Source organism: Coccinella septempunctata, chromosome 1 (assembly GCF_907165205.1).
Source record: "Coccinella septempunctata chromosome 1, icCocSept1.1, whole genome shotgun sequence".
Lineage (NCBI taxonomy): Eukaryota > Metazoa > Arthropoda > Insecta > Coleoptera > Coccinellidae > Coccinella > Coccinella septempunctata.
Window position 1 is genome coordinate 20,006,099 of NC_058189.1, and position 288,358 is coordinate 20,294,456.

Sequence of the window (288,358 nt, forward strand, 5' to 3'; positions counted from 1 at the left end):
CATTCTTCCCCTGAAAAACGAACTGATAAGTTTCAGAAAAGAAGGTTTGAGGCCACAAGATGCACGTATTTTCAAGAGCAATCCATCATTTATGGTATCGAAAGCACGTGAAAAGTGTATAGATCACATCGACCTGTGCTCCATCATCTAGACACTAATAATATAGGCATTATGAATGTAGGTATTGTTAAGAATTTACTGAAATTTTATTATTTGCATTTCGATTTGGCAACATGTCATTCCGGTCTCTGCGTACACATCATCATCAAGATATGGGAGACATGTGTGCACATTATTATTCTGAAAATTCAACTCATTCCTTAGAGAGATTCATAGCGGTATATAATAAAAATATATAACAAATCAGCAATTTTATTCAATACAGTCCACTAGAATCAATCTTGAAAATTAAGAAGCAGCAACCTAAAAATCAAACATAAGATTTGGTCCTTCGGGCCGGATATTCAATTCCATTTATATCAAGAAAGAAGCTTAGTGCTCTGCAATTATTGGCTGTACCCAAACTACCACGAACTGCCATCTTCAAGATCTTCAAGACTTTTCTTCAACTCCGATTATTTCCATTGATCTGCGGCCCAAAGAGGAGTCATAAATCAAGAACAAAACTGCAGATGCTGTTGTCCAGATATTCGGAAAATACGGAAGAAGATCTCGGAACCACAGGGTGACTATTAACAATTTGACCATTATTTCCTATTTTCCTTCCATTTTGGTTTATTTGGATCATTCGATATTTTTTTTTCTAGATCTGATTTATGAATTTAGATTTATCACTATTCATTACATTAATCATCAATTACGTAATCATAAATCATTAACAAAATGTCCGAATCAGAAATTAAAGTTCTGATTCGCAAACGGGGTACTATTAAACAAAAACTCACTATATTGGAGAAATTACTGAGGTTGATAGATATAAAGATAGTTCATGTCTTATGTCGGAATTTGATGCTGTTCAATCGATGATAGAATCTATGTGCACAGATGAACAGTTACAGTCGCATTTTTTAGATAGAGAAGATTTTCAAGAAAGATATTATGCTACTCAGGACTTCTTTATGCAGTATTTACAAACTAAATTGCGTCGATCTTACAGTACATCAGCTTTATCTCATCAACCTATCAATTCAGATCCTCTACTGAATGTTTTAGTTCCTAAGGTTAAATTACCTACTTTTTCTGGCGAGTTTAAACACTGGATTAATTTCAAAAATAATTTTGAATCTACTATTTCATCAAGTCAGAATTTGACTGAAAATCAAAAATATCAGTTGTTGAAGGCTTCATTAGAAGGATATGCTTCTAGATATGTAGAAGCTGTAGACAGTTCGGTTAGGCCTTTTGAACTTGCATGGGAACTACTACTATGCGAGCGATTCGATAAAAAACAATTTTTAGTTGATAGCCATTTCAAATCACTTTTGAATATAAAAACCTTGCATAAGGAAAATTATTTTGAATTCCGAAAAATTCTCGATGAAATCTGTATGCATTTAACAGCTCTAGATGCATTAAATTTATCAAAGGAAGATCTTTATGATTCGTTTATCATTCACGTGTTGGCGAATAAATTGGATAAAAATACTCTTCGTGAATGGAAAGAATTGAAATACGAAAGTGATATGCCAACCTTAGATGAGTTTACTAATTTCTTAAAGAATAAATATGATGTTTTACAATGCTTAAACTATTCCCTCGATTCAAGAGATAACAATAAGTAGTCGACCGAAACCCGAATCTCCTTCTCGTAAAAATAATAATTCACATATGTTCTTCTCGGCGAACAACAAAGTTTTTTGTAACTATTGTAAAAAGGAAAACCATACGATTTATAAATGTTCCGAATTCCTAGCGTTACCTGTCGATATTCGAATTCAGAAGGTCAAGGCCTTAAATTTATGCGAAAATTGTCTACGTACGGGACATACGAAGATGCAATGTAAACTTGTTCCATGTACTATTTGTTACATCTTAATATTAATAATAGTATTCCTTCATCATCTTTCCACGTAAACACTATGATAAATGCAGATGCTAATTTAATTGCATCACCTAATCAGGTTCTTCTATCTACAATTACTTGTAATGTCTTAGATGACAATGGTAAGTTCACAACTCTGAGAGCATTATTAGATTGTGGTGCACAAACAAATTTAATAACCGAAAATTGCGTTAAAAAACTCAATATTCCTTTATCATCTTCTAATCATAAAATTATTGGAATCAATCAAATAAGTTCACAATTAAGTAAAAAATGTACAATTCGTATTCATTCCAAATTCGCTGAATACAATTCGATCATTTCGTGTTTCGTTGTTCCTGCTATCGCTACTTTGACACCTTCTTTTAATCTCGATATTTTAAAAATGAATTTACCAGCCCATGTTCATTTATCCGATCCAAGAGTTTAAACACCCTCTGAAATAGATTTACTATTAGGTGCTAATGTTTTCTGGGAATTACTCGAAGATGGGAAAATTTCGCTTGGTAAAAATATGCCTACATTACATAATACGAAATTTGGTTGGATAGTTACAGGTATCATACCTGATACCAACAATTATTTGTGCAATTTTTCCAAAGTATATATCCCAGAAGATGAACAGTTAAGAAAGTTCTGGGAATTAGAAGATATTTCAAATAAGAAACTACTACTACTTATGACTTATGACGACGAACAATGCGAAGAACTATTCAAAAAATATACCACAAGAAATAGTGATGGTCAATTCATTGACAGATATCCTTTAAAGTACTCTCCACAATTGTTAGGTGATTCAAAACAAAATGCCATTAACCGATGCAAGTTATTAGAAGAAAAGTTTAGTAACAAGACTTTTAAAAATTTATATGTTGATGCCATTCATGAATATATACGATTAGGTCATATGAGTGAAGTAATAAATCCTTCAAATTCTATACAATATTATCTTCCCCATCATGGCATTTTGAAAGACGAAAGTATCACTACGAAATTGAGGACGGTTTTTGATGGTAGTTCTAAAAGTTCCTCTGGATGGTCTCTTAACGATTTATAGTATATCGGTCCAAAAGTTCAGAATGAAATAGTAGATATTTTGATGAGATTTAGAATTTTTCAGTACGTTATGTCTGCAGATATTTGTCAAATGTATAGGCAAATTCTCATGCATAATGAACATAGACCTTTACAACAAATAATTTGGAGAGAAAATGTTGGCGAAGAATTTTCAATTTTTCAATTAAATACAGTCACCTATGGTACTAGGTCAGCTCCATATTTAGCAATAAAATGTCTGAAATATTTGGCTGAGATGAATATGAATGAATACCCAATTGCTTGTGAGACTTTTTTGAATGATTTTTTTGTCGATGATCTGCTTACTGGATCTAACGATAAAGAGGAACTTAAACAAAGATGTAAGGATATTTACACTATTCTGGATTCTGCAAAATTTACGCTTAGGAAATGGGTCTCAAATGACTCAGATATAATTTCACAATTTGAAGAAATACAAATTTCAAATGCCGTGCTTGATTTAGGAGACCAATCAAGCTGTAAAACACTCGGTATTCAATGGACCGTCAAAACCGATTCATTAACTTTCAAAATTAAACAACTTTCGATACCATCAATTTTGTCTAAAAGATATAATATACTATCAGTTACTGCACAAATCTATGATCCTTTAGGTTTCATAAGTCCAGTTACAATTCTGAGTAAAATACTAATTCAAAACTTGTGGTCATTACATATTTCCTGGGACAGCGAAATTCCTAAAAAACTGAAATCATTTTGGCTGAATTTTCAAGTTAGCTTAGAAACCTTGAATTTCCTATCTATTCCAAGAAGTGCAATTCCTATTACTCAAAAGTTAACTGATATTCATTGTTTTTGCGATGCTTCAAAGGACGCATACGCAAGTTTTATTTATGTTCAAAGTTCAGATGCCTTTCAAAATTTTAATGTTCGATTGTTTTGTGCCAAAACGAAGGTAGCACCTCTAAAATCTATCACTATTCCAAAACTTGAATTGTGCGCTTTCCTGTTAGGTGCAGAGTTGATGAAAAAAGTATCAAGTGCAATAGGTGTAACAATCCCTTTTTTTATGTGGTCAGATTCGAAAGTTGCCTTATCTTGGATTCATACTGAGCCAAGTTTATTGAAGATTTTTGTTGCAAATAGAGTAGCTAAAATTCAATCTTTAACCAATAGTTTTATATGGAACTACGTTAGCTCTATTGATAACCCTGCAGACATTGCCTCAAGGGGTTTAATGCCCGACAAACTGATGGAAAATGAATTATGGTGGTATGGACCTGATTTCTTGAAATCCTGTAACGAAGAATGGCCTATCTCAACCTTTCATGTAGAAAAGCATGAATTACCTGAGCTCAAAAAAGTTACCACAATTTATAATTGTAATAATGATGAAAGGTCATATCTGTTCTATCAATTTTCTAATTTGAATAAATTACATCGTGTTACAGCACAATGCATTCGATTTATAAAAAATATTCAAATCAATAAAAATAAAAGATTTTGACCGCTTTCAGTACAAGAGTTGGAACATGCGAAAATGTTACTGATTAAATTATGTCAGCAAGAAAGTTTCCCTAGAGAAAAGAAAAGTTTGAAGTGCAGAAAATTTTTAGAATTGAAAAATCGGTTGTCATCATTGACTCCATTTCTAGATGAGTATGGTGTTATAAGGGTTGGAGGTAGACTAAAAGCAACTCTTTTACCTTTTCACGTAAAAAATCCTATTTTATTATGTTCAAAACACCAATACACAAAATTACTTTTTGAATACAAACACCGCCAACTTTTGCATTCAGGACCTCAATCTTTATTATTTTCAATAAGACAATTTTATTGGCCTATAGGTGGTCTAATTTTAGCAAAGAAAACTGTTAGAAGTTGCTTAAGGTGTTTTAAATATAATCTAGTTCCTTTGTCATGTCCGATGTCGAGTCTGCCTAACGAAAGGGTAAGGCCTCAGTTGCCATTTGAAATGGTAGGCATCGATTATGCAGGACCATTTTTTATTTTGAATAAGAAGGGTAGAGGATCTAAATTGACAAAGTGTTACCTTTCAATTTTTGTATGTTTCTGTACGAAATCTATTCACATTGAATGCATTACTGATTTAACAACAGAAAGTTTTTTGGCCTGTATGAAAAGATTCACGTCAAGGCGTGGTATTCCGTCAGTTATTTATTCCGATAACGGTAGCACATTTGTTGGAGCTAGCAATGAATTGCGCGAACTGGGCAATTTTCTGTTCAAGACACAGGATACTATCGTTGATTCAACTTCTATTTTAAATGTAAAATGGAAATTTATTCCACCATATACACCTAATCACGGTGGACTATGGGAAAGTGCAGTAAAAAGCACCAAATTTAATTTGAAAAGAGCCATTTTGAACAATAATGTTACTTTAGAAGAGTTCAACACATTAGTTATACAGATAGAAGGTATATTAAATTCACGTCCATTATTTGCAATGTCGAATGACCCAAATGATTTAACACCTCTTTCTCCTTCCCATTTCCTCATAGGTCGCATAATTACCTCTATCCCCGATTATGACTGGACAGAAACCAAGACTTACCGACTTTCAAGACTCCAGCACGTTCAACAAATCTATCAGCGATTCTGGAAGCAATTCTCAAAAAATTGTATATCACAACTGCATCAACAATATAAATGGAAAACCGAACCAATGCGATTGGAGATAGGTACATTGGTTCTCATAAAAAAGGACCATCAACCCCCCTGTAAATGGCCTACTGGACGAGTTACAAGATTGTTCGAAGGAAAAGATGGTGTATCCCGAATAGCAGAACTGTGCACTGTGAATGGTCAAATGACAAGATCTGTGCGTCATTTGTGTCCTTTACCTCTACAAGATTCTATTGACAATTGATTAGTATTATGTTTAAATTTATATTACATGCAATGTAATTTTCTATCAACCAATTTTCATATTCCGCTATCAATATTCTTTAGTTTTGAAGGAGTCCTTCAAAGGAGGGGCTATGTTAAGAATTTACTGAAATTTTATTATTTGCATTTCGATTTGGCAACATGTCATTCCGGTGTCTGCGTACACCTCATCAAGATATGGGAGACATGTGTGCACATTATTATTCTGAAAATTCAACTCATTCCTTAGAGAGATTCATAGCGATATATAATAAAACTATAGAACAAATCAACAATTTTATTCAATACAGTCCACTAGAATCAATCTTGAAAATTAAGAACCAGCAACCTAAAAATCAAACAGGTATACTCATTTAAAAATACAATGAAACTATTTATTTGAGGTTGAACTGAATCAAAAGTTGCAGAAACTGCAGTGAAATGCACAATTATTATACGTATTCTGGTATTTCTGGTTGGACAATGCAGCAATCGGTGCATTAGCGGAAGAAGAGGATGTTTGAGTATGCTGTGCCTGTGGTACGTCATTGCCTCGCATTTTTTAACTATTTTTTCATGGTGAGCTTCATCCATTTGAAGATATGGTCTTTTTGATTTTTAATGACCCATGATTTTTATAAGTTGCTGCTCACCCTCACCCACCCTCTTGATCTTGTTACATTTATGAACTTTATGGACTTTATGGACTTGATGATAGCCTCAGACTGTATACGTCATGTTGAGATACTCTTATTTATATTTTTTTCAGAATATTTGAATACTGCCTTATTATATTTTCTAGCAATTCTCGTAATATTTTCCACCAGAGTGATAAAGCCGAAAGATTTGACATAAGGAAATCATAATATCTGTTGTCTGCCAATCGAAAAAAGGGCTAAAGTTTCAACAAGTATGAAACTATCATCTGATAGTTTCTATGCACTTTTCCAGAATACCTTGTCTTGTCAATCAATTTTGTGAAATCTCAGTTCCTTTTTCGCGTTTTCTCTCATCGTCGACAAAAATGGACATAGCTACACCTCGGAATGTTAAACTTTCAGGATTTTTCAGGAGGTTACCACCGCATTTTTTCTCTTGTTGAAACCCATATCAAAAATTGTTATTTTGCAGGAGTAATGCTGTTATGAATGCACAAGAACGTATTCCAAATTGTTTAACCGCAGTAGCAAATGAACTCAACTCTAGAATGCCGGATATCAGATTACAGTATGGTCAGGTAAGCTTTACTTTACCTACTGACTTCGTTAATCTTGTACGCTTAGGCGATTGACACTATTTCTCTTCTAAATATAACTAATGATACTCTCCATTTAATCAACTCCGAATTGCCTTTCTCAATGTTTAGTGCGTCAACTTGATGCGAAATATAATAAAAGAGAGGTGTGTCACTTCGAGTTCAACCATTTCTATTTAGAAAGTACAGAAAAAATTTCTCAACTCTCCCCTTTCCCAGCTCTTGTCCTGATAGGTAATTATAATAATAAGAATAAGAACCAGTCACCTCTGAACAAAAGAACTGAATAATTTTAGAAAGCACCAGAACAAGATGGAGTACAGAACTTTTGAATCAAGACATTTTGGAGCATGCATACTTTTATATAATGCATGCATATTCTATAAGGTATCGACCAAACACATTCCTTTCCACAATAAACATAATGAGCATATTCACCAGTTATGAGAAAAACTAGAAAGTGAGGAATACAAGGAACAACCAATTTTATTATAGATCTCATAACCTGTAATAAGGCATTCCCTAAAAGTTGAAATCTTGAAGCTTTGTCCATTGATTACCAGAAAGCATTCGACTTCCCATTCATACCTAATGAAAAGCTCGTAATAGTTATGAAAAATCTACAGGATAGTTCCCAGAATCATCAAGTTCTTGAAATGTGCGATAACAAACTGGCGTACAAAACTAGAACAAGACTAGAACTGAGAAATTTTTTCAAGGAGTTTCACTCGGTTCGTTATTGTTCTGCATTGCTTCAAATCCTTTCTCTGGTTAAATAAACAAAATGGAAAAAATGCTGAAAATTTTACAACCATTCTCTCAGAATATAACGTAGTATATTGTCAATATAACAAGAGGTAAAACACTAAAACAGGCGATAGTTCATGCAAGGTCAAAGAAGATAGAGTAATTGAAGCATTGGAGAAGGAAAATACATTAAAATATCTCGAAAGGAAACAAGCTTGACGTCTCAACAAAACATTGAAGAAAGAGTAATTAACAGTCGTCGAAGATAAAAACGCTTCCTCAGACCAAAGCTGCACTTTTTTCTAGGACTGCCACAACAACAAAAAAAGGAAAATAAAAACTAAAGCACACAAACATTGCTGAAAAAGGACAATGAGGAAACAGTTTGATTTTGATGTAATTTCCACCAGGTTCATCTTTGCACTTTTTACAGGTACTCATGAGGGCCGAAAACCCGAAACACGTGTGTCTACGGTTAATATTTCTCATAATTTTCCGTATGTTGAATTTCCTCTAAGTGTGAATAATCCTCAATAATTATTAATTATTAAGGTGGAATTACTGGAAATCCAAATTAGATAATAAGAAAATGATATTCAGTCTCAGTCAGCATCTACAGCTGACTTCACGCTCAGCACCAACATTTTCAAATTACCATAAAATCAGGATACTAATAATTAGTGCATAATTAAGGTCTATTAGTGCATTTGGAACCAATGAAAAAAAATGAACGGTTTTCATAATATCACAGATCACGGATTATTTCCTTTGGTGCTGACTTCACGCTCATCACCAACATATTGGAATTTCGTGAAAATTTTTGTTTCAATAATTAGTGCCTAATAAATGCCTATTTGAGCCGTTAAAACGGATGCGATATCATTTTTAGTTTTACTGTAATTGCCTGATACTTTTTGAACAAGTGTGAAGTTAGCGAAAAGTTGAAAGCACTAATTCTGAAACTATGTCAAATATTTAGTGCCTCGTTAGTGCCAATTAGTGCCGTATAAATCTTTGACAGCACCATTGTAGTTTTTGAGTTATACGAAATTATCTGTTTTGATACCGCGTAGCCATTTATGGAGAGGTATGCGAGTCATTCTCTGTCATAGATTTGTCGTCATTCCGTCATTTAATTATCACCTAATGCGGCTTACACATATACGACTTGGGTCGCCAATCTTTATATCGAAGAATAATAGTACTAGTACTATTGATTTAAGTGAGCACAAAACTATTTTCTGAATTATTCAGATAATGTTTATATGAAGTGAGGTTCTTTTTCACAAAGGACCCCGCACACTTACTTAGGAAAAGCGGGTCCAGTGAATTTTCCCCATTTTTTCTTATTATATTTATATCAACCTTAGGAACAATATATTAGATTTTCACGGAGGTCTTACATCCGGTTTGTTCTATAGGGCGTTCCAAAATTGCAGCTACGGAAAAATGATTCTTTAAATTAATGATAATTCTTCTAATTTTCAAAATTTCATCATGATGCCTTGGGTTCTGAATAACAAGATATCACAGATATCCAAACACCGCCCACCACGTTAAGTTTCATCATACAGGCTGTTCCATGAAGCTGTATAAGTAACTAAATGTAACTTTTTTATTGACTTTGGGACCACCCTGAGTTTTTCAAAATATGATACCATGATGTATGTCCACCTCTGTAGGAAGTTTCATTAATGTACAAAGAACAGTTGCAAAGTTATTCAGGTTTAAATTCGGATTACATACAATTTTTCTTCAAAACTTATCTGTAGTTGAGATTTCTGTCAAGGAATATTGGTTTTCATTCATTATAATTAGTATCATAGGTTTTGACGGTCAGTCCAAAGGTGTTTTTATTCAGGAATGTACAGGCTGGACATTATTCGGTGTCACTAATCTCCTCATTTCGCTATCTGTTTATATAGAAAAACAAAATTATCATTCCAGGTTGACACCATGATGTATGTACAAAGAACAGTTGTAAAATTATTCAGGTTTAAATTCGGATTTCATATAATTTCACTTTCAAACTTATCTGTAGTTGAGATTATTGTCAATTATTTGATTTTATATGAATTTTGTAGGCTACTCTGTGACCTTTCAATGTGACGTTTCGTGTGATTGTTTAAACGGTTGGTTAGCTTTCCTGCTGTTAAGTAATTTTCAGTTTGTTTTTTTTTTAATCATTATTGGTAAAGAGTTATAGAAAGTTAATGTGAAAAGACAGCAATGAATGCGCGAAATAGATATGCATGTTTCCTATATGATCATGAGTTTCCATTAAATAACCTCAGACGAATAGATAGGGAAGATGATGTCGATAAAAGAAATCTGGCTGTTTTGAAGCGTGATGTATTAGAAATGTATATATGTATATATGTTTATACATTAGATGATACTGCTTTTCTATATAAACAGATTTTGAGATAGCGAAATGAGGAGATTAGTGATACCGAATAATGTCCATCCTGTACATTCCTGAATAAAACCACCTTTGGACCGATCGTCAATACCTATCATAATACAGTACAATCGCGATAACGTGAACAGAATAAAACCAGGGTTGTTCACACAATAGAGGTTGTTCATGTTACCGGAGGTCACTCAAATACAAACTCTAAAACATATTGCTATACAGATTTATTATCTAATAAAACTAAAATACATTCTTATCGAAGATTTACAATGGTTGAAAAAATTGTGAGATCTTAGTTTGCACCCTTTTTGGCAGAAACAATGTTGTTCACGCTATTGAGCAAGTGTTCACAGTATCGCGATTGTACTGTAATTATAATGAATGAAAACTTTTATTCCTTGACAGCAATCTCAACTACAGATAAGTTTTGAAGAAAAATTGTATGAAATCCGAATTTAAACCTGAATAATTTTGCAACTGTTCTTTGTACATTGATGAAACTTCCTACAGAGGTGGACATACATCATGGTATCATATTTTGAAAAACTCAGGGTGGTCCCAAAGTCAATAACAAAGTTACATTCAGTTACTTGAACAGCTTCATGGAACAGCCTGTATAATGAAACTTAACGTGGAGGGCGGTGTTTGGATATCTGTGATATCTTGTTATTCAGAACCCAAGGCATCATGATGAAATTTTGAAAATTAGAAGAATTATCATCAAAATTTGAAGATTCATTTTTCCGTAGCTGCAATTTTGGAACGCCCTATAGAACAAACCGGATGTAAGTCCTCCGTGAAAATCTAATATATTGTTCTTAAGGTTGATATAAATATAGTATGTAAAGATGGGGAAAATTCACTGGACCCGCTTGTCCTAAGTAAGTGTGCGGGGTCCTTTCTAGTACATATATGTATATAGTGAAAACAGTCGTTAATCCGGACACTGCTATGATTCGGGCATTTTGTAATTTTTACCTCTGAACTGAATTATTTTGTGTGTGATTTGATTAATAAACCTATTTTCGATAATTTTCAAGTTGTTTTATTTCATAAATTTGGTGCTCACTCGCCCACTGCCCCCATCTTCCCTAAATGACATAACCAATTTTCTACAATAAAGCTTCAAATTTCGACAAATAACCGCACGAACTTATACTACTAATATCAGACATATAATAGAGATATAGTAGTAAAATTCAGTGACGGCTCGTGCCTATGAGGTGTGGGTCGGCCCGATCCAGGATATACAGGGAATATCCTGGAATAAAATTAGTATCTATTTTTTCAACCAATAACTGGAAATGAAAACGCGGAATATTCAATTTTATGTCCCAAAAGTAAGTGCAATCAGAACTCAATTGACATGTTTTTCAGCATCTTGATGTTAAGTTATTGGTTGAGAAACTATTAATAGATAGAAGAAGAAGTTAATCGAAAAGCAATTGGTGGGTTTCAGCGTCTTCATTTTGAGTGGTTGATCAATATTGAAGAAACATTAATTTTATTCCAGACTTATGTATGTCCCACTCTGCAGATATAATCTGATTTTCTTTATACAACGGCAGTGTATAAAAGTTAAGGCTTGTTTTTGGAGAAAGAATGTACTACACTTCTTTGTTTTTGCCAAGCTTTTGAATAATAATTTTATTCTTCTTCGGGGTCTTTCTGTAAATACCGATAACAAATTTATTACAACACAAAACATCAACATCAATACGAATCAAAATTTTAAGTTCACTGAAACACATCTACAATTTTGATTTTGAGTGATAATGTGCTAATTTTTCCTTTCTTTATTCCACCATTCCTCCTTCTACTGTCATATGATTTTGTGACAGGATGCAAAGTTTGTTTCGATTTGCTACCACTCAAATTATTCAACAATCCAAGAAATTTACAATCCACTCAGATTATCAAAATTTACGAAATGAATCGAAGAAAACTGATAAACACGTACGTGCACCCCTTTCTCTTATTCTACGACACTGACCTAATTCAATTCAGTATGGGAACAGCGATGCGGATACGATTCTTATATCCCCACTCCGAGGCTCGGCCGGCCGATCTACGCGTATTCAAGAAGCTTCGAAATCACCGTGCCCTTACAAATTCACTAGGAAATACGACCCTGCATACCCTGACGAGCCGTCATTGGTAAAATTTATATTTATATAGGGTTATATGAAAAGAAAAATGTCTCAAAACGTATATAACAAAATATAATAGTAGTATTTTATACGAAAAATCATCCAACAGAAACAATAAAATAGATACATATGTATATCATTCAAAATAACATTAACTTCTCAATATCTGGGTACACAAGTAGGCAATTTCATTTCCATCTTAAAAAAAGCTGACAAATATATCAGTTTCATTCAAATTGTGTATATAGCAGATGTGGTTCACCATTATGTCATTCCTCACTGCATTATATTCTTTTGATAGGTCATTCTATTCTTCCCATTGCTCATCATTTCTTCTACAATAGGAATAATAGTGAACCTAAAACCAGTGTATTGAACTCAGAAACACTGATAAAAAATACAGGATCTGATTTTGACATTAGTGCAAGGATGACCTTGGCTATGTCGAAAACAAGCCGTGCCCCCCCCTCCACGGTTCCCACCCAGAAAAAAGAACAAGAGGAAAAGGTGGAGGAAAGGGCTTTTCAAATATATATTGTATATATGATTTTGCCTTCTCGTCATCAAACTTTTGTTGTATTACATATTGAAAATTTTGCATTTTTTCAAGTTTGTTGTTGCATCGTTTATGTTCGAGAATTTTTTTGTCACAATATTGTTATTATGTTTCGTTATGAACTCGTACTACGTATTGAGACATTTTTATTTTCATATATCTGGTTAGATATATATGAAAATATATTTTACTATTATCCCCATTTTGTGTCTATTTTCATAGCACTATACATTTTTCTGTTAGAATTTTCATACTTCCATATTGAAAAAGTAATACGATTCTTCTGATACTTTTTTCAAGCATATAATACACTCTATATTCTTTTTCCATCTCGATGAGCCTAAATTATCATTATTATTATTACAAAAGGAAAAAAAGTTCAGGCAGTATTCGAGAAAAAAAAACCCTACTCAATATAAACATTATCTGAATAATTCAGAAAATAGTTTTGTGCCCACTTAAATCAATAGTACTATTATTTATTCTTCGACAAGACCAAAGTCGTATATGTGTGAGCCACTTTAGGTGATAATAAAATGACGCAATGACGACGAATCTATGAAGTCAGAGAAATGACTCGCACAGCTCTCCATAGATGGCTACGCGGTATCGAAACAGATAATTTCGTGTAACTCAAAAACTACAATAGCGCTGTCAAAGATTTATACGCCACTAATTAGCACTAATGTAGCACTAATGTGGCACTAAATATTTGACATAGTTTCAGAATTAGTGCTTTCAACTTTTCGCTAATTTAACAAAAAGCATCAGGCAATTACTGTAAAACTAAAAATGATATCTCATCCGTTTTAACGGCACTAATAGGCACTAATAAGGCACTAATTATTGAAACAAAAATTCTCACGAAATTCCAATATATTGGTGCTGAGCGTGAAGTCAGCACCAAGAAGTTTAATTATCAATTTCTCAAAAACTACAATGGTGCTGTCAAAGATTTATACGGCACTAATAGGCACAAATTGGGCACTAAACATTTGACCCCGTCTATAGACAAGGCTTGTTTTATAAGGCTGTGCCTTAAAGCTACAACGACGTTCTTAAGAAATCTAAGAACAAATCGCAGAAAGCAACCTATACATGGAACAACGAAGATTTAGGCATGCCAACGAAAAAAACCTGAAATTTCTGATAAAAGCTATACATACAGAATAACATACTCGTATTTACTTTTGAAAGCAGTGTTGATAATGGAAATATCTGGGGCACTACGGTATATCAACAATTGTATTGGAAATTAAAACAACTCTAACAAGACAGTGGCGACAGTTGTGGTGTCATTTTTGATTGATTAGCTCTGCATTCGCAATAACATGGCGTACTTGGTCACCTGACGTGAACTGACCAATCCGTCATCAATATTAAACGGATTTGTACAACAAAATATTTTCAAGACGTATGTGTTTTTTCAGGTGAATTTTAGAGTAGTTTTGTTGTTCTCAAGTTATTGGATTAACTTTTCGAAAAAACATGATAAGTATTATAACTTTTTCATAGTATATATTCTACACCTGTATTAAATGGTTCACAAATAAGTTCATAAAATGAGACTCGTCAATTTCTGATTCGGGAGGGAATAACTTTTCATTATAATGAAGAAAAATTGCCACTTCTAAGACTTCTTCAATACAAGAGGATGCTATATGCTCCTTTGACTTAATTGTTATATGCTTTTCGATAGAACGCGGTAAATTTTTCAATTCTGAGAACTCCGTTTTAGACCATTAAGTATATTCTGTTTCATGAGAAAATAGTAAATATGGCCAGCAAAATAATTTCTCTCGTTTGATCGATCCAGTTAACCAATCGCATTAATCGTACCAAACAATACTGGATCCTCTATTTTGATGATTTTCGGTCGACTTTGGTGTAATTAAATTTGGTCGAGGTCTTATAAAGGCTTTAACAACGTACAGTTTATTCTCAATGTTCAATTGGCTGAAATTATTACTCAAAATCCATAATATCTTTCAACTTCCACTGTCTCTTGTTTTGTTCCTCGAGGTTTCTGTATTTGGATTTTTTTTTTTTTTTGGTGTAGCAGGGGGAAAATCTGCAAGACAGACGAACCACCCTCATCTCCTGAGGGGGAACAGTGTGGGGTTTCTCACTCTCCTGAGCTCGAGACCCACTAAAAACCCTACTGCTTCTTGAATTTTGGTTCCGGGCATTTGCCTATAAACCGTTCATCTCTTGGTCGGTTTTCTTCTCGCACACTATCGTGCTGGGATTTATGTGTTTATCCTCTATTGGATTAACACTTTATTGAATTTTTCAATAAGTTGTTATTTTAATCTCTTTTTAATTGATCTCTTGGTCTCCTTCGGTAAATTCGCATTCTCCTTTTGTCTTCCTCTGGGTCGTAGTCCACTAGTCTCCTGAGTTCTTGATTCGGATGGTTTTTCGCTGTTTCGAATAATTTCTCTGCTTTTCTGTTCATGAATTCCGTTATGGTTTCCCATTTCAGGTCCTTATAAATCTGTCTATTCCTGACAAACCAAGGTGCATCTATTGCACATCGTAGCAGCTTGTTTTCAGTGGCCTGAATTCTTTTGATATGGCTCTTTGCCGCGAAACCCCAGGCAACTGATCCATAAGTCAGTTGAGGCCTAGCAACGGCTTTGATTATCTTCAATTTTGTCTCTTTCGACATGTGGCTTCTTCTTCCTATCAGAGGATAGAGTCTATTCATCGCTGCTTTCGTTTTGTCGATTGCTTGTTTGATATGACTTTTCCAAGTAAGTCCTTTGTCAAGTGTTATTCCTAAATATTTGGCTTCATTCTTCCAGTCGATTTCTTCGCCGTCAACATCCAGTTTCGTTGTGGGTCGCAGTCTTCTCTTCTGTAGTAATATTGCTTGGCTCTTTTGTCCATTGAGCTTGATTTTCCACTTTATGCACCAGTCATTTGTTTCGTCAATCGACTCTTGTAGAACTCGTTCTATTATTTCAGGATTTCGGTGTCGAGTTGCTATGCCTGTGTCGTCAGCATATAACGTTAGCATGGTTCTTGGATTTTTCGGAATATCGTGGATGTATATGTTGTACAGAAGTGGCCCAAGTACTGATCCTTGGGGTACTCCAGCCTCTATATCTCTTGTTGAGGAGCATTCTCCTCCCACTTTCACGTAAAATCTTCTATTTTTGAGATAATTCCGTATCAACTTGCATATTTTGATCGAATATCCAGCACTTCTCATCTTATATATTAATCCTTTATGCCATACTCTGTCGAATGCTCTGGCGACGTCTAGTAAAACAAGACCTGTAGCTTGTTTATTTTGGAATCCCTCTGTTATGTACTCTGGGAGCCTTAATAATTGTTGTTCTGTTGAATGCTCTCTTCTGAATCCGAACTGTTCTGGTGGAATTAGTTTCAGATTTTCGGTTTCCTCATTTAGCCTCGTGGCGATAATTCTTTCTACTACTTTTCCTAAAGCCGACAGTAGACTTATCGGTCTGTAGTTTTGTGGAAACTTCTTCTCTTTGAATGGTTTATTGAATACTATGACTTCTGCTGTTTTCCATTTTTCTGGGTAGTATTCTGTCCTCATAATTCCATTCGCGATATTAGTTAGAGCGGCTATACCTTTTCTAGGTAATTTCTTCAACATAACATTCGTTATTTTATCGCTTCCGGGAGCTTTCCTCTTCTTCAAACTTCTAATTATTTCCCTGATTTCATTTGGCGATGTTGGCTTGTCTATTTCAGCAGTCGCTGGTAATTCATCCATTTCTTCATCATTTTCTTCAACCAGTTCTTCCAAATCTTCATTATCGTCGTCTATCCTGTAATTTATTCTCGATTCTCGTTCGATCGAGTCCGCCAATGCATCTGCCTTATCAGTATTGGTATAAGCCATTCCCCTTTCTCCGTGTAGGGGTGGAATTTTAGTCTTTTCTCCTCGTAGGCTTTTTTGCATTCTCCATGCAGAATGATCGATTGTATTCAGTTCTTGAACCCTTTTGTTCCATCTGCTTGTTCTTAGATCTTTCAGGGCATTTTTCAGAACTTGGCTATGTCGGTTGAGGTTCCTTCTATTTAGATCATTTTTGTTCATCCTATATATTCTTCTGAGTCTTCGATTTTCTTGTATAAGATCTTTTACTTCTTTAGGCGTATCGCCATGCGGATGACTTGGAGCTGGTCTCTTCACTCTTCTCGTGCTTTTTTCGTAAGCTTTCAATATAATCTCTTCCAGTTTATCAACCGCACATTCCAGATCGTCTGGAGTGTTTATTGTTGGAATTTCTGTTATTTCCGATTGTATTAAATGGCTGTATTTAGTCCAATTGGTATATTCTCTCATTTCCAGCAGTTTTTCTCTTGGTTCTTCTCCAATTGTCAATTCCACGGGATTGTGGTTTGAGGTTCCATCTTCCAAAGTTTCAATCGAGAATTCTTGAGTTATATTTTTCAATATCGCGATATCTATTACATCTGGTATTCCTCTTCCAAAAGCAAGATATGTCGGTAGCTCTGGTCCAATAACTATGGCATTTTGTTTTTCGGCGAAATCCTTGAGTTTTTTGCCATTTCTATTCTCTGTTATGCTATTCCATAATGGGGATTTACAGTTGAAATCTCCGATGGAGATTTTCGGGTTTGATCCTTCCAACATGTTGTTTATCTCTTCTTCCAATAGATTGTTTTGTGGTGGCTTATACGCCGAGGTTATTTCGACTCTTTGCCGATTTAATTCGGCAACAATCGTCACTTTTTCTGTTTTTCCTTGTGTTTCGTCGGATCTACTTTTAAAGTAGTGTTTCAGATCTGTTCTCACCAATATTGCTACTCCTCCTCCGGTGTTTGTAATTCTGTCACATCTATATGTTTCATAATTCATGAAATTCAGTCTTCTGTTCCGGTTTATTCTTGTTTCCTGTAGGGCTATAATATCAGGTTGTCTTTCTGATATTATTTGTTCTATCTCGGCTTTCCGAGTGTTGATCCCGTTTATGTTCCACGAGATTATCTTGAGGGATTTCTTCCTAATATCCGTAAGGTCCATTAATTCAGTTTACTGAATAATGCTTGGAGTTTTTTCTCCATTTCCCTCTCAATTTTCAACATTATCTTGTTGAACATTTTTTCCGTGAAGATATCTAAATCATCGGCTGACTCAGATATCTTTTTCTTCTCCTGTTGACTGTTCACAGCTTATTTCATTGTAAGCTTTTTCTGTCCTTCTTTTTTCTGGACGGGTTTTGGAGTCTCCCTCTTCTTTTCCTGCTCTGTAGGTTGGATCTTCGCTACTTCCTGAATTTTTTGTTCAGAAGTTGTTGTTTTTGTTACCTTCTTTTTCTGTTCAACTGATTTTCGGGAATTTTTCTTTCTGGTCACCAACTTGAACTCGCTACATCCTTTGTAGCTAGCTGGATGGCCCTCTTCTCCACATAAGACGCATGTGGCATTTCTCTCTTCACCTTTTCTGGTGAGTGTGCAGTCATTGCTGCTGTGGCTTCCTGAGCACTTCACGCATCTCCACGGGAAGGAGCATTTGTTTTGTGCATGCCCGTACCTTTGGCACCTAAAGCACTGGCTTGGACTTTCAGGCCTCTTTTTATGCTCAACCACAATACAGAGGTTGTAGAGTCGCTTCACTTCGAATATTTCCTTTTTCTGGGTTTTAACCAGGTAGAGAGGTATTTGTTTCTTTGTCTTGTTCGATGTCATTCTGGACACCTCAGCGTCTGTTATTCCCTGGAATATCAGGTCGTCCTTAATCAACGCAAGATCAGCATCGATTGGTAAATGCCTAATAACGGCATATATCTTCTTCTCCTCCTCTATTTGGTAGGTAAAAAATTCTTTACCATGCTGCTCGAAGAATGTAGTGATTTTTCTAAAATCATCTACGGTTGACGCGATGATTTTTATACCGTCTTTAACTGTAGTTGCACGGTTGTAATTTATCCTTTTTGTGTAGAGAGCTTTAGATATCTCTACCCAATCTGAGGTGCCCATCATCGTGATGGGTGGAATTTTAGCTCTTTTAGGCACTTCCGTTGCCTTCTTGACAGTCTCCTCATCAGAAGAGGAGCTTTCTTTTCGCGCGCGTTTAGTTAGGGGCGCGTTTGGGGCCTTCGCGACCTGCGTTGAATCATTTTTCCTTGTTTCGGGTTGTGAAACAATTCCATTAAGGGAATTATTTTTGGAACCCGCTACCGGCTTTGTGATTGCGGCGTAAGTGGGAGATTTCGTCATATTATTGCGGGTCATTTCCTCCCTCAAGAGGCGCATCTCACCGACCAACTGTGACACAGTTTCAGTCAGTTTGACTATTTGAGCTTTCAACTAATCATTTTCTTCTCTGAGCTTTACAAGCTCCTCGTGTTCGCCTTCGCTGAACTCTTCAGCATCGGTCGCTTCCATGTAGGAGCCCTCATTATCTGAGGTTTCCGACATGGTTTTATAATCAAAAATCTCAAAATATCAAATAATTTGAAAATAATAAAATATTCAGAAATCTTCACTAAAATAGTCTAATATAAAACTATGGTATAAAGCCGAATGTTTTATACGCTATGATAAAAATCAGAAAAGAGATACGAAAAATAAGCTCACCTGATGTTTTCTGCAGTACCAACGAGAAAATAAAAAAATTCTCTGGACACTTAGGATGAACACCAACTTTGAAAATTTTAACGAATTAAAATTCCGATAACAAATATAGAACCTACACAACTTCACAGACGGAATCAAATATTCCGTAGCTTGGTTAGTGGGCACTTTCACCTCCGCTTTCTCTTTTACGGCACTGTGACACTTCGACTTTCTCGTCCGCTTTCTCTTTTATAGCACTAGGAGCACTGTAGCACGTCTTCTCTTGTCAAGCGAATGACTCGGAATGTTCTGTATTTGGAAATCTTTTCAGTGTGCCTATCTAGTATGTTGTTGTTGTTTGGAATCGCCACGTCCATGAATAGTGCTTCTATTCTCCTCCTTACTCACTGCTATGGAGTCAGATATATTGTGTGTAATTTTCCGGTCTGTTAAAACTGTACGATACCAGTAGAGCTTGTGATGATCATTTTCCAATACAGTATCCGGATGGTAATTGTATAAGAGAAGTATTTTCGAATTTGTTGTTTTAGTACCAATTCTTGGTTTGTTCAGGAAATATTTTCGGAGTCTTACAATATCCTGAGCTATCCGGTTGGAGAAATCAACAATTCCTCTACTCTACCTCTACTATACTCTACCTAGGTGTCGGGGCAGCTCTGTTCGTTCTATTGATCTTTTAGGATGATGTTAATGATTTTTGGTCGGCAATGTGCTTATTTTTCTTTGTAGGGCTGCTACAAAGTTGTGGTGTTCTAAGAGATGATACCGAAGGAGTAGCTCAGTGCTGAGCAAGCGTAGGTATTAATTGCTTTGGTCAGGTTCTTGCTGTTTAGACTTGTTCTCATTATCCCTTTTAATATGCGAGTGAACTCCTCCGTCAATTCTATTTTCATCTGGGTCTGTTTGATCCGTCTATACTACTTGATTCCTAGATACTTGTACCTATGTATCTCCTTCATTCAATGTTTCGATTTCCGCACCTTCCTTCAGATTGAATGTACCGTCTACTGTTTTGCATCTGGTTATATTGACAAGACCACATTTTTGAAATCCAAACTTCATTTTCATATTGTCGGAGAATTATTCTACCATTTTCAGCATCGGCTGCATTTGGTTTTTATTTGATTGCAATTAGTTTCAAATCGTCCATATGAAGGCTTCATCATAGTTCTGCTGTCGCTCTTGATGGCAAATGCGTAGTCCGTAGAATTCAATCTATTAGACAAGGGATTCAGGGCTATGCAGAACCACAAAGGGCTGAGCGAGTCTCCTTGGAAAATTCCACGTCTTATTGGATTAGGTTCAGTTGTGATGGGGACATCTGCTGATTTCATCTGTAGACTGGTGCGCCAAGTTGGCGCAGTAGGAACTTAACAATATTGGGATCTACCTTGTAAATCTTTAAGATCATCAAGAGTCGTTTGTGGTGATGGAATCGAATGATTTTTGTAGTCTATGTACGCAGCGTAAATATTTCTTCTCTTGGAGAAGGATGAATTTCAAATAACTGAATTTATTATTAGTTGTTCATCGCATCCTCGGCTGTCTTTGGTGCATCTTTCCTGTTGCGTGGCGACGATGTAATTCCTCACAATGGTTATGTATTCGGTTCGAAATGCAAGATGTGATTAATTTATACATTGTTGGAAGGCATGTGATTGGTCGGTATTTGATTGGGTCATCTGTATTCCTTTTGTCTTTAGGTAACACGTACGTTGTGCCAGGTGTCAGAAATACTGGCATTCTTTCAGGATTTTCAATGACATCATTTATTGCGGAGGTCAATTTGTCATACATGATCCAAAGTTTCTTGATCCAGAATTTCTGTAAACCGTCAGGTCCAGGTAATTTCCAGTTGTGTAGATTTTGATGATTTTACTTCTTCGACTGTGATCATGTCCTACTGCTTCATTCGTAAGAAAGTGTCTTCTGACTTTTCAAAAGAATTATTGTCTCCATTCCGGCCATAATTGCTCTTATATCTCCTCAGGCGTTCCCCATAAAGAGTGCTTCTGCTTCAGAGTGTCGAGGCAGTGGTGAGTACTAGGATTCTTTGACTCTAGTTCCGTGTGTATCATGTTCCTATTCATACTTTCTTTGTCAAGTTTCACAACCTTTCTTCCTCGATTCCCGTTCAAGTACTCCGTCAGTCGTCCAATGTCTCTTCTTAGCCTTTCTGTTTTGTGTTGAAGACGTTTCTGCCATACTCGCGCGTGCAATTTGTGTAATTTCGGACCATCGTTGTTCGTTCGGCGAATTTTTGCCCCTTTTGCCCCTATGGTTTTCGCTGTCGTTAGCGCTGCACAGTAAAAAACTAGATGCAGATATTCCAATGAACTTCGATTCTGTAGGTACTAAGGTGAAGTCCTTATTCAAGATGTCGATTACGAGTGACATTTTCTTGGATGTATTGAGTAGGGGAGGTGCTCTTCGATGAACAGGATCCGTTGCTTTCAGTATCTCCTTATGTCAGAGTCGACTTGTCGGCGGAGTTCTTTCCCATCGTCCCGGTGTTCAGGCTCACTTGCGTTGCAAGATGGACTTTCGATATCGATTTCTTCTGGCTGCTGTTGCCCTGGCATGTGAATTTCATCTGAGGCATTGTTGTTGCTCTCTTTTGTTAGCTGACGCTGAAGTTCTTGTTTAATTGCGTCGATTCGCATTGGTATAAGTTAATTTCTCTAAATTACGCGGTACTGGTCTGCCATTCGTTGTTCAGTGACATTGAGATTTGGGTAGGCGTTGCAGAATTTCTCATCATATTTGATTCCGTCTGTGAAATTTGTTAAGGTTCTATATTTGTTGATGGAATTTTATAATAATTCGTTAAAATTTTCAAAGTTGGTGTTCATCTATCAGTGTCCAGATCTTGAATCGTTGGTACTGCAGAAAATATCAGGTGAGCTTATTTTTCGTATCTTTTCTCTGATTTTTCTCATGGCGTAGAAAACTTTTGGCTTTATACCATAGTTTTATATTAGAATATTTCAGTGAAGATTCCTGAATATTTTATTATTTTCAAATTGTTTGAAATTTTGAGAAATCTGAGTATAAAACCATGTCGGAAACCTCAGATAATGAGGGTTCCTATATGGAAGCGACCGATGCTGAAGAAATCAGCGACGGCGAACACGAGGAGCTTGTTAAGCTCAGGGAAGAGAATGGGCAGTTGAAAGCTAAAATTGTCAAACTGACCGAAACTGTGTCACAGTTGGTCGGTGAGATGCGCCTCTTGAGAGAGGAAATGACCCGAAATAATATGCCAAAATCCCCCACTTACGCCACAATTACAAAACCGGTAGCGGGTTCCAAAAATAATTCCCTTAAAGGAATTGTTTCACAACCCGAAACAAGGAAAAATTATACAACGTTGGTTGCGAAGGCCCCAAACGCGTCCCCAACTAAACGCGCGAGTTATATATCCGAGAACGATGAACTTCGTTGGAAGATCGCAGGAAGTGCGATCTCAGCATCGTCTCATTTTCCTTAAACTAAGAAAGTGTACCGAGGTTATAAATTGTAATTTTATCATCATTGAATCAGTTCTGACATAACTTTCACTATATATACGTATTGTATGAAATATAGCTTTTTTTAAAACGCTTTTCCTGCCTTAATAAATATAACTGGCGCAGTCGACGGAGTTTCACGGAGTTTTCATTGTGAAAAACTTTAGAGTTCTACCCTCTTTTTGGTGAAACGAGAACCTACCCACAGCAGTTACAGTCAAAAATCCATCTAGGAGGAAGAAGATAATGCAGTTGTGGATAATCATAACAAGGTGGTGAGCGTATTTTTATTCGTTGATGTCAGACTCCTCTAATCCTAGTATTGATTCTGTAGCGGAAACCAATTCTGAATTAGAGACAGATTTGTTAGAATTATTTAATAATCTTTCACTTAATAGTAATAATACAACTTTGAATAATATATGCCTAACGCACCTGAAAACTTTGATATCAAAAATTTAAGCATCATTCCCGATTTCGATGGGAATCCGAATAAATTACATAGGTTCATTCAAGCTTCGGAAGCAATTTTGAATCACTATTTTGATGTTGAAAATCAAAATAACTTCCAAAATGTGTTGATATTGAATGGTATTTTGAATAAGCTTCACGGCAAAGCGGAAGAAGTTGTCGCAATTCATGGAGCTTCCAGTAATTGGAACGACATAAAAAATTCACTTTTATTACATTTCGGTGATCAACGAGATGAGAATTGTCTTAATCAGGATCTAGTTAATCTGAGGCAAAACTTCGGAGAATCTCCTCATGACTTCTATGAAAAAGTAATTACGTTATTAAATACAATTTGTAATTATATTGATTTGAAATGTGAAGTTGGATTTAGAGCAAGTAAAAGAGATGTTTTCCAAAAACAAGCTTTAAAAACCTTTTTAGCCGGTTTAAGAGATCCTTTGGGTCCTATTATTAGGGCTATGAGGCCTAATTCTTTATCTCAAGCACTACAATTCATAATTGAAGATGACAATATAAAACATTGCCAAAAATCTAATCAAACGGTAATCAATAATTCCAGAAAATTCATGAATTATAGTAATCACAGAAATAATTCAAATAATTTTTCAAAATTTCGTCAAAACTTTTCCACAATGGTACCCATCGAACGACAAAATTTTGTTACGAATCAGCAATTTCCTAGCAGACCCATTACTATTCAAAGAAATATAAGTTATAAAGAGCCGAAATATTTCAGTAACGCTCAAGTTTTCGGAAAGCAGCAACAACCTGCACCTACTCCAATGAGTATATCTACTAATCATACTAAACAGAGAACTCAACCAATAGGTACCTTTACACTAACGCTCTTTCGCGCGCGATCGAATCGCGAGTGCCAGTCACTCGTGTTTTCGCGCGGTATGGAGTGGCGCGTGTTAACTTTTTTGTGTCTTGAGATCGTAACGGCTTTTCGCGCAGTCTTGCGTGTGCTTTGGAGAGTCCAATTCGAAATCTCTCATAATAAGCGAGAGGTTGGCGTGACTCGTGGCATGTTGAAATTTTCAACGGTTTTAGCGGCTTTGTCCATAGCTTGAAATGGACAAATTGAATAAAAAACGCAAACTGAAAGTAGCTTTGTGCTTGGCAATGTATCTGAATATTCCAAAGAAGAGAAACAGAAGATGTTGAGCGAAAGAATGTATGGAAAATCGTACATATGGACATATGCCTCTCTTGAATGAGTTGGGTGAAAATTTTCCTATGGACTTCAGGATCTATTTGAGAATGGATGCCGATTCCATAAAGTCCCTGCTCCAGAAGCTTGAATCTCCCATGTTCCTTTTAAATTAAAAACGTATATGAATAATCATTAATTAATACATACCTACATGTACTTACGAATTTTGAACGTATATACATCTTCAATTAGAAACCCGCGCGAATACACAAACGCCCCGAATCCAAACAAACTCAGTCACTCGGGCTAGTCACTCGCGAGTTTTTACACGTCCAAAAACCGGGCGAATGATTTGCCCTTACACTAGCATTCTTTCGCAAGCGATTGGCATAGGGCGTTCCAGTCGCGCAGGAAAGAGCGTAAGTGTAAAGGTGCCTATTGAGTACCTCAACAAATAATAGATATTTGACAAACAGGCAAAATCAATCCTTTCCTCAGAAACCAAATTTTATAAGTGCAGAGCTTTTTAATACCGAGTATCATAATAATCCTCACAGCTCTAAAGAAGAATTCAAAAATGACGAAATTGCTGAAGATTACGAACAAAATTTTCGGAACGTTCAATTTCAGACCCACAGCACATAGTAGAATTTCATGTTTCTAATGGTAAACGCGAATTACCTTATATTGAAATTAAAAATCCCCCTCTTAAATTACTAATCGATACAGGATCAACAAAATCTTTTATTAATCCAGATTTAGCTAAAAAATATTATTCAAATTGCATATTCAAAGAACCATTCACTGTCTCAACAGTCCATCAAACCTTTCATCATCAATTTTGTGCCAATATTCCTATATTTGCTGAGTTTAATAGACATAATGAAAATTTCAAATTCTATCTATTTAAGTTTCATAATATTTATGACGGTTTAATTGGATTAGATTTTCATAGTTCTAAGCTCAACACTCCTTTTTCAACAATGCCAATAAAAAATCAAGAATCAGCAAATAAAGCTCCATTCAAAATTAAAATTGATGCGAATTCTAGAATCATTGCTAAAATTCCAATCAAACACCTATCTGGTGGCGTGATAATACCGAAACAAATTATTCAATCTTGTGAAATTTCTGAGATTGTGACTTGTTCTAAAAATGGCCTAGCAAACGTAGAAATTTGTAATGAAACCAACGAAGATGTTATCCTCATTTTAAATAAACCGATTGAATCAATTTCTATACAGAATAATTTCGAAATCTTTCAATGGAAACTAATAATAATTCAGAATATATAAGCGTAGAAGAATTAATTAGAACCAATCATATGAATGAAGAAGAAAAATTTCATATTTTAAAATTATGTCGAAAATATCCAGATATCTTTAAGTTAGAGAATCAACCCCTTTCTTTTTCAAATCAGATAAAACACTCTATTAAAACTAAAGACGATATCCCTGTCTACACAAAATCTTATAGATATCCTTTTATTCATAAAGAGGAAGTTAAAAATCAAATAAATTCTATGTTAGAACAAGGTATTATCAGACCCAGCCAGTCACCTTGGTCATCGCCGATTTGGGTAGTACCAAAAAAAGCTGATGCATCTGGTAAACAAAAATGGAGAGTTGTCATAGATTTCCGAAAACTCAATGAGAAGACTATTGACGATAAATATCCTATACCTAATATAAATGATGTTCTCGATAAAATCGGCAAATGTCAATATTTTACAACACTAGATTTAGCTAGCGGATTTCACCAAATAGAGATGGATCCTGCTGATATTCCTAAAACAGCTTTCAATGTAGAGAATGGCCACTACGAATTTCTACGTATGCCATTCGGATTAAAAAATGCGGGTTCTACCTTTCAAAGGGTAATGGATAATGTACTCAGAGGACCTGAAAATTGTTTAGTCTATCTAGATGACATAATTGTCTTTTCAACATCATTACAAGAACATATTGTTAATCTTTCAAAAGTTTTCAAAAGGTTCAGAGAGGCCAATTTCAAAATTCAGTTAGATAAATCAGAATTTCTAAAAAAGGAAGTAGCTTATTTGGGGCATATTGTAACAACAGATGGAGTCAAACCAAATCCAGACAAAATTCAAGCTATCAAAAATTACCCAATACCTAAAACAACAAAAGAAATTAAAGGATTTTTAGGGTTATTAGGATATTATAGAAAATTTATCCGTGACTTCGCGAGAATTAACAAACCTTTAACGGCCTGTTTAAAAAAAGGTGCAAAAATCGAGCACACCACATCGTTTATCAACTCTTTTGAATACTGTAAAAATTTGTTAATGAACGAACCTATTCTTCAATATCCGGACTTTTCAAAAGAATTTATTATAACTACAGACGCTAGTAATTTTGCCATTGGTGCAGTCCTATCACAAGGAAAAATTAGTAACGATAAGCCGGTCGCATATGCATCAAGAACTCTCAATGATAATGAGCAAAATTACAGTGAAATTGAAAAGGAATTACTCTCTATCATTTGGGCAACTAAATACTTTAGACCTTACATTTTTAGCAGAAAATTTAAAATCATAACAGATCATAAACCATTACAATGGCTTATGTCACTTAAGGAGCCTAATAGTAAGCTTTTAAGATGGAGATTAAAACTCGAGGAATTTGATTTCGAAATTGTTTACAAAAAAGGTAGTTCTAACACAAATGCAGATGCTCTATCGAGAGTCGAGATTCACAACAAAGATTTTTTTGATTATATGGAGAAATTTAAAAAAGAATTTTCCGAGAAAAATACGAATAACGATAACGAGTCGATGATTGTTAATTTGGAAGAAGCACACGTTGAGGAGATATCATTCGAGAAATTTGAGAAGCTTTTTAATGCAAATGAAATATATTATTGTTCAACTGTGACCGAAAAAATTGGCACTTATTTGATGCTCCAGAATCCTACTCCCTTGCTCATTGTGTATCTGAAGATTTTTATATGAATAAGGGTATTTCACTTGATTTCAAAGAAAAATTCGGTAAAGTTCAAGAACTCAAATCTCAGAATAAAAGAACTGGAGAAGTGGCTAAAATTTCACACAACAAAAGAAAAATTTATTACTTAATAACTAAGGAATTTTATTATCATAAACCACGATATAAAACAGTATTCGAATCACTTTCCAATCTCAAAGAATTGTGTCAAAAAGACAATGTTAAATCCTTAGCATTACCAAAAATTTCGTGTGGCTTGGATGGACTAGAATGGAGAAAAATATTCAGTATGATCAACTATATTTTTGCAAATTCCACCATAAATATTAACATTTATTACTTATCTCAAGACGATTTAATCAATTCCAAGAATATTGAAAATCAGTACGAATCGGATGGTAATACTACACATTCCAATCACGAAAATCCAATTCAAGAAGTCCCCATTTCTGAGAAAATTTTAAATATTTTTGACAATCAAATAGTTTTTGAATTTGTTTTTCATTCCCCGGCGGAGGTTAGAATTAAAAAAATTTTTTCGAGCAAACAAAGAATTTTTGTTCAAATATCTACTAACGATTTGAAAAGGGAAATTATTGACTTTTTCAAAACATACTTAAGATCTAATATTCTTTACGCTTTGTATTTCAAAAAAGATAATTATTATAAAGAAATATGCGAAATTCTCAGAAAAACATTTAAACAATCCGCTTTCAAATTATTGAAGTGCAATGAAATCTTAGAAAACGTGGAAGAAAAAGACGAGCAGGTTAGAATTGTTAAATATATGCATGAGGGAAAAACAAACCACAGAGAAATTTCTGAAACTATTTCTAGAGTAAAGAGAACATATTATTGGCCTGGTATCTAAAATGTTGTAACGGAGTATATCAATAATTGCGAATTATGTCAAATTAATAAATATGATAGAGACCCTCCAAATCAAAAATTAATGGTTTCACCCACGCCATGTAAACACTTCGAAATTGTGCACATTGACACTTTTCAAGCACAAAACAAGAAATTTCTTACAATTGTCGATGCCTTTTCGAAATACGCCCAAGCATATCCATTAATTTCTCTTACAGCTATAGAAATAGTAAGATCTCTTGTAATTTTCATGACGCATCACGGTTCACCGTCAACAGTAGTGATGGATAATGGAACAGAGTTCAAAAATAGTATTGTATCTGAATTTCTTGAACTACACCAAATTTCTCCTCATTATATCACAGTAAATAATTCACAATGCAATGGTATCATCGAAAGATTTCATTCTACTATATTAGAAAATTTGAGAATTTTAAAAAGTAAAAACAATGATTCATTAAATATTGAAGACTTAATGCCCTACGCAATATTTGGATATAATAATTCTTTTCATTCCTTGACGAAGCAGAAACCTATTGACATAATTAACGGCTATTTGAATAGTAAGGATCCCCTCAATATAGATGTAAACAAAGCCATTATTAATAACTATGTAGAAAACCATAAACAAAAAACTAGAGAAATTTACAAAAGACTGAATGAACTGATGGGGGAGAGGAAGCAGAACATCATATAAAAGCAAAATCAAAATAGACATGATCCTTTAACGTATAAACCTGGTACTATCGCGTACAGAAAAATTAAATCCAACATGAGAAATAAGCTTACTCCAAAATTTTCGAAAGAGAGAGTACTACGTAATCGGAAAATTAAAATAGATAGTGATAAGAAAATTTTGCACAAACAAAACCTCAAAAAACCTAAAACTAAATCTAAGAAACATTTTCAGGCTAATCCTAATGATCCTGGTGACAGCACAGGACATTCAAATAATAAACCTGAAGGACAATCCGGGAGTCCTTCCAATTCTCCTAGGGAAAGCGAAAGTTAGAAGCAAATTTCACAGTTTCATACATTACTATGACCTTCAACCCATCTTCACACAGTTAAAATATTTAGAATTTCATTATAAGACAGTATCTAGTACTATTTTAAATACTTCAAGCTCCGTGTTTCGTACAGAATTGGAAAATCATAAAAAGTTTTATGAATATCAATTAAGCTCAGCAAAAAAAAATTTAAAAGTTTGATACCAATGGAAAGAACAAAAAGAGGAATTATTGATGGATTGGGAACCATAATAAAAAGTATTACTGGTAATTTAGATGCAAATGACGCATTACATTATGAATCGGCATTAAAAGAACTTCAAAATAATCAGAAGGATATTATGTTCAATTTAAATGCAGGTATTTCATTAACCGGTGAAGTAATCGAAAATTTCAATAAAACTATTTTTGTCCTCAGAAATAATCAAAAAACAATTGCTTCCCAACTTGAAGGAATTTCAGGAAAATTTGATCAATTAAGTGATAATTTTTATATGTATATTCAGATTAAAAATCTCATGGACCAAATCGGAATATCTGTCAATATTATTATAGAATTAATCGATGAAATTGAAAACGCCATTAGTTTTTCCAGACTCGAAATATTGCATCATAGCATTATTAAATTTTCCGAATTATATTCAATTATCAATAAAACAAAAAATTTATATATTTCAAGAAATCTGATATTCGTCGACGAGAGAGAATATCACAGATTTTATGAATTGATAAAAGTAGATGCATATTTTGTTGAATTCAGAATTGTTTTCGTTCTTCATTTTCCTATTGTACACCCCGAACCTTTTTCTCATTACCATTTATTTTCAATCCCAACTATAAACAACACTATTATTATTCCCAAAAATACCTATCTGACAAGCAATGAAAAATGGTATCAATACGCCTCTTCGCCTTGTATTGATTTACACCCACTATATTACTGCGAAAACGACAAACTCAATAATGGGTCAGAAGTAGAAGATTGCCTGTTCCAGCTACTGCAACTCCAAAAATCCACTGGTTCCTGCCAAAATCAGCCTGTGGAAACTGGCAAGAACGTTGTCCAGCAGATTGGTAATGGAAGATTCGTCATGTTAGCTCCAACGGGGATGAAAATTCGCACAGTATGCAGAAGAACCGACGTCAGCACATTGAAGGGAAACTTCCTGCTAAATGTACCAAAAGGATGTCATTTCGAAAACCCTCAAAAAAAATTCTACAACGAAAAGGAAATCTTGAAGGGAGAACCGATGTACCTTCCTCAAATTGCTGCCGAGTTGAATGCAACAACACTAACTGCATTCAAAATAAAACTTGTAGATTTTTCATTGGACCAAATACACAAATTGAAGAAGAAACAAGAGGAAATTCAACCCTTAATGGAAAAGCAAAAAAGTACCAAATCATTGCATGAAGTCCTGATAATTATCATTTATTTGCTAATTTTCATAATTATCTCCTATTTTGGATCGAGGAAAATTAAGTTGTGGCTAAGATCCAGGGTTCCAAGAAATCAAACAGAAACAGAAGAATTCCAACCACGAGCAGTTCCACGAAATCAACCAGAGAGAGAAGAATCCCAAGCTAGAGCAGTTCCATTCTTCACTACGTAGACACCTTTCTGAGGATGGAGGAGTTATATATCCGAGAACGATGAACTTCGTTGGAAGATCGCAGGAAGTGCGATCTCAGCATCGTCCCATTTTCCTTAAACTAAGAAAGTGTACCGAGGTTATAAATTGTAATTTTATCATCATTGAATCAGTTCTGACATAACTTTCACTGTATATACGTATTGTATGAAATATAGCTTTTTTTAAAACGCTTTTCCTGCCTTAATAAATATAACTCGCGCGAAAAGAAAGCTCCTTTTCTGATGAGGAGACAGTCAAGAAGACAACGGGAGTGCCTAAAAGGGATAAAATTCCACCTATCACGATGATGGGTACATCAGATTGGGTAGAGATCTCAAAAGCTCTCTATACCAAGAAATTCAGCTATAACCGGGCTACTAAAGTGAAAGACGGCATAAGGAAAGTCCTTACTCCAAAGCACTCAAAAAGAACATTGTTTTGCAAAATGTTCAAGAAGTAACCTTACCGGTTCAAAAACAGAAGATGGAGGTGGTCAAAACCCCTCAAAACAAAATTTCCCCACCCGCCAAAAGAGTGAGAAAGGATAGCTCCTCGTCCAATGAAGACTCGAACAAAAAAAGAGTCTTGGAAACCCCAGCCCAACAGAAAACCACTCCAGTGGAGGAGAGGAAAGAAAAAATCCCCCCAATCACCCTGAGAGGTACGTCCGAATGGACTTCAATTTCAAACGCCTTGATACGGAACGGTATTAAATACCAAAGAGCGACGACAGTGAAGGACGGTATAAGAATCGTCCCACAAACCGCCGATGATCATAGAAGGATGACGGACTTCCTTCATAAAATAAATAGGGAGTTTTACACTCTTCAACGGGAAGAAGAAAAGAAAATCTACGCGGTAGTGAGATACCTACCGCTGGATGCAGATATCCCGACGATCCTTGACGACCTCAAGGATCAAGGGATCGTCGATGATGAGGTCATAAGGTTGACCTCAAATATAACAAAAAAGCCATTGCCCTTATTGCTGGTTAAAACCCAGAATAAGGGTATCTTCGAGGTGAGAAGGCTCTACAACATGAACTGTGTTGTTGAACCTAAGAGAAGGACGAACGGGCCTGGACAATGTTATCGCTGTCAGCGATATGGACATGCCCAAAGTAAGTGCACTTTTCCGGTGCGTGAAATGCTCCGGTAACCACAGCTCCAAGGAGTGTACGCTTACCAGGGAGAACGAGGAGCGAAATGCTTCTTGTATTCTCTGTGGAGAGCAAGGACATCCAGCCAGCTACAAGGGATGTAGCGAATGGAAATTGGTCACTAAAAAGGCCAAGACATCGCCAAGATCAAACCAAACCAGCTCGAGGCCAACACAAAATACTCCGAAGCCAGCCCAAAACTCTTCGGAAGTGAAGAAACCCCAGGAAACTGCAACCAAAGCAGTCAAAGAGAAGAAGAAACCAGAGAAAAAGACGGAAAAGGCAAAAACCGTCAAAAAAGCCGAAACCAGAAAAGGAATTTCTGGAATCACTGAGGAACTGGATAAGTTCACGAAAAACCTCCTCAGCACGATGATGCAGAATCTGGAGAAAGAGATTGAGAAGAAGATGCAGCAAATTATTAAGAATATTTAATGGCTGATACGACGATAAAGAACAATCTCATAATCGTTTCTTGGAACGTCGAAGGATTGAGAGCCCGCAGATCAGAATTCGAAGAACTGATTGAAGAGAAGAGACCGGATGTCATAGCTCTCCAAGAAACAAGACTTAACCCCATAGTTCGGATAGCATTTCCCAATTACGATATCTACAGAAATGATAGACCTAACAGCACAGGTGGCGTTGCTATACTGGCTAGAAGGAATATGGATCACCATTTCGACCAAATATTCAATGGTCAAGAAGAAGAAGCAATATCGATTATTGTGAATACCAATCGAGGACAAGTGAAGATTATTTCGACTTATAAATCACCGGATAAGGACATGCTGGAAGAGGATCTAAAAATGATACTAGAAGGAAGACACCCGAAAATCATAATTGGTGATCCTAACTGCAAATCGCAGGAATGGAACAGTAGGGTGGAAAATACCAACGGGAGAAGACTGAAGATTTATGCTGAAAAACTTAATGCAGTTGTGATAGGACCTGATATACCGACCTACATACCAAGAGTAAATGGACTACCCGATGTACTGGACATTGTCGTAATGAAACACATCACTGAAGAAATCAGCATTGATACAATAGAAGACGGAACTTCAGACCACAATCCCATAGAATTCAAAGTGGGAAAGAAACGAAAAAGAGACACAAACCAAGGATCGCACAGACTGGGAGAAATATAAGAATTTACTTCAGGAGAAAATCACGGAAATTCCCCAAATAAACACCCGGGATGAATTAGATGAAGCAGTCGAAAAATTGGAAAATCAAATAAAAGAGGCCTATGAAGAAAGCACCAAGAGAATAAGGAAACAAATTCCGAAACATTCACATGGAGATACGCCAAGGGATATAAAAGAACTTATAAAGAAGAACAGAAGACTCAGAAAAATCTACAGAACAACAAAAAGAGAAGAAGACCAGAAGAAACTGAATAAGCATAGTCAGATATTGAAAAATGCTTTAACAGAACTGCGTAATAACAGATGGCACCAGAGATTAAGGGAACTGAATACAATAGATCACTCGGCTTGGAAAATGCAAAAACGCTTACGACGAGAATGGACAGTTATACCTCCACTGCATGGAGCAAACGGAATGGTATATACGAGACTTGAAAAAGCCGAAGCACTTGCCGACTCAATTGAGAGAGAAGCCAGAATAAATTACAGAAATGATGATGACAATGAAGATCTAGAAGAAGAAGTGGAGGCAAACGAAGAACTGATGATGGAACCACCAGAAACCGAAATCATTCCAAAACCGGCTTCACCAACAGAAATCAAAGAGATCATAATGAAATTGAAAAACAGGAAAGCGCCGGGAGAAGATTGGATAACGAATTATATGTTGAAGAAATTGCCTAGAAAAGGAATAGCAGCCTTGACGAATATAATAAACGGAGTGATGAGAACCGAATACTACCCAAAGAGATGGAAAACTGCAGAAATGATAGTTTTCAACAAGCCTGGAAAGGATTGGAAATTTCTCAAAATTATAGACCAATCAGCCTACTATCAGCACTTCAAATGGAAAATCCAAATCAATGGAAGAAAGACTCAAGCAATATTACTGCAAAAGAGAAGATTGAGGATGGAAGAAAACCTTGAAATTGATGGAGAAGAGGTTGAATGGAAAAATGGAGCAACATACCTAGGAGTGACGCTTGACAGAAGACTTGAATGGAAAAACCACATCAAATGTGCTGTTGATAAAACAAAAGCCGCAATGAGTAAACTTTATCCACTCATAGGCAGAAGAAGTCATATGAATAAGAACATCAAGTTGACGATGATTAAAACTATTGCGCGACCACAACTCACATATGGATCGGCGGCATGGGGCTTCGCAGCCAAGACCCACATCAAGAGAATACAGGCCACTGAGAATAAACTCCTTAGAATGGCGATGGACGTACCCTGGTTTGTTAGAAACAAACAAATCTACAAGGACTTGGAATGGGAACCAGTTACAGAATTTATGAAGAGAAAGGCGGAAAGGATATTCGACAAAGCCAAACAACATCCAAATGAGGAACTACGAAGATTAGTCGACTACGATCCAACGGAAGAAGCTAGAAGGTCAAGAACCTACCACCGAAGACCGAGAGATCAGTTAAGGATTTAAATGTAACCAAAGAAGAGCTTAACCTATAAAAGCTATAGGCAGCATACAACTATCAACACGACTATGATCGTGTGAGAGTCCAGAAACCATAAGAGTCAACTGGTTAATAGGCAAAATGCCCAGAACCTATGAAGAAGCAGTTAAGGGTTTTTAGTGGGTCTCGAGCTCAGAGAGTGAGAATCCCCACACTGTTCCCCCTCAGCAGAGGGTGTGTTCGTCTGTTTTGCAGATTTTCCCCCTGCTACACCAAAAAAAAAAAAAAAGACGGCATCAAGATTATAGCCACAACTGTAGATGACTAGTACTGTAGAAAAATAACAAAATTCTTCGACCAACTTGGAAAGGAGTATTTCACATACCAGATGGAAGAGGAAAAGAAAATTTATGCCGTCATTAGGCATCTTCCAATAGAGGCAGATCTGGAATTGATTGAAAATGACCTGAGATTCCAGGGAATCGATGATGCTGAGGTGCCTAAAATGACATCAAACAAAACGAAAAAGCCGATACCATCATATCTGGTTAAAACGCAAAAGAAGGAGATATTTGACATCCAACGACTCTACAACCTTTGTTTTACAGTCGAACCAAAAAAGAAGGCAGAAAGTCCAAGCCAATGCTTCAGATGCCAAAGGTACGGACACGCACAAAATAAATGCTCCTTCCCGTGGAGATGTGCGAAGTGTTCGGGAAACCATAGCAGCAAGGATTGTGAACTCACCAGGAAAGGTGAAGAAAGAAACGCTTCATGCGTTTTATGTGGTGAAGAAGGCCATCCAGCAAGCTACAAGGGATGTAGCGAATTTAAGCTGGTGACCAGAAAGAAGAGAGCCGGCCAAAAATAGACAGAACAGAAAAAGCCGTCGAATAAAACAACACCTGCACGAAAAGTTCAGGAAACTGTAATAACCAAACCAGCAGAACAGGAAAGGAAGAAATAAACTCCTAAGCCTATGCAGAAGAAAGAAGAACAAAAAGACTCAATTTAAACCGACTGTAAATAGTCAACAAGAAAAAAGAAAAATATCTGAATCAGCCGATGATCTAGATATCTTCACGGAAAAAATGTTCAACAAGATGATGTTGAAATTTGAAAGAGAAATGGAGAAAAAACTCCAAGCATTATTCAGTAAACTGAATTAATGGACTTTACGGATATTAGGAAGAAATCCCTCAAGATAATCTCGTGGAACATAAACGGGATCAACAGTCGAAAAACCGAGTTAGAAGAATTAATATCAGAGAGACAACCTGATATTATAGCCCTACAGGAAACAAGAATAAACCGAAACAGACGACTGAATTTCATGAATTATGAAACATATAGATGTGACTGAACTACAAACACCGGAGGAGGAGTAGCAATATTGGGGAGAACACTACTTCAAAAAAAGATCCGACGAAACAAAAGGAGAAACATAAACAGTGACGATTGTTGCCGAATTGAATCGTCAAAGAGTCGAAATACCTCGGCATATAAGCGACCATCAAACAATTTATTGGAAGAGGGGATAAACAACATGTTGGAAGGGACAAACTCGAAAATCTGCAACGGAGATGTCAACTGTAGATCCCCATTATGGAACAGCATAACAGAGAATAGAAATGGCAAAAAACTCAAGGATTTCGCCGAAAAACAAAATGCCATAGTGATTGGACTAGAGGTACCGACATATCTTGCTTTTGGTATAGGAATACCAGATGTAATAGATATCGCGATATTGAAAAATATAACTCAAGAATTCTCTTTTGAAACTTTGGAAAATGGAACCTCAAACCACAATCCCGTCGAATTGACAATTGGAGAAGAACAAAGAGAAAAACTGATGGAAATAAGAGAATATACCAATTGGGCTGAATGCAGCCATTTAATACAATCGGAAATAACAGAAATTCCAACAATAAGCACTCCAGACGATCTGGAATGTGCGGTTGATAAACTGGAAGAGATTATATTGAAAGCTTACGAAAAAAGCACGAGAAGAGTGAAGAGACCAGCACCAAGTCATCCGCATCGCGTAAACGATCTTATACGAGAAAATCGAAGACTCAGAAGAATATATCGGATGATAAAAATGATCTGAATAGAAGGAACCTCAACCGCCATAGCCAAGTTCTGAAAAATGCCCTGAAAGATCTAAGAACAAAAGCATATGGAACAAAAGGGTTCAAGAACTTAATGCAATCGATCATTCTGCATGGAGAATGCAAAAAAGCCTACGAGGAGAAAAGACTAAAATTCCACCCCTACACGGAGAATGGGGAATGGCGGATACTAATTCTGATAAGGCAGATGCATTGGCGGACTCGATCGAACGAGAATCGAGAATAAATTACAGGATAGACGACGATAATGAAAATTTGGAAGAACTGGTTGAAGAAAATGATGAAGAAATGGATGAATTGCCAGCGGCTGCTGAAATAGACAAGCCAAAATCGCCAAATGAAATCAGGGAAATAATTAGAAGTTTGAAGAAGAGGAAAGCTCCCGGAAGCGATAAAATAACGAATGTTATGTTAAAGAAATTACCTAGAAAAGGTATAGCCGCTCTAACAAATATCGCGAATGGAATTATGAGGACAGAACACTACCCGGAAAAATGGAAAACAGCGGAAGTCAAAGTATTCAATAAACCATTCAAAGAGAAGAAATTCCCACAAAACTACGGACCGATAAGTCTACTGTCGGCGTTAGGAAAAGTAGTAGAAAGGATTATCGCCACGGTGTAAATGAGGAAACCGAAAATCTGAAACTGATACCACCAGAACAGTTCGGATTCAGAAGAGAGCATTCAACAGAGCAACAATGATTAAGGCTCACATAGTACATTACAGAGGGATTCCAAAATAAGCAAGCCACAGGTCTTGTTTTACAAGACGTCGCCAGAGCATTCGACAGAGTATGGCATGAAGGATTAATATATAAGATGAGAAGTGCTGGATACTCGATCAAAATATGCAAGTTGATCCGGAATTATCTCAAAAATAGAAGATTTTACGTGGAAGTAGAAGGAGAATGCTCCACAACAAGAGATTTAGAAGCTGAGTACCCCAAGGGTCAGTGCTTGGGCCACTTCTGTACAACATATACATTCACGTTATTCCGAAGTGTCCAAGAACCATGCTAACGTTATATGCTGACGACACAGGCATAGCAACTCGACACCGCAACCCATAAGTAATAGAACGAGTTCTACAAGAAAGGATTGACGAAACAAATGACTGGTGCATAATGCGGAAAATCAATGGACAAAAGAGCCGAGCAATATTACTACGGAAGAGAAGACTGCGACCCACAACGAAACTGGAAGTTGACGGCGAAGAAATCGATTGGAAAAATGGAGCCAAATATTTAGGAATAACGCTTGACAAAGGACTTACCTGGAAAAGTCGACAAAACGAAAGCAGCGATGAATAGACTCTACTCTCTGATAGGAAGAAGAAGCCACATGTCTAACGAGACAAAATTGAAGATAATCAAAGCCGTTGCTAGGCCTCAACTGACTTATGGATCAGTTGCCTGGGGTTTCGCAGCAAAGAGCCATATCAAAAGAATTCAGGCCACTGAGAACAAGCTGCTACGATGTGCAATAGATGCACCTTGGTTTGTCAAGAATAGACAGATTTATAGGGACCTAAAATGGGAAACCATAACGGAATTCATGAACAGAAAAGCAGAGAAATTATTCGAAACAGCGAAAAACCATCCGAATCAAGAACTCAGGAGACCAGTGGACTACGACCCCGATGAACACAAAAGGAGAACGCGAATTTACCGAAGGAGACCAAGAGATCAATTAAAAGAGATTAAAATAACAACAGAAACTTATTGAAAAATTCAATAAAGTGTTAATCCAATAGAGGATAAACACATAAATCCCAGCACGATAGTGTGCGAGAAGAAAACCGACTAAGAGATGAACGGTTTATAGGCAAATGCCTGGAACCAAAATTCAAGAAGCAGTTGAGGGTTTTTAGTGGGTCTCTAGCTCAGGAGAGTGAGAAACCCTACACTTGTCCACCCTCAGGAGAGGGTGGTTCGTCTGACTTGCATATTTTCCCCCTGCTACACCAAAAAAAAAAAGAATTCCTCATGAACCTTTTCCTTTAGTGATTTGTGGTCCGCCCTAGTCCCGCGATGGTTATGCATTGCGCACAATAGTTTCATTCATGGACGTTGTCCTCTTTATGTGCTTTCTAGGTAACCCCGTTTGGGTGACCACTGGGTGAATATCCTGCGCAGCATCTTGGGCGGTTCGAGTCGGCAATTGAATTGGACTCGTTGGTTATTGTTGATGGTTTGGAGTTGTACCTTCTTTTGCAGCAGGAGCCCGCTTCCTCAACATGCTGCTACATACGTCCTGCTTGCTGTCATGTCCAGCGTCGGCTGTAGGACAGTAAATAGAGAGAAAAAAGGAATGGAGCTGCGGAAAGCAGACGTTGCTGGCTGCACCGTCTTCGCCGTTACGGTGGCTACCTAGCAAGCCATTCACCAGAGAGCTGCCAGGCAGGCCAGACATTAAAATGACTTTAGACTTGTGGCTTTCACACTCCTCTCCAAAAGAACATTCACTCATCCCAGATCTCTCAGTTATCAAAAGGGTTAAGCTCTGTTGGAGCCCTTTCCGGTTTTCGGGTTCATGCTGGTGGTCGGATCCAGGGCGCTCCTCAGCCTCCCGATGTCGATCGGGTCCTTGTACCTGGTCTTCGTTGGGTTCCTGATCTCTCCGTATCTCTTGTCTCTTTCTTGTTCTGCATTTCCCATTCTCGCCGACCCCAGCAGTCCAATTCAAGTTTCTTCAGATTCTCTGTCAGTTTCTTCGGTATCATGCCTGTTGACGAAATATCAATAGGAATGGTCTTGATATATTTCAACTTCCATTGTCTCCTGGTATGTAATATGAGGTCGGACTACAAATTGTGCGTAATTTTCCAGTCTGTGAGAACCGTGCGATCTCAATAGAGCTTGTGATGATCATTTCCCAATATAGATTCTGGATGGTAATTATCATTATTATTATTATTCCCAAAAGATGGAAAACAGATATATGGGAGATACCGGGCACTTCCAGAATCACAGAAAACCTATGTGTAATATATGAGATTCGTATATTTAGGCTGTTTTTCAAATTTGAATATAAATTAAAACTAGAAACCGAATCACATGAATTTCTCAATGATGAGTTATTTAATCCCTGCAAGTATTCGTTATCACAGTAGACGAAGTTAAGATCAAATCTCAGTTTTTCTTCAGAATACCTTCACCCAACTGAAAATGTTATTATCATTGCGCAACATGTGTAGCGGTCGAATAACTTTCCCGCCTCGACAGCGACTATTTTATCAAAAAGTCAAATCTGATTTGGAGAAACGTAAAGCTCATGGATAGAGCGTACAGTTCGGCATGGGGTTCCAATAATGGATCCTACCTAATTAACCTCGCCCGTTTACTGTCAAATTAGGATGAGTTGCTTTTGAGTGCGCGAACTTAATTCAAAAATAAATGACTTGTTCTGTTTGGTGTCTGCCAGTGACTTCGATGTGATTTGTTTGAGTGAGACATGCTTGGGGAGTGGTGTTTCCGACTCGGAGCTTTTTCCAAATGATTGCACCGTCATTCGACGGGATGTACCTAAGATGTCTAAAACTCTTGTGTATTCACTGATTCGATTTTGTTTTTAATTTCGTGGGGATATGGGATCAGTTTCGTTTTTCCCACTGTAGGTAGCGCTGTTTAGAATTTGACAGAGCATCGTCAATTGACATTTGAAACTAATTTGAATACTTTCGTACGACTTACGAATATGTTGTATTTATAAGTGATTATTGGTGTGTGAAAATGTATTAGTTTCGAGAAAAAAGTGTAAAACATTCATTCATTGAACATGTCGTTCAGAAAGTTCTGTTTTCTATATGGACAATCAAGAACTACAGCTAAGAATTCAGTGTTGTTGGAATTTGAGGCAAAAACAAATCAGATGAACTAACATTCGGGACGGATATAAGTTTTATGTCAACTTAAGCAATATATTTCAAAGAAACTGTATTGAAAATACGTAATGTGAATTGTGAGCATGTATTGAGAATCAAAAATACGTAAATCTATTCGAGTCCGTTCTTCAAATGTTCTTCCTGAGTAGATATAGTGAAAATTCCCTGTCCGTCAACTGAATATATTGGATATCTGACCAATCACCTGTGTTTTATTAAAATCATATTGAATTGAAATATTGACAGATTTTTTCACAACGAAAATTAAACTGTAAATCACAAATATTCAGCTGACAAAATGGGCCAGTTCATATTTTGCACTCGCTCATCGATATTCGATATCAACACAAAACATTCATTCATTGCTGTATCCCGTTACCGAGAATGAACCTACAAAAAGATTGAAAAAAAAAAACGCAAAACAAAATAAAACGAGAGAGTATCATTGGACTTCCTTTGGTAGAACAAGGATAGAACAAAGCAAATGACATGGTGGCGCCGCCACGAAACTGATCCCATATATAAATATATATATATATATATATATATATATATATATATATATATATATATATATATATATATATATATATATATATATATATATATATATATATATATATATATATATATATATATATATATATATATATATATTCTATTGAATGTCAGCAATACATTTTTAATTATCAAACAATATAGCATATGTATAAGTTTTAGCAAAGGTTAGTGTAACGGGGTACCATACAATTTGGAGTATGATACAAGAGCTTAGGGAAAAACCTCAGTAAAAAACCCTGTCTCCCCGTGAGTAGTGTAGTGATGACAAATTTGTTTACAGAATGAGCTTTTAATACTGAAGGGCTTCCTTTCCATTGACATAAAAATTTCTTTATCATCCTTCCATTTCGAAATCATATCTGAAACAAAGAAACAGAGCAGAAAACGAGAAAAAATGTGAATAATTAAGCCTTCATCCAAACTTATTCCAAGACTTGATGAATGACTGAAGAAGAAAATAAATAATCATAGATACATAACTTGTTTTTCAATTGCATTGGGAGGAATATCATCTCTGCGTCAAAAATCTTCTGCTGATCTTGGTGGAGGATCACCCTCGTCGTTAGAAATGCCTTCAGTACTCAAATTATTAATAGCCAAATCTTGCTTTTGACTGGGAGGGTCTTTCGACCAGGTCCAGTCTTCCAAGTGATGATTCTTATATTCTTCAGTTGTTCGAGGAACGCTACAGGACCCTTATAATGGGGAATCATCTCCCATAGATATACCAGTGGTTATTCAGTAGAAAATTGAAAAAACGACGAAGAAATCCAAAAAAAATTTCTGACACTTCATTGACAATTTGTCAATGAAATGTTGATGCTTGCAAAAAGTGACAAGTGCACACACCAGTATTTTAGATATCTTGGATGTACCATTGGGTACATCGTGGCTGTCCATAAGTCATGAATTTGTCTATGCTGTGTACTTTGGTTCCACCTAGATTAAATCGGCTATAGATTTAAAACTGGATCATTGACGTTTCTTATTATCGTTGTTTACATCCTCAAATTGATATAGAAACATGTGATTAGTTTATAAGCTGTCTTTCGTGTATTCAATCAGTACTGGATAAGAAACAGGACAACTCGATTTCGGATAGAAAATGTGTATCCTCATGAGGAGTTTACACTACGCGACTTTCTCGCTATGCGTATTAGCAATATGGGGGAAAAGACTACCAGTATATGGGGTGTTGCCTGCTATGTGAAGCTGTCACCCCCAAATGCGAATTTTGAAACAAAAATTTCAGGGTCGTTTGTCCATCGTATGCCCATGTTTGTCCACCCTTTTTTTCATGTGTCCAGGCATCGTTTGGGAGATTTGGGAAAAAAGTTTTTTCGGTGTATTTTCTGAGCAGCACACCCAAATTGCAAAAACTTATTTTTGATGGCAAATATATAGTTCGTCCAACGTGAGTTCACTTTTGTCCATGTCGTTTGTCCATCGCAGGTCCATGTTTCTCCCTCTTTTTTTTCATTCGTGAACAACTAACGTTGGACAAATGATCTAAACCATAAAAACACATTCCGACAATTTGGGTGAGCTACTTAAAAAATACACCGAAATGAATTCTTTTTCCATATATCTCAAACGTTGCCTGGGCAAATGGAAAAAAAGGTGGACAAACATGGACCTACGATGGACAAACGACAATAAAATTTTGATAACAAAAGTTGCGTTTGGGGGTGCATGTCAGCTTCATACATTTCAATGATTGATTTCTATGATTCTGTGATTGAACCAATGAAATAATTGGGTAAAAAAGTGGACTTACGTTGAAAAAACTATCTTCACCATAAAAAACACGTTTTCGCAATTTAGAGGAGATGCTAAGAAAATGCACCAAAACGACTTTTTCTCCACATCTCTTTAACGGTGCCTGTAAACATAAAAAAAGGTGTACAAACATAGACCTACGATGGACAAACGATCTGTACCATTAAAAATAAGTTTTTGCAATTTGGGGGTGATGCTCAGAAAATGCATCGAAATAACTCATTTTGCCATATCTCTCGAACGGTGCATGGACAAATGAATAAATAGGGTGGACAAACATGGACCTACGACGGACAAATGACCCTGACTTGTTTGTTTCAAAATTCGCATTAGGAAGAGCCAGCTTCACATAGCTTATGTCGTCAGAACATCTGAACGATTAGTAGAAGTTGTGAATATTACAATAGTTCAGCAGATTTCGAAATGTAGACAATGGCGGTTGTTTTCGAGTCTTTTTTTATGTCTAAATTCATTGAAAAAATCATCTCACCTCGAAAAGTGAATAAGAGGCATTGTTCAAAATCGGGGGTGTACAGATTTTGTAAATAAGAGTACTGGACTGTATTACCAGATAATTGAGTTGGTGATGGTATTGTAAAAACATGTATTGTGAATCGTTCACAATCATAAAATGAATATATCACCTGTATGAAGCTATAACAGTATTAAAAACAAATATTACCGACATCTATAGACTCACAGAGACATTATTCAACTAAAAACAAAGATAATCCAGAAAAGTTCAAATGAGAAGTCGCTTGAGGTCAGAATTAGTCATTGAGAAAGTTCAATAAATTCAAAATTAACACAACGTGTACAGTGTGCTCTGATAATTGATTGCGAGAGCTTCTTTATTCCAATAGAAAAATAGAGGTTAGAATTATAAATTTCAATGAGAAAGCTGATTTGACATAATGAGATAGGTAAAGAGGTGACAACTACATTATCTGAACAATGAGAGATCAAATTATCAATATATCAAATGTGAGTCGAGCAATAATTATAATTTCGATATGAGCAGAGCAAGAATATCATAATCGACATAAATGACGTTGGTCTTAAGAAGTGTGAAACTTCAATGAATGCAACATTTACAGAGACGGACTGCTTACAAGTAAGCACGATTAGAGCGTCCATCAGAAAAACAGAAGATACAGTTGATAAATTATGAATGGTACAAAATGAGAGTACTAATGAGGAAAACCACTAATTGTTGGTTTCGAGAAGAAGGCTGGAGCACTAATCAGTATATTGAGCAAGATGAATGAACAAGAGAATATATCAATGAGAGTACAAAGTATAATGAGCGGATTATACCAATTGAGAGAGTACACGATTACCAGAGAAGACCTTAAAGGGTGGAACCAGGATGAGAGATTGTCAACCAGTATCATGGCTTACCACTGACCATTGAGCCATATATATAGCTCAAATATTTGATGAAGTTCACATCGTGTTCTAAATTACGCATGCTGAATTACGAAGGTATTTGCAATGAGCTGGTGATGATTGACTGGGCATCATTTTTTACACCTCTGGATGACATCGAGCTGTTGTTGGGCAAGTTCGTGGACACCGTGAACCAGATTGTTGCTCGCAATACCAAAGTGGAGAACGTCAATGTCTTCGTCTGATAAGGAGAAAAAAATTACTCTGGGAGAGGTACCTGAGATCAAGATCAATGGACGACTATAACGCTCACCGTACTCACCTACTCCCACGTCGGCGTCGCTGCAACAATTTAAAACCCACTTCGAAAACCGTTTGGTATCTCCCAAAAACTAGAAGAATCTCTTTGAATACATCAGGTCCTTTTCAAACACTAAGGTGGGTATCCCGCTGGTCAGGGACCTCTCTGGAGAGATCAGTAGTGGTCCGAGAGAATCGGCAGATGTTCTGGCTGAGGTTTTCTCTCACGTTTTTTCGCCCGAATTGCGCGGTCCAGTGCCATTACCAAGATCACCTCGTTCACATTTCGAAATTTCCAATGTCGAAATAACCGAAGAAATTGTTAGCAGACATCTTTACGGATTGAATACTTCTTCGGCACCTGCTAGTGATGGAATATCTTCACTTCACTTGAACGGCTATGCCGGCGCATTTGCAGTCCCCCTTAGTATTATATTTCGTTGATCCTCATCTTCCTCTTCTCTTCCTTCCGATTGGCTATTCGCCTGTGTAACCCCTATATTTAAAAAGAGTGACAAGCTTTCACCTCATAATTACCGTCCCATTAGTCTCCTCTCGGTCGCTTCCAAGGTTCTGGAGAGAATAATTTGTGAGCAGATTCTGAATTTTTCTCTCGAACACAGGCTGATACCAGAACAAAACGGAAACGTTCCGTGGCGTTCAACTGTCACGAACCTTCTCTCCTCTGTGTCCGATTGGACCAAGGCGCTGGACTCTGGTAAGCCGGTGGACGTAATTTATCTCGATTTTTCGAAGGCGTTCGACAAAGTTCCTCACGGCCGACTTCTAACTAAACTCGAACACATGGGAATCAGAGGAAGATTGTTGAATTGGATAAAGGTTTTTTTATCAAACCGCTGGGTGCTTTCTGGTGTACCCCAGGGTCCGTCTTGGGTCCAATCCTGTTTCTTCTGTATATTTCTGACTTGCCATTTCGCCTAAAATCTGCTCTATCTCTTTTCGCCGATGATCTCAAATTGTACAATTCCCCTTTTACTAATTATTCGACACTACAAGATGACCTGGACAGCTTGATCAGCTGGTGTAACACTTGGATGCTGCCTCTCGACATAGAAAAGTGCTCCATCCTACACATCGAAAAAAATAACCCTCGTCATCCATACAACATCGGTGGTCAAGTTCTAACACCCGTTTCCCATCTATCTGACCTTGGCCTCATAGTCTCGGACGATCTCAGCTGGTTTTTGTTTTTTTTTTTTTTTATAGCAGGGGGAATCTGCGACCGTGAAAACACGGGGCTCTATCTCTCGCCCAGAGGAACCCATTTCTAGGGAACACTGTGGGGTTACTCACTCTCCTGAGTTCGCGACCCACTAAACCTAACCTGCTTTTTGTTGGTTCCGGGCATTTGCCTATAAACCATTTATCCCTTAATCGGTTGATTTCTTCTTGCACATTGTCGTGCTAGGGTTTTCATGTTCGTCCATTTCGGATATCTCTTCTTAGTATAGTTTTAATAAGTTGTCGTACTCATTTTAATCTCTCCTCAATTGATCTCTCGGTCTCCTTTTGTAAATTCTCATTCTTCTTCTGTCTTCCTCCGGATCGTAGTCCACTAGTCTCCTGAGTTCTTCGTTTGGATGTTCCTTCGCTGTTTCGAATAACTTTTCAGCTTTCCTCTTCATAAATTCGGTGATGGTTTCCCACTTCAAATCTCGATATATCTGTTTGTTCCTGACAAACCAAGGCGCATCTATGGCACATCGTAGTAGCTTGTTTTCTGTTGCCTGAATTCTTTGTATATGGCTCTTTGCCGCGAATCTCCAAGCACCTGATCCATAAGTCAGTTGCGGTCTAGCAACGGCTTTGATTATTTTCAATTTTGTCTCATTTGACATGTGGCTCTTTCTACCTATCAGCGGGTAGAGCATATTCATCGCTGCCTTGGTTTTGTCAACGGCTTGTTTGATATGGCTTCTCCAAGTTAGACCTTTGTCTAGGGTGATACCTAAATATTTTGCTTCGTTTGTCCATTCGATTTCTTCTCCATCTACCTCTAGATTTGTTGTAGTTCTTAGTCTCCTCTTCTGCAGTAATATCGCTTGGCTCTTTTGTCCGTTGAGTTTTATTTTCCATTTAATACACCAGTCATTTATTTCATCTATAGCTTCTTGTAATATTCCTTCTATAATTTCTGGCTTGCGATGTCGCATTGCGATTCCTGTGTCGTCGGCATATAGTGTCAGCATAGTCCTTGGAGATTTTGGTATATCGTGAATATATATGTTATACAGTAACGGCCCAAGTACTGACCCTTGAGGCACCCCTGCTTCCATATATCTGGTTGTGGAGTTTTCTCCTTCCACTTTCACGTAGAATCTTCTGTTCCTCAAATAATTCCTAATCAACTTGCACAGTTTCATTGAATATCCAGCATATCTCATTTTGTAAATCAATCCTTCATGCCATACTCTGTCGACATCTAGTAGTACAAGACCGGTTGCTTGTTTATTTTGGAATCCTTCTGTTATATATTCTGTGAGTCTCAGTAATTGCTGTTCAGTTGAGTGGTCTCTTCTGAATCCAAATTGCTCTGCTGGAATGAGATTCAGATTTTCAGTTTCTTCTGTAAGCCTCCTAGCGATTACCCTTTCTACTACTTTTCCTAGGGCGGACAGTAAACTTATCGGCCTGTAGTTTTGGAGGAATTTTTTATCTTTGCCTGGTTTGTTGAACACTATGACTTCTGCAGTTTTCCACTTTTCCGGATAGTGTTCAGTCCTCATTATACCGTTTGCAATATTTGTGAGAGCAGCTATACCTTTTCTAGGTAATTTCTTCAACATAGCATTCGTTATTTTATCACTTCCGGGAGCTTTTCTATTTTTCAAGCTTCTGATTATCTCTTTTATTTCAAATGGAGAAGTTGGTTTTTCTATTTTGTCGTCTACTGGTGGTTCGTCTATTTCTTCTTCGTTGTTCTCTACAAGATCCTCCAGCTCGTCATTATCGTCATCAGGTCTGTAATTTATTCTCGATTCTCTTTCTATCGAGTCCGCCAGTGCTTCTGCTTTATCGATATTCGTATATGCCATTCCTCTTTCTCCGTGGAGAGGTGGATTTTAGTCTTTTCTCTTCTCAGACATTTTTGCATTTTCCATGCAGAATGATCGATAGTATTTAGTTCTTGAACTCTTTTGTTCCATCTATTTGTTCTCATGTCCTTCAGGGCATTTTTTAGAACTTGGCTGTGTCGGTTTAGATTTCTCTTATCTATATCTGTATTGTTGAGCCTGTATGTTTTTCTTAGTCTCCGATTTTCCCTGATGAGATCTTTGATTTCTCTGGGTGTATCACCGTGTGGATGTATCGGTGCTGGTCTCGTTATTTTCTTTGTGCTCTTTTTGTAGGCATCTATTATATTCTTTTCTAGTTTATCAACTGCTCTTTCTAGGTCTTCCGGTGTGTTGATTGTCGGTATTTCTGTTACCTCCGATTGTATCAGATGGCTATATTTCGTCCAATCGGTGTATTCTCTTGTTTGCATTAGTTCTCTTCTTGGCCCATCTCCTATTGTTAATTCGATGGGGTTGTGGTTAGAGGTTCCGTCCCACAAGGTCTCTATCCAGAATTCTCTAGTGATATTTTTCATAATTGCGATATCAATTATATCTGGCATTCCGAGTCATTCGCTTGACAGGAGAAGACGTGCTACAGTGCTCCTAGTGCTATAAAAGAGAAAGCGGACGAGAAAGTCGAAGTGTCACAGTGCCGTAAAAGAGAAAGCGGAGGTGAAAGTGCCCACTAACCAAGCTACGGAATATTTGATTCCGTCTGTGAAGTTGTGTAGGTTCTATATTTGTTATCGGAATTTTAATTCGTTAAAATTTTCAAAGTTGGTGTTCATCCTAAGTGTCCAGAGAATTTTTTTTTTATTTTCTCGTTGGTACTGCAGAAAACATCAGGTGAGCTTATTTTTCGTATCTCTTTTCTGATTTTTATCATAGCGTATAAAACATTCGGCTTTATACCATAGTTTTATATTAGGCTATTTTACTGAATATTTTATTATTTTCAAATTATTTGATATTTTGAGATTTTTGATTATAAAACCATGTCGGAAACCTCAGATAATGAGGGCTCCTACATGGAAGCGACCGATGCTGAAGAGTTCAGCGAAGGCGAACACGAGGAGCTTGTAAAGCTCAGAGAAGAAAATGGGCAGTTGAAAGCTCAAATAGTCAAACTGACTGAAACTGTGTCACAGTTGGTCGGTGAGATGCGCCTCTTGAGGGAGGAAATGACCCGCAATAATATGACGAAATCTCTCACTTACGCCGCAATCACAAAGCCGGTAGCGGGTTCCAAAAATAATACCCTTAATGGAATTGTTTCACAACCCGAAACAAGGAAAAATGATTCAACGCAGGTCGCGAAGGCCCCAAACGCGCCCCCAACTAAACGCGCGCGAAAAGAAAGCTCCTCTTCTGATGAGGAGACTGTCAAGAAGGCAACGGAAGTGCCTAAAAGAGATAAAATTCCACCCATCACGATGATGGGCACCTCAGATTGGGTAGAGATATCTAAAGCTCTCTACACAAAAAGGATAAATTACAACCGTGCAACTACAGTTAAAGACGGTATAAAAATCATCGCGTCAACCGTAGATGATTTTAGAAAAATCACTACATTCTTCGAGCAGCATGGTAAAGAATTTTTCACCTACCAAATGGAGGAGGAGAAGAAGATATATGCCGTTATTAGGCATTTACCAATCGACGCTGATCTTGCGTTGATTAAGGACGACCTGATATTCCAGGGAATAACAGACGCTGAGGCGTCCAGAATGACATCGAACAAGACAAAGAAACAAATACCTCTCTACCTGGTTAAAACCCAGAAAAAGGAAATATTCGAAGTGAAGCGACTCTACAACCTCTGTATTGTGGTTGAGCATAAAAAGAGGCCTGAAAGTCCAAGCCAGTGCTTTAGGTGCCAAAGGTACGGGCATGCACAAAACAAATGCTCCTTCCCGTGGAGATGCGTGAAGTGCTCAGGAAGCCACAGCAGCAATGACTGCACACTCACCAGAAAAGGTGAAGAGAGAAATGCCACATGCGTCTTATGTAGAGAAGAGGGCCATCCAGCTAGCTACAAAGGATGTAGCGAGTTCAAGTTGGTGACCAGAAAGAAAAATTCCCGAAAATCAGTTGAACAGAAAAAGAAGGTAACAAAAACAACAACTTCTGAACAAAAAATTCAGGAAGTAGCGAAGATCCAACCTACAGAGCAGGAAAAGATGAGGGAGACTCCAAAACCCGTCCAGAAAAAAGAAGGACAGAAAAAGCTTACAATGAAACAAGCTGTGAACAGTCAACAGGAGAAGAAAAAGATATCTGAATCAGCCGATGATTTAGATATCTTCACAGAAAAAATTTTCAACAAGATAATGTTGAAAATTGAGAGGGAAATGGAGAAAAAACTCCAAGCATTATTCAGTAAACTGAATTAATGGACCTTACGGATATTAGGAAGAAATCCCTCAAGATAATCTCGTGGAACATAAACGGGATCAACACTCGGAAAGCCGAGATAGAACAAATAATATCAGAAAGACAACCTGATATTATAGACCTACAGGAAACAAGAATAAACGAACAGAAGACTGAATTTCATGAATTATGAAACATATAGATGTGACAGAATTACAAACACCGGAGGAGGAGTAGCAATATTGGTGAGAACAGATCTGAAACACTACTTTAAAAGTAGATCCGACGAAACACAAGGAAAAACAGAAAAAGTGACGATTGTTGCCGAATTAAATCGGCAAAGAGTCGAAATAACCTCGGCGTATAAGCCACCACAAAACAATCTATTGGAAGAAGAGATAAACAACATGTTGGAAGGATCAAACCCGAAAATCTCCATCGGAGATTTCAACTGTAAATCCCCATTATGGAATAGCATAACAGAGAATAGGAATGGCAAAAAACTCAAGGATTTCGTCGAAAAACAAAATGCCATAGTTATTGGACCAGAGCTACCGACATATCTTGCTTTTGGAAGAGGAATACCAGATGTAATAGATATCGCGATATTGAAAAATATAACTCAAGAATTCTCGATTGAAACTTTGGAAGATGGAACCTCAAACCACAATCCCGTGGAATTGACAATTGGAGAAGAACCAAGAGAAAAACTGCTGGAAATGAGAGAATATACCAATTGGACTAAATACAGCCATTTAATACAATCGGAAATAACAGAAATTCCAACAATAAACACTCCAGACGATCTGGAATGTGCGGTTGATAAACTGGAAGAGATTATATTGAAAGCTTACGAAAAAAGCACGAGAAGAGTGAAGAGACCAGCTCCAAGTCATCCGCATGGCGATACGCCTAAAGAAGTAAAAGATCTTATACAAGAAAATCGAAGACTCAGAAGAATATATAGGATGAACAAAAATGATCTAAATAGAAGGAACCTCAACCGACATAGCCAAGTTCTGAAAAATGCCCTGAAAGATCTAAGAACAAGCAGATGGAACAAAAGGGTTCAAGAACTGAATACAATCGATCATTCTGCATGGAGAATGCAAAAAAGCCTACGAGGAGAAAAGACTAAAATTCCACCCCTACACGGAGAAGGGGGAATGGCTTATACCAATACTGATAAGGCAGATGCATTGGCGGACTCGATCGAACGAGAATCGAGAATAAATTACAGGATAGACGACGATAATGAGGATTTGGAAGAACTGGTTGAAGAAAATGATGAAGAAATGGCTGAATTACCAGCGACTGCTGAAATAGACAAGCCAACATCGCCAAATGAAATCAGGGAAATAATTAGAAGTTTGAAGAAGAGGAAAGCTCCCGGAAGCGATAAAATAACGAATGTTATGTTAAAGAAATTACCTAGAAAAGGTATAGCCGCTCTAACTAATATCGCGAATGGAATTATGAGGACAGAACACTACCCAGAAAAATGGAAAACAGCAGAAGTCATAGTATTCAATAAACCATTCAAAGAGAAGAAGTTTCCACAAAACTACAGACCGATAAGTCTACTGTCGGCTTTAGGAAAAGTAGTAGAAAGAATTATCGCCACGAGGCTAAATGAGGAAACCGAAAATCTGAAACTAATTCCACCAGAACAGTTCAGATTCAGAAGAGAGCATTCAACAGAACAACAATTATTAAGGCTCACAGAGTACATAACAGAGGGATTCCAAAATAAACAAGCTACAGGTCTTGTTTTACTAGACGTCGCCAGAGCATTCGACAGAGTATGGCATGAAGGATTAATATATAAGATGAGATGTGCTGGATATTCGATCAAAATATGCAAGTTGATACGGAATTATCTCAAAAATAGAAGATTTCACGTGAAAGTGGGAGGAGAATGCTCCTCAACAAGAGATATAGAGGCTGGAGTACCCCAAGGATCAGTACTTGGGCCACTTCTGTACAACATATACATCCACGATATTCCGAAAAATCCAAGAACCATGCTAACGTTATATGCTGACGACACAGGCATAGCAACTCGACACCGAAATCCTGAAATAATAGAACGAGTTCTACAAGAGTCGATTGACGAAACAAATGACTGGTGCATAAAGTGGAAAATCAAGCTCAATGGACAAAAGAGCCAAGCAATATTACTACAGAAGAGAAGACTGCGACCCACAACGAAACTGGATGTTGACGGCGAAGAAATCGACTGGAAAAATGAAGCCAAATATTTAGGAATAACACTTGACAAAGGACTTACTTGGAAAAGTCATATCAAACAAGCAATCGACAAAACGAAAGCAGCGATGAATAGACTCTATCCTCTGATAGGAAGAAGAAGCCACATGTCGAAAGAGACAAAATTGAAGATAGCCGTTGCTAGGCCTCAACTGACTTATGGATCAGTTGCCTGGGGTTTCGCGGCAAAGAGTTATATCAAAAGAATTCAGGCCACTGAAAACAAGCTGCTACGATGTGCAATAGATGCACCTTGGTTTGTCAGGAATAGACAGATTTATAAGGACCTGAAATGGGAAACCATAAGGGAATTCATGAACAGAAAAGCAGAGAAATTATTCGAAACAGCGAAAAACCATCCGAATCAAGAACTCAGGAGACTAGTGGACTACGACCCAGAGGAAGACAAAAGGAGAATGCGAATTTACCGAAGGAGACCAAGAGATCAATTAAAAAGAGATTAAAATAACAACTTATTGAAAAATTCAATAAAGTGTTAATCCAATAGAGGATAAACACATAAATCCCAGCACGATAGTGTGCGAGAAGAAAACCGACCAAGAGATGAACGGTTCATAAGCAAATGCCCGGAACCAAAATTAATAATAATAATAATAATAATAATAATAAGTTTATTGCAATAATATAAGATCCATACAACTATCCATTATTCATCAAAAAGAACGAGAAAAAAAGAAAATTATACATTGCAAACGGTCTCACGTCAGTATAACTGTTATTACTGTGACACCGAAAAATCCCACAAAAAAAAAAAAAAAAAAAAAAAAAAAAAAAAATGGAATTCAAGAAGCAGTAGGGTTTTTAGTGGGTCTCGAGCTCAGGAGAGTGAGAAACCCCACACTGTTCCCCCTCAGGAGATGAGGGTGGTTCGTCTGTCTTGCAGATTTTCCCCCTGCTACACCAAAAACTGGTAATCCATTTCCGAATGCTAGGTACGTTGGTTCTTCAGGTCCAATAACGATAGCTTCATGTTTTTCAGCGAGATCTTTCAGTTTTCTGCCATTTCTGTTTTCCATCCTGCTGTTCCATTCTGGAGATTTGCAATTAAAATCTCCGATGCAGATTTTCGGGTTTGTTCCATCTAGTAAGTTGTTGATTTCTTCTTCCAATAGGTTATTTGGGGGTCTTTTATATGCCGATGTGACTTCGACTCTTTGTCGATTTATTTCAGCTACAATCGTCACTGTTTCTATTTGTGACTCGTCAGATCTTCCTTTAAAATAGTGTTTCAGATCTCGTCTAACCAGTAAGGCAACACCTCCCCCAGTGTTTGCGATTCTGTCACATCTATATATCTCATAATTCATGATATTCAATCGCGTATTTGGTTGTATTCTTGTTTCCTGTAAGGCTATAATATCAGGTTTTCTCTCTGATATTATTTCTTCTATCTCGGGTTTTCGAGTTCTGACCCCGTTTATGTTCCAGGAGACTATTTTAAGGGATTTTTTCCTAGTTGTATGTTCCATTATTTCAGTTTACTGAACATTCCTTGGAGTTTTTTCTCCATCTCTCTTTCAATTTTCAACATGATTTTGTTGAAAATTTTTTCAGTAAAAGTGTCTAAATCGTCGGCGGATTCAGAGACTTTTCTGTTTTCTTTTGTTTTGTTGATCGTAGGTTTAGCTTGGGGCATTTTCGGTGTCTCCTTCTTCTGTACTGGTTTGGGTACTTCTTTTTTCTTGTCGTCTACTTTGGAGGGGGTGGGCTTCTTTTTCTCCTGGACTTTTAGAGGAATCCTCACGATCTCAGCTGGCGTAGCCACATCGAGAACATCTCTTCCAAGGACAAACAAATGACATATGTGTTCTACAAATCATTTAAGGGTTGCAACGATAGAACATTCGGTACCATCTTGAAGATCTACATCCGCCCCATCCTCGAGTACGGGGGTCCTGTTTGGTGGGGGAGGTGAGGTGGGGCAGACTTACTCGAGACCACGCAAAGATGGGCCACTCGTGTTGGCTATAGACCTCTACGACCCACATACACGCAGCGACTAAGATCCATGGCATTGTATAAAGACCAGTGGTCTTTATACAATGTCCACGGGGCTGTCATCTTTCGAGGGGACCTGAGATACCGAGCCATACGAGTATATCTGGGCGACAAAGTCAGAAACATGTTCACTCTGAACAGAAACAACCATATACAATACAAGCTGAAATGCGAGAACTTCAGAACACCTCCGCGTCAGAATTTCCTTCCCAACAGAGTCTTCAGTGCCTTGAATAGTCTTCCAAACTCCGTTGTGCAGGCCCCTTCAGTGAACGCATTTAAGAACAGATTTGACGGTTGGAGGACAGCTCAGCAAGTTCAATAATCTAGGGTTTGGAAATTTTTTTATCTTTGTTGTAGACCACGATGAATTTTTTTTTGTTTTCTTCTGTTTCTTGAATACTTCCATAGCTAATGTATGCGTACCAACTGTAGTAGTTTCCTTTTTGAGTTGATAGGTTTTAAACCTATTCACTATCAAAAATCCAACTGTTTTATTTATCGCAGATAATTTTTTATATTTGATATTGAACTTCAAAAACAGTGTTACCCCTCAATGACCATGCACCGTGAACATGCACATTTACGTTGGATAGCAGGCTTGGTGAATCCATATAGTCGTTCAACAGCTTAAACAAAACATATTATCACTATGTCTGTATGTTTCGCGTCCCCAATATTATGATGAAAGTATTGTAGCGGGTTGCTAGGACAGGTGTAGCAGGTAAGTATATACTAGGAGTTCACCTAACGTTTCGCCAACTTTATTTTGGCTTCATCAGAGGCTGAAAATACGGAAATTACAAATTTGGAAATTTAACATGTACAACATTAAAATTTAAGCCATTAAACCATACAATACTAAAATACACGACAACACAATTACACAATTATATCAAAATAACATCTTCACAGACACAACGGTATTACAAGGTTTTATTGGGAAACACTTACAGTCTCTTATTTTTCACCTTCAAGGGCGGATTTAGGGGGGGGGGGGGGCACGGGGGCACGTGCCCCCCAGACGGACGGATCTTTCTATACATACTTGAACTCTTTAAAATAAAAGTGAAGTTCATTTCTCACATTTACTGTTGACTTTTTTGCTAGTCTACCCGTTGTGCCCCCCCCCCCAGAAAAAAATCCTGGATCCGCCCTTGTTCGCCTTCGTCAAAATTCTTAACCTCGGAATCATGAATCGAGTACACGGAGTAAGTTCAATAAATTTAAATTGTTTGAATCAAGAGTAAGGATTTATTTTTCACCACGATGCAGTCAGACTACGTTCTACCTAATGAAATGTCATTATTAGGTCGTTGTTAAAACAGTTGTCTGTTGTCATACGATCAGTACACCGTCGCTTCCACTTCCGTCCGCTGGATACCGCCCACGTATGTTCTATCAACCCCGCACAATCTTTTTATATTTAACCCTTTTTCTTCTTTATATTTTAGTATATGAAATGTCAACTCAGTAGGACTTTATACATTGTGTTCAACTTCGCTGTGTCTGTTTTGAAGTTGCAGCTGTTTTTGTCTTTGTGAATCTCCAATATTTCCAAGATTTCTCTCTTTTCTAGGACATGTTCCGTTGCCATTACCTTCACGTTCTCGAAATCAAATTCGTGTTGGAAGTCCTTGGCGTGCTTTGCGAGTGCTATGGTTTCTTTATTGTTTTTAATGTCATTAGCGTGTTGTTTCGCTCGCATGTTGCAGTATTGGCTTGTGTTACCTGTGTATGTTATAAGGCATTGCTTACAGGATATTTTGTAAACTACATCTGATTTGTGCATGTTGTCTGTTTTAGATTTTAGCTTTGTGTATATTTGATTGTAGTTATTCTTCTGGTTATATAAGCCTAGTTTTATTTTATGTCCTTTCAAAGCTGTTTGTATTTTCTTGTCAACTGTGCCCACTGCAGGAAATTTATAATATTTGATATCATCATCTTTGTACTTTATCTGATTGCTGGAGTAGAAGATCTTGTTAATCAGCTGTTCTGGGTAATTATTCATTTTTAGTAATTTCTTGATTTTATTAAAATTATTTTGGTGGAATTTTTTGTCACTGAGTTTAAGGATTCTGTATTTTGCGCTGGTAATGATAGAGACCCTGTGCGACATCGGGCAAGTGGAATGGAAATTCAGAACTCTGGCGGAACTGGTAGGTTTCATATCCAGGGTCTTTCACGAGGAACCTCACCTATATTTATACGGGAAACTACTGAACGTATTTTCATGAAATTCAGCACTTATAAGTATTTCACGATGCTGATGAAATCTAAAATATTTTCAAGGCATGAGCACCTCCGGTTTTTCCGGAAATGACGTCAACTTCCGTTTTTCAAATTAGAACACCATTTTTTTATTGCAGAAATAGATTCCTTAGAAAATTTCAAGTTATTTTGATGTAACATTTTTCAGTTTTGGTTGGAAAATTCTCTCTGAGCGGGAAAATTCGAAAAAAAAAATCGAAAATAGAGCTCCGCTGAAACAAGAATAACTTCGAGGTTTTTGGATGGAAAATTTTCATTTTTGGGATTTTTCAAGATGTAAGATTGATGTATCCACTTTAAAATCGAAATCGCGATTCATGATACAGGGGGTGAAAAAATCGCTTTCAAAGTTAGGGATGACAAAATCGTGAAAAATCAATTTTTTCAAATTAGAACCCCATTTTTTTATGGCAGATATTGAATCTACGTTAAAAAATAATGTGAGTGTATGCATCACACCCTTGCCCTAAAATGGATATTTTCTGAGTTATTCACAAAAAACTGTTTTTCGTCTTGAATTTTCAGCTATTTCTTTTCCCTTCACGTCAAAAAGATGAAATTTTCAGGAACTGTTATTTGAACCATGCTGTAGATTTTTCACCCCTTCTTGAAACCGACTTCAAGTTACTATTAGGAGAACCATGGCAAACTCTCGCAGTTATAACTAGAGAAGATGCTCAAAGTTTTGACCGTTAATTTCTAGACATTTATTTATACGTCTCAGGAATGCTTCGTGCGTTGCTCTTCTTATTTCATCGGGAGGAAGAGATCTGCAAAAGTGTTTAAAAACCAAATTGAGTTTCAAAACTATGAATCTAAAAATCTAAACAAACCTGAACGCATTTCTGACTCGTTCTATGCAGTCCTCTTTATCAGTCAGGGGAGTTGAGTAGACGATATTTTTTATCCTACCCCAAACATAATAGTCTAAAGGAGTTAAATCGGGAGAACGTGGTGGCCAAAGATGTGGACCATTGTTCGCCAACCATCGATCTTCAAATAGCCTGTAGAGGATATTTGACACATTGAGTGAATTGTGTTGAGGCGCGCCATCTTGTTGATACCATAAGTCATTATGGTTCTGTACTAGCGGCTCAATTATTTGAGTCAATATGTCAGAATATCTATCTCCTAAGGGAGAACATTCTTTAAATAATGCAAACATGTGTAGTGTTCTATCTTACCAGTTAAAGTCCCATCATAAATGTGAACATCGAGAATTGTATAATATTATTTTTGATGGCGCAAAAAACATTGAAACTCCAGGTCTCTTGAAAGTTCCATTGTCTGAAGTGGTGGTTGTTCTCTTCATCCCAATAATGACTGTTATGCCTATTGAAAGAACCATTCTTTGTGAATTTAGATTCATCTGTCCAAATTATACAGTCCAAAAAGTTTTCATTCTCTTGAAATCGAATCATCATAGCTTCGCAAAACTCTGTTCTCCTGACGAAATCAGTTTCCTTCAAATGCTGTACCCTATTGAATTTATATGGGTGTATTTTATGTTTTTTTAATAATCTCCAAACACTCGATTGAGATAATCCCAGATCAATCTCGGCATCTTTGAGAGAATTTTGAGGATTCACACGAAAATATGCAAGAACTGTAATTTCGTTGTTCTCATCTTCTACTACACTTTTTTCTCTGTGTATAGTTTTCTTAACGAAAGATCCGACATTTCTCAAGTTTGTCATGGTTCTGTTAATGGTATCTCTCGTTGGTCTGGGTCGGTCAGGAAACCTCTCAGTGAACAGTCGAATCGTTCTATCTACAACTTTTTTACATTCTTCATGAAGTAGAATGAGATTTAAATAATCTTCATTGGTAAAATTAGGCATAGTGATCGATTTTATAACTCAATACGAATTATCACCAAATTAATAGTAAACACAAAATGCTACTGAATAAAGAGGAATTTGGCAGATGTAATTAATGATATCTATCATTAAAAAAAAAGAATGTAAAACATGGTTAGTTTTTGCATACGGTTCATAAGGAATTATTTATTTATCACTGGAGAGAAAACCGATGGCCGATTAGTTGAAATAAAGAGGTTTCCGATACAAATTCGAATCAAAATTCGCCTGTAACTTTTTTCTCTTGCATATTAGGGTAGTAAAATCTAAAACATGGTTTAAGTACCAGTTTCTGAAAATTTCATCTTTTTGGCGTGAAGGGAAAAGAAATAGCTGAAAATTCAAGACGAAAAACAGTTTTTTGTGAATAACTCAGAAAATATCCACTTTAGGGCAAGGGTGTAATGCATACACTCACATTATTTTTTAACGTAGATTCAATATCTGCCATAAAAAAATGGGGTTCTAATTTGAATTTCATTCCCTGTATCATGAATCGCGATTTCGATTTTTAAAGTGGATACATCAATCTTACATCTTGAAAAATCCCAAAAATGAAAATTTTCCATCCAAAAACCTCGAAGTTATTCTTGTTTCAGCGGATCTCTATTTTCGATTTTTTTTTTTCGAATTTTTCCGCTCAGAGAGAATTTTCCAACCAAAACTGATAAATGTTACATCAAAATAACTTGAAATTTTCTAAGGAATCTATTTCTGCAATAAAAAAATGGTGTTCTAATTTGAAAAACGAAAGTTGGCGTCATTTCCGGAAAAACCGGAGGTGCTCATGCCTTGAAAATATTTTAGATTTCATCAGCATCGTGAAATACTTATAAGTGCTGAATTTCATGAAAATAAGTAGTTTCCCGTATAAATATGGGTGAGGTTCCTCGTGAAAGACCCTGTATAGGCCAGTAACGACTTTATTATCCTCTCTTATCAGCAACAGGTCTAGAAAAGGTAAACTGTTGTTTTCTTCCAGCTCCATTGTGGATTGAATTTTGGCATGAATGGAGTTGAACAAGTCCACTGTCTTTTGGATGTCGTCTTTGTGAACTATAAGGACTATGTCATCTACATAGTATCTGACCCATTCAATTCTGATGTCCTTTTTGTTTTCCAAGGCTTTGTGCACTATGTAGTCCATTATGAAATTACCTAGGCTTGGACTACTTGGACTTCCCACACTGCATCCATCCAGCTGCTGGAAGTGTTCACCCTCATATTGAAAGAAGCTATTCTCAAAAATATGTTTTATAAGTTGTCGGAACATACTTTTTGAGGAAATGTGTGTATACGCTTCTATTGTACTCCATTTTATGTTAATTATTTCAATTATTAGATATTTGGAAATTGATGGAAAGAGGCTCACAACATCTAGAGACATCAATATAAAGTTATCAGGTATGTTGACTCGTGTTATTTGATCTCTGACATCATAGCTGTTCTTCAGATTATAGGGTAATGTGCTGCCTACTTGTACAAGGATGTATATATTTAGAGATGTTATATGTTGGAGATCCTATTGCTGACACGATCGGACGGAACCTTAAGGGACCTTTTTTGTGTGTCTTCGGCAGGGCGTAAATTTTAGCTGGAATGCTATTGTACCTTTTCAGTTTTTTGGACTTGTATTCACTTATGTGTCCTTGTATGTACAACTGAGATATTAAGTTATTAGTTAATCTTTGTGTTTTCAGAGTAGGATCGTTATTTAGTCTTCTATATGTTGCAGGGTCATTCAAGATGTCATGCATGTTGTTTTTGTACATTGTTGTTGTCAATATAACGCTGGTTTTATCCTTGTTCGAGTTGGTAATTATTATTTCTGGGTGTTGTTTCAAGAATTGTCTGGTTTTTTTCATTTCTCTATTGATTGGGATTATCTTATTTTTATTGTTATCATTATAATGCTTCTGATTATTGATGGCCGTGATTAGTTTAGCTCGGATTTTGTTTTGTTCCGTGTACTCTATGTCTGACCTCAGCAGTATGTACTCAGTATCCTTGATTATAGTTGGAATCATCTGTTCAAACTCTGTTTTAGTCAGAGGATATGCAAATTTGGGACCGAAACTTATGATGTTCAATACATCTTTTGGTATTTTAATGTCGGTCATGTTTTTGACACAGTTATTCAGTTCTTGTTTTGTAAATGGTTTTTGTATTTCTATTAGGTTCTTGAGTTTTTTTGATTATTAATTTATATTCTTTTAAAGATCTTGTCTGCATGGGTGTCTATGGTCAGGTGCCAACTTTGCAATAGGTTGGAAGGCATGTGATAATTCATGTGATAATTTGTTTATTTCCTTTTTAATTTGTGTGTGTTCCCATTGTGATATTTTTATTTCAATGTTCAATAATGATTTCCTGAAACTATTGTAAGTTTTATCTATGATATGATGGAAATGTCTTGTAAACGAATTCAGGTTAAAAATACATTTAATGTTACTAACTATATGTTTCGGATAGACACCGTTCTGTCTGCACTTCATAATAAATATTTTCTGATTAGTGATGTGTTCTTAAGGTTAGTATAAGGCTCTTCATCATTCCACAAACTTCCTCTCCATATAGTCTTCTCAGATCCCGATATGTCGCCATATCCCAGAATTATATGTCTGTATGTTTCGCGTCCCCAATATTATGATGAAAGTATTGTAGCGGGTTGCTAGGACAGGTGTAGCAGGTAAGTATATACTAGTTCACCTAACGTTTCGACAACTTTATTTTGGCTTCATCAGAGGCTGCAAATACGGAAATTACAAATTTGGAAATTTAACATGTACAACATTAAAATTTAAGTCATTAAACCATACAATACTGAAATACACGACAACACAATTACACAATTATATCAAAATAACATCTTCACAGACACAACGGTATTACAAGGTTTTATTGAGAAACACTTACAGTCTCTTATTTTTCACCTTTGTCAAAATTCTCAATCTCGGAATCATGAATCGAGTACACGGAGTAAGTTTTATATAAATTTACATTGTTTAAATCAAGAGTAAGGATTTATTTTTCACCACGATGCAGTCAGACTACGTTCTACCTAATGAAATGTCATTATTAGGTCGTTGTTAAAACAGTTGTCTGTTGTCATACGATCAGTACACCGTCGCTTCCACTTCCGTCCGCTGGATGCCGCCCACGTATGTTCTATCAACCCCGCAAATTCTTTTTATATTTAACCCTTTTTCTTCTTTATATTTTAGTATATGAAATGTCAACTCAGTAGGGCTTCATACATTGTGTTCAACTTCGCTGTGTCTGTTTTTAACGACGACCTAATAATGACATTTCATTAGGTTGAACGTAGTCTGACTGCATCGTGGTGAAAAATAAATCCTTACTCTTGATTTAAACAATTTAAATTTATATAAAACTTACTCCGTGTACTCGATTCATGATTCCGAGATTAAGAATTTTGACAAAGGTGAAAAATAAGAGACTGTAAGTGTTTCCCAATAAAACCTTGTAATACCGTTGTGTCTGTGAAGATGTTATTTTGATATAATTGTGTAATTGTGTTGTCGTGTATTTTAATATTGTATGGTTTAATGACTTAAATTTTAATGTTGTACATGTTAAATTTCCAAATTTCTTCGTATTTTCAGCCTCTGATAAAGCCAAAATAAAGTTGGCGAAACGTTAGGTGAACTCCTAGTATATACTTAGCTGCTACACCTGTCCTAGCAACCCGCTACAATACTTTCATCATATTATCCTATGTTCCCTACAACTTTCCAGTGAGTGGAAGCAAAATTTTTTTCTAAGATTGATCGTACTCGCCATTTTATTGTAGTTTTCCGTGACTTCATGGTCTAAACATCTCAACAACTTGTTCTGCACCACTTCTAGTCTATGTTTATAAATCTCATATTGTGGAGACCAAACAACCGATGCATAATGGAAATTCTTCTTCCACAAAGAAAAGTTGACCTGTTTATTCAATTCTTCGAAAATTCTTATTTCTGAGCTCTGGGGATTGTCAAATTTTCGTAGGGACACACTGTATAGCTGCTCAATAATGTAGTCACCTGGAATGCTTTCGACCTAGAGCGTCACTTCAATTCGTTTTGTAATTACGAAGCAATACAACCTAAATTAACAAAAAATCGCAGTAAAATTACGAGACCTATAGTACGTAACCCCTAATATAAATGTGGTGTTCTTTTTTCTCGATTGAAATTCATCTATGTTTTGCAGGAAGCATCAGAAGAAATGAAAAATATTATAGCCAAAATTTATGCGTTGAAGGATGAAGTACTACAAGATGTTCCATTCAGAAAGTTACTCTCTACTGCCCCTGATGCAAAATTTTATAATGATTATTTGGAGAAAATGACCAGTCAAGATTGTAGACCAACAATGTTACAGACTATAAGAGTATACGCTGAGTGCTACGTATACCGTCGGGTATGGGAATGTTTCGAGTTGACGTGAGTAGTGTTATAAATATTTGTTTGAAAGTATTTGAAGTGTTTCATCATGTTCGAATCTCCCGGCCACAATTAATTTGAGCACTGTCCTCTTAAATCGATGTCAACATCTTTGCCAAACTGTTATACTTACACCCAGTTGCAAGAAGGAGTCTATTTAATCAGTATTAATTAATAGTGCCATAAATTTGATGTTTTCATTATTTCAATGCCTGTTGCAAGAACTTAATTTTTCAATAATTTCCGTTCCATTAGTTAATGTTTCGGTAATGAATTCATTAAAAGAAGTATGACATTCCTCCCGAAAAATTGCATTTCTAGTGTACAAACCATAGTGTTACTAATAAAATCTTGGAAAAAAATCATATCTATGCTATGAATGAACCTAATGAATTTTTTGTGTCAGTTGTGTTGACGGTGTTGTATTGTAGAATTGATATAATAGGATTGCTGCGAAAAGAATAAGAGGTTGCAACTACACTGCCGAAGAAACGAGTAAATTATTAGATCTCTTTCAACAGTAAGTATCCTATTGATACTTGATAAGATAAGATGATCTGATTCATTAATTCCATGCAGTGATGTTATCATGTTTCAGTGTAGATTCAGGAAAGAAATATTTCTTCTTTATCAGATAATTATTATGTCTCATTTCACCTTTAGTTTACAGTATATTTTACTTCGCAGGTATCAGTCTAATGTAGAAGATAAGAAGACAGGCACTATATTTTTAGTCCGCAAAAAAGAGGCATGGAAGAAAATATGTACTGCATATAATACTGTCGCCACAAGTGGAATTAGAACAGTGGAAGATTTAAAAACCTTCTATCATAATAAGAAGCAAAAAGCTAGAAAATCCTTGTCAGAATATAATGTAATTTATTTATTTATGAAACAATATGAGTTGACCTTTCTCTGAATAAATTATCTCACTCGACAACATAAAAATATATATATATGGTCTTTTGAAAGACCATGCTGAGCACATGGGTGCAATCTATAGCTCCTAAAGTATGAAATATTAATGGAAACAACAATTCCGAAGGAATTGTCTATCTGTTTCTCCATCGGACAGAGACGAGAGGCTAGACATACTCGACAAACTAGACATAACCCAGCGAGCACAAAAACATCTCAGAGATGTTAAAAGTAAGAGATTTCGAAACATTGAACATCCACTGCGATGTTCTGTTTATACATGAATAGAACTTTTATAGATTATATGGATGTCCCTGGGATGTCACAAAAAGAACTACTCAGAAGTTTTTTTGATAGCCTTTTCATGTACACAATAGAACATTTCTAAAGCGCTTTGCGCACTCGAAATCGCTGTTTGTAAGACTTTATATGAAATTCTTTTGTGAGGCCTTTTTTCTTTCATTCGAATGTTTGAGGATACCACATTCTATTTTAAATGAAATACAAAGTTTTTAAATGAAATACAGAATACTATATAAGAATAAAAATATTTTAATGATACTCCAACAGGTACAAAAGGAAAAGAAATCACATTTGACATAAAAAATTGAACAACAAAAAACAATTGATAAATATTATACTACAGAAAGGGAGAATAAACAAAAAAATATATCACATTCAATAAAACAAACATAAATAACCAAAAAGAAATATCACATTTAACATAAAAAAACAGAAATAATAGAAAACAAACTGGTTATAATATTAGATGTACCGAAAGGGAAAATGAAAAAAAATTTATGAAAAATTTTTTCTCTACAAGCGTGCGCGTTCAACCTTTTTCCCGCACGCATTTCAAGTTGCAAAGAGTCACTTTTCCAAAACGTGCGGGAAAAACGCCTGCTATTTCTTTCCCGCACGCATTTGCGTGCGGGAATGGATTAGCAGGGGATTTTCCCGCACGCAAATCTTATAGAATAAATTAAATTCTATCATGTCTCTATGCACCGAACGTCAACGATGAGTAACCCATGGTAACGACATGCAGAATTACGTCTGTCATTTTATATGAATTAATCAAATGAGATATGATCTGTATCGTGCAAACCAATCTTTGGCATAGAGTTCGAATACTTTCCTACTTATTTGGAATTTCTTATGGATCACATATACAAAATAAAAACAATTCAAACAATTAATTCACAAAATATATGAAGGTTAAGATGATTTTTTCCAATTAAAATAACAGAGAAAATAGCTGCATGAAAGGATCTGGAAGATTTGAGTTGTATATAGCTCCTGACCAGGTTGATTTGCGAAACGATTTTATTTATTTAATTATTTGTACTGGTATTTAAAGATGGAAGAATAAAGGAGTTTTCAAAAACAAGAACTTTTCTGGGACAATTTGAATTATTTTGTGATTCACAAGTGATGAATGATTATTATCATCGTCGGAAGAGTATTCTTACAAAATATTCTGGGAATTATCAACGGCAGAGATAGATTATCGAAATATGTTGAAATCCTCGATGATATGGCTTTAAACTTTATGAAGTTATTTCTTGAATAATTATAATAACCTTCCATATACCATTTGACATTCGATTATTCCAACCAAAATACAATGATCTCTTATACCTGGTCCCAAATACACAAATAATATTAACCACGCAGCGTGGATTCTTTTGAGGTTATATGTATGTTTCTGGACATTATACTATACATTTAATTCATGTAATACTTACTTGTTAATTGTATTTGGTTACTATGAAGAGATCGATCCTAAATTCACAATCAAAACCAACACAGAAGTAGTTCATATTATACAAATCACCAATCAACTTTCAACTCCGAACAGTCCACAGTCCAAACTACGAAGGAAGTGGAAATGGCGGCAAAATGAAATAAGTGAATTGTATATTATTTATTTGGAATAAACCTCCCATGGCAAACTATGCGACGTCAAGAGAAGATATCCACACGTTTACATTATTTTCAACTCGACAGTACCTCTCAGTAGGTAGACGAAGAAATGCCACAGATGGCACAGATCAGAACAAATAAAGATTTCCAATAGCCTTTGGAGACCTCTTTGGGAAGTGCATATTACGTTTCAAAGAAACATCCTCATGCCAACATTTTCGAAATATCCCAAAACATCCCAGGGATGTTTGTGCTCGCTGGGAATATGTAGCAAATAAAAGTAATTTCTAACAATTTTCACTTCAAAAAACGTTTAAATTATGACTTGCGTCAATTAGATGAATACTTGATGGGACAAAACTGGGTCATTGAATTTTTAACGATAAAGCGTCAAAATAATCCTTCATTTGAAGCAAAAACTGTTTCCTGCAACAGGAAATATCGATAATGACATGATAATGATTGGTGTACTTTAAATTAAACGAAAAAAAAATATTTCCATTATCTCTGGTTACTTGCAACGGAAAACCCCGTTTACTAAAGAATTAAAATTTTAAAGGGACCATTACAGTATAATGGACGTTCCTGCAACTGAGTGTTAATCTCTTGTTTTTATTTAACGAATATTATTGTCCAATTTGAACGACCTGTAGGATTTTGACTTCAGTGGGCTATAAATAATTTTCAGATGGTAAAATACTTCAAATCCTACTTTCGATATACTTTTCACTGGCCGGTCTATCTGTGGTGATTTTGGCTGAATTCCCAACAAACTGGAACTGGATACGATCCTTTCTTGTTGGATGTAGTTGAGATTGATCTTTGTGTGGAGAATGAATGTATAACTGTGTAAATAATTGTGAAAACCGCTTGGTTGGCGTCTAGCACTTACCAGTTCTCAACTATGCATGGAATCTTCATATAACGCCGAGACATACGAAGAGGGATTTGAAATATACGGGGGGTTTGAATGTACATATGGTTGATTTTGTGTGTACACTGAATTAAGAATTGATTAAATTGAAATGTACAAATGAAATTGAAAATTTGAAATATAATAAGAAAATACCATGAATTCAAGAAATGAAAATACTGGTCGCAACAACACCTAACTACTCTATGGCCTAAAATCGCGATCGTCTAGTTGTCTTAGGACGTTACGTGGGCCACGCAAAGTACTTTCTTTCCTAATAGAAAAATTGACGGGAGGATTGGAGACTAAAAAAAAAAATACATTTAAACTTGAACAAGAAAAGTTTATTTCGGGTTTCAAAGGAAACGACTTCCGCGGAACTTCAGGGAAGAAAAAGAGCTGCGAAAAAATCTCCTCTTAGGAACAATAACCTATACTACACAGGAATGTTTTCACGTAGCTACCACAAGAGGTGCAACTGGCGAGAGAATATCTCAAGAGAAATTCAATGGTGGCTACCAACGTCTTGATAGGGCTCTTAACACATTATCAGTGATATAAATTACTTTCAGAATATACAATATACAGTTGTGAATTGAGCAGGGTACATCGTTACTTCATTTGTGTCCATTCGGTGGCAGTTTCGAAAAAATACTTAGCTAAGAAAGAAGTTTAGTTTGTAGAATTTAGAGAGATGGATAACACAGAAAAGGCTTGCTCAAAATCGGCGAAAGTTGTATGTTTGTCCACTAAGACAAATATGAATTATTTCAGCTCTTGGCTCGAGATTGATGGCAGGGTTGAACAAACTCCATCTGAACTGAACTCCTGCATGTACTCGCATTATTTATAATAATAATAATAATAATAAAGCTTTATTTTACCCAACAGGAAAATCCCAATTATAGGGCAAAGAAATATATGTTACGTGTTACAGTTCAAAAATTTACACCATAAAAATATAAGAAAGGAATTATAATTATAATATATATAAACATATGCAGCCTTTGCTCGGAAAAGACCCGAAACCGATACACGCGATATGAAATTCCAACATTCCACTCAACACAAACTCAAGTCCTCAAACTAACTAAACATATTCAACTCCAGTCTGTCAGCACTTCGACATATACTATAAACAGGGCACCGTTCGAATATATTTGTACGAGCCGTAGGTAGATAAAACACCTCTCTAGATCTCGTTACCAATCTTGGAACGTTCAAACTCATTTTGGAGAGCAAATATGGGCAGTCTATTCTGTAATTTAAAAGTCTTTGAGCAAACCTGGCACATTGCTCCTCACGCCTCGCAAGAAGGGATGATATCCTCATTTCACTCATAATAATTGACAAATCCGCCCCACGCTCAGGAAACCTTCCAGTACTCCTAAATGTTACATATTTGAAAAACTTTCTATGTATGCGCTCCAGTGGTACAAGGTGACAATTGTAGATGGGAAACCAGATCAAACTGGCATATTCTAGTTTACTGATCACGTATGTAAAGTACAAGCTTCTGAGAATCGATAGATCTTCAAATTCTGCAGTTGATCTGAGCACAAATCCCAATGTTCTGCTAGCCCTAGTACATATTTCTTCGATATGGGGAATGAAACTGAGCGTAGAGTCGAATAAGACTCCAAGATCATGAATCTGATCCTTTACATTTATCAGCTGTCCTGCCATATGATAGCCGAAAGTATGTAAGTGGTTGCGATTTCCTCGTGAATGTGATGCTGAAACATTTTTCCATATTTAGTATCAACTTGTTACGCAAACACCACTCGTGCATATATTCCAGGCTTGATTGAAGGAGTAATTGATCCAAAGCATTAAGTATTCTCAGGTAGAGTTTGAAGTCATCTGCGAACGCTAACACTGGACACTTCAGGGAAGTTAGAAGATCATTCATATAGATTATGAACAACAGTGGTCCCAAGTTGGATCCCTGCGGTACGCCACAAGAGAGAATATACTCAAATGATTTAAAACCGTTGTAAAACACATAATTGACTCTTCCCTTCAAATATGACCTCAGAAGTCTCACATATCCAGGACTCAGACCAAAAGATGACAGCTTCTTCAGGAGAATACCATGATCAACCGAATCGAAAGCTCGTGACAAATCAGTATATACCACATCAACCTGACCCCCAACATCCAAACATTCCGCGATATATTGAGAAATCGCAGCCAAATTGGTCACAGTAGATCTTCCCTTTACAAATCCATGCTGTCGAGTGGATATATATGAGCTGACATTGAAATAAATATGCCCGTGAAGTAACTCCTCGTACACCTTGGCGAAATTAGACAAAATGGAAATTGGTCTGTAATTATTAACTTGTGATTTGTCTCCCTTCTTGAATATAGGTACCACACGAGCTCTCTTCCATCGGTTAGGAAATGTGGAGGTCCTCAAACTCAGGTTTATTATACGATGCAATGGTACGGCCAACACCTCACTACAGACCTTCACTACAAATGACGGTATAGCATCATCTCCGGCCGTTGACTTGTGGGGAAACTTGGACATGGCATTGTAGATATCTTCCTCAGAAATTAAAGGCTTCGGAACTGGTGGTAACTGAGTGAATTCGTCAAGTTCACTCTCCTCCTCAACAGGCGCCGTAGGTACCATGCCGGAAAAATGTTCTGCAAATAGATTAACAATATTCTGTGGACGCTCGTGGGAGGTTCCGTTATCATACATTATTCCTGGAATCCTGGTGGTTCCCTGTTTCTGGTTAATGAACTTCCAGAGGTCAGATGGACTGGACCTAAGATTAGCCTGTATGTTGGTTAGGTATTGATTGTACGCTGAGGATATTTCCGTTTTCACTAATGATCGTAGACGTCCGAACTCATCCCGGTATCTCGAGTCTCGAGTTGACAACCATTTCGAACGATAAAAGCTCTTTAGTTGAATATGACGTTTAATTTCCGAAGAAAACCACACAGGATAACGACGGCCACCAGAAGTGACCCTCCTACGAGGCACATATTCATCAAAAAATTGGTACAATTGGTTATAGAAACAATCCAAAGCACTGTCGACCTGATCGAACTCATCTAACACTCTCCAGTCAAATTCACCAATTGACGATAACAATCCCTCAAAATTGGCTTTTTTGAAGTCATAAGAAATGTGATCTTCCTTCTGAAAATTAATTTGACTCTGCTGGGTAGGATGCTTCAATAAAACATTCAATGCAGGGTGATATGGATCCTCAGGGACAAAGGGAGCATCGCAGCGGTCGACAAACACATTGAGAGTATCCGAAGCCAGCACCAAGTCCAGCAGCCTGCCATCTCCGTTCCGCACCTCATTTACTTGTCTTAGCCTCAGAATGTCACAGAAATGACACAAAATCATATCTTTGGGACAGCCGCAGCCACCCTGTCTAAAATTTGGAACGTTAAAATCACCCACGATTAGAAGAGTCTCACTCAGAAACCGTAGTTCCAGAGCTGATGTGAAAGTTTCGAGTTGAAAAGCCGATACGTCAGGTGGTACATAGACCGCACAAATAATGAAGGGAGACGAAACAGAACACCGGCACAGCACAACATCTATAAGTGGCACGAGATCCCTCAGAAACTTACTATCGAGTTCTTCAAACTTTACACTGTCTGCAAATGCAAGCAGGACACCACCACCACGAGATCTATTAACTTTTAAAAATTGTCTATCACCACGAACAATGCTGTAGCCCGGTGGACAAACCTCTCCATCAAGGACAGACTCACCAAGCCATGTTTCACTAACACAAACTACTTCATATGAACACTCACACAATGATTTGAAGAACAGTGGTATTTTGGTATTGAGTCCCCTAGTATTTTGATAATACAAAGATATAAACTGAGATTGATCTTGAGCACGACCAGAGGCAAGATCAGCTGGGGCAGACCTGTCGGTAAGCTTCAGTTTTCCGATGCCGAGCCAACGATTGTTGGTACGCCACCCACATATTTTATTCTCAAGTTCGACTCGCCCTCGGACCGGCGGCGATCTAGTTCCGATTTAACAGTTTTAAAAACTGATATCTGCTGACGTGTTCTATCGGGGGAAACCGACAAATGTGCGAATTCTTCCTTGATTTTGATCCTTTTGAACTTACGCATAATAAGTGGAACATACTCGGCGGTGGACAAACGCATCCGTATGGGTCGAGAACGTACGTTCTTCGTCGGATCAAACTTCCCGAGTCTAAGAGGCCTCACGTCCTCATCCGAAATCTCACATTCCGCCAGCACAGCCTTCACCAAGGACGTGTCCTGTCTCACCCGCTCCAGCCTGCTCTCACCCTCCTCCACACTTCCATAAATGATTATATTCTGAGAACGTTTGGTCCTTTCGAACATCTCACAAATTACTTCTTCATTAGTCATTATCTGTTGGGGCGGAGGATCAACAGACATAGAAACACCGATGTCATTGGTTCGAGCCTGTTTTAGTTCGCGTATTTCATCTCTCAAATCGTTTATCAGCTTCAAAATTTTTGGGATCTGATGAAGTCCCTGCTCACACTCAATACATATATATTTAATTCTACGCTTACTGTTGGGACGCAGTTCAAAACATTTAAGTTCTGCGCCTGTCAAGTCTGAGCAAGCCACATGCACGAACCTGCTGCAACCATCACAACGGATTAACTTATCAGAACTTTCGTTAACTGCAGTGTTGCATCTGATGCAAGACATGATGCAATGAATGTATTCCGAAGTGGTTGCTCGTGTACTGGTGATAAAGGATGATAAACAGGGATACTTTTCACAACGGCCGGGCCTATAGCCGGTGACTAACAGACAAACAGAGGGCCGCGGAAAACAAAAATAAAAGTGTTGGATAGGATTTCACCAGTACAACAACATGTAGCAATCGGGTTAGTCAGAACTCAAAACTAATACACCCCGTACACATAGAAATCAAATCTGCTTCTCCGATAACGATATCGCATGTGGAAACGCAGCACGTGTACCGATAATCCACGTATATCACCTCCCGCGAACTCGATCAAAATAACCAAAATTAACCCAGTAAAAATAATAACCCAAGTAAAAAATAAGGATAATATCAAAAATAAAAGTTTCCTCTACTTGCCGTTTCTGCCACACTACTCTTTACAGAGAAAATGCAAACCAAAACACTAAAGCAATAAAGTATAACAGGAGCAACCGTAAACACGTCTGTTCATCAAGATGGTCTATGTGTATGTGTATGTATAATACTATCAGAGCCCGTTCCCACTTATCCGATCAGTCTATTTTCCCGGTCCGTCTAAATAGACGGATGTGCCAGTGGCAGTACAATTTGTGAACAGCTCCATAGGAGCTGTTCACATTATGACTGATCCGGGAATAAAGACTGATCCGATTTATTTGACGGACATTTTGCCACTGCGATGATCAGTCAAAACGCCCGGATCGGATGAGTGTGAACGAACGTTCCGTCAAGACCATAGATGAATCTATGGTCAAGACTGAAGACGAGCCCGCTCTTTCTCGCGTCGCTAGTTGTTAGTGCTAGTGGAAAATGGACGTGGACGCTTGCGCGTTAATATCGCTAGTCGAAAATAAACCCGTATTGTGGGATAAAACTTTGGACGATTACAAATTAACTAATCGACGATTAGAAGCATGGCGTGAAATTTGCTTAATATTAAATCCTGAATTCGAGAAATTGGACGAAAAGGAAAGAAAAAAATATGGTAAGTTAATTTTTTATTCAATGCTATGTAGGTAGTTTCATATAGCTGTTTCCTGCCAAGGTATTGAACCAAGATCAGACGAGAAGTATTCAGCAAATGCTCTTCGAATTATATTTGCAGTAGGACCACCTCTACACGGTCGAGGATGTGGACGACGTGGAAACGGGCCCGTTTCTTCACTTGTTTCCATACTTATTGGGTTTTGTTGTAAATTAATACCGTCTTTATCTCGGACAAAGTTATGTAAAACCGTACAAGCTTTTATGACGTTAATCGCCGTTTCTATTTGAAGATCTATCGGCCGATGCAGGATTCTCCATTTATTGGCTAGAATACCAAAGGCACACTCAACATATCTTCTAGCTCGGCTCAAGCGATAGTTGAAGATTTTTTTTTCATGATCTAGATGTGTACCCCCATATGGTCTCAAGAGATTCGGTGTTAAGCTAAAGCCTTCGTCCCCAATGAGTACATACGGCATTTCTTCATGTATGGTTTCATGCACAGGCTTGGGGTTTGGTATATTTAATGAACCATCATTAAACTTTTGCCAAAAGGTACTGTTCTTTAATATGGTAGAATCACACTCTTTCCCATATGAACCAATACTTATGTAGATGAATCGGTATTCTGAATCTACCACAGCAAGTAATACAAACGAGAAATAATCTTTATAATTAAAAAACATGGAACCACTATGGCATGGTTTTATAATTCTGATGTGCTTTCCGTCTACAGCTCCAAGACAATGAGGAAAGTTAGCTTTTGTTTCAAATCCATTTGCAATGGCTTCCCATTCTCCCTCTGTATCAGGCAACTTCATGAAATCTGTGCATAATCTCTTCCAAATAATGACGCTTGTTTCTTTTATTATTTTACTAATAGTCGATATTCCTACCCTATATGAGTAGTGGAGTTCCTTAAACGAACACCCAGAAGCAAAATATCTGAAAACAAATAAAATGGATGAAACACTTAAACAACAGAACTTTATGATATTATTATTTGTTTGCAGGAAAATCTGTATCTGATAAATGGAACAACATTCGAGACACATGGCGAAAATCGATGAAAAATAAGAAAGATGAAAAAAAATCTGGATCTGCTGCCAAAAAGTCTCGACGTTATATACACGAAGAACAGTTGATGTTTTTAAAGAAGGTTTATGAGCCAAGATCAACCCAAGAGTCTATTCAAAACTGCGATGAAGGAAATGTACAAAGTGGTCCTAGTAATGCAACTGAGTTTCGTAAACCTTCGATTCCCAAAAGCACGAAGAGCACAACAGACGTCGATGAAAAGATATCTAAGTTCCTGGACTCTAGGATGACACAACAAAAAGAAAATCCAAATTTACTTTTTTTCAAGGGTGTATTACCCGCCGTCGATTCTTTCACAATGGATGAAACTTTAGAGTTCCAAGCAGGAGTTTTAGCTCTAATACAAAAAATCAAAGGCCGAAATAGAGTTGGTTTCCAAAGATATGATTATCAAACTGAATGGCAAGATCCATATCGTGGATACCATACACAACCTCTTCAGCAGCTGGCAGCGTTCGTACATTCACCATCACCAACCTCTCAGTCATCGTATCATTCTCAACCATCTCCTGCAGCGACAAGTGCATTACAATCTATTCAGCAAACGACAGCGTTCGTACATTCACCATCACCAACCTCTCAGTCATCGTATCATTCTCAACCATCTCCTGCAGCGACAAGTGCATTACAATCTATTCAGCAAACGACAGCGTTCGTACATTCACCATCACCAACCTCTCAGTCATCGTATCATTCTCAACCATCTCCTGCAGCGACAAGTGCATTACAATCTATTCAGCAAACGGCAGCGTTCGTACATTCACCATCACCAACCTCTCAGTCATCGTATCATTCTCAACCATCTCCTGCAGCGACAAGTGCATTACAATCTATTCAGCAAACGGCAGCGTTCGTACATTCACCATCACCAACCTCTCAGTCATCGTATCATTCTCAACAATCTTCAGCAGCATCAAGTGTATCAAATTATGATTTTGAGGGATTTTAGTCATTATATCTTAATCAAGAGTACTAAAGCAAAAGCTCTCATGTGACTGTTTTCCATAAAAATATTTCAATAATTACATATCTGTATTTTATTTAACTCCTAAAAATATTTTCCAATCCAACTAGCCACCTTGGAAGAGCATTTCCTATATAAATATTTGAAGAGAAAAAAAGGTCGTACCTTAAACATATGGACAGCCTTTGTTGTGGACAAATGCACTCTCTAAATCTTGTGTCTTGTAATTTTATGTCCATTGAAATTCTTCCCAAGAGATCGTCGAAAGAGGAAAAAGACATTCGAAAGTAGTTAAAGAACTTCGCCTCATCATTCCTTAATTCTCCCATCAATGTTTCAAATGTCCCTGTGGAAAATCGGTCTCGAAGTATAGGATGCACCCAATGTTGTCTTCGTTTTCTACATCTTTTTCGTCTCATTCGCCTCAAATACCACCACAATATAAGAACATCATCGTCGCCGTCCATCGCGTACAAAATACAAACGTAAACTGGCGGCGAGTCGAACCACCGACCTTCCGGCAAAACAGACTGATCGGATATAATGTGAACACCCACGTCCGGCGTCCGGTTTCAGGGCAAAAAGACTGATCGGATAAGTGGGAACGGGCTCTCAGAGTTTATATTCAATACCATGGATGAAAGATATGAAAATGGACAATCAAATAATCTACCTAAAATAGATGGTCTTATGGTAAAATTTTACCTATTTGCCCTTCTCAATGAAATGTTATGAAATAAATATAGTTATTGCGAATAGAACTGAATTGAAACAAGTAGTGTTTCTGATTCTGATATGCCGCAGAACAAAAATACGTGAAGTGTCCTTTTCATATATTCTATTTTGATAGGTACCTATTTCAAATCGACAAGAGAAAACTATGGTGATGATGCTATTGGTCACGTGCAAGTTAAAAGAGCAGGTGATATTTGTATTGTTAAATGTAGAATAGCACCAGAACACCGCGTACGTGTAAAACCATATCATTGCAGTTTGGAATGCGATGAAAGTGATAAAGAAATTTTGCGAAGATTGTTCCGCTAGCAGAGGTGGCGGTAAGCATGCCGTAGCATTTTAAATGTGCTTACATCGGTTAAGCGAGGAGCCTTCAGCAACCTCTATAATATGTTACTGGAAAAAATCAAAGCTTACAGGAATCGGCACTACATTGAAAATGATCAAGGCAAAAGATTTTGGTACCACAACCCATGAAGAAGAACAAAAGACAAATAATTTTTTCGATAAGGTTGTACCCAAACTGCGAGAGTTTCAAATACAGTGCTCGCGTTCCCAATATGTATGTAAAAATAAAGAAGTGGAAAAGATGTCTCTTCATTACCTCATAAATCATTTCAAAAAACCTATGTGGATTGCGATGTCGACAATTTTTTATTATTTTGTAATAACGAAATGACAGATGACAAGATGTTTCAAGTGAAAGAGGATACGATAACCCAGTCAGATTCAAGTTTGTGGTTAGAGATGCGATACGGACGAATAACAGCCTCCAAAATGCATGAAGCAGCTTAGTGCAAAACAAAAGATGGCACTCTTGTTGAAGAAGTTTTTGGTGCCATAACATTTAAAGAAACTGCTGCTATTGAAAGAGGCAAAAAAATAGAAGACGACGTTATCAAGGGAGTTTCGCAAATTAAAAATTTGAAGATAATGGAATCTGGTCTTTTTTTGAACAATAAGTGTCCTATGATTGAGACCTAATGGTCTCACCAGTCACTGTGTTATAGAGATAAAAGTGCCCATACAAGGACAACACTTTCAGTCTGTAGGTACTACAAAAATAGAAAACTGGGCGAGAAATATTATGCTCAGATCCAAACACAAATGCACATGTCAGGAAAAAGCAAAGGCCTATTTTTTTATCGCACATGTGGACTTCGAAACCTCACAGAATGTAGATGTGCATGAAGTACTTTATGATAAAGACTATTGTGATAATCTTGTTGAAAAATGTGTAATGTTTTGGAAGGAAAATGTTTTAGAAAAATTGAATAAATAACTTTTCGTAAATAGCAATGTGGCAACTATTATGACAATGACCCTGAGATCACTCACTGCTGGGCAATGGCACGTAAAATATAATTGTTTCTAGTTACAGCGCCGCGCCAGTTTTTTCAGAATTACCAATAATCTTGGTTGAGTTAATCTGAACTTGTGAAATTCACAAGTTCTCATTAGATGAGTACAAGAAACTTGGAAATCAAGGAATTAATAAACAATGAATAAAATAAAGCATCAACGCAACCACTTCAAAAAAGATTTATTATAATTACTAGTACTCAAATTGTAACTCAAATCAAATTGGAACCTCAATGAGATAGCGTCCAAAATGACGTCTAGCGTCCCTATATAAAATGTTCAAAGAAAAAAAGCCATCATCTAGAATAATGGAAAGATTTATATTTTTTGAAGCAAATGAAATAGTACAACATAATGGACCTTCAAATAATTATTGCAACTCCCCTGAGGGAGAACGATAAAAACAATACACAGAAAACAAATAATCATGTACAGTTACATTACACACAGTATATTCAAAATGTTAATGGACATTTACAACCTTCGATTCCTTGATCATCGCCTTGAGTCTGTCACTAACGAAAACAGCAACACCCCCACCAGCCATAGCTGATCGAGCATAATATGAAACGAGTCGAAAATCTTTCGAATAACTTGAACTGAATTCAGCAGAACTACACCAGTACACCAGTACTCAGTTACGCAGACTCTAGATAACCAACATAGTGCAAAAGAACTGCAACATCACTAGTTTTTGATAATATATATGTGTATGGAAAAAAATTATTATGGACATATGAAAAATTAAAGCTAGACTGAAAAAATCAGGATTGAAACTGAAAGTGAGTGAGTGTAAGTTTTCAGAAGACAAACTGAGTGTTTTTGGATTTGAAACAAACCGAAAGGAGATTAAAATAATTAAGAATAAAAAAGTACCTTTGCTGCCATGTCTGGCGTCCGGATAATAGATGCCCAAATAGTTATTGGGAAAAGTTAATTATTATAATAAATTTTCACAGAACATAGCACTTATACTCGTATTGAACCCCTTGTATGATTGTTCGAAAAAAGGCAGATTTAACTGGACTGCGGAATGCGAGGAATGCTTTGAACAAATTGACCAAGCCCTTATAAACGCAACGTCTCTGGTACATTTCAACCCACAATTGTTGTATTAACGTGTGATTCAGTGGATAGCAGTGTAGCCGCTATATTGTCGATAAAGAACAGATACAATGTTATAAAACCAGTAGCGTTAGCAAGTAAAATTTTGAGTGATACACAAATAAAATACACCATTCTCGAGAAATAGGCTTATGCCATAATTTTTTGAGTAAGTAGAATCTATGAATACTTATTTGGAAAAAAATTCATTTGGCACACAGATAATGAAGCCTTAGCGAAAATATTGGGACCAAAATATGGGATACCAGAAATGGCCACGAAGCGTTCACATTACTGGTCAATTTTTCTTAGGTGCAATTGGCTATGATATCCAACATATTAAATCGAAAAATAATTCAACTAATTATTTATCGCGGGTAGCTACAAAATCAGAAAAGAATACTCAGAAATTACTGAGGAAACCTTGGAATTTTATAATGTACATCATATAAATAAATCGAATTTAAATTCATTAGACTGGAAAACTGTTCAGAAAGAACTAAAAAATAATAAAATTGTATGTGATGGACTGAGATGTCGAATGAAAGAAATTGCGGGATCATATTTTTGGTGACCGGAAATTAATTCGGATAAAAAAGACAGTGCCGGAACTAAGATTCCAGCACCACTGGTGAATTCTCATAATGCTCCCCCTACTAGTTGGGGAGCGAACAATGCTAAATCGGATTTTACTCGAGCGTCGCGTCGTGTAGACCTAGTGGATTTTTGAATTGTCTAGGCATTGTATAGCATGCCTGAAAAGGTCAGGCAATGAACGATGTATTATTCATTGCATACATTCCCTAGGCATTCTATAGAATACCTAACGCCAAGCAGGCAATGTGTTCAAGCTAAGATAGAAAGATATTACACAATCAAATTCTAAAAATCACACATTTATTGACGATTAAAGGTATGAACAATTGATAAAAGAAATAGAAACTGCATAAGTAGCAGAAAAGAGTCAACTCAATAACTTTTGTTATTGAAGCATTATGATTTCATAAGTGTTGGTGGAACAAAAAAGCTTATCGTTCCTGTGAATACTCCAAATAACCAGGACATAGAAAATATACTGACAACTTGGATGCAAAATAATATTCATTTTGAATAAATGACAATTTGAGTGGTGGGGCTTGCCGTACGGATCAGTTGTAAATAGTAAAAAAGAAAGGAAGCTGCTTTCAAAAAGATTAACAATTCGGATGTGACGCAAGATCACAGCGGTCCTTTGAAAAATGCAAAAAAATCGTTACTTGTACATACTCTAGCGTATCAGACTTTCATACAGATGGATCAAAGTGTTGCAGAATTCTTGATCCATTAATCTGACACTTATCAGGAGGGGTTTTCTCAATCTGACAGTTTGAAGATGATAACGATGCATTTTATTGAATATCTCCCTTTCTGTACCGCTAATCGTTTTTGTTTTCGTTATGAAAATTGTAATGTCTAATACAGGGTCTTTCACGAGGAACCTCACCCATATTTATACGGGAAACTACTGAACGTATTTTCATGAAATTCAGTACTTATAAGTATTTCACGATGCTGATGAAATCTAAAATATTTTCAAGGCATGAGCACCTCCGGTTTTTCCGGAAATGACGTCAACTTCCGTTTTTCAAATTAGAACACCATTTTTTTATTGCAGAAATAGGTTCCTTAGAAAATTTCAAGTTATTTTGATGTAACATTTTTCAGTTTTGGTTGGAAAATTCTCTCTGAGCGGGAAAATTCGAAAAAAAATCGAAAATAGAGCTCCGCTGAAACAAGAATAACTTCGAGGTTTTTGGATGGAAAATTTTCATTTTTGGGATTTTTCAAGATGCAAGATTGATGTGTCCACTTTAAAAATCGAAATCGCGATTCATGATACAGGGAGTGAAAAAATCGCTTTCAAAGTTAGGGATGACAAAATCGTGAAAAATCAATTTTTTCAAATTAGAACCCCATTTTTTTATGGCAGATATTGAATCTACGTTAAAAAATAATGTGAGTGTATGCATCACACCCTTGCCCTAAAGTGGATATTTTCTGAGTTATTCACAAAAAACTGTTTTTCGTCTTGAATTTTCAGCTATTTCTTTTCCCTTCACGCCAAAAAGATTAAATTTTCAGGAACTGTTACTTAAACCATGTTTTAGATTTTACTACCCTAATATGCAAGAGAAAAAAGTTACAGGTTGTTCCTAAATAGATGGCGAATTTTGATTCGAATTTGTATCGGAAACCTCTTTATTTCAACTAATCGGCCATCGGTTTTCTCTTCAGTGATAAATAAATAATTCCTTATGAACCATATGCAAAAACTCACCATGTTTTACATTCTTTTTTTTTAATGATAGATATCATTAATTACATCTACCAAATTCCTCTTTATTCAGTAGCATTTTGTGTTTACTAAATATTAATTTGGTGATAATTCGTATTTAGTTATAAAATCGATCAGTATGCCTAATTTTACCAATGAAGATTATTTAAATCTCATTCTACTTCATGGAGAATGTAATAAATTTGTAGATAGAACGATTCGACTGTTCATTGAGAGGTTTCCTGACCGACCCAGACCAACGAGAGATACCATTAACAGAACCATGACAAACTTGAGAAATGTCGGATCTTTCGTTAAGAAAACTATACACAGAGAAAAAAGTGTAGTAGAAGATGAGAACAACGAAATTACAGTTCTTGCATATTTTCGTGTGAATCCTCAAAATTCTCTCAAAGATGCCGAGATTGATCTGGGATTATCTCAATCGAGTGTTTGGAGAATATTAAAAACACATAAAATGCACCCATATAAATTCAATAGGGTACAGCATTTGAAGGAAACTGATTTCGTCAGGAGAACAGAGTTTTGCGAAGCTATGATGATTCGATTTCAAGAGAATGAAAACTTTTTGGACTGTATAATTTGGACAGATGAATCTAAATTCACAAAGAATGGTTCTTTCAATAGGCATAACAGTCATTATTGGGATGAAGAGAACAACCACCACTTCAGACAATGGAACTTTCAAGAAACCTGGAGTTTCAATGTTTTTTGCGCCATCAAAAATAATGCAATTCTCGATGTTCACATTTATGATGGGACTTTAACTGGTAAGATAGAACACTACACATGTTTGCATTATTTAAAGAATGTTCTCCCTTAGGAGATAGATATTCTGACATATTGACTCAAATAATCGAGCCGCTAGTACAGAACCATAATGACTTATGGTATCAACAAGATGGCGCGCCTCCACACAATTCACTCAATTTGTCAAATATCCTCTACAGGCTATTTGAAGATCGATGGTTGGCGAACAATGGTCCACATCTTTGGCCACCACGTTCTCCCGATTTAACTCCTTTAGACTATTATGTTTGGGGTAGGATAAAAAATATCGTCTACTCAACTCCCCTGACTGATAAAGAGGACTGCATAGAACGAGTCAGAAATGCGTTCAGGTTTGTTTAGATTTTTAGATTCATAGTTTTGAAACTCAAATTGGTTTTTAAACACTTTTGCAGATCTCTTCCTCCCGATGAAATAAGAAGAGCAACGCACGAAGCATTCCTGAGACGTATAAATAAATGTCTAGAAATTAACGGCCAAAACTTTGAGCATCTTCTCTAGTTATAACTGCGAGAGTTTGCCATGGTTCTCCTAATAGTAATTTGAAGTCGGTTTCAAGAAAGGGTGAAAAATCTACAGCATGGTTCAAATAACAGTTCCTGAAAATTTCATATTTTTGGCGTGAAGGGAAAAGAAATAGCTGAAAATTCAAGACGAAAAACAGTTTTTTGTGAATAACTCAGAAAATATCCATTTTAGGGCAAGGGTGTGATGCATACACTCACATTATTTTTTAACGTAGATTCAATATCTGCCATAAAAAAATGGGGTTCTAATTTGAAAAAATTGATTTTTCACGATTTTGTCATCCCTAACTTTGAAAGCGATTTTTTCACCCCTTGTATCATGAATCGCGATTTCGATTTTTAAAGTGGATACATCAATCCTTCATCTTGAAAAATCCCAAAAATGAAAATTTTCCATCCAAAAACCTCGAAGTTATTCTTGTTTCAGCGGAGCTCTATTTTCGATTTTTTTTTCGAATTTTCCCGCTCAGAGAGAATTTTCCAACCAAAACTGAAAAATGTTACATCAAAATAACTTGAAATTTTCTGAGGAATCTATTTCTGCAATAAACAAATGGTGTTCTAATTTGAAAAACGGAAGTTGACGTCATTTCCGGAAAAACCGGAGGTGCTCATGCTTTGAAAATATTTTAGATTTCATCAGCATCGTGAAATACTTATAAGTGCTAAATTTCATGAAAATACGTTCAGTAGTTTCCCGTATAAATATGGGTGAGGTTCCTCGTGAAAGACCCTGTATACATTCCTCGCCAGATATCTCAAGAAGACAACTTATTGTTCCGCGAAGCAAAAAGCGGAATTGTTGGATATGTTATGGAATGAACTGGAAAGAGTTAGTGGTGAATTCTCCTAATCTTTTACAATGAAAGATGCGGAGAGGAAATGGACAGAAATTGCGTCAGTTCTCAATTCGCTTCCAGGAGCTCAGAAGTCTCTCTCAATCTCATGGATTGTATAATTCATCTTTGATTTTTTCGCCACGTACCAACAAAGGATATTGCCTTTTTATGTTACCCTCTTCCTGCATGATCATGCATATATTCTATAGGAATATAGCTCAAATTGATTTCTTCATTCCTTTCATCTTCATCTTGCAGCAGCTCTTGATATTCTCAAATGTCGCGTCAAACAAATTTCGATAGTATGATGGGCTTTTTCTCTCACCCTGGACGCTCCTTACCTTTACTTGGGCGCCCACGTCACTCACAGAATCTCCAAAGAATTAGAGAGCCCGGCTAGACTTGAGTATCAGTGGAGAAGGGTATCGATGAAGACTAGGGTGGTAGCTTCTGAGTGTCTTCTAAGTGTCTGCTTTTCAGTCGGTTGACATCCATTTTTACGGCACTAGAACCTCGGAAGGAATATTTACAATATGCACTTTATGGATATATACAAGAAACAAAGAACGGTTACCAATTTGCCAGTGTAGAGTATTCGACGAAAAAAAATAAAGAAACGGTACGGACGGTTACAGTAACAGGACCTACTCACAGAACAGCAGAAGTCTCTGCTCGGGCGCCAGATGTGACGGGCTTTTTCTCTCACCCTGGCCGCCCCTTACCTTTGTTCGGGAGCCAGTGGGGCAATCAGTGAAACCTCACTCCACTCACATGATCTCCAAAGGATTAGAGAGCCCGGGTGTACTAGAGTATCAGTGGAGAAGGGTATCGATGAAGACTAGGGGGGTAGCGTCTTCTATGTGTCTGCTTTTCAACGGTCTTTAGGCGTTAAAAAGAGTACCTACCTCTTCTAACTACACACCTAGATGAAACTGATTTAATAAATTGACTATCACTGACAAAATAATCGTCAACAAAATAAACGTTCAGTTCTTTATTCCTACTGGATTAAATTATATACAGAAATGTACAAGTAATAACAAATGTTGATGTCAACCGGCTGCCTGGTCGGCGTGGGGCGGCTGATGGAACACGGTCTCTCCAGAGGAGTACGGTGGAAATAGACGGTAAATACGGTTAACTTTTGAAATCCTGGCAAGTCACTCCCTCTGTCGGCGGAAAGTCAGCAATATATTAACGAAATAAGCACCAAAAATACGGTAGAAACCCCAAGTCCTCCTGGGAATCAACGGCGGTCGAACGGACGCGGAAACCGGCACTCTACACAGTCTACAATAACTAGATCAAGTTTAAAAGAAAGGTATTTATTTTCAGCCAGTCCGATGGACTAAAGAAAGCGGAAAATAGCGAAGATATTCCCTCAGGTATGCACTACGTAAGGAATAATAATGCTACAAGTGACTTGCCCTAAACTTTCAAACTTGTCGTAATTTCATCTATGCGGCACGGTAAAACACCTTACACAATTTCCTTGGCACCTAGATCTCTACTAACTCGCTCTGGACCTTCAGCGCCGGGCGTCGAAAAAGTAGCCTTCTCCTCGGAAAATTTGCCCCTCTATGGGTAACTCATCTCTCCATTGGATGCACTCAAATTGTTCGGTCAATCAGCCGGCTCGGAAAGAGGCAGAAACAACCGAAGAGAAGGAAAAACGGAACAAGTTGAAGACCTTTCTTGACTCACAAAAAGTACTTTTGAACGGAAAGAATTATAAAATATATGAATTCTGAAAACAAATGACATATACGGTTTCCGCTACAAATGTGGGACTGGTCGGTAAAAAACAATGACATTGTAGTAACGGGGTCTTTACGGATTCAATATACAGGGTCTTTCACGAGGAACCTCACCCATATTTATACGGGAAACTACTGAACGTATTTTCATGAAATTCAGCACTTATAAGTATTTCACGATGCTGATGAAATCTAAAATATTTTCAAGGCATGAGCACCTCCGGTTTTTCCGGAAATGACGTCAACTTCCGTTTTTCAAATCAGAACACCATTTTTTTATTGCAGAAATAGATTCCTTAGAAAATGTCAAGTTATTTTGATGTAACATTTTTCAGTTTTGGTTGGAAAATTCTCTCTGAGCGGGAAAATTCGAAAAAAAATCGAAAATAGAGCTCCGCTGAAACAAGAATAACTTCGAGGTTTTTGGATGGCAAATCTTCATTTTTTGGATTTTTCAAGATGTAAGATTGATGTATCCACTAAATCGAAATCGCGATTCATGATACAGGGGGTGAAAAAATCGCTTTCAAAGTTAGGCATGACAAAATCGTGGAAAATCAATTTTTTCAAATAAGAACCCCATTTTTTTATGGCAGATATTGAATCCACGTTAAAAAATAATGTGAGTGTATGCATCACACCCTTACCCTAAAGTGGATATTTTCGAAGTTATTCACAAAAAACTGTTTTTCGTCTTGAATTTTCAGCTATTTCTTTTCCCTTCACGCCAAAAAGATGAAATTTTCAGGAACTGTTACTCAAACCATGTTTTAGATTTTACTACCCTAATATGCAAGAGAAAAAAGTTACAGGTTGTTCCTAAATAGATGGCGAATTTTGATTCGAATGTGTATCGGAAACCTCTTTATTTCAACTAATCGGCCATCGGTTTTCTCTCCAGTGATAAATAAATAATTCCTTATGAACCATATGCAAAAACTCACCATGTTTTACATTCTTTTTTTTTAATGATAGATATCATTAATTACATCTGCCAAATTCCTTTTTATTCAGTAGCATTTTGTGTTTACTATTAATTTGGTGATAATTCGTATTAAGTTATAAAATCGATCACTATGCCTAATTTTACCAATGAAGATTATTTAAATCTCATTCTACTTCATGGAGAATGTAATAAAGTTGTAGATAGAACGATTCGACTGTTCATTGAGAGGTTTCCTGACCGACCCAGACCAACGAGAGATACCATTAATGGAACCATGACAAACTTGAGAAATGTCGGATCTTTCGTTAAGAAAACTATACACAGAGAAAAAAGTGTAGTAGAAGATGAGAACAACGAAATTACAGTTCTTGCATATTTTCGTGTGAATCCTCAAAATTCTCTCAAAGATGCCGAGATTGATCTGGGATTATCTCAATCGAGTGTTTGGAGAATATTAAAAACACATAAAATGCACCCATATGAATTCAATAGGGTACAGCATTTGAAGGAAACTGATTTCTTCAGGAGAACAGAGTTTTGCGAAGCTATGATGATTCGATTTCAAGAGAATGAAAACTTTTTGGACTGTATAATTTGGACAGATGAATCTAAATTCACAAAGAATGGTTCTTTCAATAGGCATAACAGTCATTATTGGGATGAAGAGAACAACCACCACTTCAGACAATGGAACTTTCAAGAGACCTGGAGTTTCAATGTTTTTTGCGCCATCAAAAATAATATTATACAATTCTCGATGTTCACATTTATGATGGGACTTTAACTGGTAAGATAGAACACTACACATGTTTGCATTATTTAAAGAATGTTCTCCCTTAGGAGATAGATATTCTGACATATTGACTCAAATAATTGAGCCGCTAGTACAGAACCATAATGACTTATGGTATCAACAAGATGGCGCGCCTCCACACAATTCACTCAATGTGTCAAATATCCTCTACAGGCTATTTGAAGATCGATGGTTGGCGAACAATGGTCCACATCTTTGGCCACCACGTTCTCCCGATTTAACTCCTTTAGACTATTATGTTTGGGGTAGGATAAAAAATATTGTCTACTCAACTCCCCTGACTGATAAAGAGGACTGCATAGAACGAGTCAGAAATGCGTTCAGGTTTGTTTAGATTTTTAGATTCATAGTTTTGAAACTCAATTTGGTTTTTAAACACTTTTGCAGATCTCTTCCTCCCGATGAAATAAGAAGAGCAACGCAAGAAGCATTCCTGAGACGTATAAATAAATGTCTAGAAATTAACGGTCAAAACTTTGAGCATCTTCTCTAGTTATAACTGCGAGAGTTTGCCATGGTTCTCCTGATAGTAACTTCAAGTCGGTTTCAAGAAGGGGTGAAAAATCTACAGCATGGTTCAAATAACAGTTCCTGAAAATTTCATCTTTTTGGCGTGAAGGGAAAAGAAATAGCTGAAAATTCAAGACGAAAAACAGTTTTTTGTGAATAACTCAGAAAATATCCATTTTAGGGCAAGAGTGTGATGCATACACTCACATTATTTTTTAACGTAGATTCAATATCTGCCATAAAAAAATGGGGTTCTAATTTGAAAAAATTGATTTTTCACGATTTTGTCATCCCTAACTTTGAAAGCGATTTTTTCATCCCCTGTATCATGAATCGCGATTTCGATTTTTAAAGTGGATACATCAATCTTACATCTTGAAAAATCCAAAAAATGAAGATTTGCCATCCAAAAACCTCGATGTTATTCTTGTTTCAGCGGAGCTCTATTTTCGATTTTTTTTTCGAATTTTCCCGCTCAGAGAGAATTTTCCAACCAAAACTGAAAAATGTTACATCAAAATAACTTGAAATTTTCTAAGGAATCTATTTCTGCAATAAAAAAAATGGTGTTCTAATTTGAAAAACGGAAGTTGACGTCATTTCCCGAAAAACCGGAGGTGCTCATGCCTTGAAAATATTTTAGATTTCATCAGCATCGTGAAATACTTATAAGTGCTGAATTTCATGAAAATACGTTCAGTAGTTTCCCGTATAAATATGGGTGAGGTTCCTCGTGAAAGACCCTGTATAACACTGAACTATAACTATATTTATTGAACGATAGAACTTATGTTACACTGACTTACATCTTAAAGCTACGAGTACTGATTGACTTATTGATTATCCTCCTTTCTATCTATTACGATATATATAACAATGGGAAAATGCTGCATTCGCAATATTAACAAATACCTATTTTCATTTCAACATTGCGTACACTACACCTTTCCTGGAATTTCAAAAAGAATTTTTATAACCTGGGAATAAAAATTCTATCAATTTCAATTCTTATAACTACCTAACCTAATTACTTTTGCATCATTATCATGAATCAGTTTTGGCTTACTCTACATATAACTAACCTAGCGTAACTAGACATAAAAACGTTTTACTCAGAATAATATCGGATGTCCAGTCTCGAATTCAAGATTTCACTATTGTCATTTTTAATTCACAACATTAGTCGCGTAATAACTACTTGTCCTTGACCTCGCGCACAAAAGGCTCAGTTCGATAAACCATTACTGCGATCGCAATAGAATTTATATTTTTCTTCCCGCGAAGTTCCTTGAATTTTCATATTCATGAATTTTTTCAGCTATAAAAACAAATAATCATTCAGGCAATGCATGCGCCCAATATTTTCATGTTTGCTCCTAGAATTGTCATGAAAAACGCACAAATAACAGTGTTTCCATACTCATTCAATGCTTTTTAAATGGAATTTGCGGGCTTTTTGCCACTACTAGCTCTATCTCTCTCGGCAACACATTCTATGGTCGTACTAATATTTTTATATTTTGATTTGTAGATATTTTGGCTACTTGAGTGCTTTATAATAAGAGAGAAAGAGTTTGTACTACAAGTATTTTATTTTATTACTATCATTGGGTAAAACGTTTTCGTTCTGCTCGACATCTCTTCTCTATTCAAAAAATGTTGGGGGTGTTTTTTCGGAACAAAACTCATGAAGGAAATTAAAAACAAAAGTTAACCTGTTTTTTTAAAATCTCTTCTGGGTGGTGGGTCAAATTTTCGTTGGGACACATTATGTATATTTTTCATTTGAAGTGAACATCGACTTTTTCAGTACAGTGCCTCTTTGTGAACAACATTTTTCGATCTGTCTGTTGCATAAACAAATAAAGTTGTGGGTTTTTCAACACAGGAACAGGCTACATCTACAAATGACCCTGTGAAAAGAATGAATTTTCGAGACTAATGCTGTATATACCCACGGCGATGTAGGTTTATAGTCATAGCCGAGGTCTTTGCAAAGGTAAGTCGCACTGAAAATCGAAAAAGACGTACACGACAAAATTGATGAACTCATCACTAGTCAATCAGACACACAACAATCAATCATAGAGAGCTGGCAGCAAAAATAACTATCTCATTAGGTACCAAAGGTTTGAATTGGCACTTCGGTTCAACTTTATAGAATGTGAACTTGACACCGCCTGTATGCCGGTCGTGAGTGGTCGCATTATTGGATGAATAATGAAAATCGCTAAAGACTAATTGTATTTTCAACGAAAAAGTGAATGGTAAAGTGCGAAGCACAAACGCGATGTAGACATCTAGTACAAAATTAGTAATCTGATCATACACACAAAAATCGATTTTAGTCCGAGAGCTGGCAGCAAAAACAACTATGATCAGAATATCTTCAATTGTTGCACTCACAGAACAAGAATATACAAATATAACCTAGACAAATATTTGAAAAGAAGAAATATTTGACTTCAGAGCATATTGATCAGCATTCCAAATTGAAACGCTTATGTTTCCAATTTGTACGATTGAATCAAGAACATAAATAGCAGTAGCAGTTCAAATTATCGTCGGTCGCTGCATAGATTCACACATAATATGACTACAGATCACTCTTTATTCACATTACCAACCTGAATTCCACAAAACTATTTTCCATAGCCACCCGAGATGTCAATCATTCTTGAATGGACTAAAGGTAGGGGACGATGGGGTAATTGCGGACGCTGAAGGAAAATGAAGTATAACACTTGTAGATAATGACTTAGCAGTCTGATTTTATTAATTTATTAATCTTTGGTTAATCAACTATAGAATTATCATTCATAATTTCACGAGATTAATGAAAAAAATTGTTTTTTTCAAGAAATACAAAACCCTTTTTGTCCGCATTTACCCGAATCATTTGTAGTCCATGATCTCAGAGTGACCAGACATAACTTTTTTTCACACAGATGAAACTTTAGGATCTCAGGAGATTCTCATGTGCTTTGAATACCTGCGAACTTGTGGAGCTTGCCTAGTGACACCTGGGCAGATACCAGGTGGCAAAGGTGACTAAAAATAAGTGTTACTTAACTTATTTTCACATAGCTGATTTTTATATATATATTGAAGAATATTATTCTGAAGTTATATTATAAGAGCCAGACACTTCCCATGGGCCAAAACTCTTGCCAGACGTTTTGAAGATGCACACTTATTTTTAGTCACCTTTGCCACCTGGTATCTGCCCAGGTGTCACTAGGCAAGCTCCACAAGTTCGCAGGTATTCAAAGCACATGAGACTCTACTGAGATCCTAAAGTTTCATCTGTGTGAAAAAAAGTTATGTCTGGTCGCTCTGGGATCCTACTCTATTGGGGTAAAAGCGGACGTGTGTTGGGTTAGTTGCAAACAGTTTTGGGTACTCACGCATTTACTCAATTGCGGTAAATATCAATTGCAGAAAACACAGATAAAACCTTTTTCGGACGATGTTCCACCTGAACAGTTTTCGTGTACCCAATTACCGCACTTTACAGATATTCTTAGCCTAAGAAATAGTAGTTAGCAGAAAAGGCAGAATTAGTCCATTTTTTTCTGTTGCAAAATGATTTTTGCACGTCTTTCATATATAGTTTCGAAATATCTGTGAACAAACAATAATTATAATTGTTTTTTATTCACTATAGCTGGGGTGGTTGCCTTGTTCGCAATTACCCCAAATGGCATTTCAAAAATAATAAAACAAAAATTCGAGACTGGTAGGTACAATATTTTTTTGAATGTTGTTTGAGGAACACCTCTATTGAAACAAAACAATCGATAGAAATTATTTACTATTCGACATCACTTTTTCTATATAAACCACAAGCAAGATGATAAATGCTCACAATCAGATCAAAAGTTACAAAATTTTTCGAAACGACTTATCTTGAAAACTATGAACGATCACCGGTAGTAACAGATTTCTTCGCACTAAAGATGATTGAAACTAGATAACTTGGTCATGATAACTGAGCGCATGGAGAAGGATCTAGTATATATCCCTGTGTCTGCTTTTACCCCGCGTCGGCAATTACACCATCGTCCCTTATAACTGTTGAGAACGAGTGAAAATCCGAGTTACCTATTGACAGTTGTCAATTATTAAATTCATGTTGTATTTTTCAATTATTTTTGAAATATACAGGGTGTCCCAAAACTAGTGAATCAAACGTCACACCACGATGGAGTAAATCAAATACTATCGAATGACACCAACATTAGTGAGCGAAAATGTACCGTTTCTGAAAACACCTAACCTAGAGTTGCCGATTTTCGAAATAGTTTTTCAATCACTAGGCCAATTTGTGAAAGGATAGCGTTTTTCTCCCATATTATCACCCCTATAGAGGGGGTTTATCCCCAGTAATAAAAATCATGTCGAAAAAACAATTGTTTTAATTTACATTTACTTAGGTTATCGATCAACTACTAAAAATAATTTCAATTAGGGGGATAAAAAAATAATCTTAGTTCGATATAATTTAAAATTGATATCGTTTTTCACAAACTGGCCCTGTGATTGGGAAAAATATTTCGAAAATCGACAACTTTAGGTATTTTAATAAAATTCTGATTATTTTGGAAACGGTGCATTTTCGTTGAACTAGTGTTGGTGTCATTCGATAATATTTGGTCTACTCTATCGTGGTGTGAAGTTGATTCACTAGTTTTGGGACACCCTGTATTACCAGTTTCAATAAGAGAGTTTCCATACCTGAATATATGAACACGGCATCATAAAAGTGGCAACGAAGATACTGTGAATAATTATCATGTGGGAGCAATTCCAAAAAACAATAACCGAATTCATCAAAGCTCAACAAGTCCAAGCGCAGCTTCAGAAGGATCAATTGATGAAGAATCAACAAGAATTTCTTTTACTCCTGTCTCAGAGTTTCAAGTCAAGTGAAGTTTCACCAAAGTCTGCTGAAGTAAGTGCAGAATTTAGTATGGAAACTCTAGGCAATGGAATCACTGAATTCCACTATAATCCAGAAAACAACATTACTTACGATGTATGGTACCGACGTTATGAAAGTTTGTCCATCGAGGATGCACAAAAACTCTCAAATACAGCTAAAGTGCGACAACAATTTATCAATCTTATTTTACCAAAGGAGCCTGAAGAAATCGATTTCAAAAATACAGTAGCTAAAGTCAAAGATATGTTCGGAAAGGAAACACTCGTTATCAGTGTATGAAACTCACCAAAAATAGTGCGGAAGATTTAGTTGGATATGCTGCAAAAGTGAATAAGTTTTGTGAAGACTGACCTCAGGAAAATAACAGCTGATCAAGTCAAATGTCTTACTTTCGTGTGTGGGCTTCAGTCTGCTGACGATCCATATGTGAGGTCACGACTGTTATCGAAAATTTATGGGAAAAATTCAGAATCTCTCAACCTTGAAGATTTAACTTCTGAATGTCAGCGTATTATCAATTTGAAGAAAGATACCCCAATGATAGAACATTCAAACACATCAATGATAAACGTAATTTCTAAAAAGAAATATTGGTCGTCAAAGAAATCGTATGATGACAGTAAGAAAGATAAAGTAGAATCGAATATTTTTCATTCATTCATTGCTGTTTCCCGTTACCGGGAATTTGTCTATAAAAAGAAATAAAAAAGAACAGACTTATGATTTCTTGGGGCTAATTGCGACTGTGTGCCCTCCTATAACTGAAGAGACCCAACCGTGACCTACAGATCCTTCCACACTCCGGGCATGGATAGTCACCAACCAGATCTGGCCGCCGCTGAATTCTTCTCGAGTCTCCATTATAACTGTGCACCATAGATATCCACTGTGACCTGTTTAACGCTAGTTGTTCCCAGTTATGATTGGCATTAATTGATTTTAGGGATTGATGTAGTGTATCCTTAAACCGTTTATAATGGCCTCCTGGTTTCCGGGCTCCCTCTGCCAATTCGCCATACAGAGCTATTTTGGGGAGTCTGAGTCGGGCCCTCGTTACTTGAGTCTCAATTGTTGTACAACTCGCGCGTTGCAAGACTTCTGCATTCGAAACTTTGTGGAACCATCTGATGTGCATTATCTGTCTTAGATGACGAATATTTATTCAAGCAGTGATAGACAAAAATCAGCCTATTGGTATTGTGGTCAGATGCATTTTGCCAAGGATTGTACCTACGGGAATCACACATGTAAAAACTGCAAGAAAGTTGGTTACAAGGAATGGTTTTGTGGTAAGAATAAGAGAAGGAACTACAAGCAGAACAGCAATTACAGAAGCAACATAATATCTCAGGTGAATTCACTAACAGGACGCAAATATCTGGAATTAATCATCAAAGGCGTAACGGTCAATCTTCAAATCGATACTGCCTCAGATATCACCATAATATCGGATTGAACTAGAAAAGCCTCAATGTTTCCCAATATCATATTCAGGAAAATGCTATGTTAATCCAGTGAAGAATCACAATTTATTGGGAATCGATTGGATCACTAAGTTTGGATTGTGGGACATTCCACTGAACTCTATTTGTAATGTGATGTCTGTTCCTGTGTCAAGAAAAGATATGTCACCCTCAAATCCGAATAGTAATCTACAAAGTGTTCAAGAATTACAGGAGAAATTTCCTGATATGTTTGATGATAGACTTGGTCTTTGCAAAAAAATTTAGGTGGAATTACATGTTTCGCGAGAAACTAAGGCAGTTTTTCGTCCAAAACGACCAGCGGCTTACGCTGCACAGGCACAAATTGAAGAAGAACTGAATCGACTTCAAGATCTTGGCATAATTTGATTATTCTGACTGAGCTGCACCTATTGTACTAAAGAAAAAGGCAAATGAGAGATTACGTATCTGCGGAGATTATTAGACAGGGTTGAATAATGCTCTTCAACCTCATCAATTCCCTCTTCCCACATTAGATGATATTTTTTCGAAACTAGCCAATTCAAAAATATACAGCGTTATTGACTAGTCTGATGCATTTTTACAAGTTGAGGTCCAGGAAAGTTCAAGAAAGTACCTCACAATCAATACTCATAAAGGCTTTTTTTCTTACAATAGGCCTCCATTTGGAATCCAAGTAGCTCCAACATTGTTTCAGCAAATTATCGAAATGATCAGAATTGGAAGGAACAGCAGCATATATTGATGACATCATCATTTCTGGAAGGAATATAGAAGACCATCAACGGAATTTGCTGAACGTTTTACAGAGGATTCGCGAATTCGGGTTTCATCTCCAGATTCAAAAATGTTCAATCTACCCGAAATCAAATATTTGGGAAATATTATTATCAATCAACACGGAATAAAGCCCGATCCTTCAAGAATTGAAGCAGTTATGCATATGCCCCCCCCCCACACGATATATCTACACTACGTTATTATCTAGGAGCAATTAATTATTACGGAAAATTCGTTAGGAATATGCACGAACGGAAACCGTTCGAACAATTATTGCAGAAAAATGTAAAATGGAAATGGAGTAGTGATTGTCAGCAATCTTTCGGCAAATTTAAGGAAATTTTACAATAGTGAACACGAAAACTACGACAACTGCATTCATCATCAGAACATTAGAACAACTTTTTGCAAGATTCGGAAATCCACAAATTCTCGTTTCCGATAATGCAAGTCAATTTTGCAGTCAAAGTTTTCAAATATTTTGCAAACAAAATGGAATCGATCACATAAAGACAGCATCCTACCACCCGCAATCCAATGGTCAAGTGAAAAGGTTTGTCGATACTTTCAAACTAGTTTTGAGAAAAATTGAAAGGGACGGACAACCATTAGGACAACAGATTCAGACATTTTAAGCGACTTACCGAACTACTCCAAGCCGCTATACGCCAAATGGAACATCTCCAGCAGAAAATCCGAGTTACCTATTGACAGTTGTCAATTAATACTTTCATCAAAGATTAAAGAGTAGAAAGATAGGAAACGCGCTCATATCGCTAGTACTAAAAACCGACTACATTTTGGCCAGAGAAAACACATTTGACAATGAGATGTCGCTGAAAACGTATTATCAATACAGAAATACTGTTTAAGAGCAGTTTTCTGTTTTATAATTGAGGGGCGCGAAATTCGAATTCTATTCCTTGTATTGAATTTCAATAAAAAAACAAACATCCTGAGCGACAAAACAAAAGAATGGTTTTGTTTTGTGAGCAGGATGTTAGTTTTCATCTGAACATTGTTTAGAATCCCTTGGTATCAATGAAATACGCTATTCTTCTTCTTCTTCTTCTTAATCCGCCGTCTCCGATCGTCGAAGGTTGGCGATCCAATTGGTCAATGTGGTCTTTGAAACCGCTGCCCTAAAGATGTCAACTTTTTTTTTTTTTTTTAGAGCAGGGGGAATCTGCGACCGTGAAAACACGGGGCTCTATCTCTCGCCCAGAGGAACCCATTTCTAGGGAACACTTTGGGGTTACTCACTCTCCTGAGTTCGCGACCTACTAAACCTAACCTGCTTTTTTTGGTTCCGGGCATTTGCCTATAAACCATTTATCCCTTAATCGGTTAATTTCTTCTTGCACATTGTCGTGCTAGGGTTTTCATGTTCGTCCATTTCGGATATCTCTTCTTAGTATAGTTTTAATAAGTTTTCGAACTCATTTTAATCTCTCCTCAATTGATCTCGCGGTCTCCTTTTGTAAATTCTCATTCTTCTTCTGTCTTCCTCCGGATCGTAGTCCACCAGTCTCCTGAGTTCTTCGTTTGGATGTTCCTTCGCTGTTTCGAATAACTTTTCAGCTTTCCTCTTCATAAATTCGGTGATGGTTTCCCACTTCAAATCTCGATATATCTGTTTGTTCCTGACAAACCAAGGCGCATCTATGGCACATCGTAGTAGCTTGTTTTCTGTTGCCTGAATTCTTTGTATATGGCTCTTTGCCGCGAATCCCCAAGCACCTGATCCATAAGTCAGTTGCAGTCTAGCAACGGCTTTGATTATTTTCAATTTTGTCTCATTTGACATGTGGCTCTTTCTACCTATCAGCGGGTAGAGCATATTCATCGCTGCCTTGGTTTTGTCAACGGCTTGTTTGATATGGCTTCTCCATGTTAGACCTTTGTCTAGGGTGATACCTAAATATTTCGCTTCGTTTTTCCATTCGATTTCTTCTCCATCTACCTCTAGATTTGTTGTAGTTCTTAGTCTCCCCTTCTGCAGTAATATCGCTTGGCTCTTTTGTCCGTTGAGCTTTATTTTCCATTCAATACACCAGTCATTTATTTCATCTATAGCTTCTTGTAATATTCCTTCTATGATTTCTGGCTTGCGATGTCGCATTGCGATTCCTGTGTCGTCGGCATATAGTGTCAGCATAGTCCTTGGAGATTTTGGTATATCGTGAATATATATGTTATACAGTAACGGCCCAAGTACTGACCCTTGAGGCACCCCTGCTTCCATATATCTGGTTGTGGAGTTTTCTCCTTCCACTTTCACGTAGAATCTTCTGTTCCTCAAATAATTCCTAATCAACTTGCACAGTTTCATTGAATATCCAGCATATCTCATTTTGTAAATCAATGCTTCATGCCATACTCTGTCGAATGCTCTGGCGACATCTAGTAGTACAAGACCGGTTGCTTGTTTATTTTGGAATCCTTCTGTTATGTATTCTGTGAGTCTCAGTAATTGCTGTTCAGTTGAGTGGTCTCTTCTGAATCCGAATTGCTCTGCTGGAATGAGATTCAGATTTTCAGTTTCTTCTGTAAGCCTCCTAGCGATTACCACTTTCCGGATAGTGTTCAGTCCTCATTATACCGTTTGCAATATTTGTGAGAGCAGCTATACCTTTTCTAGGTAATTTCTTCAACATAGCATTCGTTATTTTATCACTTCCGGGAGCTTTTCTATTTTTCAAGCTTCTGATTATCTCTTTTATTTCAAATGGAGAAGTTGGTTTTTCTATTTTGTCGTCTACTGGTGGTTCGTCAATTTCTTCTTCGTTGTTCTCTACAAGATCTTCCAGCTCGTCATTATCGTCATCAGGTCTGTAATTTATTCTCGATTCTCTCTCTATCGAGTCCGCCAGTGCTTCTGCTTTATCGATATTCGTATATGCCATTCCTCTTTCTCCGTGGAGAGGTGGTATTTTAGTCTTTTCTCTTCTCAGACATTTTTGCATTTTCCATGCAGAATGATCGATAGTATTTAGTTCTTGAACTCTTTTGTTCCATCTATTTGTTCTCATGTCCTTCAGGGCATTTTTTAGAACTTGGCTGTGTCGGTTTAGATTTCTCTTATTTATATCTGTTTTGTTGAGCCTGTATGTTTTTCTTAGTCTCCGATTTTCCCTGATGAGATCTTTGATTTCTCTGGGTGTATCACCGTGTGGATGTATCGGTGCTGGTCTCGTTTTTTTCTTTGTGCTCTTTTTGTAGGCATCCAGTATATTCTTTTCTAGTTTATCAACTGCTCTTTCTAGGTCTTCCGGTGTGTTGATTGTTGGTATTTCTGTTACCTCCGATTGTATCAGATGGCTATATTTCGTCCAATCCATGTATTCTCTTGTTTGCATTAGTTCTCTTCTTGGCCCTTCTCCTATTGTTAATTCGATGGGGTTGTGGAGGTTCCGTCCCACAAGGTCTCTATCGAGAATTCTCTAGTGATATTTTTCATAATTGCGATATCAATTATATCTGGTAATCCATTTCCGAATGCTAGGTACGTTGGTTCTTCAGGTCCAATAACGATAGCTTCATGTTTTTCAGCGAGATCTTTCAGTTTTCTGCCATTTCTGTTTTCAATCCTGCTGTTCCATTCCGGAGATTTGCAATTAAAATCTCCGATGCAGATTTTCGGGTTTGTTCCATCTAGTAAGTTGTTGATTTCTTCTTCCAATAAGTTATTTGGGGGTCTTTTATATGCCGATGTGACTTCGACTCTTTGTCTATTTATTTCAGCAACAATCGTCACTGTTTCTATTTGTAACTCGTCAGATCTTCCTTTAAAATAGTGTTTCAGATCTCGTCTAACCAGTAAGGCAACACCTCCCCCAGTGTTTGCGATTCTGTCACATCTATATATCTCATAATTCATGATGTTCAATCGCGTATTTGGTTGTATTCTTGTTTCCTGTAAGGCTATAATATCAGGTTTTCTCTCTGATATTATTTCTTCTATCTCGGGTTTTCGAGTTCTGATACCGTTTATGTTCCAGGAGACTATTTTAAGGGAATTTTTCCTAGTTGTATGTTCCATTATTTCAGTTTACTGAACATTCCTTGGAGTTTTTTCTCCATCTCTCTTTCAATTTTCAACATGATTTTGTTGAAAATTTTTTCAGTAAAAGTTTCTAAATCGTCGGCGGATTCAGAGACTTTTCTGTTTTCTTTTGTTTTGTTGATCGTAGGTTTAGCTTGGGGCATTTTCGGTTGCTCCTTCTTCTGTACTGGTTTGGATACTTCTTTTTTCTTGTCGTCTACTTTGGAGGGGGTGGGCTTCTTTTTCTCCTGGACTTTTTGAGGAATCGTGCTCTGCTGAGCCGATTTCTGGCCTGTTTTCCTCTTCCTTGTAACTAATTTGAATTCGCTACATCCTTTGTAGCTTGCTGGATGGCCTTCTTCGCCGCACAGAACGCATGTGGCATTTCTCTCCTCACCTTTTCTGGTAAGTTCGCAATCTTTTGTGCAATGATTGCCCAAACATTTGACGCATCTGTATGGAAAAGAGCACTTGTTTTGGGCATGTCCGTACCTCTGACATCTGAAGCATTGGCTTGGATTTTCTGCCCTTCTTTTTGATTCCACTACAATGCAGAGATTGTAGAGGCGTCTTATTTCGAAAATCTCCTTTCTCTGAGTTTTTACCAGGTATAAGGGTATAAACTTTTTGGTTTTATTGGATGTCATTCTGGACACCTCGGCGTCATGGATTCCTTGGACCTTAAGATCATTTTTTATTATATCTAGGTCAGCATCCCCAGCGAGCACAAACATCCCTGGGATGTTTTGGGATGTTTCGAAATTGTTGGCATGAGGATGTTTCTTTGAAACGTAATATGCACTTCCCAAAGAGGTCTCCAAAGGCTATTGGAAATCTTTATTTGTTCTGATCTGTGCCATCTGTGGCATTTCTTCGTCTACCTACAAAGAGGTACTGTCGAGTTGAAAATAATGTAAACGTGTGGATATCTTCTCTAGACGTCGCATAGTTTGCCTTGAGAGGTTCATTCCAAATAAACAATATACAATTCACCTATTTCATTTTGCCGCCATTTCCACTTTCTTCGTAGTTTGGACTGTGGACTGTTCGGAGTTGAAAGTTGATTGGTGATTTGTATAATATTAACTACTTCTGTGTTGGTTTTGATTGTGAATTTCGGATCGATCTCTTCATAGTAACCAAATACAATTAATAAGTAAGTATTACATGAATTAAATGTATAGTATAATGTCCAGAAACATACATATAACCTCAAAAAAATCTACGCTGCGTGGTTAATATTATTTGTGTATTTGGGACTAGGTATAAGAAATCATTGTATTTTGGTTGGAATAATCGAATGGTATATGGAAGGTTATTAGAATTATTCAAGAAATGACTTTATAAAGTTTAAAGCCATATCATCGAGGATTTCAACATATTTCGATAATCTATCTCTGCCGTTGATAATTCCCAAAATATTTTGTAAGATTACTCTTCCGACGATGATAATAACACTATTCAACAAGGGTTCTCCCACCTAAGAGATTTATATTTTTTTTGTTAGGTATTCCTCACCTTATTACAAAAATAATAGTACTTACGTTTGTTTAGCTCCCGTTATCAAAATAAAAGACATGCGTGAATTGTCCATGTTCGCACTTCTGTACCCTACGATACTTTATAAAATAAACAAACTATTGAAACAAGTTCAGTTTCTGGCAGCATTGAATGAATTTGAAAAAAAGCCTGGTTGTCCTTTGTAGAAGTGACCAAAAATTTTCTTGGCAATCACAAATCTCCGCAATATATAAATACCGTCAAAACGATGTTACAGGCTCATCAAAAAATGGGATGCAACATGTCCCACCTAAGAGATTTATATTTTTTTTGTTAGGTATTCCTCACCTTATTACAAAAATAATAGTACTTACGTTTGTTTAGCTCCCGTTATCAAAATAAAAGACATGTGTAAATTGTCCATGTTCGCACTTCTGAACCCTACTTTACTTTATAAAATAAACAAACTATTGAAACAAGTTCGGTTTCTGGCAGCATTGAATGACTTTGAAAAAGAAGCCTGGTTGTCCTTTGTAGAAGTGACCAAAAATTTTCTTGGCAATCACAAATCTCCGCAATATGAAAATATCTAGATATCGTCAAAATGATGTTACAGGCTCATCAAAAAATGGGATGCAACATGTCCTTACAGCCCGTTTGCAACAGCCGAGAATTCTCTGGAGAATTCTCTACAAAATTTTCGCAAGAAAACGGCAGAGATTATTTTGTATGCAACTGAACAGAGAATTCTACCGAAAGTGCGTTGGCAACGGTATATAATTCACGGCGCATGAATTTTCGAGCAAATTCTCTAGAGAATTCTCGGCTGTTGCAAACGGGCTTAAAAATACAATTTTTGCAATCACATATTAATTTCTTTCCACAAAATATGGGAGCCGTAAGTGACGAGCATGGAGAGCGATTCCATCAAGACATCGCGTCATTCGAAAAACGCTACCAAGGCAAAGGGGAACCCTCTATGCTTGCTGAATAGTGTTGGTCCATCGTTAGAGAAATACTGGAGTCGTCCTACAGCAGAAAAGACAAAAGATCTAAGCGATCGGAATCTTTTACACCATTGCAAATATTATAATGCATTGTTTTTGTTAAAAATCATGAATATAATTATTAAAAAACAACAAGAGCTAACTTCCACTTTTTATTTATCGTGCGTTTATACCTTGGCTACGAAGATTCAAAATATATATATTTTCCTTAGGTGGGAGAACAAAGCTATAATTTTGTCGATCAGTGTAATCATTCATCACTTGTGAATCACAAAATAATTCAAATTGTCCCAGAAAAGTTCTTGTTTTTGAAAACTCCTTTAAATTGTTCCATCTTTGAATACCAGTACAAATAATTAAATAAATAAAATCGTTTCCCAAATCAATCTGTTCAGGAGCTATATACAACTCAAATCTTCCAGATCCTTTCATGCAGCTATTTTCTCTGTTATTTTAATTGGAAAAAATCATCTTAACCTTCATATATTTTGTGTATTAATTGTTTGAGTTGTGTTTTTATTTTGTAGAAGTGATCCATAAAAAATTCCAAATCACTAGGAAAGTATTCGAACTCTATGCCAAAGATTGGTTTAGGCATATAAGGCATAGGAGGAGGGACGATAAAATGAAGGGAAAATAATTTTTTCACAAATTTTTTTCATTTTCCCTTTCGGTACATCTAATATTATAATCAGTTTGTTTTCTATTATTTCTGTTTTTTTCATGTTAAATGTGATATTTCTTTTTGGTTATTTATGTTTGTTTTATTGAATGTGATATATTTTTTTGTTTATTCTCCCTTTCTGTAGTATAATATTAATCAATTGTTTTTTGTTGTTCAATTTTTCATGTGAAATGTGACTTCTTTTCCTTTTGTACCTGTTGGAGTATCATTAAAATATTTTTATTCTTATATAGTATTTCATTTAAAAACTTTGTAGTTCATTTAAAATAGAATGTGGTATCCTCAAACATTCAAATGAAAGAAAAAAGGCCTCACAAAAGAATTTCATATAAAGTCTTACAAACAGCGATTTCGTGTGCGCAAAGCGCTTTAGAAATGTTCTATTGTGTACATGAAAAGGCTATCAAAAAAACTTCTGAGTAGTTCTTTTTGTGACATCCCAGGGACATCCATATAATAGCCGCCTGCGGCGGACATTGGCTGTTCTATAAAAGTTCTATTCATGTATAAACAGAACATCGCTGTGGATGTTCAATGTCTCGAAATCTTACTTTTAACATCTCTGAGATGTTTTTGTGCTCGCTGGGCTATTGGGAGATCTCTTATGACTGCGTAAATCTTTTTCTCTTCCTCCATCTGGTACGTGAAGTACTCCTTACCAATCTGGTCAAAATATTTTGTTATGTTCCTGTAGTCTTCCACAGTCGAGGCTACGATCCTGATCCCGTCTTTTACGACGGTTGCTCTGTTGTAGCTGAATTTCTTCAAGTAGAGAGCTTTTGAGATCTCTACCCAATCGGCTGTACCCATCGTCGTGATGGGTGGAATTTTATCTTTTTTAGGTAACTCCGTTGCTTTTTTTGCGGTCTCTTTGTCTGAAGATGAACTTTCATCGCGCGCGTTTTGTGGGCGGCGCGTTCTGGGTTTTAGCAACTTGAGTTGCAAAATTTCTCTTCTTTTCCGGTTCTGGAGCTACTTCCTGTTTGGAGGAATTTTTGGGGACCGCTACCGGCTTTGCAATTTCTGCAAATGTGGGGGATTTCTGTGCCGTAATCTGTTTTGCAATTTCAGCAAAACTAGGGGATTGAGGCGCTTTATTCTTGTTATCTCCTCTCTCAAGAGGCGTATCTCCCCGACCAACTGAGACACGGTTTCAGTCAGTTTATTTATTTGAGCCTTCAACTGCCCATTCTCTTCTTTGAGCCTTACAAGCTCCTCTGCATCTCCATCGCTGAATTCTTCGGTGTCCGTAGCTTCCATGTAGGAGCTCTCATTGTCTGAGACCTCCGACATGGCTTTTTGTCCGTTTTGAACTATATGAGGTATTTCGGAATAATAATGAATATTGGAAATCCTTACTACTATGATACTATTGAGCTATGTAGCTAAATTAAATATTTTCTATACTAACAGAAAAATAAATCGACTCACCAGTGATATCCGTGGAACCAGCGATCTTGGGATCTGGACTCGACAACTGATTTGAACGAATTTCCGATCTAAAGGGTGTTTCAAATTGCGCGGTTTTTTTTAAGAATAAATAAAATATAGATGGCGCACCGAATTCGTTTGGGTATTATAACATTTAAAAAGTATGATGCATGACATTTATAAAAATGGCTTCGTACACGATTCAAAAACGCGTTCAAATTGTTGAATGATTTCATGAAAATCAGAGTTCTGAGAAAAGTGTTTTTAGAAAATTTCGTGAATTTAATGGTTTGCATAATTGTCCATCTGAAAGCACTGTTGGTCCAATTATTAAAAATTTCAAGAGACCGGTTCAGTGATAATCGAATTTTCGTGGCCTGAATTAATGAATATTGATCAGGAGGATATTTGGTTTCAACAGGATGGCGCCACACCTCACTTTGCAAATGACAAAATTGATTTATTGAGACAATAATTTCCTGGACGAATAATCTCCAGAAACGGTGATGTCCATTGGCCACTAAGATCATGTGATTTGACACCATTGGACTATATAATAATCCATAATCAATTCCTGAACTAACGGATGAAATTATTCGTGCCATTAGTGAGATAGAGCCTCAGTTATGTCAAATTTTCATTGAAAATTTTAATAAAAGATTGGACGTCTGTAGAGCTGCAAGAGGAGGCCATTTGGCAGATATTATTTTTCGTACATAAATGTCATAACTTATTCTTCAATTACAAATAAAAAATTTCTGAAAATGAATGCAAATTATGTGTTTTATTTATTGTTAAAAAAAACCGCGAAATTTGAAACACCCTTTATAACACATACACTTATAGAACTTACAAAAAACTTCGGAAGTTTCGTAGGCGGAATCATAAATTCCGCAGCTTCGCCAGTGTACACTTTCGCCTCCGCTTTCACTTTTACGGCACTGTGACACTTCGACTTTCTCGTCCGCTTTCTCTTTTATAGCACTAAGAGCACTGTAGCACGTCTTCTCTTGTCAAGCGAATGACTCGGAAAGATGTCAATTGATGAGCAATCATACCATCGCCTCAGGTCCTTAAGCCAGGAGTTTTGTCTCCTCCCCACAGATCTTTTACCATGCACTTTGCCTTCTATAATAAGCCTCAGTATCTCGTACCTTTCACCTCTCATGATATGGCCTATATATCGGGTTTTTCTTTCTTTAATGCAGAGCATCAGTTCTTTTGTTTTGTGCATGCGCCCAAGTACTTCGGCATTAGTTACTCTTGCTACCCATGATATGCGCAATATTCTTCGGTACAGGTACATTTCAAATGCTTCGATTTTCCTTTCCACGGTTGGATCAAGTGTCCAACATTCGCAACCATACAGAAGAATGGAGAATATGTAGCACCTTATCATTCTTATGCGAAGTTCCATGCTGAGATCTGACCTTATGAAGAATCGCTTCATATTTATAAAGGCTCTTCTGGCTTGTTCAATTCTGGCCCTTATTTCCAGTTTTGGGTTATTTTGTTCGTTAACAACAGCACCCAAGTATTTAAACGAGGACACCTGTTCAACAAGTTTTCCGTTTATTGTTATCGAGGCGTTTAGGCGTCTTTTTGCAAACACGAGTACCTTTGTTTTTGATGTATTTATGTGCAAACCATAACTTTCACTGTGAGAAACTATCTTATTCAATATTTGTTGTAAGTCAGCCTCATTGTCTGCCAGGATAACGGTATCGTCTGCATATCTAATGTTATTGATTAGTACTCCATTAATCTTTATTCCACCTTTGATGTCCTGTAGGGCTTCTTTAAATATTGCCTCAGAATAGATGTTAAATAGTAGCAGAGACAATATGCAGCCTTGTCTCACTCCTCTCTTTATTGCTATTGATTCTGATGTGTTCATTTCAACTTTGTCTTCTGCCAATTGGCCCCAGTACAGTTCATATATAATTGCAATATCGCCCTCGTCCAATCCAATCTCTCTCAAGATTTTAATTAGCTTTTCGTGTTTTACGCAGTCAAACGCTTTGTGGTAGTCTATAAAACAAGCAAACACGTCTACATTCATATCCCGACATCTCTGCGTCAACACGTTCACGGAGAAAAGTGCCTCACGAGTACCTACTCCATTTCGAAACCCAAACTGTTTTTCGTCGACTACAAAATCGCATTTTTTATATATTCTAGTATGAATTATTCTCAGTAAGATCTTAAGCACATGAGACATCAGACTAATCATGCGATAATCTTCACAGTGGGTGGAATTTGGTTTTTTGGGTAAGGGAATGAACGTTGATTTAAGCCAATCCGAAGGAATTCTTCTACTACCATATACCTTGTTAAAAAGCGATGTTAACAAATTTAATCCTTCTCCGTCTTGTTCGGCTATTAGTTTAATGACCTCTGCGTGGATTTTGTCCGGCCCCGTTGCTTTCCTGTCTTTTTTACTCTTTATGGCGTAAACAACCTCGCTTTTGGTAATAGGTGGGCCTTCCTCCTTACCCCTGTCATATGTAAGTAAGGGAGTCTGGCATCTGTTATCATCATATAGTCTTTCAATATATTCTTTCCATGTTTTAAGTTTATCTTCAACTCCTGTGACAATTTTATTATCCGAATCTTTCAAGACAGCTGCTTGATGTTTACGATATTTGCCGGTTATTTCCTTTACTCTTTTATGTATATTGAATACGTCATGTTTTTCTTGAAGTTCTTCGATTTCCCGGCACTTTCCAGACATCCAGTCCTCTTTTGCTTCCCTGCACTTCCTTCTAATAATCCTGTCTATATCCTTATATTTTGTTGGGTCTGTCTTACATTTCCTTCTTCTGTCCATTAGCTCCAGAATATCAGCAGTCATCCATTCCTGTCTCTGGTCTTGTTTTTGGAATCCTACCTCTTTTTCTTGATGGTCCGTTATTACATTTTTTATGTTGTTCCACGTTGTTTCCGCCTCCTCTTGATCACATTCTCTAATTTCCTCCATTTTATTCTCCAACTTGCGTGCTACCACGGTTCGGAATTTTTCGTCTTTTAATTTTTCCAAGTCTATTCTTTGCACGGTTATCGATGTCTTCCCTTTATAAAATCTTCTTACTCTTAACTGCATTAACACTGGATTGTGATCGCTATTAACATCCGCGCCGGGATACGTCTTCACCGATTTGACATATTTTTTATAGTCGAGGTTTACTAAAATAAAATCTATATGATTTCTTACTATTCGGTCTTCCGAGTCAGCAGGGGATCGCCAAGTATAAAGCCGTCTTGCATGCAGTTTGAAGCAGGTATTGGTGACATATAAGTTGTTTTCATTGCAAAATTTAACCAGTCTATCCCCTCGTGAGTTTCTGTTTCCGAGACCAAAGCTTCCTACAGCGTCTCCCTCTGCTCCGGATCCAATCTTGGCGTTGAAATCACCCAGAACTATCGTTATTTCGCCCTTTTTTGTGAGGCGCATTATTTCGCTCGATTTCAGCTTCTTCTTTATCCTCTGTAGGCGCGTAAACTTGTATAAGGTTCATTATTCTATGTGTTGTTTGTATCCTCAGTAGCATCACTCGATCTGTAAGAGGTACGAAGTCAATTACAGATGCGGCTATGTTATGCGTGACCATAATTGCTGTTCCATATCTATGATTTGGGTCGTTGCCACCTGAAAAGTAGATGGTTCCTTTACTAGTCTTTTGTATTCCTGAACCTGGCCAGCGGACTTCACTCAATCCTAAGATGTCGATATTGAGCCTGTTCATTTCTGCTTCAACGTTGGCCAGCTTTCTCAACATAAAGAGGCTGCGTACGTTCCAAGTAGCAATACGTACAGTCCTATGGTATACCTTAAATTTAACATTAGGTGTTTCAGATAGAATCTTAACAGATGACGACGGGGAGATTCTTAGCACCCTCTCCTCATTTAAGAGGTGCCCCGGACTGAGGGCCAATTTTAAGTTTTCATCAGCCATTTAGATTCTTTGGAAAATCATTAGTACAGTAAGAGTTCCGTTTCTTTTCTGTACCGCAGTACAGAGATCGTACCGCTGTTTCAGCTCCGCTCCCTGCTTTTCAGAACTTTACCACTACGAAATCAATTTTCTCGTGCTAAAGCCTGATTTTGATGAAACTGCTGCCTTTCATCAGTGTTAGATTTTGGTCCGCCCCGAGTATTTTATTTCCTCGGTACCACTCATGTCTGAGAGGCATTCCCCTATCCGCCACCTGGGGAGGCGCCTGATGGGGGATCTAACAAACCCCACACAGGAAAAATACGCTATTGGATGTGATAAATTTTTATTTGCAATCTATAACAAATTTACAAAAATTTTAAATTATGGACAACAAATACAGCTTTGACTAGGATACAAGAGTACATGATTATCTGCTATAGGTACGTCAAAGGTTTTTTTCTGTGAAAACGTTTTGAATTATTAACTGAGTTGAATTTGGATTGTCAAATCGAAATCCATAAAACTTTTGCATTTCTGAATATATTGAAGGCAATTGAGAATCTTTGAATGGACGTATAAAAGTCACAATTTCCCCTAAATGAGCCCTTCATGTAAGGGATGCTTCCTGCATACAACAATTTACGTGGATGAACAGTTCTTAATCGACTTGCAGTTTGCAGTAAAATGTTCATTGCACATGGTGTAGTCAGTAGTGTTTGCAGGGTTTTACGCCCTGAAAATTTTATCCACTTCGTAGCACTGAAAATAAAAATCAATGAATGACCGAGTCACATGTTACCAGTTTTAATACTTACATTCCCATTTTCTTTAGTAAAATTCGTTTCAGTTTATCCACAGTTCTTCACCATACAATAATTTTCGAACGATATGCTCAGGTTTTCGCCAAGAAATTAGACAAAAATTCCAATAATCAGCAACTAGAACGGGCTTGAAAAACAAAAGGCGATACGAGGTTGTCTATGGATACGAGAATCAAAACATTCTAAACCTGTTTGATCAAAATGGCCATATGACTCTTACATCTCGCAAAATTTCATATGTCCCTCAAATTAAAATTTTAACCAGTCTTAGGGCCTTAAAACACATTTGAAACACAGATGGCGCTCACATCACTTTAGTCGCTTCGTTTCCTATCTTTCTACTCTATAATCTTTGATTGATGTTAGTTGTGGCAACGGCGTTATGACATTAACGACATTTCATGAGTGCCAACCTTACTCCGTTCTAGTTACAAAAACTTGAGAAAATTATTTCATGGCCAACCGACTGCTAAAATGAACTTGAATGGAGTATACACATTCACTATTTTTCATGTTGGACATTCAAAAAATTGTGTATAAAAAAATCAGCTGAAACAAAACCAGTAACTGCATTTTAACGAAAACTTTTTTAGGTTATGAAGGAAGAATTTGTCAAGTTTTTGAAATAATTTTTTAATATATGTATATAGGGTGTGACGTAGTGAATGGATAATATGGAGCCTGCGGGTAGATGACTCTATGGCGGTTTAGAAAAATATTAGTCCAAGAGCTAGTGAACCCTGGGAGTAACGGTCTCCCTGTAAGGTTAGAAATTTGTATACTTACGATTTATGACATGCTGAGAGCAATAGCCATGACCTGGCAGGCGTCAGCCCTGCACGTCATCAGCCCCTTTATTTTTTGGACTGTTAAGTAAATTGAGTTTCAAAACTTGTTTCTGTAAATTTGAAAATTTAATAGGATAAAATTTATTTATTGTACATCTTAAAAAAAAATTGACAGGCGATTACAATAAGCAGAAGTATATGACAGATCAATTAGAAAACGTACAGTTGATGAGGTAAAATAAACTTTATCCTGTATACTTAAAATTTTTATATGTTTTCAAGTAAACGTCTCAGAGTAAAAATGTACAATGCCAGGCGGTTTTGAACAGCATAAGACCTTGACAGGCGAGGGGACAGCTGCTAAGAGCGTGCAAATAAGAAATGTTACATGAACGCATACAGTGAATGCAATGTATTTTATTGGGTTTTATGCAATCTACATTATTTTTAACATTCATTTTCTTCAGCTTCATCCAAAATATCGCTATCACTGTTTTCATCATCATCTGATTCTTCAACAATGTTTTCCTCATCTGAAAATAGTAAAAAAAAATATTTTAATGAAACAATAAGGTTGTTAAGAATTAAATATCAAGCTTTCAATTACATAGGACTGCGTATTAAATGTTACGGAATAAAATAGTTGTATGTTACCTGAAATGCATTCCTCAGTTTCAGTCGATTGTGCTGTGGCAGTATCAGCAGGTCCTTGTAAAAGTATGTCGTATATAGAAGATGGAACCGTATTCCCCTCAAACCAATTAAATTCGTAACGACTATTAATTAAGTTCCAACCGTTATTTACAGGTGTAAGAATTGTTGGTTCTTTTAAATTACAATTTCTCCATATATTTGTAATGTAGGCAGTCAATAATTGTTGATGTAGTTCACGTTTGCAGGGTGGTAAATTCGATTAATCATAGCTTACTTCTTTTTTCATAAACACTTTAGGATTATTTGTGTTGTACGTAGCAAGGAACTTTTCATAACGTGCATTATTTAACTTTGAACATTTCAAACCATACATTTGGCATACAAATTTCTCTAGTATCGGGAAAATTTTTTCTTTCTTCTGGTTGCGATTTCAATCCGTCCTTTTCAAGAAGAGGTAAAAAAAAACCATTCCAAATATTGCAGAAATCGAGTGTATATCAGAAGGCATTCAAAGAATTAGGAAACGCAGAAATAGTTCAGAAGAAAGAAAAAATTTCCCCGATACTAGAGAAATTTGTATTCCAAATGTATGGTTTGAAATGTCCAAAGAAATAATGCACGTTATGAAAAGTTCCTTGCTACGTACAACACAAATAATCCTAAAGTGTTTATGAAAAAAGTAGTAAGTAGTACATTACAAATATATGGCGAAATTGTAATTTAAAAGAACCAACAATTCTTACACCTGAAAATAACGGTTGGAACTTAATTGATAGTCGTTACGAATTTAATTGGTTTGAGGGGAATACGGTTCCATCTTTTATATACGACATACTTCTACAAGGACCTGCTGATACTGCCACAGCACAATCGACTGAAACTGAGGAATGCATTTCAGGTAACATACAACTATTTTATTCCGTAACATTTAATCAACAAAACAATCCTATGTAATTGAAACTTGATATTTAATTCTTAACAACCTTATTGATTCATTAAAATATTTTTTTTTACTATTTTCAGATGAGGAAAACATTGTTGAAGAATCAGATGATGATGAAAAAAGTGATAGCGAAATTTTGGATGATGCTGAAGAAAATGAATGTTAAAAATAATGTAGATTGCATAAAACCCAATAAAATACATTGCATTCACTGTATGCGTTCATGTAACATTTCTTATTTGCACGCTTTTAGCAGCTGTCCCCTCGCCTGTCAAGGTCTTATGCTGTTCAAAACCGCCTGGCATTGTACATATTTACTCTGAGACGTTTATTGAAAACACATAAAAATTTTAAGTATACAGGATAAAGTTTATTTTACCTCATCAACTGTACGTTTTCTAATTGATCTGTCATATACTTCTGCTTATTGTAATCGCCTGTCAATTTTTTTTTAAGATGTACAATAAATAAATTTTATCCTATTAAATTTTCAAATTTACAGAAACAAGTTTTGAAACTCAATTTACTTAACAGTCCAAAAAATAAAGGGGCTGATGACGTGCAGGGCTGACGCCTGCCAGGTCATGGCTATTGCTCTTAGCATGTCATAAATCGTAAGTATACAAATTTCTAACCTTACAGGGAGACCGTTACTCCCAGGGTTCACTAGCTCTCCAGCTATATATTTTACGTTTAGTAAAAGTGCCTTGGTTTTCGAGATATTAGAGATTTTCGAAAGTTCAAGAGAATTACACCCTTCGCCACTCGTTTCGCAGGCAAGACTCCAAGGGAAGGAATTTTTTCAAACTGTTTTTTGGATAGTATTCCTGGATAGATGATCTATCGCCTGTAATACATTATTTTTGAGGCGCATGAATAGTTTTTCATGAAAAAAAGATCTAACTCAACTTTTCCGTTTTCCTTATTTTTTTTCCATAAGTTCAATCTATCGTAGTGTAAAAAATAATATGTTTATCTGAGAGGCAATGCAAGAAAAAACATGCCCGTTTCATTTAGATTCCGAAATGGTATAACTCTCTGTATTTTCAGCCTTCAATACAAAATAAATTCTTATTGCAATCAGTTGAGGCCAAGTTTAATGTTAACACTGTTTCTAAAATTTTTAGCAGCTAAAATGAGAAATGCAAGCAGAATAAAGCAATCATTTATAAGAAGGTATAGAGCATGTACTGAATCTAAGGTGGCCTCTTAGAGCATCTTTTGTGAAATTTAATTCAATGAAACGATACTCATTTTAAAATTGTTGATATGCAATAAAGCTATGATTCACTAGAAAGTGTAGACTATATAGCATGTATCAGAACTCATGGTGACCAATTTAAACATCATTTGTGAAACTTTATTCAATGAAACGATATTTCAAAATTGTTATTTTATCTCGTTTACTTTTATTATTGAACCCCAACGTTGTGAAATCAATATTTTCAAGTTATGAATTGAATTTCAGCATTTTTGTAACAAAGGTCTTGACTCAATGTAAAAGGAATTAATTTTTAGCTTTTTTTCTTAATTACAAAAGTGCCTAAATTCACTTCGTTACTTGAAATTCGCTTAAAAACAATTAGCTTTATAACTATAGGGCTTAATAATGAAAGAATACGAGAGAAAAAATCCAATTTTAATATCGTTCAACTGAATCGAGTTTTACAAAAAATATTCAAAGTGGACATCAGGAGCTCTACTAGATGCTTTACAACTTCTTATGAATAATTGCTCTAGTCTGCTTGCAAGTCTGATTTCAGTTGCTAAAAATTAAAGAAAAAGGCTAGCATCAAACTCTGCCTTGACTAATTGTAATAGAAATTTATTTTGTATTTAATGCTGGAAATAGAGTGAGTTATACCATTTCAGAATCTCAGTGAAACAGGCATGTTTCCTCTTGCTCTGGCACTCAGGTTACCGTATTTTTTTTATACCACGCTAGTTTGAACTTAAGAAAAAAAATAAGCAAAACGGAAAATTTTAATTAAATCTTTTTTTTGTGAAAAACTATTCATGTGCGCCAAAAGTAAAAATATTCATTCGATAGCGCATCTATCCAGGAATACTATCCAACAAATAGTTTGAAAAAATTCCTTCATTTGGAGTCTTGTCTGCAAAACGAGTGGAGAAGGGTGAGATTTTCTTCAATTTTCGAAAATCTCCGATATCTCGAAAACCAAAGGACATTCACTAAACATAAAATATATTTTTCTGAACCGCAGGCACCATATTATCCATTCATTACGCCACACCCTGTATATATTGAGGAATTTGAAAGTTGCAGGCAAATTTATATCACAAATTGATTTTTCTTTTCTTGATATATCAACTTTCAAATCATACTAATTCTTTTTCAACATCTAATACAGTATAGCTTTGCTTCTTTCATACATATTGTTATATTTCCTGTTCTTTGTCGTGAAGGTCGTGGAAATATAATTAATTAACGACAATTTTGTTAGGACTTTATTCTTGTAGAAAGCGTCTACAATGTTCTCCCTTAGAGTTCTACGGTAGGACTGCTGCCTGTGCAGTGTCTAATAAACAGCCAGGCTGCGCCTGACATGCGCAACATATTAATATTACAACACATATCATATTCTTTTCTATGATGAAAATAATCCAAAATTATAATCAAATTCGGTCAATGTTGAAAAACGTGACGTAGGTGAGGCGTAAGGTGATAAATCTTTCAAAAATCATTAGAACTCAAATATCTCGTGATTTTCGGTTATCAATAAATATGGCTCAAACGACAGCAAAGGGGACATACTAACAGGTCTTCCCAGTTTCACGTCTAATTCAAAAACACCCCGTACATACAATTCTAAAACATACTCTGTATACTAACATTGTATTTCAGGAATCACTTGAAGCAGTTCGATCCCTATGTGTATTTGAAAAACGAGATTCTGACCGATTCCTTCGTTCTATTGAAGAAAATGGCTAAATTTTTTGTATCTTTGCAAGAAAATCCATCAGAAGATAAATATTTCGATTTCGACAAGTTATTGAGGATCAATCTGTGGAGTAATAAAAGAGATAAGCCTCTAAAACAAGAATATGTGAGAGATCGACTGAGAAATATCAGAGATATAGATGCTGATAATGCCCATATTCTCTGTAACAACAGTAAAGCTGCTTGGGTTCTTTTCCAGACCAATGTTTCAGTAATGGAATCCAATCTTATAGTAGGTATGCTTTTATTCGATATTTCCATGACATGTACTCAATTAAATTCTTTTAAGTTATCATTTACCACTAAATTTCATATATCAAGATGTCTGGTAAATGTGCAGAATATCACATCACTAGTATATTCTTTATATGTTTGAGGTCGGTTTCAGTTACGCCAACAGTCAAATTAATTCGTCTTGTCCTCATTATAAAGAGTAGTGTGTTGGTACATTGAAGAAGAATATTTTCCTATTTTCCAAAAAGAAACTATCGGAAACTTTTGTCTGTCTCCCTTCAAAGTCAGGGATCTTGACTTTTTTTAGATGTAAACCGCTAGGTGTCGCCGCCGTTTTGGTGTCTTCCCTTGGATCTGAGTTCCCCCAGTTTACCCTCCAGAGCCGCATTAGTTATTTTCCCTTCGTCCATTTTCATGTGATGATAGCATTGGCATCTTCTGCTTTCCCACCTCGACTACGTCATCATCTGCGCATATCCTTGTAATTTTATCATTTCTAACTATGTTTCTGAGTGTTTGTTCCATGGTCATTCTTAACTGTCCCATTTTTACTGCTTTTGATATGATATCGCTTTCGTATGTCAGATCTTGTCTCTATTCCGTAGTTTCGTACAAGTCTACCAAATGTCTTGTAGGCCTTTACTTTGCCATCCGTTTGCATATTATGTGTGTTATTCTACACAACATCCACCTATAACCTGTACCGGCGGACCCGTTCATTTGATGTTTTTTCTTGCGCTGGATTGTGGCAGCTCTTGTAGGACTAGTTTAGGCACCAGTCCGAAAGGCATGGCTTCGAATCCCTCCGCTGTCACCAGTGTTATAATCCACCCCTCGTCTAAATCAATGGAATAACGGCTTTCCACAGGATAAAATGTGATTATTTTTGAAATGTTAAGACACGAAAAATTGAAAGTCCTCTATTTCCTAAAACACATGCGAGGAGATCGAAACAATAGAAGATCACGATTGTTTTCATCAACAGTACACAATCTTAAGTTGAATTCTATTTCGTAACTCAGCACGAAACAACAAGATAAATAATCAATTAATTTGAAGGAGATTTCGTGACTCTGGGGTTATATTCACGTTATTCTCTGAATCCAAAACAATACAAAATTGAAATATTTTTCCTTTTCGCGCGTCGCTTGAATCTTATAAAATTATTAATATGCTTGGCTGAGGACTTTTACGAACACCAGACTTTTCTCGAACCAATCGGCGGATTCTTTTTCTTCACTACACATCCGAATTTCCTGAACTACTTTTCGTGGCAAACGATTTGCGCTTCTATGGTACCTAAAGATCGTCCATATATACTTGTTTTGCTCACTGATTGTCTCTAAATGATACCTCATATTCCCTATGACTTTTCCGTACTGACTGGAAGGAGTATTAATTAATTAAGATCGCTTTACTCGGACCAACTGACTAGCTTTCCCGAGGTAATTTTCTCCCTGATCTTTCTTTCCCATGCTATGGCTGGTGCCAAGACGCTCCAAGGCAAATACCATTGAAGGATCATTTTTGCTTAGTGGAAAAAAATCAACGTTCTCGAACGCAGCTTGAATTCTGAGATTGTCTCAGGGTCTCTAGACTGCTAACTTTATCCGAGATAGTGGAAAAAAATCAACGTTCTCGAACGCAGCATAAATTCTGAGATTGTCTCAGGGTCTCTAGACTGCTAACTTTATCCGAGATAAGTAGCAAGACACAGACTCTGCTGTAACGATCAAACTCATCGCCCTATCTTCAGCTGAATGTCTCATTATTTTCAGACTTCGCGACTCATTAATATGAATAATAATAATAATAATTTATTTTTCCTTTGAGACATCATACAATGTATCGGAATAGAAACTGGAAAAAAAGTGAAACAACACAAATGCAATTGAGTAATGAAAATCGAAGAAAAAACTTGATAATGGTAACAAAAAGAGCACTGTATAAAAAAAAGCTAAAATGATAGAACCAGCAAAAATTCTTGAACGTTATAAAATCATTTTTCAATCATCATTGATTTCACTTACCTTTTAAATTGTTTTTCACCAATTCCTTTATAATGTTTGGGTAAGTGATTATACATTTTCATGCCTGGGTAGGTAGGTGACGATTAATACTTTTTAGTTTTATGCTTGGGAATACATATAGTATCCTCATGCCTAGTATTATAGCTATAAAACTCAGTACATGTTTTGAGTTCTTTCAAATGTTGGTGCGCATAAATTAAGCAATTTAATATGTAAATTGAAGGAAATGTTAGCATTTTATTTTCCTTGAATATGGGGCGAAAAGTGTCTCGAGGTCAGGTTTAATATGAGGTGCTCTTCCGTGCCACAAATACACGCCTAGAATCTGGGGATAAACCCCATAAAACCACGTTGTAGTAAAGGGGACTATACACATTGCTAAAATACACCGTGAGGAGATAATCTGATGAAAATTAATTTGTGAGACAATAGATAGCAAAGTAGGATTTACTGATTTTATTACAAATGTGGTCAATATGAAAGAACTATCTCAACTTATTCTCCACGTGAACTCCCAGAAATCTGACACAATCCGATGATATGAGGATGCACAAGTTCGAAATTATCACAAGGTAAACAAATCTCACGAGATATAAAAAATATCACACTTAATGCTCAATAGCACGAACAGAACTACCACCACTACATCTTTGGGGGGTCGAGGAATTATTGATTTGTCCAACCGTATATCTCAGGAGATTGAAGGACTTCGCGAATATTGCCGATAATTCTGTAGTGTGAGTGGAAAAGGCTCTAAATGCCAGATGCCAGATAAATGATTTCAAGAAAAATGGAAAACACCAAAATCTGGGATCAAATTCTGTTCAAAAAATCATCAAAAATATTAGGGGCATGCCCCGTTATGAGATGAGAATGTTTCTGATAATTTATTTCCTGTATAGTTCATGGAAATATGTGCTAAGGCTAGCAGAACATTGGGATTTGTACTCAGATCCACTTCGGAGTTTGAAGATCTATCGATTCTCAGAAGCCTGTACTTCACATACGTGGTCAGTAAACTAGAGTATGCTAACTTGATCTGGTTTCCCATCTACAACTGTCATCTTGTACCAATGGAGCGCATACATAGAAAGTTTTTCAAACATAACATTCAGGCGTACTGGTAGGTTTCCTGAGCGTGATGCGGATTTATCAATCATCATGAATGAAATGAGAATATCGTCTTTGCTTGAGAGGCATTAGGAACAGTCAAATCAAATCAATTTATTTCCCTCAAAAAACTTACAGGGTATGTCAAAAAAGATAAACAATTGTATGACTTGATACATAAAAAGTAAGGTTTCAAATTTCAAGATATACATATAAATGTATAAGACAATCAGACAAATAACACACATAGACATACAATGTGACAGACTAGAACCGATGAGACATGAACTCATCCATTGAGTAGAAAGCATTCTCGGCAAGAAGGGACTTGACCATCCTCTTGAAAGCCTCACAACGAAGGGAGGTAACCTGAGCTGGAAGTTTATTATACATTCTCACTCCGTGGAAAATGTGGTTATTCTGCGTCCTCTTCAATCGATGTCTGGGTATTATGAATTTGTCTTTAGCTCTTGTTTGGTGATCGTGTATAGCAGAGTGTTTCAGAAGAGTATTCTTATTTCTATGAATGTACAGGAGGCACTCGAAAATATAACAGCATGGAGCTGTGAGTATGCCATATCGCTTAAAAAACGGCCTGCAGCTGGTCATCCTATTAACTCCAATCATCACCCTTAATGCACATTTTTGCTTCATGAAAACCCTATCAGCATCCGGAGACCCACCCCATAGGATTATACCGTAGGTCATTTTTCCGTGGAATTGCGTAAAATAGGTGAGAAGCGCTTCCTTTTCAGTCAGTAAGTTCTTAATCTGTCTTATGGCGAATATTGCAGTCGACAGCTTGCTACACAACTCATTAACATGTTGTGTCCATGTCAAATTTCCACCGACTGTTACTCCCAGCAGATTTATATTTTCGATGTTGTGAAATTTTGTTGATATTACCAGTTCCTGCGTTTTGTCTGTGTTCACTTTCAAGTCATTGCTGTTGAACCATTGAACAGCTCCTTCCATCGAATTTCCTGACTTTTCACGGAGTAACTTCTCATCCTTTGCTCTGTTTAGGAATGAGACATCATCAGCAAAAAGCACCTCTTCATCCGTCGTCACGTTATCCACTAGGTCGTCGATATAAATGAGGAATAAAATTGGTCCGATTATTGATCCTTGGGGCACCCCTGACGTGATTTCTCTCATAGATGACACGCTCCCATTTAGGTTTTCGATTTTCCAGATATGCTTTTATGAATTTCAATGGTGTACCTCTAACGCCAATATACTCCAACTTAGAGAGTAGTTTGCTATGACTGACACAGTCGAAAGCTTTGCTGAGGTCCATGCAGCTTAGTACGGCCTCTTCAGAGTTATCCAACGCCTCAACGAAAAACTCCATCATTTTGACTAGCGCGGTAGTAGTCGACCTCATCCTCCTAAATCCATGTTGTTTGTCGCTTAGTAGGTTATTCTTCTCAAGGAACGAAGCAATTCTTGTTTTGAAAAGAGATTCAAAAATTTTCGACATAGCTGGCAGTATCGATATTGGTCTATAATTGTTGTGATCTTCTTTGTCCCCCTTCTTATGTACCGGTATGATTTTTGCCAGCTTCAACTCGTCAGGAAAGTAGCCCTCCTCAAAACAGCGATTCACGAGGACTGTAAGTGGATCAGCCAGGCAGTGAATGCACCTTTTCAGCAAATTTACCGAGAAACCATAAATGTCCCGCGACATTTTCATTTTCATATCGGCTACAGCTCCCATGATTTCCTCAGGTGTTGTCGGCGCCAGAAAGAATGAGCCGGAATCTTTAATCCTTTTGTTTTTCAATAAGTTTCCGCTGATCTCTGGATGACTGTGCGGTAAACTTAATTTGTCAACTACTGTTGAAAAATATTCGTTGAGGTCCTCCGCTGACAATCTCGTCAGGTTACTATCCACTTTTCTGCTCTTTATCCTAGAATTGATGATCTTCCATGTAGCGCGGTTTTTATTGTCGGATTCGTTCACGAACTGTATATTTTTATTTTTTATTGTCATGGTTATAAGTTGCTTAAGTTCTTTTTTCAACCTCATGTACAATATTCTCGAGTCATCATTTCTTTTGACCATAAATATAGTGTGGGCTGCGTCCACTTTCTTTTTCAATTCGACAACCTCAGGACTATCCCAGAATTGTTTTCGAGAAACTCGAATACTCTTCATTGGAAAACATTATTTGAATATGTCAGTGGTTATTTCATGAAATTTTCTGTAAGACGCAGTCACTGAGTTCGTTCTAACAAAGCCCCAGTCTGTGCCTTCCAACCGTTTACAGAAGAGAGATATATTGTTCTCATTCACGATATGAGTAATTCTGCATTCATGTTTTTTAGGAATGTCCACCCGCTGGATATCTAATCTTTGCGACAGATGATCCGATAAGTGATGATTCACCGTGGATGCATTATAAACATCAGGGTTTATATTTGTAAATATGTTGTCAATGCAGTTACTCGACGTCAGTGTTATACGGGTTGGCTCGCTGAGTGCAATGTGCATACCGAATGTTGTCAGCATTTCCTGCAGTTTTATTTTCTCGTTGTTTGCCTCATCGAAACAAACATTGAAGTCACCCGCAACCACGACATTATGATGAGGTTGGTCGAAGATAAAATTCAGAGCCCCGCACAGTCGCTCCAAGAACAAGTTGAAGTCGCCCTTTGGGGGTCTATAAACGCACAAATAGTGGGTATCAGTAGACCTCTCGAAGACAGCACACATTTCAATATGTTTCTCAACAGACATTTTGTTTACTGCTACAACTGGATCACACTCGTAATTATCCCTGATCAGTATCAGGCTGCCACCATGTTCGAATCTTTCGCGGGCGAAGAAAGTCGCTACCCTATAGTTCGGAATATTAACACATTTCAATTCGTCGTCAGTCATCCAATGTTCAGTTATACACGCTATTTTATAATTTTCTGTGTTCAGTACGAAATCCGCTGTTTCGAGTTTATTTCTCAGACTTTGGAGATTGGCATTCAGTATTGCGTCTTTAGCTTTTTTTTTAAGCGTCCTTTTTTCAGATTTTTGTGGTCTCTCCTTGACGTTTCTGTGCTTCTGATTCTCTCCCTCCACGAAAAAACCTGAATCTCCTCACAACCACTCCCAGAGGCCAGATCTCCGACCTATAAAGTTTCTCCACAAGAGCCAAGTTAGCACCAATCCTAAATGATGAGCTTCTAGATTCATCTCGTTTGGGGAGTTTCTCGACTATAAAATTTTCATCAGGAAAATGATTTTTGAGATTGCTCTCAATTTGATTCTCCTCCACATTCTTGCTTACTCGTCCCACATAAATCCATGCGAGTCTTGGGGCTCCCGAAAATTGGGCCAAATTGTCTCCGGTTCCAGTCACGCCAGCTTCCTTCCTTTTCGCAGATAGATTTTCCTTTTTAGTTCTTTTGTATTTTGATTCTGTTTTATAGGAGTTATCTTTTTTCCTTCTTCTCCTTTCTATAATCTCCATACTCGTGTCGATTTCTGTTTTATCTGCAGTTTTCTCTCTGGATTCAGATTTATTATCTATTGAGGTTGGTATTGCAGATTTCTCTACGATGATAGTAGGAACAGTCTTATCAATGTCAGATTGTTGACAAAGTTTTCTATTCCATTCCGGCGATATTGGTCTAGAAGATAGCGCCTCGTGTTCTACATCGATTTTTTCGAGTAGTGATGTATACTTTTTCATAACTTTTATTTTATCCTGCAATTCTTCGACTAGCTTCGTTTTTTCTTCTATAATTATATTAAGATATTTCACCTCCATAACTGCGTCCTCTCCACTCACATTCAATGATCCCTCTGGTTCTGGTATAGTGGCAGACCCATCATCAGTGCAGCAGTTTTCAGCCTGCATCGATGTTTGTTGTCTACTGATTGATTCTTCAAAACAGAATTCGTTTAATTCTGAAATACGACTTTTCAGTTTTTGTATTTCGACATCCTTCTCTTCGCACAAGCATTCTCCAGAACGTTTAGAGGTTATGTTGTCACAACAAATTATTTCTCCGCAACCTCCTACGTATAATCCACAAATTTTTAACACACAACTAGGATGGTATGTCTTATAACACTTGGCACAAGTTACGAAAATTTTCACTTCTTTGGCACATTTATTACAAACGTTTTCTCCACTGTGAGTTGAGCGTGGCGCCATTGTTGTTGAAGATGACCAAACATCTGCCAGATTTGCTCAGAGACTCTTAAATGATAGAATAGACTCCACCTATTTACTATATAAAATAACGTTCAATGTTCCAAGATTGGTGACGAGATCTTCAATTGTGTTTCAATTGCCTACGGCTCATACAAATACACCAGTTACGAGTGAGTTCAGACGCATTGTTTTGTGAGAACTCGATAATAGCGGACGTGTTCTAAAAGAAAAAGTGGAAGAGAAAGTCGAAGTGAAAGTGTACACTAGCGAAGCTATGGAATTTTTGATTCCGTCTATGAAACTTCCGAAGTTTCTGTAAGTTCTGTAAGTGTATGTGTTTTAGTGCGGCAATTCGTTCAACTTCAGTGTATTCAGTGTCTGAGTCCAGATCATCCCCAAGATCACTGGTTCCACGGATATCACTGGTGAGTCGATTTATTTTTCTGATAGTATAGAAAATGTATAACTTAGCCACATGGCTTAATAGTAACATATTAGTGAGTATTTCCAATATTCATTATTACACAGAAATACCTCATATAGTTCAATACGGACAAGAAGCCATGTCGGAGGTCTCAGACAATGAGAGCTCCTACATGGAAGCTGCGGACACCGAAGAATTCAGCGATAGAGAAGCAGAGGAGCTTGTAAGGCTCAAAGAAGAGAATGGACAATTGAAGGCTCAAATAAATAAATTAACTGAAACCGTGGCTCTGTTGGTCGGAGAGATGCGCCTCTTGAGAGAGGAAGTTAATAAGAATAAAGCGCCTCAATCCCCTAGTTTTGCTGAAATTGCAAAACAGATTACGGCACAGAAATCCCCCACATTTGCAGAAATTGCAAAGCCGGTAGCGGTCCCCAAAAATTCCTTCAAACAGGAAGTAGCTCCAGAACCGGAGAAGAAGAAAAATTTTGCAACTCAAGTTGCAAAAACCCAGAACGCGCCGCCCACAAAACGCGCGCGTAAAGAAAGTGCATCTTCAGACAAAGAGACCGCAAAAAAAGCAACGGAGATACCTAAAAAAGGTAAAACTCCACCCATCACGACGATGGGTACAGCCTCAGCCCAACAGAAAACCACTCCAGTGGAGGAGAGGAAAGAAAAAATCCCCCCAGTCACCCTGAGAGGTACGTCAGAATGGAAGTCAATTTCCAACGCGTTAATGCGAAACGGCATTAAATATAGCAGAGCGACAACTGTGAAGGACGGAATTAGGGTCGTCCCACAAACCGCCGAAGACCACAGAAGGATGACGGACCTTCATAAAATAAATAGGGATTTTTACACTCTTCAATGGGAGGCAGAAAATAAAATCTACGCGGAAGTGAGATATCTACCGCTGGATGCAGATATCCCGACGATCCTTGACGACCTCAAGGATCAAGGGATCGTCGATGCTGATGTCATAAGGATGACCTCAAATATAACAAAGAGGCCGATGCCCTTATTGCTGGTTAAAACCCAGAATAAGGGTATCTTCGAGGTGAGAAGGCTCTACAACATGAACTGTGTTGTTGAACCTAAGAGAAGGACGAACGGGCCTGGACAATGTTATCGCTGTCAGCGATATGGACATGCGCAAAGTAAGTGCACTTTTCCGGTGCGTGAAATGCTCCGGTAACCACAGCTCCAAGGAGTGTACGCTTACCAGGGAGAACGAGGAGCGAAATGCCTCTTGTGTACTCTGTGGAGAGCAAGGACGTCCAGCCAGCTACAAGGATGTAGCGAATGGAAATTGGTCACTAAAAAGACCAAGAGATCGCCAAGATCGAACCAGACCAGCTCGAGGACAACACAAAATACACCGAAGCCATCCCAAAACTCTTCGGAAGTGAAAAAACCCCAGGAAACTGCAACCAAAGTGGTCAAAGAGACGAAGAATCCACAGAAAAAGACGGAAAAGGCAAAAACCGTCAAAAAAGCCGAAACCAGGAAAGGAATTTCTGGAATCACTGAGGAATCGAATAGGTAAACGAAAAACCTCCTCAGCACGATGATGCAGAATCTGGAGAAAGAGATTGAGAAGAAAATGCAGCAAATTATTAAGAATATTTAATGGCTGATACGACGATAAAGAACAATCTCATAATCGTCTCTTGGAACGTCGAAGGATTGAGAGCCCGCAGACCAGAATTCGAAGAACTGATTGAAGAGAAGAAACCGGATGTCATAGCTCTCCAAGAAACAAGACTTAACCCCAACGTTCGGATAGCATTTCCCAATTACGATATCTACAGAAATGATAGACCTAACATCACAGGTGGCGTTGCTATACTGGCTAGAAGGAATATGGATCACCATTTCGACCAAATATTCAATGGTCAAGAAGTAGAAGCAATATCGATTATTGTGAATACCAATCGAGGACAGGTGAAGATTATTTCAGCTTATAAATCACCGGATAAGAACATGCTGGAAGAGGATCTGAAAATGCTACTAGAAGGAAGACACCCTAAAATCATAATTGGTGATCTTAACTGCAAATCGCAGGAATGGAATAGTAGAGTGGAAAATACCAACGGGAGAAGACTGAAGATTTATGCTGAAAAACTTAATGCAGTTGTGATAGGACCTGATATACCGACCTACATACCAAGAGTAAATGGACTACCCGATGTACTGGACATTGTCGTAATGAAAGACATCACTGAAGAAATCAGCATTGATACAATAGAAGACGGAACTTCAGACCACAATCCCATAGAATTCATAGTGGGACATGGCCCAAGAAACGAAGAAGAGACACAAACCAAGGATCGCACAGACTGGGAGAAATATAAGAATTTACTTCAGGAGAAAATCACGGAAATTCCCCAAATAAACACCCGGGATGAATTAGATGAAGCAGTTGAAAAATTGGAAAATCAAATAAAAGAAGCCTATGAAGAAAGCACCAAGAGAATAAGGAAACCAATTCCGAAACATTCACACGGAGATACGCCAAGGGATATAAAGGAACTTATAAAAAAGAACAGAAGACTCAGAAAGATTTACAGAACAACAAAAAGAGAAGAAGACAGGAAGAAACTGAATAAGCATAGTCAGATATTGAAAAATGCTTTAACAGAACTGCGTAATAACAGATGGCACCAGAGATTAAGGGAACTGAATACAATAGATCACTCGGCTTGGAAAATGCAAAAACGCTTACGACGAGAATGGACAGTTATACCTCCACTGCATGGAGCAAACGGAATGGTATATACGAGACTTGAAAAAGCCGAAGCACTTGCCGACTCAATTGAGAGAGAAGCCAGAATAAATTACAGAAATGATGATGACAATGAAGATCTAGAAGAAGAAGTGGAGGCAAACGAAGAACTGATGATGGAACCACCGGAAACCGAAATCATTCCAAAACCGGCTTCACCAACAGAAATCAAAGAGATCATAATGAAATTGAAAAACAGGAAAGCGCCGGGAGAAGATTGGATAACGAATTATATGTTGAAGAAATTGCCTAGAAAAGGAATAGCAGCCTTGACGAATATAACAAACGGAGTGATGAGAACCGAATACTACCCAAAGAGATGGAAAACTGCAGAAATGATAGTTTTCAACAAGCCTGGAAAGGATTGGAAATTTCCTCAAAATTATAGACCAATCAGCCTACTATCAGCACTAGGAAAAATCGTCGAGAGGGTTATCGCTAAAAGGCTCAATGAGGAAACAGAAATGTTGAAGATAATTCCACCCGAACAATTTGGATTTCGACGAGAACATTCGACTAAACTCCAATTACTACGGCTCATAGAATACGTCACCGAAGGAATGCAGACCAAACAGGCCACAGGATTAGTTCTGATGGATATCGAGAGAGCTTTTGATAGAGTATGGCACGAAGGCCTAATCTACAAGATGAAAAAAGCAGGATATTCGACCAAGCTATGCAAGATTATAAGGAACTATCTGAGGAATGGAAACTTTTATGTGAAGATAGATGGAGCAACCTCTCAAACCAGACAATTGGAAGCGGGAGTACCTCAAGGATCGGTACTTGGACATCTGCTTTACGTAATATACGTCTACGATATCCCGAAGAATGCCAGAAATATGCTCACCTTGTACGCAGATGACAGGAATAGCGTTCAGACATCGACGCCCAGAGATCATACACCGGAGACTGCAGGAAGCCATAGATGAATTACTCAAATGGTACATCCAATGGAAAATCTAAATCAATGGAAGAAAGACTCAAGCAATATTACTGCAAAAGAGAAGATTGAGGATGGAAGAAAACCTTGAAGTTCATGGAGAAAAGGTTGAATGGAAAAATGAAGCAACATACCTAGGAGTGACGCTTGACAGAGGACTTACATGGAAAAACCACATCAAATGTGCAGTTGATAAAACAAAAGCCGCAATGAGTAAACTTTATCCACTCATAGGCAAAAGAAGTCATATGAATAAGAACATCAAGTTGACGATGATTAAAACTATTGCGCGACCACAACTCACATATGGATCGGCGGCATGGGGCTTCGCAGCCAAGACCCACATCAAGAAAATACAGGCCACCGAGAATAAACTCCTTTGAATGGCGATGGACGTACCCTGGTTTGTTAGGAACAAACAAATCTACAAGGACTTGGAATGGGAACCAGTTACAGAATTTATGAAGAGAAAGGCGGAAAGGATATTCGACAAAGCCAAACAACATCCAAATGAGGAACTACGAAGATTAGTTGACTATGATCCAAGAGAAGAAGCTAGAAGGTCAAAAACCTACCACCGAAGACCGAGAGATCAGTTAAGGATTTGAAGTAATCAAAGAAGAGCTTAACCTATAAAAGCTATAGGCAGCATACAACTATCAACACGACTATGATCGTGTGAGAGTCCAGAAACCATAAGAGTCAACTGGTTAATAGGCAAAATGTCCGGAACCTATGAAGAAGCAGTTAAGGGTTTTAAGTGGGTCTCGAGCTCAGAGAGTGAGAATCCCCACACTGTTGCCCCTCAGGAGAGGGTGTGTTCGTCTGTTTTGCAGATTTTCCCCCTGCTACAGCAAAAAAAAAGTTCGGACGCATTTCAGAGTGCTATAAAAGTGAAAGTGGAGAGAAAGTCGAAGTGAAAGTGCACACTAGCGAAGCTACGGAATTTTTGATTCCGTCTATGAAACTTCCGAGGTTTTTTTTGTAAGTTCTATAAGTGTATGTGTTATAGAACGGAAATTCGCTCAAATTCAGCATATTCAGTGTCTTGAGTCCAGATTATTAATATCGTTAGTTCCACGGATATCACTGAAATACCGCATATAGTTTAATACAGACAAAAAGCCATGTCGGAGGTCTCAGACAATGAGAGCTCCTACATGGAAGCTACGGACACCGAAGACTTCAGCGATGGAGGAGCAGAGGAGCTTGTAAGGCTCAAAGAAGAGAATGGGCAGTTGAAGGCTCAAATAAATAAACTAACTGAAACCGTGGCTCAGTTGGTCGGGGAAATACGCCTGTTGAGAGAGGAAGTTAATAAAAACAAAGCCCCTCAATCCCCTAGTTTTGCTAAAATTGCAAAACAGATTACGGCACAGAAATCCACCACATTTGCAGAAATTGCAAAGCCGGTAGCAGTCCCCAAAAATACATCCAAACAGGAAGTGGCTTCAGAACCGGAAATGCAGAAAAATTTAGCAACTCAAGTTGCAAAATCCAAGAACGCGCCGCCCACAAAACGCGCGCGATGAAAGTTCATCTTCAACGAAGATACCGCAAATAAAGCTACGGAGTTGCCTAAAAAAGATAAAATTCCACCCATCACGACGATGGGTACAGCCGATTGGGTAGAGATATCAAAAGCTCTCTACATGAAGAAATTCAGCTACAACAGAGCAACCGTCGTAAAAGACGGAATTAGGATCGTAGCCTCGACTGTGGACGACTACAGGAACATTACGAAATATTTTGACCAGATTGGTAAGGAGTACTACACCTACCAGATGGAGGAAGAGAAAAAGATTTACGAAGTCATAAGAGATCTCCCAATAGATGCTGACCTAGATATAATCAAAAAAGATCTAAAAGTCCAAGGAATCCATGACGCCGAGGTGTCCAGAATGACATCCAATAAAACCAAAAAGTTTATACCCTTATACCTGGTCAAAACTCAGAGAAAAGAGATTTTCGAAATAAGACGCCTCTACAGTCTCTGCATTGTAGTGGAATCAAAAAGAAGGGCAGAAAATCCAAGCCAATACTTCAGATGCCAGAGGTATGGACATGCCCAAAACAAGTGCTCTTTTCTATACAGATGCGTTAAATGTTTGGGCAATCATTGCACAAAAGATTGCGAACTTACCAGAAAAGGTGAGGAGAGAAATGCCACATGTGTTCTGTGCGTTGAAGAAGGCTATCCAGCAAGCTACAAAGGATGTAGCGAATTCAAATTAGTGACAAGGAAGAGGAAAACAGGTCAGAAATCGGCTCAGCAGAGCACGATTCCTCAAAAAGTCCAGGAGAAAGAGAAGCCCACCCTCTCCAAAGTAGACGACAAGAAAAAAGAAGTACCTAAACCGGTACAGAAGAAGGAGCAAGAGACTATCCGAAAAAGTGGAAAACTGCAGAAGTCATAGTGTTCAACAAACCAGGCGAAGATAAAAAATTCCCCCAAAACTACAGGCCGATAAGTTTATTGTCCGCCCTAGGAAAAGTAGTAGAAAGAGTAATCGCCAGGAGGCTTACAGAAGAAACTGAAAATCTGAATCTCATTCCTGCAGAGCAATTCGGATTCAGAAGAGATCACCTTGGGGGAGAGAATAAAAGATACCGCTCGTAGTCAGTGAAATCCCGTAGTTGCGCTAAAAAAAATAGACCTTTTCTTCGCTATCAGTCATGGTGCGTTATAGCCCTTGGGGTAGCGAATAAAAGTCTCGAACAGATCCGCCCTTGTTGTGTTTCATTTCCGGAGAAATACAACTACATACCGATACCGTATAGCCAGTCCTTAGCATTCGTTCCGTCAGTTCTGGTTGGCGCATTTTTATTGAACCTTTTAATTTTTCACTGCACCCGGTATAAATTTCATAAAGTGCTCGTGACCGGATAGGATTTCCCGAATGTATGTTCGCTTATAGAATCACTCATATTTCATACCTACACATATCTCCCTTGTACATATAATTAGTTTCCATTTTCCATTTTTGTAACGTGGTTACTCGGAGAAACCTAATCTCGAGCGCCAGCTATTCTTTTCAATAGGAAGAATAGCAAACCTACCAGAGTAGCTGCTAGCCGGAGACAGAGCTCGCTGTTATCTAGGGTGGTAGCGACAACGAAGAAGTCAAAATCGAATTATGTAAAATTTTATTCACACCTTCGGAAACTAATTATATGTACAAGGGAGATATGTGTAGGTATGAAATATGAGTGATTCTATAAGCGAACATACATTCGGGAAATCCTATCCGGTCACGAGCACTTTATGAAATTTATACCGGGTGCAGTGAAAAATTAAAAGGTTCAATGAAAATAACAGAAGGATTCCAAAATAAACAAGCAACAGGTCTTGTACTACTAGATGTCGCCAGAGCATTCGACAGAGTATGGCATGAAGGATTGATTTACAAAATGAGATATGCTGGATATTCAATCAAACTGTGCAAGTTGATTAGGAATTATTCGAGGAACAGAAGATTCTACGTGAAAGTGGAAGGAGAAAACTCCACAACCAGATATATGGAAGCAGGGGTGCCTCAAGGGTCACTACTTGGGCCGATACTGTATAACATATATATTCACGATATACCAAAATTTTCAAGGACTATGCTGACACTATATACCAACGACACTGGAATCGCAATGCGACATCGCAAGCCAGAAATCATAGAAGGAAAATTACAAGAAGCTATAGATGAAATAAATGACTGTTGTATTATCATTAAATGGAAAATAAGGCTCAACGGACAATAGGGCCAAGGGATATTACTGCAGAAGAGGAAACTGAGGACTACAACAAATCTAGAGGTACATGGAGAAGAAATCGAGTGGAAAATCGAAGCGAAATATTTAGATATCACCCTAGACAAAGGTCTAACTTTGAGAACCCATATCAAACAAGCCGTTGACAAAACCAAGGCAGTGATTAAAATGCTCTACCCGCTGATAGGTAGAAAGAGCCACATGTCAAATGAGACAAAATTGAAACTAATCAAAGCCGTTGCTAGACCACAACTGACCTATGGATCAGGTGCTTGGGGATTCGCGGCAAAGAGCCATATACAAAGAATTCAGGCAACAGAAAACAAGCTACTACGATGTGCCATAGATGCGCCTTGGTTTGTCAGGAACAAACAGATATATCGAGATTCGAAGTGGAAAACCATCACCGAATTTATGAAGAGGAAAGCTGAAAAGTTATTCGAAACAGCGAAGGAACATCCAAACGAAGAACTCAGGAGACTTGTGGACTACGATACGGAGGAAGACAGAGGAAGAATGAGAATTTACAAAAGGAGACCGCGAGATCAATTGAGGAGAGATTAAAATGAGTACGGAAACTTATTAAAACTATACCTACTAAGAAGAGATATCCGAAATGGACGAACATGAACACCCTAGCACGACAATGTGCAAGAAGAAATTAACCGATCTAGGGATAAATGGTTTCGGCTTCGGGTCTTTTTTTCCTTTATCCTTATACTTATATTTCTATAATGTGATTGGTCGAACTGTAACACGTAATCTGTAATACTTTACCCTATAATTGGGATTTTCCTGTTGGGTGAAATAAAGATTTATTATTTTTATGACTTTAGACTTGCGGCTCCCACACTCCTCTCCAGAGGAACATTCACTTATCTCAGATATCTCAGATAGGTATCAAAAGGATTAAGCTCTGTTGGAGCCCTTTCCAGGTTTTCGGGCTCGTGTGGGTGGTCGGGTTCGGGCCGCTCCTCGGCTACTTGCTGTCGGTTGGATTCCTGATCCACCCGCCCTTCCTGTCGGAGCAGACGGTGTTCCTCTGCATTCCCCATGTACTCGCGTACAGTTCTCGCCGTTCCCAGCAGTACCGCCTTCTGCATGACTCTAGATATTTTCGTCCAACGGAAGTTTCCTCAAGTTCTCTGAGAGTTGATAATAATATGGATCACCATTTCGACCAAATATTCAATGGTCAAGAAGTATAAGCAATATCGATTATTGTGAATACCAATCGAGGACAAGTGAAGATTATTTCAGCTTATAAATCACCGGATAAGAACATGCTGGAAGAGGATCTGAAAATGCTACTAGAAGGAAGACACCCTAAAATCATAATTGGTGATCTTAACTGCAAATCGCAGGAATGGAATAGTAGAGTGGAAAATACCAACGGGAGAAGACTGAAGATTTATGCTGAAAAACTTAATGCAGTTGTGATAGGACCTGATATACCGACCTACATACCAAGAGTAAATGGACTACCCGATGTACTGGACATTGTCGTAATGAAAGACATCACTGAAGAAATCAGCATTGATACAATAGAAGACGGAACTTCAGACCACAATCCCATAGAATTCATAGTGGGACATGGCCCAAGAAACGAAAAAGAGACACAAACCAAGGATCGCACAGACTTGGAGAAATATAAGAATTTACTTCAGGAGAAGATATCATGTGTGCATGATTGGCGATAGTAGCGAGAGAACTCAGGGCTCCGTAATTAACTCGATTTATTCGGAAATTACGAGCAGATAATTTACAAAAGTGAAACGATATATTGTAGAATGCGAGTTTTCAAGTCACAACCGAAAAACATCAAGGTGGAATTTGATTGAACACGGAAAAATAAGGATTTTCCGAAAATCAGAACCAGTAAACCGGCAGAAAGAAGAAATATCAGGTGGTACGAAAGATAACGAAATTATCAGCGCCGATAAGAATCAATTCCAGATAACCCATAGGACAGAGCCGGATTCAGGGTACGGTGAGAATTGATAAAATCGTCATGAAAAACGAAGAAGAATACACAAGTGATGAGGGAAAGAAAAGGAGAAACCCAGATGATGAGGGAGAATTATTTGCTAGAAGCAAAAAAGTGTTTCGAACATCGATAAAAACGAAAGCGAGTGATGACAAGCTGGATAAAATAGTGGAAATGATGCAGGAGATGATGCACGATATGAGAGAGATGAAAATGGAGCAGAGAAAATATCGGGAAGAAATGGAGAAAATCAGAGAAGAAAACGCGGAGATGAAAAAGGAAAACGAAAAGCTGAGAATGGAGATGAAGAAAATAAAAGACAAACTTGAATATATAGAAAATGCTGAAAGAAGAAATAATGTTGTAGTGAGTGGTTTGTCAATGGAAAATATACGACAGGAAATGCTCAGAAGCGAAATGAAGGAATTTTTCAAGAAAAATATGAAAGATGACATACAACCTAAAACCGTCAAGAAAATAGGAACCAAGACATGCCTGATCGAACTAGAAAACTCATTCGAAAAATCAAAAATAATGAAAAATAAGAGTAGATTAATAAACTATAGAAAGGAAAAAGTCTACATAAACGACGATATGACCAAATCACAGAGAGAAATACAGGGAAAATTGAGGAGAATCGCTAGGGAGGAAAGGCAGAAGGGCAAAAAGGTGAGGGAAGGCTTTCAAAAGCTGATAATTGACGACGTGCAATACAGATGGAACGAGGTAACAGGGGACATAGAGGAATCTAAGACAAAAAACTTAGGACAATGACCCAAGATACGATTGAGGATAGGATAACAACCAGGCAAGATAATGGACAACGAGACGGCCAACACAAAGGATCAGACAAAAAAAGGACACCGATATGGAAGATCGCAACTTGGAATGTAAGGAGTCTACAAAGTAAAGAGGAAGAACTGGAAAGAGAATTTGAGGAAATGGGATTGGAAATATTAGCAATAACAGAAACAAAAAAGAAGGGTAAGGAAACAATGGATACGAAGAATGGACATTTAGTTGTGTACAGCGGAGTGAATGAAGAAATGAGAGCTATGGCAGGAGTAGGATGTATGATAAACAAGAATATAACCGAGCATGTAAATGGATGGAAAGGTTGGTCAGAACGAATATTGACTGTAGAAATATAAATTAAGGATGAAATGAAAACAGTGATAATAGTTTATGGGCCTAATGAAGACGACAATAAACAAACTAAGGAGGACCTAACAGTGGTTACAGAAAGAGCTAAGGGAACAATAATTATTCTGGGTGACTCTAACAGCAGAGTAGGGAAAGGAGAATGCTTGAATCAATAATGGGGCCATTTGGAGAAGAAACTAGAAATAATAACGGGGAGAGAATGCTCGATTTCTGCTTACTGAATCATTTGATAATAACCAACACCCTATTTCAACATAAAGATATACATAAATATACAAGAGAGGTGAGAAGCCGAGGAGAAAAATCAATAATAGATTATATATTAATACAAAAAAAAAGGTCAATTATAATGGATACAAGAGTAAGAAGAGGTCCAGAAATAGGAAGTGACAAATTAAAAGGACAAATGGCCAGATCAGTCCCTGAGAAGAAAATAATTAAGGAACATGAATGCCTTAAAACGTATAGACTTTCGGATAGAGACACTGCAGAATTATATAGACTTGAAACAGAAAGAAGATTTGAAGAGGAATATAGTTCACAAAAGGATTTAACGATAGAAAACATGTGGACAATGTTCAAAAATATAGTTGTAGACTCTACAAGAAAAATCTGTGGAAGTTATAAGAAAACAAATCAGAGGAAACAGACATCATGGTGGACAAATCAAATAAAGACCAGAATAAAAGTAAAGAAATACAGATGGAAAAATACCTAACTAATAGAACAGTGGAAAACTACGAACAATATAAAAAAGAGAGAAAGACAGTGAAAGAGCTAATACAGTTAGAAAAGAGGAAGAAATGGACAGAATTCGGAGAAAAAATGGAGAACAGACAGTAAATCAAACCAGAAACTGTTCTATAGAATTCTTAAAACGACCAGAAGGGGTGTAACAAATGAGACTGTCAACGTGAAAAATAAAAATGTTGTCTTAAGGGAGGATTCCGCAATAATGAATAGGTGGAGAGAATATTTCCGGGAGCTACTTGACGGTGGAGACGGTAAACCAGATGAGGCACAGGTTTTAACAGAGACAGAAGAAACAGACGAAGATGAATTGCTAACAATGGAAGAACTGAAGCAAGCGATACTAACACTGAAAAAAGGCAAAGCACCAGGATGCGATAAGATAACAACAGAAATGATTGGAAACTTAGGACCAAATGGGATGAGAACACTTCTAGAAATTTTCGAAAAAGCATGGAAAGAAGAAGTAATTCCAGAAGATTGGAGAACAACATTGATAGTCCCAATACACAAGAAAGGAGATAGACAGGAGTGTAATAACTATAGAGGTATAACGCTGTTGAGCACGGCCATGAAGCTGTACGAGAAAATATTGGATAGGAAAATTAGAGACAAGGTTGAGGTAACATTGGAGGAGTCACAGAGCGGTTTTCGGAAGGGAAGAAGCATTCAGGATCATGTCTTCACCATGAAGATTTTATTCGAGAAAATAAAACAGCAGAACAAGAAACTGTACATTGGATTCATAGACCTGGTCAAAGCTTTTGATAGGGTGAACAGGGAGAAATTGTGGATGATTCTGGAGAGGAGAGGAATCAGCAAGAAGATGATTAGAATTATACAGAACATATATAAATTAAACAGTAACAGGGTAATCAGACACAACAGAACATCACAGGAATTCTGTGCGAAAATAGGTTTGAGACAAGGAGGAAGTCTCAGTCCAGTGCTTTTCACAGTATACATAGATGAAATTATCAAAGAATGCTCAATAAGAACCAGAAAATTCCACTTAGGCTATAAGGACCTACAAAGAGTTGAAATATCAGAATGCGCTTTTGTAGACGATATTGTCCTCATCACTGGAAGTGAGAAAATTCTGAAGAGAAATATGGAAATCTGGAACGAGGTGATAGAAGAGTGTGGAATGGAGATGAATAAGGAGAAAACAAAAGTTATGATCGTTGGTGATACACAGGAAAGAATAGATTTAGAAATAGATGGAGTGAAGATAAGTTAAGTCATTCAGATACCTAGGAGTAGAGTTGGGAACGAACGGAAGGCAAGATTTAGAACTCAACAGCCGATTAGAAAAAACCTTGAAACTGTACCATGCCATGAACCAGAGCTTCATAAACAAGAGGGAAATATCTCGAAATACTAAGATGAAGGTATACAAGGCAAGATATAGACCGACTCTAACATTTGGATGTGAATCATGGGCCCTGGATAAAAGACAGGAGATAATAATAATAATATACTTTATTTTCATGGACAATGCATACATGTATTGTGTAGAAAATTGTCAGTAAAACAATCAGCTGGGGTATACAGCAAAGAATACTATACTAATAAAGTACATAGAAAAGACAAACAAGTAACAGTGCACCCTATTACACTAATTTCAAAAAATCATTCAATTTATAAAAACAGTTGACAAGGAGATAGCTCTTAAGACTTCTCTTGAAAATTACTTCACTACGGATACTTTTAATGTCATCAGGTAGTGAATTGAAAATTTTTTTTTTCCCATATAATTCGGCGTATTGAGGGTTACATTATATTTATAGAAGGGAATATGGAGGTATTTATCCTGCCTTGTGGATCTTTCACGCATAAGATCGTTGGTCGAAAACAGAGCTCGATTCTTGAAGACATAAACAGACATCTCAAAAATATACAAACATGCAAGAGGTAGAATTCTATATCTTGCAAAAAGTGGTCTACAGGAAACGAATTGGGAGACACCAGCAATCACTCGCAGTATCCTCTTCTGCGCGATAAACAGACTCGGAGCTTTTTTTTTTTTTTTTTTTGGTGTAGCAGGGGGAAAATCTGCAAACAGACGAACACACCCTCGGCTGAGGGGGAACAGTGTGGGGATTCTCACTCTCTGAGCTCGAGACCCACTAAAAACCCTTAACTGCTTCTTCATAGGTTCCGGGCATTTTGCCTATTAACCAGTTAACTCTTATGGTTTCTGGACTCTCACACGATCATAGTCGTGTTGATAGTTGTATGCTGCCTATAGCTTTTATAGGTTAAGCTCTTCTTTGGTTACATTTAAATCCTTAACTGATCTCTCGGTCTTCGGTGGTAGGTTCTTGACCTTCTAGCTTCTTCCGTTGGATCGTAGTCGACTAATCTTCGTAGTTCCTCATTTGGATGTTGTTTGGCTTTGTCGAATATCCTTTCCGCCTTTCTCTTCATAAATTCTGTAACTGGTTCCCATTCCAAGTCCTTGTAGATTTGTTTGTTCCTAACAAACCAGGGTACGTCCATCGCCATTCTAAGGAGTTTATTCTCAGTGGCCTGTATTCTCTTGATGTGGGTCTTGGCTGCGAAGCCCCATGCCGCCGATCCATATGTGAGTTGTGGTCGCGCAATAGTTTTAATCATCGTCAACTTGATGTTCTTATTCATATGACTTCTTCTGCCTATGAGTGGATAAAGTTTACTCATTGCGGCTTTTGTTTTATCAACAGCACATTTGATGTGGTTTTTCCAAGTAAGTCCTCTGTCAAGCGTCACTCCTAGGTATGTTGCTTCATTTTTCCATTCAACCTCTTCTCCATCAACTTCAAGGTTTTCTTCCATCCTCAATCTTCTCTTTTGCAGTAATATTGCTTGAGTCTTTCTTCCATTGATTTGGATTTTCCATTTGATGCACCATTTGAGTAATTCATCTATGGCTTCCTGCAGTCTCCGGTGTATGATCTCTGGGCGTCGATGTCTGAACGCTATTCCTGTGTCATCTGCGTACAAGGTGAGCATATTTCTAGCATTCTTCGGGATATCATAAACGTATATTACGTAAAGCAGAGGTCCAAGTACCGATCCTTGAGGCACTCCCGCTTCCAATTGTCTGGTTCGAGAGGTTGCTCCATCTATCTTGACATAAAAGTTTCTATTCCTCAGATAGTTCCTTACAATCTTGCATAGCTTGGTCGAATATCCTGCTTTTTTCATCTTGTAGATTAGGCCTTCGTGCCATACTCTATCAAAAGCTCTCTCGATATCCATCAGAACTAATCCTGTGGCCTGTTTGGTCTGCATTCCTTCGGTGACGTATTCTATGAGCCGTAGTAATTGGAGTTCAGTCGAGTGTTCTCGTCGAAATCCAAATTGTTCGGGTGGAATTATCTTCAACATTTCTGTTTCCTCATTCAGCCTTTTGGCGATAACCCTCTCGACGACTTTTCCTAGTGCTGATAGTAGGCTGATTGGTCTATAATTTTGAGGAAATTTCCGTTCTTTTCCAGGCTTGTTGAAAACTATCATTTCTGCAGTTTTCCATCTCTTTGGGTAGTATTCGGTCCTCATCACTCCGTTTGTTATATTCGTCAAGGCTGCTATTCCTTTTCTAGGCAATTTCTTCAACATATAATTCGTTATCCTATCTTCTCCCGGTGCTTTCCGGTTTTTCAGTTTCATTATTATCTCTTTGATTTCTGTTGGTGAAGCCGGTTTTGGAATGATTTCGGTTTCCGGTGGTTCCATCATCAGTTCTTCGTTTGCCTCCACTTCTTCTTCTAAATCTTCATTGTCATCATCATTTCTGTAATTTATTCTGGCTTCTCTCTCAATTGAGTCGGCAAGTGCTTCGGCTTTTTCAAGTCTCGTATATACCATTCCGTTTGCACCATGCAGTGAAGGTATAACTGTCTGTTCTCGTCGTAAGCGTTTTTGCATTTTCCAAGCCGAGTGATCTATTGTATTCAGTTCCCTTAATCTCTGGTGCCATCTGTTATTACGCAGTTCTGTTAAAGCATTTTTCAATATCTGACTATGCTTATTCAGTTTCTTCTTGTCTTCTTCTCTTTTTGTTGTTCTGTAGATTTTCCTGAGTCTTCTGTTCTTTTTTATAAGTTCCTTTATATCCCTTGGCGTATCTCCATGTGAATGTTTCGGAATTGGTTTCCTTATTCTCTTGGTGCTTTCTTCATAGGCTTCTTTTATTTGATTTTCCAATTTTTCAACTGCTTCATCTAATTCATCCCGGGTGTTTATTTGGGGAATTTCCGTGATTTTCTCCTGAAGTAAATTCTTATATTTCTCCCAGTCTGTGCGATCCTTGGTTTGTGTCTCTTCTTCGTTTCTTGGGCCATGTCCCACTATGAATTCTATGGGATTGTGGTCTGAAGTTCCGTCTTCTATTGTATCAATGCTGATTTCTTCAGTGATGTCTTTCATTACGACAATGTCCAGTACATCAGGTAGTCCATTTACTCTTGGTATGTAGGTCGGTATATCAGGTCCTATTACAACTGCATCAAGTTTTTCAGCATAAATCTTCAGTCTTCTCCCGTTGGTATTTTCCACTCTACTATTCCATTCCTGCGATTTGCAGTTAAGATCACCAATGATGATTTTAGGGTGTCTTCCTTCTAGTAGCATTTTTAGATCCTCTTCCAGCATGTCCTTATCCGGTGATTTATAAGTTGAAATAATCTTCACTTGTCCTCGATTAGTATTCACAATAATCGATATTGCTTCTACTTCTTGTCCATTGAATATTTGGTCGAAATGATGATCCATATTCTTTCTAGCCAGTATAGCAACGCCACCTGTGCTGTTAGGTCTATCATTTCTGTAGATATCGTAATTGGGAAATGCTATCCGAACGTTGGCGTTAAGTCTTGTTTCTTGGAGAGCTATGACATCCGGTCTCTTCTCTTCAATCAGTTCTTCGAATTCTGATCTGCGAGCTCTCAATCCTTCGACGTTCCAAGAGACAATTATGAGATTGTTCTTTATCGTCGTATCAGCCATTAAATATTCTTAATAATTTGCTGCATCTTCTTCTCAATCTCTTTCTCCAGATTGTGCATCATCGTGCTGAGGAGGTTTTTCGTGAACTTATCTAGTTCCTCAGTGATTCCAGAAATTCCTTTCCTGGTTTCGGCTTTTTTGACGGTTTTTGACTTTTCCTTCTTTTTCTCTGGATTCTCCGTGTCTTTGACCACTTTGGTTGCAGTTTCCTGGGGTTTCTTCACTTCCGAAGAGTTTTGGGATGGCCTCGGTGTATTTTGTGTTGGCCTCGAGCTGGTCTGATTCGATCTTGGCGATCTCTTGGTCTTTTTAGTGACCAATTTCCATTCGCTACATCCCTTGTAGCTGGCTGGATGTCCTTGCTCTCCGCAGAGAACACAAGAGGCATTTCGCTCCTCGTTCTCCCTGGTAAGCGTACACTCCTTGGAGCTGTGATTACCGGAGCATTTCACGCACCTCCATGGAAAAGTGCACTTACTTTGGGCATGTCCATATCGCTGACAGCGGTAACATTGTCCAGGCCCAATCGTCCTTCTCTTAGGTTCAACAACACAGTTCATGTTGTAGAGCCTTTTCACCTCGAAGATATCCTTATTCTGGGTTTTAACCAGCAATAAGGGCATCGGCTGTTTTGTTTTATTTGAGGTCATCCTTATGACCTCAGCATCGACGATCCCTTGATCCTTGAGGTCGTCAAGGATCGTCGGGATATCTGCATCCAGCGGTAGGTATCTCACTACCGCGTATATTTTCTTTTCTTCCTCCCGTTGAAGAGTGTAAAACTCCCTATTTATTTTATGAAGGAAGTCCGTCATCCTTCTATGATCATCGGCGCTTTGTGGGACGATTCTTATACCGTCCTTTACTGTCGTCGCTCTTTGGTATTTAATACCGTTTCGCATTAACGCGTTCGAAATTGAAGTCCATTCGGACGTACCTCTCAGGGTCACAGGGGGGATTTTTTCTTTTCTCTCCACTGGAGTGGTTTTCTCTTGGTCTGGGGTTTCCAAGACTCTTTTCTTGTTTGTATCTTCATTTGACGAGGAGCTATCCTTTCTCACTCTTTTGGCGGGTGGGGAAATTTTAGTTTGAGGGGTTTTGACCACCTCCATCTTCTGTTTTTGAACCGGTAAGTTCACTTCTTGGACATTTTTCAAAATAATGTTCTTCTTGAGTGCTTTGGAGTAACTTTCCTCATTTCCCTCCTGCAACTCGAGCCTCTCCCTGAGATTTTTAATCTCAGCAACTAAGCTAGATACGCATCTATCTAACTCATTCACCCTCGCTTTCAAACTTGCGTTCTCCTCTCTCAAAATATCGTGTTCGGACACGACATTAGCGATTTCTGGCGCGTCTTCTTCCATTACGGAATCGCAGTCCGAATGGTCAGACATTTTAGAATCTAATTAATAATTACTTTGCTACTCAAAGAAATTGGAAATAAAATTTTTCAAGACAAAAGAAAAATGGCTAAGTTATATATTTTCTATACTATGAGAAAAATAAATCGACTCACCAGTGATATCCGTGGAACCAGCGATCTTGGAGGTGATCTGGACTCTACACTGAACACACTGAATTTGAACGAATTTCCGCTCTATAACGCATACACTTATAGAACTTACAAAAAACTTCGGAAGTTTCGTAGACGGAATCAAAAATTCCGTAGCTTCGCTAGTGTCAACTTTCACTTCGACTTTCTCTTTTACAACACGAGAGATGACGTATCGCACTGCATCGCTAGTGTACACTTTCACTTCGACTTTCTCTTTTACAACACGAGAGATGACGTATCGCACTGGTATCATTCAACACATCTACCTGCTTCAACGTCTCGAGGTTGACTGATTTTTGAAAATGAAATGAGACTCGGAGCCAAGGATGAATTGCCCCAATATAGTAGGCCATACCTCAAACGTGACTCCACCTGCGCATGGTACATTAATACAAGCTGATCTGGAGCCAACACAGTTTTTAAATTACGAAACAGAAAACACTGCGAGCTTAATTTCGTTAAAAGAGACTCACAATGATCTCTAAAGCAAAGGGTGTCATCCAAAATCATTCACAAAAACTTAAGAGAAGCAGTCTGAGGCAACGGCTCATCATAATCATTTAATTTTACCTCAAGCGGTTGAACTTGTTTCTGTCTATTGTGAAATCGCACAATTTGAGTTTTTCTAGGATTGAGACACAATTTATTTTTTATACACCAATTCAATGTGTGTTTCATTATTTCCGAACGAACATCACTGAGTCCGCTATCACTCCCGTCACTGACAACAAAAGAAACATCATCTGCATACTTTACCATAGAGACCCCCACCGGGTCAGCTCCCAAAAGTGGCAATTGATCTAGATCATTAACGTAGATGACAAATAGAATAGGCCCCAACATTGAGCCTTGGGGAACCCCGATATTTACCTCTCTTTTTTGAGAAGAATAATTTTCAAGAACTGCGCCATCAGAATGACGAACCGTCACGTACTGACTCCGACCCGACAAAAATGAGGCAATCCAGTCATGGGCCTTCCCACGGACACCACAAGAATCCAATTTCGACAACAAAATCTCGTGGTTGACAGTCGAATGCCCTGCTCAAGTCACATGAGATTCCAGCAGGACACTCGCCTGCCTCAATGAAACTCGCAACCCTATCCACAAATGAACCAATAGCACTAGCAGTTGACCGGCCTGAACAGAAGCCATGTTGGCTAGCATTAATTACATTCTTCTTCTCCAAAAAATCAGTTAGCCTTATAAGGAAGGGCAATTCAAAAACCTTTGAGAAACAAGAAGAAATCGTTATAGGGCGAAAATTTTCCAAGGTTGGTGAATGGCATCCTGATTTCACAACAGGTACGACCTTACCCATTTTAAGAATTGAAGGAAAGCAGCCCGATGTAAATGAGAGATTTACTAAAAATGTGAGTGGTTCAATCACAACAGGTAATACCCTCTTCAATATAGATGTAGGAATATCATCGAAACCTTTAGAAGACTTACCTTTTAGCCTATTATTCAAAAGTGTCAACAGTTCGTCACAAATGAAGGGTTTCAAGAATATAGAATCATTCAAAAGACAACCACCCACTTCAGGTAAATCAGAGTTCTGTGATGGTAGCGAATTGACAACTTCACTGGGTTTAGCAATGAAGTAATTGTTGATCATGTTAACAACTACCTGAGGATCAGCTTGTTCTTTTCCGTCCTCTCTTATGATAATATTTGAATGAGATTCGTGTTTTCCTGAGAGATCACGAATTACCCTCCAAGAGAGCAGAGTGCAAGCGATGGAGATGAAGTACCTGAGAAGAGTGAGAGGCGTAACAAAAATGCACAAAATAAGAAATGAAAAAATAGGAGAGGACGTAGAAATAGAGCCACTGATGGAATTCATAGAAAAAAGGCAACTGAGCTGGTGGGAACACCAGCACAGGATGAACAACGAGCGACCTGTCAAAAAGATATGGGAGTCGAAAGTTCAAGGAAAAAAGAGAAGGGGCAGACCAGAACGAACATGGGATAAAACTCTGAATGAAATAATCACCAGAAGAGGAAAGACATGGAGAGAGGCGAAGAACATGGCGATGAACAAGAAGACATGGTCAAGGTTTGTGCACTGAGAGCAAAGGCAAATAACTGAATATATTGACACATGACAGAAAAGTGAATTGAATGTTAATAGTATATAATGAAATATCTTACACCATTGTATGGTAGATGAGATTTTGATAATATATATATATACTTCAGGAGAAAATCACGGAAATTCCCCAAATAAACACCCGGGATGAATTAGATGAAGCATTTGAAAAATTGGAAAATCAAATAAAAGAGGCCTCTGAAGAAAGCACCAAGAGAATAAGGAAACCAATTCCGAAACATTCACATGGAGATACGCCAAGGGATATAAAGGAACTTATAAAGAAGAACAGAAGACTCAGAAAAATCTACAGAACAACAAAAAGAGAAGAAGACAAGAAGAAACTGAATAAGCATAGTCAGATATTGAAAAATGCTTTAACAGAACTGCGTAATAACAGATGGCACCAGAGATTAAGGGAACTGAATACAATAGATCACTCGGCTTGGAAAATGCAAAAACGCTTACGACGAGAACAGACAGTTATACCTCCACTGCATGGAGCAAACGGAATGGTATATACGAGACTTGAAAAAGCCGAAGCACTTGCCGACTCAATTGAGAGAGAAGCCAGAATAAATTACAGAAATGATGATGACAATGAAGATCTAGAAGAAGAAGTGGAGGCAAACGAAGAACTGATGATGGAACCACCGGAAACCGAAATCATTCCAAAACTGGCTTCACCAACAGAAATCAAAGAGATCATAATGAAACTGAAAAACCGGAAAGCACCGGGAGAAGATAGGATAACGAATTATATGTTGAAGAAATTGCCTAGAAAAGGAATAGCAGCCTTGACGAATATAACAAACGGAGTGATGAGGACCGAATACTACCCAAAGAGATGGAAAACTGCAGAAATGATAGTTTTCAACAAGCCTGGAAAAGAACGGAAATTTCCTCAAAATTATAGACCAATCAGCCTACTATCAGCACTAGGAAAAGTCGTCGAGAGGGTTATCGCCAAAAGGCTGAATGAGGAAACAGAAATGTTGAAGATAATTCCACCCGAACAATTTGGATTTCGACGAGAACACTCGACTGAACTCCAATTACTACGGCTCATAGAATACGTCACCGAAGGAATGCAGACCAAACAGGCCACAGGATTAGTTCTGATGGATATCGAGAGAGCTTTTGATAGAGTATGGCACGAAGGCCTAATCTACAAGATGAAAAAAGCAGGATATTCGACCAAGCTATGCAAGATTATAAGGAACTATCTGAGGAATAGAAACTTTTATGTGAAGATAGATGGAGCAACCTCTCAAACCAGACAATTGGAAGCGGGAGTGCCTCAAGGATCGGTACTTGGACCTCTGCTTTACGTAATATACGTTTATGATATCCCGAAGAATGCTAGAAATATGCTCACCTTGTACGCAGATGACACAGGAATAGCGTTCAGACATCGACGCCCAGAGATCATACACCGGAGACTGCAGGAAGCCATAGATCAATTACTCAAATGGTGCATCCAATGGAAAATCCAAATCAATGGAAGAAAGACTCAAGCAATATTACTGCAAAAGAGAAGATTGAGGATGGAAGAAAACCTTGAAGTTGATGAAGAAGAGGTTGAATGGAAAAATGAAGCAACATACCTAGGAGTGACGCTTGACAGAGGACTTACATGGAAAAACCACATCAAATGTGCTGTTGATAAAACAAAAGCCGCAATGAGTAAACTTCATCCACTCATAGGCAGAAGAAGTCATATGAATAAGAACATCAAGTTGACGATGATTAAAACTATTGCGCGACCACAACTCACATATGGATCGGCGGCATGGGGCTTCGCAGCCAAGACCCACATCAAGAGAATACAGGCCACTGAGAATAAACTCCTTAGAATGGCGATGGACGTACCCTGGTTTGTTAGGAACAAACAAATCTACAAGGACTTGGAATGGGAACCAGTTACAGAATTTATGAAGAGAAAGGCGGAAAAGATATTCGACAAAGCCAAACAACATCCAAATGAGGAACTACGAAGATTAGTCGACTACGATCCAACGGAAGAAGCTAGAAGGTCAAGAACCTTCCACCGAAGACCGAGAGATCAGTTAAGGATTTAAATGTAACCAAAGAAGAGCTTAACCTATAAAAGCTATAGGTAGCATACAACTATCAACACGACTATGTACAAATAATTTCTAGTCTATGGTGTTAAAAAGAGTGAGTGGAGTGAAGTGAAGTGGGTTCAGTGAGTGTTTTTAATTATGTGGACAACATTCTAGAGGAGGAAGGATTACCCCATTCGAAAAAGGTTAATTTTTTGAGGATTCAATCAGACACAGGAGAAGGTTGGTTATTTTTTATGGTGCTGATGATGATATGTCTATGACTTATTTTGTATTTTTTTGTTATTTTTTTTTTTCAAATTGAGTGATAATGATAATTATACATGTCAAGCTTATTCGAATTTGTCATCTGTAATAATAAATTAAAAATAAATGTATTTTCATTGGAGAGTTCTGATTAACCTTTTATTAATGGACTGAATTCAATAGGTTCATCTCTCAACAAACCTGATAATAACTATTAAAAAAGTTCATTATTACTAATAACGAAGCTTATTATATATAAACGAAAAAATCAATTCATTATTTATAAATATATTTCAATATAATAATTATTAAGAAATATTTATTTAAGGATCTCCAATAAAGCATTTAATTCTGAGAAATAAAGATTCATTACTCCATATTCGAATAAAGCCCATGTTACGTATTAATAAATATATGCATTATTGTTAATAAATTGTTTTCTCAGTGAAGGTTTATTTCATTACCCTTTCCTGAAATTTGTAGAGCGTAGAATAAATCTACTGAAATCTACTGAATTTTTGACAAGAAATATACTGATGAAGTAAAAATTGGACTGGCATTCGGAATGAACACTGATACCCGAAAGCGAGCCCGAAAGTTATCTTTTGGATTGTTGAGACCTTCGGAAATTGGAATTGTAAAACAATAGGAACGTGGATAGTCCATTGTCCTGTGAAAATCCAGAATATGATCTCACAAGGAAATGAAATATTAGACATCAGATATAGAGTATTTTTTCTGTAAACAAAAGTATATTATTTTTTCTACCATTCAATAATTGGGTTTATGGAAAAGTTTTTTACGAAAGAGAAACGATAGTTTTTAATGTTGCAATTTCTTTCCAACTTCAATACTTTGGAAAAAGAACAAAACAAAAACTATGAACATGAAAATAGTTGAAAACACTTTTTCTAGCTGATTTTGTTGAAAATTTCTCCTCGTGTCATTGAACATACCTACGGATTCCAAAATACGACCTGTCGCCACCCTTGATGAATCATCCCGGGGGATTCAAGTACAGTGCCATTGTAAAGCTATCAGCTAAATAGTCCGGTTAGCAACAAACAAGATTGAGTACTGCTATTTATATTCCTCCAGAATTCAACCTTTGGTATTTTGATGAAAAAGTTCGTGGCATCATTCTTGTCTTCATTCTCTTCTTTCGCTCATTCAACTGCCTACCAAATTATGAATAAAAACAAGATGAAAGATAACCACTAACTCTACAGTATTCCCTCATACTCAAAATAGCATGTCAGTCTTGAATTTTGTCATCAGGCGTTTAGATTTTTAGATTCGCTATTTAATAAGAATGGGTTGAGATACAGTAGAAAGAATTATATGTTCATTCTCAATTCCTCAACTGCTTAACAGAATGCTTTTCCGCCATTAAAATATGTTAAATTCATACAAAAAATGGAGTCGTAACATGTACATATGTTCAACCGATACTGGTTCAAAAATTAAAAATCATTTCAGATTTCATCCTCGACAGCTCCGGATACGAATTATTTCAAGACTTTTGCTTGGCCGATTTCCTCACAATGAACACTCCGATTGAAAAAATTAGATTTCACGTTAAATCAATCCCATGGTTCATCTGGAGCACAACAGAGAACGACATTGACTATCTATTCAATAAAATGAAGCAAATGACGAAAATATACTTGCAGTCATTAGTGTCTAGATGGATCAACTATATCAGACAAGAAAAATGGCAGATTGTAGTGAGGAATTTTTGGTGCCTCCCGAACGATTTCAGTGAGATGAAAAATATTGATCCATGGTTATATAAAACTCTCAGTGAATCAACACTCATAATTGTAAAGGGTGATATAAATTATCAGAAATCAGTGGGAGATTACAACTGGAATCCAGAAACACCCTTCAGTAGAGCTCTTGAAAATTTCCACCCTTCCAATATTATGTTCGTGAGAATATTGAAATCGGATCTGGTTTGTGGTCTTGATGAGGTAGCTGCGAAGAGAGTTGAACTGCTCCACCGACATATTTCCAAGGGTTATATGGGTATGATCCAATATGCGAGGAAACCTCCAGATCCACAAGGTTTTCTAGACTGAATATCATTTCAGTGGGAAATTGAATGAATAAATACGAAATAAATATGTATTGAAATCTAATGAATTGCTCTCTCAATAAAACTAAGTTAATAAATATTTCCTGTCATGTCCTGAAAAAAGAACCTGTGATTATAATAACAACGATAATATGGAATGAATTTTTTCGTTCTTTTATTAAAGTTTTTCATTAAGCAATTTCTTATATGAATCCCTTCTTCGCCAAATATTATTAATTACCTACTAATCGTTCGCCTAAGGTGAATATGAGAAACTATTTAAATAGTCTCATTCAATTTTTAAAACGAATGAAATTTTCTGACAATTATATATAAAAAAGATCTGTCCCATGTATGGTGCAAACATATCGAAACACAATTCATATTATTTTGCGAGAGTTATCATCTATTTTTGAACAAAATATTTTTTTCACTGAAGGAACAATTTCAAGAAATTTGATCCTTACGAGTCACTGAAGCAGACACTATTTCGGATTGCTGATCCTTTGATACATAAAACTGCTCAGTATCTGAAAAACATTTATAAACATCCCAGTCAAGAGGATAAGGACGACTTCGAGAAGTTAATTAAACTCCTACTTTGGTCAAATCAGAGCGATTACATTATGTCAAAAGAATATGTTATAAAGAGTATGGCCCAGATACTGAGCACCAAACAAAAAGAAGGTTTCATCGTGTGCAACCAGCTCGAAGAAGCGTGGAATATTATTTCTGACAGAAGTCATCCTTCAAATACCATTGGTAAGTAAAATCAATCATTTAATTTATTGACGTCCATCGAATCACAATAAAATTACTACACACATAGAGAGTTTTTATACAGATGAATATTTTTTTCAACAAAGTAGGGTAAAACTAGTCAAAAATTATTGAGAATGAATTCATATGGCTATTTTTCTCAGAATTTTGTGACATAGGCGTTTCATTTCGATATATAGAGATAGAACCTGATAGAAAAAGACCTACTCAGGAAATCAACACTATAAAAAACACTTCCAAAATTCACCAACGAAGTTGATGTATGTTATTAAGAGGGGTCTACACAGTTAGGAAAGAGAAAAGGAATATCTTACGTCAGAAACAATTAATCTAGATGGGGTTTTCAATATAATTTAATTCAATCAGTTGGTCACCTGGGAAAGTCAGAAAAATGTTAATTGGTCAAACGGAAAAAAAAAATAAAAAAATTTTTTCATTGAAGAACAAGAAATATTCATTCTTGTTATCAACTTTCCGAGGTGCAATTATCTCTTCTACGAATTTCCACATGAAGAAATTTTACGAAAAATCACGCCATTGGCTACAATTCGTATCCTGGTGAAATTGAAAAAAGACTCTCGATAAGTACTTCCATCTATTCTACGAAAGTGGAAACTATTGTAATATCCGTAACTTCTACTTATTGTTCGAGTGTTCCGGCAACACCCCACATTCTGGTAGTCTTTCCCCCTTTAAGCCTTAGAGGGATGGCGAGAAAGTCCTGTGGTATAAACTCCTCTTAAGTATCACAATTACCACCACTATACAGGGTGTATTTAAAGGTGAAACTTTTTCTTTAACAGAAGGTAGAACTGGTCAAATTGAGGCATTTCACCAAAGATCACCTATACAAAACTTTTAAAATTACAAAGTAGGAAAAAATTTTAATGATTATTAAAATATAGATCCTAATACGACCCTTGATCATCTAAATTATAGCAGAGCAATGGAAAAAACTTATCTCGTGATGACTGTCTCAATAACCATAGTTTCACTCAGGATAATGGTCCGTTCGATTCCAACGTGGGAATGAAAATGGTAACTTAGCATACCAATAAAATTCGTCTTAATTATTCTCATACTAGCTGACCTGGCGAACGTTATTTCGCTTTAGAGATACATAAAGTTGTACTAACCATTGGTATTTTTTCAAGCAGGAGATATATTAGGTCAAATTAAAATACAAAATATACAAAAAATTTAATTACATCGAATAGGTAGGTACATTGTTATTTACATTAAAAGAATTCCCTTTACTTGAGAGGTAGGTACCGAATTGTTGTACATATTAAAAATTTTTGTTTTGAATATTTCACAATTCCTTCATTGTAGTACCTTGTGATGAATGATATTTTTAGTTTTTCCCGCTTGCGAGAATAAAAAGGGCAGAAGGTTTGCCGACTCGTGAACACGCAACATGGAACTGGTCATGAGAAAAACAACTATTTTCTAGATTTAAGCCACACACACCCCCAAGGACTGGCCTTGCGATTTGTTAATTGTCAAAGCAAACGCAAGACGAATGGTAAATTGAATTCCCTTAAACTCAAATGGCATATCTGTTGGGATCATCGGAATTCTGGGAATAAAAACTTCCTCACCTTTATACTTTCCTTTGAGTATCGTGCAATGAATCACGTTACTTTTAAGGTGTTTCACCACCAAACGTATTCCGTTGCATAATTTTGGCTGTTTAAGATCTCTCAACATAATGGCAACTGATCCAACCTTCAGTTGTAAATTGTGTGCTGGCAAACCTGGTAAATCCAATGAGTTCAAAAACTCAGTAGGATACTTTGTAGTTTCTTTCTCGTTTGTTGCACTATCTATAGATTTAAAACAAAGCAGTGGACCAATAATTTCACTTTGAATGATCAAATTTAACTGATCAACATCTTTGTTCTTTGCCGCAAGAATGGCTCGTTCACTCAACCAATCCAGGTTTTTGCGGTTGGCACTTATATTTGGAAATACTTTGCTTATGAGCTCATCCTTGGTTGATACAAAAGTGCAGAAATTTGGAGGAAATAATATCAAACCTGTCAATTGATCGACCGGAACACGGCCATTACCTATATCCAGCAATTGTTCAGAGAAAATTCTGGCAGATGGATCACTCAACAATGCAACTCGCATGTTTGTAGTTAATTGTAGTTTTTGCACATAGCGCCACAAGGTTGATGATTTTAGGCAAGCATAAATTTCATCGGCAGCCGTGGATTTTGGAATGACCGGTAATGTTTATCGGAAGTCAGCAGACAATTGATAGATAGATAAGATAGATAAACGTTTTTATTTCAAATTATATTCCCACATAGGAAACCACGAAATGAAATAGTGTCCTAAATTATTACAAGAAAAAAAAAACAATCAATTTGCACCTAAATAGTCTTCCAAACAATATGGCTCTAGCTCTACTAAAAATTTCTTCGTTCTAACTTTGAACTGTTTCTGATTACTGATTCATTTTAAGATTGAGGTAATTTATTGAAGATCCTAACACACAAATAGGATGGATTTTTTTCAGAAAGAGACAAACTATGATATGGAAAGTTAATATTTGCTGTTCTAGTATTATAGGTCGAATTTGTGTTATTTTTTAAGAACTCAGTTTTATGTTTATATAAATGCATTAGACATTCATGGAAATACAGTCCATAAACCGTTAGAAAACCCTGCTGTTTAAACTTTCCTCTGCATGAATCTCTGAAATTCATGACTTTACTGCTGAGCTTACTCCCCAGAAAATTATTCCATATCTGATCAAAGATTCATAGTTCGCGTAGTATATTGTCTTCCTCGTATCAATGTCCATGTATTTAGTAATTACTCTCATAGCATAGCATACTTTTTTCAACTTATTCAATAGTTCTTCTATATGTTTTGTCCATTGTAGAAATTAACTCATCTATAAGTACTTCCAGAAAAATTTCTGGGGGAAATTTCTGGTGAACGATTGTTCACCAGCAATAATCGCAGGTAGAAACATTCGTCATTTTTCGGATGAACTGTGTAAATGTGACCAAGAGCATCAGTTGAACGCACAGCTGGATGGTTAGGCACCACATTACCTTGTCTTCGACGTTGAAATTTCCTTGAAGAAGCATTCCAAGTATAATAGCGTGGCATCTCAGAGAGAAATAAAATTCGTGCAAATGGATCACTTTGGCATATGGAAAAAAACTGGTCAATGTTGTCGCTGGAGGTGTTTCAGCTCGTTGAGCCATATTTGTAGAATTGAAATACACTCTTTGTCCATTTTCCAGATGAACTGCCAGGTGTACAATAGTCGGATAACGTTCATGTATCGGAAATGAAAATATCCGCCAAGTTGCCACATTGCATCGGACATATCGACCAATTTGATACTGCGTGATCTCATCATTGGTATTAGGATTTTGTACACCAAAAACCGCCATATCACTGCCTTTTGTAGCATATTTACAGATATATTTGATTGACTTCACTGAATTGCAGTACTCCACATTGCAATGGGCCTTGAATGTTTTCGAAAGAAGTGGTGAATAAGGAACAATCCAAGTATAATCGACTATAACATCATTTCCATTAACTCTCCTCATGGTGGTTCTGCCGTTATCTTCAGGTGATCGACGGCGATACAGTGGATAACCATCGTTACCAGTGATAGAGTCTGGAGTAAAATCTCTTGGATAACGCTTTGAACATTTTCCATTAACCATGCATGGTGATTGGGGATTCATGATGCCACATGGTCCATGAATCATGTTAGTAACTACAATATGATGCAGTTCAGGAACATTCACATGACCAGGAATCTCGGCACATATAACGTCATCAATCTGTTCTGGTCGAATTCTTTCTACTAACCAGATGAGAATGTGTGCATGTGGCAGGCCTCGTTTTTGCCATTCAATTGAATACATCCAGCATCGAGTATCCCCAAAGACATGATGTTTTGTAATATAATCCATTAGCGACTTCACTTTTTGTTTGAACACCTGTGCAGTGATGTCATGTCCATCTCCTGATGTTTGTCCGGGAAGAAACAGTTGAGTGATTTCTTCCCATTTTGGATTGCAGGTAAATGTAATGAACAATTCAGGACGACCATAATTTCGAACGTATGTCATTGCGTTTTGTGCATATTCATGCATATGACGCGGATAAAATTGTCAATCTACCTACATTAGCTGCATCTCCTTCGGTGGACATTGCATCTCGTAAATGAATATATTCCTCTAAAGTTAGTTTAGATTGATTCATTCTGATATAAGTGAGGCGCTCCGTTTCAATTTTACAATACATGTCCACACAATACTGCTGCAACAATCGACGAAATCTCAGCAAATAGTTATCAGCATTTGGACGAACCATTAAACGAAATGCATAATAATTCATCGAGCTAACTTTCTTGGTGGTTTCCTGGCCTAAAATCAAATAATTCAAATTTGTATTAAGTAGACATTTAAAATTTTAATATAGGTACTCAACATTCAATGGATTTATCATCTTGATGTTGAAATGATATCTAACATCATCTCTCCAAAACATTAGCGGGTATTGCAGAGCATCGTATGAAAGGCGTGTATCATATATTCGTTGCAATTCTCTAGTATTGCGACGCGTAAGAACAATATCACGCATTTCCAAGTGAAACGCGTACAATCACAATTGCCACTTCGTCGGGAGATATTTTGTGGATATGGGAGGGCAGGGCTCCGTGTTGGGACCATTGATATTTTTGTTGTTCATTAATGATTTACCAAAATACATTAGAGCAGGTATACTAGCCCTCTTTGCAAATGACACCTCGATGGTAGTTACGGCGCGGAGCGTTGCGGAGCTCTCTGAGAACTGTAGATTGGTTATGGAAGATTTTTGTAACTGGTGTCATAGGAACAGTCTGATGGTTAATGTTGGTAAAACAGAATGCATATATTTTAAGATGGGTAATACCACAGACCAACAAATAAACATTACAAACGGAGACACTACCATAGTCCCTCGGACGTTCGCTAGATTCTTGGGAGTGTACGTCGATGGCGGTCTCAGGTGGAGTGATCATGTGGATAGTCTCAGTAATAAATTGAATAGATCTTTTTTTGCCATAAGCAGAGTCAAGCACTCTCTCCCATTGGTCACCATTTTCAGTATATACTATAGCCTAGTTTATAGTAATATTAGCTATACTTCATTCAAATTTATTTTAGCAGTCGGTTGGCCATGACATAATTTTCTCAAGTTTTTGTAACTAGAACGAAGTTAGGTTGGCACTCATGAAATGTTGTTAATGTCATAACGCCGTTGCCACAGCTAATATCAATTTTTATTACGAAAATTCGAAAATGCCGAAAGGGATTGAAAAAAGACACAGGGTTTCAGGAAGTGCTATTTAGAATTCAGGTCCGCTCATTCAAATAGTTATACCCTGATATTATAAAATCCACAATACGTCAGACGGTAGCGAACATATTCAATTTAAGAGAATTTATATAATGTTTCATCTGCATCTAAACGACTTATATTTCAGCTGGATATTTCCACAATCAGAAAGATTGTGAATGAAGAGGATGACAAAGAATTTCCTTCTATTGGGAGACCCAAAAGAGTGGTGGCATTTGAGAATTTTATGTTTGAGTGAATTAATGCGAAAAGTTTACTACAGGATTTTCGATAAATGTCATCGGAAAATAAGTTCCCTAAAATGGATTTTTCTATTTTTCATTTGACTTGTCCTATACAATGTAAATGTCTTAAGGTACTAATAAATACCTAATTATGTTTATTACATCAATGTATTAAGATGAATAGCCACAAATACGCGTTGCCCAGTTACTTGTTTATTCATGTGAAATTTTTGTTCAACGGTGAAGTTGCATCTTAACTTGAAACTTCCTTCAATTCCTTTTACTTATATTGATGCAAGATGATTTTTGTTGAAGAATTTAACATTCTTGTAATTATCTGTTAATTCCTTCGGGAGATACCCATTCCCAACCACTGCATCATATGCATTTCATCTTCGGGTTAATATTTTTGAAATCTACAAATGATGTAAGCCAAAGAAGATAACGAACATTAACTTTCCTCAAGCTAGTGCATATTATGATATTATACTGATCTCTTGTATTTTCCATGCAAATAACTGGATTTGGTATGCCTTCAAACAGTTTGTATAAACTTCAATTATGTTCGTCACATATTTTCCGAAGAGATTCGACATTGTGATAAAATACGTAATAACAGAAACTTTTAGGTAGAACGGGCAACATAGCGTTGATTTAAAACCCAAAAATGTTTTGACAAGCTTCATAACCCCACATTTTCTTACTATACAGAGTGAAATGTGTCAAATTTCCATGGCCAACCGACTGCTAAAATAAAATTGAATGAAGTATACAATATTGTACTGTGGGGATATTGAACATGTGCGAATCGCATTTTCATCACGCAAAAGCGTATTGTTCGCATGGTTTTCGGGCTCGTGGTGGTGGTCGGGTCCGGGTCGCTCCTCGGCTCCCTGCCGCCGGTTGGATTCCTGCTCCACCCGCACTTCTTGTCGGAGCAGACGGTGTTCCTCTGCATTCCCCATGTACCTGCGTACAGTTCTCGCCGTTCCGCATGACTCTATAGATATTTTCGTCCAACTGAAGTTTCCTCAAGTTCTCTAGTAGTTTCTTCGGTATCAGGCCTGTAGATGAAATGACAATAGGGATGGTCTTGATATCTTTCAGCTTCCACTGTCTTCTGGTTTGTTCCTCGAGATTTCTGTATTTTGAAATTTCTTCAGTGTGCCTATCTAGAAGATTGTTATTATTTGGAATTGCCACGTCGATGAATAGTGCCTCTGTCCTCATCCTTATTGAGCAATATGAGGTCTGGTCTATTGTGGGTTATTTTCCGGTCTGTGAGAACCGTGCGATCCCAGTAGAGCTTGTGATGTTCATTTTCCAACACAGCATCCGGATGGTAATTGTAATAAGGAACCTTTTTCGAACTTAGAAGTTGGTGTTTCAATTCCAATTCTTGGTGAAGAATCTTGGTAACAGCATCATGTCTATTTTTGTACTCCGTGCCCGCGAACTTCTGATATCTCCCGGTGATGTGCTGGATAGTTTCATGTGACAGCTATCGTCCGCCACTGAGGCATCCTTGGCAATATATTTCATGTAATTTCTTGTTGGAATCACCTGATCCTGGATGGTTTCCAAGTGATCCTGTTGTAGCTTTAACGGTGTTGAACTATCAGCAACACAAACTACTCGATGGAGTTCCGACGAAGCAGCCTTGCTCAGGAAATATTTTCGAAGTCCTTCAATTTCCTGGGACATACGGTTGGACAAATCAACAATTCCTCTACCCCCAAGATGTCGTGGCAGCTCTGTCCGTTCTATTGAGCTTTTGGGGTGATGTTTATTGTGTTTAGTCAGCATAGTCCTTATTTTTCTCTGTAAGGCTGCTAAATCGGTGGTCGTCCAAGAGATGATACCAAATGAGTAGCTCAGCGCCGAGCAAGCGTAGGTGTTAATCGCTTTTATCAGATTCTTGCTGTTAAGACCAGTTCTCATTATCCTCCTCAATCTTCGGGTGAACTCCTCCGTTAATTCTTTCTTCATCTGAGTCTGATTGATTTTTCCTGCCTGTTTTATGCCTAGATACTTGTATGTGTCTCCTTCCTTTAATGCTTCAATTTCTGCACCTTCCTTGAGTTTGAACGTACCATCTTCTATTTTCCCTCTCGTTATGTTCAGCAGTCGACATTTTTCTAGTCCAAACTTCATTTTGATTTTGATGTCTTCCGAGAATCCTTCCACCATTTTCAGCATCTGTTGCATTTGTTTTTTGGTAGGTGCGAAGAGTTTCAAATCGTCCATGTAAAGGAGATGATTCAGTTTCATCATAGCTCTACTACCGCTTCTTGATGGAAAATCCGTAGTACGTAGAATTCAATCTATGAGACAAGGGATTCAGGGCCATGCAGAACCACAGAGGGCTCAGCGAGTCTCCTTGGAAAATTCCGCGTCTTATTGGAATAGGTCCTGTTGAAATTGAGCAATCTGCTGCTTTCATTTGAAGACTAGTACGTCAGGTTGACATGGCGTTTTTCAGGAACTCAACAATATTGGGATCCACCTTGTAAATCTTCAAGATCGTCAATAGCCATTCGTGAGGTATATAATCGAATGCTTTTTTGTAGTCTATGTAGGCAGCGTAAAGATTCCTTCGCTTTGAGAACGCTTGATTGCAGATAACTGAATCAATTATTAGTTGTTCTTTGCACCCTCGGCTGTCTTTGGTGCATCCTTTCTGTTGCATGGCGATGATATTATTCCTTTCGCAATGGTTGTGAATTTGGTTTGAAATGCACGATATGATTAACTTGTACATCGTTGGAAGACATGTGATTGGTCGGTACTTGGATGGGTCTTCTGTATTCCTTTGATCTTTATGTAACAGGTATGTTGTGCCATGTGTAAGGAATACTGGCATTCTTTCAGGATTTTCAATGAGATCATTATTATTATTATTATTGCAGAGGCTTTGAATTGGTGTCAGGCCCGGACTGGCCAGATCCGCAGGTCCGCGATCGCGGAGGGCCCCCGGCCTGAGGGGCCCCCACTAACGTAGATGAAAATAATAGATGAAGAAGCTTCTTCTGTATTCCTTTGATCTTTATGTAACAGGTATGTTGTGCCATGTGTAAGGAATACTGGCATTCTTTCAGGATTTTCAATGAGATCATTATTATTATTATTATTGCAGAGGCTTTGAATTGGTGTCAGGCCCGGACTGGCCAGATCCGCAGGTCCGCGATCGCGGAGGGCCCCCGGCCTGAGGGGCCCCCACTAACGCAGATAAAAATAATAGATGAAGAAGCTTCTTCTGTATTCCTTTGATCTTTATGTAACAGGTATGTTGTGCCATGTGTAAGGAATACTGGCATTCTTTCAGGATTTTCAATGACATCATTATTATTATTATTATTATTGCAGAGGCTTTGAATTGGTATTGGTGTTCATGTGCTCCAACAGGTCGTTTATCTGCTCTAATCACAACCTTATGATCGTCACCTGGCATACGTTCCAAAGCAGTTTTAAACAATCAAACCAATGGATGATGTTCATGAAGTAGTTGCTGCAGATCTTGAAGAATTATTCTTCTCATTAATAGATTGACGTTGATCATCCATATTGCCTATGAAGTAAATTAGGAGGAATTTATGCTGTGCATCTTCAAGTGGTTGTAATGATCCAATTCGATGGTGAATCTGGCCTTGGATCTAAATAGCAGAAGGGAAGACAAAATAAGTGATTTGAAATCATTAATGTTAACATTATATTCTTACCTTGAATTTTGGATTGAATCCACGTTCTTGAATTATATCTGCTCCAAATGAAGTCATTTGGAAATACCCATTGAATTTTTGTGTGTCCGATAGGAAACGTCTTGATTAGGATGTTTGTCCACGGAGGAGAGAATTCAATGGTTAAGGTGGAGGAGACAATAATGGCAATTTCACCTTGCCATTTGGACAGCATAATCCCGGAATTTCTACAACAAACCTCAATGCATCGCAATAGCAGCATACTACTTCCATTGGGCCAATTACAATGGAATCGTGCGAGCTGTAGTCGATTGAACTATCATATTGAAAAGCTATTCCTTTCAAATTTATATTTGGGTTTCTTCTCATTCGATTACGATTAGCTAGAAGCTGTCCCATACACATCTGAGTAGTTCGACGTACTGCCTCTCTTTGCTCTGGTGTTCGTGACTCACGAAGTCGTGGCTCCCGTGCTCTTTCTTGATCTTCTACAGAGGATTGACTCGAAATATTCCGAAGCCTAGTAGCATTACGGCTTCGTTAAGATGTATTAGATCTTCTGGCACGTGGCATCGTAAATAACACTGGAGAATAACACAAATCGTTACAAATCAAAATAACGATGGAATTGAATGGATGATGAATACTTTCAATAACGAATTACCACTGATCACTGTATGTATAAACCACTTTAGTTTGGCAAATACAAAATAAATATAATAAACATACAAAGGACAACCATTGAAAATTCGAATTGAAGACTGTAGTTGAACATTGACATACTATTCTCGTATTATCTATTGTTATAAGGTCTTTGACTATTAAATAATGTTGATATCGCATCATAATGTTGATTGGTCTTTATAATAAAATTTCGTTGATTCACCTTAAATGTCTTAATTTTGTAAACTGTATGAAATATTGACCACTCAGTGAAATGGCAAACTCACTGAAATATTCAGTAGCGCTTGCCAGTATTGAATAAGGGTCCATCAATTCCAAACGTTCTCCATCGGAGGAAAAAGCTATGTTGCTCTGATGAGGTCAAATGAGACCGAAACCACGGTCAGCATTTGCTTTTCTTCGATGGGGCGTACTCCATTTGGGGCTTTGACGATGGCAAATTGGCCAGTTCAATTCAGATCATAACACTTGTTGATATTCATATCAGCGGGTGGTATGCATCTGAATTTATTCTTATTATTGTATTCATTGCCTCACCGTTTAGGCGTGATCCTTCTTATTATTATTGAACACAATCTTGAACAACGCCCACTAAAACAACTTTGTTTGTAACCCAGCACTGACCTAATTCATTTCGCTACGTCACATCTAATGCGGCCTTCACAGGTTACAGAAATAAACCTTGTCTTTGTCTATGGTTATTTCACTTCTTCTTCAAGTACTTTCACTTCACAGAACAAAATAACGTGCGTTCAAAAAAATTCGTCGTCAAGTAGGCTATGGAATTTTGAACGTCGATATTTCGTGTCTAAACGTAATTCTTAGCTCGTGCTTTACTATTTTCCAGGTGAACTGTCATTTTAGCATTTTGGGTTGTTGTTGAATTAAAATTATCAGCAAATTATAAAGATAGTTTTTACGGACGTGTGAAAGACTTTTACTAATGAATTCTACTTCAAAATTGGAAAGAAAATTGAAGGAAAATGGAAATATTCTGTTCCGGCGACTTCATTGAAGCCTATGTTGCTGTTGATTATTAAGAATGAATTTTTCCATTGTACTGTTTTGCGATGTGTTGACGAAACAGGTATGTTCAAACAAAAAAGGAAGTGGTATACCAAAAAAGAAAACTCTAGAGTTCAGTAATAATGAAAACATGGTGACAGAAGCTCGACAAACCTCTCTTCAGATGTTATCTCAAGTGGATGGAGTATCCGTTGGCATATGCTACCCGATTTTGAAAAAAAGATATCCATTTGTTTCCATAAAGATTGACATGTTATCAGAAAACTGAAAAGGTGTGATTACCTAACCTTGTAGCATCCGAGAAAAATTGGAGTTCAGTATCATATAGAACTGATGCATACTGACAGTATGCATCAGTCAAAGGCAAAATGTGGACCTACTTTCTTTTATGGAACTTCAATAGCAGAACGTCATGAAGGAGAAAGCATCATGCCTTTTTATAACTGAATTGAATTTTAATAAATTCTCCAATAGCTATTTTCATGTAATTCAGTTCTTTTAGTTTAGTCATGGATTTTCAGTAATGACTGAATCAATTCAATATTTATAGAGAATTAATAAACATATTATTGAGAATCTTACTGTGATCTATTCATATGACTGAAGTAACTAGAACCTTCTTACAAAAAAACATACTACCACGATCAATTCAAGATTCATGTCTCTTACGTATGAAAATAGTGGACGGTTAAAATTTTTACGAAGAACTTTTCTAACCGCCTCAGATTGTTTGGATTCTTGTCATCTTACTCAATGAAAGAAATGCTTTTCGAACGTTGGGTGAAATTTACACACACCTTTTCTGAAAAGTGCCTTTCCGTACAAAATTACGATATATAGGTTAATGTCATCATTGTTTACATTTTGGGAAGATGAAGTAATTCAAGGAAAGACATACGTTCAGCCACCGAACATCAGCATTCAAAACTTCATAGCCTACTTGACGACGAATTTTTTTGAACGCACGTTATATGACGCTAAGATGTTTTCTGCTTTTTCTTTAGTGCCGATTCACAATGGACGTAACCGTAACACTCAAAGTTCGTACACATAACTATGTTTATAATTTTAAAGTATTGAATTTATGAGTTCAATTTCAATTTCTAATCACGGGCTATTATAAACATAATAATTATTATGTGTACGAACGTTGACAGGACTTTTACGATTATGCACTTACTTCTGCGCTAAGATCTTAGAAATCTAAGGCCCGGTACTTTCACGTGCGAATAAAGTATAGTATTCAACTTGCGGTAATGGTCATAACTCACTTGATGAATTACAGCACTCGCCTACGGCTCGCGCTGCAAACTTCATCTGCGTGAGTTATGACCTACATTACCGCTCGTTAAATAATATACTATTATTCGATAGATAAGCCTTATTCGTAGGATAAGTAGAAATGCTGTCATTTCACTTTCAGATAGTGTTATTCATCGAATAAATCTTTCATTGAAACTTAATAATAAAAGTTTATTTGTCATAGATCGAATATGTCGGTACGTCATTATAGATTGAATTTTTTAAATTCTTGATGTATGGTTATTCTTTGTGTGAGTTTTACGAGATATTTGCTTTCTAGTTGGAATTTTAACAATTTCTACTATGCGGTGTCTTATTTTACATTGATCAGTGAAAAGTAGTATACCGTGCATTCATAGAATTGTTATTCGTCAAATAATTTCATCTGAAAACAACGAAATGAGGTATCCTTCAGACAGGAAATTATTTGACAGATACTTATTCACATTGAATTGAATTTATTCGAAGCTGAAAGTACCGGGCCTTAGGCTAGGACGTTTAGGCAACTCAAAATACACAGTAATTGTTTACATCGCCATCTAATGGCGATAATAGTAGACTGGTGATTTGTTCAAAACCTTTCTTTATAAAATTTTCCGTAGGGTTCTGTAGAAAGATAAATAACACCTGGACTCAGATGCGATAATATCATTAGAAAATGTAGTTAACCGAGTTGATATCAAATATAATACTTTCATTAAAACGCTATTAACCGTAGCGACACCTACTGGCGTTATTCGCAAGAGGAAAAATATATATTTTTTTTATTTCATCAAATTTTTCAGAGTTTTTATATATTATATGTTAACCGTAGAAGCCGTAGAAGAATCAAAAAAATCATCTTTCATAACAAACAGTTCATCCAATCTTGAGTTATAAATGGTGTAACCCACAAAATGGCCGACTTAGTGTTATATATTGAGATTTTTTCACAATGGTCATCACAATCTTCTTCTTGTCCGAATCCTCCAACAATCGTCGTAAACATGGTATGAAATAGGGTAACAATAACAGCACTTTGTCAACATAAGCACTTTCAATAAACTGTCTCACCTTTCTCCATCCTAAATCACACGATATATTGACCTAAAAAATCAGATAGACTCGCAAGTACCTTACCATTCATAGTCCAGCCATATTTTTATGCATTGTTTCGTTATTCCGATGCCTTGAAATTTGATGTAATTTTGTCGAACTTCTAGGGGTATAGCTTCAGCCATCTTAGATATTTTATAAAGGAAATTTGAAAATTACTTATTTTGATGACTTCTACCTTCTGTTAAAAAAACCTTACCTATGAAAACATCCTTTATGTATTATTCTTCGCAGCCTTGCCCGGTATGAAAATTGCGTGAAAATATGATAGCAATGAATAGATCTTTGTTGGTCTGTCTATTCATTTTATTCAGACATAAAACATGTATAGGACGAGTCAAGTATGAGCTTCAAGTATGCAGGCACATAAAATATAGAAAATAATTTTTCAATAACACAGAGGAAATTGCAAACATAAATATAAATCTATGTCTCTAAAGAAATTATAACCGAAATCATACGCAGTTTCCTGTCATCCAAAGATTATAGAGTAGAAAGATAAGAAACGCCCTCATATCGCTAGTACTAAAAACCGACTACATTTTGGCCAGTGAAAACACACGTGACAATGAGATGGCGCTAAAAACCCACTATCAATACAGGAAAACTTTTTGATAACAGTTTTCTGTTTTTTAATTGAGGGGCGCGAAATTCGAATTCGATTTCTCGTATTGCATTCCAATATTGGCTTTGTTTCTATCAGAAAACAAACATCCTGAGCGACAAAACAAAAGTATGGTTTTGTTTTGTGATCAGGATGTTAGTTTTCATCTAAACATTGTTTGGAATCAATTGATATCAACGAAAAACGCTGTTGGATGTGCTATATGTTTATTTGCAATTCATAAAAAATTTACAAAAATTGAAATAGTGGGCAATAAATGAAGCTTTAACTAGGAAACTAAAGTATATGGTGATCTGCTATACGTCGAAGGTGTTGTTTCACTTGTTTCTGTACAAAAGGTTGTTCTGAATTAATGAAGTTGAATTTAAAAAATATACATATATCAGAAATCAATATGAACCAATATTCAATATACCATCATAGCATACATATGCCAGTTACTTACATATGTAGGTATTATTTGAAGAATTTTCAGAACCACAATAAAAAAAAACCTTACAGACATATGCAAGTCAGTATAGTTTCTTGGTGCTTTTTTTATGATTTCCTTATGATACGGTCTCTTCATGACACAATATACAAATTGATTAATGAATGAACAAAACACTCACAGCAGGTTTCATAAAACTTTGACTTTCTAAACAATAATTTGACAGTCACTCGGTTCCCAAATGGAAATCAATAATCAATATATTGAAAGAGTAGCAATTGAGAATCATTGAATGGACCTATAAAGATCATAATTTCCCCTTAATAGGCCGTTCATGCAAGGGATGCTTTCTGCATACAACAATTTACGTCGATGAACAGTTCTCAATTGACCTGCAGTAAAATGTTCATTGCACATGGTGTAGTTAGTAGTGTTTGCTGAAGTAATTGTCTTCAAGCCCTGAGAATTTTATCCACATCGGAGCACTGAAAATTTGATCCACCGTTCTTCACCATTCAATAATTTTCGAACAATATTTTGATGTTTTCATCAAGAAATAAGACAAAAAAATTCAAAAATCAGCAACTAGAACGAGCCAGATAAACAAAAAGCGGAATGAGAATCAAAACATTCAAAACCTCTTCGATCAAAATTGACGTCTGAAATCTTAAAAAATTTCATATATTTCTGCAAATGGCATTTAAATTAATATTTTAACCAGTCCTAGCGTCTTAAAAACACGCGTGACACACAGATTGCGCTCAAATCGCTTTAGTCGTCTCGTTTCCCATCTTTCTACTCTATAATCTTTGCTGTCATCAATCTAATATATAGAGAAGGAAGAGTAACATACGAAAATAAGCGATTTTCGAAATTTCACAAGTCATAAAAAACATACATTGTTGCAAGAGATTTTCACCGATCAGTATCGATAGACAGAATCTAAAAAGTTATCCCTGATAATTCTTGATCATATTCCTTGATCTGAATTTCTTCGTTTCAGCTATCATTTGTGACAATGCAGGCTTCGAGTTGTTTCTGGATTTATGTGCTGCGGATTACTTATTCACTAATTACTATGCCAGAACAATACATTTCCATGTCAAGCATATTCCATGGTTCATATCTGACATAACTGAAAAAGACGTCTACTGGATGTTGCATCAGCTCAGTAAAAGCCCAGATAAGATCTTACAAGACTTGGCAGGTAACTGGAAGGAGCATTTTAAAACTGGTAGATGGAAGATAATTGTGAGAAAATATTGGATACTGCCCATTGGATTTTCTAGGATGAAAGAGATAGATCCTGTACTGTACAAAATGCTGGAAGAAACAAAAATTGTTATTGTGAAAGGAGATTTGAATTATAGGAAATTATTGGAAGATACAAATATTGATCCATCCACGCCGTTTCGGGAAGCCCTCCGCGAATTTTATCCTAGCGATATGATTTTGGTGCGAGTTATGAAATGTGATGTTGCTTGTAATATTCCCCGTCAGTATGTGCAAAAATTTGAAAAACTCAACGAACATTGGATGGATTGTGGACAATATGGCTTGATACAATTCGCACCAAAGCCTGAAGAATATTGCGACTGCTTGAAAAACTAATCATGAAAACAAAACTTAGATCTACTCTTTTGGTTTAATCAGGGACACGATATAATTGAAATAAAAAATTTGTACTCGTTTTATTGGCAATAAAGTTACTTTTATTTTTTATGTACAGGATCAGTCTTTGAATTGAATGTATTTCAATATAAGGTTTTCTATCGGTGAATATAAAACAATCATAAATATTATAATGGCGTATTCGATTGGCTGCATTAAGACTCATTTATACGGGGAGAGCGAATATGCGATAATCGAAAATGATATAAAAACTTCTTCTTATTCATCTACTCTACTCCAGAGTCCAGCTATCTAGCATGCAGGCCCCCAAGCAGAGATGAACTAAGATTTGTGGAACAGCACAAAGGCTATGCATCCAATCTCGAAGTGGGTAGTGTTTTCTTTTTTCAATCTGGGTCCCCGGGGTTCGGCCATGTAAACACATTAGCCAAAAATGACAACTTTGCAAGTTTCAGATCCTCTATCGCATAGGATTTGTCGACAAAAACCAGGCGAGAAAATATCTCCGTATAAATAGGCCTTTTGTGCTCGTTGATTTGAATTTCTGTCATGATATTTGAATTTTACGGTAGGTTACACATGTTCAGGGAATAGTATCAGCAGAGAGAGTTGCTCTCTGGTATTAGACATCGGCAGGATAGAGTAGTGCTGGAACCCTCTAGCACCGAATCAAAGTATACAAGACCAAAGTGTAAACTGAGTGATATAGAATAATGTCATATTTCTACGCTTGATTTCAATCATTTGAAATCAGCTTCTTCGGATAGTGGTAGGTAGTTTGAGTGTTTTCTTTCCTTTGAATTGATTTTGCAGAAAACGGTTATAAAATTTGTCATCAACCTTGTTTGGTGGTGAGGTGAGTATATTCCCCCACTGTCTTTATGCATGGAGGAAGCTATTTTCTAGTGGAGTTTGTCAACGAAGGCACATGTTATGGATTCTGGATCGCGTGCTCACCCGTTTAAGTGCGGCGGATGTAAAAATTCTGTCGTGAAAGGTGGTGACAATAAAGATTTGCCATTTGTCCCAAATTGTTTCACCGTAGCTGTGCCAAAAAAATGAAGAAATGTTGTGATGAAGAGATAACTATCGATAATATCAGTATTATATCCTCTGAAGAAGACACACTTGAGAGTACTAGTAATTGTTACGATTCTAACATAGAAATCACTGAAAATTCCTCTCAACATGATCTCTTATTGAAAATAACTCATGAACTTGAATATAAAAATCGACTCTTAGAAGAAAACGCAATGTTATGAAAATATAATAATTCAGTGTTGGAAAATGAAATCTCGAGGGAAGAACCCAAAATATGTGTTCCAAGTGATAAGATAAATGATAACATTCATGTGAATAAAGATGTTGCGACCGATGACAATACAGGGTCTTTCACGAGGAACCTCACCCATATTTATACGGGAAACTACTGAACGTATTTTCATGAAATTCAGCACTTATAAGTATTTCACGATGCTGATGAAATGTAAAATATTTTCAAGGCATGAGCACCTCCGGTTTTTCCGGAAATGACGTCAACTTCCGATTTTCAAATAAGAATATCATTTTTTCATTGCAGAAATAGATTCCTCAGAAAATTTCAAGTTATTTTGATGTAACATTTTTCAGTTTTGGTTGGAAAATTCTCTCTGAGCGGGAAAATTCGAAAAAAAATCGAAAATAGAGCTCCGCTGAAACAAGAATAACTTCGAGGTTTTTGGATGGAAAATTTTCATTTTTGGGATTTTTCAAGATGTAAGATTGATGTATCCACTCTAAAAATCGAAATCGCGATTCATGATACAGGGGGTGAAAAAATCGCTTTCAAAGTTAGGGATGACTAAATCGTGAAAAATCAATTTTTTCAAATTAGAACCCCATTTTTTTATGGCAGATATTGAATCTACGTTAAAAAATAATGTGAGTGTATGCATCACACCCTTGCCCTAAAGTGGATATTTTCTGAGTTATTCACAAAAAACTGTTTTTCGTCTTGAATTTTCAGCTATTTCTTTTCCCTTCACGCCAAAAAGATGAAATTTTCAGGAACTGTTATTTGAACCATGCTGTAGATTTTTCACCCCTTCTTGAAACCGACTTCAAGTTACTATTAGGAGAACCATGGCAAACTCTCGCAGTTATAACTAGAGAAGATGCTCAAAGTTTTTACCGTTAATTTCTAGACATTTATTTATACGTCTCAGGAATGCTTCGTGCGTTGCTCTTCTTATTTCATCGGGAAGAAGAGATCTGCAAAAGTGTTTAAAAACCAAATTGAGTTTCAAAACTATGAATCTAAAAATCTAAACAAACCTGAACGCATTTCTGACTCGTTCTATGCAGTCCTCTTAATCAGTCAGGGGAGTTGAGTAGACAATATTTTTTATCCTACCCCAAACATAATAGTCTAAAGGAGTTAAATCGGGAGAACGTGGTGGCCAAAGATGTGGACCATTGTTCGCCAACCATCGATCTTCAAATAGCCTGTAGAGGATATTTGACACATTGAGTGAATTGTGTGGAGGCGCGCCATCTTGTTGATACCATAAGTCATTATGGTTCTGAACTAGCGGCTCAATTATTTGAGTCAATATATCAGAATATCTATCTCCTAAGGGAGAACATTCTTTAAATAATGCAAACATGTGTAGTGTTCTATCTTACCAGTTAAAGTCCCATCATAAATGTGAACATCGAGAATTGCATTATTTTTGATGGCGCAAAAAACATTGAAACTCCAGGTCTCTTGAAAGTTCCATTGTCTGAAGTGGTGGTTGTTCTCTTCATCCCAATAATGACTGTTATGCCTATTGAAAGAACCATTCTTTGTGAATTTAGATTCATCTGTCCAAATTATACAGTCCAAAAAGTTTTCATTCTCTTGAAATCGAATCATCATAGCTTCGCAAAACTCTGTTCTCCTAACGAAATCAGTTTCCTTCAAATGCTCGAAGAACATACCTCGCAGTTGAATAGCCATAGCTCTATTAACGACGAGTGTCAAAATAAATTGTCTCTTGTAGAGTCATCACAAAGCGCTGTGGTTTCGAGAGTTGCTGAGATGACGAACGATATATTACAAATTAAATCTACTTTATCCGCTGCTTCTGTTGGGGCGCCATCTCCATATTCTCTGGATTTCGCTGAGATCTTTGAGCGAGTCAAACGTTCTTACAACATTCTGCTCAGAAATGTACCTGAATCTGGCACATAGGAAAGTGACGCCGATGTGGCCGTCAAGATACTGAAGTGTATTGATAAGTCAATAAAGAACGTCATTGTGAAGGTTTCCCGGATTGGAAGGCCTAATCCACCCCACCCGCGTCTGCTTAGGGCTTCCTTTTCGAACAACGGAGTAGTCGGAACGTTACTTAGGAATAAGAAGAAACTTCTCAAGTCTGGAGATTTTAGGCGCGTACTAGTTTCTGACGACAAGACTCCTCACCAGTTGTCAACTCTGAGCCAACTCCGCCTTGAGCTGAAGGACCGCGAGAAGTCCGGAGAGACGGACCTGACAATAAAGTACATTAAGGGAACGCCAACTTTTGTGACCCAGATTCCAAAGAGTAGTAGCATGCACGAATGAAGCTTTATTTACACGAACATCCAATATCTCCATTCAAAATATGCAGAGCTCCTCTCATTTGTTGGAGTACATAATCCATCACTCATTTTCATTACTGAATTTTGGTTGCAAACTGATATTTCTAATTCTTCGATCCACATTCCGAATTACCAATTATTTAGGGGTGATATTATAACTACGAAGGCTACGGTGGTGTTTGTGTGTAAATTAGACTTGACATTTCGGATAGATTTACTGTCGTGTCCAATCCGATTGATGCACAGGGTATAGATAATATTTTTCTCCAATTTCCATTTTTGTATTAGGTGTACAAATAAGTTTCCGCGGTTTTTTATAAAAAATTAGGAATTTATTGTAAAGGAAAAGTACATTACGTTTTATTCAAAGTATTTTCCATCATTTGCCACTACTTTTCCCCATCTTTCTGGCAACATTCGGATACCCCGTCGAAAAAACTCTTCATCTTTTGACGCTATCCACAAATCTACCCAATTTTTGGTGTCTTCATATGATGTGAAGCGCTGCTCAGACAGACCATGTGCCATCGACCGGAACAGGTGATAATCAGAAGGGGCTAAGTCTGGTGAATACGGCGGGTGGGGTAAAACTTCCCAGTTGAGTGTTTCCAAGTATGTTTTTACCGGCGCCGCAACATGTGGACGAGCATTATCGTGTAAAAGAATAATTTTGTCGTGTCTGGAGTAGTAATGGGCGCGTTTTTCCTTAAGTGCCCGACTCAATCTCATCGATTGTGTTCGGTAGAGAGCTCCAGTAATGGTTTCGCTTGGTTTCAGCAATTCATAATACACGACACCAAGCTGATCCCACCAAATATATATAATAATTGGAAATTTGTATTCGGCTGCGTTTATCGCCCAAGAGCTTGCAGTGGTGAAAACGCCCTCTACCGCTATACAGGGTGTTTCATGAGTCGTTGGCCATAGCCCTGGCTTGTTTTGTATCCTAAGGCTATTAGTTTCAGAGATACGGGGTGATTCATGAATATTGACCTTAATTTGCGATACCCATAACTCTGGAATGCAAGGTCCGATTTCGATTAAATTTTGTGGGTTTGTTCAATTCAGAAAGCTTTTCCAAACGCTTCTTGGAATATCAATATTTTCACAGCAGTACTCAGAATATCATGATTTTTCATTCAAGCCCCAAAATCTATATTTTTTACATCCCCTACAGAAATTTCGTTATTGCCATGAAAAACTACCTAATTTGTTCTAAGGAATTTAATTTTCACTTTGCATGGCACACTTATCACAAGGGAATAGGAACCGGACGAATTCATATTTTATGTCATTTTTTCGAAATGCGGTCCTGTTTTTATTCCTTCGGTGATAATATTTATTGTCCTTTGCCGAGATTCTGAATTATTTTAAATTCTGTTCAATTCTTCTTCATTTTAAACCCTCAGCACATACTGAGTGTTCGTTAAAAAGTGTTTGAGACTATGCAAAGTCGAGCTGTGAATTCTTTTGAAATTACATATTGAATTCAGATACAAATGATGATAACCATCTTGGAAAATGTAACCCGTAAGTGTAACATGCTTTCTACTACTATTGATGACGCTAAGAAACAACACGAGCTCAATATTGCATCGTCTAATGACCCAAAAAAATTTTATAAGTATGTTCGAACATTTTTTGATACTAAAGTCTCTACTCCTGTCATAAAAAATACTTCAGATACTTTTTGTCAGAGATACCTGAAGAGTGCTGAAGTTTTTGCGGATTCGTTTTTCACCGCTTTCACAACAGAACCGCCGGGAGCCCTACCTAGAGTTTCAACAGCCAGACGATCTGTTTCAATGAGCGGCGTTTTTTTTCCTGTTGATGCTGTCGAGGAGAACCTCAAGAGGCTCATTAGAAATTCTGTCCCTGGTTTGAATGGGATGACTACAAAGCTCCTGAAAGCTTGCGGCCTCTCCCTTTCCAACCCATTGAGTATTATTTACATTCGTTCTCTCGAATCGAGGAGAGTACCTACTGCATGGAAAGAGGCAATAATCACACCAATCTTCAAGAAGGGTGACAAGTTTTCTACCAGTAATTACCGTCCTATTAGTCTGACAGCAGTTGCCTCCAAGGTGTGTGAGAGTATGGTGGTGGATCAACTGCAGCATTTTCACCTTACCAACATTTTGCCGCCCTGCCAGCATGGGTTTTTACCGGGAATATCCGTGTTGACATGCCTAATGAAGTGCATCGATGACTGGAGTGAATCTGTCGATTCTGGTATACCAATCGACATAATCTATTGTTGAGAGACATGATACTGTGAACGTCGTTTGTGCGAGCTCCCATTAAAAGGCGATAAAGCAATATTTAGGCTGTGAAATACCTTGAAACCTTCATATTTCTGTTATAATCTGAAGGGCCGCCGAGTATTGTTGAAGTTTTCCCTAATTAGGGTTGTCAAGTAACAATAATTAAAGTTATTGAATACAATAATTATTCTGTGAAAACTCTTGCGACGTTGCCAATTGTACTTCGACGAAGATGAGTCAGAGAAATCTCAGGAATGTGGGCAATTTAGCTCTGGTAGATGAAGCAATATTGGAGTGTGTTTTAAATAAGCTTGCTCCGAGGCTGACTGCGGAAATTGTGGAGAAAACCAATAAAATCGAGGGTAAAATTGACGGTATAAATGAGAGATTAACGGATGTCCTCACACAATTGTCATCGCTGAAGGAAAAGGTCGACATCCATGAACAAAATATTGAGAAAATCAACAGTAAGGTGGAGAAAATACAGCGCAGTTTCATAGAAAATTCAATAACAATAGCAGGGATCGAGGAAGAAAATGATGAAAATTTGCTATGCAAGGTAATTTCCTTCTTCAAAGACACTATGGGTGTCCAGTGCAATACAATGGAAGTTAATAAGGCCTACAGGATAGGAAAGAAGACTGAAGGCAGGATAAGAATTATAGTTGTGGTTTTTGTTACGCAATGGAAGAGAAATATGGTGTATGGTGCGCGTACAACGCTTAGAAAAACTAATTTCTATATAAATGAAAACCTAACTGAAAAAACGTACAAGCTATTACTAAAAGCTAAGGAAATTCATGTTAAGCAAGCAGCAAGTCCAGCAGTGGAAGAATTTTTGTGAGAGTTGGCAACGCGGTCAGACAGGTTCGAGAAGAATACGAGCTATACCAGTAATATACCTTTGTCTTTACGTGTTGTTTATTTGTCTTTTTAAAATATATATCATATGCGTGGATTGACTCAGGACTGAAAATTTACGTGAAGTATGAATTATTATCTAGGGCGACAATTTCCGTATGATAATGTTGTTTTTTTTTGTAATTCTTTTATTTTGATAATATGAATGACTATGATTTGGAGAATATTCTCAGAACACGAATTTGTAAAAATTGGGAGCTAATTTTTACAAATTCGTAAATTGTATACTTTATTGTCAGTTTATATTTTGCTTGTTTTTATGAAGGTTTTGTGGGGAGAGTAAGGGGTAATATACTATTTGCTAGATCAGGGGAGTTTATATAAATACTGGAGCTCGTGAGACTCACTGAACATATCTTTTCTTTCGATATACTACCAAAATTGCAGAGGACTGAACACTAAAGTTAATGAGTTCTTCAGATGTTGTTCCAATGATGATTATGACATTGTTATTGCAGTAGAGACGTGGTTGCAGGATGGGGTTTTAGACGGAGAGTTGGTTGATGATGAAATGTTCAGTTTAGTAAGAGCTAACAGGGATCTGGAATTCACAAATAAATTGACAGGGGGGGGTTTGGTGGCGGTAAGGAAAAGTTATAAAATTTCGAATGTGGTTCAACATAGTACTTGTTTTTAAGCTATTATAGTTGAGATTAGGATAAAAGGTCATAAAATTATATTATGTGGTTTATACATTCCATCAGTAAGCACAGGTAATACGATATCCGACATATGAGTAGAGCATATATTTTTGGAGATTTCAATATAAGTCAGATTATCGGTGTTAACTACAATTACAATTGCTATAATGAAATACTAAATAAATTCAATAATTTTATAGATTTTAACGATCTTGAACTTTTCAATGATATCAAAAACTTACAGGGGAGAACTTTAGATTTAATTATTGGCCCAAATACTAGTGTGATAAATTGTGTTGTGGGTGGAGATGACAATCCATTGTGCCGGAAGATATGTACCATCCCTCTTTAAATATCAGTTTAAAAATGAATTTAAATAAATCAGATAAAAGTAGTTCTAGAGTATATACATATAATTATAAAAAAGCCGATTTTCTAACTATGAGTCGGAAAATACGAGATAATGACTGGACTAATGTTTTGAACGAAAAATGCGATGTGAATTTGGCTCTATCTGAATTTTATAAGGTATGGCAGAATATTTTGGATGAATGTGTACCTAAATATTCAATTTATGAGGGATATAGAGGTTTTCCTATTTGGTTCACGAAAGAAATTAAGTCACTTCTCAAAGAAAAGAATAAATACAGAAAGCTTCGATTTAAGTCTACTACATATGATGAAAAATTCAAGTTGGCTAGAAAAAATTTGAAAGAGTGTATCAGATTCGAAGAAAAAAATACATAAGGAAATTGGAAAAAGGGATTTGTTCTAACCCAGATAATTTTTGGAATTTTGTGAAGAAAAAGAAGGGAAGTAGATTGGATATTGGCTCGTTCAAGCATAACGGTAAGGAAGTTGCTGAGGGTGAAAAAGCAAATGCTTTTGCAAGTTATTTTTCATCCGTTTTTGATAATAAAAAGACAACTCACGATGTGAACTTCTCTACAGACGGATTTGTATGTAGTGATAGCTTCGTTTTGAAAAATGTAAATGATGTTGATTTCCATAATGGTATAAAAAAATTGAAACCGAAAAAATTTTCAAATCTAGTGACAGGACATTTATCGAGAACTATAGGCCTATTTCTATTATGTGCGCTCCAGCTAAGCTTTTCGAACAGATAATTTATATCAAATTTATCAGTATGTACAAAAGTATATTTGCCCTGAACAACACGGTTTTATAACGAATAAATCTGTAGATACCAATCTTTTCACTTATACTAACTGCGCCCATGCGGAAATACAGAATAGATCCCAGCTTGACACTATTTATACTGATTTTCAAAAGGCCTTCGATAAGGTTAATCATGGTGTGTTGCTGTCCAAGCTAAGTCAATTTGGTTTCACAGATCGATTCTTGACAGTGAAGCATCATGGGAACTGGTCGGGAAAATTTGAGGCTAATTCGGGGGTACCCCAGGGGTCCAACCTGGGACCGCTTCTATTTGTTCTCTTCATCAATGACTTGCCAGGGGTAATCAGGTTCTCGAAGTGTCTTATGTTTGCTGATGATCTGAAATTATTCAGAGCTGTCCGGACCGTGAAGGATTGTATTTCGTTGCAGAAAGATTTGAATAGTGTATATGCATGGAGTTGCACCAATAAATTATACTTCAATATAGATAAATGCAGTGTTTTGACAGTATCTCGTTTGAAGCATCCAATTTTGTTCGATTACAAGTTGAATGGCGAACAATTGCTGCGGAATACGGAAGTAAGAGATTTCGGACTTCGGATCATGCATCTTACAAAAATCATATTCAAAACATTGCAAAATCAGCCAATCGACTTTTAGGTTTTATTATCAGGCAGACTTCAAATTTCATGGATATCAAAACCATCAAACTCTTGTACTATAGTTTTGTCAGAGCTAAGTTGGAATTTGCATCGAATTTATGGTTCGGGGAATTTCAGTCAACATTGGGTGTACTAGAAAAAATTCAAAATAAATTTCTGCGTCATCTTTATATCACATGTGGCGGGATTATAGGACGGTCAGAACAGTTAATTTGAGACGAGAATTCAAAATATTATCTCTTGATAATAGGAGAAAAGTTTCCTTGTTGATGTTTTTGTATAAAATTCTCACCGATAAAATTAATTCACCTGAGATATTATCATTGATAAGATTTTATGTGCCTGCGAGGAGAACTCGTTCTGCAATTATGTTCAATTTACCCTTGATTTCATGCACCACCAGATCCCCCCCTTGCATGTATGCTTAATTTGGCGAATGAAGTAAATATATTTCTGGATATCGACTGGAGTCAATCACAAAGTACATTTCGAAAATCACTGATAAATCATCTCATTGATTTTTCCTTATAACATGAAAGTTTTTTCTCTTTGACATTATTTCAATAGACAATGTGTTCAGTCCCCGGCAGCGGGTAATTATCTGTTTGTATCTGTTTGTGGCGGCGTATCATTTGAACTATTTTTTCATGGGTTAGGTAGTGTTCTCTATTTTATATTATGAGAAGTATAAAAATGATGTTATCCATGTAATGAGGTCTGTTTGGGTGAAAATGAATAAATAAATAAATCTATCTTTATTTCTCTAGGGCCTTCGATAGAGTATCATTTCGTCGTCTCGCTCACAACTTTGGAGTACGTAGTGATTTGTTGCATTGGATTGTGTCGTTCCTTGGTGACAGACAATTTCGGGTTCGTATTCGTGATCAGTTGTCCTCTCCCAGATCTATCACTAGTGGTGTGCCTCAGGGATCTGTCTTGGGGCCTCTACTTTTTCTCTTTTATGTTTCCGATTTACCTTCTCTTCTGACTTCAATATGCTGCCAATATGCTGACGGTCTTAAATTGTATGCCAATCCGCTTCTTTACGATAACATCCTACAGAAAGATCTCGAGACGATTTTGCATTGGTGTACTGAGTGGCTGCTCCCCCTGAATGTTGAAAAATGCGTAGTCTTGCATGTCGGCAAAAATAACCCAAGACATACCTTTGTTCTGGAGAATATTATTTTGAGAAAAACAGACAGCCATAATGACTTGGGAGTGATAATGACAGAGGATCTTTCGTGGTCCAAGCATGTTGAGTATGTGGTATCAAAGGCGAGACGATCTACCTACCTGATGAGCAAAGCTTTCCATGGATGTCACCCAGAAGTTTGTGCGAAGATCTATACCACTTATATTCGACCTATTCTGGAGTTTTGTGGTCCAGTATGGGGCTCCCACCTTGTGCGAGATGTCGAGGCTTTTGATAGGGTACAGAGATGGGTTACAAGGATCCCATATGGTCGGTCTAGACCCACCTATAAAGAACGACTCAAACAACTCCACCTACCATCATTAGCAGAGCGTCACTTGAGAGGAGATCTAATCATTACATATAGAGCCACACACCAAATGCTCTACAGACTCGATCATCATAACACCTTCCTCCTCAATTTTAATCACCTGCGGTGTCAAGAATACAAGCTTCTGAAACAAAACTTCAGAACGACTACGAGACGGCAGTTTTTGCCAAATCGAGTGTTCAAAGTCTGGAACAATCTACAGGCGGATATTGTTGGAGCCCTTTCTGTGAACATGTTCAAGTCGAGATACGACAGGTGGTGTGCTCGGCGTTGACTGTGTTTGTGTGATTTGCTTGTTGGTGTTTTATGCTTTATTTCTCTTTCTGGTGTATTTGAATTTTATTTTTATTTCTGAGCTTTTATAGGTTCCAAACCTCAGCTCTCACTTCGGTTAATAATAATAATTATAATCCGTAGTTCTACGGACTACGGATTTGCTATCAAAAGCGGCAGTAGAACTATGATGAAACTGAATCATCTCCTTTACATGGAAACTCTTCGCATCTACCAAAAAAACAAAATGCAACAGATGCTGAAAATGGTGGAAGGATTCTCGGAAGACATCAAAATGAAGTTTGGACTAGAAAAATGTCGGCTACTGAACATAACGAGAGGGAAAATAGATGGCACGTTCAAACTCAAGGAAGGTGCAGAAATTGAAGCATTAAAGGAAGGAGACACATACAAGTATCTAGACATCAAACAGGCAAGAAAAATCAATCAGAACCAGATGAAGAAAGAATTAACGGAGGAGTTCACCCGAAGATTGAGAAGGACAATGAGAATTGGTCTTAACAGCAATAATCTGATAAGAGCGATTCATACCTAAGCTTGCTTGGCGCTGAGCTACTCATTTGGTATCATCTATTGGACCACCACGGATTTAGCAGCCCTACAGAGAAAAATGAGGACTGTGGTGTACTCAGCTAGGGTAGTTTCGGCCAATCGTATATGCAGTGGAGGGATGACGAATAATATTCGGCTCATCAAAGGGTGTTTATTTCTTAAGACATGTTGAACGGATCACAGACTATAACTCAGATTCAGATCGAATCGACAATTGTATGATGTAATTCAATAATGAATGAATACACACACTGAATGGAATCCCTTAGTCAAATGCTATATATTATTTATACATTGTTTACGTGTTGTGTTTATAATACATCATGAATTGATAAATATTAATGACAAACATACAGATACAGATTACGCGTTATCTCAAGATCAGTTCTATCTATCTGAGGAACGTTTCTAATAATGATGTAAGGTTTTACAGGCCTTGTCGTCTCACGTATGAAAATATACAGGATGTTTATACTGACACATACTACACCTTCCTTCTTTGTGAGAAAAAAAAATTTTTTACTATACAAAAATGAAAAAAAATTTTTTTTTGACTTATCTATAACTTAATATCTATCTATATATATATATATATATATATATATATCCCATTTTCCCCCCATTTGCCCATTTCCCCCCATTTGCCCATTTTCAAATTTAAGACCCATTGAGACTTTGATATGTAATATATATATATATATTTGTCTAATAGACGTTTCCAGCCCCGATACGTTTCTAAGGCGACCTGAGACCCACATGATCCGAATGTTTTCTCCGAGTATATATGATGAGATAACGTTAATGAGAATTATAACTCCTTAGGCACACTTAGAGGGGAAAAGAATTCCTTCATTTGAAAAAGTAGCATAATCGATAATATTTCCCAAACCCGAGACATTGCACCAACTTTACAATCCCACATATACTCCAGCGGTAAATATGGCCAACGTTCACGATCCCGGCGCTGTTGCCAGTTTGACGGGACTGGAGCCGACAATTTCGATGTATAAAATGACGCGAAAAAGTAGGTGTTACGGTAGAAATTCATATATGTGTGAGTTTGTTGGGAAAGAAGTATTTTCTCAATATTCTCATGAAGCAAATTCCTTTTTAACAGATTCTTCTCAAATTTTGATCCTATAATAACATAACCTTGAGAGGCCTGTATACATAAAATATGAAAAATTAATTTTTAGCTTCCTTCTGAAATCTACAAGGGGGTTCCTGAAATTCGTGCAAGTACTCCAACTATCATAAAAATGAGACAAAAATCAACAAAATTTATTAGAACACTGTTGAAAAAAATTGAGATCTAGAGAGCGAAATATGAATTGTTTTAATATTCCAGAGCTAGACTCATCACACCTAATTCAATGTGTTCTGTTTTATCATATCATCCTGTATGTCGAATTGAAAATAATTGTTTCACTTTCCAAGCCCAGAATTCCTCCTCTAATGTATTTTCCAAATTGAAATAAAAAAAAAAGCAAAATCTAATTAATTCCTATATATATCGCGTCAATGAATAGGTATGAGATGTGAAATATTCCATAACAAGCTTTAAAACGACCAGAATAATCGTAAAAGCTTTCCTCGATAGGAACAATCATTCATTAATGCGAAACACTGAAATGAAATAACACAAACAAAAATGAAAAAATTGATTACTGACGTTCAAATTCCGTCGATATTATTTTGAAAGTTTTGCGAAATGAGAACCGTTTGTTTGTACACGTCACGTCACTGTCACGTTGAATTCTCTTATGAGATAAAGCCTTTCGATCCATTTTGCCATTGTTTCTTAATAGATCACAAAAATTCATCATTCAATTGAATGCATTCAATTGGTTTCTCGTCGTCTGGATATCCTCCTCATAAACCTCCTTCAATTTTACCCACAAAGAATTGTATAGAAGGTTCAGATCTGGTAATCTATAAGGTCATGGTTCCCAGTTGGGCCTCCTGGACCAATTCATTTAATTGGATAGGTATTGTCCAGGCCATTCCTTACTTTGAAAATGTGTTTCTCCGATTTGTATGCCCTGTGGCATGCCAGGAGAAATATTTTGTGGAAAGTTAATATTATACAAATGCAAAGGACTAAGGGAGATGATTCCTCGATGAAAATAAGTAGGGGTAGTTCCTATGAATTTTTTTCGAAATGGACCTCCCATCCAAGATAGAGCCTTTGGAAGGCGATCACGAGTTTATAGTAGTTGATTTTTTTACGGGTTCTAAAAAACACTGAGTCATAAAACTATACATAATATGAAGCACTAAGTATATATTATTACTCACACAATTTTTTAGATCTCATAATTTCATTATTAAGGGTTGAACATAACAACCCTTCATGATTTTCCTTCAAAAATTGTTTTCGTGGGATAGATATTCAAAAAACAAAATTCTCTTATGGATTCCTATTCGATTCGGGAGAAAAAATCACCTGCAAAGTTTCGATACATTCGATACTTTCTCGGAAGAAATATAAACTTGCAATCAGTTCTGATTACTGTTCATTCCATTTCGTCGTAAAAGTGTTCCATAGAATGAATATTCTGAGATATTGTATGTCTATGACGGGAGATAAAGATGTTCTATGAATCTTTCTGAAGGTTAAATTACTAATTTCCGGAAGAAAATTATATCCCTAATATTTTAATTTAACAAATTGAAATTTCTTTCGATTAATGAGCATAATTGACAACAGTACTTTTCATTTTATTTCAGATACAATAACGCAAAATTATAATAAATATTCAAAATGACTACCCCTCGCTAAAATATATGCATCAACTCTCTGTCTCGTAGACCTTCGTATTCTTTCGAATATCCCGGTAGTATTTCTTATGGTTTCACACGATGATACTATTCGATCTCTGGAGTATTAAACGCATGATCTTCAGTGAACTGAGCATCATCATCATCACTGCAGATTCTCATATACAAAGAAGGTTTGTGATTGGCCATACAATTTGAAAAATTCAAGGTTGAATATTATCTCCAAGTTCTAAACATTCTACATACTGCATGTGGAGAGGAAACTCTTGTATACTGCGCTTTGCTATTGAATACTGTTGAAAATTTAATTTTCGACTGTCAAGGTTGAAATCTAATTGATAATTGGTTTAAACAGCGTGTCCACTTTTAAAAGGGCCAAACTTCATGATGAGATAATACAAGTGATTTGGAACGAAAAATGTCATATAACACATAATCGAAATGTTATCGGTCATTCTTTAATATAACATTTTTTGATTTCACGAAATATTCCCAGTTTTTCTAATAGTATCAATCACACTACAGTTATCTCGTAGCCTTTGACCACATATCTGGAAACAGTAATAAATCTGCTACATGATGAGAATTCGTGTGTACGAAAAAATTTCTAATTGCGGGCTTGGTAAGGGGATGGGATGAATATCACGATTCGTGAACAAAATTAAGCCTATTTTTCCAATGGTTTTATCAATGAAAAATTATTAATTATGGATATGTTCTCTTTTCAACAAAAAATACCCCATTTTCATTGCTTCCGAATGACATATAAGCTTTTATTCTTGCTGCTAGTCTTCTTCCATTATATTTATTTATTACATAATTGTTTCCAGTAGAGGACAAGCCTATAAACTCGAAGGTTATAGATTACATACATGCATACATAAACTGTGTGGATAAACGAAAATGAAAGCGAAAAATACAAAACTGAAATATCGTATACAAAAAAGAAAAAAAAATAGATATAACACTACAGTTCCTCACAGAGAGGACTTCTACCTGTCATAACTGTTTTTTAAACCGTTAACCGAGGTCGATCGCACTACGCATTCAGGGAGTCGGTTTCAGTTGTGAAATATACGATTAAGGAGAAAGTGTTAACATATGAATATAATGGCTAACAATATAACAACGAAAAACTCGACACATTCCAAACCTCAATTTGATTGAATGATTGAATATTAAAATTATTCACATGGAAATCATGAATTTATCTGAAAAATCAAATAACCCAAATGCATAAAATAAATTTTAATGATATAGATTTTATGAAAACATGTAAAGAAAACAAATTACTTACACCGCCTTGTTCAATACATTTTATACATCGTTTTTGTAGTGAATCTGCAACCCTGCGAAGTTTCTGACGCATTTCAGCATAACACAATGTTATTCTTTCGATCAGGACCTCTCGAGTCTGAACGCTAATTCAATAAACTTTTTCTTTCAAGGTGTTCCAGACATAAAAATTCAAAGGCGTAAGGTCGGAGCCTCTTTGTGGCCATCTTACATTGACCCTCAACTCATGTTGAAAATAAGAAACCATGGTCGTATGGGAGTTTTCTCTTTTCCATACATGGGTTGAGGGTCAACGTGTGGTTGGCAGTCATGAGAGGTGGACTTTTCGGACGAGTAATATTTCCTGATCCGATTGATCCAAAGCATCTTGACAGACATATTGGAGAAAATGTCTGGTTTCAAATGAATGGCTGCCCAGCTCATAATAGCCGGAATGTACGGGACTAAATAAATCAATATTTTGGGGTGCAATGGATTGGAAGGTACAGTCCGGTAAGATGGCCAACAAGAAGCCCCGACCTTACGCTTTTGGATTTTTATGTCTGGAACACCTTGAAAGAAAAAGTTATCACAATATTTTGAATAGAATCTGAGTGGTGTTATCGAATTCTTTTCGTAAGCAAACTAGATTATCACACGTCCGCAAAACTATAAACGTCCGATGAAGTCAGGATCTTCGCCAAAAAAAATTTAATTTTAACTTTACCCTACTCTACCCTCTGCCGTCAATAGTCAAACGTTTCTCGCAGATTCCTTTTAAATCGTCTCAGTCGTCACTGAAGGTATTTAATTTTAGTTTATCGCAACAGTTGCGAAATAATTTACTAGTTACGAGAAGTAAAAATTTCAAGACATAGATGAGTTCCAGAAAATGTCAATTTAAATGTCTTTTCCAGAATTATTGACATCCCAGTAGGTTTTTAAAGTCCAGAGGCTCATAACAGCGTTTCTGGTGTTGGAACCTGAAGATGGGAAACGATTAGTCATCCCGAAACCGGTAGTTCTTGTAGAATAAATTGGTGAGAGACAGTTTTTAGGTGTTTTTATTTATTTTGGTATATTATATCATCTGTTCATTTCAGCTCAAGCTAATTCAAATATCTATATTAAATTTATATTAGGTATCACATCACTCTGTAAATTAACTTGTACCTATAGGCGAAAACCAATCGTGTAACTGAAAGTCCTCTGAATTGATAATGATTTTTATGTGTATTTTTATAAATGATTAAATTGAAAGTTTGACTGAGGAATACCCTTCCACCTCCTGAACTGAAAATTTCCAATTGTTAGTTCGGGATACTCGAGTAATCTCCAATATTTCATTTCTATGATTCGAACAAAAATGAAGTTGCTGAAAAATACTTGTACCAGGGATAGAGTTTTCAAGAATAGTTTTTCAAGAATATAAGGACTTCATACTGAAAAAACCTTTTTATCAATGTGGTAGGAGTAAAAAATCTCCATTGCTTTTGTATATTGATCTTCTGAAAAATTTCTGGAAAAGAGCTCCTGTCAAGTCAACCAAATATAACTACAATGATGTTCAGGAAATTCGTACATTCGTAAACACGACAGAGGGTCAAGTAGGGTGTGATGAAAATACAATTTTTGTGCATAGGATCCTAAACGTGCCAGTGCTCCTGAAATTAGGTCAACTCACTTCACTTAATCGGGCTTGTATAAGTTTCCATACGTGTGCTATTATAGTTCGTATACGAAAAGAATCCAATAACACCACTTCAATTCAATTCAAAATATTGTCATTGAATATTTCTCATGACGACTGTTCATCATACCGGGATCGTATAAGTTTTCTTATAGTACATTTGAGGTGTATAAATCGAAAAGATGACAAAATAAATTCTCAAGCTCTTCAACTGCAGCGTTGCCAAATTTTCGGACTAGATGCGTCGGTCAACTATGCGGATTATATACATCAAGTTCATGTCGCTCGAAGCGCCCTCGCACTGGCCAAACTCTGAAGTTTTCTGTATATAATAACGAGTATAACCGACTTTTCAGACCCACCTGAAAATTCACCCCTAGCATCCCCTAACCCCCCTTATAACGATTCTATGGTCGAACGTTACCAGACCCGGAGCCGGGTCTGACAACGTCACTTTTGGACTGAAAAGTCGGTCGAGTATACCGTTTTGGGTCTGTATATGCGGTCGAACAAATCTATATATATATATATATATATATATATATATATATATATATATATATATATATATATATATATATATATATATATATATATATATATATATATATATATATATATATATATATATATATATATATATATATATATATATATATTACATATCAAAGTCTCAATGGGTCTTAAATTTGAAAATCGAAATCGCAATTCATGATACAGGGGGTGAAAAAATCGCTTTCAAAGTTAGGGATGACAAAATCGTGAAAAATCAATTTTTTCAAATTAGAACCCCATTTTTTTATGGCAGATATTGAATCTACGTTAAAAAATAATGTGAGTGTATGCATCACACCCTTGCCCTAAAATGGATATTTTCTGAGTTATTCACAAAAAACTGTTTTTCGTCTTGAATTTTCAGCTATTTCTTTTCCCTTCAAGCCAAAAAGATGAAATTTTCAGGAACTGTTATTTGAACCATGCTGTAGATTTTTCACCCATTCTTGAAACCGACTTCAAGTTACTATTAGGAGAACCATGGCAAACTCTCGCAGTTATAACTAGAGAAGATGCTCAAAGTTTTGACCGTTAATTTCTAGACATTTATTTATACGTCTCAGGAATGCTTCGTGCGTTGCTCTTCTTATTTCATCGGGAGGAAGAGATCTGCAAAAGTGTTTAAAAACCAAATTGAGTTTCAAAACTATGAATCTAAAAATCTAAACAAACCTGAACGCATTTCTGACTCGTTCTATGCAGTCCTCTTTATCAGTCAGGGGAGTTGAGTAGACAATATTTTTTATCCTACCCCAAACATAATAGTCTAAAGAAGATAAATCGGGAGAACGTGGTGGCCAAAGATGTGGACCATTGTTCGCCAACCATCGATCTTCAAATAGCCTGTAGAGGATATTTGACACATTGAGTGAATTGTGTGGAGGCGCGCCATCTTGTTGATACCATAAGTCATTATGGTTCTGAACTAGCGGCTCAATTATTTGAGTCAATATGTCAGAATATCTATCTCCTAAGGGAGAACATTCTTTAAATAATGCAAACATGTGTAGTGTTCTATCTTACCAGTTAAAGTCCCATCATAAATGTGAACATCGAGAATTGCATTATTTTTGATGGCGCAAAAAACATTGAAACTCTAGGTCTCTTGAAAGTTCCATTGTCTGAAGTGGTGGTTGTTCTCTTCATCCCAATAATGACTGTTATGCCTATTGAAAGAACCACATTCTTTGTGAATTTAGATTCATCTGTCCAAATTATACAGTCCAAAAAGTATTCATTCTCTTGAAATCGAATCATCATAGCTTCGCAAAACTCTGTTCTCCTGACGAAATCAGTTTCCTTCAAATGCTGTACCCTAGTGAATTTATATGGATGCATTTTATGTTTTTTTAATATTCTCCAAACACTCGATTGAGATAATCCCAGATCAATCTCGGCATCTTTGAGAGAATTTTGAGGATTCACACGAAAATATGCAAGAACTGTAATTTCGTTGTTCTCATCGTTCTATCTACAACTTTATTACATTCTCCATGAAGTAGAATGAGATTTAAATAATCTTCATTGGTAAAATTAGGCATAGTAAACACAAAATGCTACTGAATAAAGAGGAATGTGGCAGATGTAATTAATGATATCTATCATTAAAAAAAAAGAATGTAAAACATGGTAAGTTTTTGCATATGGTTCATAAGGAATTATTTATTTATCACTGGAGAGAAAACCGATGGCCGATTAGTTGAAATAAAGAGGTTTCCGATACAAATTCGAATCAAAATTCGCCATCCATTTAGGAACAATCTGTAACTTTTTTCTCTTGCATATTAGGGTAGTAAAATCTAAAACATGGTTTAAGTAATAGTTCCTGAAAATTTCATCTTTTTGGCGTGAAGGGAAAAGAAATAGCTGAAAATTCAAGACGAAAAACAGTTTTTTGTGAATAACTCAGAAAATATCCACTTTAGGGCAAGGGTGTGATGCATACACTCACATTATTTTTTAACGTAGATTCAATATCTGCCAAAATAAAATGGGGTTCTAATTCGAAAAAATTGATTTTTCACGATTTTGTCATCCCTAACTTTGAAAGCGATTTTTTCACCCCCTGTATCATGAATCGCGATTTCGATTTTTAAAGTGGATACATCAATCTTACATCTTAGTTATTCTTGTTTCAGCGGAGCTCTATTTTCGATTTTTTTTCGAATTTTCCCGCTCAAAGAGAATTTTCCAACAAAAACTGAAAAATGTTACATCAAAATAACTTGAAATTTTCTAAGGAATCTATTTCTACAATAAAAAAATGGTGTTCTAATTCGAAAAACGGAAGTTGACGTCATTTCCGGAAAAACCGGAGGTGCTCATGCCTTGAAAATATTTTAGATTTCATCAGCATCGTGAAATACTTATAAGTGCTGAATTTCATGAAAATACGTTTACTAGTTTCCCGTATAAATATGGGTGAGGTTCCTCGTGAAAGACCCTGTATATCTGTTATTTTCGATATCTGTAGGTAATGGACCTACGAGATCTAGAAAAATTTTCTGAAAGGCAGACGAAGCTGTGGTATTGATTGTCAAAGGTTCATTCCTAGGTAAATAATGTTTATGACGTTGACAATCATCACACTTCTTTACAAATTTTTCAACATCAGATCTTAAGCCATTCCAGAAATACTCTCTTTTGGTATTGTTGAACATGCGTTCGATACCTGCATGTCACCGGTTGGAAGCATATGAAAATCGTTCAGAATTATTTGCCTTAATTCTCTGTCTTCGATTCGCGTTACATCTCTTATTATATTAATCTTTAAGGATGTTCCTAGAATTTCATTCTTATAATTTATCAACATATTCAAAAATTTTATATTACTAGCTAGCTTTATGAGGTACAATTCTAGTATATTATTTTCTGCGCATAATTTTCCCAGTTTCCTCAACGATGTACCCAAGTCGTACGCTGTTCGGATATCCAGGTTAATGAAAATAATAATTTTTGAATTCACATTATATATTAAATTCTCATTGTGATCCTTTAAATGTTGATTTTTCAAATAACGAAATTCTTTTTCTGAAATTGGTCTTAACTCAACACTTTTTGCTGGACGTTTTAAAACTTCGACAACAACAGGGTGATCAATCCTTTTGCCATCGGAGGCATTCGTCTCATGTTGCTTAGAACCTAATTCATTTTTAGTTCGAGATCTCGTCATGACGCATATGTTTCCAACTATACCGTTCGTCATTTCATTGAGTTCTGCTGAATTTATTTTAATACGCGATAAGGCATCTGCTGTTACATTTTCTGAACCTTTTACATAATGAACCGTGAAGTCAGATTCTTCTAAAATCAAACGGAATTTGGTTAATCGACTAGATGGATTGGTCATATTGAACAAATAAATCAGTGGTCGGTGATCTGTTAAGATTTTAAATTTCCGTCCATACAAATAAGGTCTGAAATGTTTCACTGACCAAACTAAGAGCTCTCTTTCAATTGTACAATAGTTCTTTTCTGCTGGATACAAACTTCGTGAAGCAAAGGCTATTGGATGGTCATTAGAATTTGATAAAACTGAACCTAATGCAAATCCACTAGCATCCGTTCTTAGAATGAATTCGTTATTCTCTGAAAAATCTGGATATTGAAGAATAGGTGCTGTCCGAAGGACTTGCCTTAAGGTTTGAAATGCCTTTTCGCATCCCTTCCGTCCATTGAAAAATTTTTCCTTTCCGTGATAAGTTGTTCAAAGGTTGAGCGATTGCTGCAAAATTTTGAATGAATTTCCTATAATAATTAGCCAATGCAACAAAACGTTTTACTTCCTCAGAGCTTATAGGTACAGGATATCGTGAAATAGCATCAATTTTTTCTGGATCTGGCGAAATGCCCTTATCCGAAATGATATAACCTAGATACAGCGTTTCCTTCTTCAAGAATTTACTAGGATTCAATTTCAAATTAACCTCTCTCAGGTGTCAGGTCCAAAGATTATTAACTCATCCAAATAAATAAAACATGAATCGTAATTTAAACCTGACATAGATATTGTCATAAGTCTTGAAAATGAGCTGGGGCTTGTTTTTAAACCCATTCCTAGTCTTTTCATTTGATATTGACCTCTTTCAGTTGTAAATGCCGTATATGGTCTGCTATCGGGATATAATTCTAACTGGTAATATCCTTGCGCTAAATCTAGATGAGAAAAGTAAGTTGCTCCTGACAAGGAATCTAGTATTTCAGTAATGTTTGGTAATGGAAATTTATCACCTTTAATTTGCTTGTTCAGTAATCTATAATCTAATACTACTCGAAATTTCTTAACTCCATTGTGATCTGGTTTCTTTGGTACTATTAGTAACGCTGAGGACCATTCAGATCTGGCTTCCTCTATAATTCCGTCTCGTAGCATTTTGTCTACTTGTTTATGAATTTCATTTTTCTGTGAATGCGGTAATCTATACGGTTTAACATAAACTGGTTGAGCATCTGGTTTGAGTAAAATTTTTTGTTGGTATAAATTGGTAACAGTTAAAGGATCACCGTCTACATGAAAAATATCTGCCTACTTGGCACAAATTTTTTGTACGGAAGCTATTTCTTCCTTGTTCAATGATTTAATATTGATTGAATCTAATATTTCATCTACTCTTTGTACGGATATTTCATTTCTACCATAATTTATAACATCGATCATTCCTGCGATGATAACGCCTTCGCATATTTGTTCGTTTAGAATGACACATTCTTCTGTTTTCTCAGTATGACAATAATGAATTATTTCGCATCTAGGTGGTATAATAGTATAATGTTCAACTTTGGATTTCAACGGTACCTCAATTTCTCCATTATTATTCTTTAGTTTTAAAATGAAATTTTCGTAATCAATTACTGTTTTGTGTTTCTTGAAAAAATCTGGAAAAAGGACTTTATAACTGAAAAATTGTGGGCGAATTTTGCATATTTGAAAATAATTGAAATGTTTGCGGAGCCCATGGAAGATGTGCATCCGGCTATACCTTTAGTCTTGTAATGAACCCCAGTTTTCTGAGGAAAATTGGAGTTCATCTTAGTGCATTTTTTCGTTTTAAATTTCCGTCTTTGAAAATATTTTAATTCTCGAATATTCCGTACGTTCATTCCGACAGGCAGAGTAAATGTAAAAAACCGCTTATCTGTATTTTACGTCGTTTTTCTTACATGCCGCTGAAGATTTCGACGTTTTTCATCTGTTGATATGCGATAAACCGGAGCTGACGACGTTTTTCAGTCTTGTCGCATTCTGGAATTTTCAGATTTTTACCGTGAGAGGGGATATGCCTATAAAAGCAAATTTTTCCCCCGCGACGGTCACTTTTCGACTTTTCGACTGTTACTTCAGTTCGTCGGCTCACTTTTGAATTTTACTTCAGTGCTTTCCTTTCGCTTGAGTATTATTTCGCTTTCTAACGTGGTTTCTAACTTCTAGTATAAATTCAGTTGATTTTCCGTAGTACTTTCGCCGTTGAGAATAATCATTTTGTGTTATTTGCATCAGTGCTTAGAATTAATTTTTTTAGTTTTTCTTTTTTTAAATCCTTTGAGTTTCGAGTGCTTGAAACAAAGGAGGTAGGTCCCCGTCTGTACCGTTCAGTTTCTTTGTTAGACCTACGCCGTTACTTCTTTAACTTTGACACTGCTGTACTGTATCGTTTCCTGTTGTATTTTATCGTTCTTTACCCTGTTTCGCGAGTCTGACTTTTCCCTTCGCTATCAGTCATGGCGTGTTAACCCTTGGGGTACTGAAGGGAAAGTTCCGTCAACCCCCCTGTCCGCGTCATAAGTGTTAAATCCGAAATCTCTTCTTTTCTGTCAGTCATGGCGTGTTAACCCTTGGGGCAGAGAATAAGAGATACCGCAAGTAGTCAGTGAAATCCCGTAGTTGCGCTAAAAATAGACATTTTCTTCGCTGTCAGTCATGGCGTGTTAACCCTTGGGGCAGCGAATAAAAGTCTCGAACAGATCCGCCCTTATTGTGTTTCATTCCCGGAGAAATACAACTACACACCGATACCGTATAGCAAGTCCTTAGCATTCGTCAGTTCTGGTTGGCGCATTTTTATTGAACCGTTAATTTTTCACTACACCCGGTATAAATTTCATAAAGTGCTCGTGACCGGATAAGATTTCCCGAATGTATTTTCACTGATAGAATCACTCATATTTTATATCACACATATCTCCCTTTGACATGTGATTAGTTTCCGAAGTTGTGAATAAACGTTTACATAGTTCGATTTTGACTTCTTCGTTGTCGCTACTACCCTAGACAACACCGAGCTCTGTCTCTGGCTAGCAGCTACCCTGGTAGGTTTGCTATTCTTCCTATTGAAAAGAATAGCTGGCGCTCGAGATTAAGGCTTCTCCGAGAAACGCGCGTTACAAAATGGCGCCCGAGCAGGGACAGTGCAAAATCCAGTAGGAAACAACCGAGGTGAGAAACATTAACCGGACAGTGAGTGAATTCCCGAAACAGTGAGTAAAACCTAAGAACAGTGAGTAACTATTTCTTGAACCGAGAACTGTGAAAAATTAAACTTGATCTGTGTTTTATTACCTGCCATCCTGTATTGAACTGGTATACTGTGAATTGAATTGGACTATATTCTGAAAATTTTCCTATTGTTGAAACCTATTGGAAATTATTTAATTATTCCTTTTGCCGATTACTTTATTGAGTTATTGAAAACTGAACTGTTGTTGCGCCGTTATATCAGTGAAAATTATTTCCGATTTCTTATTATTTCTGATTTATTGAATTGAACTGTTTTAATTTCGTATTGAAGGTGAGTGAATTTCCGAACATTGAAAATTTATTGTCACAATTGGTAAAATTTAATAGGTTTTATTTACCTATCAGTTTAATAGTGAATCACCTATTACCCTATTGTTAACTTGTCTACCTGCTGTTATTTTCTTTTGACCTGTACTGTTGAAACTTACCAATTATTTCTGATTTTTCTGAAAACTGAAATTCGATTATTGCGATTTATTTTCTGGATATTGAACTTGAAAAAAACTATTTGGAAGTTAACCTGTGCGTTCTGGTGCGGTTCGAATTTCGGGAAATTTTCCGGACTATACGAAACGACTGACGAGTGTGTGCGGTATTTCGCGAATATTTTCGGACTTTAGTGGAACTGATTGAAATTTTTTTCGAGTAGCGTTGGACTTGTAAAATTTTTAGTGTGAAACATCGGGACTTAAATTATTTTAGTGCGCCGGGACTTGAACTTTTTTTTTTTCTGATACACCGGGACTTAGACTTTGTTTTTTTTTTTTGGGGGTTACACCGATACCCACTTCGAGCTTGAGTGAGTAAGTTAGCCAACGATTAACTCACCGGGTTGGACTTAGAACTTAAACAGAGTGTGAAAGACATACCGAGTGTGAAAGATTGGTGCGTTCTGAATCGGACTTCGTTGATAATAATATGTCGAACATGGATGTAAACCGGTTACTCAGTGATGAACTTACATACGAATTACAACTGAGAGGACAATCGATACCGGGTACTGTGATGACTAAACGGAGTCTACTACAACAAGTACTTCAGGCTAATGAACCTCTATTACCCCCAACATCATTGAACCCCGCCTCGGAGATTGAGATTTGCCAAAATAAACTCACCGATTTAGTGGAATCCCTTCAGAACTTCAATCATGAGAATGCGGCTAACGAATTTTCGCGAATTTACACCCGATTGATACACATACAAGGAAGGCTGGACTTTATTGTTACTGCAGACACAACACAGTTACAACTAGTTGGACAAATGAAGGCAACTACAGCTAAGGCGTTGGAGACACTAGAGGAGCTACGTCAGAGGAGTAATCGTGAACGGCCGCAACCATCTAACCGACATCGGAGGTCTCTCTTAGATGTGGAGGTGCCCAGTTCGCCTGGTGTGTCACCGATCCAACCGGAACGGATTTCAGGGCTCCGAGAGCCATCGCTTATCGACTTGGGAGATGGTGTCGATCCTCCTGTAGCGGTCGATGTCTCACATACTGGAACACCTGTAAGGAATCCAACATTAGAAGAAGTCATGAATGAGACAAGGCAGACATGTACAGCATTACTGCGACAGTTACCAGCGATACCTCTCACGCAGTCACAGGACTGTAGAACAACAACACCTGAGGGTCTGACACAGGGTAGATGGATTAATTCTACACGAAGGGTGTCTTTTCCACACTTACCTGCACCGTGGATAAGTCCTAACCGACCAATTGTCACTACACCTGCCAGATCAGAACCGGAGTCCCGATCAACAATACCGACTGTCCCTGTACACAAATGGAACATTTCCTTTGATGGCACTGGAAGTGTGACCGGATTCCTTGAGGAAGTGGAGAGGCTGGCTGAATCCCGTAAAGTGTCCCTGGAACAAGTTTTCGAATCAGTTTATGAATTACTACGGAAAGATGCAAGGGATTGGTTTATTCCCAGGAGAGGTACTTTCGAGGACTGGGAAGATTTTTCCAACCAACTGAAAGAAGCATTTCTGCCTGTCAACTATGAGGAGAATCTGTTGGAGGAAATAAAAAGACGAACACAAGGACCTGAAGAAAAGCTGCTTCTGTATGTTACTCGGATGCAGAACTTGTTCCAGAAGCTCACCTATACAAAACCATCCGAGGTGGAGCAGATCCGACTCATCCGACAAAGGTTGATTCCGCCCTTACAGCAGGCCTTGGCCTTCCAGGAGACCAAGACGTATGATGAACTTCTCCGTAAAGGAAAAGTTTTTGAACTCGTCCAATGGCAGATGAACCAGTACACCCGGCCACCCTCAAAACCAGGTTTCGTGGAGGAACCTCACCTGACGTACACTCCCCGTCAACTGAACCGATATCAGGCGAGTTTTTCTGTGGATACCGGAGAACAGGTTCATCAAACAACTGATCACAGGGAATCAGCCCCGCCGACGCCGGCCGGCCAGACACGACTTTCTCCGCCGGGGGAAAGCCGTCCAAAGCCGCTCTTATCCGGAGAATCAATAGTCCGGCAACAGGAATCACACCGTCCAACTTCTGGAAACAGGTCCGAAGGTAGATCCGGAAATTCAACACCGCCACCCCGCCGTCGAGCCGAAAATAGCCACGCTGACCGGACCCAATCATCATCAGGGAGGAGAGTGTCCTTCCAGACACAGTGTTTCCGATGTGGTGGATATGGCCACATGCGTCGAGAATGTCGCAGGCCACCGAAAATCTTCTGTTCCCGATGTCAGAGGGAGAACATTCTATCACGAGACTGCCCGTGTTCGGAAAACTAAAGGGGAGATTGGAGACGGAGTCGACCACATCTCCCGGAATCTTGACTCCACTGACACCGACCACCTGTAATGATAACCGACCGTTAATAGAGGTCAAAATAGCCGGCGAACACTTCCGAGCACTGATAGATACAGGAGCGACCAGGAGTTTTTGCAGTCAGGCCGTATCCGATCATTGTGAAAGTAAGGGAATCACAGGACAAACAATGCACAACAGTTTTGCAGTAATAGCGAACGGAAAAACCACCGTCACGCCGAAACTGTACACCACCACCGTGCAAATTTCCGACTACACACTGCCTGATTTGAAATTCTTACTGGTACCAAGCTTACCGGTAGACATTATTCTGGGGATGGATGTTCTGTCGACTTTCAAGTTTTCCGTAAATCTCAGTACCGCCGAGTGCTTCCTGGAAGGCCGACGGATCTCGAAACCGATGACTCCCGTCGAAACCACCGCAGAAGTTCACACCGCCGAAGAACACCTATTGGAACTGACAGAATCTCAGAAACAAGAACTGGAGGCATTTCTGACCGAGGAATTAAAGAAGTTCGAAGACCTGTATGGTACAACCGACCTGATTGAACACAAGATCAAACTGAAACCGGGCACCGAACCGATCAAACAACGGTACCGACCCCTAAATCCGAAAATGCAGGAGATCTTCAATCAGGAAGTGGACCGTATGTTGGCTGAGGGAGTGATTGAACCCTCCAAGTCACCGTGGAGTTCACCTGTTGTATTGGTCAAGAAGAAAGACGGAAAGTACCGTTTCTGCATCGACTTCCGTGCTGTTAACCAGGTGTCTGTGAAAGATGCATACCCTTTGCCGTACATTTCTGGGATTCTGGACAAGCTCCGAAAAGCGAAGTACATCTCCACACTGGACCTGAAACAAGGATACTGGCAGATACCATTAGCAAAGGAGAGCCGTCCGATTACTGCATTTACCGTCCCCGGAAGAGGTCTGTTCCAATTCACCGTGATGCCGTTCGGTTTACATGCAAGCCCAGCCACCTTCCAGAGGTTCCTAGACACCGTCATTGGCCCAGAAATGGAACCGGAGGCGTTCGCTTACCTGGACGATATAGTTGTCCTGGGGGAAACTTTCGAGGAGCACCTGGAGAACTTGAGAGAAGTATTCCGACGGTTGAGAGAAGCTAATCTTCGTCTCAACCCCGACAAGTGTGACTTTGTGCGAAAATCCCTAAAATACCTTGGACATGTCGTCACCTCCGATGGCATCTGTACCGATCCCGACAAAGTGTCTTCGATAGTGTCTTTACCAATACCGAAAACCGTCCGAGAACTGCGTCGATTTCTTGGAGTTGCCAGCTGGTACCGTCGTTTCATAGAGAACTTCTCTGATTTAGTTTCTCCGTTGACTCGATTATTGCAGAAGAAACACCGTTGGAAATGGGGAGAAGACCAGCAGAAGGCCTTCGAGCTTCTGAAACAAAAACTCACAGAATCTCCGATACTGGCTTGTCCAGACTTCACCCAACCGTTCGTTCTGCAAACTGACGCCAGTGACATGGGCCTTGGAGGTGCCCTAACACAAGTGATCGATGGAGAAGAGAGAGTAATCGCCTATGTGAGCCGAACACTAAACCCCGCAGAGAAAAATTACTCAGTGTCAGAAAAGGAATGTCTCGCCATAGTATTTTCCATAGAGAAACTGCGACCGTACCTAGAAGGATTCCATTTCACAGTAATTTCCGATCACATGAGTCTGAAATGGCTAAACTCCATCAAGTCGCCGTCCGGAAGAATTGCTCGATGGGCCGTTTTCCTTCAGCAATTCGACTTCGAAGTCCAGTACCGTAAAGGATCGATGAACAAAGTAGGCGACAGCCTGTCCCGAAACCCGTTGCCGTCCCTAGATTCCGTATGTTTGTCCGAGATAGAAACAACCCAGTGCAAATGGTACAACAAAAAGTTACAGGAGGTGGAAAAAGACCCAGCAAATTTTCCTGACTACGCCGTTGAAAATGGAAAACTGTTGCGACATTTCTGGGACTCATCCGACTTCACAGAAGATGGAACCGGCCAACCCTGGAAACTCTGTGTACCATCCGAACAGCGAGCAGAAGTACTGCAGGAAAACCACGACTCAGAACTAGCAGGTCACATGGGGATTGCTAAGACGATTGCACGGATAGCCAGAAATTATTACTGGCCAGGGATGTTTAGAGACATTGCGAAATACGTGAGGAACTGCACATCGTGCCAAAAGTACAAAGTTTCGCAACAGAAAACCCCTGGTAAGATGCAACCACACCGAATGGCGGATGCGCCGTTCAAAGAAGTATCCACAGACATTGTAGGACCATTGCCACGGTCAAAGAAGGGAAACTCCTACATCGTGGTAATGCAAGACCGGTTCACAAAGTGGGTAGAGTGTCGTCCGTTGCGGAAAGCCACCGCCAAAACTGTTTATTCGGCCCTCTACGAACAAGTCATCCTGAAATACGGTTGCCCAAAACTAGTAATATCCGACAATGGAGTACAATTTGACAGCAGACTATTCAAGAACAGTCTCCGAGAGCTGAATATCGCTCACCGTTTCACACCACCGTATACTCCTCAGTGCAACCCTGTAGAAAGAGCTAACCGTACCCTAAAGACCATGATAGCACAGTTTTGTGAAGCCGATCAACGAACCTGGGATGAAAAGATAGGAGAGTTAACGTTTGCCATCAATACCGCTAAACAGGAGTCTACTGGATTTACACCGGCATTTTTAAATTATGGAAGGGAACTAGAAGTCCCGAGGGCGATTTATTCGACAAACCCCCACAATGAAGGAATGAACGGAGAATCCAACCGTACAGAAGAAGAAAATAGAGACATGACTTACCGTACTCAACAGATCAAACATCTCCAGGAGGCTTATGAGTTCGTCCGTACTAAACTGTACCGTGCTTTCCAGCAACAGGCTCACCACTACAATCTTCGACGAAGAGAAATCCGATACCATGTGGGAGATAAAGTTCTACGCCGGGACCGTCCTTTATCCTCTGCCGTTGACAGTTTTGCCGCCAAGTTGGCTCCGAAGTTTTCCGGACCGTTTACCGTCGTTAAAGTTGTTTCACCTGTCGTCTATGACCTGAAAGATACAGAGGATAGAAAAATCACTAACATACACATTAAAGATTTAAAACCATTTCATGCATAATAATATTATTGACATGATCCGTTAACCGTTCTAAAAGGAGGAAATCCGTTATTTTTTTTTTTTTGTTACCGAATATATATTATTTTTCCGTCACCGAATATATATATGTATATATTTTTTCCGTTACCGATTAAATTATTATTTTCCGTTTACCTGTTGATCTGAATAACTGTAGTTGCTCGGCCAACCAGAACCAGTGTTCCGTAAGACAAAAGGTGTCTAGTTAACATGTTTCAGATGGAACATTTACACCTGGGGGAGATCTTGGGAGAAGGCAGCTTTGGGCGTGTCTATAGAGGCCAACGACACGGCCAAGCAGTGGCGGTGAAAAGGACTATGTTGACTCACCACGCCATCCAGGAAGTCGACATACTCAGGTCCCTAGAACATACAAATATAATACCCCTGCAAGAGGCCATCATAGAGGGAGACTACCTTTTTATGGTAATGCCTCTGTGCGACGAGGACCTAAATGCCTTCCTGCGTCGAGAAGGGCCGAGGAACCAGCCGTCTCGGTTCTTCCGCGTGATGCGGCAGTTAGCAGCAGCCGTGACGGAGTGTCATCGTCGGCAAATAGTACACCGAGACATCAAGCCAGCCAACATCTTACGCCGCCGGTGCCGATTCCTGCTAGCAGATTTTGGGTTGGCCGAAACACTCACCACCGCCCAACCCCTGCTTACCGAGCCAGCAGGAACCATGGTGTACTGGGCACCGGAACAGCGCAGGCTAGAGTCGTATGACACGTCCGTCGACCTGTGGGCGTTGGGGTTAGTGGCCGTAGAGGTGGCGACCGGCCTACCGTGCCGTCAGGGTGAGGAGGAACAGCATTGGGCCTCATCCCTGGACGACAAATACCGTGCGGAGATGGAGCGGTTGAGATTCCCCGTCCGATGGTATATCGAAGGTTTGCTCCAGGATAACCCGTCCCACCGGAGACCTGCTGCACAGTGGGAGTGGCCTGGAACCGATACCGTCCTGTTAGTTGAAACCGTAGCTCAGCCACCCCCACTGATACCGGTGTCCACACTGAGACCAGCACCGCTTCCACCAATTGCTCCGTTAACGCCACCACCCCAACTGTCTCCCGTCCCACAGGAACCGCCAGCACCAGGGAAGACACTGATTTTGCCGTCAAGAATAGCATCCAAAATCCAGGCTCAACCGAACCCCCGTCTGTGGTCACCCAGTCTTCGGACTGAGGTCATCGCCCTGATACCAACCACCGTCAAGGGCAAACGCCGGCTCCGGCTGAAGCTCAGGTTTCCCTCCGGCACTACCCACCGTCTCTGGGTGCCAGTGGATTGAAACCGTAAGAATTATCTTCCTGAAAAAAAAAAAAAAAAAAAAAAAAAAAAGAGAAATTTGCGCCAGTCAAACCGTGTGTTCACCGTATAGAAATGAAAATACCAGGTAATAATGATCTTACCTCTTTTCAGAATACCGTCTGACGGCAACATGAGCGACTCAGACTTTCTGGAACGACTGGACGAGGAGCTGGGTCTTGTCGAGCCATTAAAAGACCAGGAACCGGAATCTCCTCCCCGTCCTGTGCCGTTGCCGTTGGGGGCACTCAAAGCATTTGGTCGCCCCAAACCAAACACCTCTTCCGCTGTCACTGACCGTTCCACATCATCACCCAGGAAGCAGGAACTACAACAGGCGGCTGTTCCGACTCAGAGACAGAATGCAATGGAGATAGACATTCCAGCTGAAAAGAGAAATAAGCAAGATAAACGTTATTTCATAAACAAGGGGAAGATTGCCAAACAACCGGATAATCGTCAACATGACAGCCATCGACATAACAACCGTCCAGATAACCGTCAAATAACAACCAAGATTCCAGCCAGAGTACGTACAGTTGGCACAATGGGGCCCAATGTCTACTTAGAACTTCGCCCTAATATGTGTTGGAGATGTGGCCAAGGGGAGCACAGTCGAGCACACTGCACCGGTACCCCGATTCTCTTCTGCAGCAGTTGCGGCCTGCTAGGTATATTAACCAGAAATTGTACTTGTCAGTCTCATCACCGTCAACGCGAGGCTGCCGTCCAATGTGATATCCCCAGCGCATCCACCCAATCCGAACCGCCCCGGAAGAAATCGAACAAGTTCCGTATGCCAACCAGTAGGGAGTTAGCCCTCCGTGCCTGTCCAAGATGTCGAGAACTCCGTGAGGCCAAGGACAATAGCAAGGAGAATTCACGTACAACTGAAGCCCGTCACTAACTTAGTTATAACCGATTACACCGTAACAATTCCGTTCAAATTCCGTACAGGCACCACCGTTGACCGAAATACCGTATCTACAGATTTTCATCCGTTCAACATGCAATTATAAATCAAACCTGTTAAAACTGTCCGAAAAATCTGTTATTTATGTAAGGAATACCAATAAAGGATACTGTTTCACCTTACAACTGAGTATATCCGTCTATTAATCCAATAGATCTAACCAATTTCTGTCCTGAACCGAATCGAAATTATTGTACCGTCAATTTAACACTGTTTACCTGAAGAAAGCACCGTCTACCTGAAAGCAGAATACAGAGAAAAACCGTTCCAAGAAGAAAAGTTGACCACGAAGAACGATGAAGATTGGAGAGTTTATTGTTAGAGATTACCCACCTGCAAGTCTCATACCGGATCCGAAAGTCTCAGCGTCCGTGCAGCCGGGTCACACCAGTCCATTGAGCCCCCACGTCGAGCTGTTGGAGGCTTTCCACCTGTTGCAGCTCCCACGATTCCTGGGTAACCTACAAAACCACGATGGAATTCAAACACCCGCCAAACACAGTTAAATTAGGTACTCACCGGAGGGATGAAACATGGCACGTTTCCGACCAGCGATAAAGATGGATTTCCACATGGAGAAGGTATAATAATTGAACATCCACGCACGGAACGCTGAACAAAATTCTTTGGCAAGATGGCGGAGACCTGCGCCGAAATGACTGACGCTGACGTTTCTGCGTGCGCATTGGAACTACCCTTTTCCAACCATAGAGAGGAATAAGTACTTGATTGAATTGTAAACTGGTCACGAGTATATCAGTGGCGCGCGCGAAAGTAAGGTACTAGGGGTAGATAGAGTCGTGAAATTAAGCTCACTATTTCATCGTAAGTTAATTTCTTCCGAGGTGGAGGTGGTGTAATGAACCCCAGTTTTCTGAGGAAAATTGGAGTTCATCTTAGTGCATTTTTTCGTTTTAAATTTCCGTCTTTGAAAATATTTTAATTCTCGAATATTCCGTACGTTCATTCCGACAGGCAGAGTAAATGTAAAAAACCGCTTATCTGTATTTTACGTCGTTTTTCTTACATGCCGCTGAAGATTTCGACGTTTTTCATCTGTTGATATGCGATAAACCGGAGCTGACGACGTTTTTCAGTCTTGTCGCATTCTGGAATTTTCAGATTTTTACCGTGAGAGGGGATATGCCTATAAAAGCAAATTTTTCCCCCGCGACGGTCACTTTTCGACTTTTCGACTTTTCGACTGTTACTTCAGTTCGTCGGCTCACTTTTGAATTTTACTTCAGTGCTTTCCTTTCGCTTGAGTATTATTTCGCTTTCTAACGTGGTTTCTAACTTCTAGTATAAATTCAGTTGATTTTCCGTAGTACTTTCGCCGTTGAGAATAATCATTTTGTGTTATTTGCATCAGTGCTTAGAATTAATTTTTTTAGTTTTTCTTTTTTTAAATCCTTTGAGTTTCGAGTGCTTGAAACAAAGGAGGTAGGTCCCCGTCTGTACCGTTCAGTTTCTTTGTTAGACCTACGCCGTTACTTCTTTAACTTTGACACTGCTGTACTGTATCGTTTCCTGTTGTATTTTATCGTTCTTTACCCTGTTTCGCGAGTCTGACTTTTCCCTTCGCTATCAGTCATGGCGTGTTAACCCTTGGGGTACTGAAGGGAAAGTTCCGTCAACCCCCCTGTCCGCGTCATAAGTGTTAAATCCGAAATCTCTTCTTTTCTGTCAGTCATGGCGTGTTAACCCTTGGGGCAGAGAATAAGAGATACCGCAAGTAGTCAGTGAAATCCCGTAGTTGCGCTAAAAATAGACATTTTCTTCGCTGTCAGTCATGGCGTGTTAACCCTTGGGGCAGCGAATAAAAGTCTCGAACAGATCCGCCCTTATTGTGTTTCATTCCCGGAGAAATACAACTACACACCGATACCGTATAGCAAGTCCTTAGCATTCGTCAGTTCTGGTTGGCGCATTTTTATTGAACCGTTAATTTTTCACTACACCCGGTATAAATTTCATAAAGTGCTCGTGACCGGATAAGATTTCCCGAATGTATTTTCACTGATAGAATCACTCATATTTTATATCACACATATCTCCCTTTGACATGTGATTAGTTTCCGAAGTTGTGAATAAACGTTTACATAGTTCGATTTTGACTTCTTCGTTGTCGCTACTACCCTAGACAACACCGAGCTCTGTCTCTGGCTAGCAGCTACCCTGGTAGGTTTGCTATTCTTCCTATTGAAAAGAATAGCTGGCGCTCGAGATTAAGGCTTCTCCGAGAAACGCGCGTTACAGTCTTTATTGTTTCTTTAGTATCTGAATATTCTACTTTCGCTAAAAATTCTGGAAATATACAGCTAATGCTTGCACCTGTATCAATTAAAAAATTCAATTCATTCTTGTCATATTTCACTGAAACATAATTCAAAGCATTCAAATTGTAACTAACATGACTGTTGGTCACGAAAAAACTTATCTGCTTCGGTATTTTGTTCTGTACAAGAGTTTGTGCCATTATCGTCAAAATATGCTCTCTGCTGTTTCGAGTGCCCTTTGTTGTTGTTTTTCGAATGATTGGTGAACTTGCGACCGCGACCTTGTCCGTAATTATTTTTCGCTGAATCGAAATTATGCTTGTTAGGATTCTCCTTGCGGTCACGACCTCGATGTGAATGGTCAGAATTTCCTTTCCGATTAAAATCATTACGATTTCGATTGAAATTTTTCACATGGAATACTTTCTGGCTAGATGTTTGAGATGAAATTTTTACAAGTTCCTCTTCCTAAGCTGATGCTACAGCATTTTTGAGGTTGTTAAAATTTCTTGCCTTTATGATAGTTCTGATTTCCGTATTTCGTAATCCATTGGAGAATGCGCCTAGAGCAATTTTTTCATTCACTTTGGCTGAAACAGTTAATGCTTCTGGTGCATTATCTGCTTGAGCGATCGTTAAATCGAGAGACAACTGTTCAACTAGTTTGGCATAATCTTCTATTGTCTCATTCTCTTGTTTCAGATTGTGGAGTTGAGTTGATAAAGCTGTTAGTGACTTTTTAGTTATGAGGGTTTTTTTCATATCTAGCACCAAATCTTCAACTTTCTGATACTCTTTTCGTAACCTTAATTTAGCATTTGTAGTCAATTTGATTTTTAGAACATAATTGTTCAGAGACTTTTTAACTTGATCATCGAGCATATCGGTATATAACTCTATGGCATCAATTAATTGCAATACGGACTCTTCTTCATTAGTCATAGCTGGCAAAAAAGAGGATGCTGTCCTCAAATCAAATTTTTCCATCATTGTTGATTTTTCTGAATGCTGTTTATCTTCAATTAATTTAGATCTTTCTTAAAGCAATTGTCTAGATTCTGACAGTGACCTTTCTATGATTGCTTGGTGAGGACTCAATGCTTTGAGAAAATTTGGTTCCGACTTGACAGTTTCATTCAACTTGTTGAATTCATATTCTAACTAACTGGACTAGTTCATTGAGATCGACTCTATCGGCCCGTTCCCTACGTTCTCGCGGCTCCTTTCTGATATTTTCGAGGAATTTTTGGGACAACCCACTTAACTCGGCAAATAGTTCATCAAACCCCATGGACAATAAGACATAACAAGGAAAAAATTCTTACGGTTTATCTTTCCTTTACACTAAATCTTGGTGGCTTCTCCTGACCTCGAGTTGTACCTTCTTTTCAATAGCTTTCTTGACTTTCCAATACAAATATAGGATGGCCCCAATACATACTAGAATGAAAGCGACTCTCCCTAGGATTTCCTAGGTGTTCCGGTCTTGGCCTCAATTGATGAAGTGGCTGCACTATTTAAAGTTTGGGCAATGATTACCTCTTCTTGTTTGGATTGTCCCGATCCCATCTTGGCTTGGCGGTAGAACTATGAACACTCAGTCAAAACCATATGAACCTCTAACTGCATAGGACTGGCAGGATCGCCATATGTGATGTACCCAGCTAGGGTAGGTTCGGCCAATCATATATGCAGTGGAGGGATGACGAATAATATTCGGCAGACTCATCAAAGGGTGTTTATTTCTTAAGACATGTTGAACGGATCACAGATTATAACTCAGATTCAGATCGAATCGACAATTGTATGATGTAATTCAATAATGAATGAATACAGACACTGAATGGAATCCCTTAGCCAAATTTAAACTGATTCTATGAAGCAGAGCAGTTGACGCTTGCAAGGTCGGGCCAACTCTTTTAGCTATTTCGTTACCTATACCAGTGAGGTATCTATTCATATTTTCGGCTGTTACACTTCATCTGATGAAATTGAGTTATTTTTCTTATGTGTTTGCTGTGTTATCAGCTTCCGCATGGTCTGTAGTTTATTTTCAGCTTCTTCTATTCGTTTGGAATTTTTTGTCCTAACAGATTGGGTTAAACTGATTCTATGAAGCAGATCAGTTGACGCTTGCAAGGTCGGACCAACGCTTTTAGCTATTTCATTACCTATACCAGTGAGGTATCTATTCATATTTTCGGCTGTTATAGCTTCATCTGATGAAATTGAGTTATTTTTCTTATGTGTTTGCTGTGTTATCAGCTTCCGCTTGGTCTGTAGTTTATTTTCAGCTTCTTCTATTCGTTTGGAATTTTTTGTCCCAACAGATTGGGTTATCGCCATATTCTTCAATATATTGCAGAGTTCTCTTCTATTTTCATCAAGCCTAACATCAGCAATGATCTTCGCAGGTTCAATTTGTTTCGTACAGCTCACAGTTCTTTATTCTCAATTTTTTTTTCACGAAAAGGAAAACAGAATAGTTGCATCAGTCTTTCATGGAATTTACGATATTGAGCCTCTGCGTCCTTGTCATACACACGTGTCCAATCTTCTGCACTATTCCTCCGCACAAAGAGATCAGTATTTTTCTCATTGATCTCTCTGATCGTTCTGAAGTTAAGTCACCCAAGCGGAGTTAGTAAGAAGGCGCATGAAATGGACAACGCCCATGAATGAAACTATTGTGCGCATATATAACTCCATCACGGGACTAGGGCAGAACACGAACAACTATAGGAAAAGGCTCCATGAGGAATTCTGCAACGCCTACCCAAATCTCATTGTCACTGTATTACGGGTGGCAGACAAGTACCGCGTAATTCTGAGAAATGAACTAATACCAATGGCCCGAATCGACGCAATTAAACAAGAACTTCAGCGTCCGCTAGCAATAGAGAGCAACACCGCCACCTCTGATGAAATCCACAAGACTGGGCGAGAACAGCCAGAAGAAATTGACGCTGGAAGTCCATCTTGCAACCCAAGTGAGCCCGAACACCAGGACGATAGGGAAGAGCTCCACCGACAAGTTGACTCTGAGATGAGGAGATACTTTGCCGAACTGGAAGGAACAGATCCCTCTTCATCGAACAGCACCTCCCCGACTCAATACATCCAAGAAACTGTCACTCATAATCAACATCTTGAATAAGGACGTTTTACCTGAGTACCTACAGAATGGAAGTTCATTGGAATATCTGCATCTAGTTTTTGACTGTGCAGCGCTAACGACGGCTAAAACCATAGGGGCAAAAATTCGCCGAACGAACAACGATGGTCCAAAATCACACAAATTACATGTGTCACCATGGCAGAAACGTCTTCAACACAAAACAACAAGAAGAGACATTGGACGACTGACGGAGTACTTGAACGGGAATCGCGGAAGAAAGGTTGTGAAAGCTGCCAAAGAAAGTTACAGCTCACCACTGCCTCGACACTCTGAAGCAAAAGTTAAGTCTGTATGCAGAACGCCTGAGGAGATATAAAAGCAATTATAGCCGGAAAAGAGACAATAATTCATTAGAAAAGTCGGAAGAAACTTTCTACCGGTCACTCACATAGTCTGATGGAGAAAATGGAAAGTTACCACCAAAGGAGGCCATTGAATAATTCTGGACCGAACAATTATCAACGAAATCTCAGTTCAATGGAGATACCGGATGGATTGAAGATGAAAAGTCTGAAGCTATAAAATATGAACCGATGCAACATGACATGATCACAATTGAAGAAGTAAAATCAGCTATCAGGGGACTACACAACTGGAAAACACCTGGGCCTGATGGATTACAGAACTTCTGGATCAAGAAATTTTGGATCATGCATGACAAATTGACCTCCGCAATAAATGATGTCATTGGAAATCCTGAAAGAATGCCAATATTCCTTACACATGGCACAACCTACCTGTTACCTAAAGACCAAAGGAATACAGAAGACCCATCCAAATACCGACCAATCACATGTCTTCCAACGATGTACAAATTAATCACATCGTGCATTTCAAACCGAATTCACAACCATTGCGAAAGGAATAACATCATCGCCATGCAACAGAAAGGATGCACCAAGTACAGCCGAGGGTGCAAAGAACAGCTGATAATTGATTCGGTTATCTGCAATCAAGCGTTCTCCAAGCAAAGGAATCTTTTCGCTGCGTACATAGACTACAAGAAAGCATTCGATTCCATACCTCACGAATGGCTCTTGACTATCTTGAACATTTACAAGGTGGATCCCAATATTGTTAAGTTCCTGAAATACGCCATGTCAACCTGGCGTACTAGTCTTCAATTGAAAACAGGAGATGGCTCCATTACAACAGGGCCTATTCCAATAAGACGCAGAATTTTCCAAGGAGATTCGCTGAGCGCTCTGTGATTCTGCATGGCTCTGAATCCCTTGTCTCATCGATTGAATTCTACGGACTACGGATTTGCCATCAAAAGCGGCAGTATAACTATGATGAAACTGAATCATCTCCTTTACATGGACGATTTGAAACTCTTCGCATCTACCAAAAAACAAATGCAACTGATGCTGAAAATGGTGGAAGGATTCTCGGAAGACATTAAAATAAAGTTTGGACTAGAAAAATGTCGACTGCTGAACATAACGAGAGGGAAAATAGAAAATGATACGTTCAAACTCAAGGAAGGTGCAGAAATTGAAGCATCAAAGGAAGGAGACAAATACAAGTATCTGGGCATAAAACAGGCAAGAAAAATCAATCAGAGCCAGATGAAGAAAGAATTAACGGAAGAGTTCACCCGAAGATTGAGAAGGATAATGAGAACTGGCCTTAACAACAAGAATCTGATAAGAGCGATTCATACCTACGCTTTCTCGGCTCTGAGCTACTCATTCGGTATCATCTCTTGGACCACCACCGATTTAGCAGCCTTACAGAGAAAAATAAGAACGATGCTGACTAAACACAATAAACATCACCCCAAAAGCTCAATAGAACGGACCGAGCTGTTACATCTTGGGGGTAGAGGAATTCTTGATTTGTCCAACCGTATGTCCCAGGAAATTGAAGGACTTTGAAAATATTTCCTGAGCAAGGATGTTCCATTAGAACTCCATCAAATAGTTTGTGTTGCTGATAGTTCTACACCGTTAAAGCTACAGCAGGACCACTTGGAAACCGTCGAACACTCTGCAGAAAGTAAAATGCAGAAACTGATTGGCAAACCTTTGCATGGAAGGCACCAGAACGAGGTCAACCATGAATACGTCGACATATCTGCGTCGAACTACTGGTTGACTTCCGGAAGGTTGTTTCCTGAGACAGAGGGCTTCATGCTCGCCATCCAAGATTAGGTAATTCCAACAAGAAATTACATGAAATATATCGCCAAGGATGCCTCAGTGGCGGACGATAGCTGTCGTTATGACTGTGCGACACATAAAACTATCCAGCACATCACCGGGGGATGTCAGAACTTCGCGGGCACGGAGTACAAAAATAGACATGATGCTGTTGCCAAGATTCTTCACCAAGAATTGGCACTAAAACACCAACTTCTAACTTAGAAAAAGGTTCCTTATTACAATTACCATCCAGATGCTGTGTTGGAAAATGAACATCACAAGCTCTACTGGGATCGCACGGTTCTCACAGACCGGAAAATAACCCACAATAGACCAGACCTCATATTGCTCAATAAATGAGGACACAGCACTATTCATCGACGTGGTAATTCCAAATAATAACAATCTTCTAGATAGGCACACTGAAAAAATTTCAAAATACAGAGATCTCGAAGAACAAACCAGAAGCCAGTGGAAGATGAAAGATATCAAGACCATCCCTATTGTCATTTCATCTACAAGCCTGATACCGAAGAAACTACTAGAGAACTTGAGGAAACTTCAGTTGGACGAAAATATTTATAAAGTCATGCAGAAGGCGGTACTGCTCGGAACGGCGAGAACTGTAAGCAAGTACATGGGGAATGCAGAGGAACACCGTCTGCTCCGACAGGAAGTGCGGGTGAAGCAGGAATCCAACCTACAGCAGGGAGCCGAGGAGCGACCCAACCCGACCGTGGTGGTCGAGTCCGAAAATCTGGAAAGGGCTCCAACAGAGCTTAATCCTTTTGATATCTGAGATATCTGGGATAAGTGAATTTTCCTCTGGAGAGGAGTGTGAAAGCCGCAAAACTAAAGTCATAATAAAATCAAAAACGATTCGGTGATTTTCGCCAAATATTTCTAGTGATTATACGATTAACATGGTGTGCTAACAACTTGCTCCTATTTCTGTTACAAGGCTCCTGAATAACGTCGAAATAACAGCCATAACGAAATTTTTGGGCATATGGCTCACTTCAGAATTGAGATGATGGGACCAACAAATAACTGGCCTCAACAAACGATTAGCTACGGTTTACTCACTGAACGTACTAAGAAATTTTTAGACTTAAATGTCTTGAAGACTATATATAATGCTAACTTTTATTCCTTATTATCATAAAGCATCCTCTTCTGGGGAAAAAGTGCTAATGTTCAGAGTAAATTCGTGACCCAAAAGCTAGCCTTGAGGACAATGGATTTGGCTATAGACAGAGCTGCTGGTGAGCCTTTCGACAAAACACCCACATTATTTCATTCAATACAAAAATTCTAATAACACTGGAAGGATGTACCCATACCTCTACTCAAGGCATTCCTTAGCGTCAGATATATGTGTATGAAACTCCATAATGCACTACCTAGAGAGTTTAGCCATATCAACTAGAGAACCGGTTTCAAGAAAGAAATACTTCAGTTACTGATCACATGCGATCCATATAATATGAATGAATTCTATGGCTACTGTAAAAATTATAAATAGCTATCCTCAAAGTAAGACCTAATATTCATGATATTTCTTTGACATTTTTTTCATTTCACAATTTAATATGTACTTATATTTTTATTCGGAAATATATATACTATCTATCGATCTATCTATCTAACACCAGCTGCTGAACTACAAATTGGAAGTCGTATATTTTATGAGGAAGTACGTTGACCCCTTCATTAACAATGAACATCAGCGATCGAACGAGAATAGCATAGTGAGTAGTAATAGTAGTAGTAGTAATAGTAGTAATAGTAATAGTGATTGAATTTGCAAGATAAGTCTATCGACTTATTTCATAACTCAATCGAGTTGCTTGGAGAAAACACCACTGGTCCTTCGGACTAGTGATGGATATGGACAATTTGACAGTTTGATTCTGTCGAATATTTAATTTTCGATCTCTCACTTTGTTGGTGAAAGAGTCTAATGAAAAGGTCAAAATTTTATATTCTAGAGTCAAATGGTCAAATTGCTAGATCAATCATAATTTAAAGACAGCTGGTGTTTTCGAAATAAAACGACCTGTATTTGGCTTATGATTGGTCAGATATTGCGAAAATTATGCTTGGAGTGGAATAGTCAAAACTATTTCTGGACATAAACATAAATCCATTCCTTCAGATGCTCCACAAAACTAATGTGAGATGTGTCAGAGTTTTCTCTTTAACGATGATTAAAATACTCCATTTGATGACACAAAATTCGAGAAAATATTATAGCAATCGTTTATAATAATTTCTATATTTTTTTTGAGTATACATAAAAATTGGAGCCTACGTTACCTAGGCCTATGCATATCATTAATCTGAAACGTCAAATAGTCATACTTGGTCGTCCAATATGGCCATTTTCGTAGTATCGTTGTCCTTGGTCAAGTAACAAAACTCTACTTCCTTTTATTCTATATTTAAATGTTGTTAGGCTTGAATAGATACCCAGAGTTTAAATGTACGGGACTATCCTCATAGGAGTCGATGTTCCAATTCCCATACTAGTGATCGAAAAGTGCTGACATTTTTTCAGTAACGCATATAGTTTTGAAGATTTTTTTTGTGGATATTATTGAAACAAAAGTTATGCATAAAATAATTTATTTAGGTTTTGTTCTATATATTTATTTTCCTTCATTGATCACTTTTCGTCGATGCATAATACTTTGCCATATTACGTCTCGTTCTCACTAAAATTCTATGTCCATTACAATCCATGTTTTCCAAAAAGCATTTGTCTCTGCAGCACTTTTTACACAGCTGATAATTACATTTGGAACCCTGAAAAGAAATATTGTTGATGAAGATCTAGAAGATTATAAAAATGCTATAAAAATGTACACAAATATATAAATTCAAAAAGAGTGAAGAAAATAATAATAAAAAGATCAAAAAATGGGAGATCCGTATCTCACAGTTAATAAGAAAACAATTGAATTTTGTTATTTCGGACAATGCTAATACTTTCTATTGAGAAGACTAAGAAAGCAAGGGAAACTTCCCTGGCATTTGAATATCAATTGGTTCATTGATATTAATGGTTGGGGTAAAATTCGACTTTAATGGCAAGTGAAATTACTTTCTTCATTGGAAGAATCAATTTTTTTCTCATTTAGGGTTTTGAAACAATTTTTGCGAACATTTGGATATTCACCCCCATCCCCTACACTCGAAGATGATGCAAAGTATTGAAGCGTAGTTCGAAAGCTTCTCTCATCCTTCATCTCTTGTTATGTTCAAAAAATGAAGACAGACTCGTATCAATTCTCGAACTATTTTTCCTATGGTGTTCAAAGCGGAGAAAAACCACCTCAGAAATCATCCCAACCCTAATAGCACAAAATTAATTCAATGCTGAAAGTGGCATTTCTATATTCTCACTCACTTTGATCAATTCAATATTAAGTGTTGAAGAGGGCCAATTTTTTCTCAATTTTTAGAATCCAATATTTTTATTCCTAGTTTTGATGCAATTTTTCAGAACAATACACCCCCCCCCTACCCTCCGTAAATGATTCGAAGGGTTGAGAAGTAGTCCAAAACCTTTTATTATACATCTTCCTATGTTGAAAAAATGAAGGCAATCTACACTGCGCAAAAAAATTAACGCACATTATGGAAATCTCAAATTTATTCTACAACTGAAGGTGTTCTCAATGATAATTATTTTTATCAGAATTATGCATGCATACGTTATCCACTTTCAACGGTTTTCTTCAATACAGATGTTTTTTCCCAGCAGGAATATAAAAAGATGATATTATCAGATTTTGAATGTATTGGCTCCACTCTAAAATCAGTTGTTCTCGATCAATTCTAGTGATCAATAGTTTTTCTTCGTTTGATTTTTTACACTCGATCGCTATGCAACGCGAAACACGCAATTTGACCCAAGAGGAATGTGCCCAAGCGGTAGTTTTGCGAGAAGAAGGGTGGACATACATAAGAATTGCAGAAAGGTTTGGAGTTTCCCATACAAGTGTGTCCAGAATATTGCAGCGATTCAGGGAGACAGGTATGAATGTCCGAACACCAGGACAGGGTAGACCACGGGTAACAACTGCCATTCAAGAACGTTACTTGAGAGTTTCTTCGTTGAGACAACGGTTTGCAACCGCTCGCCTCCTTCAAATTCAGCTTGAGTAAACTCATGAGGTGCAAATTAGCACTCAGACAATAAGAAATCGCCTCAGAGAATATGATTTAAGGCCTCGTGTCGCGGCAAGAGGCTCAGCTCTTACCCCAGCCCATCGAAGGGCGCGTTTGGATTTTGCGAGAGAGCATATCCATTGGGAAGAGGCCGATTGGGAAAGAGTTCTCTTCACTCTACCATTGTGATCGACGTTCCCTTGTATACAGACGTCCACATGAAAGATATGCTCAGTGCAATTTCCTGAATACTACTGGTTTCGGGGGAGGATCGATTATGGTATGGGGTGGAATATCTTTAACTGCTCGCACAGACCTAGTGGTCGTTGATAATGGAGCTATGAATGCTGATAAGTATATAAGGAACATTCTTGAAGAGCATGTAGTGCCATTTGCCCCATACATTGGTGAAAATTTCATTTTCATGGACGATAATGCCAGACCCCATCGTGCGTGCATCGTTCAGGAGTACCTTGAAGAGGTTGAAGTCTCTCGAATGGAATGGCCAGCAAGAAGTCAAGATCTCAATCCGATTGAGCAGGTTTGGGACAACCTCAATAGAAGGCTGAGAAGTTCAGAAAATCATCCAGCTACTCTTAATGACTTAGGAATCCAACTCGGAGAAATCTGGGAAGGATTAGATCAGAACATTTTCAGATCACTCATTTTGAGTATGAACCGTGGTTGCCGAGCTGTAATTAACGCAAGGGGTGGAAATACCAAGTATTAGATGACTTATCAGCATTTCAGTATTTTGAAAATGAGAAATGAACATTTCTCTTCTTTCACATAAGATTCGGTGAAATCCTGAATTTTTCTTCCATTTAATGTGTCTTGTTTCGTTCAAAACCTTCCCGAGAGAACATAAAAAATAAGTTATAAAGTCGATATAGAGTTAACTTTCATTAAAATTGAGATTTTCACAATATGCGTTAATTTTTTGCGCAGTGTATTTCGCTGAAGAGTCGAACGAACAAACATCCCGAAATTCACATTTTTATGCTTTCAGTCAAGCAATAAATCGTAACGCGTAAAGAGAAAGTGATCTTCCCTTCGCGAAAACATTGCTCAACATGAGCTGAGCGGTTACAAACTCGGAAATCATGAAATGGAAACGTTCCATATACAGTGAAGCGGTCCAACAATTTTCTAGAAATATATGTTAAGTCCCTATAATATTTGGAATATCGAATAATTTTCAGTTATTCCTAAATTCAGCGTTATTTTTACACATATCCGTATGGAAATTTTGACAGTGTTTGGAATATTGAATAATTTTCAGTTATTCCTAAATTTCAGTGTTATTTTTGCACATATCCCTATGGAAATTTTGACAGTGTTTAAATTGAATCGCCGATGTAACCCCGCCGCTATTTTTATTTAAATATGTTGAAAAAGTTCGAAATTTTTTTAATGGAAGAGCCATTCATTAGGACAAAGAAGAAGCGAGGTGACAGCAAGACATTCTTCAACTTGTTTAAAAAACAAATTCATGCCTTTACTTGAAAATTTACAAGCGTACACTGTGAACTACTGAATGCCTATTTGGAATAGAGATTCTCGCCTAAAAGAGAAAAGATTTGAAGCGATTTGAAGTATTCGTTCACATCGAATTAGATGAGTTTAGGTGATACTTTCGACGCCAGGGAATGCGCTAAAGGTTTGAGCCTGTGAACCGACTTTTCAAAATCAAATGCATATCAGTTTACTAGGTAAAGCAAATACTCAGAAACACCTGAACGCTGGCATATTGGTCTATCCGATGTTTGCTTTCAAGAATTATAGAAACAATAAAATTTGTGGTGTTTTTGAGCTCACGTTTCTGGGTCATGACCAAGGCGGAAATTCCAAAAATCCGGGTAGTTTTGAACGCTCCTTAATTATACGGCAGAAATAGACTAAACCGTGAACATACTGACTTATGGCAGATGAAGCAACTGACGTTTCCTCGAAGTTACAAACCGTTTTTATATTCCGATTTATAAAGGATTGCAAACCATTTGAACAACGTTTCAGAAGCGACCTAAATACTTCTTAGCCACCTAAGTATGAAGGACGTGGATTAGTGCATGGCAAATTTGCCTTATGGAAAAATATTGCTGAAACTATGAATTTCGCCACTCCTGGGCCTACTAGAATTAATAGAAGAATTTAAAAAGAATGAAATCAGTATAATTAACGCTTACTCACCATTGGGTTAACACAGTTGCTACACTTAAAGAATGACTTTTCACAAATTGCTTGCTTCTCAGGTCGCCTGCTTATTCGCCTCAATTTCTTCATCTTTTTTCTACTTATTGGATTACCATCAGCATCTTGATAAACCCTCTTGTGAGAATCCTATAATTCAAATTGAAATGCAGTTACAAAAAGTTTTTAGCATCAAAACGAACACTATAGTTTTGAAAACCTTCAAATAACTATATGCCATTTAAGATTATTCAGGAGCTAACTATCCTGCAAAGACTGTTGATCGTGCAACCACCAATACCCCTTCCAAATAAGAATGCTGATGGAAACATGCGGCTGGACTGTTTTATGATATACATAGGTAGCGATAAATCCGCGACGATATGACTGATTGTAATAATTGGCAGACTCGTTCTCCTTGCTTTATATTAATGTTATATTTAAATGAATTAAAAAGACTAACAATTAAAATTTGCTTTCTGTTAGTTCAATATCGATATGGCTCTAGATAGACTAATAATTGAATTGAGGATAGATAGCCCGCTTCGAAAACATGAGAACAAGCTTAACTGTCATCTGTTTTTCCGGTACAGATACTAATTTGGGACAAAACTGAATTGAGAAGGAATCTATAGGGCACATATTAACTTTTCTTGTTAATCGAGACAAACATTTTTAAGAAGTTCCAAAGGAAAATCAGAAAAATATTCGAATTATTTCATAACGTGGATATGAATCCTTGAAATGAGAGCTAAAATGTATCTTCATTCGATTTTCGGTCCTATTATTCACGACTATCTTGAACCTGCGGTTTCGCTCGCGTAATATTTCATTATAAAACGCCAGTAAAGATATAATTAGATTAATACAAGAAAGATAATGAACAACAGGTAATCAAATAACCTATCTGCGAAAACTTAAAAGAAAAATTAATCCGAAAAGATATAATAATCAATAATCAACAACAATGATCAAAATAGAAAATTAATAAGCATGTAACGAAAACCTTCACGATGAAGAAAACTGAATACAAACTTCAATTATCGAAAGATTCGCGCACCATTCCTGAAAAAAAACCTGTTAAATTCTTTCGATTCAGCTACGACCTACGACGTTAACCCAATCCTAGTCCAAATAGAAATGATCATAATATATTATATCGTCACGTGACACTGCGATCCCCGGTAGATTTCATTATTTCATTTCTTCAAGCTGTCATATCTCGCGAAATATAAGTGAGAAAACTATGGTATGTATAAGGAGTACTTTCCATCAGGAATTTATTGTCGGTAGATGATACCGGGAGAATCATTTTTGCCTCATGACATATTCAAACAGTTTCTTTTACCCTAATAAGAAAAAACTTGTTTTTTTTTAATGAAACTTTGTTGGGAGTCAAACTTGAGACTTTGAGGTATTACCCTCATCCGTGGAATGTAAATTGAAACTAATCCACGGATATTAATTTTCGTTACCAAGCAACAGAATTTGACAGTGCATTCAAATTTCACTGAATATTATTATTTTGCAAGTTCCTTGAAACAATTTGAATTTGAGCAGAAATTTTATGATGGAGAAATATTATATGGTTGATTGCTTGAGGCACATAATGAAGCGAACTCCTCACAGATGAATGTGAAGGGAGTTTGCGGCTGTTACTTCAGAAATAATCCAGATAATTATGGATTTGCATTATTGCAGAAATTTTTACGAATAAATTCATATTTCACAAACCCAACATGAAAACACATTAGTAGAAAAATTTAATTACAGGGTGGGCTTTTTAAAACGAAACAGACGAGATAACGGGCGGAATGAATTTATTTCAAAAAAATACTCGGACACGTCGATTTTTATTTCGAGGGGGACAACATTTAAGGTGAAATTCACAACTACATCGCTTCAACCCTTAGTGTTAGAACAACAAGCCCTAAATTTTTAATGAGGAAGATGGGGTAAATTTCACCTCATTTAGAAGGTCTTTTCATCCTGAGTTCAGCATATTGGTTTTTTCTTCATTCGATTCATTGATTCTTGAAATATTGACATTTGAATTTGAAACAACTATGGTATTGTCGTCAAGCAAGCTGTCTGAATCGAGCGAATTTATTCATTTATTTTGTAGATTTGATGAATTTATTCATTTATTTTGTAGATTTGATGAAACTCCATAACTGCCATACACCAGACATCAAAATAATGTTCATTTCTCCCATCAACAATGAAAAATAAAGAAATAATTTCAATTCTTTCTGTCAAAGAATAAACCATTTTCACCTTAATTGTTGAAGAAACTAAGAACCAATAATAATTATTTCGTTGTCTAATGTTGACAATTAACGGTTACCATCGTAACCACAGAATGAATTAGTCAAATAATTGATGATTTCACATACATGGTTAGCGGAATGACTGGTACTGTACGAAATTCAAAATTGAATATCTCGAAAACGAATGAATTAAATGAGAAAAAAATTAATACGAATTCAGCATAAAAAGGCCTTTCAAATGGGGTATCACTCACCCTATCTTTCTCATTCAAAATTTAGGGGTTGGTGTTCTAACACTAAGGGTTGAATAGGTTTTGAGCGTCGCAAGGACCACTTTTTGCATAATATCATTTCTTTTTTATTCTACCAGTGGCGTCCGTACTGCAGCGAGACTGAATATTTTCAGATTAAAAAATGATACGCCACTGGTTTTTCCGACAATAAAAATTACTATTTAAATCCTTATTTAATATGGAGCAAATTCGGTCTCTTGACTTTTTGCTGTACGAGGCACCGTTTCCGGTTAAAAAAATAAAACACATTCTCATGCATGAAGAAATCGCCAAAATTTGATATGGTAGGTGCATAATAATAATACTATTTTTGCTATATCAAATTTTGGCGATTTCTTCATGCATGAGAATGTGTTTCATTTTTTTAACCGGAAACGGTGCCTCGTACAGCAAAAAGTCAAGAGACCGAATTTGCTCCAAATTAAATAGAGATTCAAATAGTAATTTTTATTGTCGGAAAAACCAGTGCCGTATTATTTCTTTATCTGAAAATATTCAGTCTTGCTGCAGTACGGACGCCACTGGTAGAATAAAAAAGAAATGATATTATGCAAAAAGTGCTCCTTGACGCTCAAAACCTATTTCCCAAATTTCATAAAAATATTTCAGACAGTGTGAGAGTTATTAATAAAAAAAATTTTTTTTTCTATAATTTTAACACCCCGTATCTCGGAGAGGAAACATTTCTCGACATATGTTTATATGACAAACTAGGGCTTATTTTTGATGTAGAATACCTGGTTAAAAAATTTCTTGGTTACGATCTGGACCACCTTGTATAGTATTCTAGGATTAATATGAGCTAAAATCGCTATCCTTAAGCACAAACTTGCCATGTGTTTGAAAAAAATAGTTCGAAAATTGGCAATTTTAGGTGTTTACATAAAATTCCAATTATTTTGGAAACGGTACATTTTCGCTGAATTAATGTTGGTGTCATGCGATAGCATTTAGTCTATTCTATCGTAGTGTGACGTTTGATTCACTAGTTTTGGGACACCCTGTATATGAATTGATCAAATCAAATCAAATTTGATCTGTTTCGTGTAATGGATATATTTAAATTTTTCAAAAATATTGTTCCTTACTCTTGCGGAAAGTGTCATACCCGAACAGAAGAATCAGCACATATTGCTTGTTTATCTCTACTACCGGAAAAGTCGAAAAAAAGGTATGAAGCAGCAGATAAATCCTTTAAGAATTGGTGCCAAAGCAAGACGGCTACCGCAGTCCAAGAAGCTTTATTTTTGGCGTATTTCCACGAGAAAAGTGCTATTGAAGTCCCCATCAAACTTATGGTGTGAATATTCGATGTTGAAGTACACCCTTTTTAGAGAGGAAAATATAGATATGTCCAAGTATCCAAAACTTCGAGCATTTTTCAAGAGAAAAAATGATGGTTATAGACCATTTATTGATGAAGGTCGTAATGGTAAAGGGAGTTGCTGGGGCGTGCCGTTGTAATGAACTCTGTGAAACGAAAATGGACAATATTAAAAGAAGTCATAATTGTGACCATTCCCGACTCCAAAAATGGAATGTCACGTCATTGACAAAAATTAACGAAACTAAGGTTTGTCATTTCAAAATAATTCAAAAGTGCAGGGTGGGCAGAATTCGTTGTCTACTGAAGGGATCTCGAGAACTATAGCAGCTAGAAGAAAACGGATGACACATTCTCGAGCTCTTTTTTCCTGATTATTACAAACCTGAAAACAGATCCAACCTAACGGTCTTAGATTTTGAGTTATGAAGGAAAATTAAGAAATTGTCATTTTCAATGAAGCTGAATAACTCGCTTGTTTGAACCCGTATTCGAAATACGTTGTCACATTCTACAGGCACTTTTTTATGAGGAATTCGAATATGATATTAATAAATTTTTCGATTCAGTCATTTTAGAGGTACGACAGGGATTTCTGATTTTTCAAATGTAAACTATAGTTGAAAGTTCTTTCATCTTGCTGCAATTTTTTTGCTGATTTCAAATATGTTGCTATTCACATGAATGTTACACGAGAAAAAAATTCAATACTTTTTCCTGCTTTTCGATTCTGTGTTGAATTATAAGTAGGCTGGCTTACCATAGCAACCGTTGAATATGATTTATATTTTATGAACCTGAGCCTCTATGATTGGAATCACGGATTGCTGAATAAATATTTCGATGATTAATGTGCCATCGCATGTTTGGCATGCTTATCTTACCATGGTTCACAATTCGAACACTACCTTTGACAGAAGTACCTATTTTTCAGGTATCGCAGGAGCAAATCGTTTATTTCATTTTTAATTTATTTTGTTTCAGAGATTGGGAGTGAAAACCCTAAAAAGTTTATTGAGAAATACCTATTTTTCATCATCTTACTTCTGTAAAAATTATAATTGAAGATAGCTATCGAATTTTATTTATATTACTGACTCTTAAAGTTTCTTTCATAAATAGAAAAACGATAATTGAAAGAATTTTCTTCTTTAATAATCAGATATCGATCTCGATATCGATATATAAAAGAAATAATTATTTGTCAGTCGGTGATTCCTATCGCAGAAGGTTGAATTCACATATAGGATTATGTGGAGTTCACGAACCATAATGCATATTCAACGGTCGCTATGGTTACGCCAGCCTACTGAAAATTCAACAGTGAATCGAAAAGCAGGAAAAGTATTGAATTTTTTTCTTACGTTATATTCATTTGAATCGCGACATATGATACATTTCTGGAATCAGCAAAAAAATTGCAGCAACATGAAAGAACTTTCAACTATAGTTTACTTTTGAAAAATCAGAAATTCCTGTCGTATCCGAAATGGCTGGATCGAAAAATTTATTGATATCATATTCGAGTTTCTCATAAAAAAGTGCCTGTAGAATGTAACAACGGATTTCGAATAAGAGTTCAAATAAGCGAGTTATTCAGCTTCATTGAAAATGACAATTCCTCAATTTTCGTTCATAACTCAAAATCTATGAACGTTAGGCTGGATCTGTTTTCAGTCGTCCGTTTTCTTCTAGCTGCCATAGTTCTCGAGATCCCCTCAGTAGACAACGAATTTTGCCCAGCCTGTAAAGCGATATAAGATTCCACATGACGACTATTAATACGAGCTCCTTTATGCGATATCAAAATGGAATGTGCTTTAAATCAGCCATTCGTCAATTACAAGTGAAATTGCGAAGTTTCTCAAGATTGAGAACTTTACAAAATGAATAGTGAACACTCTTTCAGGAGAACGTCGGCTTAATTAGCAAACATTGGAGTTGATGTATTAGCTATCAAGCGACATGGTGGATAGAAATCCGCTAATATTGCGGAAAGTTACGTAGCTGAGAGCCTCAACGATAAAAAGGAAGTAGCGAATAAATTTCATACAATAAGACGCAGCCAGAAGTCTCTTGCACTGCTTCATGAGTGAAAGAAGCATTGGTTAGAAATGAAGGATCTGTGCAGTCAGAAAATGTAATACACATCGTGAAGAAAGGAGAAAACCTGTTAATTTTGTTAGGTGAATAATTTCAATTAATATCACCGGATGTTTGTCCGGATTTTTTTAATGTGTTGATGAAATCAAAAATTAAAGTTACTTATAATAATTTTAGATTATTATTTCCCTAGGGATATAGTTTGATTTACATCCTGTCGTCAAGGGCAACCAATGAGTTGTTGAGTAACTTTAACTTACGTTTGTCAAAGCAGTGTAAAAATAGGTTGCTTACAATACGACTTGGATTATGGACACTACAGAAATACAAACAGTAATCATTACTCACACAACTATCTTCGGCTTGTGAGTTTTCTTCAACTTTTTTTATGTGTTCTTCAACATTCATTCGCACATAGGGTTGGCACAACCAGGGTGGTAGTATTAGATTTTGAGTTCCTTCTTCGGTCGTGCATGACCAAGCTTCGAGTCCTTGATGAAAAGGTAGATATTTAATTTTCAATTCTTCAACGATTTGATCGAAGAGCTGCAGTGAATTGGCTTCACCTAACCGTATTCTTATTCCGTTATTTTCTGGGAGAGATAATCTGAAAAAAAAATTAAATGATTGAACATTATTTGAAGACCCCCATTTGGTGGCCCTGACGATAGCAAATTGGCTAGCTCATTCTTATTATACCAACCTTCTAAGCTATATTGAATTGTAATGGAATGTTTGAAGCAAAATTTTGCTCGTCACAACTGTGAATTATTATAATTTTCTGTTCTTTTTCGTATTCTTTATTGTATTTTGTTCTACGTTATTGAAGCGATAGTCAAGCGGCCCAAGTGGGACAATCGGCAATCAGTGGCAAGTGACTGAACCTCCTAAATGCGGGAGGTTTCAAATAGTTTGATTGAAGAACTTTCAAATCATCAACGATTGGGTTTTGAATTTTGAAGAATAAACAAAGTTCTTTTTTTTTCACATACTTCCACATCGTTCGTTTTGGAGCACGATGTATACCGTTGTGAATGATGGCGTTTTATTTGCAAACCTGGGTTTGTTCCCTTGCGTTATTTTTGACATCGAGTGTCATGTACACTACAACATCGACCTGCAAAGCGAACGAGGTATTTGTCACTTAAACCCGTTTGCACCGACTTATTTAAGATAGGATTTATGTTGATTCGGTGATTGCTACGGTAACTGCTATAGCAATCAGGGAAATAATCAAGTATTAAAGTTAATCTCGCCTCAAATAAGTCGGTACACACGGCTGTAAGTGTATTGTATCTGCACTAGTTTCAGCTTCCGGTGCAACGGACGAAACAGCATCCATCAAGACATATGCCCGTTTTCACCTACGATCCCTAAATTTTAAGGAATACCTAAGCCCATTTAAGTGACTTCTAGCTACAATTTCGTTTTCACCAACGTTTAGGGAACTCTTAAATGCTAGGAGACACCCTAAATACTTCAAATAAAAACTCTTCAACTGTTGTTGAAATATGCTTCAATAGTATTTCTCAATATAGCATTCCATCCAAGAACAAATGTACCACTTTCTTCTATTCTCATCGTTTAAACTTCACATGAAAACATAAAAAAATTCTGGATTACATCTTCTCTAGTTCTCTTCTCACAAATCTTTTTAATTCAAATATTTCCTATAACTTCTTTTTTAGATTTATTTATACCTAAAGAAGCAACTGTAGAAGTAAATGTGATCAACCCTTACAGAATAGTATTTATAGTTGTTCTTTTAATAATGAAAATATCTAGCATAGAAATATAAAACAAGAGAATTACTTTTTATTAAAATATCAATCAAACTTGACATTCTAAATATCAGCATACTTAGAAAATAACAGTACTACATTACATCAATTTAAGAACATCATGAGTTCACTTCGACACCTTCCCTAATTGATGCAATGTTTTTTGAACATAAGTCCATTAAACTTGTTAAGAGAACTAATCTCGGTCGGAATAGGGCTTTGGTCATTATATCAGCAATCTGTTTACTGCCTTCTATTCTCTGAACCTCTATTTCGCCATCTAAGACTAATTCTCTGACAAAGAAATGTCGAATCCGTCGTATGTGTTTTATGCGTTTGTGGAATTCTGGATTTTACGCTAGTTTAACTGCGGCCTCATTGTCAACCATTAATACAGGCAAATCTCTCAATTGTATAATTCCATTGTAAAGTGTCTTCAACCAAATCAACTCTTAGGCACATTCACTTGCTGCCACAATTTCTGCCTCAGTAGTAGAAATTGCCACTGTTCCTTGTCTTTGACTACTCCATGATACTGCTCCCCCACTATACATACAAAGGACTCCAGATGTCCAACGACCAGTACTTATATCACCTCCATGATCAGCACCACTAAATGCTTCAAGGAACCCCTTTGTGAAGTTGTATTTGTAAGGGATTCCAAAATCTATAGTCCCTTTGATAGATCTGAATATCCTTTTTACCCTTATATAATCTAACGAGCTTGGATTATCAAGACTTCTTGAACATATACCTACTGCGTAAGCTAAATCAGGGCGCGTTCCGGTCATGAGATACATAAGTGGCCCTACTGCTTCCCTATAACAGAATTTCGGGTCGTCTTTCGTGTCCTTCCATGATTCAATTATTTTTTAATAATTGGTGTACATTTTGAATCTTTCCAGAAGCTTTTTAGCATAGGATTTTTGACAAATGTTGATAGAATCACCTGAATTTCTTTAAATTTTTAGTCCCAAAAAGTAAGATGCTGGTTTTACGGTTATTTTGAATTCTTTTTGTATATCTTTTAAAAATTCAGTCTTCATATTTTTACTATTTGAAGCTAAAAGTCCGTCATATACATATACGAGACAAAAGAAGCACCCCATTATCATTTTCTTGCTTCTTTATAACTAAACAAGGATCCGCATCACTTTTGGTAAATCCCGCTTTCAAAATGACATCAACAATGCGCGTATTCCAACAACGTGGCGCTTGTTTTAGTCCGTAAAGGCTTTTCTTCAAAAGGCAAACTCTGTTTGTACCATCTTCAAAGCCTTCTGGTTGCTTCATAAATATTTCTTCTTCCAAAGTACCGTACAAAAATGCAGTGGATACATCAAACTGAGTTAATGTCATTTTCTCACTAGCAGCTATGCTTACAACAGCTCTAATAGAAGACATATTCGCAACTGGACTGAATGTTTGGTCGAAATCTTCACATGGTTTTTGAGAAAATCCTTTTATCACCAATCTTGCTTTATACTTATCAATTGTGCCTTCTGCGTTTCTTTTGATTTTATAAACCCACTTAGAAGGAATAGCTTTTCTTCCTGCAGGTAATTTTTTCATGATCCATGTGCCATTTGATCTATGGGCATCCATTTCACTTGTCATACCGTCTCTTCCGATATTCCTGAACAGTACTGTCAGTATTTTAGAGACGATGATTATTGGCCCAGTCGTTCGAGTTCTATTGTTATTCGATTGCGGGTCAGTAAAACCAGCAATATAGGAACATGCCCTTAGCATTTAACCATCGGATTTTGTCTCTACTTTGGATAGCCTCCTTGTAAGTATTTGGCTCTACAATTTCAAGTATTTTGGTTGCTACTGTCATTACAAAATCTTCGAATCTAGCTGGTTTTCTCAAGCTTGCTCTGTCTCGTAAACTTTTCCCTGTTGAATTTGCATCTTCAAAACCGTCAATTTCAGAAGTTGTACTTTCAGAATCCGTGATATCATCAACTTCAATCTTCCCTTCATTATCATCCAAAACTTCGTTTTGTAATCATTTCGTTCTTGATTTTCTGAAATTCTCTTTTCATCTTTCTTGATTTCTTCAACATTTTTCTTCTCCAACTTTGAAAGTGATAGTTGCGATGTTTCTGGATTCGAGAATGATTTTTCTTCAAAAATAACATCTCTGGATCTTATTAACTTCTTTGTATCTTGACACCAAATTCTGTAACCATCATCATTGTCAAATCCCACTAAAATCCCTTTAAAAGCTTTTTTATCTAACTTTCTTCTTTGTGATTTAGGAATATGTGAGTAACATGTGCTTCCAATAACACGAAGATGTGTCAAACAAGGTTTCTTTCCATTCCAAATTTCATAGGGCGATTTGTCGTTTTCACCTGAAACTCCTGTTCTATTCAATACATAAGCTGATGTATTGATCATTTCTGCTCATAGGCTTTGAGGTAGACCATTTCTAGCATGTAAAAGTGCTCTTGCTGTCTCAACTATCGTTCTATTATTTCTTTCCGCACAGCCATTTTGCTGCGGAGTGTAGGGCATGATCAATCTTTGACGAATTCCATGCTCATTCAAAATATTTTCAATTTCTCTATTATCAAATACTCCTCCATTGTCTGATAAAAATTCTCTAACGGCATGCCCAGGTTCTTTCACTTCTGCTAAAAATGTGCCTTTCTACCTCACCTTTTTCTCGCATGAAGAAAATTCTACGAAATTTCGTATAATCATCTTTGATTAGACAAAAATATTTGTAACCTCTTTCGGAATTTTGAAAAGGCCCACAAACATCTGAATGGATTAGCTCACCTGGTGTTTTGGCTCTTTCTCTTCTGCCAAACTTTTGAATGTGTGCTTTGCCATAGATGCAACCTTCACATAACTCGCTGTCTAAATCTCTCTTTAGAATTTTCCGTATATGCCTCTTATTCTGATGACCAAATCTCTCATGATAAAGTTGCAGAATATTGTTGGTTTGTATGCTGATTACATCAGGTTTTTGTTCTGCTAAAACATTTTCCATATTTAACATGTTTGGTTCTTGTTCCGATTAGAATGATCTCATTTTCAATCTTGAAATGACAAATTTCTGCTGTGAAAACAAATTCTCCTTGCGGATTTTTGTCTTGTGCTGCTAATACTGAGAATAGATTCTTCGTAATCGAAGGAGCATACCACACATCTTCCAATCTGTATTTATTAGTTTTTCCATGCACACAAAGTTTTACGAAAATAGTTCCCCTTCCTAAAGCTTTTGTAACATCACCATTTGCAGTAGTCACTGAATGATCTTCATTAAATGACTCAAAAGTTTCATGGATATCTCGTCTGTTACAAATATGATTAGTTGCACCATTGTCAACGTACCAGTGGTAATAATCAATTGTAGCAATTAAAACTGTCGACGTTTGAATCAATAATGTTTGATAATTTTGTTTGTTTACACTGCTAGTGTCTGTTTTCTTTGGTTTAGGTGGTCGTCCATCTGATTTCCATTTGAAACACTGTCTTACTCGGTTTCCAGTCAAATGACAATAATTGCACTTGTAGTCCTTTTTCTGCTTTGACTTTGAACAATTACCTCTGGACTGATTGGCATTTAAATCTAAAACTTCCCGATTATTTCCATTTTTATTTGACAAAGCCTTCTCAAAAGCACACAGTTGACTTGTTAAATTTTCTACTGTTCTCTCTGATTTTGCCATCATTAGCCAGCTCCATTTAAATGAAAAATAATCTTCTGGTAAAGTTTCTAACATTTTGGAAATCAATAACAATTCTGATAAGCTTTAATTACACACTTTACCTTTATCGGACTAGTCTTTAGAAACTTCAATTTGCAAATCATTCCACAAATTCTTCAGTTTAGAGATGTGTGTGGCAATATCATCATTAACATCTTTCCGAAAGCTAAAGAACTTCATACACAAAGTATATGTTTTGTCTTCAACAGCTCCATTATATAGTCTATGAAGTTCTAACCACATTTCCCTAGCTGTAGAGAATCTCATCACTTTCTGTAAAGTATCTTGAGTCATATTTATGGTGAGTAATAACAAGGCATTAACAAGGCTTAATTTACCTTCTAACACCTCATTGGCACCTGGTATACTCCTCAATAGAATAGAGAGTTTGAATTTCCATGTAGACCAATCGATTTTACCTTCTAATAACCCAATCGAGACTTTACTTTCATCCATTGTTTTTTTTCACTGTTTCTTCTGATTTCCAAAACAAGCAAATAATATTATTCTGCCTCTTGGGAACCACGCTCTGCTACCATGTTGAAGTAAGTGTGATCAACCCTTTTTTTTTTTTCTTCCCTCTTAGTTGGCACTGAACATAGTTCTTCAGCCACACACTAAAAATTTTGACACTAGGTGTTTTATATTAATATGTCATTTTTGATAATGTGTTCTACCAAGATATCGTAGACGTTTTTGTTCTCGGAGGCTAGAAGAGCCTGTATATTTACTGGAAGTTGTATATTTGTCTCCAATAGTTTTTCAATCAATTCGTGTATTTCTCTAGTTTTGCTACAACTAAAAATCAAATGGTTTAGATCTGCGATTTCTTCGTCTTCTGCGCATAAGGGAGAGTTTGAGATTCCAATCTTATGCAAATGCTCATTAAATAGTCCGTGATTGATTTTCATTCTCGTAATTATGGTACAATACTTCTTATTCACATCGAACGCAAAAATGTGTGGTACTTTTTTGGGGAGGTCGGGGTGTATGAGGAAATATTTATTTTTACTATTTTGACCGATCTCTTTCCATCTGTGTTTCCATCTTTTTCGAATGCCGTGTTTGAATTCAGCTAAGATGTCCGGGTAGCAAGGAATATTTAAGATTTCTCCGCCTATGCGAGCATCTTTCGCAGAGGCATCGACTATTTCATTTCCGTCTATTCCACTATGACCCTTTACCCATACAAGAAAAATTTTCATGTTTTTATGTGACGCTTCCATGAGGAGGTTTCTAATTCGATAGATAAGTGGTCTTCTTTTGTTAATTGATCGTATGTTGTCAATATTTTCGAGAACAGACTTCGAATCCGAGAAGATAATTGCATCATTACCATTGCCATTCTCAATACACCATTTTAACGACTTTTCGATTGCAACGGCCTCAGCTGTGAAAATGCTACAAGATTTTGGCAATTTGAATTTTTTAGTCAGGTTCAAGTTTGGAATGAAGAAGGCACAACCAACACCAAACGAATCCTTGCTTCCATCCGTGAAAATGGTCGTTGTTATTTGGAGGTCTTGTATCAGTGATTGGACAATACCATGGTTATATACTGGGATGTCTAAATATTTGGGAAAAATTATCAACGGCTCAAAAAGAAGTAATTCGAACCGGAATGAAAATGATGGTGAGGTTTCCAACTGGTTAGGATCGTGGAAAAATTCTTGAGTATTCAAGAAGGCCGTCGTCAAGGGAGGTGAATTCTTTATACGCCAGAAAGGGTTTGTGAGGTTCTCCGTATTCAGGTGTGCAAGCCTAGTTATTAATGGAGAGTTGCATGCTCTGAGCCTAGCTATAAACTTTTCGGCGAGGTATTGACGTCTTAGATCTAAGGGAGGTTCATTCGCTTCCGCCAATATTACATCGCATGGTGAGGATTTCATAGCTCCTATGCAGAGTCTTATGGCCTTGTATTGGATTCGGTCTATTTTCTTTAAATTTGTATTTGCTGACGACCCGTAAAATATACTCCCATAATCTAAAATTGATCTCACATAAGATTTATAAAAAAGTAGTGCTGTTTTGGGGTCGGCACCCCAAGATTTTTTTGTTACACATCTCAATATATTCAGAGCCTTTTCGCAACGGTTCGTCGAATATTCAATATGACTTGTCCAGAGAATCTTAGGGTCGAGGATCATGCCAAGGTATTTATATTGTGTGACGAAGGGAATTTGTAAATCTGCTATGTTTAGGTGTGTTCTCGTAGGAAGACGGTGTCTGGTGAAACACATGAACGCAGATTTTTCGTTTGACATTGAAAATCCCATTTTGAACAGCCACTCTTTGAGTATTCTCAGTACTTCCTCTAGCTCTCTCAAGCACTCTTCATAATCACTATGGGAGATATAAAAGCAGAAGTCGTCAGCAAATTGGAGTATTTTTATATTACTTTTGAACAAGCGATACAAGATGGACGTATAGATATTAAATAGTATTGGGCTGAGAATGGACCCTTGAGGGAGTCCATTGTATACCACTCTCGGACCATGCAACTCATTTAAGTGATCTCTGATGAAAATTTCTCTGCCATTGAATATTTCTGTGATAACAAACGCAATCCTCTCCTCGATTCCTAATTCCACCATTGTTTCATACAATATCTCCAAATTAACGCTATCATATGCTCCCTTTAAATCTAAGAAGAAGCAAAGCAAGTAGTCGTTTCTCGAGAAAGATAGCTGTATATCTGTTATGAGTTCGGATAAAGCGCTGTATGTTCCTAGACCGCGTCTGAAAGCGAATTGGTTTCTGGGCAACTTCGACTTGGATTCTAAAAAAAATTCTAGCCTCAGTTTTATCATTTTCTCGAAGGTTTTGAGGACACATGACATAAGCGAAATTGGCCTATATGAAGTTGACAATGATGGGTCTTTCCTGCCTTTTGAATCAGGACGATAATTACTTTCTTCAAATTGTCCAGATTTGTACCTTTTGTCCAAAAATCATTAAAAATGCCCAACAGGAGCTGTTTAGCGCTGTTTGGTAATTTGAACAGCATTTTGTAGGTGAAGCCATCGAGGCCTGGGGACGAATTATGAAAATTCTTCAATGACAAATTAAGCTCCGACATGGAGAACGGCCTATCAAGATCACATTCTCTGTTCTGTGCAGTTGTATGGCAGTTATAGAAAGGTCTATTTTTTACTGAGGGCGGTGCATAATCATTCATGGTGTCAATTATCACTTTTTCAGGTATTTGAGGTTTCCGTAAAACTTCTTTTCTGTTTATAGATTTAACGATTTTCCAGATTTCGGATATTGGGTGGTTTTTGTTCAGCTTTTCTAGGTACGTTTTCCAGCTTTCGCGTTGTTTTATTTCGAAAAATCGCTTTGCCGAGGCCTCCGTATTTTTATAGGCTAAGTAGTTTGACCAATTTGAAACATTTTTATAGGTTGCCAAGGCCTCCTTCCTTTTCCGAACCATGTCTGCGCATTCTTCGTCCCACCAGATGGACTTGTTATTACTAGGGATAAAGGGTTTGTTAACTTTCATATGTTCGTTGGCCGCGTTTTCAAGAGTTCCATTGAATATGTTGTATTTTTCGTTTACTGACATAGTGCTGAACTCAATATTTGCAATTTTATCGGATATACTACCCTCGTAACTTTCCCAGTCTACTCGTAAGTCATTCCACTTGCACGCTGGCCTTATAGCATATTTATCAGCGCAGACATTTGTCTGAATAAGGATTGGAAAATGGTCTGAGCCCATTGTGTCTGGAAGTTCTCTCCAACGTATTCTGTCTGCTATTCGTGGAGATACAACAGTTAAGTCTATAGCCGAGGGATTTTGTCCTGGTAGGGTTATACGAGTTGGGCTTCCGTCATTGATTACTACAAGATCATAATCATCAATTGCATTCAAGAGATTCACCCCTTGGTATGAGTTATTTTTGCATCCCCATAAATTATGGTGGCAATTGAAGTCCCCAGCAAATATAGTCGCACCCGTTAATTGACCGAAAACAGTATCAATAGTCATGTGTACTCACATAAATATTGGGAGGCTTATATATGGAGACAATGTTTAATTCACCGTTATTGACCTCAGCAGCACATAGTTCGATTTTATTGCTAGTATCCGAAATTCTTAACTCCTTATATTTAAGTCCCTTCGATATGATAATGGCTACGCCCCCATATCCATCCGGTCTGTTTTTCTTGATAACGTTGAAGCCCTTAAGGTTGTAATCAATATTATTGTTCAACCATGTTTCCGATAATATCATTATGTCAATGTCATACTTTTTAATTAAGTTTTTAAGTTCTGGAGTTCTTGTGGTTAGTGATTTAATATTCCACTGAAGAATGTTCAGTTTTTTTCGCGTATGTATTTTTGGTCTCATTTTTTCTGTCATTCGGATAGTATTACTGTGTTACTATCATAGTCAAAGGATCTAGCAGGAGAATTTTCACTATTCATTTGGGAATAACTTTCTAGAATTTTCGAAATATTGTTCTTCAGGTCCGGTTCGTTCATTTTCTCTTTGTTTGATAAGAAAGTAGTTACCATTTGAAATAATTTATTGACAATTTTTTCCTTATATTGAAAGAACTCATCCCGATAGGGATTAGGCAATACCGACAGTGAACTGGTTTCATTTGTTTTCTCTGTAGAGGGTGGGATAACTAAAGGAGATTCAACTTTTCTCTTTTTGAACTGAGAATTTGTATTTGGTGTCCTGGTGAATGAGGGCCTTCGTAAAACCAAGTTAGTTTTAGGTTCAGGTAAGGATGGGAAATTATTTTGATCGAGTAACGTAAACCTATTCTGGGTCGTTATTTTGGCGTATGAGGGATTTTCGACAATAAATTCGGCTTCTCTGAAGGTTATGTTTTCTGTTGCCATCACCTTTTTAATGTTAGCTTGTTTCTTGAAAGCTGGACAGTTTCTTGAGGTAGATTCGTGTTCAGAACTATTACAATGAACGCATTTTTTAAAATTGTTTTGGCAAGGGTTGCCTTTACATTTATCCGATGCGCACATATTACATCTAGTTTTACCCCTGCACTGATTACTTGTATGACCAAAACGTAGACAATTATAGCACAGAACGACAGGATAATAATAAGGTTCAACCTGAAAATTAACCATGTTTATTCTAACATGATCTGGAATTTTGTTTCCTAAGAATGTTACTATCACCATTTGTCTATCTACTAATTTAAAAGTTTCACTGTTTTCTTCGCGTACTCTCCGTTTCATTCTCTTAACTTCGACAACTTGAACATTACTTTCAATAGCCTGTAACAAATACTGCTCCGAAAATGAAGTATCTACCATTTTTATTATTCCTTTTTTTTGTGTGTAGTATTTTGGTATATAGGAAACCAAATTATTTTTTGTCAAAGCACTATGATTGACCAAGCTATTTGCGGAATTATAAGTTTTACAAATAACTTTAACTCTGTTAGATCCAATAGCTTTGATATCAAGAATGTCCTGTTTCAAGTGCTGATCAGACATCAAGTAATCCCCTATCTTAATCGGAAATAATCTTCCGAGATTGTTTTCAGTATGCTCTACCATAACGTAATACGGACCTTTGTCAAGATATTGGTATCTATTCTCTAAATCATAAGTTCGCTTGTTAGGATTAATGGAAACTACATTTCCATTATTACTATTTCTAGAATCTTCATCCATATTCGCATCATTTATTTCAGACGGGGGTACCCCGTCTGAAGTATCCCCCATTTTGAAATTTCCCTAATTAAACTTGTAATTCACAAATAATGAAAATAAATTGACCCTTAAATAAAAGAAAATTGTTTACTGTTTACTTATCTGTAAGATAACGCGGCGTCTTTATCTTATCACCCACTGAAACAATCGATACGCTCTCATCAGGTGTTAGATTCAGACTGGTGATCAACCCTAACAGAATAGTATTTATAGTAGTTCTTTCAATAATGAAAATATGTAGCAAGAGAATTAGACTTTTCATTGAAATATCAATCAAACTTGACATTGCATACTTAGAAAATAACAGTACTACATTACATCAATTTAAGAACATCATGAGTTCACTTCAACAGCAACCCCGTCTGAACTAACTTCCACTTTATCAGGATTCTGCCAAAGAGAAATGTGCTACTCCAAATATAAGTCAATAATCACTCGTCTTAGCACAAAATAGTTTTATTTATTTTCTCCATTAATTCGATCCAACACTTCATATCTAAATCTCAAAAACCCCGTAACCATAACAACTATTATATAAAAACTCAAATCTCCTTCATTAACATTCCTGTCGACCATAGAAACTTTACTGCTGACACGTTCCACTCATACTTCAGTCTGTACAGTGCCACATTCCCTCCATTTTTTTCAACTTCAGTAACGGCAGCTTTCCTGATACTTTAGATATTTCCTTCTCTGGTTCACTTTCGTTGATAAGCTTCGGAGATAAGGGATGTGTAATGGGATTTGGCGATTCTGACCTAAGATCTATCTGGCCATCTTCACTTGAAAGGGTTACTTCATTTCCCTTTCTTTCCACTACAGTGAACTCTTCGTTATTGAATCTCGGTATCAGTTTGTTGGGAATTATCATATTCTTCGCTAACACTTTGTCACCTTGTTTTATTTCGATTATTTTTGCTCGTCTTGATGAATCTTCCTTTTCCTTTCCTTTTTGTTTATTCACCATGTCATTTTCGCGCGCTTCTTCGTCTACCGGCTCAACAACTAGATCTGCCATAGATGGGATTTTGTCACGAATGGTTCTGTTGAACATCAGTTCTGATGGTGATTTACCGGTGGTTCCATGTGGCGTTACATTATACATCATTGTAAATGTTTGAAGTTCTGTTTTAAAATTTTGTTTATTTGCCTGAGCTATTTGTAATCTCTTTAATATAGCCCTATTCATGTTTTCTACCTCGCCGTTTGCTTGAGGCCAATATGGTGGTGTATGGATCAATTCAATATTATTGTGTGAACAATAATTCTTGAACTCTTGACTGGCAAATTGGGGTCCGTTGTCCGCTCTAATAGATCTTGGTATTCCTAGGCGACAAAATATCTCTGACAAGTGATTCATAATGACAGCGGAGGTAGTCGTTCTGAGAAATTTTATTTCTTGGTACCTTGAATAGTAGTCTATTATGACCAAGAGTTGATCTTGATTTGGCAAGGGTCCCATAAGATCTATTGCTACACATTGCCACGGCCCTTCCGGGAATTTATGCCTTTTCATCGGTGGTGGTTTATCCGGAATTGTAACTAATAAGGAGCCTCTACAATTTTTTACAAATTTCCCGACTTCTCTGTCCATAAATGGCCACCAAACCTTGGCTCTCAGTCTCCTTTTCATCACCGTCTCTCCCGGATGCCCCTCGTGGGCTAATTGTAATACCTCGGCTTTCAACGAATCAGGTATAACTAGTCTACTTCCTCGCAGAATTACTGATCCTATTGTCATCAGCTCTTGGCGAAAGGGGTAAAGAGCATTTTTGTCTGCAATTTCCCAACAATCATCCTTGATCTTCTTTACTGCATCAGATATTTTCCGATCATGTTGACTCTCACTTATAATTTTGCTAATATTCATAGCTGCTGGTGAGTCAATTTCAAGCAGGGCACATACGTGATATTCGTTTTCCTTGTCGAACGATGACTCTTCATCGAGTTGGCATAGTCTTGATGATAAATCGGCTATATTTAGTTTCCCCGATTGGTAGATAACTTTGAATTTGTAAGCCTGTAGCCTGAGAACCCATCTTTCGATTTGAGCTGGTGGCTTCGACGATGGTTTGAAAATTGCCTCTAAAGGCTTGTGGTCCGTAACTAATTCAAATTCCAAACCCGCTAGATAATAATGGAAACGCTCCACGGCCCAGACGAGAGCTAAGCTTTCCTTTTCCGCTTGCGAATAGCGTTTTTCTGTAGCCGAAAGACTTTTACTAGCGAACGATATAACTTGTGGTGTTCTTTGTTCATTAAACTGTAGCAGTACAGCTCCCAGTGCCACAGGGCTAGCATCTGCTACTAGACGGGTTCTCAGCTGAGGATCAAAGTATGATAATATCGGTAGAGTCGCCAGCGATTTTTTTAGTTTGTTAAAACTTGCTGGACTTGACACCATTCAAACTTCTGGTTTTCTCTAATCAGACTCCGGAATGGTTCCGTTGTGGTTCCCAGCGTATGAACTTCCCTAGATAGGTGACGAGTCCAAGAAAGCTTCTTGTTTTTTCTTTTGTAGTCGGTGGTCGGAACTGCAATATTGTTTTTATTTTTGCATGGTCTGCTTCGATTCCTTTGTCGGAGAGCTTGTGGCCGAAAAAATAAAGCTCATTGACCTTTTTTATACATTTCTCTTCGTTTAGGAGAACATTGTTTACCTTGAATACCTCTAGTACGTTATTCAGGCAGTAATCATGTTCTTTTTCTGTTTTTCCATAAATAATTACATCATCAATATAATTTAAACAGTTATTGCACGATGCAAGCATTTCTTCAAAAACTCTCTGAAAAATTTCCGGTGCCGAGTTGACTCCAAACATTAATCGTTTGTAGCGAAACATACCTTTGTGGGTAATGAAAGTAGTAATAGGGCGGCTTTCTTCATCAGGTTCAAGTTGGTGGTATGCGTTGGCTAAATCAAGTCGAGAGAAAAACTTTGCTTCCCGGAGTTTAGTCATGAAAGAGTCGAAAGTTGGAATGGGGAAATTCTCCCTCAGAATTGCTTCATTGGCACGGCGCATATCCACACAAATGCGGATGTCATCGTTGGGTTTCAAAACCACTACTATGGGTGAGATCCATGCACTTGGTTCAGTAACTTTCTCTATGATATCAGACAGAAGTTCTTCTTTCAGTTTTCTCTCTACTTTAGCCTCTAAAGTAATTGGGACTCTTCTGACTGGTTGTTTAACAGGTTTGATCTGAGAATTGATTGTCAATTTGACTTTGATATTTTTAATCTTAGGGAACGATTTTATTTCCTCGATGTGGTTAATGTTCAAGCCTAATTTCAGGATACCTAATCGTTTTGCGACATCTTTACCTAGAATCGAGATGTCTCCCTGTTCTACAACATAAAAGTTTGTAATTATTTCGGGCTGACCCTGTAAACTCACTGTTGTTTCGAACGTGTGACTGACGTCCAGAGTTTCTCCCGCTGCGTATCCTCTGAGGGAATGTTGGGATTGAGGGTTGATGTCCCATGTTACAGCTTTCATTTTCTTTAACGATTCCCAGTCACCACCGTTTATTATATTCACTTTCGAGCCTGAATCTATCAATACGGTGATAGGTACACCTCCTATGTTGCATTCTATAAGGTCATCATTCTGGTCTTCTGTACATATACCTGACACCTTGAAGCATTGGAAATTTCTAATGCCAACTGTCCCTTCCATTTCTGTTTCTTCTTCCTCTATACGGTTAACCCTAGAACTCGTCCTTCTACGTTTGTTTTGAGGTTCATGTGAAGAATTTCTGTTAGAAGAAAACCGTTTCCTTTGTAGGTCGGTTCTGCATAGAAATGCATAGTGGCCCACAAACCCGCATATATTACATTTGGAATTTTTAGCAGGGCATTCTTTTGAAGGTACAGAATGGTTGCGTTTTCCACATCTTGTACAGTGGGTACCACGTTCGTTGTTGAAGGGTTCAATTTTGTTGACACCGAATGATGTACTAGGTCCAGTGTCAGCTAAATCCATAGCTTTAGACTGACTACCAATTTGTTCGTGAATTTGGCATAGGTTGAGTACTTCATCCAGTGATCTTTCTTTTTCCAGCAGTTTCTTCTTCAAATCTAGAGGTGCCCAACTATCAATTATCTTGTCCTTAATATTTATTTCATTCGATTCTTGTGCCGAATTTCCAAATGAACACTTGCTCGCTTGGTTCCTGATTTTAAGAACAAATTTACTAAAGTTTTCATTTTGTTCAGGTTTGATGTTTCTGAATATGTGCCGTTCGAAAGTTGAGTTCTGTTTTGGTGAAAAATAATCGGTCAGTTTTTCAACAAGGGTTTTGAAAACGTCGTTATTTATGTCTTTATCGAAGATTTCTAATGCTCCTGGAAGATTATTTGCTACTTCTTGGAGCTGTGCTCCTCCAAGATGTAGAAGTTTGTTCCTTTTCTTAAAAATATTTGTTATATCCTCCGAAGCTAGATATAATTCCAAAGAACGTAACCATTTTTCCCATTCTCCCCTGATCAAAGCCTTGTCGAGGTTATCGCAGAGGAAGGGTTTTATATTGCTGTCTGTCATGATCAGTAAACTTTTTCGACTCCTCTGAGTTCGTTGTCTTGGACTGCCCTGAAATAGGGTAACAGTTTGATTAATTCTGTTATTTTCTTAAACTGCCCTGTAAACCAGGGTAACAGTTATTTATGGACTGCCTGTAGAAACAGGTAACAGTTCACATTTTTTTTCAACTGCCCTGTGATAGGGTAACAGTTTTTTTCTGAACTGCCCTTCGAAAGGGTAACAGTTATTTCTGTTGAACTGCCCTCCAAAAGGGTAACAGTTATTTCTTTATTAGTCATGACTAATTTTATAATGCATTATTAAATCGTATCGATAGAATTGTTAGCACTTGGGAAGGATTAAATGTCACGAATGTCAGTATCCGACTCACCTTGTTCAGAAATCAACGTCCTGCGGGTAAAATTACCACTTCTCGTCGCCAATTGTGCTACTCCAATTATAAGTCAATAATCACTCGTCTTAGCACAAAATAGTTTTATTTATTTTCTCCATTAATTCGATCCAACACTTCATATCTAAATCTCAAAACATAGAAATACCCCGTAACCATAACAACTATAAAAACTCAAATCTCCTTCATTAACATTCCTGTCGACCATAGAAACTTTGCTGCTGACACGTTCCACTCATACTTCAGTCTGTACAGTGCCACAAGAAACTCTTTGATTAGACGTAATTTCTCTCCAGAAACAAATATTTTTGAAGTCAATCTACAACGACAGGCCAATGTCACGAGCACAGATTCTCATCTTTTCGAAATATTGTCGAAATCTCAAAATTGGTACTGGTATAAAACACATTCCTTTTTAAATTATCATGGTCATTCAATGAATATACTGCAGAAGACATCAAAATATTTGAGTAGAATATAAACGGAAATTTGTTTGGAACACAAAACTCGTGTGATTCAGTGAACCATCACGTCTGTCGTCTCGTAGCCAAATTTCGTAGCTACGAGCTCCTAGTCATACTCTAGCTAAATATTCCTTAACAAAGTGTACCTTTGTACAGTGAAAACGAATTTAAGTTGAAGGGAGATTTAGATATTGCCTTAAGCAAGGGAATACTTACGATAGGAGCTAATATAGAGATCGTTGGTGAAAACGGGCATAAGTCGTTTCAACATAAAAATATACAGGAAAATGTCCACTTACAAGTGATGGAATAGCTTGAATAAATGACCTCGAACATAAGAGAGTGGACATGGATATTGCTCCACCAAATCCAAATATTCTTTAGCAGGTTCCCACACTGGTGGACTGATTCCCAAGAATATTGCTGGATTGTATAAATTCCCTTCCGCCGTCATTACTCCAACAGCGCCCGTTTCGTCCAAGCATCTGTAGACATCTTGAATACACTGAATATTTCCATTGGATATAACAGGTATACTCACTGCTCTCCTGAAAATAGGAAGAGAAACAATTAACCAAGTACCGCAATATTTTTATTAGAGCTGTGAGAAGTGCAACATTTTGCATATTATGTAGGTGAAATAAAACTTAGGATTACATCTCTGCTTAATCAGGTTCTCGATGTGCGATTATTGCATACTACAGGGTGGTCCACGGGAACCTGACGGTTTTTAAATGAGTAGTACACATTTGTTTTTCAGCATATAACATTTATTTTTTCATGTACTTACAGCCAGTACTATGCCATTTAAGAAATCAAACCTTAAAAATAACATCTGTCAAGTGGTGACCATCTTGCTCGAAACATGTTGCAAGTCTGTTCAAAAACCCTTGGTGAACGCGCTCCAATACTGCACACCAGACCGTCACTTTCGGACTGTGTAAGGGCCGTTCATGAAGTTGCTGAGGGTTTTCACTGGCATAATAATGACAATTTTGCCTATTGACGAAACCGTTCAAATGGAAATGAGCTTCATCACTCATAAACAGTACAGCATCTTAGTTCACTTCAAGCATTGAGAGCATAGACAAACAGAAATCATTGCGTTGTGGAAAGTCAGTTGGTTTCAGCTGCTGGACAATTGCCAATTTGTATGGGTGGAATCTGAGGTCATGTTTGACAATACGGCGAACTGTGGAACGACTTAGTCTTAATGCTTGCGCTTGTTTTCGCACTGAGCGGCATGGACTTGTTCGCAACGCGTGCCTCACCCTCTCCACACTTTCGGGGGTCCGTGCCGTGCGAGTAGGTCCTGGTGGCTTCTTTTTCATCACATTTCCAGTTGTTCGAAGATCGTTGACCCACTTCAGAATCGTGTTACGACTTGGGACAGCTCCATGACGGCCAATATTAAATTCACGCCGAAACAGTCTCTGCGTAGCCACCACTGATTCACCATTTTTGATAAAAGCTTCAAACGCGAACATGCGATGCCTCACACCCCACGCAGTCATGATGTACACTAAATGGCCCATTCCAACGGTTCAAATGGGACCCTTCTGATGGCCCCACTCCACCTACCTGCCGAGTACTACCCAATTGAAAAACGTTAGGTTCCCGTGGACCACGTTGTACATAGTGTTTACGTCTAGGGTTTCAGATTTAAAATATGAAATATAGGTACTGATATGGTCCAGTTAATTTTAAAATTCAATAAAAGTAATGTTTTTAAATATCAAATCAAACAAAATATATAATATATACTACTAATATGCTAATAATAATATACTATTTTTCGAATAATATGTACTTTCATCACCTCAGATTTGAGATAAATGTCCATTGGATACAAAAACATCCAGTCTTAGCAAACAATTGCTACTGATTCGTTTGCTAAGACTGGAAAATTAGGACAATGAAAATGTTTGTCAATGTTCTCATAATACATGAAAAAAGTGAAAATTCGAATTCAATGAGTGTAACCATTTCATCCCTATAATAAAACGTTTGATAAACTCGATCAATTTTTCGACTAATTTCGATCGTAATTTTTTGACAGATTGCTAATAGTTTCATCCGCTTCATGTCCTGATATCGATTTTACTAACTGGATGGATGGATACGTGACATACAGGATAGCACAAAAAATTGCATTTGACGTTTAACTTCCGAATACTTTGTAGAAAAATTTAAACACTGAATAATATGTCTCAATACCTACGATTTACAAGACCCAATATTTCAAATACATATTGATATCTCATTATGTCCTCGATAACACATGAGTGCACATGCTAAAGTGAGAGTGCACATGCTAACGTGAATCGGGAGTTATTTTCAAATTAATGTGTATTTAGAGAAACTAAATAGAGAATTAAAACCAATTTGAGGGAAAAGACTCTACAAAAACTTAAACAATTATTTACGATATTTATCATATTAAACATATGGATCAGTGATAACATCTCACAAGTGTTTATAAATATCGGATTCAATAATGCTGCCAGTTGGGAATTTCCCATAGATTACCATGAATCAAACTGAACTACAGGGTAGTCCACAATCATCAACGTATTGCAGAATGTCGTCTACAAGCAATGAAGAAATCCGAGGTTTCAACAACGATCCTGAAGACTGCAATAGTCAATCCTGGCAGAATGTAAAACGGTCAACAAAAAAACAGAAAATAAATAACGCTAACAAAATTGAAATAGTAACAACCAACAGGTACAGCCACTTAAGTGAAGAGAAAGATGAAAGCCCCAACAAAGCAGCCGATGCCGCTATCAAAACTCTGAAAACCCCGCCAATTTATGTATACGGAGTGACAAATTGACCAGTGATATCATTGAGGCTTATGATGCAGGATTGGCGAGTATTCTCATATTGCTTGACTATTCGAAGGCGTTCGATACCATTAATCATGAATTGTTGGTTGCTAAAATGAAATATTATGGTTTTGACTTTTCTTCTCTGCAATTGATAAGATCCTACTTAAGTGACAGAATTCAGTATATATCCGTCAATAATGTGTTATCGTCTCCGATTGAGATTCTTGCTGGTGTACCCCAGGGTTCTGTACTTGGACCATTGCTATTTATTATTTATACAGCTGATATAATAACGTCTATAACACATTGTAAATAACTAGTGTACGCAGATGATTTACAGCTGTATTATCATTTTCCTGAAGAATCTTATGAGGAGGCATCTCGTACTATCAACAATGTCTTGCAACTTGTTCATAAGTTGTCGATTGAACATAATTTGGTCATTAATCCTGAGAAGTCGAAGGTAATTTGTATTGCCAGCAAAAACTCTGCTACTTTCTTGAAATCTAATATGACCATTAAACTGAATAATGATAGCCTGGTATTCACAGATGTTGCTAAAGATTTGGGTTTGCTCATGGATACTGATTTTCGCTTCTCCGAACATCTAAAAACATTGATTTCAAAGGCATATTCCAACCTGAGACTTATATACCCCAACCGGCATATACTTGATGTGAAGACCAAGAAAACTCTTTGCGAATCTCTTGTCTTATCCCAATTTACATATTGTAATTTAATCTATGGGCCGCTTTTACTAAGATTGATCAGTATAAGATTAAGAAAGTGCAGAAAGCATGTTATAGGTTGGTACATGGTATAAGAAAGTATGATCCTGTCACTCATAAGATCAGGGAGGAGGAGGTCCTCTTTATGGAGTCGAGGAGAAATTATCATTTGGGTTCTTTCATGCATAAACTTATTTCTAATGCTAATGCTCCACCATTCCTTAAGAGGAAATTCGTTCGTCATAGTAACATTCACTCGAGACTTACAAGATTTCAAGATAGATTCGTGCTACCAAGGCATAGAACAGCCTTATTTCAAAGAAGTTTCATTTTTCGATCCATCAAATTTTATAATTCCCTTCCAAGTGACTTCAAGTTGTTGAACATAAATAATTTCAAGTTTAAAATTAAAGGGTATATACTGTGTGGGCAATAATGTTAGTGATCCCAATATTTATAAGCTATATGCTACATGTTGTGAGATTCAGGTGCTCATCGGGTGTATTTCATTTGATTTACTCATGTGCTGACTTGGTGTTATTTTAGATACATTGTTTTATATTAGCTCATTGCTGGTCAGTGGGAGGTTGAGTTGGAATAGCATTATGCTAGACTTCGCCTTTGCTGACTTGGTCATGAGAGTATGTATTTTTTATAGGTTTCTAATTAATAAAGACGTCATATATTTATTTATTTATTTGAATTATAAAGAAATGATCACCAACTTGAACCAGGTCATAAAAACAGACCAATTCACAATAAAAACGCTAACAGACGATACAATAAAAATAAAGAGCCACACACCAGAAGATTATCGCAAATTAATCGACCACATGAGAAACACAAATATAATTCATCATACATACCAACACTATTCAACACCTGTTGAAGATAGGAAGACCTCAACAAATTAGGACACAATGTAAGAAACATTTATAACGGAAGAAGTCGCCTGACAAAAGAGCCACTTAACCTTTTTTTTGTCGACCTTGAACCAGCAGATAACAATAAGGAGATATACAAGTTGCGTGGCATACAAAATAGAATGGTGATTGTCGAACCTCCAAAAAAATAAATAAAAGGTATTTCCCAATGCATGAGATGTCAGCACTATGGACACACTAAGGCCATATGTCTGCGTCAAATGTGGACAATCACATTAATCAGAAGATTGCGAAAACTAACACGCCAGCAAAGTGTGTACTATGTAATGGTCCCTATCCTGCTAACTATAGGGGCTGTGAATTCTACCACATCCTACTAAAGAAACCCAACAACGCGAACAACAGACTGAATCAACAACAAAGAACCGTACCAAGCACTCACAACCAGAACATTACACCCCAGATACCAGAACAAGAACCACATAAGCGATGATACTCAGATGCTCTACGAGGATCAAAGAACGTGCCTACACTATACAATGAAGACAGCCCAACTACCTTGAGTGCATTCTTGAAGGAGTTCAAAGGAATGTTCCAACAATTAGTTCAACAGAACAACATGATACTAAACATGCTATCCACGCTAATCACCAAAATTCACTAAATGCATCAGAATAGCTCAATGGAGTGCCAATGGCCTCCTACTGCACAAAAATGAAGTAGAAACTTTCCTTAGCCACAACGCAATAGACATCTTATTGGTAAATGAGACGCACTTCACTGAAAAATCCTATTTTAAAATCCCAGATTATATATGACTTATTCCACCAATCATCCAGATAACACTGCACATGCCGGAACTCCCTATACTCATCAAAAGAACGATAAGTCACTTCGAAGTGCACCAATATAAAGAAGAACACCTTCAGGTCACTACTCTGAAGGTAAAAATGGCCTCATACGATCTGACAATTTCTGCAGTGTACTGTCCGCCTAAGCATAATCTGAAAACGGATCAATACAGAGATTTTTTCGAAACATTGGGTTGCGAATTTGTTGTAGGAGGAGACTTTAAGAGCAGGGTAGAGAATTGGCTAAACTACTGCAAGAAAAAAATTACACGTTCTTATCTACTGGAAGTCCAACATACTGGCCCACTGATCCAACAAAATACCTGACCTATTAGACTTCTTCGTTACAAATGGGATATCAGGCATATACAGGGTTGGGATAAAGTTTGGCACCAAATTAATATCTAAAACAAAACGGGCGATATTTTTGAAATTTGGCAGCTGAGTGTAATGGACCACAATGCATCTGATGAGCATATTTTCATTAATGAGATACTTCCGGTTTAACCGGAAATGACAAAACTTTTTTTTATTTAAATGGGACACCCTGTATATTTCTGCAGATTCTGAAAGTGCACCTTGTTTCGGATCTGTCCATATCGGGTTCCATGTAAAAATTATCTGTAAAAAGAAGAAATTCAGTCCTTTTGTACATTTGAGAAAAAATCCATTCAAATAAATAAATCGTTGTTATTTGTATCAATAGCGAGAAATAAAACGAAATACTTTGTATTAGATAACTCTTTTTGCTTTTCATGACGTATTTTTTATGAAAATCTTCAAAATTACCGTCCGTTCCGTTTTAAATATATTAATTTGGTGCCAAACTTTATCCCAACCCTGTATATGGATGTGATACCCAGCTATGACCTGTCTTCGGACCACTCCCCTATAATAGCAACAATAAGCACATACGCAATTAATAGAAAAATTCCAGAAGAACTATATAACAGCAGAACCAATTGGGACGAGTATCGCAGACTTTTGGACCAACTAGTAAATCTGTCGATGGGATTGAAAGAACCGAGTGAAGTTGATGAAGCTAATATCTTGAAGCAGGCATCCATTCAAAGTACTCCACCGATTAGGAAAGAGGAAGATAAATCTAGATCTATAACCATAGGGATCAAGCAGTTGATAGCCGCAAAACGTAAGCGTAAGCTAAATCCAGTTGGCAACTCACACAAGCACCTTCTGACAAAACTAACCTGAACTACCATAGCAATAGACTCAACAGTAGAACTACAAGACAAATCATTTGAACAATACATAACTGGTTTGAAGAGATCTGATTATTCTATATGGAGGCCTATAAAATCCAAGAGTAAACCGAAAGAATAAATCCCACCAATCAAAACTCAGTATTACCTATTGCTGAATGGGCCAGAAGCGAACAGGAAAAGGCAAACTTATTTGCAGAGTACCTTGCCGATGTATTCACTCCAAACGATTAAATGGTAGATGACAACGTAGGGGAGAGCATTTCCAACACACCAGAAGATATACCATAATATTCTTGACACCAAAAGAGATATATGCGGAGATCAAACTGCTGAATACTAAAAAAGCTTCTGGATTTGATGGAATAACTCCAAGAATGGTAAAAGAACTATCCAGAAAAGGAGTGGTCCTCTTAACCAATATTTTCAACGTCATAATAAGATTGAAGCACTGGCCCAAAGTACCAAAAACAGCAGAGATCCTCATGATTTTAAAACCAGGAAAAAATCCTAACGACACATCATCATACCGACTAATAAGCCTTCTTCCCATAACCTTCGAAGTAATGGAAATATTTTTCCTGAAAAGAATCAACACCGACATCCCCAATAACCAATGGATTCCAAATCAACAGTTCGGATTCAGACAATGCCATTCAACAGTCCAGCAAACTCACAGAATCACACAAGCCATCAACCAAGCCTTCGAAGAGAAGAAATACTTTACTTCAATCTTTCTCGATGTGAGCCAAGCTTTTGATAAAGTTTGGCACGCAGGACTACTACACGAAATAATACTTTTTATTTTGTGTAGTAGTCTCCTCCCCCTAAAGTACTTCCATCTTCTGAAATCCTATCTGATGAATAGAAAATTCAGAATCAGAGTTGGACAAGAAATCTTTGGAAATTACCCCATCCGTGCTGGAGTTCCTCAAGGTAGCGTCTTGGGCCCTGTATTATACCTATTGTACACATCAGATCTGTCCACATCCATCAAAATTATACTAGGAACATTTGCAGACGATAAAACTTTTCTGGCCATAGACGAAGATCCATCAATTGCCGCAGACCTCGACCAGAAGCACCTGGACAAAGTTCAACTCTAGATGAATAAATGGAAGATCAAGATAAATGAGACCAAATCCAAGCAAGCTGACTTCGCACTAAGAAAATAATGTTGTCCAAAAATTCGACTTAACAACACAACAATGCCCCAAACTACAAGCGCAAAATACCTTGGATTTCACTGGACTACAAGCTTACCTGGAAAGAACACATATTAAAAAAAAAGCAAATGGAATTGAAAACCAGAGAACTACTGTGGCTGATAGGTAGAAAGTCGAAATTATCTATGGAAAACAAAATTCTCCTTTACAAAACAATTATCACTCCGATATGGACATATGGTATAGAAATTTAGGATTGTGAAAGCAAATCCAATATTGCTCTGTAACAAAGATGCCAGTCCAAAATATTGAGGATAATAGCCAACGCACCATTGTAAGTTACCAACCAAACATTACATATTGACCTCTCAGTCCCATACATTGTGGATGTTATAGAACGGAGAACCCAACATCATACAAAACTAGAAGGGCATCCAAATGATCTGCTACAGCCGCTGCTGGAGAACCACGAACCAAGAAGACTACGAAGGCGATGGCCAGCTTCCTTAGTGGAGGAAGCCTCTTCAAGCTATATAATATGTATATTCCACTCTACTTATGAACATCTAATTAGCTCATAGAATTGTAAATTTCTGATTGCTAATAAATAAAGGGAAAAAAAATATTGATATCTCTATTCTTGAACAGAAAACACAAGTTTAAAGGAAATAATGCAATAATCCTTTAATAGCAAAAAAAAATTAAAAACAACATGGACAACAGAGTAATATCGATATGTTCATCAGATTCGAGTATTTCCTTCTCGATTAACAGCTCTGATCCTGTCGGATATAGACTTAACGAACGCAGCGACTGCATCCTGGACTATCTGATGCCACACATTTGTCAGTGCATACGCTTACGCAACTAAAGTTTAAAATTCGCCGTAGTTCTGACTAACTCTCTTTCCTAGTCTATTCAACATATTATTTTCCTGATTGTAATCAGGACTTCTTGGGGGCCAGCCCAATACTTGAACGTGGACTTCAAATATGTGCGCTCGAGCATTGTCGTGCATAAGCAGAACAAGGAACCTGTCCGTAAATTATCGAAATTAGTCAATAAGCTACAAAGTTATTCAATATTAAATTCAGGAGAATTTTGCACACGCAAATTATGAAAGCGGCATTGCATGTTATCCTACAACAATAATCTTCCTAAATTACCTCAATATTATCAACCAGCAGCTTTTTAAAGTTAATTAAATTACTGACAGATATTGGTAAACATTATTACCTTACTGCAGTCACATATGTCCAATCAGCAATGCCTGTCATCGGTCCTTTCATGTCCCTCGTTCGTCCATGCACAGTTAGCATAGAACATCCTGCTCTCTCCAGCATCTTAGCATATTTAACGGTTTTTTCTATGGTTTCGAATCTCCTTATCTTACAAGTAACTGGTATCTTCAATTGTCCGCTCAAAGTCTGTACTGAGAAATCAAATTGAATTGGAAGTTACAGGAACATTTATACAAAGTGTCCGAATTTAACGTTCATATATTTTAGGGGGTGATTCTAGATGTCAAAATATTCATATCGACTTAAAAATCGGGGATGATCTAATTGAAATTTCAATAAAAGAAATAAACTCATCAATCATTTTTGTTCAAAAAAAGTAGGAACAGCCTCCAGACGTGGTAGGTATATTACCGTTCTGCATGACTCACCCAAATAAAAATAAATAATGGAAATCAAAATGAACTCCCTGACTGCCAACTTTCCTGTGTCTGGAACTTACCAATATTTTCAATTAAAGGCCATTCGTCTTGAAGGAAAGCACCATAATGTCCTCTCTTAGCAATTGCCTGAGGGCAACCTAAATTAATGTCGATTGCACAACAGAAATCTTCGCACATTTTAGCTGCTTGAAGAATGATTTGTGGATCGTTACCGCAAAACTGTAAAGAGAAGAGTTTTTAGTTAGATCCATTTCAAATTGATTAATTCAAATTAATTGATTCATCAAAAATGGAAAAGGAACAAAGAGACCTCGAAGATGAGATTAACGTAAGCCATTTCTTTTTACCTCTATCCTAAAAATCGAAATATAGAAAGTTTACTCCAAGACATTATTTATTGTATAATACATCGCGGTCCCTTTCAGGCTTTGCTTTTTCCGTCCGTAGAGTACTTCTACCAAAGATTAGACCTGCATATAACGGAATTGTCTAGGACATCCTGTCAGAATAGTAAAAAAAAACGATCATTGTACATAATCGAAGATGTCAGATCAAGATATGTGTGCTTAATTACATGTTGAAAAGTATGCATTCTCTAAATCGTTCAAACTCTTTTAGGATATATGGCAATAAATGTATATTAGACTGGGATTCTACATTGACCTTTCCCTTTCGCATGTATAGCTTAGCTCCCCACTCTATTCACCCTCTAGCTCGAAAACTTGAGAGTATGAAAATTGCTTCCGACAAAAGTTTTATAGAATTTAATTATCTACAACTTTCATTAGAAATCAGTCTCACGAAAAGTGGCCTCTGTTACCAAAACATATCCACTGAAATCCTGGTACATTCGAAAACTTTTTTTTATTATACAATCCGGAAACAATATCAGGAAACAGGACTAAAAAATGAAAGAAACTATGGTTTCATGACAACCGTGGCGACGTTTCGCAAGATGTCTCTTGCTTCCTCAGGCCTACAAATTTATTCGAGACATAGTTACAACGTATAGTACATCAACAATTTCTTACCAAAGATGTCTAAGAAAACCAATTCTTCAATTGATGCAATAAAATACAAAAATGGGTTACCCTAAAGATATTCTTGCTAATCGCAAAAAAAGGAAAAAGACAAAATTAGCATCTAGTCACATTCAATGATATCGAAAAAACTGAGACCGACTCAGCAACATACGGTGACACAGAAGAACCGACAGAACACAAAACAACCACAACAACAACTCTACACCCAATATCAAAACAATTCTTCACAATTACATATTACAGTCTATTTTTAATAAATATCGTTAACAAATATCGCATAAGTGAAACAAATATCCTCAATGTATTATCATCATTATTATTATTATTTTTTTAAATTTTATATTATTTTGATATATTCTATATTATTATTATTTATTTATTTTTTTTCTTTAATTATATAATTTATTCTATAAATAATCTTTTACTATATCATAAGTTTTCTTTTTTTTTTATTTTATTCTATAGTTATATATACATACACTAACATTAACAATATCCTAAATATTCTATAACCTAACCTGGGTCAACAAGACACTTGTGTTTTCTAATGATGGAATTGTAATGTCCAGCCAAATTTTCAGTGTCCGTTCTATAGTTCATGGAATCAAATAAACCAATATAAATCATCTCTAAAATATTCCTCTTTTTACCATTTCCCTCCCTCTCACAAACACTCACGCTATCAAAATCTATTATATGAGATTCATCAGAGTAATGGGAACAAAGTGCGGTTTTTTTCCCTATTTCTAATATTTTTCAAATCATTTTTATGCTGTTTTATTATTGCAACTTGAGCAATAAGGTATATATCGGTCAAACAAGACAGTATTTAAATGATAGGATAAAACAGCATAAAAATGATTTGAAAAATATTAGAGATAGGGAAAAAACAGCACTTTGTTCCCATTACTTTGATGAATCTCATATAATAGATTTTGATAGAGTGAGTGTTTGTGAGAGGGAGAGAAATGGTAAAAAGAGGAATATTTTAGAGATGATTTATATTGGTTTATTTGATTCCATGAACTATAGAACGGACACTGAAAATTTGGCTGGACATTACAACAAACCATAGTTTCTTTCATTTTTTAGTCCTGTTTCCTGATATTTTTTCCGGATTGTTTAATATGGAGGACGCTAATGCCAGTAGTTCTAGTTTTTTTTATTATTTTCAACTCTTCCGTACGGCCACAGACACGCAGCATCTTAATCTGACAAGCTCGATTGTATACACCTGAGGATTTTATTTTACATCTTTGAAAATCTACAGACGCTTTTTCCACCATTGAAAGTGCATACATCATTGAAACCTTTTTTTATTTCTACTATCTAATCTTAAAAATCCACTAGGTCTCCACGATGCTCGATTAAAGATGCATACAGATTAGTCTGACATGACGTGGGAACGCGTCATAATGCGCATGTCAAAGCGGCTACACACTGCCCAATTCGGTCGGGCCAACTGTCGGGACGACCAGATTGGGCGTTGCCTACAGACGGCACGACCGCCGTGCAACTTGGTCAGTTGAATTTCACGATCGCTGGAGTATACATCGCTCGGATCAATGGTGGCGGCAATTTTGGCACCAGCGAATACCTTTCCAGTCGTCATCTGACAGAATGAGTTCCTTTCCACCCGACAGCCCTCCACACGATCCAACTTGGTCGTGCGGTTGGATGGCTAGGCCGTACGACAAGACCCGACAAATCCTCTGTCGGCGGTCGTAGCTACACACGGACCGATTTCACATCCAACCCAACCAAGTCGGTTTGTCGGCCCGACCGAGTTGGGCAGTGTGTAGACGCTATCAGAGTAATCTGTATACACCTTAAATCAACATATAGCATCGGGGTAGCTCCCCAACTTTTGATCTACAAAAAACATAATATGTATTCATGTAATTCAAAAACTAATAATTGAAATCTAATAAAAAGAAGTTCAAAGAATAATTATTCTTCTTTCATGAAGAATGAGAATCTGCACTAAATAATATACCTTTTCATTCAAAAAAATCAATTTGATCAGGAAATAACCTTGATGTCACGGTCAAGTTTAAAAATATATGTTCATTTTTTTTTCCCTCAATACCTCACAAATTTTATTCGAAAATATTTTTCTAAAGAGAGAGAAAATTTAGTGCACTAAATTTTTATTTTTTTAACCGGAAACGGTGCCTCGTACAGCAAAAAGTTAGGAGACCGAATTTGCTCCAAATTAAATAGTGATTTAAAAAGTAATTTTTATTGTCGGAAAAACCAGTGGCGTATCATTTTTTTATCTGAAAATATTCAGTCTCGCTGCAGTACGGACGCCACTGGTAGAATAGAAAATACATGATATTATGCAAAAAGTGCTCCTTGACGCTCAAAACCTATGTCTCAAATTTCATAAAAATATTTCAAGCAGTGTGAAAGTTATTAATAAAAAACATTTTTTTTTCTATAATTTTAACACCCCATATTTTGGAGAGGAAACATTTCTCGACATATGTTTATATGACAAACTAGGGCTTATTTTTGATGTTAAATAGGTGGTTACAATTTCTTGGTTACGATCTGGACCACCCTGTATAGAAAAATTCAAAAATGACTCATCTGAAAGTATAAAAACACACACCCATCATCTCGAGACATCCATTCCTTAACGAACTTCCTCCATATATCATTAGAATGATCAAATATAAAAGAAAAATGTACAGGGAATACGGAAATAGTGGAGACCCTAGTTTCAAAAAAAACTGAATGATTACAACAGAAACATTCACAAAATGATACAACCATATAAGGAACATAACTGGATAACTTTTTGTAATAAGATCAATGATTCCAAAGGTAAAATATTTTTCCAAGAAGTCAACAATCTGTCCAGATACAAACAGTCACAACAAATAACCACATTAGAAGATAATGTGAAAGAATATCAGACCGATAAGAAAAAATGTGAATTATTTGCAAATCATTACCAAAATACTTTCAAACTGAATGAAGATGCCAACTTTGATAAGAATCATTTTGACAGGGTAATGAATGATGTGAGAATCATTTTAACAAGACCAGAAACACAAGCAATGAGTTAATTGAAATTAATGAGGAAGATTACTATGAAATTCTTCATAAATCTAAAAACACCACACCTGGAGCAGACAACATCCCAAGGTCCATTGTCAAAGCCCTGAATGAGAGTACACACAAGAAACTGATAGAAATATACGAGTATTGTATAAATAATAGCATATTCCCAAAAATTTGGAAAAGAGGTATAAATATACATAAACCAAATACAGATAGCAGAAAAGTCGAAAATTACCGACCTATCACCCTGCCATTCTCGAATGTGCATCTGTCGCGTTCGGTCGATAAACCTGCGATTCCGTTGTTTTTAAAATTATGAATTCTTCAAGTGATGGAGAATTCACTGTGATGGAAATAGAAGAAAATGGTGAATGGAAAAAAATCCGACAGAGAAAAAAGAGGATCAGAGATCCAACCTCTCCCACGCAACTTGGACCCAACAAAAAAGTACCTTCATGCGATAAAGAAATTCCACAATCGATAATACAGTTCTGACTATCGAACGCATCTGGACAACAGAAGAAATCAGATAACACAACAGGATATGCCAATGCGACAAAATATAAACACAAATAATCAACAAAGAATGACTCACTCACGGAAAATTGACAAAAACTTCAACTCGCTTTCCACACGAATGAATGAAATTCGAAATGCTGAATACGAATTTCTTTTCTATCTAACAGTCGACGAGTCCATTATAAAAGACAGAATTCGAATGGCTGAAGAATGGAATAAAAAATTTCCGCAATCAACAGACATTATTCTGAGAACCAAACTGGGCTATCTGCTAAAATCAAATGGTAATAAAGAAAAACTCGAAGCTGCCCTAGAAGAAATGAAAATCGACAAGATTATAATTAAATATAACGAAACAAGACCATACGAAAGCACAAAGGAAAGAAAAGAACCACAAAAAACTTTCTCAGTAGTTATAACTGCCGTAGAAAAATCTATTGATGAAAAAGACATAAGCCAACACCTAAACAATCTCAATCTAAAACACAGATACTGTAAGAGAATAACATCAAGAGCAACAAATACACAAACAGGGCATATAAGAATAATAACTGGAGAGGAAGCAACATTTGAAAAACTGCTAAATGAGAGGATGTTTTATAAAAACAGACACTACTTTGTCTACCCTAGTAACCCACCTGAACCCACACCGATGCCGTGCAGCAGATGTTTATTATTTGATCGATAACTGCATAAGTCCTCTTGTGTGTACTAAATGTCAGGGCCCACACAGAGAATCTCAATGCAAAACAACCCTCCCTCCCAAATGCAAGTCATGTGGCTCAGAAGATCACCAATCATGGTCCCCTAAGTGCCCAAAACACCCCAGAAAACCGTTAGAGAGAATACCTAACGTCTCAATCAAACCACTCAACAAAAAATCAGGAAACATAGAAGAACTAAACAAGAAACAGAGCAGAATTCACGGCACAATTACTATTCATGATGATATAGTTAATACATATATAAGGAAGTTAAACAAACCTAAAAATACCAATAGGGAAGAACTAATCAACAAATTAAAAAGAAGATTCATCAACCAATATAAAATCGACACTGTCGCCGTTTTTTCAGGGAGCAGAGTGTATATTTTGATGTTTGACATGGAGAACCCAGAAGATCCGTCACCAACAGAGCCAACCCATAACAGCATTCAAATTCAATTCTGAAGTGAAAATTCTTTACAACAACATTAACAGCTATGTTCCGAAAAAACAAATTATAAATAACTTCATTGAAAATAACGACATCAAATGTGCTATGTTTGTGGAGGCAAAAATTGAAGAGGATGATAAAGTGACATACAGGGATTGGAAAACCATCAAAAAAATAGGAAACAAAACAATAAACAAAAGAGGAGGAAGTATTGTGCAAGGCCACCCAACCATGAAAATAGGAAAGGAAAACCCACCAGTGCTGAAGAAACATTGGAATGAATGTCTCCACTTCACTATACCATTCAAAAATGAGAAGCTGCATGTATTTTTGGTGTACATACATCCACACTCCGCTATTGAAGAAACAATATTCACCAAGGCAGCACTATACAAATACGCTATAATCATAGGAGACTTCAACGTTAACAGAAGTAAAAATAAACAGCTAAGCAAATTTTTGCAGAACGGGATATTCACTAAACACCTGACAAATCCAACATTTATTATGGGCAACCATCCCGACAGTACTCCGGACCTAATATTATACACTTCTAACCTGAGAAGCAATGTTAAGTGTCATGTTGAGCTTGTTCCAGACCTGGGATCCAACCACCTATGGTAATAATAATAATAATAATATGGTAATCACCTTTGATATGTTGGAAATAACAGAAGATATACCCAAGAAAACAACATATAACTTTAGGCAATGTAATATGAAAGAAGTCAATCGAGAAATAATGAACTTCATAAAACAAAATGAGGGAAGAGAAATTAACGAAGACTACATCACAGAATTCAACAACTATTTATCAGACAACATAAGAAAACACACCCCCATTGCTAGACATAATCCATCTCTTCATGAACTCCCCCCCTATATCATAAAGCTCATCAAGACAAAAAGAAAAATGTACAGAGAATACCAGCAACAGCCAAATCCCGATTTCAAAAAAGAAACATAAATGAAATTAACAAGAGCATTCACAACATGATCAAGCAATACAGACAACATACATGGATGAGCGCGTGCAATGAAATAAATAAGATAAAGGGACGAACATTCTATCAACATGTAAACAGGCTTTCCAAATACAAAACATACCATAGTATACCAACCTTAAATGAGGCAGGCAAAATATATGACACAGATAAAGAAAAAGCAGAAATATTCTCCAGGCATTTCAACAGCTCATTTCAATATGATAAAAACCTCAAGTTTGACAAACAACATGAAAAAGATATTAACGACTGGTACAACAAATATTTCAATAATCCACAAACATCAACAAGAAATCAAAACCTTAAAATTGATGAGGAAGTCTACTATGACATTTTACATAAGAGCAAGAACAGTGCTCCAGGAGCTGACAATATTCCATGGAGCGTTCTGAAAATGCTACAAAAAGAAGTACATAACGAAATAATCAAAATATATGAACACTGCTTAAATACTGGAATATTCCCTAATATTTGGAAAGTAGGCACTATAATAACCATACCGAAACATAACACGGATCATCAAAAGGTACAAAACTATAGGCCAATAACACTGCTCCCTGTGCTGGGTAAACTGCTGGAGAAGATCATAAAAAGTAGACTTGAGGAACAACTGGAAAATGTCATACCTAAACACCAATTTGGATTTCGGACCAAAAAATCAACTACTCTGCCAATTACCATATTTATATCTAACACACAAAATGCTCAACTAAATCGAAAGAAAACAGCTGCGATTTGCCTAGACATCAACAAAGCATTTGACAGCATTTGGCACAGAGGACTACTGTTTAAATTACACCAACTCGACACTCCTCACTATCTCATAAAAATAATCAAGGAATTTTTGGAAGAAAGAAAACTGACAGTTAAGATAAATGAGACGACCTCTTCCTGGTTCTCCCCAGAGCAGGGCACACCACAGGGTTCACCACTGTCCCCGTTCCTCTATAACATATACTGCAGCGATATATATAATGCACCCAGCCAATCACAATACCTTCTACAGTATGCTGACGACACAATAGTTATTTCACACGAAAAAACAGAACAAAAATGCCTGAAAGGCCTACAACTCTACACAAACAGTCTAGTTTCCTGGTTTCACAAATGGCGACTTCAACCTAATCCAAGCAAATCAAAACTGATAATATTCAATCATAAGATACGTCCAAATTCACCAACAATCCAGATTGAAAACAACATCATATCACCATCTCCATCAATAAAATACCTAGGCATACAAGTAGACAACAAGGCCAATATGAAATTGAATTCCAACATAGCCAAAAAAAACACAATAGCAAGAGCTAAACATTTCAGATGCCTCACATATAACGACCAAGGAATAAGTTTGGAAAATTCCATCAAAATCTACAAAACCATCTGTAGACCAATTTTAGAATATGGACATCCACTATATACAAACGTTGCGGACTCGGTAATGAGAAATATAGAAGTAGGAGAAAGATCAGCACTAAGAATTATAACTCGACTGAGACACCCACTTAATAAACTCCACAACCCATCAAATGAACTATTATATGAAAAAGCTAACATACATCCAATCAAGGAGAGACTAGAGAAACTGAATAGAAGATTTGCACAAAGATTGAAAGAAATAGAGGATGTTGAAATCATGTTCCACAAGGACCCCCCGGTAACTAACCCACACAGAAAATTTCCAACTCGAAGTGTGATGGACAGACTATCTGAGCTGCAGTGAAGAAACTGAAATAGAATGAATTTTTTTTTTTTGTACTTTTGTAATTCACTAGGCTGAAGGACTTCGGTCGATGGCCAATAAAGAACAGTTATTATTATTATCACCCTGCTTCCAGTTCTAGGGAAATTTTATAAAAAATTAATAAAGAAACTGCTTGATCTACATATAAACAAATACATGCCAAATTTTCAGTTCGGATTCACGTAAAAAAAACTCAACAAACCACCCACTCTCAATTCTTATACCTAATGTTCAGAATGCGACGTTAGTAAAAGCTAAGTCAGCTGCGTTAGCTTGGATATCAAAAAAGCTTTTGACAGTATGTGGCACAGAAGACTTTTATATAAGCTGAATGAAACAAATTGCCCATACTACCTAATAAAGCAATGCCAGCAATTCCTAGAAAACAGAAAACTAACAATTAAAATAAATAATGCTGTTTCTAGTCACTTCAGTCCAGAGCAGGGCACGGCTCAAGGATCTCCACTATCAACAATTTATAAACTTTACTATTATGATATGTAGTTCTACATCTAGGAAACACTATGTTCTGCAATTTGCTGACAACACAACACTGTACATGAAAAATCATCGCAAAGTTGCATACAAAGCCTGCAAGAACAAGTAAATACAGTCACACTATGGTTCCACAAATGGAGGTTGAAACCAAATCCAAATAAGTTTCAGTTTATCATCTTTGATCACATAATCAAAACAAATTCACCAACTATCAATATCAATGGAGTTATGATAAGACCTTCGCCGACTATAAAATATTTGGGGATCAAATAGACAATAGATACAATTTTAATGCTCACACAAAGATGATTAAGAAAAAGACTATCTCCAGAGCCACATATTTTGCTAAATTAACATATAGGAAATTAGGAATCAACATCTACAATGCAGCGAAAATATAATATAAGACCATTTGTAGGCCATTGATTGAATATGCACACCCAATATATGCAAACTGCAAATCCAGAGAAATAAAAAATCTGCAAGTAGCAGAGACAACAGCCCTAAAAAGATAACATGAATGCGACACATTTGAAAAGACGGGAAATGAACCAATAAATGAAAGAATCAAGAGACTGAATATGAAGTTTCATTCTAAACTGATAGAACAGCATGATATAATTACACAATACCACGATGATGGAACGAATAGGACTAAAAGAAAACATCCCACACAGACTCTTCTGAAAATGTCGAATACCAACTAAATAATTATTTTACGATATTTGTGTATTGTATTTTATATTAAAAAAAATGATAAATAAAACTGTAAATTTAAAAGGCTGAAGAACCCTAGGTCGATAGCCATTTGTTTAAAGACAATAAAGAACTGTTATATATATATATATATATATATATAAATCTAAGTTCAAGTTGAGTGGAGTTCATCACCGTTTGGTGAAATTGGTCTTAATGTTGCAGTGTTGGTTGCAACGAAAGGCAACCCTTTTCAAAAATTAATCGCACTTTTCTAAAAGAAATCCCTGTCTTTGTAACAAAATTTTCTATGAATTTAATTCATTTTTTCTTCATGAATGAGAGTAATACATATTCAATGAGTATTTATCTTGTTTCTACTGCATTTATGAGCACCCAAATGAAAAGGAGCATAATAATTATACATAAACAATTTACATGCAAATCAAATGAATCCCTACTTGGCATCTGCCATTTGGTTTGCTTATAAAGGAATTTGCCTACAGGCAAATACTCAAATACTTATTAGTGTTTCTATACCATCTAGGGTTCATGGCAAATTTCATTGATGGGTTCACCCTTAATATAAAAAAGCTCCCTTGTGCTTAATGGAAAGCGGTATTAGTTTCTGAAAACCTACTATTACACATTTACCTATTGTTTTCCTATTGATCTAGGAATGGGTTTTGTGGAACGCATAGGATCAATCCATATCAATTATATTGGTAAAATTACCACTTCAGTAAACCTAAGATTTCTTGTAAAAAATTAATTTGCAACTATTTATGCTACTTAAATTAATCTTCACTTAAATTGACCCTTCACGAGGGTTTTCATAAAGTCTGTTATGTTGAACCTAGTGTTGAACTTTTCTCTGTGATAGATCTCCTTAAGATTCAAAATTAATGACTTCAAAAAATACTTCAAAAAAATTTCATTTACACAAATTATAGGTTCAACATTACCTGAACAATTAAGGGCTTGTCTTCATCACATGTAGCCAGAGCTTCTTTTCGGTATTTCGGATCTTTAATAAATATATTACTGTGTAACATGGGGGTATAACACAATTGAGCTCCATATCTTCGGCTCAAAATTCTCCATGGTAATTCACTTGCATCCACCATAGGAGCAACTATTTTTGTAGGACTGTTCAATACATCCTTCCACAAATCCATAATATTCTTGGATCTTAATCAATAGGATAGCTCCCAATATTACAGTTCACAATCTTCAAATCGACTTGTGTAGCAAAAGTTTCAGGTATTGGACTACTTGAAGAGTTTTTTCATTGAATACCTATACCATGTTTAATGTACGATATTGCTTCATTTCATTGGTAAAACTCTATTTTTATTCAGTCGAAGATTAAATGTATCTGCATAAAATTCACTATTACATTATGATTTAATGATTCAATCTAATCATTAAAAATACATATTCTAATATTCCAAAATATTTCAATATTTACATATGAGGATATTACAGGTTATAAAATAGGTGCATAGAAAATAAACCAAATTGTCTTCTTGTTCTTGCACAAAGATGTTGGTTCTATGTCGCTCAGGAAGAAAAATCGAAAAATTATTAGATTTCGGGCGGCTGCGAAAAACCGCAGTGGGTCCATCACATTTAATTGGGCTAAGCTCTATAAAAAAGGAAAACTCATTCGCAGTTTTTGACCAAATTTTGAAACGTTCTCATCAAATATTATTGAGGACTTTGTTCTTCTTATATTAAGATTATGGCAAACAGTTGTTGCTTTTTGACCCTCCAACCCCTCTTATCATTACAATTTCTGAATCAGGAATAACTGATTAAAATACAAATCATTTCAGAGAAAATAATCGTTTTTTTGTCTCCTGTAAAATATATTGAATGGCGTTCATATCCGATATCGATTCAGAGAAGGACCTCACAACTGGCCTGCAATGAGGGGGGCGATTTTAATACACTCGATTGCCATGATTTGCATTGAATCTCAAATGTTCATTCAACTGCAATTAAAGGTAAACCTTTAATGTACGGAAATAAACCTTTGTCTACTTCATCTACCCTTATATTGGATGCGCATATTTTCCAAAATAAATCACCCTGTATATAAAAATACCTACAATAACTCAAAAAGAACTACTTCTCAGTTTCTGACGTTCTGACCTTCTGTGACATGGGTCAAAAATGGCGGATGAGACCACCAATCCCTATAAGGATTGGTGGACAAGTAATAATAATAATAATAATAAGGTCCTTATTTCACAAGAAATCTCCAGGGGAAGTTCACCCGAGGGTGCTCTACCACTTAACCCTTGTTATATACAAAATGCACATTTGAACATATCTTAATCTAAAATGAAAAACAAAGAGAAAATTTTAAATATAGTCAGCAGAAGCAAAATATATAAATATTTTGTTGGCTACGTGGAACAAAGAGCAAAAACAAACTCAATTCATTTGCCGACGTTTCGTCAAATTTATTGACATCTTCACAGGCAAAAAATCAAAAAACAAGAGACATAGTGAGAAGAAGGAATCAACAACCGAACAAACAACAAAAACGGTCCGATTAAAAACTACAATGATTGACAATTGAAACATTAATAAAAAACACAAGTGGAATGAAAGTGAGAAATTACAATAAATAATTTGAAATAATGGACAGAAAAACTATTCACTATTGAAACAAACATACAATACCTCAAATTGATCAAAAATATCTAAATTCAGACATTGTTCCTTGAATGAAAATTGAAATAATTAGGTTCTTCATTAAAAAACATCATTACTGTGTCAGCGACGAGTTAAACAATCAGAATGATTCCAGACAAGCAGGCAAACATATGAGACGCAAACATAAAAAATTCAAAATGTTGAATATTCATCATTTATGTAGGTGTTATCGGTATTATTCTAGGTGGACCTTCTGAAATCATATCTCAACTTCACTTTATCAATTAAATGGCTATATATACAGGATAGGCCTTTCGTATCTGTCCTATTGTTTACCGTATCGTCAGTGATACTAATGAAGACCATCTCTTTAAAAAGTCTTTTCGAAAGATAACTCTCAACATCTAGGATGGAAGGGTTGAGAAAATAAAAACGATGGTCTTCTTGAATCGAATGCGCCGTCAGAGCTGTGTTATCCTTTTTATTGTGATCCTTCCTGGCTAATTTACAGTCTGACCTATGTCCCCTAACTCTATTATTCAAAGTTTGCTTCGTCTGACCTACGTATTTGTCCGCACAATTACTATAGGATATGCAATAGATACAATTAGGTGTAAGCAAAATAGGTGTCTTATCTTTCAATTTCGAAAACAATTTTCTACCTGTCTTAAGATAATATGGGACAACCACCTCAGTTTCAGTATTCAGAATTAGGGAAAGCTGTTTAGTTAACCGCGGTATGTATGGTATCTTATATCTGATCACATTTTTATCATTGTTACCCTCCGGTGTGTACTCGACAGAAGGCAAAGGTCTTTCGTTTAAACACTTATGTCTGTTATGCCAGAGTGTGTTGAGCAATCTAGTCGGGTAGCCACTCTTACGGAACAAATCAATGAACCAACAATAATTTGATGCCCTGAAACACTTGTGTTTTTTATTAATGTTTCAATTGTCAATCATTGTAGTTTTTAATCGGACCGTTTTTGTTGTTTGTTCGGTTGTTGATTCCTTCTTCTCACTATGTCTCTTGTTTTTTGATTTTTAGCCTGTGAAGATGTCAATAAATTTGACGAAACGTTGGCAAATGAATTGAGTTTGTTTTTGCTCTTTGTTCCACGTAGCCAACAAAATACACGAAGATATAGTTAATTATTGGAACAATTAATTGAACCACCTCTATTGGATTGGTTTCCACATATATATATATATATATATATATATATATATATATATATATATATATATATATATATATATATATATATTCAATATATATATATATATATATTTTTTCTATATATATATATATATATATATATATATATATATATATATATATATTTATCCAGCATACTATGTTGCGTCCATACATTGTCTTTGGGCCATACACTATTGCGTCCTGAATAATACTGCGTCCGTATACCGGACGCAGCATTGTTTTTCAAAGTTTTCTCTGGTATTTCGAGGGATTCAACGACAGGGGTGGTCGCAAATCGTGAAGGAAGTCGAGAGCTATCTTTGGAACAATTATAGATTTCATTCATCTTTTGATAAGAGAGTTATTCCATGTTGAAAAACATATCTCCAGACGCAGTAAAGTGCGTCTCATGAAACATAAAGTATATTTTTAGTTCACGCAAATTCCGCTTCGAGGGCGCTTCAAATGATGAAAACTGATATACAGTCAATATACATCTTTCACACGACGCATAATGTTGCGTCCGAAATCTGGCAACTGTGTATACAAGTAAACCAAGTTGTATTTGCACAACTGAAATGAATTAGCTTCCTAGGCTCCAAGGTCATCCCGAAAGTCTGTTGGGTGAAGAATTGGATTCTGCCTCTAGAGCAATAGCAGGTCCGATTAAAGTGCCCTTATGGTGTTCTTTTAACTGATATTGTCGTTATTATTTTTTCGAATGAAAAAAAATTATAACTCACGTGAATTTTATTCCACTTCAATTAGAAATCAAACGATAACACTTTCCAGAGAATTATCGGATTTATAAATTGACATGAAAGGTATCGCTTTATCCGCTTATGTTTATGTCATCTCATTTCACTTGTGAATTAAAATTTTTTTATTCCACTGGATGAATAAACGTCAACTTCCCTTGTTGCTAGAAACAAGTGTATTTGCCTCTTCATTTCCTTTAGTTCCCGAGGGACCAGGAACCTAGCTATAGAGTCACTACGGTCATACAGAGCAGTTTTTGTTGATCGGTCGTCCTGTAGGCCATCTGGCCTTTGTGAATTGGTGTATTCTCCAGATTCTATGTTCTTATGTTGTTATCTACTACTTTCTTCATCGTCTTCAATAGAAACGATGTTGAATTAATTGTTCTTGAAGATTGTGGGTCCCCATTTTGGTGTGAAGGGAACTATTGTCCTTCTCCATTTTCTGTGTATATGACTCATTCTAAGCAGCTTCTGGTTATCTTCAGAAGATGAAGACGAATCTCTTCTAGGATTTTTCTTTACACTTCTGGTGATCTATATACATTGAAGGTGTTCATTGCCCACTCCAAACATCGTCTTTTGAATATCCCAATCTTCCTTCTTCTTGGTCTATATTGCTGTATCGATTCTAGTTATGGGTTTACTACCTGTGAAGGTTGTTTTGGGAAAACTGAAAGATCGTTCCTGTTCTCCTTCGGTGAATTATCTGTCTGGCTTATTGAGCGATATTGTGGGGTTGATTACTCCTTTTGCCATGACCTTTTGTATTCTGAGTGCTGTGGGATTAGAAGTGACTTTACCACAAAAATTAAAAAGTTCTACAAATTATGTAAACTCTTGTATATATGTAGTGTACCTGTAATATATTAATTAATAAGGACTGTTTGTCAAAGTGTATATCACAGAGATGCTAGATCTGATTGAATTTAAAACAAATCATATTGTACACAGATGACTGAAACAATATATTTGTTCTGGGCGTAGTAAGGTTGAACAAGCGTACGGGTCTAGAACTTGGGCGTCCTACATGAAATCCCACTCTAGCGAGTAGATGTGCCATTCAAGGGTCCAGGCAGGAACCTCAAACAAACAAAGGCCTTCCTGACATCAAGCTTAACTGCACCGAATTTATTCAACAAAACAGCATGATCTTACTCGAAAAAACTTCTCTGAACAGCCTCCATTAGTCCGAGAGCTGGCAACGAAATTCGGCAAAAGTTTTGTACTGGCGTATAATTTAATATGATATGTACATAAGTTAGCACCCACTCTCAAGGTAAGGTAGTGGAACACCTAGCGGCGACGCGCTTTGATGTAGGTATATGAAATTACAACACACTCTACAAGTATTTTGTAATGATTGAAAATTGTCACTAGTTAATAGAACAGAAAACTTGAAAAAGTGGTCAGATCTCATTTTGGTGAAACGCGGTGTGTCAGTACACCACATAAGTTGCTGCCTTGACGATGTTGTTTCAGAAGAATTGTATTGGCTGAAACTGCATTTACCGCTCAAATATAATATATTATTTGTGAATAAAATATTCAGACCACATATCAATAGAAGAGAGGCAGTCAGCAGTCACCCCAAAGTACGGATATTGTAATTTTATATAAATCAAAGAGCGTCGCCGTCAGATGTTCCACTACCTGACCTTTTAGCGTGGGTGCTGATTCATATACACCATCAAAACTAACTTATATTTAATTATGATTCATTACAAATCTTTTGCCGATTTTCGTCGCCAGCTCTCGGAATATATGCCATTGTGATGTGTATGGCAATCGTATATTGGGTTCCAAGCAATGCATCCAAACTCCAGTTTGCTCGTCACAAATGTATTGAACAGCAAAATCATGGTTTCCGGATCAGAAAATATCTGCTATTACGCACGATGAATTCATACATTCTTGGCCTCGTACCAAGTAAATGATTAACATGAGGAACAAATGTAAAACTTTGATTCTTCAATCAGAATTACCATTCAAACTTTGTGCCCTGGGTATGAAGCCCCCTGTTCGAACATTGATCCTTTGTATTTTTCACTTTTCTGTTCTTCGTTCACTACCACATCATTTTTGGCAGCGAAGGGAATACGGCACAAGAAATTCTGGCAGAACTTTATCGAGCCCTTGCGTGTATATACACGCTTCTTCAACAACTTGGCATAAGCCAAAGCCTAATTGCAATATATGCGAGCTTTATCATTCTCAAAAACTGATTTGGTCTTTGGATGTACAAATGAGAGCTTTGGTTATTTGTCTATGCCATAAACTTCTCTCAGATGGAAGTAAGGAATTCGCATTGTGTCTCTCTATATACCCTGATAAAGTATGAATTCTGCAAGCGGACAAGATGTGCATAAGAGTTTTCGTCGATCACGGCTAGCCCTGCAAGATGTTTAGGTGACCACTTGCATTATATTCTTCTTATACTACCTAGTATTCTAGTATCTAGTATCACTCCATCTTGATGAACAAATCCTCCCGTTTCCGACATCAGCTCAGCCGACTCCAGAAAAGCAGAAGATGATTTTTACAGCAAGTCATGGTCTTTCAATCTCTTGAAATATATAAAGTATATGCTTACTCATATAATATTCGAATGAAAACTTCAGTTTTGCTTGTCTAATCTGGCTTTCTAATATCTTTTGTTTTTCTGGCGTGATAGATTTTCTTACTAGCTCAAGATCGATTCATATGTCGGATATTAGCTACTCCAAAGCACTCCAGCTCTTTGACTTTGATTTTATGATGAGCTACTATTCCCTTGAGTGGGTCTTGACCTCTCAATAATCCTATTCCATTTCCAACTTTTGTGTATAATGTTGGTATTGCAAACTTTGAAACCCCTGTCTTCCTGCATTCGAGGAAAGTATATCCTTTGTATCGAAGAGTTACAGTTACAGTTTGTTCGGCGCATCTGTCGAATCCCCCAGACCTGCTACCGCGAGTACCGCGACCAAAGCGGTCTATTGTGGCACACAAACAAGCTCAAAGAGCTAAACTTCTACTTCCAGTGCCATCTTCCCAAGGGAAGAGGTGATAACAGAGGAGGAGTAATTCATGAGTTCCCCTTGAACCAGCCTGAGCGAACCTTGTCTGCCGCTGGGCAGTCACTGAGGATATGCTCAATGGTTTCGTCCTTCTATAAGCAAAGAGAGTCCTTGTATATCAAAGAGCTAGGATGCAGGCTACGATTCATATTCAAACTCTTCTATCGAACTCGAGAATTTCATTCGCCGTCCATTTAACTACCCTGAGAGAGTAGTTGACTCTCCAGACTGCCAAATTGTTCATAGGATAAACGTAGGATAAACTAACAACTCTGCAGTTAATGCATTCCTAATTTAAGTTATCTCCAGAGCACCACTCTCTCACATTCATTCGTTATTAAAAAAACGGAAATGAAATATATAACGTTTTTAAAATTATTACACAATCATCACAGCTCTTCTTGACAAAAAGACACTTAAAGAGTGTTTGACACATTCTGAAATACGATTCCCCAAGTGAGCAGTCCACAAACTAAGGATGAGAGCCATCATAAATATAGAGGTGGAGCCAATGTTATAATACGATCACGTCATCGAGTTCGAATAATCCTACTGTACCAGATTCTAAAACATATGTGGCAACTACGCTGGACGCAACAACATGCTAATGGTGAAAGATTGAATAAAATCCGGACGCAGCATTGTACTGCATATGAAAACAAAATATACACCGGACGCACTAATGGTAGGACCATGAAAGGACGCAATAATGTGCGTATATCAACTTCTTTATTAATAAAGATATCTGAGATCTGAAACGACCAAACTACGTAATTTTTTGCGTAGATTAATATACTTCGATCAGATTCCACCTAGGTAGCGTATTTCTGGGAGACGCAATAAGGTTGCTTTTTGAAAGGACGCAATAAAGTATGCCAGATGTAAATATATATATATATATATATATATATATATATATATATATATATATATATATATATATATATATATATATATATATATATATATATATATATATATATATATATATTGATAACTAGTACGAAGTGACCTCAAAATCGGAAACAAAAGTAACGCTTTTACTTCATATATAACGTTGTTACCTCCGATTCCGGAGGTCATAACGTATCGCCTTGTTTTTTAGCTTAACAGACTGAGGCGACTTCAGGGATCAACATATCAAAAAAAAATTTTTGCGTCACAAAGATCGTATATATCCGTAAATTTGTCTTTTAGTTCGACCGTCTCCCGTTGGCGTTAGCGTCGCACCTATATACAGTTTAATTTTCGACGTAGCCAGGCAGTACAACATCAGGTACCGTGTGACCTCCAAAAATGGCAACATTGCATTCGAAAGGTGGGCTTCTATCAGAGGAAAGTGAAGTGGCTAACGAACAATAAAAACGTCCTTCTTTTGAATAAATTATCTTTTGTATCCAACTCTTTTTCACGTGACGCCAACAGTATATTTCCGATGGAATTCTCCACGGAGAACAGGGAAAGCATTTTCCCAATTTTTGTTTTCTTTCTTTCTATACAGGTAGTATTGCAACCAATGCAATGCAAATACTCAGTAATTTTTTCTAAATCATGTAATTAATTCTCAATCAAATTTCTTTCCGAAAAACGATTTTTCAGCCACAACTCCCTCGTCAATATTATATAGTTTTTCCGTTAGCATATTTGAATCGCCCGCAAAAATTTGTATCATATATTGATGCTTCACTCATTAATTCCGCCCAATGTATATGTTTCAAAATCCAGTTACCTACCCGCTTACGTGAAACACACTAGGTACCAAGTATGGCAGCTTTTCTCGGAGACATTCTACATGCTTTATATACTTCTCATAATTTTCAGGTCATAGTTTTCGGAATATTCTCGATTCAGATAGGAAACTTACAATAGCACTAGCTTAGTAGGTAGCTTTAAATAATTTATGTCGATTGAAAGCAGAAACTTCAAAATACCTATCATTATCATTATTAAATGAAACACTTCCGCTTTGCAAGGTATACAAGGTGTACACAAAAAGGCTGCTAACTTGACGAACTTAAAGTCAAGGCATATATTTTTTTCCATTGTTTCAATCATTAATCAATACACAATGTTTATAAAAGATGCATATTCCTAACTGAAAAAATGCATTTCAGTCCCGAATACGCATAATATTAATTTGCGAAAAAAGAAGTGAATTCATTAGTGATTGAAATGATAAACAAAAATATAGGCATTGCATTCGAAAAAACGAATTTAAATCCATTTAAAATTGGCCATTTTGTAGACACCTTATATAGCGCCAGTGTTTCATTTCAACTGATACTTTGGAGAAAGTAAAGGTTTGGATTTTTCTTTCAATCGAAATAAAATATTTACCGCTAACAAAATTGTACTTGAGAAATCATCTTATAATAGGAATTGAATTGATGTGGTCGATACTTGATGAAAATCAAATCCATAATTGAACTCAAAACAGATTTCAAGCGGGTGGAGCTGTACATAAGTTTAACTTCGCCAACCTGAAGATGGTATTATGATAGCGAAAATCGTATGAACTGTTTTAATATTATCCAATAACAAAGCCACTGCTAGTATAAATTTCGATTCGAAAACTGTTGAACGAAAAAGTATCTAGAAGTATACGAAAACAACCGAGATAGAGAGAATTAAAATTAGAAAAAATGCCAATTTTTGTACTGCTTCAATTATTACATCAATACAAATAAAAGAGAATCGATGTATATTATTTGAATGCATCACGTTTGAACGACTGCACCAAATTGGATAATTCTTTTTTTTTTGTTGTATTCGTTATTGTCACAACAAGGTTCAGAATGTTCAGAAAAAGTCGAAGGAAAAGAAAAAGGGGCTTTCCTCTCTTCCTTCGACAGATCGAGCTATCATAGAATATATCCTAATTGTCAAATAACAATTTTTGACAATTTCGAGAACTAATTCTTGAACACAATATGTCTGTCCCAAAGTAATATCTTTGGTCTGTCCAGCGGTGGAACGACGGTCGATCGACAACTTATCAATGTTGGATGCGATAAGGCGTTATCGTCAATCTAATTACACCCGATAGTTTTCGTGTTAACAAGATGTTCATGCAGCGGAAAACGATCATCTGCGGTACAAATTTCCACCTACTCAACTTGACGATTGGGGTTTCAAATGTAGATTGCAGCGACATGTTGATGACAGTTCGAACTGAAATGTTAATGGAGTCATTGTCATTTTTGAACGGGATTTTGAGATTTTCGTCAAATAAATCCTTTTTTCTCAGTTTATAGTTATTTTTTCTCAATTTAAAAGAATGGTTTTCCAAACTGGATTCGTGTGTTAATTATTATCAATTATAGGTCAATGAATGTATTAGTATTAATATTTATAGCCCGTTTGCCACAGCCGAGAATTCTCTAGAAAATTTACTAGAGAATTCTTTACCGTTACATATCACTTTCTGTAGAATTCTCTATTCAGTTGCATACAAAATAATCTCTGCCGTTTCCTTACCAAAATTTGGTAGAGAATTCTCCATAGAATTCTCGGCTGCTACAAACGAGATTATGAAGAAAATTCCGACCATGTTCTGAATCTAATAAAACAGAGTAATATTTTTTGTGTCCGAATTTCTAGGCTTTTTACACGATAATAATTGAAGGAAATTGATTATATCTAGTGCCACAACTACGCCTTCTTCATTATATACGATACCTAAAATTGCAACATTGATGTTAAGAAAACCTGTCCGAGTTAAACTGGAAATCAGAAATAATTTTCTTAATGAATTTTGTGTGAATTTTATCGAAATTTATATGTATATCAACTTCATAGATGGAGAAAGTCGTCTCTGGGGAAAACAGATCGGGTATGGGTTGTCAAATTTTTTTTCATTAGTTCCGCCACCCGTGAGAATCCAGGAAGGGAAGCTAGTATCTTATAAATGTGATGTATTGAAGATGAAACATAATACTCAATTCCGATATTTGATTTACTTATATGTGTACTTAAGAACTTATCGTGTACATGTTTATTTTCGTGATTGTGAACTTCATTTCAGTAAACTCATGAATTAATTACCTATGAGGAAGGATAGCTTTCAATCACACATCAAGAGCATCAATCACTCTCGAAGTAACCCCTAAATTCATACAAAAAAAAAAACAATATGAATTTAATTAGTAGAAATATTCCATTCCTATTTGAGGAAAGTTATTCAAAACTCTTATCAATAATCAAATCACCCCCAGCATCAAAAGGTCTATCCATATGTGGCACCAAAAGTTGAGTTTATTTTGAAAAAAAATCTACTACCTTATGCACCCCTCTGAGACTATGCGTGACAAATTCCCCAATTATTAGGCTTGAAAATTTTGCTCAATCAAAATTGAATTTGACCTTGTCCAAGAATTTTCCCACAAAATAGTTAATTCTTTTTTAGATATTAATTTTGGGTGTTATTTGTAACACATTATTTCAACCTGGAAAATATTCTATTCTATGTTTTTTGAACCAGTCAAATTTCACTTCCCCCTTGACCGTATTCCCTCTAAACAGATATCAATTATCTGAAGATAAATTACATGAATAGACCTTTGGCAAATTTGATTTTGTGGGTAGTGTTTGTTAATTTCGTTGAGGATTTTGAGGATTAATACATTATTCATGAAAAAAATTGTTTCAAATATTTATTGCAGAAATAACATAAATCCTGTCATATTCTTGACCTATGGATACAAGGAGTAATTAATAAACTTTGTTGCTCAATTTAATTAGATGTTGAATTTTGGATTTGATTATTTTTACGCTTCTGTTCAGTCGCCATTTTTCCATAAATTCTTTTATTTCTGCCCCTGATGGATATATATTTTTCTTGATATAGTCACCAAATTCTCGTTTGAGTACTTCAATTTCCTCATCTGTCCAAGCTGAAATATTCGAACGAATGTCAAAACCTTAAATTTTATGAATTTCAAAAAGACGAAACTGATAATTGAAATAATTAGAAGTCAAGAAATGAGCACCTTTCCTGCAAGCAGTACTCCTTAACTCTCCATCATGACTCTTCTCTACATCTCCTATAAATAAAAATAATAAGAATAATAGAATTTTACATTCAATTCAATGTTTCGAAATGAGTATGAATCAAACAGGCTGACATCTATAAGTCCATAAATATAAATAAAACAAACGAAATTGGACTGGCAGAAATCTTCATTTCAAAGTAAACCACAGAGAACGTGTCACCATCGAAGAAGGAAGAAGAGTAGCGATAGCTCTTATTATAGCTCCTCAGTACCACATACATTGGTCGATGACGACCAAATGAAGCAAGAGACCTTTTGTGAGAGGTCCAATTTTGTTTGTAGACTAGATAATTTCCAACATGCTTTATGTAATCTGGTAATCATTGAAATCAAATGAAGTAAAGGGCAATTTTGTTCTGAATTAAATACTCCAATAATGCATAATTTTGAAAACATTTTTTGATTATTAAAAAAAGGTATTAGCAAGTCAACTTTGCGAGGTAGTTATATGCTGTCGCGGACTTTTTTGTACAGCTAGCAAAGAGCTACTTTTCGGTCATACATTGTATCAGGTTTCTGCAGCGCACGTGAGAAAATATCCAATTATGGCTAATTTTTGTACTTTAATGAAGTTCGAGTAGGTATCTTCAATTGTTTCTAGTGAGAACTATATCCTAAGTCACTCGGGGATAATATAGAATCGTGAGGGTGAAAGAATTTCTCAAATCGGTCCAGTAGTTTCTGAGTTGATTCGTTTCAAACTTACAAATCTGTCCTTTTTATATTATATTAGTATGGATTAACCATCACATTATCCTGAATAATATTTCAGTGATACGTCGAATGATGTCTCCAAGAGTATATTTCAAATAATTCATACCTTTCTTATGTTCACTTCGTTTCAATATTATACCGTCTTCCTCCATCTTATCAACTCCTGAAAATGGGAAGCATGAATAAAAAATAGGTGAATTTTGTGGACAGCAATAAAATCAAATGTCATGATTTGAATGCTTTGTTTTAATGGTGAAAATGTACCTATACTTAGAAAGTGCCCAAGAAATAATGAATCTACAGTTTTTCAACTCATTCTTATACGTTCTGTATGCAATATTTTCTATTAATTTGTTATCGACTTATTGGCACTGATACTTGATGCAAATCCATAACTGAAAGTAACTGAATTATAGGATTTTTATGAATACGAGTCTTCTACCACTAGTGTTTCACATAAAATTGCTTCAGTGGGAATTATATAAATCAGTTTTTTCAGTTCTATATTTCTGATTTGTTTATTATCATACTCACCATCATCACTGTGATTTTTGTTCGTCTTCATTGTTTCTTGTGATTGATTTTTGAAACCTTAAAGAAAAAGGATTAAAGTGGAACACTTTTGATTGAACAAATGAACAACTTACCTCCGCGAAAAGCTGAAGATACCGAAGCATATTTCGTGGTTGAATCAAGCTCTGTGGGTTGACAATTCATTAGAAAATTAATTTTTGAACCTTACATATCGCAGGCTTAAATGACAAAATGCTCAACTCCGGTTCCAAGGCATAGAAGGACTGTTAAAGGTATTTTTTAATACAGGATGATTAACCGCGATGTCCTATTGACTTTAAAAAAAAACTAATCACAATTTTTCACTGAAATTTGTACGTTGGGGTTTTCGACGAAGAACTTTCTCCCCTAAATGTTTTCAGACCTCTCCAGCTTCCAGTTATATCAGAAACATCCTGCTATTTTCTTATACATGGTGTCTGTAAACAAATACGAAGGACTTAGGAAGATGGTTCCTCGATGAAAATAAGCAGGATAGTTCCTATAAATTTTTTTCGAAATCGAACTCCCTTCCAAGATACAGCCTTTGGAAGGCGATCCCGAGTTGACAGTTTTAATTTACGGGTTCTAAAAAACACTTGGTCCTAAAACTATACATAATATGAAGCACTAAGTAGATGTTAGTCACACAATTTTTTTATATCATTATTGGGGGTTGAAAATTGAAACCCCTTATGATTTTCTTAAAAAATTTTCGTGAGATAGATTTTCGAAAAATAAAATTTCCTTATGGTTTCCCATTCAAAAAAAGTCTGCTGCAAATTTTCGATAATTTCGATACTTTTCTCGGAATAAATAAAAACTTACAAGCAGTTTTGATCACTGTTCATTTCATTTCATCGTATAAGTGTTCCATAGCATAGAATGACTACCTAACGCTAAAATACATCTTGTTATTTTAAACCCCTAATAATAAAGTTATGAGATCTAAAAAAATTGTGTAAGTAACATCTATTTAGCCCTTCATATTATATATATATATATATATTTTTTAGAACCCTTTAAAAAAATTAAAAACTATCAATTCGCCATCGCCTTCCAAAGGCTGTATCTTGAAAGGGAGGTCGACTTCGAAAAAACTTATTGGAACTACCCCTCCTTATTTTCATCAAGGAATTATCTCCCTTCGCATTTGTTTACAGACACCCTGTATACCCAGTATATTATTAAATCATATGATAAGACGATTTGATCTAGACATTGCCATACAAGTTATTGGGATTCTCACTGAAGAAACAATCAAGATAATGGACACGCACTTTTTCGAATATTTCTGTCTATGAGGTTTTTGTCAAAAAAATCTCCAACATTTTCAAGTTGCGAATAAGTTGTATCATAATATTGTTTGCTCTTTAAACCGAAAATGTACAGAATGTTCATAATGAGATCATCAAGTTGGAGGAATCAAATGGATCAAAATTGCATTCGAAATGCAACCTTTTTATTTTTCATTCCTTCAGACGATTCTACTTAAAAAAATGGAAGTTACCCAAGAGAACCCTATCATTAAAATGAAAACTTCAAAGTTATCAAGGAATAACTTGAAATAAGGCAATTTCAAACTGCTGGACTTCTGGAAACCACAGAAAGAATTTTTAGATAGAGGTTTTTCTCAGCCTCGCTCTCTAAGGTGTTAATTATGATTAACATATGCCTGTTTTCACCGACAAACTTAAGGCAGACTCAACGTTAAGAAATACTTATTTCTCAATTTCACTTCGAAGTTGCCATATAGAAATCACTTAAATAAGAATAAATTCACATATAGCCTGCCTTATATTAGCCGATGCAAACAGGAAATAAACGTCAGATAGGGCATCGCATCGGGGTAAATTACCCTGAATGATATAATTAATGTCATTTTTATGTAAACTGAGTATCTAGTGAGAAAATGCTGATTGAATCCGCATGATATTTATGATTTTTAGAGGAACTAAAATATTGTGAAGAATTCATCGATTAGTATATAGAAAAAATGCATTTCGTCAACTGAAACAATCATATCAGACCTTCAACCTCGTTCTCCTCAACTAGTTCTGCATCAACATTCAAGTTTATTTCAGACAGGGACTTTCCTTTATACTCTGCTGGAAGAGTACCCTTATCCATCATTAACAGTATTTTAGATACTTTTGCTGTTTGATATATATCCACAGGTAGTCTGGAAAAATTTTGTTTATAGGTTTGGCCTTCAATTAAGCGAATATACTCACTCGTAAAATTCTTCGTGGGTTTTCTCGGTGTGTCCCATGAAATTTGAAAATTGTTTTTTCTCGTGTTTGGATAGGTTGAGGATCTGCATCACAGTAGCAATATGTTTTCTCAATCGGTTGCTACCAATAGCCTCTGGATGCTTCAAATTCATTTTTTTGGTCAAAGTCCTAAAAGCGACATCTCCTTTGCCCCATTTCACTGTACTGCCAGGTAAAGCAAACACATAATCATTATCAGGAGAAATGTATTTGACCCGACGTTCGAGTAGGAGGTTGATGAATGTTTGAATAATTTGAGGTACTAGTATCACAACTGCTCTTGAACCTTTTCCGCAATTCACTACCCTTTTATATTCTTTGGTCAAGAGTTTTTCTGATTCTGTTAAGAGATTCTTAAAATCAATTGATTCAGTTTTTCGATCGATCCTGTAATCATTTATCTTTAGAAATTGAACATCGCCTATTCTTCTCCTGTTGAATAAAATGAGCAGAGCCAAAGTACAGTGTACTAACGTCTTATAGGTTTGTGCATTATCAGTGTTTTGGTTGAAAGTTAACACACATTCCTCGGCAAGTTTTAAAGTCTCATCCTTGAATATCATAATATCGTCTACCAAGGGGATTAACAATGGCTTATTCCATTTTTTTTCCTGCAAGTCCTTGTTGGCTAACGAGGCTAATTCGATAGTCCAACGAGTCTCAATCAATTTGGTGAAATTCCTTATATCTTCTATCCACTCTTTAGTGGAAATACCCGATGGACATCTGAAACCCTCAGACTCTTGCAGTACTAATTGCCGTAATTCATTGCACACGTGTTTTAAAGATGTCCCCAAGTGCATGGCAAGGCTAGGAGTTTTAAATGTTTTTTTAACGGGATCGTATCCTGCGATCTCTCGAACAACACTGAGAGCTGTACCGAATTTCCTCGGCGTCAGTATTTCTTTCAGTGATACATCTTTGTCCCCGGAAATTCTTCGGAAAACGATGAGAAAACGTGATAGTTCTCTCATTCGGCTGCTGCATGCGTATACCATTCGTTCTCTTCTATGTTTTTTCAGATATGATTCCCCAAAATGCACTATAAGGAGGTCCTTCTTTGCGACGAGAGAAATATTATCAGCCCTCATGAGATCGAATACCTGAAAATATGGTAGGAATAAGCTTTGATTTTCACGAATATGTTAATCATAATGATCTCCGTTTACCTGATGTTTAACATTCAATTTTGAAATGACATTAGTTACATCGACAGCACAAGCAGTTAGTGTTTGGGATGCAGAAGCGTGATGAACTTTTTTGTTCCCTCTTTCAACCATGCAAACCTTCGCGTGTCGTCTCAAATATTGTTTAACGAATAAGCCTTTACAATAAGCACAAGGGTAATATGTTTCACTCAAAGCCGGTAGGTTACCTCTCTGCCGCTTCGGTCTTGTAGTACCACTTATATAAAGATTGAAGTTGGTTTCATTTCTGAGTAGCATAAAAGCTTGTCTCCTTTTCTTACTACCTTTCGGGAGGGTCAATATTTTGACTACCTCGGATTCAGAATTATGTTTTCTTACAACATGCCGGGAAAAATTTTTTGTTTGCATATCCTCTTCACAAAACTTGCACCGTATATATTTTGTTGTTCTAGTTTTTTTATCCTGAAATGACAAATTGGTAATGCAAATGTAGCAAATAATATTTAATGAATTACGATGTTCTAATTAATTTATTGATAAACTCCATATTTCTGAAACTTTTGGAAAAAATTCGTGGAAAGTAATCGATTAATTCATTTCAGCAAATTATCCTGATGTTTCTATCAAACATACGAACTTGTTTCCATGAAGATAAAGAAGAAATAATTTATTCAATATAGCAACATCATTTTGGTTCAGGATTAACTCAGTCACATAAAACCTGTGAATGTTAATCTTGACCAATTGCTATCTGTTTCGAACTAACCACCCATCATCATTAGGGTACCAATAGAAAAACCGTTCCAACGAAAGTAGAGTAGATGCTATAACCATAGTTCTTATTTGACCTCATCATAGCAATATAACTCTCACTTCCTTGAAAAAGTCATAAAACTAATGAAACATATGACTGCTAGCACGCGATAGTTAGATTCAATAATCCTTCCAGCGCCTAGGCAAGCAACGAGCTATCTAATTTCCCCTACCAAAATCCCTAGAACAAACATTTGGCCAAAGATTATAGAGTTTAGGTTAGGTCTATGATCTCTGCATGTAGCTGTATCCAAGCATTCAATAATAGAGTCCTTCAGTTATTTTATTGGGATGAAAGTTGTATTGTTGTGCTGAGGTCTAATAAGGCGGAAATCATGGGCAGTACCTACTGTTTTACGATGGAATTGCCTTTCCGTAGTTACTTTTCACGCGATAGTTTTTGGTGAGTTTGATCCTCATATTTGTGTACATATAGTTATATCGAGAGGTCACTAAATTCATTCATTTTTAAATTATTTATTGCTAACCTGAGATGTTATTTCATGTATTATTATCGCTTATTTACTGATACGGCTAAAACTTACTTTCAACTTTGCAGCTAATGAAGGGAGAATTTCATCATCGTCAATGTCGGATTGAACGGAATCGTTTAATTCACTCGAAGAATTAATAACAAAATCTGGATCCTGAACATTTTCTTCATCGAGGTTGTCGTGAAATGATGGAACTTCTTGAAATAATTTTTTTCGGACGGTTATGATTTCAGGTGCAATTGTTGGTTTCTGAAATATGGATGTATTTTTTTTTATTTGTTGTGGATCTCTCTGAAATCTCAGAATTTTCGATAATTTGACTAAGTCCAAACATGGAAAACGAAAAAGTTGAAAAATAGAGTTGGGAACTATCGATCAAAGTGCCAATGAAATTGATGAAACAACTCACTCGATTTTCTCTCGGTGAAGTTTTGCTGATATCATGAACAATAGGGAATTCTTCATCTGTTATTTCATCTTGTGTTATTTCCATATCTACTTCATTATATGAGCAATAGGAATCTGGTTCAGATATCACTGGGGACACTTCGGTATAATTTTTTTTTTCTTCCGAATTCAGGAACTGCTTGTCATTTTCGTCTAAGATATAATGAGGTTCAACACATTTAATTTTATTGAAATTGTTCAGAGGCACTTCACTTCCAGTGTCAGTTTTTGAGTAGAAGACGTTAGCCGGAGAAATGTCTTTCGACCTACTATTGAAATACTCATTATCATCGACCCAATCCTGAAACAAATTCTCCTTCTTCAAAAATTCAAACACATACCTATATCCTAAATCCTTTACATATATAGCCAGTCGGTGGTCATCAATTTTTCTTTTACGGTTTTCCGTAACTTCATCATTTTCAGTTCGCTCCTCAGCTGCAAAAAATAAAATATTCCCAATAACTCTGATATCTTACACCTTCTAATAATTCATCTTTTACATTATTATTGCAATTTATTTTAGGGAGTTTCTATACTCCCGGAAATTTTCAGTTAAAAAAAATTTTGATCCATGTCATGTAACTATCGCTTCTGGAAATTTGGAGGACTTTTACTGAACTACTGTTTCCTCACCTTCTTGCAGTTTTCTTTGAATTAGGACTTTACCGTTAAAAAAATGTTTCTAATATTTTACGCCATGATAGAAGTGCTGAAGGACTTTGAAAATTTGTAGAAATATAAGGGGTTATCCATTTGCAATATCAGCTATTTCTTGAATAATACTTATTCAGAAAATAATTTCCTGGGGAATGATAGTACAAGGGCCTGATATCTCATGAAATTTATAAAATATTTGGTTCGGCAGAACTAATTTTTCAACGATTTTGAATTATTTCTACGCCAAATTGTAGATAAATTTTTTGGTATTGAAACAAACTCCAGAAAAGTTTTTCAAAAATGTTGATAGGTTAATTATATAGGGGGAAAAAATTTCGGGGGATTTGTAGAGTTTAAGCTGTGTTAATTACAAAAAACATCCTTTTTGCCATCTTTCAGTTTTTATTTCACCTTGATATCTTGATTTGCTTTGATGATACACGTATTTCATAAAAGCCTGGAATTTTTCCAAGGAAAGAATTTAATTTGCAGTATTATAATATTGAACAGGATTTTAAAATAAAAAAAAACCTAATTGGCATTGTTCAATATTTCGTATGCCCACCTCTAGCGGAAATAACGGCGCGGAATCGCAGAGCCATCGAGTTGATATCGAGCTGCGTTTTGCATTCAAGTGTTTCGGGTAGTATAGGACGAAATCGAATGTTTTTTTTCTATCATCCCAGTGATGTTCAATCGGATTCAGATCCGGACTATATGCATACCATTCTAACCGTTAGATATCAACCTCATCCAAATATTGGTTAACAATATTTTTCACATGCGCACATAGCTTCTCTTGCAGCACAGAGTACACCGTGGTCAACGGTTGCGTTTTAAGGGTAACACCGGGTTCACTTTAGCTGTATTCGGGTTCGAATTTCGGCAGTCCGAGAATTGTTCTAGAACTGCGCAGAACTGTTGCGCCCTAGTATCGAATCCTCTGCGCAGTTCTAGAACCATTCTCGTACTGTCCGAAATTCGAACCCGAATACAGCCTTTGTTTCGTTATTTTTGACATCGAGCTTCAAATCAATGAACTACACTACATGCCGTCCTGACACACGAGCGATGTATAGGTCTTGCATTGAGATGAAATCATCTCCAATAAATAGGGAATAAAAGCTTCCTGAAAACTACCTCTTGATATAGGTACAGGCCCATACCGTAACAGAACCCCCTTGATATTGTTGTTCCTTGAGCTTGACGTGTATACAGGGTGGCCATTTGAAAACGAAACAGACGAGATTACAGACGAAATAAAATTTTTCGATAGAAATGCTCGGACAGGTCGATTTCTGTTTCGAGGGGGACAACTTAAGATGTAGGTTACGGACGCATAGCGCTTCAATCCTTGCTACTACAACCCTCACCCCCAATTTTTGAATAGGGAAGATGGGGTGAGTGGTACCTCATTTGAAAGGTATTTTTATACTGATTTCAGCATAGTAATTGTTTTTCATTTTATGCATTAGTTCTCGAAATATTCTTAACTAAGTATTTGAAAATGAAGTGGTGTTTTCATGGCACTTGTAGTGTTTTTTTGTGGAAAATCGACATTTTGAGCTTCAAAACAACCCTGACTGTGGCTTCCTTCCTCCAATCCACTGACATAGAAATCTTTAATCAAGATGTCGAACAAACAAAGCGTATTACGAAGGAGCTGAATCTTGCTGAAACTCAATCTAAATTATTTTCGATATAATTTGCAGTATTTCCAATAACATGCGGTAACACTTGATCGATAGAAATCTCCAAAAAGTCCAAATACGTACATATCTCTAATCAGATCACCAGGTAAGAAAATCAAATCATTAATGATGCCACAGAAATATTCCAGTCCCAATTCGTGAAACGATTTCCGACTTAATCAACAAAATGAAAACATTATTGAAGCCAACTGAGAAAACACTTCATAATTAAGTCGGAAATCGTTTCACGAATTGGGACTGGAATATTTCTGGGGCATCATTAATAATTTGATTTTCTTACCTGGTAATCTGATTAGAGATATATACGTATTTGGACTTTTGGAGATTTTTATCGATCAAGTGTTACCGCATGTTATTGGAAATACTGCAAATTATATCGAAGATAATTTAGATTGAGTTTCAGCAAGATTGAGCTCCTTCGCAATACGCTTTATTTGTTCGACATCTTGATTAAAGATTTCTATGTCAGTGGATTGGAGGAAGGAAGCCACAGTCATGGTTCTTTTGAAGCTCAAAATGTCGATTTTTCACAAAAAAACACTACAAGTGCCATGAAAACGCCACTTCATTTTCAAATACTTAGTTGGGAATATTTCGAGAACTAATGCATAAAATGAAAAAAACAATTACTGTGCTGAAATCAGTATAAAAATACCTTTCAAATGAGGTATCACTCACCCCATCTTCCCTATTCAAAAATTGGGGGTGAGGGTTGTAGTAGCGAGGGTTGAAGCGCTATGCGTCCGTAACCTACATCTTAAGGTGTCCCCCTCGAAACAGAAATCGACCTGTCCGAGCATTTCTATCGAAAAAATTTATTTCGTCTGTAATCTCGTCTGTTTCGTTTTCAAATGACCACCCTGTATAAAATCCAAGGCTTTTATTTGAATACATGTATCTACAAAAGAAATCAAGATATCAAGGTACAATTAAAACTTAAACATGATGAAAACGATGGTGTTTATGAGAAACTGAGCGTAAAGTCTACAAATTTTCCGCACTCTTTCACAGGGTGTTAAGAAATTGGACTACAGATAATTTTTTTTCCCCTATATCAATAAGCTATCAACATTCTTAGAGAAATTTTCTGGAATTTATCTACAATTTGGCGTGGAAACAAGTGAAACCGATGGAAAATTAAGAAAGTTCTTGGAAAGCTAACTTCAACAAAATTTTTGTGGCCCAGTTTTTAGCCGGTGAGTGGTGGGCAAAATTCGTTGTCTACTGAAGGGATCTCGAGAACTATAGCAGCTAGAAGAAAACGGACGATATATTTTCGGGATTTTTTTTCTTGACTAATCCAAAACTGAAAACAGATCCAGCCTAACGTTCATAGATTTTAAGTTATGAACGAAAATTGAGAAATTTTCATTTTCAATGAACCTGAATAGCTCGCTTGATTGAACTCTTATACGAAATCTGTTGTCACATTCTACAGGACCTTTTTTATGAAGAATTCGAATATGATATTTTTGAATTTTTGGATCTACACATTTTCGAGATACGACAGGGATTTCTGATTCTTCAACTGTAAACTACAGTTCAAAGTTCTTACATCTTTCTGAATTTTTTTTTGCTGATCTAAAAAATGTATCATATGTCACTATTCACATGAATATAAGATAAGGAAAAAAAATTAATACTTTTTCCTGCTTTTCGATTCAGTGTTGAATTTTCGGTAGGCTGGCGTAACCATACCGACCGTTGAAAATGCATTATAGTTCGTGAACTCCACATAATCCTATGTGAACTCAACTTTCTGTGATAGGATTCACCGACTGTCGAATAATTATTTCTTTTATATATCGATATTGAGATCGATATACTTTAAGAGGGTAAAAGACTTTCGTCTGATTATTAAGGAAAAAAATTAATTCAATTATCGTTTTTCTATTCACGAAAGAAACTTAAAGAGTCATGAAATACCATAGACACCTATGATTATAATCTTTACAAAAGTAAGATGAACTAAGGTGATGAAAAATAGGTTCTTCTGTCAATGGTAGTGTTCGAATTGTAAACCATCGTTAGATAAGCATGCCAAACATCGCGAGAACAAACGATGACAAAAAAATCATCGAAATATTTATTTAGCAATCCGTGATTCCAATCATAGAGGCTCATGTTCACAAAAGATAATGCATATTCAACGGTCGCTATGGTAAGCCAGCCTACTTATAATTCAACAGAGAATCGAAAAGCAGGAAAAATTATTAAATTTTCTTCTCGTGTAACATATGATAAATTTTTTAAATCAGCAAAAAAAATGCAGCAAGATGAAAGAACTTTCAACTATAGTTTACATTTGAAAAATGAGAAATCCTTTTCGTATCTCGAAAATGACTGGATCGAGAAACTTTTTAATATCATATTCGAATTCCTCCTAAGAAAGTGCCTGTAGAATGTAACAACGGATTTCGAATACGAGTTGAAACAAGCGAGTAATTCAGCTTCATTAAAAATGGAAATTTCTCAATTTTCGTTCATAACTCAAAATCTACGAACGTTATGCTGGATCTGTTTCCAGATTTGGAATAGTCAGGAAAAAAGAACACGAGAATGTGTCGTCCGTTTTTTTCTAGCTGCTATAGTTCTCGAGATTCTTTCAGTAGGCAACGAATTTTGCCCACCCTATACATTCCCTTCTGAAACATTTTGGATCTTTCACTTCCAGTCTCTGGAACAAAAAACCCTAAAAACTTCCAGAAGATGCAGAATCCCCCCAGATTAAATTTCAATGGATATCTGTACAGGGTGGGCAAAATTGGTGATACCTGAATTACAACTTTTTCAACCTAACGAGATAGAGGAAAATGCATGGCACATTACGGTCGTCTTTTTTCGAGAAACTTATAATGCCATCAACTGCATTACACTATCTTCTTTTGTTTTCGAGTTATAGGACAAAATCAAAATTTCAACTTTGGTCATTATCTCCGTTTCTGTTTAAGCTAGGATGTTGAAATGAAATCATTATACAGACACTTTTTTGATAGCAATCGAGTGGCGCACTATGATTTTTTCCAACAGGTATATTTGCTGAGCTATAACATAAAGATGTATTTTTTCTTATGAAAACAGTAGTTTAAAATGACTTCAGAAGACTGAGGGTGATGTATAATATATTTCTGAAACGGTAAAAAAAATGACGATTCTTTCTAAGTCATTTTAAACTACTTTTTCCATAAAAAAAAACACAACTTTATGTTATAGCTCAGCAAATAAACCTGTAGGAAAAAATCATAATACGCCACTGGATTGCTATCAAAAAAGTGTCTGTATTGTGTCTTCATTTCAACATCCTAGCACAAACAGAAACGGAGATAACGACCAAAGTTGAAATCGCCCAATTTTAAATTTTGGCCTATAAAGCCCGTTTGCAACAGCCGAGAATTCTCTAGAAAACTTACTCGAGATTTCATGCGCCGTGAATTATTTAGGTACTGTTACATACGCACTTTCGGTAGAATTCTCTGTTCACTCGCATACAAAATAATCTCTGCCGTTTTCTTGCGAGAATTCTCGGCTGTTGCAAACGGGCTTAAATCGAAAACAAAAGAAGATAGAAGAATGTAGTTGATGGCATTATTACTTTCTCGAAAAAAGACGACATGAATGGTACATTCATTTTTCTCTATCTCGTTGGGTTAAAAAGTTGTAGTTCAGGTATCGCCAATTTTGCCCACCCTGTACAGGCTGTCCGAATTAAAGAGTCGCTATACCTTATTGTGGAAACTAACATCTTTTGCTCATTTTAACCTGCTCCACATGATCAACAAGAAAAAAATATAGGTTGCCATTTGAAAGAATTAAGTTTTGATTGCACTTCTATTTAAATTTTTAACTTAAAGTTTTGAAGATCACGTTGCTAAAAATAGAGACGTAGCGTATGATCCAATATGTTGATAATAGCTGGGCAAAATTTGGTTTTGATACATTCATTAGAAAACTTGTATCAGCTATTTTAGTGAGCACCAGGATATTCCATTTAAAATGAGAAAGTTGATACGAACAGGGAAAAAACAGAGCACTCTGTATTAATGTGGGTTATGAAAAATAAAAGTTCAATCGATTTCAGACAAGTTTTGTATTCAACTTTTCCTTCTAGCTCTTTCAGTTACCACAATAAGGTATAGGGACATTTTAACTCTGACACCCTGTACATTCCCGTACCATAGGGATAAAGTTTGATTTTATATATTCTACTTACCTATGCTTTTGGCCATTTCTACCATTCTGCGACTCCTAGAAGCCATTTTCCACACTTTTTATCACTAAGTTAACACAATGTTCAGTGCGCATACTCCGCTTCACGTACGAACTGTATCTGAAGAATTCAGGACGAAATATGATGTCGAGGAATATAATGGACGATGTGCCGTCGTAAAGAGGAAGACACAACGACTAAACGTATCAGGTAATGTATATAAATATAATATATGGATATTTGTTCGATTACGAATATTTGGACTCTATGTACTCAGCAGAAATTTGAGAAAAAAAAACAATCAGAAATATTTTTTGGACAATGTTGCTTAACAAATAATATTGAAACAACGGTAATCAACAAACTTTACGTTTTAGAGTCTAATCGGACTCCTTACAAGAATTTAGAATTGAGAATTTTTGTCTGTTTTCCATGATATTTTTTATTCGGAAGTTTTGTTGTCATAATAATAATAATAATGATTCCATTTAATCCTTCTAGACTACTTGTTGTATGGGACAAGTTAGTCTGAAAACTAAGTAACTGAGCCACTAAGGAGTCAGCCAAATATTCTTGAACAGAGTAAAAACCTTTATTTAAAAGAAGGCTTCTGATTTTTTTTGAACATTTTAGAATTCTAGTTCAATACAGAAAATGATTTTCTGATTGGATAATTCTATATATACAAAGGATGCCATTCGAATGTGTAGGTTCTAAGCTTTGGAAGGAAAACGTCTGAGCTCCTTATGTCGTGATCATGATGATCAGATAGCTTCTTCCACTTACACTCATTTCTCTTAGCATATAGCAAACATTTGAAAATGTATATAGGTATACATGGTGAAGTTAAAATTTCTCTTTCAATGAATACAGGCTCACAAGAATCCAGTGGATGGAGGTTGAATATTGCACGTATGACTCGCTTTTATGCTACGAATAACCTTAAGAAATCAGATTAACATCCCCAGAGCAAGATGTTATAAGATAGTTGGCTATAATATACAGAATGTGCAAAATTCGTTGTCTACTGAAGGGATCTCGAGAATTATAGCAACTAGAAGAAAACGGCCGAACGGTCATAGATTTTGAATTATGAACGAAAATTGAGAAATTTCAATGAAGGGACGTTTTTATCAGGAATTCGAATATGATATAAAGAAATTTTCCGATCCAGTCATTTTCGAGATACGAACGGGATTTCTGATTTTTCAAATGTAAACTATAGGTGAAAGTTCTTTCATCTTGCTGCAATGTTTTCGCTGATTTAAAAAATGTATCATATGTAGCAACATATGATACATTTTTTCACTTGAATGTTACACGAAAAAAAAATTCAATACTTTTTCATGCTTTTCGATTCTCTGTTGATTATAAGTAATAATCTCGGTAATAATAATAATATTTATTTATTAGTGTAACTACACTAAAAGCGTACACTACAAATATTTTCCGTCAAAATGATTGCAAGGTTTGTCAAAAGAAATAAAAGCCAATAATACAATCACGATCACAATATCACGACAAAACAGAGACATAGTACAGTTAAGTAGGCTGGGTTACCATAGCAACCGTTGAATATGCATTATATTTTGTGAACCTGAGCCTCTATGATTGAAATCACGAATTTCTGAATAAATATTTCGATGATTACTCTGCCATCGTTTGCTCTCGTGATGTTTGGCATGCTTATCTTACGATGGTTCACAATTCGACAGAAGTACCTATTTTTCATTATAATTATAATTATAGGTAGCTATCGTAATTTATTTATAACATTACTGACTCTTAAAGTTCCTTTCATAAATAGAAAAACGATTATTGAATAAATTTTCTTCTTTAATAATCAGACGAAAGTCTTTTACTTCCTTTAAAAGGATATCGATCTCGATATCGATATACAGGGTGTGGCGTACTGAATGGATAATATTGTGCCTGCGGGAAGAGAACCTTATGGCGGTTCAGAAAATTATATTTTATGTTTAGTAAAAGTCCCTTGGTTTTCGAGATATTGGAGATTTTCGAAAATTCGCCACTCGGTTTGCAGGCAAGACTACAAATGAAAGAATCTTTTCAAACTGTTTTTTGGATAGTATTCCTGGATAGATGCGCTATCGGTTAAATATTATTTTTTGGGCGCATAAATAATTCTTCATAAATAAAAGATCGAATTCAAATTTTCCGGTTTGCTTATTTTTTTTCCTAAGTTCAATCCAGCGTGGTGTAAAAAATAATATGGTTACCTGAGTGCCAAAGCAAGAGGAAACATGTCTGTTTCACTGAGATTCTGAAATGGTATAACTCACTCCATTTTATGCATTAAATACAAAATGAATTTCTGTTACAATGAGTCAAGGCAGAGTTTGATCGTTCCTTTAATTTTTAGCAACTGAAATGAGAATTGCAAGCAGAATAAAGCAGTTATTCCTAAGAAGTTATGAGGCATCTAGTAGAGCTCCTGATGTCCACTTTGAACACTTTTTGTAAAACTCGATTCAATTAAACGATATTTAACAATTGGTTTTTTCTCTCGTATTCCTTCATTATAAAGCCCTATAGTTATAAAGTTAATAGTTTTTAAGCGAATTTCAAATAACGAAGTGGATTTTAGCACTTTTGTAACTAAGAAAAAAAGCTAAAAATTATTAATTTCTATTACATTTAGTCAAGACCTTCGTTTTAAAAATGCTGAAATTTAATTCATAACTTGAAATTAACTTGAAAGTATTGATTTCACAACGTTGGGGTTCAATAATAAAAGAAAACGAGAAAAAATAACAATTTTGAAATATCGGTTCATTGAATGAAGTTTCACAAATGATGTTTAAATTGGCCACCATGAGTTCTGATACATGCTCTATATCTATATTTTCTAATGAATCGTAGCTTTATTGCATATCAACAATTTTAAAATGAGTATCGTTTCATTGAATTAAATTTCACAAAAGATGCTCTAAGAGGGCACCATGAGCTTCAGCTCATGCTCACTTCGTATAGATGATTGCTTGATTCAAGCAAGGCTATTCAGCCTGCATTTTTCATTTTAGCTGCTAAAAATTTTAGAAACAGTGTTTACATTAAAGTAGGCCTCAACTTATTGCAATAGGAATTTATTTTGCATTAAATGCTGAAAATACAGAGAGTTATACAATTTCAGAATCTCAATGAAACGAGCATTTTTTTTTGCATTGGCTCTCAGGTAACCATATTATATTTTACACCGCGCTAGGTTGAACTTATGAAAAAAAAATAAACAAAACAGAAGAGCTGGATCTCTTTTCATGAAGAACTATTCATGCGCCTCAAAAATAATGAAAAACATTCGATAGATCATCTGTACTATCCCAAAAACAGTTTGAAGAAATTCCTTCATTTGGAGTCTTGCCTGAAAAACGAGTGGCGAAGGGTGTAATTCTCTTGAATTTTCGAAAATCTCCAATATCTCGAAAACCAAGGCACTTTTACTAAACGTAAAATATTTTTTTCTTGAACCGCCATAGAGTCCTCTACCCGCAGGCTCCATATTAACCATTTATTACGCCACACCCTGTGTAAAAGAAATAATTATTCTTCAGTCGGTGATTCCTATCGCAGAAGGTTCAATTCACTTGGGATTATGTGGAGTTCCACGAACCATAATGCATTTTCAACGGTCGCTATGGTTACGCCAGCCTACTGAAAATTCAACAGTGAATCGAAAAGCAGGAAAAAGTATGGAATTTTTTTTCTTACGTTATATTCATGTGAATAGCGATATATGATACATTTTTGAAATCAGCAAAAAAATTGCAGAAAGATGAAAGAACTTTCAACTATAGTTTACATCTGAAAAATCAGAAATCCCTGTCGTATCTCGAAAATGACTGGATGAAATTTTTTATTGATATCATATTCCAATTCCTCACAAAAAAGTGCCTGTATAATATAACAACAGATTTCGAATACGAGTTCAAATAAGCGAGTGATTCAGCTTCTTTAAAAATGACAATTTCTCAATTTTCGTTCATAACTCAAAATATCTGAACGTTAGGCTGGATATATTTTCAGTTTTGGATTAGTCAAAAAAAAGGAGCTAAAGAATGTGTCGTCCGTTTTCTTCTAGCTGCTATAGTTCTCGAGATACCATCAGTAGACAACGAATTTTGCCCACCCTGTACATTCAACAGACAAAAGACAAAAGGCAAAACATTTTTGATCCTGCAGATCGCAAAAAATGGCTATTTAGTCTCTTGCACAACACATCAATATGGGTTGTTCATCTTAAATTTCTGTCCAAATAGAGCCCAAGAAAGTTAGTTGACTCAGATGATTGAGTTATCACCGGCCAAGGTGTGATAGCTCTCAGAATAACTCTCTTCTATTTTCACCATCATAGTTCTGCCATCGAGAAAACTACGCAACCACTCCAAGAAGACACCCCTGAACCCTAAGTTGAAGCAAGTATGAATTCAAAGGATAGTGAATCGAAGGCTGAAAATAGATCAAAAAAGAGACCAGCTACGAGTAGATTCCTATCTAAACATTCATACACGGATTCGAAAAGCTTCACTGCTGCTGATTGAGTTGATTGGCCGCTTCAGAAACCATGTTGTGCAGAAGCTATAATGTTGAATCTGTTGAGATAACTCATCATTTTATTCGAAAAATTTTTGTTAATACCATGGCAAACACAGTCAGAATGGATATCTATAGGGCGGTAATTCGTTATTTCATATAGGTCGCCATTCTTGAATACAGGAATGACTACTGACTATTGACTTCTTCAGGACATTCGGAAACTTTGTTGGTGTGACATAAACATCAATCAAATGTGCAACTGAACTTGCTTGCCCGAACTCTGCTACGCATTCTTCAGAGAACGGCAGTTTCGTTCGGGCAAGTACCACTTTCCGCACTTGTTTGGAAAATATCTATTTCAGTAGCTACACTATCGATACGGGGTCTGTATTTTGAAGACTCCAATTTTTCAGAATATCATTTCCCTAATGATGTTTGCTTTTTTGAATTTTCGCCGTCTGCTTCACCCCCAGTAAGATGTTCAATATGGAGAAAAATACCCTTTTTCGGCAACCGTCCGGGATGAACGCACTTCCCGGAAAGTAGCATTTCTCGGCGTAGTCCGGGAAGTACGTAGTTTCCAAACTAGGCCCAGAAGAATCACGTCATTGTTATGTCATTGCAATGTGAAAATCTTGGTAAGAATGATTTTGATTATTGCAGTTGATCATTACCATAGTAACGAAATAACGGTTGACAGTTCATATGAAATTAGTTGACAAAAGTTTGCAAGTTTTTCATTTCAATTCGCAATAAAATATGAAAGGCAGCAGCGATTTGTTATTTTACACGGTTGCCAAAAAAATATTGTACGCAGCACGGCCGAAAATAGTTTTTTCGGACTCACAGACTTCCAGGACTGACCTACGGCTCGTGATAGAATTTTGTCTATTCGTTCAAAAAACTCTATTTTACGTTTTTCAATCATGAATAATCGAACATCAAATTCTCTAAATGAATTACGTTCTTAAAGTGGCATTTCCAAATATCCGATCAATTCAATATTTGAGATCAAGGGGTTCAAAAATTATAGTCAACATAGCGTTTCAACGCTTCCCTGCCATTCATTAATGGACGTTCATGTCATTAATGAATGGTCGTTAGAATGACTGTCTTGAATTGAAAGAAAAACAAATTATTTTCAATGGTTCCCAAGCAATTTCTCAGAATATGGGAATATCTCTGCTATACAGTGGGTTGAAAAATAGTCAGAAACCTTCTCTCGTAAATCTTCTTTGAAAAGTAAAAAAATTGGTTGTATCTGAAAAATTCTCGAATCCTTTTCTCTAGAAAAGTGTCTTTTCCGTAACATGAATTTTATGTTCAATGCGAGGAAGGATCTGTTATTTCGTGTCCTGATCAGTAATCAGCAATATATCTCATTTAAACCCGTTTGCACCGACTTATTTGAGACATGATTAAAGTTAATTCGGTTATTGCTACGGTAACTGCTATAGAAATCAGAGAAATAATCAAGTATTAACGTTAATCTCGCCTTAAATAAGTCGGTGCACACGGCTGTTAAGTGCATAGTGATATTTCAATATCTTCACACATATCGAATCAAGTTTTAACGGTGGCGGAAAATTGTGCTGAAATTCAATATTACTGATGTTGAAAAATAATTTTCTTGAGTTGGATTTTCATTCTTGTTCGAGTTTGGAAGCAATTTCTCAGAAAAATTTTGGAATTTTCTTCTCAGTACTCTTCTTTTTGTCAACAAGGGTTGATAATGATAGTAGCCTAGATGGTAGATTTGAATAGAACTGACCATAGTTTTATAATACAAAGGCTTTCATTTTGAATATATGAGGATGATGAGATGCAAGATTTGAATCACGAGGAAGCACTGATGAAGAGTCGTGGCATTTTGCTAGCTTGTTCAAATTGATAACAAAAGTGGTAGCCCATCTAGATAAAAGAACCACTTGGGGTTAGTAGGTCTTAGGGTAGACCTTTACTAAAGTAAGAATGCTCAGTTTTCATGAAAAAAAGCCAGAATGAAGTGGGGAGGGGAATTTCTTCTATGACATAATTTCTGTTATAGGACTTCTTGATTACAGAAGAAATATAGAAAATCTAACAACCTCATCTTGAGAAAAATATGGTAAAAAAAAAGAATGTCTAGCAGTGTCGAACGAGTTCAGAACCTGGATGTTGAACGACCAACGACCCCGTTATGATTTCGAACAAGCAGATAAGCTTGATCTAACGACAGTATTCTTCTCATTTCGGTCACCTTATTTTTGAATGGAAATTTTTGCCAGTAGTATGTTTTGAAAACAGTTCTGCCAACAGCTGAACTCAATCGATTTCTGTCTATATACCCATTTCATTTGCTTTGCTATGATAACAAAATATCTATTCAGTTTTAAGCCCTTCCTCTGCCTTCATCTTAGAAGCGATAAAGCGGATGAGATATGTGCAAAAAATATATTTTGATTTTATGTTTCGAAAAGCACTGATGTGAGTCAGGAACTTCTATCTTTTTTTTTTAATTCTTCATCAAAGAGGTATAATATTGAAATGATGAGGCTGAGACTTGATGAAAATCCATAGTTGAAATATAGATTGGATTATGTGATTTCCACAACGTTAAGCTGGCTTATCTTCATCCACCTGATGATGCTATAATCAAAGCGAAGCAAGTGTAATGTTTAAAAAATTCAAAATAGTGAAAATCATACAGTACTTCTGATGATTCCAAATATTGCAAACTCGACCCTACTTAGCTTTAGGTTTCGTAAAAATGAAAAGAAATCGTAACATTCTACATTCAAACCTCCTCGTTTCAGATGCACTAATTCCTATGCACCTGACCTTCCGCAGGAATAGAGCAGCTGCAAGTAAACAAACTATAAATCCAGTGCCCTCATATTTTTGAACTGAATATATCCCACACAATAAATTAACGTTGTGTCCTCCACAAACTGGCAACATCGTTGGAAGTAACAACTGTATATTTATCGATAATGGGCTGCTCTATCTACGGAAGGCACAACGTCTTCTCCATTTCAAGGGATTTTATTTGCGAAAAATGTTTTCCCCTCTCTAGGTATTCTGCTTCTGAAGATTCCCCTCATAATATATATACAAAAAATTTTATGCACCGACCCTTCCTTGACCCGGAGGTCAGGTCGCCTGTTCAACTTAACGGAGGTCACTTCGTACCCGATATCAATATATATATATATATATATATATATATATATATATATTTTGAGAGCAGTTTCAGTTATAATATATGTAAGCTGTACAATGGTGTTCCTGATCATTTGAAACTATTGAATCAAAATATGTTCAAGAAAAAGATCAAAACTTATCTTCTCGATTCCGCATCAGTGTAATTTCTCTGTCATCTCTGTAAATTTTTAGTCTCTTGAATATGAATATATATATATATATATATATATTTTTTTTTTTTTTTTTTTTTTTTTTTTTTTTTTTTTTTTTTTTTTTTTTTTTTTGGATTTCACACGAACGTGGGATATGTATGACTATTCGGGCCGGTTGGCCAAGACTAGTCATATTGTCAGTGAGGGAAGATTGCCTGGCGTATGATGCCGACCGTCCCCAGTATAACCGCCTTCTGCATCCATAGAATTGTGTTCGAGGGCAGTTTCATTTCTAGGAGGTGCTCTGTCGTCTTTCGGTGGACCAACCCATTGCTGCTGATGACTAAGGGTTTTATCTCGACTTTATCTAAGTGCCACATGCTCTTCATTTGTCTTGCCAGCGGCTCATATTTTGTTATCTTTATCTTTTCATATATATATATATATATATATCTTTATCTTTCATATATATATATATATATATATATATATATATATATATATATATATACATATATATATATATATATATATATATATATATATATATATATATTCATATTCAAGAGACTAAAAATTTACAGAGATGACAGAGAAATTACACTGATGCGGAATCGAGAAGATAAGTTTTGATCTTTTTCTTGAACATATTTTGATTCAATAGTTTCAAATGATCAGGAACACCATTGTACAGCTTACATATATTATAACTGAAACTGCTCTCAAAAGTAGATGTTCTGTGACGGGGGCACGCCACAAAATATTTCTTCGACGTATGTTGATGTTATGTACGTCTGTTCTGTATACCAATCTATTAAAGAGATATGGTGGGCTTCTCCTTAGAATGATATTGTGAAATGCACATAAAGAAAAAAATTCAAAGGAAATCCTCATCGGAAGCCAACCCAATTCTCCCAACTTATGAGACACATGATCATACTTCCTAATTCGATAAATGAACCTAATACAAGAATTCTGTACACGTTGGATCCGGTCCAAAGTTTCTTTGTCTAGACAAAAACTATAGACAGGTGAACAATAAGTGAACTGCGACAGGACCAAATATTCGCACAGAACCATCTTAGTATGCACTGGAAGGCACGACCTATGTGGGTACAGCAATCTTAACGCACCATACGCCCTCCGAACCACACTCACCACGTGCTTACGAAATCGAGAGAATCGTCTATTATCAAACCCAAGTGTTTGCGTTGTCAACGAATTTAATGCCCTCATTATTTATTGTCGGTTTGTATCTGTCCTTAATAATTTGTTTGTTCTTGTTCGAACCAAATATGAGAGCAGATGGATTTTTTGCATTCAGTTTCAACGCAGGTTTCGCGGCAATGTCGGCCAGTTGATTCAGATCCTCATTCATTTTCAATGCTGCATCATCCAGGCCATCTATGGTGAAATCATAATAGAGTTGAAAGTCATCGGCGTACATAGGGACCCTACAATATTGAATAAACGTGATGAACTGGCTGGTGTAAACCAAAAAAAGGAGAGGGCCGAGAATTGAACCTTGAGGAACACCATCCAGAATATTCCTAACCTGGCTGGTTTTACCACCCAGCTTCACACTCTGTGAACGACCCGCCAGGTATGACTCGAAAAGGCGCAGAGCATTCCCGCGGACTCCACACGATTCCAAAATAGCTAAAAGAATGTCATGTTTAACCGTGTCGAAGGCCCTGCAGAAAACAAAGTCACACACTTAGAGTCATCGAGCGAGCGCAGGATGCCAGTGGAGCTGTATCCCGGACGAAAACCCGATTGAACTCCAGGCAAATCGAATTTTTTTCAAGATATTCGGCAAGTTGGTCAGCCATTATTTTCTCAAACAACTTGGATAATCCTGACAGAATGCTGATGGGTCTAAGATCAGAGAGTTGCTGAGGACTACGATTTTTGGGAATAGGGGTAACCTGAGCATGCTTCCAGGATGTAGGGAACTTTGAATCAAGCAAAATTGTATTGAAGATGTTCACAATAAAAGGAAGGATTAGAGGACAACATATCTTGATAAACGATATCGAAAGATTATCGACACCAGGAGAACTATTTTTCAGATTCTGCAAGAATTTCAGAACCGTTTCCTCATCCACAAGACGAAAATTGAACTCCTCTGAACAAATCAAATTATCTTTATAATAATCCAATACCGAACTATCTGAATTAAGGGATGGATTTTTCAGAAAATAATCATTAATTTCATCAGGGTCATCGAAGTTAAGATAAGACCGTGATTTATTCGATATTCCTAGAGATTTGAGTTTCTTCCATTGTTCCCTACTCGAAGCATTGACGGTGATATGATGAAAGTATAACCGCTTCTCCTCTTCTACAGCCTGATTCACTACATTACGCAGGTGCTTGTATTCCTCTCACCTATATCCTCAGTTTTATGTTTTTTATATCTAGCCTTGGCTTTGTCTCTTTCCTTCATCAAACCTCTTATTCTATCAGTCATCCATGGTGCACGCCTCTTCGATGTTCTGATAACTCTCGCAGGAAAATGTTTATTAAATAACTCATCAGGGTCATCGAAGTTAAGATAAGACCGTGATTTATTCGATATTCCAAGAGATTTGAGTTCCTTCCATTGTTCCCTACTCGAAGCATTGACGGTGATATGATGAAAGTATAACCGCTTCTCCTCTTCTACAGCCTGATTCACTACATTACGCAGGTGCTTGTATTCCTCTCACCTATCCTCAGTTTTATGTTTTTTATATCTAGCCTTGGCTTTGTCTCTTTCCTTCATCAAACCTCTTATTCTATCAGTCATCCATGGTGCACGCCTCTTCGATGTTCTGATAACTCTCGCAGGAAAATGTTTATTAAATAACTCCATCAATGTATCCGAAAAAAACTTCACCTTCTCATCAATGTCATACATGTGAAATAACCTCGAAAAATCAGCGGCAGAAATGTCATCGAACAGCAACTGCTCATCGAACCCTCTGCAGTCCCTGATGGTGAAAATCCGCGGTTCAATCTTTGTTTTCTGTATTCTCATCTTACAAGCTACACATTTGTGTCGAGAAAAGGGAGATGGACACGAGAAGGCCGACGTCACAATGCCATTTTCATTGCTCAAAATAATATCAATAAGCGATTCCGAAGTAGGGGTAATATGAGTCGGCTCCCGAATAAGTTGCTGCATATCGATAGAAGAAAGCATGGAATCGAAATATTTCACTGAAGGTAAATCCACATCCAAAAAATTAACATTAACGTCCCCAACACAGATAACATCCTCACAATAAGATAAAGCATGAGTTAAACTAGTTTCTAGCGCATGAATAAAAAGTTTGTAAGGTAAGTGAGGGGGTTTATAAACAACAGCAACTACAAAAGAAATTCCCTTACAACTAACTTTTACGAATAAAGGATGATTCATGCTAGACCGTGTCGGAGCCGGGCCGGGACCGACTCCGGCCGTTGGAACCGGGTCGTGGCCGAGCGTCCATACATGCTATACCGTCAGTTCTGACCGTGCCTTAGCCGTGTGTGTATCGTTATTATTGTGATTTCAGAATGATTTTTGCCGAAGAAGAGTTATTAACCTCCATTAAGCTAGCAGAACCACTTCCGAATTTTGGATTTATTTTGCGGCCATAATTTTAGGCTAATTTATTACTCCAATAAAAAATTTTTTGCTCCCCAATTTTTGGAGAAATTGGGGGTTCTGCTAGCACTAGGGTAATAAATTTGCTTTAAAATAGTATATAATCAGATTCTGGATAAACAATGGATTATCGGTTTTGTCCGGCTAGCGACGGGTTGGGTTAACGAAACCCCCAATGTCTCCAATAATTGGAGAGCAAAAAATTTCTCACTAGGGTAATGAATTAGCCTGAAGGGCAGGTGTGATCAGATTCTGGATAAATATTGTATTAGCGGTTTGGTTCTGCTAGCTTGACGGTAAAGATAGCAGAACCTTTTTTTTTTAAAAAAACCATTCTAGGGAAATCCGCAGTAGGTTCAAATGAGAGCCTAAAATGAGCCTAAAATTATGGTATTGTCAGGTTTCTGCTAAATGTTTTATTAGCTTCTGGGTTCTGCTAGCTTAACGTTAAGCTAGCTTCTCCAAAAATTGGGGAGCAAAAAATTTTTAATTGGGGTAATAAATTAGCCTAAAATTATGGCCGCAAAATAAATCCAAAATTCGGAAGTGGTTCTGCTAGCTTAAGGGGGTGATGTATTAGCAATTGCAATTGTACTTGATGAAGGGGAAAAGGAGAAACCAGTTGATAAAATTAAAAATTCTACAAAGAGATGGTGCGTGCATCCAACTTGGCGAAAACGAAAGTAAGAGGGAGAATTTGCAACACTCTATAAAGAACTGTTGGACGATGAAAGTCAATTCTTCTGATATTTTCGTATGTCCAAAGAATGATTCCATATTTTACTTTTAAAAGTTAAATATGGTCTCACAAGACAGAAGACAAAATTTCAGGAGCCCATTTCACCTACTGAAGGATTAGAAGTGTGTCTCAGGTAGTTCATTAATAACCAATACACAAATTTTATTAG

General features: G+C 36.8%; 10 protein-coding genes across 11 annotated transcripts; 5 read left to right on the forward strand and 5 right to left on the reverse strand.

Moving 5' to 3' along the window:
- The first annotated feature begins 6,869 nt into the window (after positions 1-6,869).
- On the forward strand, positions 6,870-161,947 carry LOC123310043 (damage-control phosphatase ARMT1-like). Its single transcript, XM_044893440.1, has 7 exons — positions 6,870-7,006; positions 7,064-7,169; positions 63,126-63,358; positions 112,481-112,812; positions 144,380-144,980; positions 145,417-145,739; positions 161,230-161,947. The coding sequence occupies exons 1-7, from the start codon at positions 6,870-6,872 to the stop codon at positions 161,835-161,837; spliced, it is 2,340 nt and encodes a 779-aa protein (XP_044749375.1). The 3' UTR covers positions 161,838-161,947.
- LOC123314685 lies at positions 72,364-74,954 on the forward strand. The gene is made up of 2 exons (XM_044899988.1): positions 72,364-72,829; positions 73,845-74,954. The coding sequence occupies exons 1-2, from the start codon at positions 72,655-72,657 to the stop codon at positions 74,876-74,878; spliced, it is 1,209 nt and encodes a 402-aa protein (XP_044755923.1). The 5' UTR covers positions 72,364-72,654; the 3' UTR covers positions 74,879-74,954.
- LOC123314669 (protein ALP1-like) lies at positions 72,830-75,508 on the reverse strand. The gene is made up of 2 exons (XM_044899982.1): positions 75,059-75,508; positions 72,830-73,776 (listed from the first exon to the last, which is right to left on the reverse strand). Exons 1-2 carry the CDS (start codon positions 75,358-75,360, stop codon positions 72,867-72,869), a joined length of 1,212 nt encoding a protein of 403 aa, XP_044755917.1. The 5' UTR covers positions 75,361-75,508; the 3' UTR covers positions 72,830-72,866.
- LOC123314691 lies at positions 133,357-140,560 on the forward strand. Its single transcript, XM_044899998.1, has 2 exons — positions 133,357-133,391; positions 140,200-140,560. Exon 2 carries the CDS (start codon positions 140,215-140,217, stop codon positions 140,545-140,547), a length of 333 nt encoding a protein of 110 aa, XP_044755933.1. The 5' UTR covers positions 133,357-133,391; positions 140,200-140,214; the 3' UTR covers positions 140,548-140,560.
- A 6,010-nt stretch (positions 161,948-167,957) lies between the features above and the next one.
- LOC123310199 lies at positions 167,958-168,827 on the forward strand. The gene has a single exon (XM_044893668.1). It carries the CDS (start codon positions 167,958-167,960, stop codon positions 168,567-168,569), a length of 612 nt encoding a protein of 203 aa, XP_044749603.1. The 3' UTR covers positions 168,570-168,827.
- An 18,641-nt stretch (positions 168,828-187,468) lies between these two features.
- LOC123313119 lies at positions 187,469-188,145 on the reverse strand. The gene is made up of 2 exons (XM_044897844.1): positions 187,964-188,145; positions 187,469-187,780 (listed from the first exon to the last, which is right to left on the reverse strand). Exons 1-2 carry the CDS (start codon positions 188,067-188,069, stop codon positions 187,584-187,586), a joined length of 303 nt encoding a protein of 100 aa, XP_044753779.1. The 5' UTR covers positions 188,070-188,145; the 3' UTR covers positions 187,469-187,583.
- Positions 188,146-192,449: 4,304 nt separating this feature from the next.
- Positions 192,450-193,529, forward strand: LOC123310259 (serine/threonine-protein kinase pef1-like). The gene has a single exon (XM_044893748.1). It carries the CDS (start codon positions 192,450-192,452, stop codon positions 193,527-193,529), a length of 1,080 nt encoding a protein of 359 aa, XP_044749683.1.
- Positions 193,530-204,734: 11,205 nt separating this feature from the next.
- On the reverse strand, positions 204,735-251,398 carry LOC123319320 (tRNA-dihydrouridine(16/17) synthase [NAD(P)(+)]-like). The gene is made up of 7 exons (XM_044906224.1): positions 251,137-251,398; positions 240,500-240,659; positions 239,996-240,191; positions 231,379-231,627; positions 214,828-215,086; positions 208,490-208,639; positions 204,735-204,931 (listed from the first exon to the last, which is right to left on the reverse strand). Exons 1-7 carry the CDS (start codon positions 251,347-251,349, stop codon positions 204,785-204,787), a joined length of 1,374 nt encoding a protein of 457 aa, XP_044762159.1. The 5' UTR covers positions 251,350-251,398; the 3' UTR covers positions 204,735-204,784.
- On the reverse strand, positions 231,789-232,596 carry LOC123319326. Its single transcript, XM_044906238.1, has 2 exons — positions 232,173-232,596; positions 231,789-231,989 (listed from the first exon to the last, which is right to left on the reverse strand). Exons 1-2 carry the CDS (start codon positions 232,591-232,593, stop codon positions 231,895-231,897), a joined length of 516 nt encoding a protein of 171 aa, XP_044762173.1. The 5' UTR covers positions 232,594-232,596; the 3' UTR covers positions 231,789-231,894.
- Positions 251,399-262,494: 11,096 nt separating the features above from the next.
- LOC123322828 lies at positions 262,495-267,517 on the reverse strand. 2 transcript variants are annotated; one of them, XM_044910856.1, is made up of 7 exons: positions 266,408-267,517; positions 266,204-266,355; positions 264,269-264,319; positions 264,156-264,212; positions 263,728-263,784; positions 262,845-262,898; positions 262,495-262,748 (listed from the first exon to the last, which is right to left on the reverse strand). In XM_044910856.1, exons 1-7 carry the CDS (start codon positions 267,442-267,444, stop codon positions 262,567-262,569), a joined length of 1,590 nt encoding a protein of 529 aa, XP_044766791.1. In that variant the 5' UTR covers positions 267,445-267,517; the 3' UTR covers positions 262,495-262,566. The 2 variants fall into 2 exon arrangements, with proteins under 2 accessions (XP_044766791.1, XP_044766792.1); XM_044910857.1 differs by lacking the exon at positions 263,728-263,784.
- Between the last annotated feature and the right edge of the window lie 20,841 nt (positions 267,518-288,358).

Bases quoted from the DNA above. Each gene is read 5' to 3' on its own strand.
- LOC123310043 (XM_044893440.1), top strand. From the start codon at position 6,870: ATGCACTTTTCCAGAATACCTTGTCTTGTCAATCAATTTTGTGAAATC. The intron at 112,813-144,379 runs GTATGCTTTTAT...AAATCATTTCAG, and splicing joins GGAATCCAATCTTATAGTAG to ATTTCATCCTCGACAGCTCC. The intron at 145,740-161,229 runs GTAAGTAAAATC...TCTTCGTTTCAG, and splicing joins TCATCCTTCAAATACCATTG to CTATCATTTGTGACAATGCA.
- LOC123314685 (XM_044899988.1), top strand. From the start codon at position 72,655: ATGGACGTGGACGCTTGCGCGTTAATATCGCTAGTCGAAAATAAACCC. The intron at 72,830-73,844 runs GTAAGTTAATTT...ATTTGTTTGCAG, and splicing joins AAAGGAAAGAAAAAAATATG to GAAAATCTGTATCTGATAAA.
- LOC123314669 (XM_044899982.1), bottom strand. From the start codon at position 75,360: ATGGACGGCGACGATGATGTTCTTATATTGTGGTGGTATTTGAGGCGA. The intron at 73,777-75,058 runs GTACGACCTTTT...ATTTGTTTTCAG, and splicing joins AGGCTGTCCATATGTTTAAG to ATATTTTGCTTCTGGGTGTT.
- LOC123314691 (XM_044899998.1), top strand. From the start codon at position 140,215: ATGGAGATGAAGTACCTGAGAAGAGTGAGAGGCGTAACAAAAATGCAC.
- LOC123310199 (XM_044893668.1), top strand. From the start codon at position 167,958: ATGAGTCAGAGAAATCTCAGGAATGTGGGCAATTTAGCTCTGGTAGAT.
- LOC123313119 (XM_044897844.1), bottom strand. From the start codon at position 188,069: ATGTTCCATTTGTGTACAGGGACAGTCGGTATTGTTGATCGGGACTCC. The intron at 187,781-187,963 runs GTAAGTGTGGAA...GATTCCTTACAG, and splicing joins AGGACTTATCCACGGTGCAG to GTGTTCCAGTATGTGAGACA.
- LOC123310259 (XM_044893748.1), top strand. From the start codon at position 192,450: ATGTTTCAGATGGAACATTTACACCTGGGGGAGATCTTGGGAGAAGGC.
- LOC123319326 (XM_044906238.1), bottom strand. From the start codon at position 232,593: ATGACTGCGTGGGGTGTGAGGCATCGCATGTTCGCGTTTGAAGCTTTT. The intron at 231,990-232,172 runs GTTTGTCTATGC...TCTGGTGTGCAG, and splicing joins TCCACAACGCAATGATTTCT to TATTGGAGCGCGTTCACCAA.
- LOC123319320 (XM_044906224.1), bottom strand. From the start codon at position 251,349: ATGGATTTGTGGAAGGATGTATTGAACAGTCCTACAAAAATAGTTGCT. The intron at 240,192-240,499 runs GTAAGTTCCAGA...TTGATTTCTCAG, and splicing joins GCCTTTAATTGAAAATATTG to TACAGACTTTGAGCGGACAA. The intron at 215,087-231,378 runs GTAAGTGGACAT...TTTTTTTTTCAG, and splicing joins TTCAAGCTATTCCATCACTT to ATTATCTCTCCCAGAAAATA.
- LOC123322828 (XM_044910856.1), bottom strand. From the start codon at position 267,444: ATGGTATACGCATGCAGCAGCCGAATGAGAGAACTATCACGTTTTCTC. The intron at 263,785-264,155 runs GTGAGTATGATA...TCCCATTTTCAG, and splicing joins CAAAAATCACAGTGATGATG to GAGTTGATAAGATGGAGGAA. The intron at 262,899-263,727 runs GTATGAATTATT...TTTTATTTATAG, and splicing joins ACGAAGTGAACATAAGAAAG to GAGATGTAGAGAAGAGTCAT.